This window comes from Canis lupus, chromosome 24 (genome assembly GCF_003254725.2).
Source record: "Canis lupus dingo isolate Sandy chromosome 24, ASM325472v2, whole genome shotgun sequence".
Lineage (NCBI taxonomy): Eukaryota > Metazoa > Chordata > Mammalia > Carnivora > Canidae > Canis > Canis lupus.
The window spans coordinates 15,808,184-16,060,813 of record NC_064266.1 but is presented as its reverse complement, the minus strand read 5'-3'; the positions used below and the strand labels follow the sequence as shown (position 1 = coordinate 16,060,813).

The 252,630-nt window shown below is 40.2% G+C and overlaps 6 protein-coding genes and 1 long non-coding RNA gene across 20 annotated transcripts; 4 read left to right on the top strand and 3 right to left on the bottom strand.

Annotated features, from left to right (window-relative positions):
- Positions 1-5,449: 5,449 nt before the first annotated feature.
- On the top strand, positions 5,450-5,979 carry LOC112673627 (60S ribosomal protein L26). Its single transcript, XM_025469360.3, has one exon. It carries the CDS (start codon positions 5,485-5,487, stop codon positions 5,920-5,922), a length of 438 nt encoding a protein of 145 aa, XP_025325145.3. The 5' UTR covers positions 5,450-5,484; the 3' UTR covers positions 5,923-5,979.
- Positions 5,980-10,448: 4,469 nt separating this feature from the next.
- TRMT6 (tRNA methyltransferase 6 non-catalytic subunit) lies at positions 10,449-79,858 on the bottom strand. Of its 6 annotated transcripts, none has more exons than XM_025469355.3 (11): positions 79,723-79,858; positions 74,485-74,598; positions 19,328-19,455; positions 17,143-17,234; positions 16,937-17,020; positions 16,545-16,669; positions 15,448-15,806; positions 14,983-15,068; positions 14,227-14,329; positions 14,037-14,123; positions 10,449-12,740 (listed from the first exon to the last, which is right to left on the bottom strand). In XM_025469355.3, the coding sequence occupies exons 3-11, from the start codon at positions 19,373-19,375 to the stop codon at positions 12,549-12,551; spliced, it is 1,176 nt and encodes a 391-aa protein (XP_025325140.3). In that variant the 5' UTR covers positions 19,376-19,455; positions 74,485-74,598; positions 79,723-79,858; the 3' UTR covers positions 10,449-12,548. The 6 variants fall into 6 exon arrangements, with proteins under 6 accessions (XP_025325140.3, XP_025325137.3, XP_025325139.3 ...); XM_025469352.3 differs by lacking the exon at positions 79,723-79,858 and adding an exon at positions 78,543-78,671; XM_025469354.3 differs by lacking the exon at positions 79,723-79,858 and adding an exon at positions 78,553-78,671.
- Positions 22,982-65,837, top strand: MCM8 (minichromosome maintenance 8 homologous recombination repair factor). 4 transcript variants are annotated; one of them, XM_049100661.1, is made up of 20 exons: positions 22,982-23,351; positions 24,489-24,650; positions 24,942-25,025; positions 26,972-27,054; positions 27,466-27,615; positions 29,323-29,426; positions 30,198-30,396; positions 34,355-34,440; positions 40,967-41,118; positions 41,363-41,558; positions 44,401-44,431; positions 44,950-45,090; positions 48,092-48,233; positions 50,383-50,578; positions 52,518-52,741; positions 53,046-53,251; positions 54,492-54,568; positions 57,780-57,969; positions 62,114-62,183; positions 65,468-65,837. In XM_049100661.1, exons 1-20 carry the CDS (start codon positions 22,982-22,984, stop codon positions 65,473-65,475), a joined length of 2,871 nt encoding a protein of 956 aa, XP_048956618.1. In that variant the 3' UTR covers positions 65,476-65,837. The 4 variants fall into 4 exon arrangements, with proteins under 4 accessions (XP_048956618.1, XP_048956617.1, XP_048956620.1 ...); XM_049100660.1 differs by lacking the exon at positions 62,114-62,183; XM_049100663.1 differs by lacking the exon at positions 62,114-62,183 and having other exon boundaries at positions 23,322-23,765.
- CRLS1 (cardiolipin synthase 1) lies at positions 78,693-102,365 on the top strand. Of its 5 annotated transcripts, none has more exons than XM_025469356.3 (7): positions 78,693-79,178; positions 81,902-82,039; positions 86,874-87,003; positions 96,833-96,918; positions 97,984-98,052; positions 99,559-99,650; positions 101,394-102,365. In XM_025469356.3, exons 1-7 carry the CDS (start codon positions 78,759-78,761, stop codon positions 101,479-101,481), a joined length of 1,023 nt encoding a protein of 340 aa, XP_025325141.3. In that variant the 5' UTR covers positions 78,693-78,758; the 3' UTR covers positions 101,482-102,365. The 5 variants fall into 5 exon arrangements, with proteins under 5 accessions (XP_025325141.3, XP_025325142.1, XP_025325143.1 ...); XM_025469357.3 differs by lacking the exon at positions 78,693-79,178 and adding an exon at positions 79,866-80,017; XM_025469358.3 differs by lacking the exon at positions 78,693-79,178 and adding an exon at positions 79,872-80,006.
- Positions 102,366-104,883: 2,518 nt separating this feature from the next.
- LRRN4 (leucine rich repeat neuronal 4) lies at positions 104,884-114,798 on the bottom strand. Its single transcript, XM_049100774.1, has 6 exons — positions 114,415-114,798; positions 112,713-113,382; positions 111,364-111,568; positions 107,968-108,105; positions 107,353-107,464; positions 104,884-106,677 (listed from the first exon to the last, which is right to left on the bottom strand). The coding sequence occupies exons 2-6, from the start codon at positions 113,371-113,373 to the stop codon at positions 105,544-105,546; spliced, it is 2,250 nt and encodes a 749-aa protein (XP_048956731.1). The 5' UTR covers positions 113,374-113,382; positions 114,415-114,798; the 3' UTR covers positions 104,884-105,543.
- Positions 114,799-124,467: 9,669 nt separating this feature from the next.
- Positions 124,468-165,193, top strand: LOC112673621 (uncharacterized). Its single transcript, XR_003144951.3, has 4 exons — positions 124,468-125,321; positions 138,970-139,042; positions 140,311-140,388; positions 165,071-165,193. It is a non-coding gene; the product is annotated as an uncharacterized LOC112673621 (long non-coding RNA).
- FERMT1 (FERM domain containing kindlin 1) lies at positions 131,859-168,408 on the bottom strand. 2 transcript variants are annotated; one of them, XM_025469343.3, is made up of 16 exons: positions 168,228-168,408; positions 166,092-166,186; positions 165,028-165,196; positions 162,768-163,001; positions 159,229-159,375; positions 157,791-158,004; positions 156,032-156,134; positions 150,544-150,651; positions 149,990-150,121; positions 148,337-148,386; positions 140,457-140,581; positions 139,597-139,703; positions 138,184-138,405; positions 137,449-137,573; positions 135,575-135,716; positions 131,859-134,170 (listed from the first exon to the last, which is right to left on the bottom strand). In XM_025469343.3, exons 2-16 carry the CDS (start codon positions 166,125-166,127, stop codon positions 133,997-133,999), a joined length of 2,088 nt encoding a protein of 695 aa, XP_025325128.1. In that variant the 5' UTR covers positions 166,128-166,186; positions 168,228-168,408; the 3' UTR covers positions 131,859-133,996. The 2 variants fall into 2 exon arrangements, with proteins under 2 accessions (XP_025325128.1, XP_048956331.1); XM_049100374.1 differs by lacking the exons at positions 166,092-166,186; positions 168,228-168,408 and adding an exon at positions 163,767-163,803 and having other exon boundaries at positions 165,028-165,140.
- Between the last annotated feature and the right edge of the window lie 84,222 nt (positions 168,409-252,630).

Sequence of the window (252,630 nt, the reverse complement as noted above, 5' to 3'; positions counted from 1 at the left end):
TGCAAAACACTTAGAATAGTGCCTGGTATATGGCATGGTGCAGGAAATGTTGGCTGCTACCATTATTAACTCGGCAGCTAGCTTCCTATGGCAAGACAGGTGGAAAATTTCCTGTTCTCCTTTCTTTTTCTGTCATCTCATTCCTCACCAATGGTGCCTCCCAAGGGATTGAGCCCCAGGTGCCATAGCAGTGAGCTTCTTGGTAATACACCCTTTCTAGGTTATCTTTATCTCCCTGCCCCACTTCCTACTGGTAACCTCAACTGATGTTGCCTTGAGTCGCCTCCCAAATCAACTGCTTGTCCTCAACTTCTTATTTCAGGGTCTGCTTCTTGGGGACCTGAATCTAAGAAACCATCCAAAGCCAAGCTAGTCTCATGGTAAATATATTTAATATACCACCATTGTAACCCTTTGTATTATTGCATCTTGATACAAGTTACTAAGAAATGCTTAACATATTGCAATAGACACGTCTCTCCTTTTTCTTTATTGCAATTCAGCAGAAAACAAAATCACTTCCTAATAAAGAGGATTCAAGGGCCCAAGATGAAAAGGATTTACTCACTGGATAAGGGAGGGCAAAACACTGCAAAGCACCAAATGCTAGTCTGGCAAGCCACGCACACACACACACGCACACACGGCACTGCTCATGAGAGGCTGCTGGCTGCTGGCAGGTGGAACATAGCACTGCATGGTCCTGGCCTCCTGTTGATGTCCTATGCACTAGCACATCTTTTTAGTTTAGTTTGTAAACACTTCAGGGCAGGGGAATGTGTAGGAACAGAAGACCTATCAAGGATACAAGAGACATTCAAGAGAATTCCACCCAATCCATGGTGCCAACAGAGTGCAGTTAGGATCTCTGGAGATGCCATGCCACCATTTCTTTGAGATGAACTCAAGGACTACCTACACCACTAATTTTCCCTCTTTTGAGAAAAGTAATATATGTTGATGGCAAGACATCAGGTCGTCCTGAAAAGCATATGGTGGGTGTGATGGGTTGAACTGTTGTCCTCCAAAATGATACGTTGAAGACTTAACCCCTGGCACCTGTGAGTGTGACCATATTTGGAAATAGTCTCTACAGATGCAATCAAGTTAGGATGAGGTCATTAGGGTGGGCCCATATCCAACATGACCAGTGTTCTTGTAAGAGGAGGGAGATCTGTGTAGACACCAAGGAGAATCTCATGTGAAGACATAAACACAGAGGGAAGATGGCCATGTGAAGGTGGTGGCAGAGACTGAAGCTGGGCTGCCACCAGCCAAGAAACATCTGGGGTCACTGGAAGCTGGAAAAGCAAAGAAAGATTCTCCCCTAGGACTGCAAGGGTGAGAATAGCCCTGCTAACACCTTGATTTGGGACTTCTGACTTCCAGGACTGTGAAACAACACATTTATGTTGTTTTAAGTCGCTCAGTTTTTGGTCTTTTGTTAAGGCGGCCCTAGGTATCTAATATGATCAGAAACAAATGGCCTCTGACCCTTTCCTTCCAAATCCTTCTGCAGATGTAATCATCTGTATTTTAGAGCTCTTCTCCTACTTGAATATTTTATTTTATTTTTTAAAATAAATTTATTTTTTATTGGTGTTCAATTTGTCAACATATAGAATAACACCCAGTGCTCAGCCTGTCAAGTGCCCACCTCAGTGCCCGCCACCCAGTCATCCCCACCCCCCGCCCACCTCTGCTTCCACCACCCCTAGTTCATTTCCCAGAGTCTTTCATGTTCTGTCTCCCTTTCTGATATTCCCCACTTATTTTTTCCCCTTTCCCCTTTATTCCCTTTCACTATTTTTTTATATTCTCCAAATGAATGAGACCATATAATTTTTGTCCTACTCCAATTGACTTATTTCACTCAGCAGAATACCCTCCAGTTCCATCCACGTCGAAGCAAATGGTGGGCATTTGTCGTTTCTAATGGCTGAGTAATATTCCATTGTATACATAAACCACATCTTCTTTATCCATTCATCTTTCGATGGACACCGAGACTCCTTCCACAGTTTGGCAATTGTACTTGAATATTTTAATTGTCATAGTCTCTAATATTTTATCAAGGAGGAGTTAAAGCACAATTATGGAACAGGAGGGGAAAAGGGTCCCAGCATTACAAAATGAAAATACACAACACAACACTGTAAAATATAGTATAATTGGGAGATCACAGATGCTAAAATAATTAATTGACTACAATAGTTACTACTCTGTGGTCCAGAAACCAGTCATTTGGGTATATAACAGGCCTCATTGAGAAAATGAAACCCTTAAAAAAAGTGAGGATGTGAACCATGTGGACCCCCAGAGGAAGGACACTTCAGGCAGAGTGAACAGCAAGTGCAAAGGCCCTGAGTAATGTGGTTGGTATGTTTGAAGACGAGCAAAGAGGCCCATGTGGACATAAGTAGTGAAGTGGCATGGGCCAGATTACACAGGGCTTTGTACACCCTGGTAAAGACTTTTGCTTTTGAAATTGAAAAGATATCAGTAGAGGCCTGACATGATTTGCTTTATGTGATAACAACACTCCAGCTCCTGGGTTGAAAGAAGACTGTAGGGCAAGTGAGGGTACGAACACAAAAACCAGTAAGGAGACCACTGCAAAATTCTCAGTGGGTCACTGTGATGGCTTGGACCAGCGTGTGGCACTGGGGATAAAGAGAAGTCATCTGACTATGGGTCTGTTTTGGAGACAGAGGACAGGTAGGGCTGAGGGATTTGGTGTGGCATAAGTGAAAGAGAGGCATTGAGGATGGAAGCTTTAGGCCTGAACAACGGGGAACATTAGAGCTGGGGAGAACTATACGAAGGACTGGCTTGGGAAGGAAAATATGGGGAGTTCAGATCAGGCTATGTTAAATCTGAGATGTGACCAGACACTCAAGTGGAGGTGTTGAGTTGGGTATATGGGTCTGGAGCTCAAGGGAAAGGACCGCACTAAAGACATCATGTGGGAGTCATCATCATAGAGATGGCATTTAAAACCTTAAAACTTGAAAAAAGATAAACAAAGTCCAGGGTTAGTAGAAGGAAGAAATAACAAAGATCAGAGTGGAAATAAATGAAATAATGACTAAAGAGACAATAGAAAAGATCGGTGAAACAAAGAGCTACTTCCTTAAAAAGATCAACAAAATTGACATACTTCTAGCTTGACTTACCAAGAAAAAAAGAGAGGGCTCAAACAAATAAAGTCAGAAATGAAAGAGGAGCTGTTACACCAGACACCACAAAGAGACTACTATGAATAATTTTTTAAACTTTTTTTGGAAAGATTTTATTTATTTATTCATGAGAGACCCAGAGACAGAGACATAGGCAGAGGTAGAAGCAGGCTCCCTATGGGGAGCCCAATGTGGAACTCAATCCCAGGACCCCCGATCATGACCTGAGTCAAAGGCAGACGCTCAATCACTGAGCCACCCAGGTGCCTCTACTATGAATAATTATATGCCAACAAATTGGACAACCTAGAAGATACGGATATATTCCTAAAAACATACAACTTTCCAAGACTGAATTATGAAGAATTAGAAAATCTGAACAGACTAATTTTTAGTAGGTAGGTTGAATTAGTCATCAAAAACCTATCAACAAACAAAGGTCCAGGACCAGACAACTTCACTGGTGAATTCTACCAAACATTCAAAGAGAAATTAATGCCAATCCACCTGAAAATATTCCAAAAAATTGAAGAGGAGAAAATCCCTCCAAATTTATTTCTATGAGGCCAGCATTACTCTAATACCAAAACAAGGACACCACAATAAGATTACAGGCCGATAGCCTTGATGAACATAGACACAAAAATCCTCAGCAAACTGAATTCAACAATACATTAAAAGGATCATACACCACTATCAAATGAGATTTATTCCAGAGATGCAAGGATGGTTCAACATCTAATAAAGCAATTAACATGATACACCATATTAACAAAATGAAAGATAAAAACCATATAATTATCTCAGATGCAGAAAAAGTATTTGACAAAATTTAACATCCATTTATGATAAAAAGCCCTCAACAAAGTAGGTATAGAGATATAGGTATAGGTATTACCTCAACATAATAAAAACCATATATGACAAGCCCACAGCTAATATCCTACTTTTTTTTTTTTTTGCTAATATCCTACTTAATGGTGAAAAACGAAAAGCTTTTCCTCTAAGACCAGGAATAAGACAAGGATGCTCACTCTTGCCACTTTTATTCAACATAGTACTGGAAGTGCTAGGCTAAGCAATTAGGTAGGAAAAGAAATAAAAGTCATACAAATTGGAAAGAAAGAAGTAAAACTGTTGTGATTTGCAGATGACATGATTTCATATATAGAAAACCCTAAAAACTCTGCCAAAAAAGAATTCAGTAAAGCTACAGGATACAAAAATCAATATACAAAAATTTGTTGTATTTCTATATACTAACATGAATTATCAGAAAGAGAAATTCAGAAAAAATCCCATTTACAACTGCATCAAAAAGAATAAAATATCTAGAACTAAATTTAACCAAGAAATTGAAAAACCTATACACTGAGAACGATAAAACATTGACAAAAAAAGTTGAAGAAGACACAAATAAATGGAAAGATATTCTATGCTCATAGATTGTTAAAATGTCCATGTTACCTAAAGCAATCTACAGATTCAATGCAATCCTTACCGAATTCCAATGGCATTATTCACATAAAACACAATTCCCAAACTTGTCTGAAACCACTAAAGACCTCAAATAGCCAAAGCAATCTTGAGAAAGAAGAACAAAGCTGGAGATACCATCATCCCTGATTTCAAACTATATTGCAAAGTTATAGTAATCAAAACAGTATGATATTGGCATAAAAAGACCTATAGACCAAGGGAACAAAATAGAGTAATAAACCCACGCATATATGGTCAATTAATTTACAATAAAGGATCCAAGAATATGTAATAGAGGAAGGACAGTTTAATATAGAACTACCATAGGATCCAGCAATTCCACTTCTGGATATTTATCTGAAAAAAAAAATAAAAACACTAATTTTAATTTTAGTGTTTACACGCATCCTCATGTTCAGGGCGACATTATTTACAAAACAACCTTAGTGTCCACTGATGGATAAATGGATAAAAAAGATGTTTTATATATATTTTATATATGTACATATATATACACATACATTATATATATTTATATCAAATGTGAAACTACTCAGTCATAAAAAGTAATGGAATCTTGCCAGTTGTGATAACATGGGTGGACCTTGAAGGCAACTACACTAAGAGAAATTAGAGAAAGACAAATACTGTATGATTTTACTTATATGTGGACTCTACAAAGAACAAAAACAAATCAAAACAAAACCAAAAAACCAAGCTCATAGATGCAGAAAATTGGTGGCTGCTAGTGGGGTGGGCAAAATGGGTGAAAGGGGTCAAAAGGTACCAACTTTCGGCGGCCATCGCTGAGGCGCTCGCAGCCAACATGAAGTTCAATCCGTTTGTGACTTCTGACCGGAGCAAGAATCGTAAGCGGCATTTCAATGCGCCTTCCCACATTCGCAGGAAGATCATGTCTTCCCCGCTTTCCAAAGAGTTGAGGCAGAAGTACAACGTGCGGTCCATGCCCATCCGGAAGGATGACAAAGTGCAAGTTGTGCGGGGACACTACAAAGGTCAGCAAATCGGCAAAGTAGTCCAGGTTTACAGGAAGAAGTATGTCATCTACATTGAACGAGTACAGCGAGAGAAGGCAAATGGCACAACTGTCCACGTGGGCATTCACCCTAGCAAGGTGGTTATCACTAGACTAAAACTGGACAAAGACCGCAAAAAGATCCTTGAGCGTAAAGCCAAATCTCGCCAAGTAGGAAAGGAAAAGGGCAAATATAAGGAAGAAACCATTGAGAAGATGCAGGAGTAAAGTAACCTTATATGTGACTTTAAATAAAAACTTAAAATGAAAAAAAAAAAAAAAAAAGGTACCAACTTTCAGTTATAAAGCAAGTAGGTCCTGGGGATATAACACACAGTGTGGTGACTATGGTTAATGATATCATATTGCATATTTGAAAGTTGCTAAGAGAGTAAATCTTAAAAGTTCTCATCACACACAAAAAATTTTTTCACTATGTCTGCTGACAGATGGTAACTAGACATATTGTGGTGATCATTTCTCAGTGTATACAAATACTGAATTGTAATGTTGTACTCCTGAAGCTATATGTTATATAAGGTTATAATATGTCAATTATGCCTCAGTAAAAACAAACAAATCCTTAAAACTAAGTAAGATCACCTGTGGTTATGTGAAAGATGGCCCCTATGCATTGGCTGCAGAGTGGTTATTTCTTCATTATAGGCTGAGAACTGTTAGCTCAAAAGCCTGCTGGTGCCAAACTCAAACTTTACACATCCACTTCTTTTAAACAGAGCCCAAATAAGTAATTTTTTAGACATTTAGGGTCCATCTGCTTTGCATACCTTCAGCATATACCCAGCATCTGCTGACCATTGATCCCAAGTCTTTTAAGTTATAAGACTCTTGGGATCCCTGGGTGGCGCAGCGGTTTGGCGCCTGCCTTTGGCCCAGGGCGTGATCCTGGAGACCCTGGATCGAATCCCACGTCGGGCTCCCGGTGCATGGAGCCTGCTTCTCCCTCTGCCTGTGTCTCTGCCTCTCTCTCTCTCTCTCTCTCTCTCTCTGTGACTATCATAAAAAAAAAAAAAAAAAAAAAAAAAAAAACAGTTATAAGACTCTTGTCCTTCAGAGCAGTCAGATCCAGAGACTCCACCTAGACACAAGAGGGCCTTCTCAAATTCCCCTTTCCTTGGGGGTTCCCTTGCCCTCCTCTTCTGAGAAGTACTCCCCATGGTGTTGCTTCTAGATAGATTCTCACTGTGAAAAAACATCCCCTTCCTTGCTAACCTGTCTGGGCAGAACCACCACTCAATAAAGCATGTGGGTACTACTGCCACCTCATGGTCATATCTTTTTTGATCAGACCCCAGATCCCTCCAACACCTACACCTAGCAGTGTGTAGACAAAAAAAGGGAAAGGGTGCAACTGCTAAGCCTTGGAGTGCCATTGTTGTTCTAAACAATCACCTCAGAGAAGAGGAATGAGCAGCAGAGATGGGGGAAGAATAGCCAGAAAGATAGGAGGGAAATCAGAAGAGATAGTGTCCTAGAAGCCAAGTAAAAAAACTGTCGCAAGGAAAGAGGTCAACCATGTCAAATTCTGTCTGTAGGTCTAGAGGACCATTAAGGAGCTCTGGATTTCACTTTACATCTTTTGTTGCTGCTTGCTCCAAACCAGCTCTCTGCTGTGGCTGCTCCAAAGTGCTGCTCTCCTGGTTTCTTCACCCCCACAATTCCTCTCACCACTTCACTTAAATCCATGATCAGCATATCTTTTGGATGGCCACATAGCACGTATTTTAAGCTTTGAGGGCCACATGGTATCTGCCACAAATATTCAACTCTGCCCCATAGCACAAAAGCAGCCACCAACAGTACCGTTTTCCACTAAAACTTCAATTATGGGCACTGCAATTTGAATGTCATGTAAGTTTCATGTGTCACAAAATTATTTTTCTTACTTGTCCCAACTATTTAAAAATGAAAAAGAAAATTCATTCCTACCTGCTGCCTGAAGATCCTGCCACTAATCAGCCTGCTTCTAGGGGCTGATAATTCTCCCCTTTGAAATTCTCCCCTTTCGGGATCCCTGGGTGGTGCAGGGGTTTGGCACCTGCCTTTGGCCCAGGGCGCGATCCTGGACACCCGGGATCGAATCCCACGTCAGGCTCCCGGTGCATGGGGCCTGCTTCTCCCTCTGCCTATGTCTCTGCCCTCTCTCTCTCTCTCTCTCTCTCTGTGTGTGTGACTATCATAAATAAATAAAAATTAAAAATAAATAAATAAGTGAAATTCTCCCCTTTCAGTATCCTTTGTGATACTGGCAGGTCTTGGCACACTCTCAATTACTGGGGACCACTCAGAACAAAGATGGTGGTTTAGATAATCACAAAGCCTTTTTTCTTTTGGGGGGGGAGGGGCAGAGGAGAGAGACCGTATTTTAAGCCAGCTCCAGGCCCAGTGCAGAGCCTGATGCAAGGCTCTATCTTACAACCCTGAGATCACAACCTGAGCTGAAACAGTTGGATGCTTCACCAACTAGCCACCCAGGTTCCCGACAATCACAAAGGTTTGACAGACAACCAGGAGCTCAGACTGAGCTGATTGGTGAGGCTTATCTCCTGCACAAGATCAATTTGTCAAGACTGAGAGAGATTGCTGTCATATCTAATATGCAAGCACCAGTAGAGTGAAGAAAAAATAAACCAGATGAATATGTTCCAAACAAAAGACCAAGATAAATCTCCAGAAACAGATCTTAATGAGACAGAGATAAATGATTTATTCTATAGAGAGTTCAAAATGATGGTCATAAAAGTGCTCACCATGGTCAGATCATGAATGAAGTGAGAATTTAAAAAGACAGAAAATATAAATAAGTACCACAAAGAAATCATTAAGCTAAATAATACAGTAAGTGAACTAAAATATTCAATATAGGGGTTCAACGGTAGATAGATCAGAGAGAAGAAAAGATCAATGAACTCAAAGACTGGGCAGTGGAAGTCATCCAATCAGAGGTGCAAAAAATTTAAAAAATGAACAAGAGTGAAGATAGCATAAAGGACTTATGAGACACCATCAAGTGGACAAACATATGCATTATCTGGGTCCCAGAAGGAAAAAGAAAGTGACAGAAAAGTTATTTAAAGAAATAATGGCTAAAAACTTCCCTAACCTGGAGAAAGAAACAGACATCCAGATCCAAGAAACCCAAAGAGTACCAAATAAGATGAACCTACACCAAGACACATTATAATTAAATTGTCAAAAATTAAAGACAAGGATGCTCTTAAGAGGAGCCAGAGAAAAGCAACTTGTTACCTACAAGGAAACCCTTATAGGACTATCAGTGGGTTTTTCAAGAGGAAATTCTCCTCATCAGAAGGAAGTGGTATGATATTATTCAAAGTGCTGAAAAAAAAACAAAAACAAAACTGCCAATCAACAATACTCAATGTAATTAAGAATGCTTGGAGTTGCCCTTCAGAAGGGAAGGAAAAATAGTTTTCCAGACAAACAAAAGCTGAAGAAGCTCATTACCACTAGACTGGCCTGACAGGAAATGTTGAAGGGAATTAATTAAGCTAAAATGGAAGCTACTAATCAGCTAATTGGTAGTAACCTGAAAACAGTATAAAACTCACTGATATACAGTTAAATTCAGAACATTGTAATAGTGGTGGGTAAGTCACTTATAATTCCAGAATAAAGGTTAAAAGACAAAAGGATTAAAAATAACGATTCAGTAGTTTGTTAATGGATATACAATATGAAAAAAATCAATTGTGAAATAAAATTCACAAAACACAGGAAAGTAGTATAAACTATAGATCTTTTGTGTATGGATATGTTATCTGAAGGAAACAAAATCAGTATCTTGAAGAGGTAACTACACTCCCGCATTCACTGCAACATTATTCACAATAGGCAAGATATGGAAACAACCTGTCAATGGATGGATGGATAAATATGTGGTAGCTATACACATGGAACATTATTCAGCCATGAGAAGAAAGGAAATCCTGCCATTTGTGACAACCTGGATACTTGAGAGCATTGTGCTATGTGAAATAAACCAGAGAAAGATAATGTGTTACTTGTATGTAGAATCTAAAAAAACCAAACTCATAAAAACAGAGAGTGGAATGGTGGTTGCCAGGGGCTGAGGGGGTGGGGTGGGTACTAAGGAGACACTGGTCGAAGAGTATAAATTTCCAGTTATAACATGAACAAGTTCTAGGAATCTAATATACAGCAGAGTGACTATAGTTAACAATACTGCATTACATATTGAAGATATATGCTGAGAGTAGATCTTAAATGTTCTCACCACGAACAGAAATGGTAATTATGTGATAGGATAGAGGTGTCAGCTAAGGCTATGGTGGTAATCACTTTGCAGTATATTAAGTGTATCAAAATAACATGTCATATACCTTAAACTTACACAATGTTGTTACTGGTTTTTAAAAAATATTTATTTTAGAGAGGGAGAAAGAGTACACACATGACTGGGAGCAGGGGCAGAGGGAGAGAATCTTAAGCAGACTCCCACTAAATGCAGAGCCTGACTCGGGGGTTCAATCTCAGGACCCTGAGATCATGACTTGAGCCAAAACCAAGAGTCAGATGTTCAACCGAGCCATCCAGGTGTCCCAATTTACACAATGTTACATGTCAATTATAATTTGACAAAGGTGGGGGGATATGCTTCACACAATATTAGGGTACCTCTAAGCTACAAAATCATCTAATTGCCACCACTGTATATTTCCAAGATCCTAACCCAGTGAAGAAATAAGGTGGACATTACAAAATTTTTGTCTTTATTTTCTGATTGCCACTTATTAAAGTGTTATTTCACATAACTCTCCTGGTGGCTAGATGTTCAGAAGTCATACAATTATCCATTCATTTGCTCCAAAAATGAATATCTACTTTACAAACAAGACAAAAGCATCAAGTATTTTGCCAAGCTCTTGATGTGGGTGCACACACAGGAGTGTTTCTCAAGCAGTGGTCCCTGGGCCAGCAGCATCACCTGGAAACTTCTAAGAAACGCAAATTTTTTGCCCCACCCCAGATCTACTGAATCAGAAACTTTGAGGTGTTACACAATTTGGGTTTAATAAGCCCTCCAGGGACTCTTCGCACATACTAAGTTTTCAAGTTATTGAATTAAGCATCAGTCTTCAAAGATGAAGTAAATTTTATGCAAGAGAAAAAAATAATGCAGGTTAACACTAACTTTTGCTGCTGGCATATGAGTTCACAAGTCAACTCCAGGGGCATGAATGCACAAGGCCTTGGTAGTGCAGACTTCCAGAATGAGTGAAATGAAATGGGACTTGAAAACTGGATGAATCCCAAGTAGGAGAGGATTCTAACAGCAACCAGTGGAGACCTGACACTACTGAATTCAGTCTGTGCACACGTGTTCTCCTTGATAAAACTCGACTGATTGTATGTGGATGATGACTGTTTACAAGGACGTGTTCAGAGAGGTGTCAATTTGGGCACGTTTTCTTCGACAGATCACATACCACAATCAGCTGAAAGCCAGTGAATGTGGTGTCACTGACCACATCATTAATGGAAATCAGACAAATCATAATAAGAAACACTTTTATTCTTTAAAAGCAATTGTTTTAAGAAAAAGGAATCAAAACTCTTGGTAATCACACTGACCATTATCAGGATAGTACATGCTACTAGGAAAATGTAATTTTTTTTCTGAGATGTTCCTTGCTGGATGATCTGCATCTATGCTATAATGTTGTGAACAACACACAGTATGAGCATGTTTAGTGAGCAAGACAAGAGCTGTGGCTTACTCTAAATACTTTCCTTGGCTGCAGTAGATGACCAAATTTGATTAAATGTTTTCAGAGCTTAGAAAGGCTAACCACCTAATCATGCCAGAGCTCAACAAACCAGCATTAATAATCACCAAAAAAGGCACTTTAAAATACATTTGACAAGGAGTGACACTAATGCAATGAGAACTGGTCTAAGCCCTGCACTAAACTTGTCATAGATCATATAGATAGTGCATTGTTTCCATATGTATATATACATATATATATATATATATATATATGTATATATACCAACAACCACAAACGTGTGTGGGTGGGGGTGTAGCTCTGTAAGTCCCTGGTAGGGGAAAAAAACCTTCGCTGTTTCCTTTAATTCAATAGTACACAAAAATTATAGTCACTTGTTTTGAAACAAAGAATGAGGGGATGAGAAAAGTAACACAAAAAAGTACCCTACTACACCTTTGTGTATCGACAAAAAAAAGCAGTAAAATAAATACTCAGAACTTTCCTAAGTTGTCAACTATTAAAATAAAATTAAAAAAAAACCTAATGTTTTAAAAAAAGTTTATTCCACTGGAGGGAACAGGGAGGACATTTTTGGTACTGTAAATCTCACACACTCACACAGCCATATTGCTTCAGTTTAAGACAGTGGAATGAACACAAGAAATTTCTTCCACAGATTCTGGCTTTCAGTACCCAAGTTTTAGGTATGTTGTGTTATTCCACTTAGCTTAACATATAAACAAAGTCTTGTATAAATATATTTTTAGGAGGTCTAAATTCTCAAGATATTTTCAGAGTACTAAAAGTACTTAGAGGATTTTTGTGAAATAAACAGAATTGGCCATACATACCAGTCCACTGCATACACCCCAGACTTGGGTGTTTTGGCTTGATGTTCTGACAGACCAAATTTATCTGTGTCAGAGGTGGACAAAGGCTTACTTGTTCTTCCCAGGAACAAGTGTATAGACACATTCTTACTTTCAGAATATGAGAAAACGATTAGTAATGGCATTTAAAGTCAAATTACTAACTGTATAATGCCTGAGGACAAAAATCAGAGCAATTTTTGAAAGGTTAAGAGTCAGACTCTGGGCATTTCCGTTTTTTCGCTGCTGGCTCTTCAGTCTTGTTTGATTCTAAAGTGCTTGCGTTGGATTTGAGACTGGGGTCTGCTTTAAAGTTATCCATGGCAACAGTGAAGCCTGAGAGGAGGTACCCCCCACCTCCACTCATCAGTAGTTTGGGATGACTTCGATCTGGCAAAACCTAATCAAGACAGAAAGACATTCATGTTTTCCTAAGCAGATAAAGCACATGCTAACAATACACAGGCCATACATCTGAATTTAAAGGACAGAGATTCTCTTAAAGATTTAATCTGACCACTTCCTAAAGAGCTCCTTTCCTTCACCTGATAGTGGAGATGAAAGTGTAGAAATTGGCTTAAATGATTTTCTTTTGAAAAATAAAACTGAAGCTGTGGCTCTCAAACCTGAGGCGAGTCTCTGGTGGCAAATGAGCAAATGTTTTTGTAGTCCACTGGGCCTGTGCATATCTTTCTTTCTATTGGCTCCAGGAAGCTTCATGGCCAACGGTGGAGCTTGGGTCCATGGAGAAGTAGTTACTAGACATATATCCAGAGCTTCCTTTCCCTGATACCTTGTTAACTCTAACGGGCAGAGTCCGTTCAGGGCTTTGAGTATTCTGGATTATGTAGTACCATGTCCAAGCAGCAGGGCAGGGCCTGTGGCAGCCATGGAGGTGCTCCTTCAAGAGGGCTGTGAGGAGTTCAGGCAGCAGAAAGCCTCTAGCTGCTGCTCTTTGGGATCCTCTGCAGCTTTAGACCCAGGGAGGCCATGGGCTGCTCCAAGTCGATTACTGAGCATGGGTACCCAGGACCGCAACATTTCTGCCCAATACAGGGCTCCTTTAACGGGCAATCTTTGCTCTAGCTTTCCCCATCATCCTGGCTGAGACTTTCTGAAGGCAGGGCTGCAGGCTCTTCCTCTCCATCTTCCTTTGTCTCCCTTCTTTATAGCAATCAGACATCTGCCATGGTCTGAGGGCTTTCCCATCTGATCCTGCTCCCTCTCCCCCTCATCTTTCAGAGGCATCCTCCCCAATAAATCCCTTCCCACTTCTAATTTCATCTTAGCACATGCCTTCCAAAGGACCTGAACTGACATGGAGCCCACCAGTAAATCCTGAAAACCTGCTACAAAGACATCCCAGCAAAGAGGAGAGAGTCATTTTCTTGTTGACCTAGGGATTTTGCTATTAGCAGTTATTCCCTTCCACAGTGATCTCAAGGCCTTGGAGAAACAAGAACCATAACTGTTTGTGTTTCTGGACTGGAGTTACAGAGTGATAGACTCTGACATGAAAGGAGGAAAAAGGGTCAGGAAAACCCAGGGCACTTTCTCTGAGTTATAGGCAGGAGAGTCTTTCATCTCTGTTGACAGAAATAGGGGTATCTCTATTTAACAACTTCTGGCACTACTGCAAAGAGCCAGAGAGACTCAGGAGAATCAGCTCTCTGGAACTGCTGTTAAGTACACATACCTGGTAATTCCTAAGCCAGGTTTCAGACAGCCTGAGGTTGATGACGCCTCCTCTTTCCCGCAGTTTTGTGTAGCATTCCAACAGAGGCTAAAGGCATAAACAGAGTTCTATTAAGAACGACTTCGAGGGCTGCGATTTGAGTATTAACATGCAGATGAAAGAACTCCCGTCCGTTCCATGTCAGCATTACCTCTTTATACTGACAGTAGACCACAAACGGTCTTGAAGGGGCCACGAAGTCCAGCAAAGACAGCAGTAGTGGAGTGGGATGGAAACGACTAGCTACAATTAAACTGCAAGGAAAACATTAGACAAATTACTTCTCTACTCGGCAAAGCAGTGCATAGATTTTAAAATGCACTTAAAACGATCATCTATTCATTTGCCATGACTCATACAGGGAAGACCTTTAAATACAATATTCTCCAAATTCCAAAAAAAAAAAATAAATAAATAAAATCATGAGCTATTACTTTCTAAGAAACACAAAATTAATTAAAAGCTCTTGTGGTCCTTGGCAACTCTAGGTAGCATTTAATGACATTCTTGATTATAAAAAAAAAAAAATCACCTGGAAACAAATCCAACACTGTAATTCTGGCTTGGCAGATCTCTGAGTCTACACCTCCTGTCAGGTTTTCCTTAGCCTTTACCTAATTAGCCATTAATACATCAATTTGAATACCCCACTCCTTAGATGTAGCAGGACTACACAGACCCATTTGATACACTGTCATTAGAGAAATTTCAAATTTATTCTAAAACTCTGAAACCAGCACAACCAATTTCCCCACCTCCACCAGATGCAGCCTCCTTTCTTTAAAAAATCAAGACAGAATCATCATCTCTGCTTCAGCTATAATCAAAGCAGACAGGCAGAGAATTCTAAGCTGTTTGAAGCAGAGCCCACGAACACCCAGATATCTGCATTCTTTCATCAACGCACCCATCTGCGTTTCTTTCACTCAGCAGAGCAGCAGCCTCTAAATGTCTTTTCCTTTGCTCTTCTTGTCTCCTTTGCTTTTCCTGAATCTTCAAGAAGAAAAAGAAAAAATTAATGTACTTAGGTAATTCAGTCAGGTTTATGGAAATGCTGGTCTGTCAAAACATTTCAACGTATTTATCAATTTGGACTAAAGCAAGAAGGTCATTCATGAGGAGGTTGAAAACACAAACCCATTTGTAATAGGACCATCAGAACCTGCCTATACAATGTTTCTGGATCCTAAAGCTCCATCCCAAAGAATACACCACACACGTGTGTACACCCACACACACTTTCTCCACCTGTTTTGGCATTTATTACCTTGGGCACTGATGCTCCAAAGCCAAACCAAATCTGTGCTTAAATGAAGTTAACTGAAACTCTGAAGGGAATATTATGAAGGTAAGGGGGACTCTTAACACTTACATAATCCTTTTTGTTTCCTCTCTCTTTAGGCTCCTTATATTCTGGATCTTGAGAGACGATTTCCATTGTTTCCTGTTCTGGTGGGTGATGGCTCTCTGGGCCTTCTGCTACACTGTCTTCATTGTCTTGTTCCGAAGTCTGTTTTTCCTCCAGAGTCCCATTACTTTCTTCAACTGATGCACTGTCTTTAGGCTCTGAAGCTAACATCTCCACAGAAAATGTTCCATTTAGGAGACTGTCCACTTTGTTGAGTGGAAACTCATAAAGACCACTGAGGAAAGATTTGGGAAATCCAAAACATGCTGTTGCTGCCCGAACAGGTCCACCTCCAGGGTACAACTGAATAATGGAACCAAAACCTGAAGAGATTAAAAAAAAAATCTGCTTGATGGAGGTGACTCTAGACTCTGCAAATACTCAAGAGTCCTCCACAGAATGGAGACTGAAGGTCTCTACTCTGTTCAGGGGCTATAGGATGATGCAGCTCCTCTGCAGGTCTTTCCAGTATATGAATATTCCCAGTGAAGGAAATATCATCCCAAAACATATGAACCCCCACTTGACACTATGGTTAAAACCCTGAGATCACCCAAAATTTGGGTGTCACATGATTGGTGACTGGCTCTTAGCTTTCTGCCAATCCAATCCTCATTCAGAGCAGCTGAAAGTTCTCATCTGCCACAGGGTTAGAGGGAGGGCAGGCAAACCATGCTGTGTTGTGCTCTTCCAGGACGATATACCCCTTGTGTTCTTCTCATCCAATTCCCTCAATTCAGGCCAAAAAAATGAGCACCAGCTATCCAAAAATTTACTGAAATCACAGTCCTGGAGGTCTAAGCCAGCCAAAGGCTTCAGAAACATCCCCACTGATGTTGAAACTGGAAAGGGTAATTGCCATCCAGGGGCACCAACACAGCACTGGCAGGGAGATGTGGACTCTATGGGAAGGTCCCAGGGACTGGGGCTGTGTGGGCCCACACAAACCATGTCATTAATCTTGCCGGAACTCAACCTCACTCTCTGTGTGTTTGAGTTTTTAGGCCCTTCTACTCACATCATGGTGGTGCTTTAATGAACCTGAAAGTGTTACATCTTACCTCCCATCCGTTCCATCATTGCACCCAGCACCAAGCCTGCACAAGTTTCCATTACAATCATTTTATTGCCAGCACGGACATTTCCCAAGGTCAACATCTGGGCTAGTGTATCATATCTCATGTGGCTGAGGAAAAAAGAATGATTCATTTATTTTTAGCTAAGCAGAGTCAGCTACTCTAATCATTTTTTCAAGTTTTGTTTGTATGTTTCACAAAAATTATGTTGATAAGATTATAGATTGCTTTGGAGGCACAGTAAAAAGAACTTACAGTTTATGAGGTAGGAGGACACTTTATGCAGGTGAACAAGTTTTTCATTTTACTTAAAATCATGACTTTTCTTAAAGATATATTTTCCCCCAATTATATTTTTGAAAGGAAACAAAGCGTACTTAATTTTTCCAGGTTCTCTTGCATAATACATAATTGAAAGAATGCGAGTGGATGGCTTCACAACAGTAATGATGGCTTCATACCTGGAAGAAGAAAACAGCAGATGTTAGTTTTTAAAAACTGGCTTAAAAATATTTTATTTTGAAAATTTCAGAAATTTATAATGATTTGACACTTTCATTCTTTTCAAACAAAATCCACTTACTTCTTTTTCTTCTTTTTTATATATTTATCTTGAGCAAATTCTGTCTTGTCTCGGAATGTTGTACTATTTTCAATTAACTGCTGAACTATTTCCTACAAGAAAAGGAACAAGCGGATTTTCTGAAATTTTATTTCCACTGAAATGATAACTTCAGAGGTTTCTTACCCCAGAATGTATCCAAAGGTCTGATTTTCCAGTCCCTTTTCCACAGAAGTCCAAATGAATAAACCGCATTTCTTTTTACTCTATCTAGAATTTGTATAAAATACAAGTACTTTGTACCTGCACTTAAAATAGGGTTAAAAAAACCCCCACAAAACAGAGATACATGATGAAGGGAAAAGGGGAGTAAAAGGAACAGTCATTTCTGAAGACACTGGCTGAAAACATTACTGAAAATGAACCAAGTTAAGCTCTGATGCGCCCAAAATTATTAAATTCTCTTTTGCTAATAATATCAGTAATGCCACTCACTTACATTCCTGCATATAAGAAATGAAATCTCCGATATATGGAATGGCATGTACATGTCAAACTATTTCTAATAGAAAAACAGTATTTTTATGTTTCACCTTAAGTAAATCCTGCTTTAAAAACCAAGCAATTTCCTCAATACCAAAAACAAAAACAAAACACAATGTCCTTTGAACATTACCTCTCCTTTAATGCCTTTGTCCTTTAAAGCTTTTATGTCATCTTGAGTAAGTTTCTGAGATTTCCCATCATCAATTATATTTCGATTATCAGTGCCTGCTTCTTTGGTCTCTAAAGAAGGAAATTGCTTAATGACACTTCTGATCTGAAGTTATTTAAGATCTTTCTTCCTCTAAGGTCATGTCCACATTCAGCACATCAGCCACTCAAGTTCCACTGTCTCCCCGACCCACCTCTCATCCACTATTCTTTGTTGCTGTGACTGTTCCACTCTCTAACTCATCTTTTTGCTCCCACTCTTGCCTTACAATCCACCCAGACACCTAGAGTATTCTCCTTGTAAAATGCAAACTGGCTCATCGAATCCTCCCATGCACAAAACAGTGGCTTCTTACAATTACAATACATTCTAAAGATATCTGCAAGGTTGTATATGTTCTGGCCCCTGACTACCTTTTCTAACTACCCCTGTACTTCAGCCACACTGCCCTCCTGTTCCTTAAACCAAGCACAGGCTCACCACAGGGCTTTGGCACTTGCTGCTCCCTCCACTTGGCACTGCTTTCATGACAGATCTCTGCCTAGGTCCTTTCCATCACTCAGGGCTGAGCTCATTATCTCAGCCATGTCTCACCCAATCAGCCTCCAGTATACCTCCCTGTTTTACCATCTTCACAGCACATATCACCATCTGCAAGTATGCTGTTTGTCTACTCATCCTTGGTGTTCCCCACTGCTCAGTACACTTAATAAGATGACTTGGACAGTGCCTAATCATGCCTGGACCATATTTAGTGCTAAATAAAAATATGGAGGTTAGAGTAAAAGCATTTTATTAACTGGTCTGAACCAAAACTTTGATTTGGTTAGTATTTTAGTTGTTTGGTTCTAAAAGTCAATTATTTTATTTTATTAATAAAATATTTCAGGTACATTTATTTTAACAAGTGTTATAGTATTTAATTAACAATGACAACTAAAATTATGAGGCCTTTGCTATAGGCAAAGCATGGTTAAGACCTTTCTATGTGTTACATGACTGAACACTGGCTATAGCCTTGACATAAAATGTATTTATGGCTCCATTTTACAGATGAAGATACAAGCCCTAGAGAAACCAAGTAACCTGCCTAAGGTTACAAGGCAAGTGATGAACTTGGAACTTAAACATAGTCAGTTAAAGTCAAAGCCAGACTCTTACCCCTACCCTACATGCTAACTGCCTGCAGCTGTTATGTAACTTCTGGGCACTGAAAGGACTCTACCTGTTCTAGCACCGAACTAGCAAGGATTCTTCTAGGATTAAAAATTTGGCCCAACGTCAGAAAGCCAGTTAGTGATGGGCTGGAGCCAGAATCCAGGGACCCAAAGCCAAAGGCAGACCTTGCTTCATTCCACCAAGCTACAGTTCTTAGATTATAAGTTTACATTTCTTTGGGGATAGCCTGGGTTAGCATTTTAAAATTGGGGTCAACAGGTTTCTGACTAGCCAGCTCAAGAGCACCTATTTCATATATCCAAAATAGTGTACCTGAAGTAGGCTCTTCCTTCTTCTTCTTAGGCTGAAGACTTCCTCCATTGGTCACTTCAAATGTGGTTCCATAGCTATGGCCAATGATGTTATCCAGATAGAACCACTGTTTTTCAAAAGTTACTTTTCTGGGGAAGAAAATGCAAATAGCTGAACCTCATTTGCATTCAGTATAGAAAAGATAGGCTCAATCAAGTTTATTTCAAAACTGGTCTCCATAAAGAATGATCAGCGTTATCTCTGAACATAAACTGACAAGTGAACTAGAGAGAACTGGGCTGGGGCAGAGACATAAAATTAGTAAGAACCCACAAAAACACTGAACTTGGAAGGAGAAACAAGGACAGAAGACATTCCTCTTCTGAGGCCTTGTTCTGACTCCAATTTGCACTGACAGGACATCCAAACTCACAGCTTTGTGGATCTCATGAATAGCATAAAGCATAAAGTCACTGTCAGGCCACTGGACACACAGTGTTAACACCCCTTGCAACTCTAGCGAGAAACTCGCAAAATTGAACAGTCATTGAGATGACAAGGATTTAACAAATTCCCTGGTCTAACTGGCTATTTTTTAAAAAATTATCTAGTAAAACCAGGGTTAGTTAGTAGAGCATGAGACTCTTGATCTCAGGGTCATGAGTTCACATTGGGTGTGGTGACTACAAACAAATAAAATTACCCAGTAAAGGCAAATATATTTACAAATAAACATTACTGATATTCTATATGTTTGGAAATGCTGCCTAACACTGACAATGCTCTACTGAGGATCAGGCAGCCTCAGCTTTCCCCATTACCTGGATTTTTATCTTATTATCATTTAAAAGGAAAGTCCTACACACACATAAAAAGAAAACTAATATCTGCTGAGTGTTGACCAGTAGCTAGGCAGTACGTGCCAGCGTGTTTCATTTTTTTTTTTTTTAATTTAATTCTCACAGTAATCCTAGGACATAGCTCTTCCCAGATGAACAATCTGAGGCTTAGGGAAAAGTATCTTGTCCAAGATACATCGTTAGAAAGTGGGCATCAGGATTAAAATCCAGGTCTGCCTGACCCCAAAGCCTGGTTCCTTCTACTCTACCACACAGTCTGCTCCAGGAAAGACCAATGGATCTCACGAAGCCCCCCTTAATTTTAGGATATGGCCCATGTCCACAGAACTCTGAATCCTGGAAGACACATACTGGTTAATTTTGTTTGTGCCCCACCGCACACCTTCTTTCCCTTTCTCTGTGCTCTAGGAGTCTATGACAGAACCCATAGATCACATCACCCAACCTCCCTTGCCAAAAGTTTCCCACCACTGATAGACCCCTGGGTGCATTCCCACTCTCTGTTGGTTCTCTAAATCTTGCCACATCACTGTATGTGTATGTGTCACATCTTCATTAAATCTCTTCACTTGAACCATCTGAGTGAACTCCATGAGATCCTAAGTGATCCAGATATAGGATCAATTCTGATTCTTTGCTAAGTGCCTTGTTTCTAAAACATAACAGAACATAACGCACTCTCCAAATATTTGCTGACATACATCCAGTCAATCCAAGTTGAAACTCAGTTAGCCCAGATATACATCCCATACTCTCATCCCTTGAGCATCCTGGTGCTAATGAAACACTGAGGCTGAGCTGGGTTGGATTTACCCTTCTGGTAGCTGGTCTGATATGGAAAGAAGAGTAGGTCACTCAAACTGATATGTGACAAGAGGTCACTGCCCCAATCAGGAAAATGGGGACCAGGCAGAAGAATGTGGTGCCATGTTTTCACTGAGAAGGAGTAAGATTTGCTAAGTCTCCTTCTCAGTGAGTCAGGATTGTTTCTGCTCAATCAGATGTGTACAGACTCAAAGAAGAGTGAAGGGAGAGTCTGCCTTGCAGTGTAGATGAACTCAGAGCGTCATTTATTGAATAAAATGGAAATTAATGTACTGGCTTCTGCCAAGAGAAGTAATGAAAAGTGTTTCCAAATAAATATGTCTAGTATGGTTACAAAGTACTTTTTAGAAATGAAGATGCTACTATTTGCCTTGTTGGTAATGAAAAAGCTCTTGTCTAAAAGAGCACATTAACAATCACATTTTAAAATCAAGCAACTTAAAAGGGCAGTATGAAAAAGGAAAGAAGACCAAAGTTTCACCCGTATGGCCATTGTACAGCTGTATAAACTCTGGAAGCATTCATCAAACTTACAAGGACTTTGCTGCACTGCTGTGCTGCACTGTTCAATTATAAAATTTAAATAAGTAGTATTGGCTCTTTCCAAAAAATACATACTTGAAGGCTGGCCCAGGCCCATATTTCTAATTGGAAATTCTAAAAAGAAAATGGTGCAGATATTACATTTCTGGACTAAAGGGAACTCCCCCCGCCCCCCACCACCCTGTATTTCTTTGTCTTTACTAAATTGATTCTCGTGCAATAAAACTTGGTTGTCACCAGTATGGTGCTTTGGGAACTGTTACTTGACTATTTTCCAATGATACCTGTTTCACTTTAAATACCAGTCAACAGTTTGATTCACACAGGAGTAAAATCATTCATCTCACGTGCACTCTTAGAAACTCCAAATCTACCACTACCAAACCTATGGTCTGCAGAAAGCTGTTCTCCTTACACTGAACTCAACTTATTTCATTGTCAAAAGTACTATAATAAGCTAACTCAAAAGAAAGCTTGGTTGTACTTTTCAGATAACTAATTGAAATATCTCAACAGATTTTCAGCATGAATGAGCTGTTGGGGTTTAACAACCTCAACATCCCTGTCGTGAAGTCACGAAAAATTCCCACTTCTCTAATATTAAAACAGAGTTATAACTAACCAGTAGGCTCACAAATCAAGCCTAATTTCAAGTTTTGAGACCCTGAGCGAATTGCTTTTGGGGAATTTAACTTTCCTAGACCTCATATCCCTTCCCATAAAGTGAGGGAACCCTAGAGTGATCCTACGTGCTATGAGAAGTTGTTCTCCGATATAATTAGGTGTAAACAATTATTCCAGTTTGGATAGAGAAAAGAGCCTACGGGGCAGAAAAGGTCGCAGAGGTTTCATTTTTGTGGGATTGATCCTGCCGAGGGAACAGGGTGAAAGGATGGTCTATGGGGAAACGGTAGGGAAGGGGAGAACCCTGAGAGGCAAGGATATCAGAGGATGATTGATGGGTTCTGTGAGATAAGAGGAGAGAACGTCTCACGGACCTGGAAGAACCCTGGACAGAGGGAGAAGGACGCGGGGGGAGGGGGGGCGGCGGGGAGAGCACCTGAGCATCCGAGGGGCAAGGATGGGAAAGGGGCCCCGCGGAACGAGATGGATGCTGAGGGCAGAAGGCCAGGCTTGAAACCAGGTAGGGGGCACTCTGCGGGAAGACAGGGGGGATAGGGGAGAATGGGACGCGGAGGGCCGAGAATGGGGCTTTGGGGGAAAAGGCCGCTGTGGGAAGACCAAGGGAAGGAGGAGGTTGGGGAACTAGAGAATCAAGAACGGGGCCCTGGCGGGAGATGCTCTGTGGGAAGACCTGCAGGGAAGGGGTATCTAGAAAGCGGGGACGGCGACCCCGAAGGCCAGCCACCTGACTTACTTTCTCCGCTGGACTTGCACCGCTTTGAACACATCTTCCCGTTTCAGCACCACGAAGTCGCCGTCACGGATGCGGTGGTCCCCGGGATGCGGTGGCTGTGGGTCCAGCGGCTCTCCTGAGTCCTCCATGGAGCTCAGCCGCTCTCCCCGCGCTTCAGCGCCTCTCGCGGCCCCCGCGCCCCGCCCCTCGTCCTCCGCGGCCGCCGCGGCCAGCCTCACTACCACCAGCCGAACGGACGTAGAAGCCTCCGGCCGGCACCGCCCCCACGTGCAGCGCGCCGCTTCCGCTTTCCGGTCGGACCCTCCCGACAGTTTCCGGGAGCCTCGCAGCTTCCGCCTGGCCGAACTCCTTGATTGGCTGCACTCCGTTCCCTCTCGTCTCGCCGCTCCTTGGGCGGAAGTTACGTCACAAAACGCGCCAAAAAAGATTTTGGAAGCAGGTGAGTTCCGCGTGAGTAGCTAAATATCTTCCCGAGAGCCTGCGAAGTGTCGTGAGGAACGGAGGTCTCCGAGCTGCTCCGACACGGGAGACTTGGCCCCGCGCGGGGACGTCAGAAGGACTGCGACGGAAGGGACTTGGGCAGGCGTCACCTGAGGACGTCGGACTTCAGTCTCTTCCTGGCCCCGCCTATTTCCTTTCCCCCTGGAATAAGGGAGAGCCAAGCGGAGTGCACCTGCTGCCACCCGGGAGCCTGCCCCGCTGAGAACTGAGCGCTTGGAGACCTATATCCTTTGCAAGTCAGAACAGCTTGAGGAGATGTAAATGAAGGAGGGTATTTAACGAAGCACAGCGGACCCACCCGTGGGTTCAGTTCTACAGTCCTTCTTGAGTTTGTTTTTGAATTCTTTACTAGGTATTCTCACTCTTATCCCATTTCTAAAAGGTATGGCATGTAGTCTTCTCAAAGTAGCGCTTCACGCGGGAGTCTGAAGACGGAGTTGGGAGCTCAGTACTGCTATCAAACAATCTGATTTTTTTTTTTTTGGTAAGATTTTATTTATTCATGAGAGACAGAGAAAGAGGCAGAGAGAGAATCAGGCTCCCCACAGGGAGCCTGATGTGGGACTCGATCCCAGGACCCTGGGATCATGCTCTGAGCCAAAGGCAGACAGACACTCAACCATTGAGCCACCCAGGTGCCTCTCTTATGTGGAATTTAAGAAACAAATGAGCAAAGTGGGGGGGGGGGGGAGAGAGAGAGAGACAAACCGAGAAACAGACTCTTAGCTATAGAGAAAAAAACCCCTGATAGTTACCAGAAGGAGGTGGGTGGTGAAATAGGTGATGGAAATTAAGGAGTGCACTTGTGGTGAGCCCTGGGGTTGTATGGTAGTGTTGAATCACTGAGACTTACTACACTGTATGTTAACTAACTGGAATTTAAATAAAAACTTAAAGAGAGAGATGGAAATAAGTAACTTAAAGTAACTGGAGTGTCTGAAGCTACACTGTTGCAGGCCTGTTTGTTAATCTCACATTAGAATATGTTAATTTTGTATTTACTATGTTACTACATTCTTAACACTATTTTCACTGTAATTTTGATGAGGATTTTTTTTTGGTCTTTATCTTTTAGAAAATATGAATGGAGACTATAGAGGCAGAGGATTTGGACGAGGAAGATTTCAAAGCTGGAAAAGAGGAAGAGGTGGTGGGAGCTTCACAGGACAATGGAGAGAAAAAGAACACAGATCTGATTTGAATAAAACCATGAGAAAACATACTTCTGGTAGAGGAGGTCAAAAATTGTTCAATTTTTTTTTTCCTTCATGAAGGAAACTGCCTGTCCTACAGAGAACAGTTTAACTTAGAGTCTTATATGATGTTACTCCTTAAAATAGTATTTAAACATTAAATCCAACGTTTTTACTGAAACCTCTAACTTTACCTGCAACTAGTAATACCATATCAATTTCTCATTGTTGGAAGGAGAAGCAAATTAGAAAAAATGTTCTATTTCTACTGAGCTAGTGCTTGCTTGGCAGCACATATACTATTTCTACTAATTAGTGTATTCTGTTTTCTTCAGAACAAACCTCACAGTCTTCGCTACTACAATCAACATTGGACCAGTTCATACCATATAAAGGCTGGAAGCTTTATTTCTCCGAAGGTAGAGTTAAAAGTGCAAAAAGTATTGTAAATTCTATTTTCTTAACTTGTCTTTGGATGTTACATCTCATATTATTACTATAATTCATTTGGCTTATTGATAGATACCACCTTCTTTAATTTTAATTCACTCAAACAATTAAATGTTGTTGTTTCAAGAATATTTTTAGGTTTTATATCAATTAGGAAAGCAGAAACTACATTAGGTATTTCAAAAAGGGATTTAATACGGGGAATTGAATATACAGATGGAAGTCTAAAGAGCAAAAGAGGAGCATTGAGATAAGCCCCCAGCTAATGGTAACTTCTGGAAGCAGCATCATTCTTATGGCTGAGGGTACAAAAGGTAAGAAGTTCTGAGGTTGCTAGGACCTAGGAATTCAGAGGAACAGCTGTTGCTTCAGCTACTGAGGGGCCCCCTCAAAGTAGTACTTGGACCTCTAAAGGGTACCCTTCTAATCTGTGCTCAGATCACTGCAGTGAATGAAGCTAGTTGTTGCCGGTAACTCCAGTGGGAGGATTGCACAGTTGATGCTTATAGCTGGAGGCTGGAACTGTAGCTATTTTCTGCAGCTGGAGAGATGCTGCAAAGAATTAGAAACAAAAATAAAATCCTCCTTTCTTGCCACCTTCCAGTCTTTAAAGTGGCTCCAGTTGGCAGAGCTTAAAAGAAGTCTGGAAAATGCACTGTGCAGATCTCAATTACAGCATCACAGAGCAGAAAAATAGGAGGGTGGGCTTGGAACTGAGATACCACCAACACAGGTTTGTGTAGAAACACACTTAAGGAATCTCCCCTTTTATAATCAAGAACATCAGCTAACATACACATATTTAGAGGTTTGGAGACTAGTTTTTCCTGGGTTTTTACAGTTTTTATGTTTATTATGTCTTATGAGTTATGGGTTATGTGTACACTAGGCTGTGTATTTTAAGGGCAAGGATCTTGCTCCATATGAAGCACTCAGTGTTCATTTGGTGAATGAATAAAGTGCTTTACAAATGTTTTCTGTATTGAGAGTCTGTTTCTACTATATACACAGATGTGTTTCCTAAGTGATATGTCTTTTGTTGCTTTAGAATGCCTTAGCTACCAACATGCAGTATTTCCCTGGCAGTTAGCCCAGAACACTAGAAGTGATCTTTAGACTGATCCTAAAGATGGAGTTCAGGAGATGCCTTGGGTTTAATCATCTCTACTTCGAAACTACTTCATGTTATTGTATCGCTGTGGAAGACCAATTTGAAAATGTTACAGAACTTTATAGTATAAAGGTTTTAGGACTGGAGTGAAGTAAGTAGTGGTCTGTCTCCACTGATCGCAGGATATGGCAATTTGGACTAGTAGAATTTACTTTGCAAAGACTGATTGTTGTTAGCTCTGTTTCTAAATAAGAATTTAGTTCATGTGTCTAGCTTTGGCTTTGTTATAGTTTTCATTTTTTAAGCTTTATTATGTAAGTTATTTGAACTACTAGGTCCTATTAAGTATCAGCGGTTCAGTCAAAGATTTCCAGATATTGGTGCTTTTATAGAGAGATACTTCTTATTTGCATTTAAGACTATGCAGACCTAAACTTGCTTTAGAATCTTAACTATTGGGATCCCTGGGTGGCTCAGCGGTTTGGCACCTGCCTTTGACCCCGGGGCATGATCCTGGAGTCCCAGAATCAAGTCCCATATCGGGCTCCCTTCATGGAGCCTGCTTCTCCCTCTGGTCTCTGCCTCTCTCTTTCCATGTCTCTCATGAATAAATAAATAAAAAAATCTTAAAAAAAAAAATCTTAATTATTCACTCAGTACTTATGTATATTCTTATGTAAATGTAATCAGAATGCAAAGTAGTTAAAAGTCTTCTACCATGTATGTTAAGTGTTTCTTCCGTCTCATGAAAGATATGCCTGTACACATGTGATTATTAGTGCTAATGCCATTTTGTTGGATTAGTTTACAGCAGTAGCTCTCCTTTTATTCAGAAGATTCAAGCATTTGAAAATTTTTTCACAAGGCGTATTGATTTATATGATAAGGTAAGATTCCTATACAACAAAGCTACTAGTCTACCTTTATCTATTATCTTCTTGAACAATGTGTTTGAGATGCTATTAATCAGGAGATGCTGCAGCCAGACAGCCTTGATCCAGATCCCAGCTCTGCCACTTAGCTCAGTGTGGACTTCGGTGTATTACCTACATTCTTTGTACCTTGGTTTTCTCCTGTATCAGTTGGGCATAGTAGTATTAATACCACAAAGAGTTGTGAAGAGGCATAAATAAGTTAATATATTTTAAATAGTGTAAATATGTTTGATGTAAAGCTTATTATACCCATTGTTTTCACCATATAAACATATTCTTTTTCAAAGTATGTAATTGAATGTTTAGTTATGATAGTTGGCTCCAAAAAAGGCATCATTGTGTTCATGCCTTAATATTTTATAGGATGAAATAGAAAGAAAGGGAAGTATTTTGGTGGATTTTAAAGAACTAACAGAAGACAATGAAATGGCTGACTTGGTACCAAATATAGCAAATGAGTTAAGGGATACACCTGAGAAAACCTTGGCTTGCATGGGTCTGGCAATACATCAGGTAAATATTTATTTTGTGCAGACTTCTGTCAAAATTTTAAAGGAAGATTTTGCAGTAACAGTATCTTCTCTAAAAGATACTTAGTTTTTAACCAACAGATGTTGGCTAGGACTGAAAGCTTACAATCTTGTCTTAATAGATACCATTTATTTTATGTAGAATAGCTTATCTAAATATAGCATTTATTTTAATTTATTTGAATTAGTTTAGTCTATTGAAGATAATACATAAATTAAAGAGTTCCTTAGAAACAATTTCAGGGAAGATAAGACTAGGATCATATTATCTGTTGCAAACTTAGAAAGCAACTCAGATTTAGGTTCTGTGGCATGAGGCCAGTCACTTACACTTCCTGAGTGTCCCTATATATAAACTGAAAATAACAATATGTGCTGTGTCTGCCTGAGTTTTTCTCAGGATCAATTGACACAATATATGTAAAAGTATTATTTAGGCTGGCAAAGAGATAAATGCTTCAAGGAAAAGACTAGTAAATCTCAGAACAAGCACAGATAAAATACTGGCTGCATTCAGAGATAAAGAGTTATTGGGGAGAAATGGAGAGAGCTTAGAGGACTTTGTAGAGATGGTAGAGTTATTATGGGTCTTAAAGGGGGTACTGAGAACTGCACATAGAGCAGAGGAGGTAATGGTAGCCAGGAGCAGGAATAATTCATTACAAAGATGTGTCCACTGCTGGTACCTGAGACTGGAAACCTTGGTGTTGTCTTCAGTCTCCTCTCACTCATTAGTTCTCTGTATCCAAGTCACCACATGCTTGCATTTCTATTTCTGAAACATCTCTTAAATCTATTTCTTTTCCACCTTTACTGCCTCAGTCTTAAACCTTCATTATCTTTCCTAAACTATTGCTATACCTGATAAAACATGATCTGTCTTTGGAAACTGTAGTTACTTTTCTACCGAGTGAAATCTAAATCCTTTTTGTGGTGTTATAGGCTTCCATGATCTGATTCAACTTCCTCCCCACTTCCACTCACTACCCTTCAGCTTAGCTGAGCTCTCCTCAGGAGTCTTTCAATTGTCTGATCTCTTGCACATGCTATCCCTTAACCGTGGAATGCCCCTTGCATTGCATATCCAAATCTGGGGGGCCTGACACTATTGTCTCACCAGGAAACCTTTCTCATGACCTTTTTTTCAAAACTTGCATAGTATTTTGTCTCTAAATCTTTGTGGTCTTTATAGCAATTATAGCTGTATATGTACATCTCGTTTTCACTTTTAAGATTGTCAGCATACTGCTTTATATACAAGACGTTATTAACTATTTAATATCAAATGCCAAGGGAGTGCGTATTGGATATTTCAGAAGTTATCTCTATTTTCTCTACCTTAATAAATCACTGAATATGGAGAAGTAGAAAATATGTTATCACCAGAGCCTGTCCAAAAGTAATAGCTTTGAGGACTATTGCAAGGACTTTTACTATTAAGCTTAGTTTGAACATAAAGTAGTAGACAGGAATGCTGGAGTTTTCCATTCCAGACACAACAAAACCCCAGGTAAAACAATCCACTATAAGTAGTTACAATTAAATATCAGAGTTTTAAAGGGCTATTACAGTTTTGTTAATATTCTGCTCTGAACTGTTTATATTCATAAACTTCATATTTTCTAAAAAAGAGTTTTGCTTCAAGAGGGTATTTTGTTCCAACTTTTGAGTAAATACCTGTTTTGTTTAGGTATTAACTAGGGACCTTGAAAGGCATGCAGCTGAATTACAAGCCCAAGAAGGATTTTCTAGGGATGGGGAAACAATGGTAAATGTGCCACACATTCATGCCAGGTGAGGATTTGCTGTCATTAAGGTATTATTTAGAATCTGGCATTTAAGACTGTTTAAGAAGGAGAACCTCATTTTATAAAACCAAAGAAATCAGTAAAAAGGGTACGAGTTCTTTGCCATCTATTGGTTATCACACCTAAGTGAACCCACTGAGAATTCTTCAAAGAAATCATGACAAAAATAAACTTTTCCTGCCTAAAATGAGATGATTTCCTAACCTTCACATTTTGGTAAAGATTGATTATGGGTGTGTCCTTATCAAGTCCCTGCTATTTGAAAAGTAATACACTAAGTGCTTGATTATATTTTGTTAAAATTTTGAGGTTTCTACTAGACACAGAACAAATGGAATTTTGTTTTTCTTTAATTCATCTTTAAGATTTTAAATTCTCATTAGAAGAAATGAATAAGGTAATCATCAGGGTTTTGTTTTTCTTTTCTAGAATTTATAGAAGACATTGTGTAACGGTTCTTGAAAAAGAAATTAGAAACTGGAAGTCATTTTTTTGTTGCCAAAATTTTCCTGTTGGCATTTTTTTTCCCCTTTTTTCCCCATCAGAGAACAGCCAGTGAGACAAGAAGAAAAGGGGAGATTTAGCATTTTTTAATTTTTAAGGATGATTTAATTCTTGTGAAATTTCTGATATATAGGGATGATATGGTTGGAGAACTCCAGTTGCTCCTAAAAGGAAGTTGTGAAAATATAGATAATGTTCACTGTTGGTTCATTTGTAAATTCAATGATAAATACATTCTTGTTTTTGCTTTTAGGGTGTATAACTATGAGCCGTTGACACACCTCAAGAATGTCCGGGCAAATTACTACGGAAAATACATTGCTCTGAGAGGGACAGTGGTTCGTGTCAGTAATATAAAGCCTCTTTGCACCAAGATGGCTTTTCTTTGTGCTGCATGTGGAGAAGTTCAGAGTTTTTCTCTTCCAGATGGAAAATATAATCTTCCCACAAAGGTAAGCTATTCTTTAACTGAATTATCTTGGCAAAGAAGGCAGATCATTTTACAGAAAACATTTCCCAGTGTTTCTGTACACGGAGCTAATTTTTATTTTTAATTTTCAATTTTTAAATTATGAAGTACTTTAGGGAGGAGATCCCTGGTGGCTCAGTGGTTTAGCGCCTGCCTTTGGTCCAGGGCGCGATCCTGGAGTCCTGGGATTGAGTCCCGTGTCGGGCTCCCAGCATGGAGCCTGTTTCTCCCTCTGCCTGTGTCTCTGCCTCTCTCTCTTTCTCTCTGTGTCTATCATGAATAAATAAATAAAATCTTTTTTTTTTTTTAATAAATAAAATCTTTAAAAAAAAAAAAGAAATAATTTAGGGTATAGAAAAATAGGTAAAATATTTCTCCAGTCACCACCCAGAATGTACATTTTGCCAGTTCCAGATATATATATATTTTTAAAGATTTTATTTATTTATTAATGAGAGACACAGAGAGATGCAGAGAGAGGCAGAGACACAGGCAGAGGGAGAAGCAGGCTCCATGCAGGGAGCCCAACGCGGGACTCAATCCCAAGTCTCCAGGATCAGGCCCCTGGGCCAAAGGCGGCGCTAAACCGCTGATCTACCTGGGCTGCCCCCCAGATATATTTTTAAAGATATAAAGCATAATGATATAAAGATATAAACCGATATTAGTATCTCCTTGGTGCCCCCTTGCTTGTACCATTCCCAGAGATCATTATCCTGAAGTGAATGTGTATTCTTTCCATTCATATTTTTATATTTAGACTTAATAGGTATACACGTTGTTTCCTTTACTCTGCTGCTTGAAAGTGATGTGTTCCTTTTTTCTTTTTTTTTTTTAGACTATTATAGATTTTTTTTAAAAAGATTCTATTTATTTATTCATGAGAGATAGAGAGAGTCAGAAACATAGGCAGAGGGAGAAGCAGGCTTCATGCAGGGAGTCTGATGTGGGACTTGATCCCAGGACCGCAGGATCATGCCATGAGCCAAAGGTAGATGCTCAACCACTGAGCCACCCAGGCATCCCAAGATTATTATAGATCTTAAAGCCATAGAAAAGTGGAGAGAATATCTGTATATGCACCATTATGAGTTGACAAGTACTAATATTTTGTGATTTTAGCTTATTTTTTATTTTTTTAAAGATTTTATTCATTCATGATTGACACAGAGAGAAAGAGGCAGAGACACAGGCAGAGGGAGAAGCACGCTCCATGCAGGGTGCTTGATGTGGGACTCGATCCCAGACTTCAGGACCACGCCCTGGGCCGAAGGCAGGCGCTAAATTGCTGAGCCACCTAGGGATCGCCATTAACTTAATTTTTTAAACATAAAATATTATCAAAGTTGAACTCTCTCTGTTGCCCTCCCCAGTTCCACGCACTTTTTTGTTGTGCTGTTACATAAATAGTATGCTGAATGTAACACTCTGCCAACTCTTTTTTCACTTGGTTGTTTTAGACTACCTATTTCAATACATACCTGATTCTTTCATCTTTACCATTGTGGAGTATTCCATTGAATGAATAGCTACTATTATCCATTCTCCTAGTGGACATTTGTGTTATTTTCAGTATTTTACAGTTATGTGATACTGCAGAGAACATTCTTGTACATTCCTCCTTAGCAGAGGAATTTCTCAGTTGTGGGATATAACATTGTTAACTATTAGATGTTGCCAAATGACTTTCCAGAGTGTTGGTCCCAGCTTACCCCTCTGTTGGTAGTGTTAAATAATTGCCATTTCCCTGTATTCTCATTAACACTTGGTATTGTTAGACTTCTAAAATTTTGCCATTCTGATGGGTGTAAATGGCATTTCATTTTTAATATGAATTTCTGTTGCAGTTGAACATCTTTTCACATCTTTTTGGCCATCCAGTTTCCTTCTTTATTGAACTTTCTGTTTAAATCTTCTGCTTATTTTCCTGTTTATACTATTGATAGGAATTCTTTATGAATTCTAGGTACTAATCATTGATTATGTATATTACAGATATGTTCTCCCAGTAGTTGCTTTATCTCTTTGTGGTATATTTTTTGTTCTACAGTTTTACATTTTGACAGATTAAATTGATCATTTTTTTCCCCTTATGACCTTTATGTTTTATGCCCTGCCTAAAAAGCCTTCTTCATTTGAGCATTATAAACATATCTCTTACATTTTCTTTTAATACTTTTAAGTTTCGTTTTTATACTTGGATTTTTGCCCATCAGGAATTTAATCTTGGGAATGGCATAACACTAAGGACCTAATTTTGCTCTTTGAAGTGAAAGCCATTTGGCACCATTTATTAATTAAGTCCTCTATTATCAGTCCTACTGATGTGTATTGTTTCTTCTATGGTGCACTGTCCTATGGACATGTGAGTCCATTTCATTTTGCTGGTCCTGTACAATCCTATTTATATTGATCTCATTAAAGTTTTTGATAAGGCAGGGAGACTACCATATCTATTCTTCTTTTTTGGAACTGTGTTTACTATCCTTGGATTTTAATAAATTTTTACATTTATTACATTTTTACACTAATTGAAATTTGTAAGGTTTCCTTCTCTTCTAGGAAGAACAGGATGTGTGAGATTTGGCTATTGATTCTGAATAATCAGTGGTGTTGGTCAATGAGTGTCATCTACTCTTTGGGCTTAAGGTTCAGGCTTTGTCTTTAGTTCAGAGGCTAGAATTTCAATCCTGATTTATTGGATATTTTCTGTAAACTATATTTGGTCAAAGTATTCCCATGCTCTCCAATGTAGTGGGTAGTAATGCTGACTCGCAGGATGAGCATTAGTGTGAAATGTTCTGCATGTGTCTGAACTTGCATGAATTGAAGTGACAAGAAAGATGTTTGTTCAGGAGATCCATATTTTAGTCACTATTTTTGTTACTATATAACAAATCACCCTAAAACTTAGTGGCTCAAAATAACAGCAGTCATCTAATTCTTTCTCAAGACTTCTGTTAGTCCAAAGTTTGGAAGAATTGCTTGGCTGGGTAGTTACCCATTTAGATCTCTTAAGGAATTGTAGTCAAATAGCAGATAGAGCTGAACAGCAAGAGGCTGGAGTGGCTGGGGGCTGGCTGGGCATCTCTTCTCCATGTGTCTTTCTTGCCTGGTTTTGGTTTCTTGTACATGGTATGGCAGCTAAGGGTACTCAATCTGCTCACATGGCTGCTGATAGCTTCAAGAGACAGGTCCAGCTCTCAGGAAAAAATGGCTGCCTCTTTTGAGCTAGCTTCAGAAAACAGGTGGCATCACTTCTATTGGTTACAAAATAAGTCATAAGCCTGTCCAGATTCCAGGAGAGGGAAATCAGACTCCATCTTTTGATGGGGGAGTGGGAGGGTTCTAGAAAGGCTCATGGAAAAATACTGTTGCAGCCATATTTGGAAAATACAGTTGGCCACAATCTCTGAATTTACAAATGCATCTTGAGGTCCAAATAGCGGATAAGTGATTTTTAAAAACTTAAACACATTTACATTTTGAGGACTGTCTCTGTGGACTGTCTCACAGTGCAAAGGCAAGTGAGATAGGGGAGCTCGGGATCAAAGAAGACCCAGGAAGACTTTAGAAAAGGGGAGGATTGGTGCTGGATATTGTGAATGCGAGAGGGCATTCAAGATTCAAGGATCAGGAGACTGAATGTGCACAAAGGAAGGAATATGTGCTCAGTGTGAGAGGCTTGTGAGGAGCCTTGCACACCCACAGTAAAAGGAATAAGAGCAGTAATCAAGAGGGACTAGCTGGAAAAGTGCCTCAAAAGCTTGTAATATAGAATCAATGTAGAAGAAAGTAGTCATTATGCTCATACTGCATTTTATTATAACACCATTCTGTGACCAAGTAAAAGTAGTATTAAATGAAGCATTTTAACTTGCATTTTCCTTAGATGTGATTGTAGTTTATCAAAATGTGGATGTGAATTAATCTTCTTGCAGTGTCCTGTGCCCACATGTCGAGGGAGGTCATTCACTGCTCTCCGTAACTCTCCTCTCACGGTTACGATGGACTGGCAGTCAATCAAGTAAGCAGACTATAAATAAAACACAGGTTTTAGATCTCACGTTATAGATTTACTAGGCAGTAAATCTATAATATTCATATATTATATTGGGAGTCTTATCTGTAGACAATGGTAAAGTATATAGTAAAAGATTTATTTGTTTGAGAGTTTATATATTGAAATGATAATTGTCTTTATTTGAAATGTGTTCTATATCAGATTGCAGAAAGGATTTTAATTATAAGTATCCTGTCCTTTTTCTACTGAGGAATAGTTTATTTCTCATGTGATTCATTGAACTGGATGTAGACCAACAAAGCTGTATGATTTTCTTTCCATGAGCTGTGATAGAAATGTTGTCAGAAGTGTTAAAACAAAGAATGCCTTAGAAATAGATATGTTTCATTTTATATTCTCACTATCTATGAGGCATTTTACTATGGGGTTTTTTTTAAGCTGTTTTTTGTAGGTCATATGGTTTTGTGTGTGTGTATGTGTGTGTGTATGGTATTTTTAACCCAACAAATTACTGTGTTTTATCTGACCATCGTCCCGTAACTCATCCCTGAATATAAAATAATGGGTGGTTTGAAGTCAGAGTGCTACCCAAGAAACCTGGCTAAGACAGCAGAAGGTATTTAAAAAACCAAGAACCTAGAGAAACAGTGAGATGGATTGCTACCAAGCCCTGTCCTAGCTTTACCTCCTTCTGTTCTGCGAAAACTAAGACTGACATATATAATAAATGTACAATATGCTGAGATCTTCACAAACTCCATTTTATAAAATAAATGTTTGAGACTTTTACATTTTATTTAAAAAATTTTTAACTCCGACGTAGATAACCTACAATATTATGTTTATATATATATATAATATAGTGGTTGCTTAGTGCCCATCACAATAAGTATACTCTTAATCCCGTTCATCTGTTTCATCCATCTCTCACCCACCTCCCCTCTGGTAATCAACAGTTCTCAATAGTTAAGAGTCTCTTTCTTAGTTTGTTTCTCTTTTTCCTCCTTGGTTCATCTTTGTTTCTTAAATTTCACATATGAGTGAAATATGGTATTTGTCTTTTTCTAATTGGCTTATCCCACTTAGCATTGTACCATATAGCTCCATCCATGTTGTTTCAAATGGCAAGATGTCATTCTTTTTTATGGCTATGTTAAAGACTCTTGAGCATGGTCTTGTGCTCTTTTAGTTCACAACAGTGTGCAAAGAAAGTGTAGGAGTTTCACCTCTGAAGAGAGTGATGAGGGCCTCTCAGGAGCTGCAAGGTTCACAATAGGGTAAGTTCACAGAAGGTCCAGGGTAATTCACTTAATTATACAAAATCTCTCTGCTTTTTTGGTAAAAATAGCGGACAAGAAAATAGGCTCAAATATTTTAGTTGGATTTGAATGATGATCTCTTGATATTAGATCAGACTTAGAAAGGGAGACCATTTAGGGGAGGCTGAGAGTGGCTCAGGCATTTAAGTGTCTGATTCTTGGTTTTGGCTCAGATCATGATCTCAGGGTCATGAGAATGAGCCTAAACTTAGGCTCCATAACCAGGAGGGGAGTCTGCTTGAGATTCTCTCTCTCTCTCCCCACCCCGTGACCCCTCCCCAGCCTCTAAAATAATAAACAATCTTAAAAAAAGGAGAGGGGAGGCCATTTAAATCCTTTTCTTGAATCTTTAAAAGTAAGATATTGCTAAAGTTCATTTTGAATGAGTTATAGTAAAACTTTGTTAGTACAATATTATCTTACATTATTGTTTTATTCTACCAATGTGTAGATATATAAAATGACTATCTGCCCTAAGTGAAAGATCTTTGGGCTTAGATTGGAATGTTCATAAAGAATTTAATTATTTTTTCTCAGCTAGTGCTTTGAATAACTTGAATGCATCAAGGTGAAAGCCTTACAATGTATATCAAAGGCCTTGCAGTTGAAGCAGTCCCAGTTTTAGGGGTTTACTTGATGAAAACAGTCACAATATGTGAAGAAATAGCTTGCTGAAAGTATGTTTTCACTGTGTGTGTGTGTGTGTGTGTGTGTGTGTGTGTGTGTGTGTTTTAATGGGGAACAGCCTAAACATCTGAAGAAAATATTGTAAGTAGGATGGTACAACGGATTATTGTGTAGCCACTAAATATGATGGTGCAGGAGAATATTTTGAAATGACATAAAAAAACCATGTACAGTGTTTCTAGTGACAAAACTGGCAAGAAATACATGTTAAGAATATACTCTCTAGGAAGTGAGATTGGAGTTGTTTTCTTCTTTCTGTTAATCTGTTTTAATAAGAAAAGTATTAATATCTAATTTCTTAAAGCAAGACATCCTTAGCATGTTGTGTCATTCTGAGGCTTCTCATTGCAGTCTGGCAGTGTTTTGAGTGTGCACGGAGGGTGAAGGTGGAGGGTTGGTGGTGGTGAAGAAGGAGCAGGGTTTGAAGTAGTGCAGGTTAGGTGGATACCTGGCTGTGACCTCAGAGGAATTGAGAGGCTTACCTAGATGTATAATGAATGTATTCCAAAGTTATTATTTTAACATTCAGTGATTTTTACTTACATTCTTTTTTTTTTTTTTTTTTTTTTTACTTACATTCATTATTTAAAGAAGTTTTAAAGACTTCAAGGGAAGATGGCAGAGTAGGAGGATCCTAAGCTTACTTGGTCCCACAGATATAAGTAGGTAATACCCACATCAGTGTAAATAACCCCAAAAGCAACCTGAAGACTGGTGCAACAGATTCCACAGCTAAATACAGAGAAGAGGCCACATCCAAGAGGGTAGGAAGGTGGAGATGTGGTTAGGAGCCAAACGGATCCACGCGACTGTGAGAGGGAGAGACTTAGCAGTTGTGGGGAGGGGAGAGAAGCAAACCTCCACAGCAGGCACCCCAGGCACCGGGAACCTGCATGGGGAAGGTGACGACCCATAACATTTGGCTTTGAAACCAAAGGGGCCTAATTTTGTGAGTTCTTCCAGCCTGAAACTTGAAAAAATCAGTGGCTCAGCTCTAGGAGAGTTGGTGGTGAGAGAAAACGGAGTCCCTGCCCTTAAAGGGAGAGCACAACAAACAGCTCTGCTAAGATACAGTATAGAAGCAGCAGTTTGAAAAATGCCTAGGGTTTACATGAGGGAAATTTGTTGGCTAATCTCAGAGCATGTACTAGACTGGAGGGGCAGGGCTTTTTCAGAGACTTCTCCAAAACAAAAGAGCTGATTGGTGCTGTCTCCCCTCCGTGGACCCCCAGCCTAGTTAAAGGGACGCCTGTGGGAACCAGGACAGTAAAATACTCTCCACTTCCACTTAGCTTGCTAATGGACACCACACCCCTGTACTTTTCTGTACAGGAGTTTTCCCAGCAGCTACAACTCCCCTCCTACAGCCAGCTGGTGTGGACCTTGCTGGTACTGTGCACATTGCCCCTACGTTCTCCTGCAGGAGTCCATCCAAAGTGGCACCACAATAATGGCAGTGAGCAAGCAGCCCTGACAGAGGTCAGCAGCACTCCAAAGTGACTTCTACTCTGGGGAGAGGGGAAGATAACCACTCAGCCAATCCAGCTGTCTCTCTGCAGTGGGCTGGGGACAGACATCTGGTCTGACTGTAGGCCCTGTCCACCAACAGAAACTTCTCAGGGTATAATACAGGGAGGGCACCCTGTAGTTTGGTGCTCCTGCAGTTCTGGCAAACACCTGGCGAACTTCCCTCAAGCCTAGGGCAGCCCACACTGGCCCACTAACAACATAGGGACCAAACACTGCCCACAACAGGCAAAGGGAACCATTAGAGACGACTAGACTGAAGACAGACATGTCTTAGCCACAGTAGTAGGGCACATGCAACACACATACGAGACACCCCTGAAGCGCCAAGGTCTTAAGAATAGGAGACATTGCACTGCAAGGCACTATAGGACCTTCATAAGGCTACTGCTTTCAAGAGAAGGAGACATGGCTGACTTTCCTAACACAGAAACAGACATGGAGTGTTCGTCAAATGAGACAGGAGTATGTCCCAAGTGAAAGAACAAAAAGGACAAAATCACAGCAGGAGACCTAAATGAAATGGAGATAAGTAATATGCCTGATAGAGAGTTTAAAGTAATAGTTATAAAGGTACTAGATAAACTAGGGTGAATAAATCGAAGACTCGAAGAACAGGTCAGAGATCTGGAGGACAGAGTAAAGAAAAGCCCGCTTTTACTTTTTCCCCTTCTACCACTAGATTTCTTTCAGCCAAGATGTGAATTTTACATTGTCAAGGTTTATTTCTCTTTTCCAGTTATAACTGTCTTCCTTGTTTAATTTATAGGTCATATGTAACAAAAACAAGAGCATTTATAATTTTATCTTTGTTCCACAAAGTAACAAAGAAAGTGATCAGATGCTTAGAAAAGGAAATGTAATTTATGTTACCATGTTGTTTTGTTTTCTGTCCCTTAACAGAAATGATCCAAGTCTCAAAATCAAAATGAATTCTCTTCTACTCCCTTGAATTCTCCCGTTTTATATGCTTCGTATTTGGACTACAGCTTTGTTGTTTAGTGCTTTTCCTACTTTTTGAAATCCTTCTATAGTGTTCTGAATAGTGAGAGTACATCTAAACGTGTCTTCATCCTGTGTGACAGTGATCAGTCCTTTTCTTCTGGTGTTGTCTTGGACTCCCGAATATCTCTTTTCTCTCTTTGAGCTTCCAATCACATACATCCGTTGGACTGTTCATTCGTCTTTTAACTTGTTTTCACCCTTTACTTTCTGTGTGCTTTTTGTGTGTTTGTTTCCCTCCTATAAATATTTGATTTATATATATATGTATATATATATTTAATTTTCCCGATCTCACAGTTTTCTAGTAGTTCCCTTTTTATAGCCGCTTATTCTTGTTTTTATGATGGTAAAGTTTTCTCAAAAACTCTTCAGCAGGTTTTGTTTTTAATGCCCTTCTCTTTCCTGAATTAATGCCATTTCATCCTGAAATATCTGATGAACACTGAGAAATTATCTGGACTCCTTTGATAGGTTTCCGTTGCTATTTTATAAGTAGGAGTTTTTCCTCATGAGGCCTCTCTCCCTCTTTTGATGATCAGATTTTGCTATATGAATATGTTTTTTTTTTAATTTTTATTTTTTTATTTTATTATTTTATTTTTTTAAAGATTTTATTTATTTATTCATAGAGACAGAGAGAGAGAGAGAGGCAGAGACACAGGCAGAGGGAGGAGCAGGCACCATACAGAGAGCCTGATGTGGGACTCGATCCAGGGTCTCCAGGATCACGCCCTGGGCTACAGGCCCTAAACCGCTGCGCCACCGGGGCTGCCCTATGAATATGTTTTTGAATTGGAGTTGAACTTCTCAGATGCCAGAATGAGGAGACTTTTATTCTGGAGCTCTGATGCCTTCATTAGATGCTGTAGCTCCCCTCACACAGTGGATGGATCCATTTCTCTAGAACAGTGTTCTGGTTTTTGTTAAACAGTAGAGCGTGGTTTGGTGGAATGCCCTCTTTCTTCACCTACCCACCTATCCACCCACCTACCAAAAAGTTGAACAGCTATTCTGTGACTTATCTTTCAGTTGATTATCCTGTTTCCTTTTAGCCATCCACCGAAATGAGGAAAAGTTTCACCTGTGTAAGAAACCAAGCATCCCTACTCTGCATTCCTACCAACTCCAACCTAGAAGGCTCTCAAGGGCTCTGCTGAAAATACTGGCCCTGGGATCCCTGGGTGGCGCAGCGGTTTGGCGCCTGCCTTTGGCCCAGGGCGCCATCCTGGAGATCCGGGATCGAATCCCACGTCAGGCTTCCGGTGCATGGAGCCTGCTTCTCCCTCTGCCTGTGTCTCTGCCTCTCTCTCTCACTGTGTGCCTATCATGAATAAATAAAAATTAAAAAAAAAAAAAGGTCTTTCCAAAAAAAAAAAAAAAAAAAAATACTGGCCCCCACTTCTCTTAGATCCTTGTAACTTTTTCCTGTGTGTATTTTGAATTTCATTTTGTTCTATCCATCAGTATTTTTCCACTTCCTGTTTTCTGAACTTTTAAGAGCTTGTGTTTATTGATAACACCTCTGCACACCCTATAACCTGTCTTATTTAGTGGCTACCATTTTGGCGGACATTTTGGAGAGAGGGTAGGCAAATGTACATGCTCATCCTGCCATTCTTTTTTTTTTTTAATTTTTTTTTTTTTTATTTATTTATGATAGTCACAGAGAGAGAGAGAGGCAGAGACACAGGCAGAGGGAGAAGCAGGCTCCATGCACCGGGAGCCTGACGTGGGATTCGATCCTGGGTCTCCAGGATCGCGCCCTGGGCCAAAGGCAGGCGCCAAACCACTGCGCCACCCAGGGATCCCAATTTCTCATCCTGCCATTCTTAATTGGAAACTACTGAAGTAATATTAGATATACCATTGAAATTTTTTTTTAACTAATCTGCCTTTTAGCTCTGTATCTTGTGGGTCCTGAATAGTTGACATGTTGAAGAAATAACTTAAAGTCAGTATATGTACTGACTGAAAATTTTTTAACATTTTAGAATCCAGGAGCTAATGTCTGATGATCAGCGAGAAGCAGGTCGGATTCCACGAACGATAGAGTGTGAACTTGTTCATGATCTTGTGGATAGCTGTGTCCCAGGAGACACAGTGACTATTACTGGAGTTGTGAAAGTCTCAAATGCTGAAGAAGGTATTGTATAATTCTTTTCTTATTTTGATTGTTTCTCAATAATTTGTCAGGATTCATCTTTTTTCAAAGTACTTTTGAATTTCCACAGATACAGGGAATTCCTTGTTTCTTACATAGGTGAAACTTTTCCTTTAAAATACAAGTTTATATGTATTTTACTGTGCCTTTCTTTTTCATGGTATTTGAGTCTTTGTAGGGAAAATGAAAATACCAATTATTATATTTCATACCTTGAAATTTACAGGTTCTCGAAATAAGAATGACAAATGCATGTTCCTTTTGTACATTGAAGCAAATTCTGTTAGTAATAGCAAAGGACAAAAAACAAAGACCTCTGAGGATGGGTGTAAGCATGGAGCATTGATGGAATTCTCACTTAAAGACCTTTATGCTATCCAAGAGATTCAAGCTGAAGAAAACCTGTTTAAACTCATTGTCAAGTATGTATGAGGTTATCTGAAGTTTTATTATGTATATGCAGGATAGGGGTGCTCTTGGCTACAAGTAACAAAAAATTAGTCAAAATGATTGCAAATTACAGTTCGCAGGTCAAATCCAGCTAACTGCCCATTTGTATATGCCCATAAGCTAAAAATGGTTTTTACATTTTTTTAATGGCTGAAAAAAAAGAATATTTCATGACACATAAAATTATATAAAATTGAAATTTCACTTCCTGTAAATAAACTTTTATTGGAACATAGCCATAATCATTTATTATGTAGGCCTGGCTGCTTTCCATTTATGTAGTGCCAGTGCCTGGCTGCAGTGGCAGAGCTGAGTAGTTGCAACAGAGAATAATAGCTCACAGATATTTACTGTCTGTACCTGTATGGAAAACTTTGTTGATGTCTAGTTTAATCTATAAAGAAAATTTACTATCTCACACTAGAAGTTGGTTACTCAACAAAGAGTGATGGGACTGTGAATTCCAGTCATTTCAATTAGTTGTATGTAGGGTGTTTACTTTTATTTTATTTATTTATTTTTGGGTGTTTACTTTTAAAAAACAAGAAGGAGATTCACATAGAAGTCACTTACATTCACTAAGTATTTCATAATATTCTTTTATTTTCATGTTATTGCCATGCAGTAGAGAAGAAGCACAGTAGAGGCAATTTTTGCTTTAGTGGTTAAGAGCTTTTTTTTTTTTTTTTTTAAAGATAAGCTAAGTTAGAATCCATCCCACTTCCAATGAGGTTGGGAGCATGTTACTTATTACCTCCTTCATTTTTCTCAAAATAGAACTAATTCTTGCCCAGAAGGTTGTCCCAAGATTACATGAAATTTAATAATGTATTTAACATAATTAACACAACATACCATTATTTTAAAACCTTTTAAACAATTTTTTGGATATTTTGAAGAAATAATAGGAAAACAAGAGAGACTGAAAAGTAGATGTACCTAAGAGTAGTAAAGAACTGAGGTTTTGAAATGCATTGTATTAGAACACTTAACCCTGTCGTGTTTCCTTTATTTAGGCTTTGGGCACTAAAAGAACTTGACTGTTTCTGCTTTTAATATGTTAGTCAATTGAGAAAGGATAGAGTTCCTCAGGGAGTCTTTAAACCCTCAGAGACTTCTGAATAGATAGCCATCCATACCTACCCTGGGAGAAGGGGTGCTCTGAGCTAGAGTAGGGTTGTGATCTGTGGATTAGGGACAGTGTGATGAGTGGGCTGTGAGCAGGTAGGGAAGAACCACCTGGTTGAAGATCAAAACACCGCTTTGGTTCCTTTACCTGTTTCAAATAAGAATGAACCTGTACAGTGGTCCTTCTGCCATACTAGAAATGTTTTCTTTTCAGAGGTTGTTCTTACCCTTTAGTCCTAAATTTGTGATTTCAACATTAAAACTCGAATTTTTTATGGTCGTCCATTATTAATCTTGCAGGGGTTGGCAGGCTGCCTGGTTTTGTAAATAAAATTTTATGGGAATACAGTGCCATCCATTCATCTACATAATTGCTTTTGACAAGTTGGGTAGTGTGACCCAGACAGTAAAACTGAAAAGATTTACATTCTGGCCTTTTAAGAAAAAGTTTGTCTACCTTTGCTAGGTAGAAAAGGTATGAAAGGAGAATGGAGAAGACAATGGAAGGTTATGTTTTAGTTTTGGTTTCTTTAGAAGCAGTAATTTGGGTAAGCATTTGTTTGGGAGGTGATCCCAGAAATACTGGTAAGGGAATGGGAGAGTGAGAAGGGATGGTAGTCAGTGTATGGTGCCTCAAAGAAGAGGTTACTACAAGCATCTGAGGCTTAATCCTCTTGAGGCCTCTAGAATACTAGATTGTGTAGAACTAGCCTCAGTATTTTTCCATCGAAGGGCCTAGTTTTACTAGGTGGTACTTTCAGCCTGACCCGCCTGCCTACTGCTGAGGCTTCTGCCTCCAGAAAAAGCCCTTCAGCAGACAGGTGCAGGTGTGTGATCAGGAGCCACTAGAGATTATGTGGGAACATGCTTAACACTGAGTACCAAGGGATGTGGCAGGACACTATCTTCTGTCTTTACAGATATTAAAAGGGATAATGATCAAGCCTTTTTTGCTTGATCCTTGTTTTTATAACTGATAAATGTAAATATACTCACGTATTCATATATGATCTTATCCTGATCCTTTGAATTAATGTGAAGTAATGACATTTTGTCTCATCTTAAGATATTATTTACTCAGTTCACCTGTTAGCCTCCTTTCAGTGACTTGGCTACATAGAAAATGTGTGTTTGTGTAATATACAACATAATTCTGTATCCCGAAGGAGAAGACAATGATTATGAGGTATTTTAAATGCTTGTGATAGATAACAGTCTATTTGGTTACTTTAAAATGCTTTGCAAAGGGGCGCCTGGGTGGCTTAATCAGTTAAGCATCCAACTCTTGATTTGGGCTCAGGTCATGATCTCAGGGTCCTGAGATCTAGCCCATGTTGGGCTCCATCCACATTGGGTGTGGAGCCTGCTTAAATTCTCTCCCTCTCCTCTGCCCTCCCTGCCCCTGGTCTTGTGCTCTCTCTCAAAAAAATGAAAATAAAATGCAAGTATTTCGTCTCCTTTGTACATGTAAAATTTTTTAAGTGTTCTTCCCTTTATGGATTAATCAAGAATTTTGAGAAATTTACAGAGTAAAATGTCTTGAGTTGTTTGAGGGATGTAAATTTTATGTTTGTCTTTTTCTTTTTTTGATGCTAAATAAAGCAAGTTAAGCAAGTTGTAATGTAGATCTTCTAGTGGATTGATGAAGCATAAATAGGGATTTATAAATTGTATTCTGTTTTTCAGCTCACTTTGCCCTGTCATTTTTGGTCATGAAGTAAGTACTCTCCTTCATCTTTACTCAAAAACATATAAAGTTGGCAAAAAGCTAATTGTTAGCCAGTTACTTGTATTTTAATATGTCATTATTCTCCATAAATGATGTGAAAGCCAGATTTCAGCTCCTTGTATGAACGATCTGCTTACTAATCTGAGCTAATAGGAATGAGGTACTCCTACAGTGACTTTGGGCACTAAGTGCTAAAGCGACAGCTAGCAGGTTATTTCCCAGTTTTGTGGAGTAGATTCATGCCTTGCAATGTAGGTCTTTACTCAGTGACTTTAAAAATACCTCTATGATTTTATGTGCTTCCTAATTTTTGCTTTTTAATCATTTACATTATGGAAGTTTATATTTTAAGTTAATTTTCTTAGGGGAAAAAAGTTCAATCATGCTTCAAAAAAAATTCTCAATTAAATGTAAATATAGAAGAAGCATCCCTTTTTTGCTAGTCATCTTTATGTTTTTCTCACTTTTGAGGTTTTTCTTCCCCCTTCCCCCCTTTTATACTTGAGCTTGTTAAAGCAGGTTTGGCATTAGCACTCTTTGGAGGAAGCCAAAAATATGCAGATGACAAAAACAGAATTCCTATTCGAGGAGATCCACATGTCCTTGTTGTTGGAGACCCAGGCTTGGGAAAGAGTCAGATGTTACAGGTAGGAAATTTCTCATCTAGTATTTGATGTATTCCTTATGAAACATATAACTGATTCACAAGTGAATTTTCTTAAACCATGTAGTATTTTTATTCCAGAAGAAATAGTTGGTATGGGGGTAGAAGTGAATCGGGGTTTGTTTAAGTAATATGTCACTTCTGTCCAGGCATCCTTTCAAATAGAGCCTATTTTCTGTTCCATAGACTGTGCAGACATACATGATGGTCTGTTGAGATGTCAACCATTGTGAAATGTTAACCATTTCTCTAACCCCCTTTTTCTTTGGTATCAGCTTTGCTAGCAAAGCTAGGTGTTGTGACTTCACCTATGAACAAAATAGTTTGAGAAAGTAAAGAGCAGGGAAGCAGGTGTCCACACATCCTGTCTTCATACAACTACATAAACATTGTACTGAGCTTTAGGAACAGTCTGATAAAGGTAAGAGATCTATCTGTATGCATCTCCACTGCTGCTCTCTGATTTTAAAGCAAGGCATCTTCTTATGACCGGCTTCTTGCTGGTCCTCAAGAAGATTCTGCCTCTGCCAGTAGAGCCTAGTGGTTCTCCTGTCCAGGGCTTATGATGGCCCTAAAAGGTTTTGCCTGTTGGAGTAGTTGTGGTTACCTAGGGAGTGACACTTGGTAAGCCAGTCATGGTGTCCTTTCAGAGAATGCTCATATGTCCTATTCCCCACCCCCCACCCCCGTGTAGACAAATGTGACTAGACCAGGGGTCTCTTTGGCAAGTTGTAGTCCTGTGGCTACTGAATCTTTGTCCAGGGGTTAGACCTTTGGCTGCATATCAGAATCACCTTTGGGACTCAAAATCCTGAGGCCTTCCCTAGTCTAACTGAACTAAGAGCCTCTGGATTAGGGTCCTAGTGTCTGTGTGTGTATAACCTTCCACAGGTGATTGTGCTGTGCAACCAGAATTGAGAACCGCCTTGACCTCATGATTGCATTATAAAACCACTGTCTTTCACGTCAGAGTTACTATTTATTCCTTATGCTTTATTGTTAAATCAGTCATCATTTTACTTCTACTCTGACATTTCATTTATATTTCCATGTTCCTTTGGACCAACTGGACCTATTTAAAAAAAAAAAAAATTCAGTTCTGAGCCCTTGCTATAAGCCTGACAACTGAGGCACAGAGCACCCAGTTGTTAGGGAAACAATTGATAATAATAATGAAAACTGGATACCTAGCCAGATTGTGCATGTAAAAGGTACATGTGGGGACCTGAATTGTTATAGCTTTTTTTCCTCTCTTTTATGTCCTTGCATATGTGTTTGACTTTTTAATTAGTGTATTATAGGTAGAAGCCTGGTTTAACCTCCACAGTATTTGATTATCTATACAAATAAACTTCTATTTTTCTTATTCCTTTTTTTTAAGATGTATTTGAGAGAGTGCAAGCACATGTGCACATACATGTCTGTGACTGCTAGCACAGTGAGGAGGGGCAAAGGGAAAGAGAGAATCCCAAGCAGACTCCTCACCAAACATGGAGCCTGATGTGGGGCTCAGTCCCACCACCCAGAGATCATGACCCAAGCCAAAATCAAGTCAGATACCCAACTGGCTAAGCCACCCAGGTTCCCCTTTCTTTTTTTAGTTTAAGAAATAGATCTTGGCAGATAATGGTTTCAAAATACATTTAATAGTAGTGAAAAAAACTTAATACCAAGAAATGACATTGGCAATTTTTCATGTTTTTTAGGCCTGGAATAATGGCATTTATTCTAAAAATAAAAGCTGTAATATTAGCAGAAATTAAATGTTGTAAACAGTGGATTGTATTGTATGTAAGTCTTCTAGCCCTGCTAAACCAGTTTTTAAAAGTTAGGCTAACACTAACAGTTCTGAATTATTCACGTTTATTATTATTATTATTATTATTATTATTCACATTTTTAATCCTGTTTTCCTCTGACCATTTTAGTAAGCCATCATCATCCTCCTAGACTAATAAGGAATTATAAATAACAAAAATAACGACAGCTACTGTGTATAAGCTCAGCACCATAGGTTCACTTGGGTTAGGCACTGCACATGTCCAGAGTGCATTGTCGACATAGCAGTGTGAATATTGTCTCCTGCAGTTGTGCAGTGCACTGCATACACAGTGGCCTTGCATTGGGCACTTATTTGTGCCAGGTACCAGATTAAGTGCCTTATATACATAATCTTATATATTTCTCAGGGATATATGTGATAAAACATAAAGAAGTTGAAGCTCAGAGAGATCTGAGAGCAGCAGAGCCAATAAAGGGTAAAGCCAAGATTTAAACAGGTCTGCCTGACTCTGGAGGTCCATGCTTTTAATTCTTGTGCTATTTAACCACTATTCTGACCTGCCATAGCTTGTTTACTCACAAGGAATGCATTATTAAGCCATCTTATTTCCTGATGTATATAGAAGCATTGAAGCCTTTGAGATTGATTGGCATTCATGTTTTGTCTGTTTGAACTTGGAAACAAAGCATAAAATGAAACTGTAGTGTTCACATGATCACAGGCATCAGAGGCAGGCTGCCTGGGTTTATTTGAATTCTCACTTCATACTTTCATAGCATTGTGAGTTACTCTGCAGGCCTTGGTTTCTATGTCACTAAATGGGGATGTAATAATACCTTCCTATTAACTGTGGTAATGAGGGTTGTACAGTAAAGCTATTAGAACAATATTGACTTGGCATATAGCTGACATTTGTGAAGCAGTCACTATTTATCTTTTCCCTTTTACTTTGGCTGATTCTTTTTATTATTTTTTAAAGATTTATTTATTTATTAGAGAGAGAGCACATGGAGGGGGCCAGTGAGGGCCAGGGGGAGATGTAGAGAATCCGAAGCAGACTCCATGCCTAGCATGGAGCCTGACATGGGGCTGTCTTACAACCCTGAGATCATGACCTAAGCCAAAACCAGGAGTCTGACGCACAACCAACTGTACCACTAGGTGCCCCTGGCTGATTCTTTTAAACCTTTTGTTTCTTTAGGCAGTATGCAACGTTGCTCCACGGGGTGTGTATGTTTGTGGTAATACCACAACTACCTCTGGTTTGACTGTAACTCTTTCAAAGGATAGTTCCTCTGGAGATTTTGCTTTGGAAGCTGGTGCCCTTGTACTTGGTGATCAAGGTAAGAGACCAAATTCTCCACTGTTTATAATATTTAATTTCCATTAATATTACAGCTTTTATTTTTAAATTGAGCCAAGGGTTTTAAAGGAATTATTCCAGGTCAAAATAATTAGTAATTCTGGAGCTTTGGAGTTTTGTTTTAGAGCCTTTTCCTTTCTAAGTAATTTCTTTACATTCTGTTCAGATAGCACTGCATCAACCAGTGAGTTGAGAGTGAATGCCAGAAAAAAATCACTGGAAATACAGGTTATTACCACAGAACTGAAACTGGTACTTATTGTCATTCATTTTCAGAATCTTGCAACAGGCACAATTATACATAAAAATCAATCAAGTCAAATAGGTATAGCTCGCTCCTGTACTTCCCATTTCATAACCACCATCACATTTTGTGATCTTGTTTTAAGCCTGTTTTAAAACTTTACAGTAAGTTCTCTGTGAGATGGGATTTGGTCATCCTGTTGACTGACATATTCCTATTGCCTAATACATAAGGTGCATAGTAAATACTTGCTGAATGCATTGCTATTACTTAGCCTACAATAGTTTTAGATGCCTTGGAACTGAAAATAAAGTGAATGTTATCCTTTTACTCTCAGAGGATTTAAAATAAGAATTTAGAGCTATTACTTTATAATTAGAAGTTTTGCTATATTTTAACCCATCTTGTTGGATATTTTTCAGGATTTGACTTACAGTTTATAAGAAATTGAGTTGAAGGGCTCAGCAAGAAGGGATTTCTAATTAAGCTTTGCTACCTTTGTGATGCTATAACCCTACTGGAAAACATGTTCCTATGTATACATCAGGCAATGCCCAGATTACAGTTCAGTTAAGGTCATTCATTCGTTTGTTTGCCAGTGACCTCCACTTCTGAATCCAGATCCTCTTAGCACCTTCACCTGCCCCCTTTCCTTGATACCTTCCCTCTTTGGTTTCCAGGACATTACACTCTTCTGGTTTTCTTCTTACTTCATTGACTGGCTTCTCATTCTTGTTCTTTATCTCCCCAAACTTAACTGATTGGCACCTCTAGGTGCTTCATTTATGTACCTTTTTTCTTCTTAGTCTATGCTTACCTTCTTGATGATCTTCTCTAGTCTCATGAATTTGCCTATTTGCTGAAAATTTCCAAATGTATCTCCCTTCTTCCTTAAACTCCAGGCAGTGTTTCTTATTGCCTGTTATTTTTTTTAATAATAAATTTATTTTTTATTGGTGTTCAATTTGCCAACATACAGAATAACACCCAGTGCTCATCCCGTCAAGTGCCCCCCTCAGTGCCTGCCACCCAGTCACCCCCATCCCCCGCCCTCCTCCCCTTCCACCACCCCTAGTTCGTTTCCCAGAGTTAGGAGTCTTCCATGTTCTGTCTCCCTGTTATTGCAGTATCTTTATAACTTCCTCAAACTTAACATGTCTAAAACTGAAATCCTGATTTCCCCTTCAAACCTATTATCATCTTTCTCATCTCAGTCAATGATAATTCCATCCGTTTGCTCAAATCAGAAAATGTGCAGTCATCCTTGACTTTTGCTCATACCTCATATCCAGTCTATCAATAAATATTGTAGGCTTTACCTTCCATTTATATCCAGCATCCAGCCACTTTGCCACTGCTGCTATCATCTTTTACATGGATTATTAATGTGATCTCATAGTTGGAAGCCTGGGACCACCCTTGCTCTATTGTTCTTAACAAGGCAGAGCAATCTTGTAAAAACTCAGATCAAGTTATTCTGATCAGAACCCCAGTGGCTCCCTATCTCACTCAGAGTGAAAGCTCAAGGTGTGTGTGTGTGTGTGTGTATATATATATATATACACACACACACATTCTCTCATCTGTTTGAATGTAAGTCTTTAAGCTTTTTGAGGTTCACTCTCATGTCTTCATTTTTTTAGCCCTCACAACACAGTGCCTTGGTTATGGAAAATGTTGAATGAGAAAATATTACATAAAAGTTAAGACAAGTACTTTATTTGCTGTAAAACAAGCACAAAATCACAACTGTATGACATTTTACAATTTTAACTGCTAGAAACAATTGTAAATAATTCTTTATTATGGAACAGTTTTCACCCTGTAAGATTTGGAACTCGATCAAAGAAAACTTTCTGTCTGTATTATTTTACTGTGATTGTAGGTATTTGTGGGATAGATGAATTTGATAAGATGGGGAATCAACATCAAGCCTTGTTAGAAGCTATGGAACAGCAAAGTATTAGTCTTGCTAAGGCTGGCATGGTTTGTAGCCTCCCTGCCAGAACTTCCATCATTGCTGCTGCAAATCCAGTTGGAGGACACTACAATAAAGCCAAAACAGTTTCTGAGAATTTAAAGTAAGTCTCTTCAGATATTTATACCATAAATCAATAAGAAAAAGATAACTGAGGATATAATAGTTCACAGAAATTATAAGTTCCAGTAAATGTACAAAAACATGTTTGAGCACTACAAATTAAAACAATGAAATACTATTGATAGCTACCAAATTGGCAAACATTTTAAATATTAATGATCATTTTGGCACAGGGTTGGGGAAATGGATTCTCACATGTTCAGGTTAGTATATTGAAGAACAATTGACATGTTTTTCACCTTTTTTTTTTTTTTTTTTAAGAGAAAGAGCATGAGCAAGTGGTGGGGGGTACAGAAGGAGAAGGAGAGAGAATCTCAAGCAGGTTCCATGCCAAGTGCAGAGCCCAACTTGGGGCTCAATCTCATGACCCTGAAATCATGACCTAAGCTGAAATCAAAAGTCAGATGCTTAACCCACTGAGCCACCCAGGTGCCCCCATTTATCACTATTTTAAATGTACATTCCATTTGTTTTTAGCCAGTTCTACTTTTGGGAATCATACCCACAGAAATAGTCACACAAGTGCACAGAGATATATTTACAGGTTGGGTATTATGGCATTGTTTATCACCCACCAAAAATTGGAAACAACTTAAAATGCCCTTTGATAAGGAAGTGGTTAAACTATGGCAAGGCTGTATAGTGGAAAGTAGCAATTACAAAAATGGAAGTAGCTTCATATGTGCTGATAGCTCTGTGCTTTACTGTTAAATGAAAAGAGCATATTATATTCTTCTAAATGGGGTATGATCACACTTTTCCAAAAACAAAGTTTGTATTTGTATGCATGTATGCTCTAATTTGTTCTGTATAGATTGGACAAAAGGTATAGGAAGGGGGAAATAAATTGAAGTAATGCAGAATTGAGAAAAAGACAAAAGAATGCCTCGTGAAAAATTGGGAGCTTAAATTCTAGAGAAAAAAAACAAATTTCCTAATGTTTGATAATGTGTACCTTTAATATAGAAACGATGCATAGGAAAATATATAATTGTACTTGGAGATGCTATACCACCACCACCAAAAATGTCAATCTATCAGTTTTTCTTAGTAAAATGAAAAAGTGCTTTATTGGAAAGATCAGAAAGAGCCTATTGAATATGGACTTGGATTCTGGTTTTTAGTGGTACCCAAACCTGCTTTGGGGCCTTGGCCAGATTCTTGAGTCACTCTGGATTTTAGTTTTCTTGTCTCAAATAGAAGGATATTCTGATTGGTGGGATCAGGGAAGATGACTAAGTAGAACATAGCATTTTTATTATAATGATTATAATGACTTATTTTTTTTTGAAGAGATGGAGAGAATGGGGAGGGGAAGGAGAGAGGGAGAGGGAGAGAGAATCTTAAGCAGGCTGCACACCCAGCACAGAGCCTGATGCAGGGCTCAATCTCACAACCTGAAATCATGATCTGAGCTGACACCAAGGCAGGTGCTTAACCAACTAACCCACCCATTAACAATGACTATTAAGAAAAAGTGAGGTTTCTAAGTGATCATATATACATTGAGAGACTGTGTTTTGGTGAAAGAAAACACACAAAGGGCTAAAACCACCCAACTAGACAATTTCTGATGAATCATATGGCATTTGTTTTAAAATTCAAAGTCACTGCAAAGCTCACCATCAGGTAGTAACATAGAACACAGAGATGGTGTAAGAAGGGGCCTTATTCTCAACCTACCAAAGGTAGGTGCATATATTGCTTGTTCACCTGTTGAAGGGTGTGTGGCCTGGTGTCTCTCCAGAATTGAGAGTTGGTGGGTGTATTGAATCCAAAAGCTGTTGCTTGTTACTTTAACCTAAACTTTATTTTTTTTAAAAGTTCTACATGGAACTCGAGTAGTAAACAAGTGAGGAAACGGTTTTCTATTTGTTTAGATTCCAATCATTGTTGCTTCTTTCTTTTATGCCTCTTAGAATGGGGAGTGCCCTGCTGTCCAGATTTGATTTGGTCTTTATCCTGTTAGATACCCCAAATGAGGATCATGATCATTTACTCTCTGAACATGTGATTGCAATAAGAGCTGGAAAGCAGAGAACTGTTAGCAGTGCCACCATAGCTCGTATGAATAGTCAGGATTCAAATACTTCTGTACTTGAAGTAGTGTCTGATAAACCATTATCAGAAAGATTAAAGGTAGGTTTCTGTTTCTTAATCTTTATTTCTGTTCTATTTGAATGTCAGTTCAGTATGTTGCTTATTGTAGAGCAGTAATATATAGCTTTCATATCAAAACCTTTTATATTACAGTAGTAGGCTTTATACAAAAATTTATACTATTTCATTTGAAATAATCTAAGTCGGTTAGACTCAGAGCTCGAACAACAGTGTTTTACTTATTTGGAAAGTCTTTTAGAATTTTATATGTATCTAAAGTTATTTTAACAGAAAGACTTTATTTCCCATCCTTGTAATCTTGGGCTTTTTTATCCTGCTTTAGGTAGTTCCTGGAGAAACAATAGATCTAATTCCCCACCAGCTATTGAGAAAGTACATTGGTTACGCTCGGCAGTATGTCTATCCAAGGCTATCCACAGAAGCTGCTCAGATTCTTCAAGATTTTTACCTTGAGCTCCGGAAACAGAGCCAGCGGTTAAATAGCTCACCCATCACTACTAGGCAGCTGGAATCTCTGATTCGTCTAACAGAGGTTTTTTTTTTTAAGTTCATGCTTTTTTGCCTTAAAAATGGGAGCAAGAAGTGATATGATTTCTCTCAATTTCCTGCATAATTACCTTGATTTTTCTTCCAACTGAGAGACATTTGAAATGAATGTAAAAATTTTTAAAAATTGTTTGGACATATCTGTATCACAACCAAAGTATAGCTACTTCTTTCTAAGCACAGGACTAGTTACTTATCATGCAATGTTTTGTCCCCCTTTTACTGACATTCAAGCCTCCTGGAGTGTGACAAGTGGTTAGGTTATTTAAGGATTCTGAGACTCTAAGTTGAATATATGGGAACATGGAATGTGTCAGTATTTGATTTGATATGACAGGTCTATAAGGATAGTATGTATTTTTCTAATAGTAATAACATTTATTCACAGGTTTGGAATGCAAAAAGAACTCTGGCAGTTAAAATTAGCTGGAGCTTGGGCTTTTTGCATTTAAAATCAGGGCAGCCCAGGTGGCTCAGCAGTTTAGCGCCGCCTTCAGCCCAGGGCGTGATCCTGGAGACCTGGGATCAAGTCCTGCTTTGGGCTCCCTGCATGGAGCCTGCTTCTTCTTCCTCTGCTTGTGTCTCTGCCTCTCTTTCTGCAGCTGTGTCTCTCATGGATAAATAAATAAAATCTTTAAAAAATAAAAATAAATAAAAATAAAATCAGATTAATCCTTCAATGTTGTTTTAACAAAATGGTTAGGCATGATTTCCCGAAAGTAAAAGACAAGGAGAAACCATAACCAAGTTTTCTGAAATGAACACTCCAAAAGATGTATGTTAGTAGATACAAATAGGTTTTCATTCATATTTTAAATGAGTGATTATTTTCTTTTCTTTTTTTTTTTTTTAAAGATTTTATTTATTCATGAGAGAGAGAGAAAGAGAGAGAGAGAGAGAGAGAGAGGCAGAGACACAGGCAGAGGGAGAAGCAGGCTCCATGCAGGGAGCCCGATGTGGGACTCAAACCTGGGTCTCCAGGATCATGCCCTGGGCTGAAGGCAGGCACTAAACTGCTGAGCCACCCAGGCTGCCCGAGTGATTATTTTCATACTCAAGTTTTCAGATAATTTTTATTCTTTTTGTGTTACAGTCCCCTTTCCCCCCAAAATCAGATTTTATGTAAAATGAATAAATGAAATAAGCTTCAACATTCCATGCCCTCCTCAAACAATGTTAAATATACCTACTTTTGTTATCTAAAAATGCTTCTTTTTTCTTCCAAGGCACGAGCAAGACTGGAATTAAGAGAGGAAGCAACCAAAGAAGATGCTGAGGATATAGTTGAAGTTATGAAATATAGGTAAGATTAAATTTTAAATGCTTTTTTAAATGAAATACCAGTCCTCTTTCCATCTCAAATTATAAATTTAATTAGGCCAAGTAAAATTATTTTTACTTAGTCGATTTGTTCTCTGAATAAACTATACTCTTGGTTTAAAATATTTGTATGCATAATCTTTATATTAAAAATGTGTTTTCGAATGGGTAATACATTCACATAGTTCTAAACTCAATTCAGAAGTACATATTTTGAGAATGTTCAAAAGCAACAGTCTCATATGGGTAAAATCATTAACACTTGATGACTACCAATCCTTTCAATCAATTCCTAACATTACCTTTTGTCTATTGTATTGGTTTAATATTACACAGAGCTTGGACTATCAGTTTTCTCTTTTACATGATTCAGTACTAGGGTTTGTGGGGTCTTGTGGATGAAATTTTTACCACGCTGGCATCATTCTCTCCAACTGACTTCATTGTGTTGGAGACCCTTCAGTTGCCATTTGTAAGCACCCAGATAACCTAGGAATGACTGTCTCAACAACATGCTGCCAGGAGTTCAGTGTACTAGCATATGACATAAAGGAATGGCCACAAATACCAGTTGTCTGCCTGACTTCTGGTAAACCAGACTAATAAACCTAGAGATTGCCCCAATAGATACATTCTTTTCACTAGAAAACTAAGTCAGTGAATCTAACCAAAATTCCGGATTCTAACTTTTTTTCCCCAATTAAAACCAAGGACCAATAGTAAGGACTTCTTGTTTAATGACAAAAAGTTGCCACTTTGTTTACAATCTTTCTGAGGATCTTGCTCTTAAACTCTCCATCTTTGAGGGTGGAGCTAACATTGTTACTCCTGGTTTCCTTTTCCATTTAACGATCTCTCACCCTTTGGGTCTTCTGGTGCCTGGCTTTACGGAACAATGTTGTATGCACTACACTTTGGCTCTCTAGCAAAATCAGGGATCCAGTTACCTTGTCACCCTCTCTTACCTGTAACATTCTGTTTTTGAAGCTTTACCCTTACTTACTTCCCCTAGGCCTCAGATCAGGCCCTATACACCGACTCAAGCAGTCATCTGGTATTTCTCCACAATAAGTCCACTGGTCTGATTTGTTCTCATATCTGAGCATTATGCTTAAGATAAATTATGCTTTAAACCATTTCAATAAAAATCTTGTATTTCTCATTTATAATTGGTTCTGTGTGTCTGAAATCCGGACATCAGACAGTGTTTATATATACTTTTCCATCCAAGAGGAACTCTTCAGCATTTCTTGTAGAACTTTGTATTTGTTTCTACTGCTTCTCAGAGTTGCCTTGCTTGTAACTGAATTAGGCTGTCAGTTTACTTCTGGGCTTCTGAAAAAAAAAATCTCATTGTTAAAGTATTAACAGTGAGATATGAATTTGTTTCCATGAATTCAATGTGCTTTACTGGCTTTCATAAAAATTTTCAGATAATGAGAATAGGTTGATTCCTAGTGATTAGAATTACCTGCCATTAGTTCCATAGTAGATTTCGAGACCCAGTTAAACACGTTGAGACTAGATTGTGAATTATTGTTTGTTACACTTACCATGCTTTCTGACCTTAGTCTATACTCTGTGAGTATATACTCTGTGAGTATACCAGTATACTTCCAGGATCCAGGATCATACTTTTTAGCACAGTATGCCCTCAGTAAATGTACTGCATTGATAGTAAAGTTGACCTTTAGTAATCATCTTTTATTTATTAACTCTTCCATTTCAGAGTTTCTTTCTCTTGAGTTTTTGAATGTTTGCCCTTAATGTGGTTTTGGACCTGTAAAATTACATTTTAACTTGGAAGCAGAGCCAAAATAAGAAAAGTCAAAACTGTGAGATACAGTTCATCATAGTTAGTAAAGCACATAGCTATAAAAGCTAAATATTTATGAGCAAGGGTAAACATGTTTTCTTTAAAATTAAAAATATACCAGGAAGTACAGGAGAATAGATCCACCTTCAAAGATGAAAGATAATTGAGTTTTTTCTCTTTTAGGAAAGTGGCTCAGATATTTATAAATCTTCACATCTGAAGCCATATAGTTGAGATTCAGATCCCAGATATGCCACTCATTGGCTGCATAACCTCTGGCAAGTCACTCACCTTACTAGACTTTGCTTTTTCATTTGTAAAATGGGAATAAGAATAGTCCCTACATCAGGGGATTGTTGTACTAAATGGGATAGCATATGGTGATTACGGTAAATATTAGTTGTTAATAGTTAACTTAGTAGCTTAAAGCATTTTTGAAAAAGTAACTTAAGAGGAATAAGCTCTTCATAATATTTATTTACATTAATTATATTAATTATTTATTATAGTCTTATTTGGATGACTCATTCCTATTTGTATAGCTTTCTCTTTCATGTAGGCTCTTACTATTCACGAACAAAATGAAGCTGATTTTAGTAATTCTGTAAACTCATTGCCTTAAGCTCCTTAAGGGCAGGAATTATTACTGTTTTATTCACCACTACAAGTCTATTGCCTAGCAAGTGACCAATTTATTTTGATTAACCAATTCCTGATTAAATAACATCTTTGCCTGTAAGCCTTGCTATGAGATTGTATCTGTTCCATTGTACAGGCAGGGAATCAGCCATTAAGCTGGGTTACAGATGATGACTAACTGTATCTCTGGTGTTTTCAGACTTCTGGCTAAAATCTACTACAAAGTACATATGTCTTTCTTTGATGATATTGTGAAAATAAGATTAAGCAGAAAAATGGAAATAATAGGTAGATCCTTTCATCATTACTGCAAGTCTTCTAGTTCATTCCCACAGTATTTTTAAACATCTTTGATTTGTCAGATGCTACACTAGGAGCTGGGAACATACCTTTATCCTCTAAAGCCTAGATTTACTATGTTTAGAATTTCATTTTTTTTTTTCATGAATCAAAAAGAATGCTCCAGGTATTTATACCCTAGTGTATCAACTTTGTATTCTTTGGCCTTTCTCTTCTCATATGTTTCTTAAAAGTGGTAACTGTGTCCAAAAATGTTTTTATCTCCACATAGTTCATACCATAGTGAATTTCATAGTGGCCATTTAGTGAATACATGTTTAAATCTTTGCTATATGAGAGCCTCATGGTTACTTCCACATTTTTCTTTTCATAACCTGGAACAAAGATTTCTATAGCCATGCCACATGGGGTAACTTTGTTTTTCTTTCTTTTCATTAAGCATGCTAGGAACTTACTCTGATGAATTTGGGAAACTAGATTTTGAGCGATCCCAGCATGGTTCTGGAATGAGCAACAGGTCAACAGCAAAAAGATTTATTTCTGCTCTCAACAACATTGCTGAAAGAACTTACAATAATTTATTTCAATTTCAACAACTTCGGCAGATTGCCAAAGAGCTAAACATTCAGGTATGGTAAACCAAATACTTAATAAATCTTTTTTATGACAATTTCACGAGGTCTTATATTAAGTATAGAACTTCTAAATATCAAAAAGATTTGGGTGACTATGGAAAACAGTATGAAAGTTCCTTAAAAAATTAAAAATAGAACTACACTGTGATCGGGGTGCCTGGGTGGCTCAACCAGTTAAGCATCTGCCTTTAGCTCAAGTCATGATCCCAAGTCAGGCTCCCTGCTCAGTGGGAATCTGCTTGTCCCTCTCCCTCTGCCCCTCCCTGCCCCTTGTACTTTCTCATGTGTGCTCTCTCTCTTTCCAATAAATCTTTTAAAAAAATAGAAAAGAATCACCCTATGATCCACCATTCACACTACTGTGCAGTTACCCAAAGAATATACAAACACATTCAATGGGATATATGCACTGCTGTGTTTATTGCCCCATTATTTACAATAGCTAAATTATGGAAGTGACCTAAGTGTCCATCAATAGATGAATGGATAAAGAAGATGCAATAAACACACACACACACACACACACACACACACACACTGGAATATTACTCAGCCATTAAAAAAATGGAATCTTGCCATTTGCAACAACATGGATGGAGCTAGAGACTATAATGCTAAGCAAAAGAAGCCAGTCAGAGAAAAATAAATACCATATGATTGCATTCATATATGGAATTTAAGAAAACAAACGAAAAAAAAAAAAAAAAAAGAGACAAACCAAAAACAGACTCTTAACTATAGAGAACAAACAGTAACCAGAGGGGAGGTCAGAGGAGGAGATGGGTGAAATAGGTGAAGGGGATTAAAAGTACACTTTATGAGGGATACCTGGCTGGCTCAGTTGGTGGGGTATGCAACTCTTGATCTCAGGATTGCAAGTTCAAACCCCATATTGGGTGTAGAGATTACTTAAAAAATAAAAATCTTGGGATCCCTGGGTGGCGCAGCGGTTTGGCGCCTGCCTTTGGCCCAGGGCACGATCCTGGAGACCTGGGATCGAATCCCACGTCGGGCTCCCGGTGCATGGAGCCTGCTTCTCCCTCTGCCTGTGTCTCTGCCTCTCTCTCTCTCTCTCTCTGTGACTATCATAAATAAATAAAATTTAAAAAAAAAAAAAAAAAAAAAAAAAAAAAAAAAAAAAAAATAAAAATCTTTAGGAGTGCCTGAGTTGCTCAGTTGGTTAAACATCGGACTCTTGATTTTGGTTCAGGCCATGATCTCAGGGTCCTGAGATTGAGTCCTGCATTGGACTCTGCAATCAGTAAGGAGTCTGCTTAAGATTCTCTCCTGCCCAAGATTCTCTCCCATGTGTGTGCTCGCACACATGTTTTGTCTCTCTCTCTAATAAGTAAATCATTAGAAGAAAAAACCTTAAAAAAAAGAGTACACTTATCATGAGGAGCACTGAATAATATAGAGAATGGTTGAATCACTCCATTGTACACTTGAATATAACACTTAACTATACTGGAATTAATAAAATGGAGATTGAAAAAAATAAAGATTTGGATGAAAAGGTTGGAATAGGCTTTTCTGGAGTATTTCAAAATACAGCAAGATTCACTTTCCATGTTTTTCTGACAATCCCTTGTGGGCAAGTCATCTTAACATCTTTGTGGGGTTGTTTTGTTTTTACATTTTTAAATTTAAATTCAGGGCAGCCCCGGTGGCACAGCGGTTTAGCGCCACCTGTAGCCCAGGGCGTGATCCTGGAGACCCTGGATCGAGTCCCACGTCAGGCTCTCTGCATGGAGCCTGCTTCTCCCTCTGCCTGTGTCTCTGCTACTCTCTCTCTGCATCTCTATGAATAAATAAATAAAATCTTAAAAAAACAACAACACTGAGCATACAAGGAAGAAATTATTTAAAAAAATTAAATTAATATATATAGTGCATTATAGTTTCAGAGGTAGAGGTCAGTGATTCGTCAGTCTTATATAACACCCACTGCTCATTCCATCACATGCCCTCCTTAATGTCCATTACCCAGTTACCCTATACACCCACCCCCTTCCCCTGCATCAACCCTCAGTTTCTCTTATGGTTTATCTCCCTCTCTGATTTCGTCTTGTTTTATTTTTCCCTCCTTTCCCCTATGATCCTGTTTTGTTTCTTAAATTCCACAAATGAGTGAAATCATATGATAATGGTCTTTTTCAGATTGACTAACTTCACTTAGCATAATACCCTCTAGTTCCATCCACATTGTTGCAAATGGCAAGATTTCATTTTTTCGATGGCTCAGTAGTATTCCATTGTGCGTGTGTGCGCACGTGTCTGTATATATCACATCATCTTTATCCATTCATCTGTCGATGGACATCTGGGCTCTTTCCATAACTAAGCTATTGTGGACATTGCTGCTGTAAACACTGGGGTGCAATTACCCCTTTGGATCACTACATTTGTATCTTTGGGGTAAAACCTAGTAATGCAATTGCTGGCTCATAGGGTAGCTCTATTTTTAACCTCTTAAGGAACCTCCATACTGTTTTCCAGAGTGGCTGCACCAGCTTGCATTCTAACAGCGTAAGAGGGTTCCCCTTTCTCCACATCTTTGCTGACATCTGTAGTTTGCTGACTTGTTAATTTTAGCCATTCTGACTGGTCTGAGAGGTCATAGCTCATTGTGGTTTTGGTTGTATTTTCCTGATGCCGAATGATGTTGAGCATTGTTTCACGTGTCTGTGGGCCATCTGTTGTCTTTGGAGAAACGTCTGTTCATGTTTTCTGCCCATTACTGATTGGATTATTTTTCTTTGGATGTTGAGTTTGATAAGTTCTTTATAGATTTTGGGTAGTAGCCCTTTGTCTGATAAGACATTTGCAACCATTCTGTTGGTTTTGTTTTGGTTTTGTCAGCTATTTCCTTTGCTTGATGAAGTCCCAGTAGTTCATTTTTGCCTTTGTTTTTCCGTTGCCTTTGGAGACGTGTCTAGCCAGAAGTTGCTGCAGCTGAGGTTGAAGAGGTTGAAGAATTCGCTGCCTGTGTTCTTCTCTAGGATTTGGATGGATTCTTGTCTCACATTTAGGTCTTTCATCCATTTTGAGTCTGTTTTTTGTGTATGGTATAAGAAAATGGTCTAGTTTCATTTTTCTGCATGTGGCTGTCCAATTTTCCCAATACTATTTGTTGAAGAGACTGTCTTTTTTCCATTGGATATTCTTTCCTGCTTTGTCGAAAACTGGCTGACCACAGAGTTGAGGGTCCATTTCTGGGTTTACTATTCTGTATCATTGATCTATGTGCCAGTCCCATATTGTCTTGATGATTACAAGTTTGTAATAGAGCTTGTAGTCTAGAATTGTGATACCACAAGCTTTGGTTTTCTTTGTCAACATTCCTTTGGGCTATTTGGGATCTTTTCTGGTTCCATACAAATTTTAGGATTATTTGTTCCAACTCTGTGAAAAAAGTTGATAGTATTGCATTGAATGTATAGATTGCTGTAGGTAGCATAGACATTTTAACAACATTTGTTCTTCCAGTTTATGAGCATGGAACGTTTTTCCATTTCTTTCTGTCTTCCTCAGTTTCTTTCATGAGTGTTCTGTAGTTTTCTGAGTATAGATCCTCTGCCTCTTTGGTTATGTTATTCCTAGGTATCTCACGGTTTTTGGCATAATTGTAAATGGGATCGACTCCTTAATTTCTCTCTTCTGTCTCATTGCCAGTATATAGAAATGCAACTGATTTCTGTGCATTGATTTTATATCCTGACACTTTGCTGAATTCCTGTTTGAGGTCTAGCAATTTGGGGGTGGAGCCTTTGGGTTTTCCACACAGAGTATTATGTCATCTGTAAAGAGTGAGAGTTTGACTTCCTCTTTGCTGAATCGGATGCCTTTTATTTCTTTTTTTTTGTCTGATTGCTGAGGCTAGGACTTCTAGTACTCTGTTGAACAACAGTGGTGAGCGTATATATCTGTCGTGTTCCTGACCTTAGGGGAAAAGCTCTGCATTTTCCCCATTGAGAATGATATTCACTGGCTTTTCATATATGGCTTTTATGATATTATGGTATATTTCCTCTACCTCTACATTGTGAAAAGTTTTAAGAAAGGATGCTGTACCTTCTCAAATACTTTTTCTGCATCTATTGAGAGGATCATATGTTTTTGTTCTTTCTTAATGTAGTGTATCACATCAGTTGATTTGTGGATGTTGAACCACCTTTGCATCCAGGAACAAATCCCACTTGGTCATGGTAAATAATCCTTTTAATGTATTTTTGGATTCTGTTGGCTAGTATCTTGGTGAGAATTTTGGCATCCATGTTCATCAGGGATATTGGTCTGTAATTCTTTTTGGTGAGATCTTTGTTTCGTGTTGGGATTAAGGTAATGCTGGCCTCATAGAGTTTGGAAGTTTTCCTTCCATTTCTATTTTTTGAAACAGCTTCAGTAGAATAGGTATAACTCTTCTTTAAATGTTGGGTAGAATTCTCCTGGGAAGCCATCAGCTCTGGACTCCTCTTTGTTGGGAGGTTTTTGATTACTGCTTCAATTTCCTTGCTTGTTATGGGTCTGTTCAGGTTTTCTATTTCTTCCTGTGTCAGTTTTGGTAGTTTATACATCTCTAGGAATGCATCCGTTTCTTCCAGATTGCCTAATTTTTTGGCATATTGTTGCCCATAATATGTTCTTAGAATTGTTTGTATTTCTGTGGTATTGGTTGTGGTCTCTACTTTTTTATTCATGATTTTATTTATTTGGGTCCTTCCTCTTTTTGATAAGTATGGCCAGAGATTTATTGATCTTATTAATTCTTTCAAAGATCCAGCTCCTAGTTTCGTTGATCTAGTCTACTATTCTTTTGGTTTCTATTTCATTGATTTCTGCTCTAATCTTTATTTCTCTTCTCCTGATGGGTTTTGGCTTTCTTTGCTATCTTTCTCATTTAGGTATAAGGTTAGTGTACTTGAGACCTTTTTTGTTTCTTGAGAAAGGTTTGTATTGCTATATATGTCCCTCTTAGGACTGCCATTGCTGCATCCCAAAGGTTTTGAATGGTTATGTTTTCATTTTCATTTGTTTCCATGAATTTAAAAAAATTCTTCTTTAATTTCCTGGTTGACCCATTCATTCTTTAGTAGGATGCTCTTTAACCTCCCATGGATTTGAATTCTTTCCACATCTCTTCTGATTGAATTCAAGTCTCAAATAGGCAGGAAATGATCCCAGTCTCTTGCTATCAGTTGAGACCTGATTTGTGACCAGTATGATCTATTCTGGAGAATGTTCCATATATACTCAAGAAAAATATGTATTTTGTTGCTTTAGGATGAATGCTCTGAATATCTCTGTGAAGTCCATCTGGTTCAGTATGTCATTCAAAGCCCTTGTTTCCTTGTCGATCTACTGCTTAGATTGTCTATCCATTGCTGTGAGTGGGGTGTTAAAGTCCCCTTCTATTATTGTATTATTATTGATGTGTTTCTTTAATTGTGTTACTAATTGGTATATATAATTGGCTGCTCTCATGTTAGGGGCATAAATACAATTGTTAGATCTTCTTGTTGGAATAGACCCTTTAATTATGATAGAGTGTCCTTCCTCATCCCTTATTATAGTCTTGGGTTTAAAATCTAGTTTGTCGGGATCCCTGGGTGGCGCAGTGGTTTAGCGCCTGCCTTTGGCCCAGGGCGCAATCCTGGAGACCCGGGATCGAATCCCACATCGGGCTCCCAGTGCATGGAGCCTGCTTCTCCCTCTGCCTGTGTCTCTGCCCTCTCTCTCTCTGTGACTATCATAAATAAATAAACATTTTTTAAAAATAAATAAATAAATAAAATCTAGTTTGTCTTACATGTGGATTGCTACTCCAGCTTTCTTTTGGTGTTCATTAGCATGGTAAATGGTTTTCCACTCCCTCACTTTCTATCTAAAGGTGTCTTTGGGTCCAAAATGGGTCTCTTGCAGACAATATATCCATGGGTCTTGCTGTTTTATTCCAATCTGATACTCTGTGTCTTTTGATTAGGGCATTCAGCCCATTTACATTGAGAGTAACTACTGAAAGATATGAATTTAATGCCACTGTATTACCTGTAAAGTCACTGTTTCAGTTATTATCTCTGTTCTTTTCTGGTCTATGTTACTTTTGGGCTCTGTCTTCCCATAAAGGATCTCCTTTAATATTTCTTGCAGGGCTGGTTTAGTGATCATAAATTCTTTTAGTTTCCGTTTGTCCTGGAAGCTCTTTATCTCTCCTTCTATTTTGAATGATAGCCTTGCTGGATAAAGTATTCTTGGCTGCATATTTTTCTCATTTAACACCTTGAATATATCATGCCAGTTCTTTCTGGCCTGCTAGGTCTCTCTGAATAGACCTACTGCAGTCTAATGTTTCTACCCTTTTAGGTTACAGACCTCTTGCCCCAAGCTGCTTTCAGGATTTTCTCTTTGTCTCAGATTTGCAAGCTTCACTATTACATGCCGAGGTGTTGACCTATTTTTGATTTTGAGGGGGTGGTTCCCTGTGCCTCCTGGACTTGAATGCTTATTTCCTTCCCTAGATTAGGGAAGTTCTCAGCTATAATTTGCTCCACTGTACCTTCTACCCTTCTCTATCTTTCCTCTTCTGGAATCCTCTTCTTCTGGGATTATTCTAATATTATTTCACTTTATGGTATCACTTATTTCTTGAGTTCTCTCCTCGTGATCCAGTCGTAGTTTCTCTTTTTCTCAGCTTCTTTATTCTCCATCATTTTGTCTCCTAGATCACTCTCTCTCCTGCCTCATTTATCCTAGCGTTTAGAGCCTTCATTTTTACTGCATTTCATTATAGCCTTTTTGATTTTGACTTATTTTATTTCTCCAGAAAGGGATTCTCTAGTGTCTTCTATGCTTTTTTTCAAACTCAGCTAGTATCTTTATAATTGTTATTCTGAACTCTAGTCCCGACATCTTACTTATATCCATACTGATTAGGTCCCTGGCAGTCAGTACTGCCTCTTATTCTCTTTCTTGAAGTGAGGTTTTGTTTTGTCATTCTTGCAGAAACTGGTTGCTTTTCTATTTGTAGAATTGCAGTTCTTTTCTTAGATCCCTGGCTGAGTTCACAGGTGTTCAGAATGATTTGATAGCTGTAATTCCTGGGGCCAGACAGCTCTACCTACTTAAAAGTTTTAGTGAAGATGGATGTAATACAACTTTAAGCATGTAAAAGTTTATATGGAAAATTGCCTAATAAATTTCAAAATTGAAGCTACTCTAATTTTGTTTTTGAAGCTAATCTAAAACAAATACAAAAAATACTCTGGATAATGAAGTTTCTGCTTTTTTTTTTATTAGCTCAGCTAATCAACTAGAATATAATCATAATAAAATTAAAGGCTTATATGTAAGCAGTTTTCTCTATGAGGAAGTACAAATAAATGTATTTGCCCAAGAAACTTGAGAAATGTTTATTTCTGTTTGAGTGATTCATTTTATAAATCATATTTTTGCATATTACTTAATGGGCTGTTTTTTTGATACTTTATTCCAGGTTGTTGATTTTGAAAATTTTATTGGATCACTAAATGACCAAGGTTACCTCTTGAAAAAAGGCCCGAAGGTTTATCAGCTTCAAACTATGTAAGTGGACTACCGAACCAGGACCTCCTAGGATTATTAGCAGTTCAAAACCATCTCATAAATAAATAAATAACCAAACAAACAAACCATCTCATTAATAAACAATATGTTAAAAAAAAAATACTGTTCTCTGGAAAATGATGTCCTAAAACTAATGTAATACGAAGAGACTGTTGATTTTTAAGAAGTGATAAAGTTAGGTGTTTATTTTTTACAGCTCCTCTGAAAGATTAAAAATGTTTATATTTTAATGATGTAAATATATATTATTCATATTGTTATTTTTGACCTCTTTTATTCTTATAAATATTTCATAGTTTTTCATATTAAATGTCCATCTGGGTAAGTATTTGCAAAATTACATCTTAATGTTTAATTAGTTCTGATACACAAAAACTGAATACCTTTAGAAATAAATTGAAACCAACTTTCAGTTCCAAAAAAAATTGGAGATAATTTTTATTGACATATTTAACATCTTAGCTACTAAAAAAATTTTAAACTATATTATGTTGTATTACCAAAGTTAAATATGTACTTGTTTTAAGTCAATAGCTGTGCAAGACTTATATAAAACTAAGGAGGGATCCCTGGGTGGCGCAGCGGTTTAGCGCCTGCCTTTGGCCCAGGGCGCGATCCTGGAGACCCGGGATCGAGTCCCATGTCGGGCTCCTGGTGCATGGAGCCTGCTTCTCCCTCTGCCTGTGTCTCTGCCTCTCTCTCTCTCTCTCTCTCTCTGTGACTATCATAAATAAATAAAGTTAAAAAAAAGAAATTAAGATTTAAAAAAAAAAAAAAAAAACTAAGGAGCCTCATTAACTTAGCACACAGAAGGTGAGATGCTCTTCTTCTCTAAACCCTCTGCACACGTGCACACACACACACACTTTCCCATTTCATTCCAGTTTAGTTATATGTCTTGGTTTTCATTAAATCTATATTTAGCCGTAACGTTATTATGACTATTGAATATTACTCATTTCCTTTCTGGTACTGGACTTTTGTTTTCCTTAGAGTTAATAATTAATTTGTTTTTCAGCTATTTAGCTTTCTCTGTATCTACCACTAATTTGGTCCTGAGGCTCCACTGTACGTCTAAGTCTCCTCTCAGAACATGCAAACAAATCAAATCTATTTTAACTTCTTTGAAACCTCTTCTGGATTTCTCTAGCATTTTCCAGTCTGAACTACACAGCTATCATCTTGAGACTTCTCATTTTCTGTCCCATTTCCTGGCTTTTATGTCATCCTCTTTCTTGTTTCACTGACTCCTTTTGGTAGAACCCATCTTCTAGTAGCTTCCTGAGAACAAGTTCATAAGGCAAATTCTACCCTTACCCCTGAATTGATAGTTTGGGTATAGAATTTTAGTTTGTAAGACTAAAAATAGATGTTGCTCTATTGTTTTTAGTTTTCAGTGTTGCTGTTTAGAAATCCAAGGCCATTATGATTTTTGTTCTTGGCATGTGAACTTTTTTCTCTTCTTGGGAAGGTACTTGGATCTTTCTTTTCCCAGGTATTCTGAAATTTTATGTTTAATAACTATCCTGGTGGTTTCTCATGCCAAAAATATTGGTGTTATCTTTACCTCTTTTTTTCTTTTATCTTCTTATCAGTCCATCAGCAAATTCACTCAGCACTTTTAGTTACTTCCAGTTCCATTACTCTGGACCAAGCTACCATCTCTTGTTCTGCCTTGTAAGGACAAAGATTTTGCTTTATTCTGCTGCTTCTGTCCCAGCAGGTAGGACTGATTTTGACACATACCCGTATGCTGGATACACATACAGTGGGTGATTATACCACTTATAAATGGGGACACAGAACTTAAAGTAGGTAACCAACTTTATTTAAGAATACGAAAAATAGGGATCCCTGGGTGGCGCAGCGGGGGATCCCTGGGTGGCGCAGCGGTTTGGCGCCTGCCTTTGGCCCAGGGCGCGATCCTGGAGACCCGGGATCGAATCCCACGTCGGGCTCCCGGTGCATGGAGCCTGCTTCTCCCTCTGCCTGTGTCTCTGCCTCTCTCTCTCTCTGTAACTATCATAAATAAATAAAAATTTAAAAAAAAAAATACGAAAAATAACAAGAGAATAAAAGGTTTCTAGCAACAAGATGGAGGCATTCTCCCCTTTCGCTCCTGTGAAGTTGCTCAAAACTAATAAGGAAACTGAAGGATAAAAATATATAGTGCATCTTCTATGAACCAGGAAACAACTGAACCCCCAAACTCTAACATACTAGGAAAAGCTGCCAAAAACTATGAGGATGATCTAGGTAGCCTTACAAGAGGGAAGAGGCTGAGATGATGTCTGGTGGTGAATACTGTAGAATAAACCAACAAAGTATTTCTCTTAAAATAAGCTATATACTCCATTTGGGGCAAAAAGTAAAACCCTGTGCAATAGTGTGAATATGGCATACAGGTTGACAGCAGCAGCTTCTCAGGATCTTGCTGGAGTACAGAAACAGAAGAGAGGTTCAATGAGAAGTCACACAGATAAGCTACCTTGAAGGAGAAAAAAAAATCTGGCTGTTCTCAAATTTCTCTAAAGCAATATTTATCAGTAAAACAATAGAGCAATGCCTACAAGGTTTTTAAGAAAGAATTTATACCCAGATGTTTTAGTCAGATTTCTTAATTGCAAACCAAGAGTCCAACTTTTTCTGTACAGGGCCAAATAGTGAAAATTTTGGCTTTCTGGGCTCTGGTCTCTGTCGCAAATACTCAGTCATTTTAGCTCTAAAGCAGCCATACATAATAAATGGGTGTGGTTGTGTTCCAATATAACTGTATTCACAAACATTGAAATCTGAATTTCATAAAAATTTCATTCTGAGAATGCTAAATATTCTTAATTCTTAAGAATTACTTAATAGGTAGTGGGTCAGACTTGGCCCACTTGGCTATAATTTGCAGCATCTGGGTTGCAAACAACAGAAACTGACTGACTTGATTAAGCAGGAAAATGAGGGTTTTTTTTTGTTTTATGGTTTTTGTTTTTTTTTTTAAAGAATTTTGGTTAGCTCACAGAATTATTGGAAGATTGGTGGACCAAAATTCTATGCTGCAAGGAGCACTTTCTAAAACCATGCCTTAGAACTGACCTGAAGAGGAAGCCACTACCACTCTACTGCTGCACACCCTAGAGGAAAGTACTGTGCCTCCACAGCCCACTGGTGCCACTTCTATACTAGAGACACTGGGAAATGACTGCCCCTGCAGAAAAGTGGAAGAATGTCCCCCCCCACACACACACCAAAAGAGCAACAAAGTGTTCTTCATGGGGTCTCCTTAAATTGCTGCATTTGAAATAGAAATCTCATTTAGAAACATCTGATTGAAGAAGGCTAGATTAAATGTCCCTTCCATAGAATGCTAGGGAAGTTTTTGGGTTCTGCTTTAGTGAGGCAAGACCAATAAAACCAAGCTTTCTCATTTGTTAGGAGAGTGTTCAAATGGTACTCGATTGCCAGACAAATACCATTCATGTATAAAGCCAAAAAACACTTCCTAACATACAGGAACTCAGAAAGTGAGCCATTCTTGTAGAATCTACTAAAATATGACCAATAATAGCAAACTAGATGAACAGGAAGAAAAACCGGCAATGTACATTGTTTATCTGTCAGATAAAAACTAGATAAATGTGGGAATGATTGCCATAGAACATAATGTAAATATGAGTCTGAAAAAAAGGAGGGAGAAAATGGTATAAATACGATTTCATCTTTAAAGGCTGGGGTGGGGCTTAAAAGATACATAAAGCTGATAAATCTATTAATAGAATTAAAAGCATATTTCACAAAAGACAGAACATCAAAATAAAGTGGTAGATGAGACAGGACAAGGATATGTAATATATAGTTTGTTCATGTGTGTGTGTATATATATAAAGTATAAATATATTACATTATATTAAAGAAGAAAACTACTGTTTAAAAACTCAAAGGTTATAACAACTATATAAAATTATAGGGAAAAAGATGATAATAAATTATCAGGAGAATCTCTTCCAGTTTTCTTCCATATTGGGTTGTCTATTTGGCCTCCATTAATCACAAGACCAAACTTATTTACATCTCCTCTGTGATCCCAGCTTTTGCAACTAACCCTCTAACCACAAACCCCAACATTTTTGTTTCACTTCCTGCCCAGTAGGGGATATCCCCCACCTAAATACTTCCCACAACCACAGCAATAAAGGCCTAGCGTTCCCCTCCCTCTTGCCTCCTGACCAACCTGGGTGCTTCCCCATGTGGTCCTTTGTGGAACAGTATGCCCCCTTCCGTTGGTAAATATAATTAATGCTTTCAAAAGCAATTGTCTTGTGTCTGTGAACTTACCATACCTGATTAAAACAAATCCCAGGTACAAACTTTAGAAAAGAAACAAAAACAGAACAAGAAAACATTACATCAGGAAAAGTTTTAAAATAGCCCAACATATTCACGACAAAAGTCACCTTAAATATGTCACATTAATAAATGCAAATGGACTCAACTCATCTATTGAAACAAAAAGACTCAGATGAGTTCACAAACTGTTGTATGCAAGATACGCCTAAAAACAAATGTCATGTATTACCTGTGAGCTAACATGAATCTCAGGAAACTCAGAATACCACTGTAGATTAGAGCTGTGTGGAGGTGGAGGTGGGTGAGTGGGTGTAGCTAAGGGGAGCAGCTACTAAATAGAAAAATGTCTTTCACACCTTTTCCCATGTTCACACTCTAACCTCAATTCTCACTGCTCTCATGTTCCTCAATCACTCTGTTTCAGCCACACTGGTCTCTGCTGGTCCTAAAACATGCCTGGCATATTTCCTACCTGAGGTCCTTTGCACATGTTTCTGCCATCCAACATGCTTTTCCACCAGAGAGCCACATGGCTCATCCTCCCAACTCCTTTGGGTCATTACTCAAATGTCACCTTCTTAGTGCCATCTTTCTTAGACACTGTTCAAAACTGCACTCCCCCCAACTCTATCATCCTTCCCTGCTTTCTCTGTAGCAAACAATACAATCTAATATACTAGGTAGTCTTTTTCATGCCCGTTTCCTTAAGTCCCACTAGAATGTAAGCCGTAGGGATGGGAATTTTTTTTTTACTATCATCTTCACTGTTAAATCTCCCATTCCTATAGCAGTACATGGCATGTAACAGGCACACAGTAAATATTTGCTGAGTGAAAGTCAGTCTGGGGAAGAGGCGTGTGAATGAGCTTCTCAGAATATGCTCTGAGCATGAGAATATCTCAGTCCATGTGAATGCTCACTAAAGGAGCATTGTAAAGGAGCTTCACAATTCAATGGATTCACCTACTCCATGAATGTCAGCTAGTCATTTTCTCTCGCCTCCCGAGTCCTTGCTCAATGAATTCATGAACATAGTGACCATGAGGCCAAGGTTGGCTTACGCTCACCAAGCCTGAACCTCCCCTCACCAAGGGTGACATATACTATCACCATTGCTGAGTATCTAATCAGCCAGTGGAGCAATCTATCCTGAAATAACAGTACCATGCTTCAAGGGGACTAACTTGCCACTTGGTGTTTGATCAATTACACTGGGCCTCTAGGAGGCAGCAATTTGTTTTCACTGGGGGTGAGCAGGGAGCTTATTTTGGATGTCCTTCCTGCCTTGCTTCTCTGAACAATGCCATATGTGAATTTATTCAATTTATTCACCACCATGATATCCCACATAGTATTACCCCTGATAAAGTCACTTTACAACTGAAGAAATAAGGCAATGGGCTGAAGTTCATATGCTACTGTCTTTACTATGTACCCCATTTAACCAAAAGCATCTGGCCCTAGGGAACATTGGAACAGATAATGAAGATTCTGTTATCATGCCAGCTAGGTGCAACACCTTGTAAGTCTGGGGTACTGCTCTATGTGAACTTCTCCAAGCTAGTGACCACTCTATGGTTGTTTCTCCCACAGCCAGAATACGTGGGCCTAGGAAACAAGATGCAAATTTTAGAACAGTTTCACTGTTCTTCTAATGACCATTCATAACGTTTTTGTTTTGAATCCCCATAAAATGGGGCTTTACTAGCTAGAGGTCCTTCTATCTAAAGGAGGAATACATCTGTCAGAGGACACAGCAATGCCTGCACTGAACTGGGAGTTGAAACTGCCACCAAAACATACTGGGCTCTTAAGCCTATGAAGAAGAAAAAAAGAGGATTAATGCCAGACCTGAGAATGAGGGGGGGAACTGAGTCACTCCTACAAATAGAGGCAGAAATCTCTAAGATTTCTGAATCTTAAAGAATCTTCTGGGGCAGCTCTTACTATATACACGTCCACCAGCAAGGAGTGGTGGAAGGCTATAGGCATGATCTCTAAAGGCTCAGACTCCTCAGGAATGAGGCTTTGAGTCACTCTATCAGGTAAAGAATCCAGAGCAGCTGAGATGGAAAGGGAGTAAGGAATGGGAATGGAGGAAGACCGTTTTAAACGTTAACAACCTCATGTGCAGTTGTGGAGAGGCCTGCACTGTACATTACTCAATTTGCTTCCCACCCTCTTATTTTCCTCTAGTGTTTTAAATGCATCGGTGATAATTAACTTGATAATTTAGTCCTTTGGAAGAGGTTATCAGGGTGAGAATGTAGCTGAAACAGAAGAGGAATATGCACCACACAGTGATGGGCTTGCACAAACAACTCTCCTTTTATAAAGGAGAGAAATGTGGTTCTTGCATGAACCTGTTGTAGTTGCTCTTGTTACACAGGTTATGAATCGGTAGAATTTTGTAGATGTATATTGCCTAGCCGAAGTGATGAATGTTGTAAATACAGTGATTTGATACTAACTTTCATTCCTCCCTCCTCATGTATCTGCCATGCAGAGCCTGGGAAGCAAAGGAATGACACTTCCCAAACTCCTTTTGCAGCTGGTGTTCTGAGTTTGAGTTGGATTGCAGGGACTGGACATCCTTTGTGAGATTTGGAGGTGGATGTGAAGAGAACAATCTTCCCCCTGCCTGTTGTTTTCTGGTGGCATGTGTAGTTGAGGAGACATTTAGTTTCTCTGCAGCAGAATTCTACCAACCATTGAGAAGCAGCTGTGGTGTGATGGCAGCACACCCCATTCTCCACCTTTCTCACTGCTGTGGGGGTAGAAGCTTCTGTGGCAAGCCAGATCTGCAACATTTTTCTGAGAGTCAGTTCTGGAGACCCACCATGAAGCACCCACTCCTCCGGCCCTTCTGACAATATCACAAGCACCCAATTCCATTTTGCAATCCTTGTTTTTACCGCGGCTACAAGGGATTTGTATTTCCTGCAACTAAACCCTCATGCATACATCCTATCCAAAGCACTCCACCCAGATCATATACAATACTTCTAGTTATGAGTATAGATACTTATAGTGAATTCACAAAAACTCCATACTGGGGAGCCGGCCTGAGATAATCAGAAGGAACATTAAAAGTGGCAGAGGGAGGCAGGAGGGGGACAGTGTCAGAAGATGTGACTGCAGGAGAAAGGGCTCTTGGGCTACAATCATCATCCTTTAAAATTTTATATGAAATTTGTGTTGCATATTTTTTTAGAGTTTTCGCCAGTTTATATAGGAGGCCTGGAAAACATCTCATGGAAGGCTTTTTTTTTTTTAATCTTTTAGGGGCTAGGGTCCAATAATGTAAGTTTTCTGAGAATAGAGACATGTGCAGATTGCCTAGAATCTAGTACCTGGCTGGCATATAACAGTTTTCTAAGTATTTGTGGGAAAAAGGGAAAGAACATATTTAATCTAATTTTCCTCCCAGGAAATGGACTTGGAATGGACAAGAACAGAAGAGAGAGGGTGGATTTATTTTTTTTTTTAAGATTTTGTTTATTTATTCATGAGAGACACAGAGAGGCAGAGGGAGAAGCAGGCTCCCTGCAGGGAGACCAATGTGGGACTCAATCCCAGAACTCCAGGATCACTCAGGATCACGCCCTGAAAGAAGGCAGGTGCTCAACCACTGAGCCACCCAGGCATCCTGAGAGGGTGGCTTTTGTACCAGAAAATCCATCCCAAACTCTGGCTGACAGCTATACAAGCTGACCCTACTTTGGTAATACCTAGTTCTACTGAGTAAAATCTCAGTTTTAATGAGAAAACAGTGAAAAATATTTCAAAAGGGATCCAGCCCTTTACTTTTGCTCATAACGTCAGAAGGGACCTAGTCTGACTCCAATGTTGTCAGGAAACACAACTATGTTTAATGCTATCAGTACCAAGCTGCCCAGCATTACACCCTCTTTTCCTATGTATCAGCATGTTTACCAGAAATAACATTATTAAATAACTTGATTTAACTGAAAAAAAAAATTAATGCTGAGCTGTATGGAGACATGGTTTATACAAATATGAACAACTCTGCTCAATTCTTAAGGAATATGAAGTGTGTGTAGGAAATTAACAGCTGAAGAGTATGCGTCATATTCAGAAACACTATTTTTTTAAGATTTTATTTATATGAGAGAGAGAAAAAACTATTTTTTTAAAGATTTTATTGATTTATATGAGAGAGAGAAAAAGAGAGAGCGCGCATGTACCGAAGCAGGGAGAGAAAGAAGCAAACTCCCCACTGAGCAGGGAGCATGATGTGGGGCTCTATCCTAGGACTCTAAGATCATGACCTGAGCTGAACGCTTAGCTGACCAAGCCAGCCAGGTGCCCCCCAAAACACTTTAAAATATAAAACTCTCATACTTGCATTCCATTTTCGGTAATTACATGAACCCCTTTATTTTTTTCTTATATAATCTTTACACACAATGTAGGGCTTGAGCTCATGACCCCAAGATCAAAAGTCACATGCACCACCAACTGAACCAGCCAGGTGCCCCTATGTGAACACTTTTAAAATTAACTAAGGTGCTTAGGATTCTGTGGAGGAAAAAAAATTGTACTCACATTTGAAGGTTTCTCTCAGAAGTAAAGCACTGAAGGAGTCCACAGCATTGGTTTAATTTTTTTCCAGTGGGGAGTGGGAGTGATTTCTCATTTTCCAAAATTCAGTCACTTGTCCTGAAATGGAAAGGATAGATAATAACATTAAAACAGCATTGTGATCACCAGAAAGCTGCCAACAACAGGTAGCTTTGTCTCTAAGCTACAAAAAGGAAAAGAATCTTAAATTTTTGACAGCAAAGGGGAATAGAATGGAAAATAAAACAAGTCATACACTAATATTAAAAATCCCTTTGTTACTTTAAAAATATTTATTAAGGGCAGAGGTTTAAATATATTAAAACCATTATTACCATATATTAAAACCATTTTACTCCCTTATTTGTAGATAATGCCTGCCTACGTGAGCATTTTTATTTCTTTTAGAGGTTCCTACAAGAATGGACTGCATAAAAATTCTTAGGTAAAGACTTGATAGTTCATATATTCTAGTACCAGCAGTACTCTTATTGGGAGGAATGAGGAAAAGTTGGCACTAGAAGATGACGAAAAAAGAATTAGTTTAGATCTCTTAATACTTTAAACTCTTAGTAAGTTAAAGAGTAAACTAAATTATAGAGTATAGGTGGAGCTAATCTCTGCAAGTCCTGAGGAGCTTTGCCCTATAACAAATTCCCTCTCCTGTTCTGAATCTAAACCCAATCATTTTATTCCTTCCTATTTAAGGCTGTTGGTCTATCAGTTACAAGGATTTAAACCTGTACCTTATTTAAGTTACTAGTTACTGGCTTTTTTGTGTCAATGATTATGGCTCACTCCTACAAAGTTTAACTTGATTCCTAGAGAAATAATGTCAATTTTCTGGTTTGCTTTAACTCCCAATCATTATTACTTATATGAGATCCATTTGCAAAGCTACTTTGCATTATCACTATTTTCTTCTGGTCTCAAGAAACAGAAAGTGACTCAAGTTTAGTGTGTCCCACACTGAAAACTTATAAATAACAAACCTATGCCTCATTGTATGTCTGATATATGAGGAGACAAACACGTTTCTAGTTTGTCAATTTATCAGTAGAAAATAATAGACTTGGCACAGTTTTTTTTTTTCAAAAAGCTTATGCTTCAAATAGAAGTGACAAGTGAGAAAGAATGGGTTGCAGAATTTTCAAAAGCCTAAGATGTGTTGATATTTAGCACAACCAGACCCTTCAGTGCTTTGCAACTTACCAAGGAAAGCATAAAAGTGGCAAGATATTACTACTCTCTATGGGTGGGATTTTTATTTCTAACAACTTCCTCAGCAAAGAATCAATTAAAGGATAAGGAACCAAACACAGTATAGCTGTGATTGCACAATAGCTATTAGTGGCTCTAAATGGTATTTACGTTTTCAAAGCACTAAAGTACACTGTCAACTGGCTAATTATCCAAGGTTAATTATTTACAATCTTTTTTCTTTTCATATTCTTTTGTTCTCTTAATATTAGCACTTACATGATTGACTAGATTACTTGGGATAAGATACCTGACTAGTATATTTTGCTTTTTAAAAAAATTATACTAATAAAAAGGGTAGAGATATAAAAATTCGAAATTAATTTCAAGCATGAGACCTAAGAGTTTACTTACGGATTTTTGAAAAAGATTTTATTTATTTCAGAGTGTGCATGCAGGCGTGCAAGCATGAGGGCGGGTGGGGAGAGAAGCAGACTCCCCGTTGAGCAGTGAGCCTGACTCACGGCTCCATTCCAGGACCTCAGGACCATAACCTGAGCTGAAGGGAGACGTTCAAATGACTTAGCCACCCTGGGGTCCCCTACATATGGATTTTAAAAAAAGATTTTGTTTATTGATGAGAGAGAGAGAGAGAGAGAGAGAGAACGGGCAGGGGGAGAGGCAGAGGGAGAAGATCACAGGACCCTGAGATCATTACTTGAGCCAAAGCCAGGCACTTAACCAACTGAGCCACCCAGGTGCCCCTACATAATGAATTTTTATTTTTATTTGGATTTTTGTTAGACTTATTTTTCTAATTATTTTTCCCAAATTTGGGACAGTTCCAGGGATAGAGATTCCCAATCCCCTCAGACATGTAAGCTGCTCATCTATTCATCCCATTGGTTAGAAATGAACAATTACAGAATTTATAAAACAGAAAATGAACTTATTATAAAACAAATACTATCTGTAGAATTTTTAGGTTTCCTCTGCCCTCCTCCAAACAATGTTAGGAAATATAGTTATACTCTTTATTTACTATATGTACCTAATATCTTATATCTGGAATTATTTTCCTGGGTTTCTGCATTTTCTCCATCCTTCATCCCAGATTATCCTGTTCATTTATTGACACCTGTCACGTTCTAGAAAATGAAATCGGACTAATATTTGGATATTCTCCTGTCTGAAAATGTTAGGGAAATGCATTGCTAGAAGCACTGTTACTCATTATTTTTTGTTTATTTTTAAAAGATTTTTAAGCAATCTCTACACCCAATATGGGGCTCAAACTCACAACCCCAAGATCAAGAGTCACACACTCCACTAAGTCAGCCAAGCACCCCTACTTTCCAGTTGTATGTATTAAGCTGGTCATTGTCTTTTAGGCCAAAATGCCAGATACTTTACCGTCCTACTTTATAATAAGCTGTAATATCAGTAGTCCATAGTAAAGGTGGCTTTTTAAAAAATATATATATATATTAGTTTGCTATATTTTATTAAAATTTTTCCAGCTTTGAGCTATGATTGACATACATCATTGTGTATATTTAACTTGATGATTTGAAACAAGTATATATTGGCAAATGATTACCACAATAAGAGAAAAGATCGTGTTATACCAACTACTACAGGCGGATGCAGCAAGAACATCTGTGGAGCAGAGAGAAGAAAAATCCCAAGAAACAATGAGAAACTGTTTTAAATTGGTAAGAAGTGCAAAGAGTGAATAAAGGCAATTCAGTGAGTGGAAAGCAAAGGAGAGGCTGAAATACTGCCTATTCTCACTTGACAGGATTATCCGATGTCTGTGTATGAGAACTGTAGATATTTGGTTTCGAGATGATTAAAAAAAATTAATCTTTTTACATTGCTGGTACAAAAAGTCTAAGTTTCAATGTCGGTATTTCAGCATATGCATGAGTAATTAAAGATTTCTTTTGATAAATACTCAGATCTACAATGATTCTCAAATTCAGTTGGTCTTTTCCTCTCCTGAACTAAGAGTTTAAGGTGGGTCTGTCATCACAGACGGGGGGGTGGGGGGGGTGGGGGGGGGGGGGGGGTGGGGGGTGGGGGTGGGGGGGGGTTGGGATGGTGGCGAGGCCGCAAAAACCATTCAAATCCAGTTTGACACAGAACTCAATTAAGAAAACAGTTCTGCAACACTGCGATGTTAATGCATAATAATACATCAGTAATTAATATATAATTGCAGTATTAATGTATAATGATACTAATCAGTCAACAACGAACTGATTCTTAGTTATTCTGCATATTCCTCTAAGAAGCAAGTTTCTTAACCTCTCTAAGCCTCAATTTCCTTATCTGTGAAAGTAAAGGTAATAGGGCAGCCGGTGGCTCTCCGCTCCGGTCTTGCTCCCCGGGTCCCTGGGATGGAGCCCCGCATCCGGCTCCCCCAGCGAGCCTGCTTCTCCCTCTGCCTAGATCTCTGCCTCTCTCCTCTGTCTCTTATGAATAAACAAAATTTTTTTTTTTTAAAGTAAAGGTAATAAAAAGGAACCTATTTTGGAGTTGCTGGGAGGATTAAATGGGAGAGTGCACTAGAATCTAGCTGTACGAAGCACTTTCCTGGCACACAATCCGTAATCGCCACTACTGGCATCTCCTAATACCCGTCTTTGGCTTACGAAACGTCCAGAAGAGGCAAAAGGGCAGGGAGCCTGTATTAACGACCTCACTAATATTTAACGTCCCACGAGGGCCCCGGGGCGCCCCCCACACCTCGGAGGGGGCCGTTCTGCAGGAGGGCTTCAGCGTGAGGCCCGAGCCACATGGGGCTGCGCCGCCGCCCCGCCCTGCTAGCCCGCACCGACCTCAGCTCACCCCCGCGAGCCGAGAGACGCCCAAGCCGCCGCCGACCCGCGGCTCCCGGCGCACCCCAAGGCGCCTAACGGCACGCGCTCCCGCGACCGCCGGGGGCGCCGGGAAGTCCAGCGCCGACGGTGTCGCAAAAGCGTCGCGAAGCCGTCGGTCCTTGGCGGCTGCTGGCCACCTGTATAAGCGAGGCGTGCTGGGGTTTGAAAACTGCCATGGAGGCTCCCGAGCTTCTCCGACGCTGCGGAGACTCTGCGGAGCGGGGCTCGCCGGCGCCCCAGGCTGCTGAGCTCTCGCCGCCTGTGTCCTCGCGGCGCGGCGGCAGGGCCATGCTGGCTTCACGCGTGGCGCGCGGCTCGTGGGGGCTCCTTCGCAGCGCGGCCTGGGCGCCGGGGGCGCGGCCGGGCAAGGGGCGCGCCCGCGGGGCCGTGCTGCGCTCGGGGCCGGGCTGCCGGGGCTGCCTGGCGGAGCGCTGGTGGCTGCGCCCGGCCGCGCTCGGCCTGCGGCTGCCTGGCGTCGGCCCACGGGGCCACTGCTCCGGCGCGGGGAAGGCGGCCCCCCGGCCCGTGGCGCGAGGGGACGCCGCCGCCGAGGCCCGGGGCGGCCGATGGGGCCAGGCGAGCGCCGCCAGCTTGGTAGGTACCGGGGAGGCGCGGAGGGGCATCCCCGGGTGGGCGCGCGGGCCCCCGCGGGGGGATCGGACTCGGACGCGAATAACGCGCTCTGACCGGCCCAAGTCGGACGTTTCGGTTCCAGAACCTGTCGGCCGTGCCCTGAAGAGAAGCCCTGGGATGAATTTCAGGGGTGCCAAAGGAGGCCACCGTCAGCCTCGGCGGTCGGGTTAGAATCCCTCCTCCCCTGACTCCCCTTTCCGTCCGCACCTTTAGCTGGACCGGCCTCTGGTTATTGCATTGGTAAAAATAGCCTTCGCTTGTCTTATTAAGTGTGTTTTTGATTCTCTGAAGCCATTCCTCAACGTTTAGGACAAGTCAGTAAGAATTTCTAGAAAAGGAGACAAGCCTCTTGGCTTGTGTATTGACTGTCATTTGACCTTTGTTAACCTTATGTAAGATGAAGGATACTTGAATAAGTCCTACTACTAATTCTTTAATCTCTAATTATAGAAAAAGATTACAACTCTCCTCTTGAGGTAATAGAACAAAATATTTCTCCACTTACCTGTTGAAGTACTGCCCGAGCAGAAGACCCCGGAGCATGAATGTGGGAGAGGTTTTGATGTCATGTTAGCAGGACTCGTGCAATTATTACATCTTCAATTGTTAGGTCTTCAGTGGGCCCTTGGACCGCTTTCATCAGTTGTACAGCATGGGTTGAGGTGGCCACATCCTGGCAGGGGTCTCAGCTCCACTAATAGCTAAAGCATGTCAGGGTTTGAATGCTGGATGCTTTGAGGTTGCCATATCGTGGGTGAAGACCTTCCCAGAACGGCAGTAGTTGGTCGAGTATGCCACAGGTTATCTGGTTGGGTAATCTGAGATTAGCTCTCTTAATTTTATTTTATTTTATTTATTTTATTTTTTTTTTTTTAGCTCTCTTAATTTTAATGTAGAAACTTTTACAAATTTAATGATTAGAAATTAATGAGGTGCTTTAAAGTATTTTATGTGGAGCTAAAAAGAACTTTCTTTCACGGTTCCGACAACATTATAGTTCTGTCGATTAGTTCACCAGATGAAGCGATCTGGCTGTTTGCACCGTGTCTTTTAATTTTGCCCTATGGATATTTCTGACATTCATCGGGGGGCTCTCTCCTGACCTTTTGCTTTGTGATTCGTGTTTCTCAGTCACGAACTATGTGTTTTTCTTCCAAGTTGCTGCAACACTGGATCAGTGTTTGACTAGCTCTGTACCACGTTATGGTAAACAAACTTCTCTTTTTCTCTGGATTCTGAGACACTCTGACCTTTGAACTTCAATTTGGAACGTGTTCCAAGAATGTTACCATTTAATTACATAAGGTGGCCTACTTTCAATACAGGGTCCCTGAGTAGAAGTTTGTGCTGCTTCTTGTTTAGTGATTGTTTCCCGCAGAATGTGAAGTTTTCCTGTAGCTTTCCGTGGCAGTATTCTGGCATCTGACCTCAACAGTAACCTCCAAAACTAAGCTGAATGTTTCTTGCCAGTTTGTTTATACACACAAATTTAGTATCTATAGAGAACTGCTTTTTCTTATGGGATGGTTCATGGAATTTTAAAAGATTTCTTTAGAAATAGAAACTGTCACTTAACTTGAACCTCGACGCTGATTTTTTTTTTTTTAATTGATTAGTGATTAAGAGTAGGGTTAGTCTTGTGAGGAGATAGTCCCATGGGTTGGTAGCCTTCACCAGTGGAGAAAAAGTCCAGGCTTTAGGGAGACATTTTCTTGTAATTATTTCTGTATCCTGTTGGGCAGGGTATCCTAGCTCCACTAGGGCGAGGTTTTTTTAAAATTGAAATATCCTCATGAAACAGATTTTGTTTGGCAAGGAAGTAACGTTTTTCATAGTAGCTGCCAAAGAGCCCTTTTGTTAGTGCCAACTTCAAACAGCTTGGCTCCAAATGAAGTTTCAAGGAATCCTAAAACCCTCAGATTTTAGGTGGGAATCTTAACATTTCATTTTCATGGCTATTTGGAACAGATTTACATTTCTCTTTATTTCCTAAGGCTCTCAATCCCTATTTCTAGCTCCATTTTCTTCCACCAGTTATCCATTTAGCCATGAGATTATGGAATTAAATTATTTTTCCTCTTCAAATGTCCATACACTGTATATAGCATTTAGCCTTCTTTTGATGGGTATGTGCCGAGGAGAGAGGGAGGTTATTTGCAATAAATGTTTTAAGCCAAAATGCCTGGGGTTGATAATTTGCCTTGTTTTTTTTTCTGACATTTCCATCTAGACTGTCTACTTGAAGTATAAGATCTTGAAGTTACATTTTTAAAAGCAGAGTGTTATAAAGTTTGAATTCTAATCATAAAGTCCTATATTAATGCCTTGACCTATATCGTAAATAATACATCTTTGTTCTTTTCTCTCTTTGGGAAACATGTACATATACTCTGTTCTCTATATATGTGTCTCTCCCCACCCCACCCCCGTATATACACACACACACACACACACACACACACTGTATATACTGTCTATATATAGCAGATACTTTAGTCTGTGGACATATGACATATCTTCATCTTTTGTATTCTGGACAGTTTTAGAGCTATGGTCTGTAAACAGTAGATTTTAAAACTCAGAGTACTAAATTTAAAGTTTATGTAGCTTCTGACTCCTCTAAGTTGATGTATTTTTCTAATAAGTTACCATTTAATATAAATTTTGTTGTCTTTGTGTTTCAGTATGAAAACCCATGGACAATCCCAAATATGTTGTCAATGACGAGAATTGGCTTGGCCCCAGTTTTGGGCTATTTGATTATTGAAGAGGATTTTAATATTGCACTAGGAGTTTTTGCTTTAGCTGGTCTAACTGATTTGGTAAGTTGTAAATGTACTCCCCCCCCCCCCCCGCCCCGCCCCGTTTTGCTTTCTTTTCAAATCCCAGGGTCTCTGGTACACTGAAATGGCAGAGACTTAGTCTGTTTTTTCCTAGAAGGAAATCCTCAAGATAAATTTAACCTAGTACTTTGTATAAAGTACTTTGTACTTTAGCATCTGTGTGGGACTCCAATTTTTTAAGTGATCTAAGGAAGGAGGTGAAAGTTGTTGGGAGGCATAGGAGGGGCTGCTTTTTATTTTTGGTTTTTAACTTTTTTGTAAAAGAAAATTTGCCTTTAGAAATTCCCAGGGAGCCAAGTGTTTGCTTTAGGAATAGAAATAAAGGAGAAATGTTGTGAGACTATTTTTCTACTTATTGTGATAGAAATACTCTGATCTGTAACAACACTTAGTTTTACTGGTGGAGGGGGAAACAGTGGGTCACCTGTGACCACGGAGCTTGTAGAAGTCAGAGCTCTACTCAGGTTTATGCTGGTAGGAGGCTATAGGCACACACAGGATTTGGTTTCTGATCCCGCCTCTGCACCCCTCTGAGTGCCTAGCAGAAGGTCCTGTCCTGGGTCAGGCCTTAGGCATCCTTCCTTCTACTCTCCCAGTAGATGGAAAATGAAAAAAGAACCCCTTTATACCACTTTGTCAGTTTTGAGAAAGGGAAGTATTTATTCAGGTTATATCAAATTAGAACTTGGAAAATAATTTTATAGCAGAGGACAAAATACGTGTGAAAGACGCTTTTGGGGCTAACCAGCCATCAGTATGTATGACATTACTTGTATTTATCACCCACCTTGTTGCATAAGGGATTTGAAATGGTTTTTAAAATTACATGTCCTACAAAAACCCAGTAAAGGAAACTGGTGAAAATAAGGAAGAAAAATTTAAAATCAGGGCAAAGTTAAATTGTAGAAATAAATACATTATATCCTCATACAAGACTGGTCTGAGATCCATGTGAGCACCCAGACAGGCAATAATGATTTGGTGCCTCTTCAAACTGATTTATGTTTTAAAAGTATTGCTTGTGATACTTATTTAGTGAGAATGAAGATTAAGTTTCTGTAAATTACAGTTGTACAGTATCTGTAATGTCAGCTATTCCCTTTGAGGTTCACAGAAACAAAATTCCACTCTCCCATTAGCATTGGTGAGCAATATAGAAATAGTGAAGAATTTGCAGGGTAAACAGAGGAGGACATTTGCATTATTATATAGCATTTCCAAATATGCTTTAAAAATAGTCTCTCAAAATAGTTCCCACTTCTTTTTCCAGAGTTTAGCTTCTGTTTGTTACTATTTCTCCCCATTTTCACAGTCTTTCTTTTTTTTGGTTCCTCCTTTATCTCTTCATGAAGCCTGAAGGCCTCCACTCAGACACACTCCAGGTCTGTCAAAGGCCATTGTATTGATAATGGATTTTTTTTTTTTTAATGTAACAAGATCTTTTTGTTACTGGATTTGCTCTTCTTTTGTTTGTACCTTTTTTAAGCTGCCACAGGAGACTGCAATATTCACCAAACTCAGGCCTCATTTACATTTTTCAAAATCCGTGTGGCAGTGTATGTGAAAACCTAAGTTATTTGGCACTGTATTTCACATTTACTTCATGGAGGTTTTGATGCCTCTAGATTGCCCACTGGGCAGATGGCTGGAGTCATGGAGGGTTTAAGCAGGGGAATGACCAGGCCTGATTTATGTTGTAAATGGGAAAGAAGTTGTAGGAAGGCAAGAGTGGAAGCAGAGAGGCCAGTTAAGGAGCTTACAGTTACATAGGGGAGTGGCAATGATAGTAGCTTGGACTGGGGTGGGAGTTTGGGGAGAAGTGAATGAATTTGGGATATGTTTTGAAGATAGAGTTGATTTGTCAATGGATTGTTAATGTGTAGTGAGGGAATTATGTCTGATAGGCTGTTACTTTTATTTTTTAACAACTGGTGCATGAAGGTAACAGTTTTGTGATGAACAACACTCTGTAGGACAGAGTTAAAAAGTACCAAGCGTTGTTGTGCCTGTCGACAGAGAGAGGTATTAGTTGGGTAGTAGTAGTTTGGAGTTGGAAGAAGTCAGGGTTACAGATAAATGTGAGAGTTATCAGCTGTGGATGGTCAAGTCTGGGTGAAGTCAGGCCGGGTTACAGAAGAGACAGAGTCAGAGAAATGAGCAGTTAAGTGGAGCAAAAGTAAAGGAGCCAGTAAAGGACACTGAGAACAGCTGGTGAGAAAGGAAGAAAATTAGGCCATCAGGTGTCCCAGAAGTTAAGTGAAGTCATTGCTTCAATTGTGTTGAGGTCAGGTATGCTAAAAGTGTAGAATTCATTGGTGATCTTGATGAGAACCCTCTTGAGGAGTAGAGACAATCAGAGTGGTTGGCAACAAACGTGAGGTATAATGACAATTATAGATTTCAAAGATACTGTTTTGAAAAAGCTTTGCTTTGTAGGGATATAGGGAAGTAGGGTCAAGGAAGGCTAGTTTTTAAAGCTATATATCCTGGGGAAATTTTTGTTGTTAATTAACTGGTTAACTAAATGATCAAATAGAAAGGAGGAGCTTGATGCAGGAGACATGGGGGAGAAGAGAGGCAAATCACAGAAGGTGAGAGGGCCTGCGATCATGAATCAGGGAAAGGCAGAGAATGTGTATGGATGCAGCAGGTAGGCGGTGGACTTGTGGGTGGGAACAGTGCTGACAATCTTGTTTCTGTTTTTCCAGGAAAGTATAGATAGGATCATAAGAGTGAGAGGCTTTGGGAATGAAGGAGGAGTAGGCTTGAAGTGAGAACAGACAGTGTGAAAAGAGAAGGTAAACAAGCAGATGTGGGATTGCCAGGCAGTGCTGAGTGCCCATGGGAGATTTATAGTCTTGAATTGGAAGTGAGACACCCACTTAAGTATTCTTGAGCACTGGTCAGTTGATTAGGTGCAGGCCTGGAGTTAAGTACATGGATAGCTGTGTGTAAGCAGGGTGGATGAAGAGTGAAGTAAGGGAGTTACAGATATTTGCAAAGGAGCAGTGATGTTGATGACCTTGGAATCTAATGTAGGTAGAGGAACAGGGAGATCCAGATGGGAGTGCTAGTAAAAAAGTGGAAGGTGTTGACGTTCTTTGAGATCAAAAACTGAACTGAAACCTGGATCTACTAAGGCCCTGATGCCAACCAAGTTCCAGGTACTTTCTGTTAGACATTGTTACATGTATATTTATAAGAAAGTAGGTTCTTTCTGTTGCTGTAGTAATAGCTAGTTAAGTGCTCTTGAGGATTTACTAAGTACTAAAGAAGTATTAATCCCATTATGTCCTGAAGACAATCAACCCTTTGAGGTGGGCTATACAGATGAGGAAAGGGATGCTTAGGCCAAATAATTTCCCCAAGGTCATATAGTAAATGGTTGAGCCAGGACTTGAACCAGTTATGTTCTGCTGCCAAAGAGCAAGTTCTTAACCATAGTTCTTTAGTACTACTATCTCTAACTCACTACAATACTTACGATATGGTTCTGTAGTACTGCTATCTCGAACTCACTACAATACTTAGGATATAGAGGACTTATTTATCCTTTAAAATGCACGTGTTTAATTATGTCTAAGTTACTTTCTCCTTGGAAATAGGACTAGAAAATTCAAACATTTGTTAAAGCTTGAAGTTAAATAAAATGAGTAAAAGTCAAGTAGAGACTTGGAAAGCCAGAAAATAACCCCCCTTATTTAATGGGAATAGGTGATAGATACTTGGTTTCAATTCATCTTGTGGCCCCAGGTGATTGGCTCTTTCCATTTCTCAAGTGAAGCTAGAGATCTGGATTTTTGTGGTAAGACTGTGACTATTTAAATATTGGCAACTAATTTACATTTTTAAAAGCTCTGGGTGGGTTAAACAAAAAGCTGCTGCCAGGCCCCAATTGGCCCATTGGTAACCATGTGTGACCTCTGCTTTGAGATATAATTTATTTCCAGGAATAGTGAGTAAGCAATTTGCGTATCAAAATTTTTAAGTAGGCCAGGTACAGAAGACCGATTTTTTTGTTTTTAAGAGATTTATTTATTTATTTATTTTAAAGGAGCGAGAAAATGCGCACATGCCTGTGAGGGGAGGGGCAGAGGGAGAGAATCTCAGGCAGGTTCCTCAGTGAGCCTGGAACTGAATGTGGAGCCTCTGAATGTGGCTTACTCTCATGACCCACGAGATGATTACCTGAGCCAAAACCGAGAGCTAGATACTTAGCTGATTGAGCCACCTAGCTGCCCCCTGAGGATTGAGTTTTTTATTCACGTACAGTCAGACATGGAATTAACAGTTGGACTAAACAAAAAAGAAAAATAGTAATAGTGAAAACTTAGAGTATTGGGTCATATCTTAGAAAAGTAGGTAGGAGTAAAAACCAAAGTCTAACAGTTAAAAGGTAGGCCTCGTGAGCAAAAGCAGCCATTTTGGCTGTAGTGAAATAGCCCAAGGAGGGGCTCCTAATCCATGCTCCTAATCCATGTCAGCCATGCTTTCAGTGGGGTTTTTTTGGGTTCCTTAAATCTCTAAATTTGTGTTTGGGTTCAACCCACAAAGAGGCCTTATGAAAAGAAAAGAAATACCGGGAGGCCTTGAGAAAGAAAAGTACTGTAGAAAAGTGAAATTATTTATAGACTATTTGGCAATTTGAAAACTAAACATATACCAGTAAAAGAATGAGAAGATTTGGGGGTAAGAAATAGAAGAGGTTTTATTAACATTTTAAAACAGAGTTGTTATCCTGGTATCTATTAACCTTCAAAATATCTACTTTGTACCTATTATGACATTTATTAAAAAAAACTTCTATTTTCAGTTGGATGGATTTATTGCTCGAAACTGGGCCAATCAAAAATCAGCTTTGGGAAGTGCTCTTGATCCACTTGCTGATAAAATACTTATCAGTATCTTATATGTTAGCTTGACCTATGCAGATCTTATTCCAGGTAAGAACGCCATCATGCGTACTTTTAAATAGCATAGCGAAGAATGACATTAGTCAGTTTAGGATTTCTCTTGATTGAGAGATGTTTAATTTTTGTTCCAAAAGTATATTTTTCAACTTTAAACTGTTTCCCTAATTTTAAACTATTGAACTGTTTTGCTTGTCAAGCTGTTATTTTACTTTAGAATTTGTGTCCTTGTTTTATTAGTAGAATCTGTTGTTTTCTTAGATTGTTTAAATTTAAGCAAATATTATTTCACATTACCAATTCATATTAGTTTAGAACTTTTTGAAACCATAAGTTTATATTCTTAGTGCCTGGCTTTTTTTTTTTTTTTTTTTTTTTTTTTTTAAATTTTTATTTATTTATGATAGTCACACACAGAGAGAGAGGCAGAGACACAGGCAGAGGGAGAAGCAGGCTCCATGCACCGGGAGCCCGACGTGGGATTCGATCCTGGGTCTCCAGGATCGCGCCCTGGGCCAAAGGCAGGCGCCAAACCGCGGCGCCACCCAGGGATCCCAGTGCCTGGCTTTTTGAAAGCAATTTAAAGTTTTCTTAAATCTATTACTTATTAAGTATAGTTTCATCATAAAAAATGAGAGTTCTGAAATCCTGAAAATGTTTATAAAATTCTACATCACTAGTTTTACTTAGAAATTATTACACAATTTCAAATCATAGATACAGTTTGTACATTATCTGAATACTCTTAACAAAATTTTACGATCTTCTGCTTTGTATTTTGCATGTACTTTTCTGGTGGTTCATTTTATACTTAAGCTGTATTTCTCAGTTTTTCTCCCTTTGTTTAGATTAACCTGTTAATTTCCAAGTATTAGAAATAGAATCTGAGAATAAAGCAAATGCTGCCACATGGTCTTTCAATAGCATGTTATTATTGTCATTTGATAGGAAGAAGTGTAATGGGGTTTCAGTCTAGTCTCCTCAGTCTACAGGTTCTTTTTCTCGTTTACTTTTAGGCTTTTAAATTCCCATACTAAATTTAAAAATTGGGTTAATGTTTCTTTCCTTTGAAAGTCAGAATTTTGGTGTGTATATGGTTGGGGGTGTTGAAGGGGCAGGGGTACTCTCATTCTAATATAATTTGTTGGGGGGAGAAAGGAACCTAAAGAGCATTCTGTTGACATTATTCAAAATCCAAATGATCTTGTATGTGTGTGTATATACTTTCCTGCCTCCAGTTTTTTGAGTTATTTTGTATTTTGTTACATTATTATGCAAAGGTTGGTCAGACATTTCCCTTTTGAACAAAGAAACTGTATCCAGGTTTTAGTATAATAGATACTATTGCTGTGAGATTTACCTAAATAATTGGTGTAGGTTGCTTTGCAAGCTGAGAATTTTCTTTTGCTATTATTCTGGAAATTTCTGTCGTCTCTCTTCTGTGTTGGGTCTATTTTTCTAAGCTCCCATGGTTTCCTTTTGGTGGAGTGCGATCTAGTTTCCTGTGCAAGGATGCAGCGTGGCAGCCAGAGTTTTAGAGTCCACAATGTCTTTATTCTAAAGACACTTAAAATGTGTTTATTCTACCTCCATACTTGATTGAGATTTGAATTGGATGTAATTTTCGATTGCAGATCATTTTTACTCAGGATTTTTGAAGACCCTGTCCTATAGACTTCCAAATTCCATTTTGCTGTTGAGATGTCTCATGCCATTCTGGTACCTTTTCCTTTATATGTGATCATGTTTTGTATTGGAAAGTTTTCAGAATTTCTTTTGTTGTTTACATTTTTCTAGTTGATATTTTAGAAAAAAATTATCTTTCCTAAAAATTTTCTAGCTATTTCTGTGGGTACCAGATTATCCCAGCACTTTTTTTTTAAAAAAAAGATTTTATTTATTTATTCAAGAGAGAAAAAGCAAGCAGCGGGAAGGGCAGAGGGAGAGGAACAAGGAGCTTCTGTGCTGAGTGTAAAGCCTGATTCAGGGCTCAGTCCCACAACCCTGAGATCACCACCTGAGTGGAAACCAAGAATTGGATGCTTTAATGACTGAGCCACCCAAGCACCCCTATCCCAGCATTTTTTATTGAAAAATCTGTACTTTATAAACTCACTGCAATGTCCATATATACGTGGGTTCATTTCTGGGTTGTCTTAGTTGTTCCCCATTGAGTTGTCTACTTTTGCACTAGTACCATTGTAATTATTACTGCTTTGCTAAAAGTCTTGATATCTAGTAGAATAAATTCTTCCATCTTTGATATTCTTAGCTGTTTCCATTTTGTGTATAAACTTTATTTTTTTAAAATAACATATTTTAAGTTTATTTCAGCAATCTCTGCACCTAACATGGGGCTCAAACTCAGGACCCTGAGATCAAGAGCTCCATGCTCTACCAACTGAGACTGCCAGGCGCCCCTGTTTGTCAATTTTAGAATCAGCTTTTCAAATTCCCCAAAAAAGCCTGTTGGAATTTTAATTGGGATTGTATTGAGTTTATAGTTCTACTTGAAAGAATTGATATCTATACAGTATTGATCTTCCAGTTCACAGACATGATATATCTACTCTATTTAGTCTTTTTAAAATGTCAGAATGTAGGGCATCTCCGGTGGCACAGCGGTTTGGCGCCGCCTGCAGCCCGGGGTGTGATCCTGGAGACCCAGGATCCAGTCCCACGTCGGCTCCCTGCATGGAGCCTGCTTCTCCCTCTGTCTGTGTCTCTGCCTCTCTATGAATAAATAAATAAAATCTTAAAAAAAAAAAAAAACCAAAAAACTATTTAAAAAATAAATAAATAAAATCTTAGAATGTTTTCTTTGGAGAGGTGGAAACCAATTTATTAGTTTTATTCTGTGTTGCTTGTTAATTTTGATGCTTTACTATTTCATTTTGTAATAACTGCCTGTTGTTGATAGGATAAAAATCCTTTCTATTTCTGATGTTGATTTTTGTGTCTAGCAAAACTTGTTAAACTCTTACTCTAATATAAATATAAATTCTCTTGGATTTTCTACATCCTCAATTATATAATATCTGTAATTAATAGTATGTTTCTTCTTTTTCAATTGTTTTCCTTTTCTATACTGCACACTATAGTGTTGAATAGGAATGGTGTCTGTGTTTTGTTTCCAGTTTCAAAAGGAAAGTTATCAACATTTCACTGTTAAATGTTTCCTGTAGGGTTATATAGATATCCTTTTTTTAGGATACAGAAGTTCACTTCTATTTGGAGTTTGCTAGGCGTTTTAATTAGTAGTAGATATTAAATTTTATCAAATTTTTTTCTTCATGTATTATGAGAGTCCTGTTTATTCATTTTGAGCCGTTAATGTGTGGTGAATTATGTTATTGATTTTTCTAATGTTAAAACAGTGTGAAATTCCTGGTGTAAATCCAATTTGGTCATGACAGATTACGAAAATATTGCTAAATTTGGTTTCTACTATTTTGTTGAAGATTTTGTTTCAATATTTACAAGATGGGCCTGGATTTTTTTTCTCTGAATATCCAACAGGTATACTTTAGGTTTTATTATCAAATATATATTAACCTCATAAGAGTTAGGAAGTCTTTTTTTCCCCCATTCTTGGGAAATATTTGTGTGAAATGCAGTATTCCTTCTTTAAATGTTTGGTAGAACTTATTGAAGCACTGAGGACTGGAGTTTAGGAAAGAGTTTTCAAATAGGTGATGCCTATTTTTTTGTTATAGGATGATTCAGATTTTCTGGTTCATCTTTTGTCTATTTGGTAAGTTACAGTGTTTTTCTAAGAACTTGTCCATTACAACTACGTTTATAAAGATTTACTAGCAACTCTTTATGGTATCCACATTAACTTTCTGATATCTGCAGGATATGTAGTAGTGTTCCCCTCTTCATCCTGATTATTAGTTTGTCCTTTCTTTGTTTTTTTCCCTTGAATTGTCTTAATAGAAATGTGTCACTTATGAATCTTTTCAAAGAACCAACTTTTTCTGATATGCTTACTACTTTGTTAAATATTGCTCTTTTCTTCAGGTTTCCCTTGCTGTTCTTTTTCCAACTTCTTTAGATTGCATTTGTTTAGTAGAAATATAATGGGAGCCAAATATATAACTTAAAATTTTCTAGTAGCCTATTAAAAACAAAAGGGAACAGGTAAATATACTTTTAATAACACTTAACCTTCTAGATCAAAAATATCATTTCATTGTGTAAACCATAAAAAATTAGTGAATTTTTCTTCATACTATGAACTCAAAAGCCAGTGTCTAGTTTTCACTTACAACACCTCTCATTCAGACCAGCCACATTTCAGGTGCTTTATCTTCCCACATGGGTAGTGGCTGTTTTATTGAACGGCACAGCTGTAGATGAATATTTAACTCATTCCTTTAAGCTTTTCTAAAGCTGGCATTTAGGGCTGTACATTTTGTCTTAAGTATTCCTTTCACTGCATCTCATATGTTGGTAAAATATGCCGTTGCCATTATTGAGTTCAAAAGAATCTATTTTCATTGTAATTCTTTCTTTGACTTAAGGGGGTTAATAAAAGTTAATTTGTGGACTTTTCTAGGTATCTTTTTATTATTAATTTCAAGCATAATTACCTTATATCCAAAGAACATGCTCTGCTTTTAGCCCTTTGGCCCAGTATACAATCATTTTATAAACATTTTACATGTGCTTCAAATGACGGTGTATGTGGTAGTTGGGCATGATGTTATTTATATATTTATTCATTTGATCAAATTTTAAATCCTGACATTTAAATCTTTACTGACTTCTGTTTGGTCTACTTGTTCAGTTACTGAGAGAGAGAGTAGGTTAGTTTCTCACTAATTCCTACCTGTGTAGTTTTCCATTATTTTTCTTTGTGTCTCATTTTTGCTTTGTGTCTTTTGAAGTCATGCTGTTAAGTGCATACGAATTAGATTTCTTTGTCTTCTTGGTAAATTGAATGCTTTATTATGAAGTGTGGCCCTCCATATCTTCAGTAATGATTATTGCCTTAAAGTCTTGTTGAATATTGCTAGAACTGCACTAGCTTACTTGTGGTCAGTGTTTGCCTGATAGATAAATCACTTTCAACTTCTCCATATTTTTATATTTTAGATATTTCTTGTAAATAGCATAAAGATAGATGGGTTCTCTTTATCCAGTCTAAAAATATTTTCTTTCAACTAGAACATTTAATCCATTAACGTTTACTGTGATTACTAATGTTTGTGTAGCAGTCTTCCATTTTCTGTGTTTCATTTGGCTCATATGTGTATTTCTACATCTATATAGATTTTATCATTATACTTGTTTTCCCTGTGTGCCAGTTGGCAGTGTTATATACTGTTTCCACTTAGTTATTCTCAAAATTATATCATTCATCCTTATCAAAATTCAGTGTTAATGAATCTGCACCATGGGCCCCTGCTTTACCTCCATTTATTCTTTTCTCAACTTAGGTTATTGTTGCCGTACTTTACTTTTATATACTTCTTAAACTCACATGATACTGTTTTTCCAGTGTTCATTTAGATGTATCTTCATATTTACTTTTTTTCTGGCTTACATTGTTTGGTGTATCTCAGACCTTCCATCTAGGATCATTTTCCTTTTGTCTAAAGTCTAGCTCTAGAAATCTCTTTAATATTGGTCAGCTGGTGGTAGGTACATTCCTGTCTTTTGTGTCTCTGAAAATATTTTTATTTTACCTTTATTCTTTTGTGTATATGAGAACATTTTATTCTTTTGTATGTGTGAGAATATTTAAGTTCCAGTCTCCTAGCAGATTTCAGTTAATACAATACAGTGAAATCAACTCTAGTCACCATGTTATACATTAGATCCTCGGACTTTATTCATCTTAAAAGTGAAAGTTTGCACCCTTTTATCAACCTCTCCCTATTTATCTGGCAACCACTTTTTTACTTGCCACTCTGGCAACCACTTTTTTACTTGCCATTTCTATTTCAGATTTTATTTTATTTTTTATATTCCACATATAGGTGATACTGGGCAGTATTTGTCTTTCTTTGATTTTCCCTTTGTTCTTAAAGGATATTTTTATTGAGTGTAGAAGTCTGGGTTAGTAGTCATTTCAGCATATTTAATATACTGTTCAATTTTCATTTCTGTTGGTATATAAGAAGCCAACTGCTAATCCATTTCTATTTTGAAGGTAAGTTTTTTTTACTCTGGCTGCTTTAAAGATTTTCTCTTGGTCTTTGGGGTTTTCCACAGTTGCATAGTGATATATCTTGGTATGAGTTTCTTTTTTATTTATCTTGCTTGGGATTTGTTGGGCTTTTAATGATATTGTTAATCAGTTTGAATTAAAGTAGCTCTTACTAATAAACTTAGAACTGGGAAATTTGAGTTCTCTTCCCATTCTCTTTGTGACTTTTTCTTTTCATTCCTTCACTGTCATTTTAGAAGGGTTTTAGGGGAAGAGATGGTATATATGCTGTCTTGCATCTTATTTTTATACTGCTTGCATTTTTGTAAAAGTTCCATCCACCTTGATTTGGATAGCTTTGTTGTCTTCAAGAGTAAGAAATGTGCTTTCTTCCTCAGCTAGGATAATAAACAAGTCTGCTTTTCTCTTTGCTCTTTCTATGGGAGGAGAGATAAAGATGAAAATAATTTATTTCATTTGTTATAACAGTCTGGATGTGAGCTAAGTTAATTTTTACTTATGTGCGTTTGTTCTGCTATATTTACTAAATTACAGTTCCTTTCTATATCTTGTATTATTTTTGGTTTACTGTATAGCAAATTCTTATTGCTGATTTGAATTGATTTCTGGAATAATTATTGTTATTTTCAATGTAATGTATGATATTGATAATGACCACTTGTAATATGTAAAAGTAACTTTGTCTTATTAATTTCCCTTGAATGCTAATAAAATTTGCCTGTAATGTACTCCTTTGTTGCAGACATTACCTATTTCAGATAGGATTAGCAAGTAGGGAGGAAAACCTTGGGGCAATCCTTGACACATTTTACACCCTTCTACCCTCACTAACACACTGACATACTCTGATAGGCAAAAATGAAAACTGTTTGAGCCCTGGAAATAAAGGGAAGGGAAGGCTGGAGAGAAAGGAGGAATAGTTAGAAGATGCAGAAGCCAGGGAACTGAATAAAATTGTCCAAAGGACCAAAGTAAGAACCTGCATATAATACTGTCAGTTGGCAGAGGCCTTAGAGAGCACCTGGTGAGGCAGGGTCCTAGCCTGGCTCTGCATGCGAATCCTCCAGGTAGGTAGCTTCTTTCATCTGTGCTTCTATGATGCTCTTCCAGAGTGATTGTGTGGTGGGCAGTCAGTTTGGAGAACACTTCATTTCTGTTAACAGTTATTTCTACCACCAGACTGTTACAGATGGTAAGCTGAGTCCAGAGATGCTAATCGCAGTTCACACTGCTGGTTTGAAGCCTCATACACTGACCAGAGCATAGGCTATGAATTCCTTAGACCTAGGTTCTATTCCTAGGTTTCTGGCTATATGTACTACTTACTCTACTGTACTGCTGTACTACTTGCTAGTACTAGTATTGGCTGTACTACTCACTAACTGGTGACCTTGGCCAGATTATATAATCTGCCTAAGGCTGGTTTTCCTTATCTGTAAAATGGGGGTAATGATGGTCCCTGTTTTGTGGAGTTGATATATAGATTAAATCATATGTATGAAATGCTTAAAACAGTGCCAGATAATAAATGGCAATTTGGGTTGTTGCTAGTTAGAAGAAGAACCCAAATCTTTGTAGTTTATTGAATTGCCTCATCTCTTTTGCAGAAACTTCTTATTTAGGATTAAATCCTAGCCTCTTTTCCCCTGTGACTAAATACACTAACAGGTGTTTTTTGTCTTCTAGAGTTATGTTTAGCAGGCTTACTCTATGTAATTTGCATGAGTTTGCTGCATCTTAAAATCTGATGGTTAGAATTTGCTAGCTAATGATTGCTGTAGAAAAGTCTGTTTTACAGACACAAAAATGCTTCTAAAAATCATAGCTGACTTGTTTTGTTACTTGGCTCAGACAGCTGTGTCTTTTGTGTGCTCCAAATGCCATGACTTGAGTGGTAGATAAGTATTTTCTCTTTCAGATAGTCATGTCATTAAGGATTGGCCAACGATCTATACTTACATCATAGCCATAACCAGTAGAGATTTAAATTATAATCTGTAATTAGAGTCTACTCAAGTTGCAGAATGAATAGAATGTCAGAACTGGAGAGGATCATAAATATGATCTCAAAAGTAATTCATAAAAGAGCTGTTTGGAAGTATTATGGAAGGGATACACATAACCCTCTTTTAATTTGAAGCAATTTGAGTGTCAGGACCTTTTTCTTTTTTAAGAAATATTTTTTCTAATAAAAGTAATGTATGTTCATATTTAAGACTTCCTACAGTGTAGAGAATGTGAAATGAAACAGAACCTCTGCCATCCCATTATTATTCAGCAAGGGAGCAGGGGTTCTTTGGGTATCAATCTAAAATATTTGGGCAGCCCAGGTGGCCTAGCAGTTTAGTGCCACCTTCAGCCCAGGGTTGTGATCCTGGAGACCAAGGATCGAGTCCCACGTCAGGCTCCCTGCATGGAGCCTGCTTCTCCCTCTGCCTGTGTCTCTGCGCCTCTCTCTCTCTCTCTCTCTCTCATGAGTAAATAAATAAAATCTTTAAAAAAATAAATAAAATATTTTGCTTGCTCTGGCTTTGGGGCCATGCTATAGAATGTTTTAGGGGAGGTAAGGAGGAGCTGAGGGAAAAGGGAGAGAGAGAATCTTCAGGGCCTGGATCTCATGACTCTGAGATCATGACCTGAGCCAAAATCAAGAGTTGGATGCTTAACCAACTGAGCCACTCAGGCACCCCCAAGCTATAGAATCTTAAGAATAATGAGAAAACTATCAACTGATTGAATTCTTTTTAAATTAAAATTCATTGAATGGCGGGATCCCCGGATGGCGCAGCGGTTTAGCGCCTGCCTTTGGCCCAGGGCGTGATCCTGGAGACCCGGGATCGAATCCCACGTCGGGCTCCCGGTGCATGGAGCCTGCTTCTCCCTCTGCCTGTGTCTCTGCCTCTCTCTCTCTGTGTGTGACTATCATAAATAAAATAAAAAAAAAAAGATATTAAAAAAAAATTCATTGAATGGGGTAGGAGAAAAAAATAGCAATTTCCTGGATAGGAACTGGCCAGACAATAATGAAAATGTCCAGCTTCACAAGTGTTACATATAGCAAATTTTACTACATGTAAAATAGTCTGGAAGATAGAAGCCATTAGAGCTCCTGAGTCAGCATGATTAGAGTCTTCCATTATCTTTTCTGATCCCTACTGTTTCATTCATTCCATGTGAGCATGGTGATCATTTTTCCAAATGCACAAAGCTGAAGAGTAACAAAGGAGAAAATAGTGGCTGAATTGAGCTGACACTAATACTAATAACTACAGCTTAAAAACATGGGTAAGAAAAAAAAATGGGTAAGAAGGAAAGCAGGCAAGAGGATAGACATTCTGAAAGGCAGGCTTAGACTTTAAAAGCCATAATCTAGGGGGCATGGGGTAACTGGGTGATGGGCACTTGATGGGATGAGCACTGGGTGTTATACTATAGGTTGGCAAATTGAATTTAAATTAAAAAAAAGGAAAAGCCATAGTCTTTCACTTAGAGGGTAGGTTAAAGATGAATATAAAAATCAGTGGTTCACTCTAAGGACCCTAAAACATCAATAAGTATTTTGTTAAAACATTTTTACTTATGTGAAACACCAGTTCATGATAAGGCTGAATGTGGCTTTATTGTATATGTAATACCAGTAATTTTCTAAATCCCAATCAAAATTATTTTACATTTGATTTTCAGTTCCACTTACTTATATGATAATTTCAAGAGATGTAATGTTGATTGCTGCTGTTTTTTACGTCAGATATCGAACTCTTCCAACACCGGTGAGTCTGTTTAAAAAAAAAAAAAAAATTCTTTGGATGCCTGGGTGGCTCAGCAGTTAAGCATCTGCCTTCGGCCCAGGGTGTGATCCTGGAGTCCTGGGATAGAGTCCCACATAGGGCTTCTTGCATGGAGCCTGCTTCTCCCTCTGCCTGTGTCTCTGCCTCTCTCTCTATGTCTCTCATGAATAAATAAAATCTTTTTAAAAATTAATTAAAAAATAAAATTCTTTTATTATTACTTATAACTTAATGTTAAAAGAAAAACCCACTCTGTTGTATCTTGAGTTTAACTTTATGAGACTAATTTATGGCCATTATTTTTTATCCTTTTTCCAAGAATTTTTAAAAACCATACATAACTCTCATCTTGCTATTTAAATCACCCACAATGGTAGTTGTTCAGTGAACACATAAATGATCAGTTTTGAAAAGGCATGTTTATGAGTCAAAACCTTTTTAATTGACAGCACATAAAACCCAGACCAACTTGCCCTATCCATAGTAGCAAACTGTTAGGAGTGGTTATGTAACCAAGCCTCTTTTGCTGCCTGGTTTAGCTTCTGTGGACTGTCTGGAACTAGTTTTTAAAATCAAAGTTGTATGAGCACATAATGGTTTGTTTGCATATTAGTTCATTGCTCTACAGATACTTGAGCATTTAGGGATAGCATAATAACCTCCTCTTTAGTTTCTCAGTCCAGTGAAAATAGCAGGATTTGATTCATTTCATTTTTTCGTCTATGAAAGAAAATAACAAGGGAGATTTATTGAGTTTATTTAGAAAATGGATGTGGTCACTTCAGGATAGTTACTGTGTTAGATTTTTCTAGGAATTGAGTAATCTATAAATTAAAATCTGTTTTCAGTAACCTGTGTATGATTTGAAAAGAATATAGACACTGTTCATTTAGGGTATTAAAAGAAGGTGCAGATAAAGGGCTTGTCTAGCATAGAGCCAGGCATGCAGTGAATACTCAGTCACTATTTATTACATATAATAACAAAATGTTTGTTTTAAACTTGAATGATAAATTGAATAAACTTTATCTTTTTGTCCTCTGCCAGCGAACACTTTCTAAGTATTTCAATCCTTGCTATGCCACTGCTAGGTTAAAACCAACCTTCATCAGCAAGGTAAGAGACACACACATGCTTTTAAGTTACTGCCTTGTAAATGTTTATTATAATGAATATAAACCTTAGTCTGGAGCAGCTGAAAATGAGACCTATTTCATGCACTGAGACTGTAGGAGATAGTGAGGTCATTAACCCAGTTCTTTTGTCCTTTGAGCTTTTGGGGTCTTTAAGCTATGCATTATGTTTTGCCTTTGATGGTCTGAATAGTTAAGTCTCTGCATGAGGTCTTAAGGTCACCGTTTAGGGAAGGGGAGGGAGTGGAATTATAATCTCATCTTGATTGAGATACAAAGAAATTATGGAGGCTCCTTTGTAGTTTCATTACCCTCCTTTCTGTGGTGTAAACACCATAAAATCAGGCTCTTCATTTTCACAATTATTACATGGAAAGGATAGGACAAAGTTTTACTTACTAATAAGCAGCTGCTACTCTTAGTTTTCCATCGAGTCTTACTGAGCCCTTTTCAGGACAGCACCTGTGCCACTCTTTGCATACAGAGAACACACAGTTAATGCCTTAAAGCATGTTTATTTTTCTAGTAGCCTTGGTAAGTTCATTCTAATCATCCTTTTGCCCTATCCTTTGTGACAGAAGTTTAACAGGTTAGGGACCCAGATCATCTTGAGACAGAAGGGTTATTAGTATTATACCTAAAACTTCCTGGGGTGGACTTTTACCTACATTTATGGGTTTGTTTGTTTTTTTGAGGTTCAAGTGACTTATATTTGTATCAAGTACAGTTTGAGTGTAGCACTGCTTAGAAAATGACCCAAAAAGGGCAAGAAGTTCTCCAGTTTTATTATTTAATTTTTTAAGATGAAGTGGAATCCTTGTCTTTAGTTGCAGAATGGACGATAGAGATGCTTCTGTGCACATTTCCCACTGCTTCATACTTATCACACTCTTCCCCAGTACGCTTCTCAGGATGAGTAGGCAGTCTCCAATGCATTTTTGGTTCTGTGTTCTTCCTGTTCTCCTCTGTGGCTTGTAGGGTACGGAAACATGCTCATTTCCTCCAGAGCCTCTCTCATAGAGATAGATGCATTTCAAATTACTGATACCCTAGTGTTTGACCTTTAGGCAAGTGAGGGAGCACTAGATGAAGCGCTGGGTAACTAGGTTCTGGGTTAGGTCCTATAGCCTGCTATAACTACAAGCAAGTTACTTAACTCATTACATTTTCATCTGTGAAGCAGTAACTTTATTATTGCAATGTTCACAGGGCTATTTTAACAGAAAACTGAAAAAGGCAAAGAACTTTGCAACATTATTGAATTGCTATGGAAATTCAAGGTAGTAGTTTTTTCTGACAGATGCCCCTATCCTCACTGTAAAGGGCACCTGTGTAGACAGATGAGTGAGTCGGTTAGTGAAGTTCACATATTACAACACCAAGCACGCTGAGGTTATGTCATGTTACAGCATTGTGGGCTGTGCCCTTGTCTCTTGAGCTTGCAACAGGATCTCCTTGGTACCACTCATTTATGCCTTTTTTTTTTTAGGTAAACACAGCAGTCCAGTTAATCTTGGTAGCAGCTTCTTTGGCAGCTCCAGTTTTCAATTATGCTGACAGCATTTATCTTCAGATACTCTGGTAAGCTAAATGTAGAATTACTCTGAGAATGTCAACAAAATGTCTTATTGTGACAATTTTAGAATTAACTTGGTTCTTACCGTGTTTATTGAGCACTAACTGGGTAAAGCTGGGGGGTATATTTTATGACTGATACTCTTCTGAAGTTTACTATCAAGCATGGGATATAGAAATTACAGAAGCTTTCATGCAAATTAAAAGTGATGAGAGGTATGGATAAAGTATTGGGGTTTGGGGGGAGGGAGGATACTTGTTTCCAGGTAGGGAGAAAAGGGAAAACTTCAGGAAGAAGTGCCATTTGGGGTATATATACAGGGAGAAACTGGGGTAGGCCACTGACGTGAAGATTGGCCCTGAGTAAAGTCCGGTGTAGGAGAGTAGGTTAGGGGAAAGTGCATCCAGCATAGTGGCAGAGGGGCATGGTGGGAGGGAAACTTGGAGAAAGTAGTTTTATTTTTATTTTATTATCCTTAGTTACAGCTTTGAAATGTATCACCTTGAAATCGTGTCAAATTTAAACTTTTGGAGTCCAGATGTGCCCCGTTGAAACCAAAGCACTATGTTTTAGTATACTTTAACTAAAACCTTGCTTGATGCAGTCTGAGCCAGAAAATGGTTAACCAAAGTCAGTTAAGCTAAAGAAGCATTAAAGATGATACACATGCTAAACATTTTATTTTCTAAAATACATGTGTACATTTTTTCTGATTCATTCTACATCTTTTGATAGAGGACTAATGCCTTTTCTTTAAGTATTGATCTGTCTGTGGGAGTGTTCTCATTCTTGACTAAACTATATCCATAGTACAACCTCTCTGATGTTTGTTTTCTGCTTCTTAAAAGTGATATAAGAACTTAAGACATTTGTAAAGCAATCTTACCTAGAAACTTTCTATATTTTTACCATTTTTCCAACCTTTCAACAATCATTGCCTATGTTGACAGTAGTTTTTAGCAACTTACCTTGTTATAAAGTATTTGCAAAATATCTCACTTAGTTCTCAGAAATAGCAACTCTCCCTACATGTATGTTTCATTGGTTCAGGTGGATTTAGATGATCAAACTGGCACAAACAGCTTTGGTAACAAACGAAAATAGTCTCCGGGACATCCCACTCAGCTGGTGGAAGCAGACATGGGTGCACTATAGAAAGTAAGCCCCTAGGCCACGAGTACTCAGCAAGCGATGAACATCACCCATGGAACTTCTAAGGGAATCTGGTTAATTGGCAGTTCACTTAAGGGAAAATCATTAAAACAAACAAACAAAAAACTGGATTTTATTTAAGATGACTCAGATATTCGAATTTTGCTGGGTATTAGCCCAATACCCTAAGCAGCATAGGGCAGTGGAAAAAGCACATGGGCTCTAGAGTTGGAACCATGCCAGGCTCAGACAAGATTCTGTGGCCTGTAGCTAAGTTCTCTGGGGATCCATATGCTGCTCGGTAAGAGAAGGTTGTTGTGAAAATAAGATGATGGCATAAGACACCTAGAATAACGGCTGGGTAAAAATGACAATTGCTAGGATTACCTTTTTCAGGCTCATTAACTAGATTCTATTTGACATGACTAATTCACATGAAATCTTAAAAGCAGTAGCTTTAGCTTCCTATAGCTAAAAGAATTACGCCCGTAGTGTTGTTGCTTATTAAATAGTTCTTACTAAATGTATTTTTTGTGATTCTCATGGTTACTGTGTTTTTGACCTGACAACTAAATTTTTGTTCTCTTCCATAAAAGGTGTTTTACAGCTTTCACCACAGCTGCATCAGCTTACAGTTACTATCATTATGGTCGAAAAACTGTTCAGGTGATAAAAGGGAGATGAAAGCCATCTATCATCATTAGCAAGGAAGCAATATACATCATTGGTGGCAGGGCAAGTGGAAATCTACAGGAGTTTCCGTATTTCGGTGTTCAGCTTGAAAAAGGACTTGTCAGAACAAACCATGTCATCAAAATTTAAGTAATGTGCATTGAAAATAAGCTTGATCATGGGCATATGCAGAATTTCCAATGTATTTTTAAATACAAATAAAACTATAATTTAGAGTTTTTTATCTTAGGTTTCTTGATTAATTTATAAGGTACCAATTATTCCAATTATCATCAGTCACTTTTTAATACATTTTTTTAAAAACATAGTCTAGAGCATGGAAACTGGAGTTGCCACTTCTGTTTAACAGAGTTTAGATTGCTTACAAAGCACTAGGGAATTCCTTGGGTTTAAGTATCTATCTTACACAACTTGGCTACATAATCTTATGTTTGATATTTAAACTGTGTACACATTAATAGTTCATTTGGTTAATATTTGATCAGTTAGGATAATGACAAGGTAGCTTGGCTATGGATGAAGTAAACTTGTAAAGAGATTGAAAATGCAGTAAGTTTTGAAAATAATTAAGATCACAACAGAAGGTATTGAAGTTCATGTTCAGTAGTCTTCCAAACTCTCAGGTGCCTAATAGTTTATGTACTAGGATACCAAGCGACCAAGGTGGTAGAAGTACAAAACCATGTCCATTAGCCTACACCATCCAGGAAGCAGTGAATTATATCTTCCACTGTTTCTAACATAGCAATGTTTGTATGATATTGGAGCCTGTACTCCCATGTAAATAATATGAAACTGTATATTTTTCAAAGGTTTTTAAATTTTTGGGGTATCTTTTGTTAAGATATTAAAGGAATAAAAGAGCTGGAAAAGTACCTTCGGTGGTGGTGTTCTGTATAGCATGCTGTGGTGCTTGCTGTTGTGTTAAGTTTTCTGATTCATAAAGTTCATTCAGATACATCACTTGCAATTACATTGTAAAAATAATTTGTTTGGGACCATCTGACAAAGTCCTGACTGACTACACTTCAATATTTGAAAGAGTGGGAGATGCAGAGAGAGGGAAGAGGAAAGACAATGGCTGTTGCTGGTTGCTTCCTCTTAGCAGTGGAGGCCAGCTGCTGCCAACTGTTGGTATACAAGTGAAAAGAGGATGTAGTAAGACATAAGTGTAATATGGAATGATGCAATGAGATTATCCAGACAGCTTGTTGAGCTGTGTTAAATTAAGATGGGAGTTATAAGAAGCAAAATGCATGCTTCTTGGCAATGGCATCCTTGGATCAGTATGCTCCTTTGTTGCATTTGGTCTTGACTTCCTTGTTCCCAGGCTGGCAGCTGAGTTGCCCTTGGCTTGAAACATACTGAAGCTTGCAGCCAGGGACACTGTCACCAAATCAGACGGAGGGTGGTGTGAGGGAAGAAAAGGATGGCCTCTAGCAGCTGGCCAGTCTCCCTTTCTGGAACCTCCTGTGTAGTGTCATAACTTGGGAGGGAGTAAGGCTGGAGGTGGAGTTCCCACCCAAGAGACACATTGAACATGTCTTGGCACTAGCAAAGTGGGAGCACAAAAATGTTTTAAAATGAGAGAACTCGAGATAGAGTGATTATGGGAAAAATTAGGATTTTGCACTTCATATGTTTATTTCATGGTTTAGTGTTGATGCTGTTTGGAGTTACTTATGTGTTGGACCCAGAGTCTCTTTAATATGAAGGTCTTCATCTGGCTCTGGTTAATAAACCTCAACCCTTAGAAAAAATGGGACAAGTTTCTTGAGGGTTTTGGATATTGGACAGTTGTAAAACATGAATTGTGCTAGTTTGCAAAACACTGGAATTCTATTAGGCATGTTTGAGTGTACATTCATGCATACAGAGTCAAGCACAACAAATTTCATTTTGGTGCCTCCTTTATAAAATAGGATTCGGTCCTGATAGCTAAAAAAGGCATTGGGAGGATTACATGTCTGGAGTCTATGCTAGTCACAATTTTGGCTTTTGCTTTCCAATTTTTAATCACGAGCTGGTAGGTATCTTAAAAGATTGCTTAATCCAGTTCTCATGGGTTACATATGTGATGAAACTTGGAATCACCTTAGAATTTTAGAAAGCCTTTTCAAAACTTCAAATACCTAGTCAGGTCAAACCTGGATATACTGAATTTCTGCAGCATGGTTTTTTTTTTTTTTTTTTTTTTTTGGTGCTACAGCACATTTTGGAAGCAAGATATGTGAGAATCAAACTTGATTTTTTTTTTTTTAAACAAATAAATGCTGGTTGGGTTGAATTGTGTCTCCCCAAAAGATATGTTCAGGTTCTAAGCCCTGGTACCTATGAATGTGACCTTATTAGAAATGGAATCTTTTCAGAAGTAACCCTGGATGATAAAGTCCTATTGGATTTGGGTGGGCCTTAATAAGATGAGGGAAGTTTGACTTTGGGTATATACTGGAAGAAAATGAAATCATCTTGAAGAGGAGATCTGCACCCTTATGTTCACTACAGCATTATTTATAATAGCAAAGACATGGAAATAACCCAAGTGTCAATGGATGAGTGGATAAAACGTGTGTGTGTGTTTATAAAATTTATAGCTGAATGTTACTCAACCTTAAAATGGAAATCCTGCCATGTGTAATGATAGGGATGGAACTTGAGGGCATTATATCAAGTGAGATAAGGCAGAAAAGGACAAATTCTGTTTGATTCCTCTTGTATATAGAATCTAAAAAACAAACCAAAACCCAACTCCTAGAAACAGCAGTAGATTGGTGGTTCATGCTGGTGGAAGACAATGGATGAATGTGATAAAAGGGTATAAACTTTCAGTTACAAGATGAGTAGGTTCGGGAGATTTAATGATCCTCAGAAGACAGCATGATGATTATAGTTAATAATGTATACTTGAAATTTGCTTATAAAGTAGGTCTTAAGAGTTCTTAGCACACATCAAAGTAACCATGTGAGTTGAAGGATGTGTTGACTAAGTATTTTGTGATTATTTCCCAATATATAGGGGTATCCAGTCCTTACACTGTATACCATAAATGTACACAAAGTTATATGTCAATTATATCTCTGGAAAGATGGAGGGCAATAATTTTTAAAGAGGGAAATTTGGACACAGAATGCCATAGAATGATGGCATAGAATGGATTTATCTGCAACCCAGGGAACACCAAGGATTGCCAGCAACCAGGACTGATATGGAATAATTCTCAAGATTCTCCAGAAGAAACCAGTCCTATGGATACCCTCCGTTGTGGTTTTCTTGCCTGGACTGTAAAAATAGATTTCTGTTGTTTTAAGCCACCCAGTTTGTGATAATTGTTATAATAGTGACAGAAAAGTAAAATAAATGCTAATGTAGAAAATTAGAAATCTGGAGCCACATAATTTTTATAAAATCACTTTTTTAAAGTTGGTATACAAGTGAAAAGAGGATGTAGTAAGACATAATCCATACTCAGATACAAATCATGAAGGCACTGTTTGATGGAACTGAGAGCAAAATGCTTTGGCCTCTAGCTAGAGCCTTGAGGTTCTTTTTTGTTCATTTCTTCTCTTAAAAAAAAAAAAGATCCTGAAAGTCACCTTATTATGCTTTGTTAAGAAAAGGAGTTCATAGTTTCTTTGACCACTTAGACTGTGGAGAAGTACAGTAAACTGACTTCAAAAAGGACAGCTTATCCTTGCGTTTCTCAGATGCTCCCAGAAGACTGCAGGAAGCTTGACCGGGACCAGGACCGTACTTCCCTGCAATGACCTGAGAATGTCACCTCGAATGGCCAAAGGGGCTGAACTGCACGAACCGTTCCGTCTCCTCCCACTTTCACACCCAGTCTATCGTCGCCGACCCGGGGGCGTGCGAGCTCCAAGGTCTCCGGAGGAGCGGGAGGCAGGGAGCCCGTGGTTCGTCGCCCGAGCCCGCGCGTGGCCGGCTCCCCGTGCGCCCCGGGGCGCGGGCCTCGGCCGGCCGCAGCTCCCCAGCTCCCCCGCACAGGCGGCCGTTGCGCACAGGCGGCGCGAGGCGGGCGGGAGCAGGGCGCCGGGCTACGAGCGGCTCCGGGGCTCGGGCGGCGGCTGGAAGGCCGGGTTTCTGTAGGCCACCAGGTGCGCGGCGCGGCGCGGCGGGCGCGGGGCCCGGCGCCGGCGGCACAGACACAGCGCGAGCAGCAGGCTGGCGACGAGCAGCAGGCCGCAGGCGGCGCACAGCCCCGCCAGGACGAGCGCGGAGCTGGGCTTGGTGGTGAAGGCGGCGCAGGCCCGCGGCCGGCCCAGGCCCGAGGCCCGCGGCAGGCTCAGGCCCGCGGCGTTGGCGGCCAGGACGCACACGCGGTACGCGGTGGCCGGCGAGAGCCCGTGCAGGGCGTGCTGCCGCGCCGTGGCGCAGATGCCGGCCACCACCGACTGCGACCGGTTCCCCGCGCCGCCCTCGGCCGAGTAGCGGATCTGGTAGCCGCGCACCGCCGAGTTGGGGGCGCACCAGCGGACGAGCGCCGACGTGTCGCCGACCTCGGTGACCGCCTGCAGCCGCGGCGGGTCCGGCGCCGTGTCCTCCCCGCTGAGGCCGGGGCACCGGCACCGCCAGCGCCTCTGCAGCTCGGCGCACGGGGTCTGCAGGTGCCTGCAGGGGTGGTAGTCGCAGGGCGCGTCCCGCGGAGGCGCCGCCGCCGGCCCGTGCTGCCCCGCCCCCGCCCCCGCCCCCGCCCCCGCCCCCGCCCCCGCCTCCTCCTCGCTGGAGTCGCCCAGCAGCAAGACTGGAATGGCGCCCTCGGAGGGACCCGGCTGGGGAGCCCGAGGGGGGCGCCTGCGGGCCGCGGGAGGCGGGGGGCAGCCCCGGGGCCTCGGGGACGCCGCGTCCGGCTCCCGCAGGCCGAGCGGGGCGGGCGGTGCTCCGTGGGGCGGCGGCGCGCGGGGCCGGCGGCGCGTGGGCGAAGGGCCCAGGGGGACGCGTGGCCTCGGGGACGGCGGCGCTTCGGGCCCGGGGGCAGGCGGCGGGCAGCCGGGACAGCGGGAGGGGGGCCGCGGAGACGCCGTGGGATCCCGAGGCTGGTGCGCACGCCGTGTCTGCTGCCCTGGAGGGGACGCCAGCAAGTTAGGAGGTACTTGGAGGCGGGGCTCCTCGGGTGCTGGGCTTTGCGGGCGCCACATGCTACCCACGGGCCGCCCTTCGCCTCGCTGACCCTAGGGGCAGCCTGTGGAGGAGGCGCCCCTCATCATCCCCGTTGGGCAGAGAAGCTCAGCAAGAGGAACTAGCTGCCCAGGACAGCCGCTGGCGGAACCCAAACCCAGGGCAGGCCGGGGGGTGGTGGTCCCCATTCTCCGAGGCAGTCTGCCGTTTGGTGGCCGACCATCTGCTTCCTGGCTGACTACTAGTAACAATACTCAATACTAGCTAACATTTTCTGAGCGCTTGTATTGTATGAACTAATTTAATCCGTATGACCCTATGAAGTAGCCACTATTATCCCATTTTACAGATGGGGAAGTAGAGGCACAGAGTGGTCAAGCAATACAGCCGAAATCAACAGTGGTAAGTGGTGTGAAGAGGCAGCACTCTCAACCTCTTCATTAAAACTAGAGTGAGACCCTTCACTGCAAAGGATCTGGGTCCTTCGGAGGTAACATGAAGGGGATGGGAGCCCCACTTCACAGCTGGGTTTGGGTGGGACGTGAAAAAACAACCACACATGATGCGGGGAAGGGTCTCCTGAAGTGAGCTGCAAGGAGGAGAGGTTTGCTTGTGGAGCTGGTGTGAGGGTTCTCGTCACCGGAGGTGTCCCTAGCTGCCCCCATTCTCTCCTGGTGGCCAGTCTGGGCATGGCTCCCCACTGCAAAAACAGCTCATCTGGCCAACACCCAATGGGAAGTCTTTGAAGGACTGCTTTTTCCCCTGGTCCACAAGAGCTCTGTAAGCCCATTGGCCTTAGACTGAATGATGCAGGAGACCAGCTGCATCTTGGGGAACTCACTAGGGGGGCCCAGTGGTTAAGAGCACAGTTTTGAAGGAAGACACATCCTGCCTCCTTCATCCAACAGCTGCTTGACCCTAAGCAGGCACCGCCCCCTTTGGGCCCCAACCCACTTGTCCATAAAATAGAACAAAGATAAAACTATCTTGGCAGAGAGGATATAGCTGTTCACTTAGCCCATTTTTCCCCCTACTGGGCACAAAACTAGACTATCTTTCCCAGCCTCCCTTGTAGTGGACGTGGCCTGCTGACTGACATTGAGCCACTGAGGTGAGAGTGGAAGTGATGAGCCCCACCTCCTGGCTTTGCCCCTTTGAAACTGCCATGTCTGTTCCTTCCTCCATGCTCTGAGCCACTCTGGCTGGCTGGAATGAAGAGCCTCCCTCACTGGGGGGCCCTGAGTGTGACTACATGGGGGATGGCCACCCTGCCCAAGATGAGCAAGACATAAGCTGTGAGAACTCAGCTCGCCTCTTAGTCCTCTGCTTTGTAAATGTATTACCTGCTTAGGATGGTCCTCTTTGCATCCCTGAGGAGCCAGGACAACTCACAGCTGCAAATGAGGGGGTTGCCAAAGAGGCTGATGGATAGGACCTGGGAGGAATGCAGGTTCCAAGGAGGGAAGGAACTCAAGTTGCAGCTGAAACACAAAAATTAATTAAGTCAGGCCTTAAAAATCAAGTCAAAACTACTCCCAGAGAGCCATGGTGGTTTCACCGCAAAATCATTTTGTTAGGGGTTAGATGACACCACTTTGGACAAAACTCTTTAAAGACCTTAGACTTCACTTATCATCTGTCAAGATACCAGCCCAACTCAGTCACTATCACCCCTCCTATCAAATGGAGACAATACTCCCCTGCCCGTTTGTTACATCAGAAAGAGTCTGTGATAATGAAACTGCTTAAAAGTGTAAATCTCTACATAAAAGTGAGATACTGTTATTATAGACCAGTCACAAGAGATGGAAGAAGTTGTTTATTAATGAGAACACTCTTGAATATATACTACGGCAGTTGAACTGAGTGCTGATGGCACTCAGCACCAGTCCTTTGGTGGAAGATGCCTCACTGAAGTGTATCAGTTAAGCTCTGGCTGAGTAGAAATTTCCCCAAAACTTAGTAGTTTAAATAACAAATGTTTGTTCTTAGGAGTCTGTGGTTCTTGTGGTCTGGGTCAGGTCAGCTGGGGCTGGAAGACTAGGCTGGCCTCATGTCTATGGAGCCTCAGCTAGGTTTGCTGGGGCCCCTTCCATGTACTCCTCATCATTCAGGAGGCTAGCCCAGGCTAGTGTACATGGTGGTGGTGGTGTGGTGGGGGTCCCCACCAGCCAGGAAGGGAAAGCTCCAGTGCTCAACCACTTTCAAGTCTTTGCTTATGTCACGTTTGTTAATGTCTCACTAGCCTAAGCGAGTCACATTGCCACGTCCTAGGTTCCAGAGGTGGAGAAAAGACTCTACTTCTTGATGGGAGGAGCTGCAGTCACATTGCAAAGGGTGTGTCCGCAAGGATGGGAGGAATTCCTGGGGCCATTTTGCAAAGGGTCTAGCACACTCAGCAATGACAGGGCCCCTCTCAATCCTCCGTTCTTTCTTCCCTAGAGTCTTACAGAGCATTTGGCCTGAACTTTCTCAATTCCTTGAGTCTCCTGGCTTCTTTTACACATACTTATAATTCATCTTGAGCTACAGGTGCTGTACTTGACTTTCAGGTTTCTTCTGACTAAAGGCTGGCTTTCTCCACCTGCCTGGGAACCTTCTGCCTTCCTCAACTACTCTGGGGAGAAGCTCATGTGCTAGGTGAGTAAGGACCGACTCCTCAGATCTGCTCTAACACTCCAGGGTGATGGAGACCTGACACTTGTCCCCTCTGGAACACCAGATACATGTGTGTGCTATTTATATTGATTCTTAATGCACATATATGAGTATATACATATATGCATGCTTGCTTTCAGCAGATTTCACAGAGCTAGAGTGGAATCTTAGGATGAGAGTTTACTTAGTACTTCAGCATGCCAGGGAAATATTTTTCTTTTTGCCTGAAGGGGGAGAGGGAAAGGATTATCATATTTTTGAACAGGTAACATTGCCCAGTACTTTACATTCATCATCTCGTTGACATCATTCTGACAATATAGTGACATAATAATATTCTGCTCATTTTTCAGGTAAGGAAAATGAGTCCTTTCCCTATCTGGTGGCCCTTTCTGCCACCTGTGCAACTTGCATGTGATAAAATCAAGTTGAATCACCACCTACTTGGGGCTACAGGAGGGCCTGGCTCACATCCTGGTGTGTGTTGCATGTCTCTCCATTTGAACTACAAAGACCTAGTGTGAAAGAAGTTTTATTTGCTCTCCCAAATAACCTCTTTTCACTTCTTTGCTGAAATACTGCCCCTCCCTCCTGCATGTCAGAGGGGACTGTTGGAGGGCTTTGGGCACACTGGGTTGGCAGAGCAGCCAGGGAGGTGGCCATCTCCTCACCAGTGGGTGCTAGCTATGCTAGGGCAGCCAAACATGACTGGGTATTTAGAACAGCTTCCCCGGGGGAGGGGGCGGGTGGGCTAAGGAGAGCCAAGAGTAGGCCAGGCTGAGAAGAGGGAGAGAGGGCCCAGCAGGGCCGATGGAGAGACTTGAGAGCACAAGAAAGCAAGTGGCTCCTTCCCCCACGCTGGAGCACAGGTGGTAGAGTTGGGGGGAGAGGGGCCTAGGATGAGCCAGAAGGGGTTCAACCTTCTCCTTCAGGCCATGGGAAGCACTGCAAGGTTTTCACTTGGCAGGAGGCTCAATCAAATTATGATTTAGACCGACCTCTTGCCTCAATGGGGTGACAGGGTTACAAGTGTTCTTAACCTGGGGTCTGCAGAGACTGTGAAAGTGGATGGAGTCAGGATTTGAGCTGTGGCTCCTCATCTGATACCTTATCCACAAGTCTGAAGCTCAGAAGAGGAGTCAGAGCCAGAGAGGATATCACTCTCACCAACATCACCACCACCACCACCATCATCATCATCACGATTACCATCACTATCACCAATTCACCATGACTACCAACATCAACGCCATTACCACCATCACTGTTGCTGCCATTATTCCCATCACCTTCTTCACAGCCACCATATCATCTTCACGAATGGTAGAGCACGCACCATGTGCCAGACACTGAGCTAAGTGCTCTTGCATGTTCTGTTTCCTTTTCTCTCATGACAAACCTCAAAGTGAATATTCTGGTTGTGGCTGGAGCTAGCAGAGAAAAGAAAGAAGTGTCTACACTGAAAGTGATGATGGAGGCAAAGGTGCTTCCCAGGGCCCAGATACGGGCTCCCATGAAAGGAGGTGGCTTGGGGTCATCTGCAAAGGGATTCTGCTTCTCCTGTTGAAGTCAGGACAGTAGCTACTCTTGATAAGGAAGGTAAATACAGTGACACTCTGGACAACCAGGCCTGAAAGGACTGATCCTGGGTCCCAGCTGCAAGTAGGACCTTTCTACTCCCTCACCTTTCCTCCGTAGACACGTTCAAACCTTGAAAGGGCTGAATTGCATAAATACCTGGGGTGGCAGAGGGGAGGTGGGGGGAGGCAAGTGGATCCAGAAATAGAGAAGAACCTGATGCTTCATCCCCTCTTCCCCCAGCAAGTTTCTCAGCCTGGGCTTAAAGGAAACTTTACATGCATGAGAGTTTGTTGCACAGTTATTAGGCCAATGTACTATCTGGTACCCGACCAAAATATCACCCAAAGCACGAGGAAGCACAGAAATCCAGAGAGGATGCGAAGGAGCAGAGGGAGAGGAATTAAGGTCTGGTTAGTGCTATACAATGCTTACACGCGTTCAGCTTGGTGCAATGGGCAGAAATCAGTTATGTGATTCACATGTGTTTTAGAAACACTTACTTCTGGAGTAGAAGGACCTGTAGGCAAGGAGTGTCTTGGAAGATGTGCGTGTGGACAGAGCTAAGTGCTGAGGAGTCTTGACAATCCAACTGCCGCAGGTTTGGGTTCATCTTGAAAATGTCCCCCTCCAGGATTCTCAGCCTGGGCATCTTCCTCAGGTAGAGAGATGTGAGGTTCTGCAGGTCTTTGATCCACCCTGACTGCACTGAAATACAGAGGGGAAACTGCCCACTACCCGGGAGGGCACACACCCGAGAGGCTGACACAGCATTACAGAAACGATGAAAGGGACAGGGTGAGTTGTAAAGGCCATTGCTGAGTATGGGCACAGTTAGCAGCTTTGGGAAGCTCAGGAGCATGGACCACTTCAGCTGGAAGAGCCCTCAGAGGTGACCAGTCTGTCCTTCCTTCCAGCCCCAGAGGTAGCCAAAGTCAGAGAGGAGAATGACAGGCCCAGCGCCACACAGCTGGGAAAGGATGGAGCGAGGACTTGAAACCCAGGTTAGGGTCTCCAAGGCTTCTCCTACCTCATCCTCTTGCTGAACTCCACAGTGAACTACCCCAGGCTTCACTCTAATGGCTACTGAAAGTGGTGACATTTTTGAGAGAGGTAAGGAAGGAGCAGAGGAGAAGCAAGGCTGGATGAGGCCCAGAAACCTAATTTTGTGGCTCCCCTAACAAATGGAGGATGTACCACTTCCCCTGTTCCCCATTCCCGCTCCTCCTTCTGTCTGTAGTGGAACAGGTTATTATAGGCACGCGAAGTGTTTTTTAAAGAAGTAAAAACCAACCTTGTGAATCAGTCAAAACGTGCCAGGTACAGGGGAAGTGGTACTCCCTTCCCCCCTGTGTCTTATTTGAAGACTCAACGTTCACAGAAACAATTTGGGCCAAAGTAGAAAAATCCATGAATTCATCCTCAGGGCACCTGTTGCTTCAGGCTAACTGCATGCTTGGTGCCAAATTCATTCATTAATGGGCCCCAAAGCCATGCCTCCCCCCCCCCCTCCTGCCAGCACTTGCGCGCTCTGCTGGGTAGTAGCAGAGGAGCAGAGGCTCAGGCTGGGCTCTGGACCCCGGATGCCCGGTTCGAGCTGGAGCGGCGAGACCGCGGGCCGGACACTCATCGTTCCGTGCCTCGGTCCCCTCCCCTGCAAAGCGGCGACGAGGAATCACAGTCCCCACCTTCGAACAAGGCCCGCTGCGCCCCAGAAATCGAGGTGGGGTTATTTTCGAGCCGCAGCGCGAGCGAGGAGCCCGGTCGCCACCCTCTGGGGAGGCCCCCCGCACCCCCCGCACCCCCGCCCCCGCCCACCGGGGGCGCCCTCCCAGCCCGGCTGCGAACTCACCGCGCTCCAGGAACGTGCCGCTGAGGTCCAGGACCTCGAGCGCGCCGCCCGCTCCCGCGAAGGCCCCGTCGGCGATGCCGGCCCCGGGGTCGCGGCCCAGCGCCGTGCTCGACAGGTTGAGGAGGCGCAGCGCGGGGAGGCAGGCGAAGGCCCGCGGCTGCAGCGCGCGCAGCGGGTTCCCGGCCAGCCCCAGCGAGCGGAGGCCGGGCAGCGCGGGCCCGGCGCACGGCGGCAGCGCGGCGAGCCGGTTGTAGCTGAGGTCCAGCGTGTGCAGCGCCGCCGGGCCGCCGGGGCCCCAGCGCAGCGCGGCGATGCGGTTGTGGCTCAGCGTGAGCGCCCGCAGGCGCGGCAGGTGGCCGAGCTCGGCGGCGCTCAGGGCGCGCAGCAGGTTGCGGCTGCCGTCCAGGCTGCGCAGCGCGGGCGGCAGGCAGCCGGGCAGGCGCTCCAGGCTGCGGTTCGCGAGGCTCAAGGTCGAGGCTCCCGCGGCCGGCAGCCCCTCGCAGGCCGAGGCCGAGGCCGTGGCGTTGCCGGCCCCGCTGGCCCGGGGGTCCTGCGGGGTCGGCCGGAAAGGGGGGCCCCTCTCCTGGGGCGGCCCTGCCCAGCCGGGGCGCAGCGCGGTGGGCAGCAGCAGCAGCGGCAGCGGCAGCGGGGCCCACCACATGGTGAGCGGCTGGGGAGACAAGAGCCCCGCAGCCTCGTGAGCCCGCAGAAACCCTCCCCGAAGGGGCAGGTAAGCCCCTCTACTCTCCTGCTCCGAGGGGCTGTGCACAGGCCCTGGATGTTCCCCGAAGGACGCGGGACGCTCCTGCCGCACCTCCTGCCCTTCCTGCTCCCAGTGATGCCTTTCCCTCTCATTCGCCGTGGGCTAGCATCCACAGGTGACGTCTTGCAGGAGGCCTCCTCCATCTGTCCCCTCCTGCCTGAACCTCCAAGGAACCTCCTCCCTTGTTCCCATTGCATGAGCTTCTGGAGCGAAGGGACCGTGTCCCTTATTGCTCTAAACTTTCCCCAGGTGCCCAGATGCTGCTCCAGAAACATCTATTAATAATGAGCCAGTGAATGACCTCAGTCGGGAGAAGCTCTGCCGGAATAGAAGCATGGGACTTTCAGAAGACTTTGACAATTCCAGCAAAACTCACTTGCCCCCGTTTTTCCCCTTAGAAGGGTTCAGCCACAAGTGAGTCCCATTTGCATTTGACCTGGTTTGCAGGTCATATTTTAAAATGAATTCAGAGGGCAGAACTTCCTCTTGAGAGGGCACTCAGGGTTGCCTTTGGGGAAGAAAAGAGCCCCCAGAAAATTGTGAGGCATGGGAACCCAGAGTCCAGCGTTTCCTGGTCTCATGCTGGTTCCAACGACAGCCAGGACCCCTGAGGTCAACCTTGCCCTAGGGGGGTGGCTGCAGGCTCCTAGGTGTGGAGTTTCTAGAGCAGCTGGGGAACCGGAGAGGGGTAGATCACAAACCCGGGGGCTGGTTTGGGAGCGGCAAAGCTACTTCCCACCAGGCCTGGCCTTGAGGTCACTGCTCCATGTGGCCCCAGTTCTGCAGGGTCGTATTCCCCAACCCCACTGTCTCTGCTGACCACCGGGTTTCTGAGCAGCCACCCAGGCTTCTCTCTTGCCAGTTGAGGGTCAAGGTGATGGGAAGGATCCTGGAAACTGAGGCCAGGAGGCCACGGGTCTGGGAGAATGTCATACTCACCCTAAGCTGCTCTGCGGGAGTATGGCACCCCTGGATGCTCTTCACAGTCCTCTGTCCTGTCTTATGGATTCCAGAGGTCGGTGACTTAGACAGCCAGCCGTGCAACTCTGAATTCCAGAGGGAGGCCTGTTTCCCAGGTACCCCTGCTCCTGGCCCCACCTACTGAGAGAGCCTGAGCTACTCCAGTCCCTGCAGCCCCTCCTTCCCCACCAAGACTTTGTGGTCCTTAGCCAAGGCTCTCACTGCCTTTTTCCCTTCTCCCTGGTGCTGGGCCTGGCACCTCCTTCCTGCTCTCCACCATTGTTACCTCTTCCTGCACTGCCTTTCCAAGGCCTGACAAAGGGAGGGAGTTGGCTGGCCAGAGAGAAGTCTGAGGGCTAGTGGGTGCAGTGAGGCAAAGGCAGCACTCTCACCTCTGAGGAATCTGAACCTCCTGCTGGGTGATTCCCACTTCCTGGGATAGTTGGAGGCTGAATGATGAGCTGGTATGAGGAGGAAGCCCCTTTCTCCAAAGGAGGAAGGCACCTCTGTCCATAGGAAGGCTTGCAGGACTTTAGAGGAAAAACTGGCAGGAGAGTGGGTCCTCAGAAGAGTCTGGAAGCAGGGCCAGGCTCAAACTGTTAGGAGTTAGTTGGACAGTTCGGTAGTTAGGGCCGGGGTCCCCCACAAGAAAATACCAAGTCAGGACAGCTGAAAGAAAACAGCACTGACACCCTGTTTTGCAGTTTAGACAGGACCAGATTGACATTCTTTTTTTGCAGCCTTTGCAGAAATGACTTCTATCCTGAAATAAGACAATGAAGCACAAGGCATTTGTCCCTATCACAGGGAGTGGGGTGGTTAAGACCTAAGCCCCCAGGTGTCAGCAAAAAATGACCATCAGCACAGAGACACTAACCTAATAGGCAGACAGATAACGTAAACAAAGCCCTGAGTGGTACGACTCAGCACCCCAGGATTGCTTACGATAGTTCTGCAAAACAGCTTGCAAAACTCGGTGAACTTAGAAACTCTGGGGTCAGCCCTCTCTGGCCTCCCTCCCTCTCCAGGAGCTTCATACTCATGCTCGATAAACTTTGCTTTGCTGCTGCCACTTTCCTCTGGTCCACCTCTTCATTCTTTGAAGCGAGAACCGAGAACCGCAGGCACTAAAAGGCAGAGTAATCCTGCAACAAAACCAAATCCAGGAGTCCCCAAGAATGGGTTTCGCTGGGGTGACAGAGTGGATATTTGTCTCCGTTTATCTTGTGAAGATAAGTAAAGGGGGCGGAAGTGCAGAAAGAACATTGCTGCCCCATGGCTGGGGTGGTGGATGCGCATTACTAAGAGCAGCGATGATATTAAATACACTTTGTTTACAGCTGACAGTGCCCTTCTCTCCCAGAGTTCCAAGACTAGTCATCTTGTCTGAGAGGCTTTGATCTGCATCCCCCACCTCCATCCCCTTCCCACTGCCGCCCCCAGGCTGAGGATTAATCATCCCCAGCATTGTGTATACAGACAAGGACCAGAACTTCATGGATCTTTCCTCCTGTCAGTCCTTATCTGAGCAGCCCTGAGGAATTCCAGGACGCCTTGGAACTGGTGTGTTGTGTTAATTGGATAATTGCAAGTCCCCTGAGATCTCCTTTGAGGCCTTCTCAAAAGCCTCAAAATATCAGCCTAAGAGCCAGCCTGGGGCCTTGCCGCTTAGAAGCATTCCTTCATCTGCCTCAGCTGGCAGGCAGGAAGAGGCCTGTTCTGTACAACCCTGTCTGGGGCAACGCAGTCACTATCCAGGGGGCCCAGGGCCCAGACCCCAGAGCCCCTCCCTGCCAACCTTCTCACAGAGTTAAACCAGCCAGGTCTACTCTATAGGCCAGGAGAGGTTTGAGGAGTATAGGCAGGGCTCCCCAGATGAGAGGGGTCAAATCTATTGAAACAGCGACCCTGAAGAGGAAGTTGGCCCCCCATGGAAGCCAATAAAAGAGGATCCCAGGAAGCAATGTTGGGTGCTCTTCTGCACAACAGTGGGGCAAGGAGGCTGAGGAACCCAGCTGAAGTCATTGCCCTGTACTTACCCAGAGCCCCAGGCCTTTTGAGCCAATATCTTGTCCTCACTGCTTGCTGGCTAGCTCACCAATGGCGGCCTGGATAGCCTGGCCTGGACAGGATGACCCAGTGTCTGAGCTTGGCTGTCTGGTTTGCTCTTGTCATGCCCAATCCAAGCAGACACACCCTTGGTGGGCTTCCCAGTTGGGCTTTTGAGTTGGGGAGTCTGATGGTAAATACTTCATGGCAGAGTTTGCTTACTGGTCTTGCCCAGGTGGCTGGTTGGCTTTGCCCCAGTGGGTGTACTCAGCTTGTCACCACTACCACCTTTTTTAAACCAAGCATCTACTATAGTCAGAGCCTAATGCCGTATGTATTATCTCATTGAGTCCTCCTCAGGTACTATTATTCCCATGGTACAGATAAGCAAATTGGGAGGTGACCCTAAAGAGCATGGAGAGGGATTAGGAAGTGAGACAGGGGAGGGAAGGCACCGCGGCTGTGTTAATGAGCAGGTCACTCGATCCCGTTGGGACCCCGTGAGACTCCGCGAAGCACACCTCAGGATGATGTGGTGAGGAATTGAGAGTTTTACCCACCAGCTTCTGCTTCTCATTGGCTTGAGGTTTCCTCCTGTGGTTTAACTCCCTGACACCCCTGGCCTGTCCTGAGCATGCATCGAGCAACGCTGATAGGAGGGGGCATCTATAGCATCAGCAATAGCACCCTTCAAGATTTTGCCCAGGCAGGCCTGCCCTTGATGTTCTCTCCCAGGTGACCCAGGCTAACTGCCATCAGGTGGACTGGCAAGGCTTCTCCTTAATGAATGGATTCAACTTCTTTTTTTTTTTTTTTTTTTAAGATTTTATTTATTTCTCCATGAGAGACACACACACACAGAGGCAGAGACACAGGCAGAGGGAGAAGCAGGCTCCATGCAGGGAACCTGATTTGGGACTCTATCCTGGGACTCCAGGTTCATGCCCTGAGCCAAAGGCAGGCAGACGCTCAACTGCTGAGCCACCCAGGAGTCCCTGGATTCAACTTCCTAAGAACTGGGCCACTTTGTTTTTCTCAGTATCCCTTGGGAGAAATGTTCAACAAATGAATGAGAAGAGGACGCAGCAAGTCAATGTCCTCTGCAGTGCCCAAGAGTGGATGGGGCAGGACTCAAAACCATAAACATTGAATTCTCAGGCCCACCAACATCACAGCATTGAACAAGATCAGGTGGGGGTGGACAAGGGGTATGGGGAGTGGGGTTGGGGTGGAAGTGGAAGGAGAGAAATGAGTCACAGAGAAATTTCCAACCCAGATTCCCAGTACTTTCATGGATTTGGAGGGGAATGATCTCATGGAAGAAGATCACAAGGTCAGAGTGTTTAGTAAAACCAACGCCTGCAGGGAAAAAAAAAAAAAAGCACCAGCAATCAATTATATACTTGGCCATACTTCTTTTCTGAACTTAGATCAAAATCCAACTTGTAGATTCTTCCTTAAAAGTGACTTTACAACTTGTCTGGTTCCACCCTTCCCTGTCCACTTTAGAGGGAGAACAGTGGTCCCTAAAGAGGAAAATTGGCTTGTCTGAGGTCACAGAGGTGAATCCTAGTAATCTAGTGGGAAGGAAAGGTGACCTGATTCTCATTAATCTATTCTGGGCTGTAGGCTCTTTTGCCTAGTTGATTAGGTCTCTCCTGCCCTGGCATCAGCACTGTAGGTCTTTTCCCGTAGGTACGGCTAAGTAAACATACCTGATGAGCATCAGGTCACTGGGCAGAGTCTCCAGGGGTTCTGACTCTGGCTCTCCCCCTCCTATCCCCAGAACTCCAGAAAGCAATACCCCTAATATGGGTTGTCCCCGAGAGACAGAAGTGGTGCTCCCCCAGGGGGTCTGTCCAGCTCTGTTCGCAGTTGTAGCAGCCTGGGACGGGCTGAGGACGGCTGCGCTAAGCGGCAGGTGGTTCTCCAGCCAGATGTCCTGGCCCTGGCCCTGCTTTCCAAATGCCAGAAGGCTCTGCTGAGGGTTCTTCCCCTAAGTGCTGGAGCCGGAATGCACAAGCCTGAGGCTGCATTCTTCTCTGACAGCAGAGATAAGCTGGAGGAATGGGAGGGTGTCTGGGGGAGGAGTCGGTACCAGGTTGTCAAGTCTCTGGGCAGCCAGCTCTTGGGGAATGGTATGCAGAAAAGAGGCCTTCAGGTGGTGGGGACTGAGATGTCTGAGTGGGCTCCGCTGACGTGGCTGACCTGCCTGTGAGGAAGTGATCCTCAGGGAATGAAATAGTCATGGGTTGCGACTCATGGTATCTTCCTCTTGAGGCATCCCTCAATAGCAGTAAGTTTTCAGCATAATGATTTGTCAAATGCATAGAATTTGAAAAAACACCACTTGAGATTCTGTTAAAACCCATAGTGGGTAAGATTCAAACTGAAATGAGAGGTCAGGGCAGCCCTGGTGGTGCAGTGGTTTAGCGCCTGCCTTTGGATCCTGGAGACCCTGGATCGAGTCCCGCGTCGGGCTCTCTGCATGGAGCCTGCTTCTCCCTCTGCCTGTGTCTCTGCCTCTCTCTCTCTGTGTCTCTATGAATAAATAAAATCTAAAAACAAACAAACAAAAACACTGAAATGAGAGGTCGGACTTAACCCACCACTTTATTTTGCATGTAGGAAGTGGGACAAAACAGTATGTGGGCTTTTTTTTTCCAAGGCACAATCTGGAATTTATTACAGACTGCGGCAGTGCGTGTTAGTAAAAAGGTCCCAAAACTGGGACAAGATACTGGGTTTGCATTTTAACACTGCCACTTTTTAAATTGGGTATAATATCTGTATTCTTCAGCTTCGCTTTCATATTTTTCATCTGTAAAGTAAACACATTGGTTCAGCACACACATCCTGAGAAGATGCAGTGCATGCCCCAGGTGCTGAATATATAAAATGGGGATCCAGAAATGAACGAGACCTGGACCGTGCCCTTCAAGCAGTTCTCAAGTCTAGAAGGTGTGGAAGACAGGGAACAGTCACCAACAGTGTGAGCCTACTGTCTTGGCATATAAGGCTGAAACACAAGCTCTGTTAGGCCAGGGTGTGTGACTAGCCTGTTTGCTGCTCTATCCCAGTGTTTGGTGGCACCTGCCTACAATGCGTGTTTTTAGGAAATATTTGCTGAGTGAATGAGTGTTTATGAACTGTATCCTCCCCTTCTTTTGTTTCTGATCAGTTGTATTTCCTTATTTGGGATTTTCCACGGAGCAGTGACAGTTTGCCTGTATATTTATTTAGATTTTTGATATGTTAAAGAAAATTCTTCCCAAAGCAAAAGCATTCAAAATGTACAAACAAGATGATGATTTAGAGTCTTGTAGAACTTGGATGTTATTTATTCCTCATTGCCACAGTGACTTGCACACACAATAAGACTTTGTTGAAGGAAAAAATACATGCTATCCAATAAGCATATGAGCGTGTATTTAATGTCATTACTTCCCACGGAAGTACAAATTCAAACCACAATGAAAAACAACTATGCCTCCACTGGAATGACCAAAATTGAAAAGACTGACAGTACGGAGTTTTGGGAAGGATGTAGAGCAATAGAACTCTTATACGTGTTGGTAGGAGTGTCAAATGGTACAATTCCTTTGGAAAACTGGCATTTTGATGAATGCTAAGCATATAGCTATGTAATGGTTCAGCAGATGCACTCTTTATACTCAAGAGAAATGAGCATATATATCCACCAAAAGAAAGTTTATAACAACTTCATTCATAAAAGCCTCAAACTGAAAATAACCTGAAAGGCTAAAATAGCAAAATGAGTATATAAATTATGGTATATCATAGTATAGTCACACAATTGGCTACTACACAGTCACAAAGCAACAACAACAACCCAGATGAATCTCATGGACACTGTGTTGAATAACAGAAGCCAGGCGCGAGAGTACATATTATATGGCTCAATGTATGTAAAGTTCAAGAACAGGCAAAACCAATCAATGGTCAGAATAGTGGCTATTTTTGGAGAACTTACCAAGTAAGTATATGGCCCAGTAAATGTGAGAGCTGGAGGTATGACAAGACATGGTGCGTTGAGGAGATGGGCAGTTCAATATGGCGGGAGGTGTGTGGTGGAGGAGTGTAGGGAGAAGACATTGGAAACATTATTTGAGATCATTTTGTAAAAGGTCCTGTGGTGGTCATTAGAGCCGTTTGCCACATATTCAGCTTTTCTCCCTCTGGTCACTCAGTAAGATTGTACTTTCTGGCCCCTTATGATTGAATGTTCCACATTTTGTTCTGACCAATGAGTTGTAACAGGAAGCCATGTGCATCACTTCCAGACATTGCATTTAATTGCTGATGTCAGATCCTCCAGGGCTCTCTCTTCCCCCTCTGGCATTGGCAGTATTTTGGAAGGTGGGTGCTATCAGCCTGGGTCCCTGGGAGTGCCAGAACTCCCCTGATGTTGCTGTGCCTGTATTGGTGAATAGAAATAAGTAAATAAGTGAATAAGATAATTGCAGATTGCAGTTAAGAATTAGAAAGGAAATAACAGGCTGATGTGATATATAAAGGAATTGGGGAAAGATCTAAATGTGAGACAAGATTCCATCAAAATCCTAGAGGAGAACACAGGCAACACCCTTTTTGAACTCGGCCACAGTAACTTCTTGCAAGATACATCCACGAAGGCAAAAGAAACAAAAGCAAAAATGAACTATTGGGACTTCATCAAGATAAGAAGCTTTTGCACAGCAAAGGATACAGTCAACAAAACTAAAAGACAACCTACAGAATGGGAGAAGATATTTGCAAATGACATATCAGATAAAGGGCTAGTATCCAAGATCTATAAAGAACTTATTAAACTCAACAGCAAAGAAACAAACAATCCAATCATGAAATGGGCAAAAGACATGAAGAGAAATCTCACAGAGGAAGACATAGACATGGCCAACATGCATGTGAGAAAATGCTCTGCATCACTTGCCATCAGGGAAACACAAATCAAAACCACAATGAGATACCACCTCACACCAGTGAGAATGGGGCAAATTAACAAGGCAGGAAACAACAAATGTTGGAGAGGATGCAGAGAAAAGGGAACCCTCTTACACTGTTGGTGGGAATGTGAACTGGTGCAGCCACTCTGGAAAACTGTGCGGAGGTTCCTCAAAGAGTTACAAATAGACCTGCCCTACGACCCAGCAATTGCACTGTTGGGGATTTACCCCAAAGATACAGATGCAATGAAACGCTGGGACACCTGCACCCCGATGTTTATAGCAGCAATGGCCACAATAGCCAAACTGTGGAAGGAGCCTCGGTGTCCATCGAAAGATGAATGGATAAAGAAGATGTGGTTTATGTATACAATGGAATATTACTCAGCCATTAGAAATGACAAATACCCACCATTTGCTTCAACGTGGATGGACCTGGAGGGTATTATGCTGAGTGAAGTAAGTCAGTCGGAGAAGGACAAACATTATATGTTCTCATTCATGTGGGGGAATATAAATAATAGTGAAAGGGAATATAAGGGAAGGGAGAAGAAATGTGTGGGAAATATCAGAAAGGGAGACAGAACGTAAAGACTGCTAACTCTGGGAAATGAACTAGGGGTGGTAGAAGGGGAGGAGGGCGGGGGTGGGAGTGATTGGGTGACGGGCACTGGGGGTTATTCTGTATGTTGGTAAATTGAACACCAATAAAAATAAATCTATAACTTTTACTTATTACCTCGATTGAGAAAAAATGAACAGAAAAATGGGATTGGCAAATAAAACAAATATTTTATTTTATATGTCTACAAGCTTCTTTCCAAATTGGTGTACTTTGCAATGGAGAGCAGATTGGGTTATTAAAAGTTGCCTACTAAAAAAAAAAAAAAAAAAAAAAAAAAAAAAAAAAAAAAAAAAAAAAAAAGTTGCCTACTGCTAAAAAAAAAAAAATCTAATAACTTAACCTTGTATTTCCTTAAAAAATTAACTACCATATGTCAAAACAAATATCATCCAATATCCAACGAGTGTTTCAATTGTTTAATAAACTTTTATTTTACTTAGGAAAAAAAAAAGGAATTGGGGAAGAGAGCAGGGCTGGTCTTGGGGAAGGATTGCTTCATTTGCATGGAGGCCTAGGGATGAGATGGAGTTGGCATGCAAAGGGCCATGGAAATAATGTTCCAGGGAATAGCACGGGCAAAGATTTGAACCCAGGAAAGAGCCGGCTGTATATGAATCACAGAAAGCACATCTTTGTGGTTGGAGGATAGTGGGAGAGGGGAGAGGTGGGCAGGGACGTGATTATGCAACGAGGTTGTGTTAAAGGTCCCTCTAGTTGCTTTATCTATTGTAGGCAAGAGCAAAGCTAGCGAGCTACATTAGGGGGGTGTTGAAAGTGTTCATGGGGGAGGAAATGATGCTGATTCAAGAGTGATGACAGTGAAAATGGAGATAATTGTTCACATTTGAAATATGTCGTGAAAAAAAATAATGTTGTGAAAGTGGAATCCACAAGATTTGTTAATGGATTGGAAATGAGGTGTGGTTGGCTGAATAATGGGCCCCCAGTGATACACATATCTCAATTCCTGGAACCTGTATATGTTACTATATTTGGCAAAAGGAATTTGCATATGAGATTAAGTAAGGATCTTGTGATGGGGAGATTATCCTGGATAATCTGGGTAGACCCCGAGTGGAATCACAGGTATCTTTATAAGATGGAGGCAGAAGGAGAGTTACTACAGAGAAGAAGGTCATGTGGAGACTGAAGATGCTATGCTACTGGCTTTGAAGATGGAGGAAGAGGTCTAGAATGCAAGAATGCAGCCGTGGAAGCTGGAAAGGCAAGGAAATGGATGGTCCCCAATCCTTCCTGAGGGAGTATGGCCCTCCTGGCACTTTGTATTTGACTCAAGGAAACTGATTTCAGAATTCTCACCTCCAGAACTCAGAATAAATGTGTATGTCATCAATATTTTTATTGTGGTACAATATACATAACAACATGTAATATTTTAAGCACTCCTAGGTGTACCATTCAGTGGCATTAAATACATTTGTAATGTTGTACAACCATCACTGTTATCTATGCTTGAAACATTTTCTTCATCACAACAAAAACTCTACCCATTAAATAATAACTTCCCTCCCCCGCCCCAACTCTTGGTAACCTTGTTTCTATTTTCTGTCTCTATATTTGTCTATTCTAGATTCTTCCTATCAGTGGAATTGCATGATATTTATCCTATGTTGGGCTTATTTCACTAGGCATGATGTTTAATGCCAATGTCCATCATACATCAAAATTTCATTCCTCTTTATGGCTGAATAATATTGTATGTTGTTTTAAGCCGCCAAATTTGTGGTGATTTGTTATAGCAGCCATAGGAAACTAATACATGAGGGAATAGAGAAAAGGTCTCAAGGACAATCCCTAGGCTCTTGGACCTGAAGACTATTTACTGGGAAAAGAGAAGTCTAAAAGAGCAACAGATTTAGGGGAGGAAAATTAGACTCTGTCTTGGTCATATTAAGTTTGAGATGTCTGTTAGACCTACAAAGAGATGCTGAGGGAGATAACTGGACATCCAACTGTGTCATTGTGGGAAGAGGTCAGAGCCGGAGAGTTACATTTGGGAGGCATTATCATACAGATGGTACTTAAAGCCAGCAGACTGACTGAGGCTACCTAGGACAACGGTGTAGAGAGGGAAGACAAGAGGAACAAGTCAACATTTGAAGGTAGAGCAGAGCGAAGAGGAATCAGCCTCGTAGGCTGAGAAGGAGCAGCCACGGAGGTGGGAATAAAATTTGGAATCATGGAAGTTGAGAGAGAACAATGTTTCATTAAGGAGGGCACAGCCAGCCAAGTTTTAACAGACTGAGTAATGGTGGATATTTATGACCTGGGCAAGAGTAGAGTTTAGGGAGGGGAGGGACAGAAGCCAAAGAGGAATGAGTTAAGGGCATGAGAAAATATATATAAGCCTTCTTAACTATTTGGAGAGCTTTTACTGTGAGCAGGAGCAGAAAAATGGGGCAAAGTAGAGTTCAAACCTTTTATAAGGTGGGAAATATTGTTGTAGTTGTCTATGGCTACCAATAAGTATCCCCAAAACTTAGTGCCTTAAAGCAATGGTTATTCTATTCCATGATTTTTGAGGGTCAGGAATGTGTCATAGAGGGGCTGGATGATTCTTTTGTTCCATATAGCACTGACTGGTGGTCAGTATTCACTGGTAGTATTCAGCTGTTAAATGGGCTGGTTTTGAGGCTTCAAGGTGGTTTGACTCATGGGTCTGGCACCTGGGTAAGGCTGACTAGAGGGCTGGGTTCTGCTGAGACCGTCAACTGGAGTGCCTAATTGTGGCCTCCCTAATATGGTGGCCTCGGGGCTCCAAAAGGGAGTATCCTGTGAACAAAACAGAAGCTACATGGCCTTTGTGACCTACAGTTAGAAGTCACATAGCATTATTTTGCTGTCCTCTATTGGTCAATCCAGCCACAAGCCTACTCAGGTTTAAGGGATGGGGACATAAATCCCATCTCTTGATGGTAAGACATCCAGAGAATTTGTAGCTATGTTTAAAAACCCGCATAGACAGAGAACATGTTTACAGTCTGGATAGGAATGTACCAGGAGATGGGGAGAGGTGAATGATGCCAAAGAGAGGAGAAAAACTTCAGGAATCAAATCCTTTGGAGGTCATGAAGGGACTCAGAAGGCTAGGGATTGGGCATTTTTCCACCTAGGGCAGAAGGGAAGAATGACATCATGAGAAGATGAAGCTCTTCCCATCTGGTGACATCACTGTGCTCAGTAACTAACGTACAGGTCATTATGCTACAAATCATCAGCTCATGGTAGGTGTTGAGGCAGGTTGAGAAGAAAAGAAGGTACAAAAATAATTTCAGAGACTTGGAATATTAAGTATTTTTTTGAAAAGCAAATTTTAACAGTGATTGGCTTTTTGTCATCACCAAAAACAGTATAGATTTTAAGTACATGATTATAAATCCTTAATAATATATTAGTAACAAAATTGCCTTTTTACTTATTATTAATTATGCCAAGTGTTTATGGAATCTATTTGAGATCATCTAAATTCTAGGAAGTTGCTGACCAATTCTTTTAGATGGGAGCCACATAATATTATATTTCCATTTTGTTGCTGGAGGAACTAGCATTAATTTCATAAAGTAAGTCTGGGAAAGAACCCAAGATTATAACTCTGAGATCATTTCCTTTTTTAGGAGAGCTGAGAACATGGAAAATACTTGTTTATTTTACTTGAAGGGGATATTTGAATCATCAACTCCTGAGAATGACTTAAAAAAATTATCTGGCAAGGGTTGGTCTTGAGCAAAGTTAGGTAGTAGATCATGTCCTTTTGCAAATGATGCTTTCAGGTGTTGAAATCCGTTTGTAATTCTTGTTCTGGAATTGCTTTCAGAATAAGTTTTTTCACACACACAAAACAATCACCAGGGCTACTTTTGTTTGTTAAGTTGTTCACCAAAATATTTTATTAGTCACAATCTCATAGCTCACTTTATTTAGTCTTGGGTAGTTCCAAAAATTGAACCCCTTATGAAAGTACTGAAGATCTGTCAACAGCAAGGACATCCCAAATAAGACAAACTAGGCTTTGCTGAGAATTTCCAAAGGGTAGTTCTGAGGATGTTTAGAACAGCACCATTGCAAAGGTCCACACACATACTTCATAGAATTACACCGTGTCAGGAGAGATGGAGATCTTAAGGTCACTCAAACCAAACTTACCATCTATGCCCACTGATATCCCCTCTCTCCAGTATCCTTTATATTTATTTACTGGTTGGATTTCCATCCACTGTAGGTCAGGCTTGACTCTCTTCTCTGTTCCTCTACAAATTCACTTCTTTACTCTTCACCACAATCCGGAATATATTCAGCGGCAGGTTACAGAAAACTCACTTAATAGTGGCTTAAATGCATCTGTTTATTCTTCTATAACAAAGAATCCAGAATTAGGCAGCTATTGGTAAACAAACTTCTTCTGTTTTTAGGCTCTCTCATCTTTAGTGTATTTCCTTTATCCTCAAGCTTGTTGCCTTCTGGTTGTAAGATGACTGCTGTACCTCCAGACTTCGTATCCAGACATTCAAGGCTGGTAGAATGGGGAAGGTGAAGGGGAAGCCAGCTGCATCTCCCTTCTCTCAGGGTAGAAAAAGCTTCCCCAGAAATCTCCACAACATTCTCTCCCTTAGACCTCATTGGTTAGAACTGGTCACACAGTTCTATCTGCACAGGAAACTGAGAAGTTTGGGAAGAGGATTGTCACAATTGGTGTAGACCATTAAGATCCGTCACTGGGAAAACCAAACCAAAACAAAAACCCAAAAAATCCATCACTGGGGCTGGACATACTGGCTCAGCCCAAATCAGGCTATGTTAGTAGGAAAGAAGAAATTGTTTTGGTAGGTAAATAATAGCATTGGCCACAATTGCAGTGTGCTGATTTTACTTCTGAAATGGCTCTCAGTTCTCCCTACCTCACTTTCCACTGGCTTAGCTCTGGTCCTCAGAGTCTTTTAATTTGGCTTGGAGGCAAGCTCTGAACTGATCCATCAATTTCCAGCCCATTCTCCATCAGCTGCCAGACTAACACTTCTAAAATGCAAGTCTGATCATGGCACCCCAAGGATAAGAACTTTCACTGGCTCTCTCTCTCTACTAATGGCCCTTCTTTCAAGCTTGACTTTATTCCTGTCCTTCTCCCCACTCTTACTCATCCTTCAAGACCAAGTCTAAATGTCCCTTTCTCTGGGAAATCCTTCCTTCATTGATCTTGACTAACAAAAACTACTACTCTCTCCTTTTTGTTCTCATAAATCTTTTTAACATATCAAGAATAATGCCTGTTATATAATATTACAGAATATCTGCTCAGATGTCTGTCTCTTGCTGGATTATATTACCCTTAGCAGCTAGTGTAATACCTAGCACATAGTAAGTATGTGCTAGGCAGAAGGAGCTACTTGTTTCCTAATATCTCCTTATGGCAGAAGGAGCTACCTGTTTCCTAATATCTCTTCTCACCCTCTTTATCAGTAAAGGAACTCTAACTTTTAGTTGAGCCTATGGTAACTTTGAATAAGGACCAAATATTTCGATCTCCCTTATAGTTATTTGAAGCCATGTGACATAATGCCTAGAGCCAAAGCAGCCATATTGGATCATGAGATGACTTTGTGAATAGAAGCTGTGCTTAGTGGATAGAAAAGATAAAAGAGTGTGGGTCTTGACGTGGTATATAATGCTTTATTGGCCTAGGCCTGCTTTTGGAGTTTCAGGTGGAAGAGAGAAAAACCTCTGTTGTTTGAGCCACTATTATTTTCAATTTTCCATCATTAGTAGCTAAGCAATTTTAACTGGTAGAAATATATGTACATGTATAAGTTACATAATATAATATGTAAATAGTACTTAAATATACAATAAATGTAATAAATTATATCAACTATATGGCTTATATAATACAAAAAATATATATGTGTGTGATTGTGTGTATATGTGTGTTTAACTGAACTGGTTGAAACACTGTTGGCGGGAACCTAGCATGGCTTGACAACTGTAGGTCCATAGGCTACATTAGGTTCTCGGATATATTAGATATGCATTCATATATTTTAAGCTCTGTGAATACTAGGCAGGGCATACCTTCCAAACCCCTGTGGCCTCATATCTGACTGAGTGTGCCTGTGCACACTACCTACCCCAAGTGCATTAGCATTTTGCAGCCCGTTGTCCTAGAATGAACTTTGCTAAGCTTATAAGGAATGGATTATTCAACAGCTTCTTGCCGAGTATTTGGCTGCCCATTTGCTCTTCTGATGTCTACCTGATTCAAAGAACCATTTATAAAGGGAGGAAAAGGTCAGAATAAAAACATTTCACTCAGCCTCTAAAAACAGAGTTCAGTCCCTGAGGGAAAGTTGCCTCTCTCTGATGGAATTGGCACTAATCACTTACATGCAATGGCAGGACCAAGGCCAATCATTTGTGGGGTTGGGGGTGGATGGGGTTGTCTCCGGTCATGGGTTGGTGTTTCCTCTGCTGGGAAGAAGGCAGAACTCTCCCACCCTCCTGAATGCCACCTCTGACCCAGATGTGCAGTCAGATGTCATATTGGGCAAGTGGGCCATCCCACATCTTGGGATCCGAAGGTTATTTAGTAGAAATTTTCACTATTTTGACATTCGAAATCTGGTATAATGTAAATGAAGGAAAAAAATGTCTATGGAGTTTTGTAGGCCTTACCCAAATACGTTGGGGGTGGTGATGGAAATCACCTCGGGGGGTTATCAGAAATAAAGACAATCTAGGGCTCTTTTTTTAAAACAATTTTATTTATTTATTCATGAGAGACACAGAGAGAGAGGCAGAGACATGGGCAGAGGGAGAAGCAGGCTCCCTGTAGGGGAACCTGATGCGGGACTCGATCCCAGGACCCTGGGATCATGACCTGAGCCGAATGCAGATGCTCAATCTCTGAGGCACCGAGGTGCCTCAATCTAGGGCTCTGGACCCAAGGGGCCTTGCCACTCACATTGGATTATCAAGAGCAGTGGTAAAGAGCACAGCTTAGGTCAGAAGGTCTGGGTTCAAATCCTTGCTTCCCACACTCTAGCTTGGTGACCTTGACAAGTTGCTTGACCTCTCTGTGCACAATAGATCTGCTGTGTGTTAGAGCTGGCTCATCCCTGTCAGAGGGCAGGGTGTTTGGATATCTTCCCAATTGTGTTCACTGATGCCATGCTGGCTATGGTGGGAGTTTTTAGACCAGTGAAACTGGCAAATCCAGTCTCCGCCTGCTAACCCTTATACCCTTATACCCACAGAGTATGAAACATTTGCCAGCAACCACATTTCCTAATTTGTACGGTGAGGCTGACAACACCTCTCTCTCCCAGAGGCTGAATTGAAAGGACTTATGGGAAGCACAAGTGATAGCCCTAATACAGGTTGGCATTCTAAGCTCTATTATTTTTGAGGATATTCTTTGGTCAGGGGCAGAAGCAAGATTTGACTTAATCTGGGACACCTGAGTGGCTCAGCAGTTGAACGTCCGTCTGCCTTTGGCTCAGGGCATAATCCTGCAGTTCCAGGATTGGGCCCTGCATAGGCTCCCTGCATGGGGCCTGCTTCTCCCTCTCTGTGTGTGTGTCTCTCATGAATGAATAAATCAAATCTTAATAAAAAAAATTTAACTTGCTCTAACATTGGTTGGCACTACCATTTAACCTCCTGGTATCTGTTTTGCCCCTGGGGCTTATTTGACTGTCATGACAGCCTGTCAACCTGCTCTGAAATTTGAGTTATAGAACTATGTGTTCGGACTTAGAAAATGGGCCAGTATTGACAGAGTGATGCCAGAGTTTTGGAAGAAAGGCATGGCATGATGCACAGGAGTGGGGGATGTACCTCAACCTGACTGTGGGGGAAAATGGATCACAACCAAAGAATGCTGGAGTGCAATGGGCTCTAGGAAATCATGCAATCCAAACCCTTGTTTTACATACAGGAGACCTACAACTCTCAGATGGAGGCTTGGGTTTTCCTCTGTTATTGTTCCAGTTTCCTCCCCCATCCCTTTTTTTAAAAGATTTTATTTATTTGAGAGAGAGAGCATGAGCACGAGTAGGGGGTGCAGACGGAGAGGGAGAAGCAGACTCCATGATGAGCAGGGAGCCTGATGCAGGGCTCGATCCCAGGACCTGAGCTGAAGGCAGATGCTTAACCAACTGAGCCACCCAGGCACACCTGCAGTTTCCTTTTTGACCAGGCTGATGCAATCACTGTCTTGAAGAGGTATCTGCATCCCCCTGTTCACTGCAGCGTTATTCACAATAGCCAAGATATGGAAACAACCTATTGCTGGGTACATGGATAGAGATAAAATATATGGGCAGCCCCGATGGTGCAGCGGTTTAGCGCCACCTGCAGCCCGGGGTGTGATCCTGGAGACCTGGGATCGAGTCCCACATCGGGTTCCCTGCATGGAGCCTGCTTCTCCCTCTGCCTGTGTCTCTGCCTCTCTCTCTCTCTCTCTCTCTGTCTCAATAAATAAAATCTTAAAAAAGGATAAAAATATATATGTGTATGTATATAGTGGAATATTATTCAGCCATAAAGACGGAAATCCTGCCATTTGCAACAACATGGATGGACCTTGAGGGCATTATGCTAAGTGAAATAAGTCAGGCAGAAAAAGACAAATACTGTATATTCTCACTTATATGTGGAATCTAAAAGAAACAAACTGGGGAACCTGGGTGGCTCAGTGGTTGAGGGTCTGTCTTTGGCTCAGGGTGTGATCCTGGGGTTCTGGGCTCGAGTCCCACATTGGCCTCCCCATGGGGAACCTGCTTCTCCCTCTGCCTATGTTGCTGCCTCTCTCTCTGTGTCTCTCATGAATAAATAAAATCTTAAAAAAAGAAAAGAAACAAACTCCTAGAAATAGATTGATGGTTGCCAGATGTTGCGGATGGAGGATGAAGGAAATAGGTGAAAGTGGGGGGAAAAAAGAGAAAGAAAATGTTTTAAAAGAGGAGGCATGATATTCCACATCAGAAGTTTTAAGCTGCCTTTGGGCAGAATAATCATGGCCCCATACTTTGCATTCAGCCAGCACTTAAATAGCTCCTTTTTTTTTCTCAGTAAATATCTCATGAATTAATTTCCATGAATATAGAATGACTTAATTGATATCATATTAAGATACAAAAACAAAAGCCAGCATACGAGATGGTATAAAGGCTGGAAAGACAAAGTCCGAAATGCCAAAAATGTGTGTCTTTGGATAGTGTTAGTAAGACAAAGCTGGCTTTGAATTCTAGTTTTGCTTACTGGTGGTGTGACCTAGAGCGAGTGCTTCACCAGCTATCTGATTCTGTTTCCTCCTTTGTGAAATGAAGAAGGCAAACCATTCCTGTCCTCCAACGGGTTGATGTGAGACTTGTATGAAGGCACATCTATAAACTGCACATCACTGCCTGTTATGGACTATCTACCACTAAATCAAAGAACTGTCCTGGACATTCATCCATCAGATCAGAGGCCCTCTGATGCTCCTCCACCTATGGATATTTCTTTGTTCTCTGGTGCTTTTTCCAAAAGGTACTGGGAAAAAAGAGCTCATGTCAGGAATCTAGGGATACCTTCAATGGGAAAGGAATTAAAGTGAATGGTTAAGTGAGGTTTCTAGGTCAACCTCACTGGAAAGAATGAGCTCAAATCTCGGAATTGTGAGGAAAAGTATGGATTAAGCCTGAAAGTTGCATTCCTTTTTCATGGGGGAGAAAATATTCACCTTTTTTCAGAGACAGCAGAGTGGAGAGGACACCACCAGACCATACTGAAATCTATATAAAGCATTTAATTAAAAAAGTCCTATAAAATAATAATAAATGCAGATTTCCCCATCTAGTGTAGTTAAGAAAGCATAGGAGGCTGAAAGGCACACATTAATTTAAAATTTCATCATAGGAAGTCACATGACCTTTTGCACCCAATATAAAAAAGTCCTCAAGTTGCTCTTTGGAATAGCAGCGTTTAAGGTTTTTCTTGACACACTTGTTTATTCCTTTGGGATGTGGCAGTGTAGTCACGGGAGAAATGTTCCCCGGAAAGTTTGGTTTAAAACTCCTTTGAATGTTTTCATGGCAACGTCAGACAACCATGAAAAGCTAAGAGGGTCACACTGGAGGTCTAACTTTGGTAAATGATGCAGAGCTGTACTTGGTAGGAGATAGGTAAAATGTGACATCAAGGAGCATTATTTTGTTGTAGGGTCTGACATACTCGTAAAGACCTGACTTAGGTTGTAAAAATCATGGAGCCCAAGACTACACAGAAATGACCAACACCAAGTTGAACAGTATGCTCAGCACTAGTTTCCATACAAAACATTTCAAACTAAGTTCTTTATGATGTGGACCAGATTTTCCAAGGGCCTGAGTTGCCTTCAAGCTTTAAACGAGGCCTTGGAAGCTCACCTTGGTGCCTGGGGGGTTTTCACGAACATTTACCTCAAAGGAGAGTCTGAAAGAGGAATAACAGCTTCCAGCTCAGGGCCTGGGGTTCCCTAGACAAGGCTGTCCTAATGTGGCTCCTGGAGCTGTGAAGATCTCTCTTCTCAAATGTCTTTGTTGGAAAATATAGCAACAGATGATGAATGGGGGCATCTGAGCTCTGGCCAGGCCCCCAGAGCTTTTGTATCCTAAAGGATTTCAAAATGGAGATGGAGCCTCTGCTTTACCCTGGCAACCCAAGTCCTTTCTGTGACAGCAGAACGTTTATAAAAACATAATTAAATGCCATCTGATATTTCCCTCTACCCCCCATATCGCTTCTTTCCTTCTCAAATCCCACTCCTCCCAAAGCTGAAAAACTAAAGCAGAAAATGACAGGTAGGATGGCTCATGCTCATGTCTTGAGGTAGAGATGACAGAGCAAAAAAAAAAAGCAGAGAAAACAGAAGTCTATCACTGGCTCCTGATTTGCAAAATGTAGACAGAAGTCAGTAGGGGAAACTGTTAGCCCTTGCACTTGGTGGTCTTTGAGAATGAGCTTGTTCTTCTCTTCCTGACCAGCTGGTATAGAGACCCCATGGTAAGCCTGGAGATGTGGGGAGGATGGTTTTTATAAACAGAGAGAACCGGACCCATCTTCTGGAGCCCCAGCTTAGAAGACAAGCAGCTGAGACATGCAGCTGGGTGAGGAATGGATTTCCCTGTACCTCTGTCACCTGTGTCATCAAGAAAGACTTTAAAGGTGGGTGACGGATCCCCAGGAATGGACTAGGACTTACAGTGGCAGAAGTGACCCAAGGGGACAAATGTCCAAGACCAGATGGGTCAGTAGTCACTTCTGCAGAAGTCACTGTGAGCTGATGACATTGAAAGCCACTGCTCTGACCCTTTGTCACCAGGTAGTACCAGTAACTCCATCTTCCCCCTCCCTACCCCCAGGGAAAAAGTATATGTGTATGTGGAGACTCCCTCTGCATGTTCACAAGATAGGAGCTAAAAGTGGTTCTGTTAGGAAAGACAAATTACTTTTTATACCTGAGTTGTAGAATAAGATATATCCTTGGTTACATGTGCTTTTCTGTCTTTTGCTGATTTAGCAACGAAGCAGAAAAACACACTGGTAACTTCTAGCCATATCCTTGTGGGTTCTGAAGTCATAGAACTGTAGCCACATGCTGGGCCATGGTGTAATCTTTGAGTACTAGCCTGTCTCCTACCCACGTGTTTTACAGAAAAGGCAACTGAGGCCCCTTCCATCACTGGTAGGACAGGGTAAAGAGAGGAAGAGGATATGCTAGGCAGTCTGTTTTGAAATGAGATGAGGATCTTCATCTGAGTGACCAGTGGTGAGCATATGTTGTCCATCAGTCTGCAGCCTACACACTGTGTGAGCCAACGATGCCATCTGTCCAGGGAGGACCACATTTGGCTCACCCTCTGCGTGTGGGCAGGTCTGCTTTGCTTCATTCCTGTCCACCAGTTAGCTTGTGGAACAGGTCCTCGTCGAGTGTCTCATTCTGGTCCTTAGACCGAGTGGACAAGAAAATGTAGCCACCAATGTATTCGTGCACGATTTTGCAATCGGCACTCAGGCAGGTGAACGCAATGGAGACATTCTGGTCAAATTCAATTGCCACCTGCAAGAGGAAGGCACAGGTAAACTCACACTCTGGTAAGGAAAATGGGGAAAAAACTGCCCTGTTACGGCCCCAGAGCTGAGGACTGCATAGGTGGCTTACAGATGATCTCCCTCCGCTGCCACCCGCCCAACAAAATCCACAAGAAACCCAACCCAATCACCATTTCCATTAAATGCTTACAGAAAACAAGTCTTTGCTCCCTGCGCCCTCTTGTGGTGTTAACTTTGCTGCACACCTAGCAAAACATTCTAACTCCCAACACAGAGATACTTTTGGCTGCTCTTGTTTAGATGTAGGAACTTCCTAAGCATTTCCTCTCTCAAGGGGCAGGGTGCTTCACAGACTTTTTCATGGAGAATAAAAGGTTTAGTCATAAACTCTAAACACTAGAAGAAACAGATTTCAGGGGTTCTCAACCTTGGTTGCCCATTGGAATCCTGTGGTCCTTTAAAAATTGCTGCCAAGGCTCCCACCTCCCGAGATTGGGATTTTACTAGTCTAGTGTGTGGCCAGTGCAGTGGTGTGTGACAGCTCCCCAAGTGGTCCTAATACGCAACAAGGTTTTAAGGCCACTGCCATAGAGGTCACCTGATCTCAAGCTTCTATTCTATAGATGAGTGCCCACATGGTTAACAGCCCTGCCGAGAGGAATCCATGGTTCTTTAAAAAAAGGTAAGTCTCTTACCATCCCTCTAGGGTAGATGGCTTTCTACTGGAAAAATGAGAAAAAAAAGGAGGCAAGGTTCTATACCAGCAACATTGGAATGTTTTAAATCAGCTGGATGCTAAGGTGCCCCTGACTTGATCTAGAATTTCCCATGCTATAGCCTTGGCTTGAACTTAGCTCCTAGGGTTCAACTGATAGGAGGCAGAGGTTTTGGGGGTTCCTTAACTAAGGAGGCAAGGCTTTTCTCAGTCATCCCTGCTCATATCACTTGCTTCTCTTACCAGTTTTTCCCTTTGGGGACTGGAATGTTCTCCAGGTGGGCAGTTGAGCTGTTGAGTCCTCAACTAGTTAGACCTCTTGACAGCCAGTCAGATGAAGCTTTTTTTGATTCATTTTAGATGACAGTCCCATCTCACGTAATTTCTGCTAAGTAATTACTAGCCTATGTCTTACATAATCCCATGGTGAGTTGAAGGAAACTAATCAAACTGCTCAGCAATTTTAGAGTATGTAGAGTCTATATGGAGACTAAGCCAACTTGTGGTGTTAATTCAAAACCATTTGGCCTATACCTGTTAGTAAATTGTCCAGAACTGCATGTGATTATTTTAGCAGACAATTACCACATGCTTGTGGTTTCTGAGTTCTAAATACACGAACAGAGTAATCTACAATTCTGATGGAACACACATTTATAGCCTCAACACTGAAGATGCCAAAAACTTTCACTGTACCTGCCGGATTTCCCAGTTTACGTTCCACTGTTTCATATTTGTGAATCTCCAAGTTGTAATTGGAATCCCAGTGGTTGCATCAATTCTAATCAACCTATTATATGAAACTCCCAGAATATCATCTTTCTTACTTCCTTTAAATCTACAAAAAAAAAAAATGAATTAAAAGAAGCAACTGCTTCCTATGAGTTTCATTCATACACTATTTTTCATTCATACACTACATTTCATTCATACACTATTTTTTTTAAAGATTTATTTATTTATTTATTCATTCATTCATTCATTCATTCATTCATTCATGAGAGATAGAAAGAGAGAGAGGCAGAGATATAGGCGGATGGAGAAGCAGGCTCCAGCAGGGAGCCAGATGCAGCACTGGATCCCGGATCCTGGGATCATGCACTGAACCTAAGGCGGACTTTCAACTACTGAGCCACCCAGGTGTCTCCATACACTACTTCTTAAAGATAATATGAACATTTCTAAATGATATCCAAAGAATGGACAGTGAGGGATTAACTTTCTACAGAAGGGCATTTTTATTGTGATATGAAGATAATATGAAGAATGGAGGGAATTAAGTCTGTCCCATAGACATCCTTTACCTGAAGTTGACATCAGAGTAAAGCAAAGTAAGAGAGGGTCAGGTCAATTAATTTAAAATCAACTGTAGGGGTTCCTGTGTGGCTCAGTTGGTTAAGTGTCTGCCTTGGGCTCAGGTCATGATCCCAGGGTCCTGGGATACAGCTACACATTGGCCTCCCTACTTGGCAGGGAGCCTGCTTCTCCTTCTCCCTCTGCATGCTGCTTCCCCTGCTTGTGGTCTCTCTCTCTGTGTGTCAAATAAATACATAAAATCTTAAAAGAAATAAAATCAACTGTGTATGCCAGCCACCCTTTTAGGCACAGGGAATATACACTAGTGACTTAATTGGAGAGCAACTATCTAATTCATGGAGTTTATATTTTGGGAGGGGGGTGGACAGGGTCATGAATAAGTGAAATATATATGGCAGATAAGATCATGAAGGAAAATCAAACAAAGAAGGGAGCAGGGAATACTGCCAATGAGGTGGTGACAGTTTTAAAAAGGGAGTCAGGGAAGATTACAGTGAGACAGGACATTTGATTAGAGATGTCTGTGAGGGAATGAGCCACATGGGAATCAGGGGAAAGAGCATTGTAGGCAGAGGGCACAACCAGTGCAAGGCTGTAGCTTTTTTTTTTTTTTTTTTTTTGGTGGCATACTCAAGGACCTGCCAGGAAGCCAGTGTGCCTGGGCACAGTGAAGAAGGGTCAGAGAATGTGAAATCCCCAAGCTAAGGTCTTATAGGGCCATTGTAAGGATTTGGCTTATACACTGAGTGAATCAGAAGGCTTTCAGATTGTTCTGGGAAGATGCCCACTCTGGTTTGACTCAAATCTTAAAAGGATCACTCTAGCAGCCAACTTGAAAATTTGGGGGAAGAAGGGGAGAAGCAGGGAGCCCAGATAAGTACTGAAGAGGAAGTGTGGAAGATTATTACGAGCAGCCAATGTGTTTGGGCCATTTGTGAGAGACCAGTTTTTTTTTTTTTTTTAAGATTTTATTTATTTATTTAAGATAGTGATAGAGAACACAAGCTGCAGGGAGAAGTAGAGGGAGAGGGAGAAGAAGACTCCCTGCTGAGCAGGGAGCCGGATGTGGGGCTTGATCCCAGGACCTGTGATTGTGGCCTGAGTCAAAGGCCGACTGAGCCACCCAGGTGCCCCAGAGGACAGTATTCTAAAATTAAAAAGAGTTCTACATTCTAGACTGAGAATAAATTGGGGTCCAAGAAAGGCACTTAGAAACACACAAAGTGAGAGAGGCAAGTGAACATTGTAATCACCTGACAAGGTAGTAGGTGAGGCCAAATTCAGGTAGTGATTGCCACGCCTGGATGAACCTCAGTTTGGCTTCGACCAGTGGCATCTGGGCCACATTCTGGTGGGCTTCTAGAATCCGGGCTGCCAGCTAAGAAGAAGTGGTAGACACTGAACCATCCTTAGCATACACGTACTATACTATAATCATCCCTTTAACTCAGACCCCCAGTGAGAAAAATAAATGCAAGGCCCAACTGTAACTCTATGAAGACAATTCATTTCCATTCATTCATCCTCTGTTCCTCTCTGTCCTACTATAAAAGACGTAAATCGCTGGGGAGAAGAAGGAGCAACACCAGCCAACACCTAAACTTCTAAGGTTCATGGAGATGGAGAGTTCTAGGTCTTGTTTCTGGGATCTGTATAGGGTCTGTGGACAATGGTTCTACTTATACCAGTTCATTTGCATAACTCCTAACCCCCTTGAATGGAAGTATAATTAAAATTTTTAATTTATGGGGACTAAGTAATTGTAATGAAGCCTGGGAATACTGCCATGTTCAGTTAGCTCTAACAAAATGTAGTCTGCTCTAACAAAACGAATGATGATTTCTTAACATCGTCTAATACCGAGTCCAGAGTCAAAAATCCCCATCAGCCGATTTTGCATGATGGTGGCCTTGATCATTTTAATTCATTTTACTTCAGAAAATACAGAATTTACTGCAAACCATTGCTCCAACAAGATTTAGCAGTACCTGCTTAGACTTCTGTTTTTTTGCACATCTAGGTGACACGAAACATTCAGGGTTCATGTCCATGCTTTCAAGATTGGAAGCCACCTGAGATGACACGTTTCGGTTTTTCATCCTCAGAAATGAAAGGATGTTGAGGACCTCTGGCTGATAGGAGCTGTCTGCCATGGTTTTGCCCTTCGATGCCAGAATGCAGGCAGCCATCCACTGGGCATACTGATTCTCCTGCAGCAAACATCAGGGGGCTGAGACACAAATTCAAATGCAAAGCCACCCGGCTGTGAACAGAACAGGACGTGGGCTTTCATCTCTACAATATACAAAACTGTCACCTACCAAGCAAGGAAAGATGTGAAGGGGCACATGTTTTAAGTGGCTGTCAATCACCTAATTTAACACCCAGCAAAAGCTTTTGAGTCCTGTGTTGAGTTTCTCTACACTAAGGGGCTAGAGAATAGGAATGTCAGTTGTCATAAATTCCATGCTGGGAACTTGGCATTGAAAGATGAACTGAGGACACAGGAGTGCATGGCACACAGAAAGGTGAAAACCCAAACTACCTGACAGCCCTCCTTGATACATATTTCCATTTTCACGTCATGTCTGATCTCTATTACAGAAGGAAAAGAGGCAAAAAATCATTAACTGATTTCTCATATTATGTCTACCCTGACCTAACCTTAGTAAAGATTCTAATTCCAAAGCAGAAATCAGGTCCACTGATGGGCTCTGAACCAGTCAGTGGTGGCCTCTATTGCTCTGTAATGTTTGTGTTCATTCTTTGCCTAGGGGAGCCAAGAGGAGTAGTCCTAGAAGCAGAGGGGATGCATTTAAAGAGTGGAATTCTAAAGAGCAACAGCAGGTATGGTACACTGAATTACTGGTATCAGTCTTCATCTTCCTGGTATTCACACTTTTTGCCATGTAATTTTACAATCTGTCTCATTGGAGCCAGAGTGTAATTTCCTACCTCTTGACTTTGAGCCCCACCATGGACTTCAGCCAAAAGAATGTGGGTGGAAATAACAGTGTACTACTTGCAAGCCCAAGCTTTAGGAGGTCTTCCATATTTGTAGTTCCTCTCTCGCATTTCTGCCATCACTATGAGCAGAGCATCCCCAGGCAGTCTGGCACCCAGAATAAGTGCAGTGAGCTTTACTTCCAGAAGGCCTAGTCAGACCTACTGCTAGAAGCAGGTCTGTCCAGGTGACACTAGGCTGGATCATCCAAGCCCCAGCCTACCCACCTGTGTTTCGGAGACAAATGTTTATTGATATAGGTCATTTGATTTTGTGGTTGTTTGTTACAAAGCAACAGCTGACTGATGAGTGCTCTGATTTGAGACAACATCTCAGCTGGTTTGTCCTTAGGCTCAATAAAGGGGAAAGGACTTAGCATTTTTGTGATTTTACTTACATGGTCACATCTCAGATACACTTCATTCATACCATCAGCAACCGGGATTAGTAACTTGATTCCAAATTTTCTCCCTGCTACATTGACATCTGGCACAACTTCACAGCCTGGATGATAAAAGGCAGGGACAAGACCAAGTTCTGAGAAATCTGTTATGTAAATCAGATGTGCATCTAAAAGAAACACTTTGAACATAAGCCCTTCAGATTTGGTTCTCCTCTGAAAAATTGAGAAGCAAGCAGACAACATTAATTAAAGGATAACTAAATAAGACTCATGAACAATTCGCTTGGATAACAAAAAAATATTTTCTGTTGTGGTTTTCTTAAATATGTCATCAATTGAATTCATTTTTCAGATCAATTTGGCTATGCTAACTCATAGTAACATGGAGTGATGAATATGAACTTTTAAATAAACCAAAGCAGAGGGAATTCTCTTACTGTCACAATGATAAGGGAATTGAGTGCACTGGTTAGCTAAATATTTCAGTTGATGGTGTTACCAGTACACTCATAGCCACTTTCAGAAATTAGAATGGAAACTAAAGTGACATTGAATTAAATATAACCATTCTGGAATTTAGACCAGACCCTACAATGCCTCATGTACTACATGGATGACACCAATTACCACCACTTTGTAGACTTGGACATACGGGGGAAGAAGGGACAGCAGAAGGCAAATAATCACAGTTATTGCACCACATTTCAGGTCCATGCTCCGTGGGGAAGAGGATCTGCAGGCAGGCTGCCATGTGGAAACCAATGAAATTGAGAGGTTCCTCTGGAAGTAAGCCCTGCTTCATTGGGTCTTGGTTGGGTCATGACAAGCCATACCCATACATAGGACTTTCTTACCTCTAAGATTTAGTTTTTCTATTGGTTCTCCTTGCTCAAGTTCCTTATTTTTAAAGTAGGCTATAGATGTGTCTTTAAAGATGAACCAATATTGTTTGAAAGCCTTTAGCATTAGCTTCTTGGGCCTGCAAATTAAAGTACAGTAAGCATTTTAACATCTAGAAGGCATCCAGAAATGTAGGGACACACTGCAGATTTCAAGGGGATCAAGATGCTCTAGAAAGCTATTCAAACAACATACTCTTTATTTTTGAAAGTAATTTTTAAATTGTGAACTCACTTCTAAAAACTAAAAGTGAGGTTTTTAATAAGAGATGTAGAAGTTAATGCAGAATCTCAGGATTCAAACCACTTTGGCTTTGCTACTGCCTAATATGTGACCTTGGGGAAGACACGTCATCTGCTTGGGCCATGTGTATTGCCTCTGTGTGATGGGGATAGTACCAGCCTCCAACTCACAGGGTTTCTGTGAGGATGAGAAGAGGTAATCTCTGAAAGTGCTTATCACAGGATCTGGCATAACTGAAGTGCTCAATAAATTATTATTATTATGATTATTGAAACATCCATGAATCTGAGGATCTCTGTAATTTCAGTATTCTTTTTGGATCTGAAAAAGCTGTCCATATGGACAGCACAGCTTTCAAAGTACCAGGCATAAAAACTAGATCTAAAAGTAAGCAACCTTTTCTATAGTTTCCTCTTGATCCTTAAGAGAAATAACCAGAGAATTCCCAGTGAATCATGGAAATCACAAAAACCAACAGCTAATAATCTATGTAGATTCTACTGTTACTAAAAAATGTTTTGGGGGAAGATCTCCAAAAGTGATATCTGTGGGGGCCAGAACACTTTGTACTCTGGGTTGGTGGTGCCAATGACAAGTGTTGGGTCATTCAAAATAGAAAACATGAGAGAGCTGGGGAGTAGGAAAGGGAATACAGCTGGGCAGAGAAAAGATAATACACGTTGTCCATGGTTCCATGGAGCAGTCCTGGCTGTGGGGATGAATCAAGGTATCTTATGCTAGAGCAGTGGATTTCTGCATTTGAGAACGAGAAAGAGAGGAAGCCTATTTTTAACCCCACTCGTACATAATTTGGGGCAAGTTTTTTTAACATGTCAGTCCTAGACTTTTCTTAGCTAAAAATGCATTGTCCTTAACACATGTATAAGGGAGAAGATGTTCATTTAAAAACCAGTGTGTTACATAAAAAGTATAGAATAAAATTGTAAAACATCATATGCAGTTAATATTACCAGGATTTAGAAAACCCCTGCATTTAAATAATATTTGTCATGTTGAAAGTTGTAGTTATGATCATTCTAAGGAACATATTTAGAAGGTTATTTGTCTAAGAATCAGATTCAGATTCTCCAAAATTAATAGTATTTTCTTTTCTTTCTTTTTTTTTTTTTTTAGTATTTTCAAAATAAAATCTAAATACAAGCCTAGAATCAAAAGATAGTAAGATCTCGGTTTAGTCCTAGGTATTTAAATATTTCTATCCAGAATTAAGAATGAAACTCTTCATCTCCATTTCAACTAGACTTCAAGAATATTGAAAGATTCCCCCTGCTATCGTCTCCCAGTTTAGTTCATCTTTCAGGCTGCTTCCATTCATTCCCAAAGCTAATGATGATTGCTCCTATTCCATGTTGCAGAGGCTGGGGCAGGACAGGGTTGGGGAAGAAGTGGAGAAGGTGGCTGGATGGAGCGTGATATATCCAGAATGAGGCAGTCATTTGAATCTTAATGGAGTCCATAAGGTCAAGAGGGAAATGCACACATTAACTAAAAAAAAATACACCAAGTCACATGACAAGGATGTGTAGCATGGTGAGTTACAGAGGATATAGCATTTAAACAGAGAATGAAGGATGGATAAGAATTTGACTGCAGGAAAAGGGAAGAGAAATTTCAGAAGGTGGTAACTGAATATACAAAATGTAAGGTAAGTCAGAGCTGGGCACTCTGTGAATAAGAATTGGGTCAAACACTTCTTGAACACTGTTTCTCATACTGGGCACTGTGCTGAGCAATGGAAATGGGGGGGGGTGCTTTTCTGTGACTGATGATGGGGATCAGGGATGATGGAGACAGGGATGGCACAATAAGGGTAGGGCCAGGGTGGGAATCTGAATGTTCTGCTAAGGCGTCAGACCTTATTTTCTAGAATGAAGGTTCTCAAACTCTGGTGGTTCATCAGAGCTTGTTAGACATACCCAAGCATGGCCCTAGTCCCAGAGACTCATAATTAGCAGGTCCAGGTTACAGCCTAGGGTCCTGCATTTTAAGTAAGCTTTCCTAAGGTGATTCCCGAGGCCAGTAATCTCCAAAATAAAACTGGGTACACCTCATCTTTAAAATATTTTGAATATTTTAATATATAATGTTACTCATATGTATTATGTGACAATAATAAATACCCATCCCCTAACATATTTATAATTATTTCTGTGTAACATTTGCAATATATATGTAAAACCTATATAAATATAGAAATTAAAAATGAATATGAAAAGTTCAATTTGGTTCAAAAAGGGAGGTTGTTACTCAGTGACATAAGCCCCAGATGAGGAAGTATGCTGTTGGCTATGCTCATGAAATCACAATGTCCATTGTATGATGCCATCTACCTAGTTCTGGGGTTTTTTGTTAGAACAAAGCTACTGAGTTCCATTTTCCCCAGTGTCAATCACTCACTTATGCAAATCAATCAGAATAGGTTGCATTTTTATATTTTTAATAAGTGGGTTTCAAATACAGGATTGCTTCATTTAGATGATGTTTAACACAGAAAAACCGTTTCCAAGTTTCAAAGGTATGCTGACAACCTTGTTTTATTTTATTATTTTTTAAACTTTGAAGATCTAATTGGCTTTATTAAGTGATTCATAAATTGGGCAGTATCCCATCTGGCAAGTAGAGGGGAGCTCTGAGGAGTGAGTGGTACAAATTGGAAGGTTGTCATAGGAAGGAAGGTGGGGTGAGAAAGTTATTTGCAAAAGAAAGGACAGGTTCAGGCAAGGTCACCTTCCTTGTGGGGAAGGGCAGGAGGTCTTATTAGGGGATTACCTCATCTTTTGGGAGATGGAGGGCCCAAGAGACAAATGACCTCATTGGTGCTGATCAGAAAATTTCCTTCTGACTGGTTAAGACTAATTTCCGGGGGAAGCTGAAATTGCAATTAGTTAGGTGTTAAGCCCCAGCTTGGTGACTTGGTCTAAGTGATGCCTTTGGGGCCTATGGTTTTCAACAATTCCACTTCCCCCACCTTTTGAGCAGATTCACAGCTTAAAGGACAAATGTAATCAAAATTTAAGGCAAGAGAATATTGTTTTAGTAGGCAGTATCATTATTGGCAACACTGCGACAATGGAAACATTTCCAAATAAGTGCTTTTAAAATGCTCTCTTCACACCATTAGTCTCTTTCAAATACCAATTAGATTCTCACTCATTTCACAATTTCTTAAAGGAGAGGTTAAGAGTATTTATTCTTTTGAAAGCACTCAGAGGTTTACCACTGACGGCCACTTGCCATCAGAGACAGGTCATAAATTTGGAACACGTTCTTTTGAAAAAACAAGAAGTGCATATTCCAGGTATTTTTCCATGTGATAACCAGGGTGTCTTAGGGAGATCAAAGATTTTCATGGTCACTCTCTTTTTCTGAAGTATCATGAAGATTCCACTGTATTTTGGGTGTCTTGTATTTATAACATGAATCTCAGTGATAATCTCCCATACAGCACATCGTGTAAATCGGCCTGGGACTTCTTTGCTACAGTAACTTGCCTCCTTGCCTATACTAACTTACCTGTGAATGAAGCAATGAATGAATTTTATGTGTGGCTTCTCTCCCTGTAATCCTCTAATGGAGCCGTTTTATTTACTCCAAAAGTAATCTCTCCAACAGTGGTCACACCTTACAGTTTGGACATAAATCATTCTTTTCATGAAGTATGTAATTTGGTAGTAGGATTGTATCTTGTCTGGTTTATATTTATGGGTTTGCATAATGTAGAATCTTGAAAGGCTGGTTGGGCAGAAAGTTCTAGATTGACTGTGATTTTCTCTTCATACTTTCAAGAGATTTCCTAGCCAACAAGAACTCTGCTCCCACTTAACTGCTTTTCCTTGCTAGGAAATCTGTCTTTTCTCTCTGATCTAAAGACTTTCTCTGATCAATGGTTGGCCTTAGTAAGATGTTCATTTATGGTGGTTTATTTTGCTTGGGATTTACATTTCCTGAGTTTAAGGATTTTTGTCTTCAACAATTATGAAATATTCTTAAGTTTTCTTTTTTTTTCTTTTTTTTTTAAATTTTTATTTATTTATGATAGTCACACACACAGAGAGAGAGAGAGAGAGTCAGAGACATAGGCAGAGGGAGAAGCAGGCTCCATGCACCGGGAGCCCGACGTGGGATTCGATCCCGAGTCTCCAGGATCGCGCCCTGGACCAAAGGCAGGCGCCAAACCGCTGCGCCACCCAGGGATCCCAAGTTTTCTTTTTTGAATACTTGCCTGCCTTCCATGTTTCTCTCTAGAACTCCTAGTAGATGTACATTGAAACTTTTCATCCTACCTATAGCATTTTTCATTTCTACCTTTTTGTGTTCTTTATTCAACTGAGTTTTTATTTTTATAACTTATTTTAATTTTTTTTGAGAGTGCATACTTGTGTGAGTGAGAGGAGGGGTAGAAGGAGAGGGAGAGAGAATCTTAAGCAGGCTCCACGCTCAATGTTGAGCCTGAGATTGGGGCTCGCTCTCACAAACCTGAGATTATGACCTGAGCTGAAATCAGGAGTTGGATGCTTAACCCACTGAGGCACTCAGGTGCCCCTTAACTGTGTTTTTCAACTTGACAATCAGTGCGCTTATTTAATTTTAAATTTCTACAACTAAGTTTTTAATTTCCAGAGTTTCTATTTGGTTCCTTTTTAATATTGCCTCTTCTCTTTCACGAAGATGATTTTTATCTTTTAATTTCCTTAAGGATTCTTTTTTAAAAAATATTTATTTAAATTCAATTTGTCAACATATAGTCTAACACCAGTGCTCATCTTAGTGCCCATCACCCTCCTTAAGGATTCTAAACACTGGGCAGCCCTGGTGGCTTAACGGTTTAGCGCCGCCTTTGGCCCAGGGCGTGATCCTGGAGACCTGGGATCAAGTCCCGCGTTGGGCTCCCTGCATGGAGCCTGTTCCTCTCTCTGCCTGTGTCTCTGTGCCTCTCTCTCTCTCTCTCATGAATAAATAAATAAAGTCTTAAAAAAAAAAAAGGATTCTAAACACTTATTTTATGGCTTTTTCAGATTGTTCTATTACCTAGAATTACTGAAACTACTAATCTTCTTGTTTGTTGGGTCTTCTGTCTTTCTTTTATGGTGGTTCATGAACTCCCATGGTTGGTAGTTTTTATTGTGAGCTCATTTTTTAGGGGGTTATTGTTTTCTCTAGAAGACCCATAGATGCTAGATTGTGAGTACTTCCCTCCAAGTATTTTTGTAATTACATTTGGTAGGGCTTCACAGGTTTTGTGGTCCTGGGCCAGTTTCTATTTTATTTTTTTCAGAATTCACTTATCATACAAGACATTTAAATTTAGTTCTACATTCACATGTGGCACAGGACTTGGCTCCAATTTCTCCAGAGAGACTTTTCATTTCCCCACATAGAATCCCATGCAAGGATGAACTTCCTTACGGCTTCCTGTGGCAGATGGACAGTTTTTATACTCCCTGTTAAACAGAGAAGGCGTCCCTTTCAAGTTCCTGCCTTGAGGCATTGGCCTCAGTCCTGTGTCACAACCTTACAATAGGCCCGAAGCTTCATCTCCTAGCTCTCCCAGGGATTAAAATCCCAGTCCCAAACCATGAGAATCTACATTGTGGCCCAAATCCTTCTGTGGGTTGGAGGCTTCATTTGTAGATTTAGATTCCCTCTGTATTTCCTGCAAGCTGGACTTTCCCAGTCTCACTTTAACACTGGTCTCTATTTTTACTTTATCTAGCTCTCAGACATATTTATAGCAAGACCGAAGTTTGGCTTAGATCAGATGCATTTAGATCAGATACTGGAAACCAAAGTCCATTGTTTATATTGTGAGTTCAATAGATTTTGTTTAGAAAAAAAGAGCTTCACTGTTAAAAACAGAAAGATCCATTAAAAACCACAGGACTAGCTCAATGCTTTTCTACTGGTAAGAAAAGGAAGCCCAAGGAAATGGAAATGAAGAGTTTTTAAGGGTCACAAATGCTGAGGAGAAGGAGTAGAACTCTAGTCTCCTTTCTCCTTCCCCCCTTCCTGTTTCCTTTCTTCTTTAGTTCTTCCCTCCTTCTCTTCCTCCTTCATTTCTTTCTTCCATGAACTATATTATCTATTAAAGTCAACATCTTCAGACCCTGGCAGATATAGTGACCACTGTGAAACATGAGGACAATTCTGTGGGTTTCAGCAAAGCAATCGCACCAGAGCGAAGGGGATGTAGGGCTTAACCCCAGAATGTCATCTCCTTCACTGAAAACATCTATATAAAGGGAACTGTCATTATTTAGTTTGTGAAGAGCCAGATTTCCTCTAGGCAGAGAATATGGCAACTTATTCTCTTCATCGAATGATTACTAGGGCACCTGAGTGGCTTAGTGGTTGAGTGTCTGCCTTTGGCTCAGGGTATGATCCCGGGGGATGGGGATTGAGTCCCACATCGGGCTCCCCACGGGGAGCCTGATTCTCCCCCTGCCTGTGTCTCTGCTCCTCTCTCTGTGTTTCTCATGAATAATAAATAAAATGTTTTAAAAAACACTGATTATTAAAAAATTATAAGGACGTATTCGTGCATTCAAATTACTACCGTTTTTTTCTGTAGCTCTGATGATAACAGTATGTATGGTTGCAACCATTTATGCCACAAAAGCTAAACTAAGGATCCTATTGTATGAGACCACATTAAAAAAAAAAAAAAAAAAAGCAACCTGTAGTAACCCAGGGAAAAAAATTGTTACCTTTGGATGCTTGTTTCTCATTTATACTTTATTTACTGTTCACTCTTTCTAAGTCTTTCTTTGCATCATGTGTTATCAACAACAACTTGTGTTTCTTTTCAAGCCAACTGGCCTACTGAAGTGTCTGTTTGTTAAGAAAAGTCAACGAGCCATAAAGTGACCTGAGTAACTGATAGAACTTTAAAGGAGCCTTATTCTTTTCATCTTAACACACCCTGGCACCATCACAAATGTGGCAGTCTTTTCTTTCCAAGAAATAAAAAACTCTTCAGCCCTTTTAGTAGTTTCAGATTGATCTGATGTGACTGGGGTATTTATCAGAAACATTTTAACAGGCAAAGGTAGATAAACCGAGTTGACTACTCTGTATAAGCCCAGCACCAAAGTTCTAGAGACAACTGATTTTTAAACCATGGAAGAACCTTCACGTGGTGTCAAATCTTAAGCCTCAGGGATGACTAGTCTAGTCTAGCATATATGTTCACTAACTGCTGACACCAGCCATATTTACACCACTGTTTATTGAGCACCACTGTTTACTATGAACCAGGTACCATGCTCAGTGCTTCATATATGTTATTTTATTCAATCCCCCCAATAAACCAAAAAGCAGGTATATCCCCCATTTTATAGTTCAAGAAACTGAGGCTCAGGCACATGACAATGCCCAAGGTAACTTAGCTAGTTAGTGTGTGTTGTCAAGCTAGGATTCAGCCCATTGTCTGTCTGATGCCAAAGACATCATGCTTGTTTACCTTACCTTTGAACCAGGAAGCTGTCTAGTGCAGGTTCAATTTAAATTCCTGGACTCTCTACCTGCAAGGCTTTGTTAAGAATAATTCCCTTCCCCTTTAAGGGTGACTTACCTAAATAACTTGAGATTATCTGCAAGTTTAGGGATATCAGTAATGTCCTCCTAAGGAGAAATAGATAACATTTCATAAGCAGTTAATTAGGTGGTGTTGAGACTCTATACCTGCACTGTCCAATACTGTAGCCAGTCGCCACATGGAGTTATTAAAATCTGAATTAATTAAAATGAAATTAAATGAAAAACTCAGTTCCTCAGTTATACTAGCCAGATTTCCAGTAGTTGCCCCAGCAGGTGGTGAGTGGGCAGGAGTGAGATGGGGCACACACAGGGCTTTCTGGGGGACACGCAGAGTTCTCATTCTTGATTCGGGTGGTGATTTGGGTGATAATACACATTTGTTAACCTGTACATTTTTGTTTTATTTTTTTCCTGCTTTTCTGTATGTGTCATGTGTCATACCAATGAAAAAAGAGATGAAAAAAAGTGACCAGGCACTACCATTCAAGTTAAAAAGCTGATTTAGAAAAACTACTTTTATGTACAAAGTATTTTACAAATTTTGTCTCAGAGCCAGTAAATCTAGCTACATCTAGTTCACTGATTAACTTCTCAAAAGGAACTTGGCTCAAAGTTCATTCTGCAGTGTAGGTTGGTGCCTACTTTCTAAATGAAAAGCCTATTGTTTAGCATCACATGAAAATTTTGAAGGAGGGAGGAGAGAATTTTTTCATTTATTCTGAGAATATGTATATTCTCAGAGTATATAAATATTATATCTAGTTAGTGGAGGAAGTCAACAAAAGAGAACTCCAATTTCATGGGGCCTGTGTCTCCTATAAATGTGAGACAGGCTCTGAATTGCTATAGAATCTTGGCATTTAGTTTGTATGAAGTATTTGCTTTTGCATGACACCAACTTCCCATTTTAAGGAAATGAATCATAAGGAAGCAGGCATTAAATACATAGAATATAGTGATTCATTTTTTTCTCTTATTTATATCTAATTATAATAGATCCACCTATCTAATTCAATGTGGATTAAACTAACAGTGACTCCCACGAATCCCAAACAAAAGTATGGCACTCAAAAGATGACTCAAACAAGAGAGGCATTCCGATTATAAAGCCACCCTTTGGCCACATTTCATGGATAAGGAGATGATAAAATAGTTGTATTATTTTTGTGTAACTGGAAAGTTTTTTGTCTACTTCCTGAAGTCAAAAAGGTGTCCCAGAATAAAGGCCCCCACTGTGTCAACCTTGCCCAGTTGTGGGGCATGACTAGGTCAATAGAGAATAGGCTTTATATCTGTGAAGCATCTTCTCCAATTCTCATAGCCAGCCATACAATAGACTGGGTGGTTCTCTTTGATCTGAGTGAAGGGACAACTTCCAGAATCCCTATGAGTGAAAAAAAAGCCTTTGGTGGTGGTAGTCTTTCCCTCATATGGCACAGCTTATCCCTAAGAAATACATACAAAGGTACTGTCATTAATAGCACTGAACATATCTCACAATCCCTTCCAGAACTGACCTGAGAAAAGCCAGTCAGTTCTTGTTAGCTTTAAGCTTGTGACAAGTATGTTTTCTTTTTTCAAAATCAGGTCAAATATTCTCTTATTTATGATAAAAAAGAGCTCATTTACATTTGTCAGAGTCCATCAGAACACAGCCACAGTTCTGAGTTACCAGAGAAGTTCATACCAAAGTGTTGTCCGTTTTTCCACCTTCTAGGGTCACTTCCAAATTAGAGAGTGCTGCTTCTACTTCATCCACCTCAGACTCATTTGTAAAATCCTGTGTTTCAGCTGACAAGGACAGTTTGCTAATGTGATACTACAATGTAAACAGAGGTTGTGGAAATGTTATAAACACAAACGCATCCATTAGCCCTTTCCTCTTTTTGCAGACAACTCCCCTGTAGTTCCAAACACCTCCTGGAAAGAGATTTCCCTCCTATGAAGGGGAAATGACATTTTAATCTGAATTATTTTGAGATCTATGGGTAGCCAATGTTCCAACTTGATTCTTCGCCATCACTGGTTGAACTGGTAGGGGGGATGACATAAGAATCACAATACCAATGCCTTATATAAGAGGGGCACCTGTGTAGGTTATGAAGAATATTTTAAATTTAAATTGGCTTCCTTCACAGTTCTTTCCTTGAAGAAAACAAAAACAGTATGAAGAAAATGAAACTTTCAGAAAACAAATTTGCTTTGTTTTCTTCCAGAGAAAGGGTACTGAAATTTCTATACCTGCAGTGCTGCAAAGATCAACATTTCTTCTTCCGTACAGTCAATTTCTTCTAAGAGAATGGCCCACCTGGCTTGTTCATAGAGTTGGTTTATTCGGACAGCGTCGTACTAAAGAAAGAAACAGGTAGATAGATGTGTGTTGGTTGGGAGCGGGGGCACATATTTATATTTCTCAGTACAAAAACTCTGCAATAACTGAAGCCATTCCTTGTTAATTAGATGCAAGAAACTTTGCTCAGGTAAGTGAAACAAACACCTATCTTTCCACTGCCCCAGCTCATTTTGCTTCTGAACTTAGAACTTCTGTTGTCAAAATATTTTCCAGAGCCTCTTCAAGAGGCCAAACAGATTCCATTGTTTCTTCCTCTCTTTTATCACACTTCCATTGGTAGGAAAAAACCATTGTCCCCACCTATCTACAGGACTCTCTTCAGTTTCTTGTGAAACTGTAACTCTGTACCCATTAAACCATAACTTCTATTTTTTTCCTCCCATGGGTACACAATTTACTATATCCTTAGGAAAAAAAAGAAAATGACTGTGAGGGAAATATGGAGGAGGAATAGAAAAATAGATTGTCTAAACAGATTTATCACGGGTTGGTTAGCATTAGTTTATTTTTCCTTTTGCACTAACCTTATACACACTAGAAAAAAGGTGAGATAAGGGGTATAAAGATCCACAGCAAGCCCAAACCAGCAAATAGCACTGCTACAAGGTGCAGGGGGAAATGGAACCTTCCATGGAGGCATGTTCCCTCTCAGCAGTGCTCAGGACACGGTCAAGGCAAGACAAATGCAAACTGAAATGTGTGGCAGGCTGGGAGCTGTCAGTCTAAGGACCTTAAGAAAGTCTGTCTTTGCTTTGGGAACTTTGCCAGGTGGCATGGCACCCCTCAGGAGCTAGCCCCACTAGCCTCCCCAGACAAACCCAAGCAGAACACACGTGAAAATATTCACAACAGCATTGTTAATGACAACTCCAAACTGCAAACATTCCGGTGTCCCTTGACTGGTGACCGGATAAATGGGGCTCATGCACAAGCGGATGTGGTGCAGCAGTAAGAAGGAGCGTGCTCCTGGGGCACGTGAGAGCACAGGGGGGCCTCAGAAACCTGCCCAGTGAAAGATCCAGATGTGCAAGCTTACACACTGTATGATTTCACCAATGTGAAACTTCCAGAAAAGGTAGGGCTGGAGACAGAAAGCAGAGACCAGTGGTGGGCTAAGGCTGGGGGCAAGGATTGACCACGGATGGGGTACGAGGAAACTTTTGGGGTGATGCAAGTGTTTCACAGTTGGACTGTTGCACAACCATATGAATGTACTACAACCATTACATTAGAATTTTATAGCATGTAAGTGACATGGCAATCAAGATGCAACAACTAAAAAAATGTACACCATACACACCAAAACCCACAACGCCTGCCCCCCACAAAGACCTCTGCTTCACAAACAGTTTAAAGACAACACCTAGGGGCGCCTGGGTGGCTCAGTCAGTTAAGTGTCTGCCTTCAGCTCAGGTCGCAATCCTAGGGTCTTGGGATCAAGTCCTGCATCAGGCTCTCTGCTTAGTGGGGAGCCTGCTTCTCCCTCTGCTCTTCACCCTGCTCATGCTCTCTTTCTCTAAAATAAATAAATAAACTCTTAAAAAAAGGACAAAATCTAAATAGTGTGTGTGCTGCCAATAAAATCTGAATTGGCCTGTACTGTCTGTCTGTCTGTCCACCAGTGAGTCTATAATCCTCATTCTGTAGTTTTAGTGAGAGTAAGTTAAATCACTCGATAAGGCTTTTCTCTCAAAGGTACTCAGTAAAGATCTACAAAAAGTAATCGCTTCCACACCTGAACAAACCTAACTCCCCTGCCACCCCCCCAAAGCCAAATAAAACAATTCCTTGAGAGAGTACTGGTTAAACAAAAGTTACTTACATTACAAATTGACATGGGAGAACAGGATCTAGTACAAGGTGTTATAAAGGACAGGATAAACCTGGGCTCCCATGGAGGAACACTGGCTTTCTCTGGGGCAGCCAGCGGAGCTCTGCAATTTCTTCTTTGGGGCCTTCTTCACGTTCCCCCTGAGACTCTAGAACATCACGAGGTCCTAGGTTTTCAGGGGTCACTTATTAACAGGCATTCTGATAGGTTTTTTTTTCTTTCTGAAAACTCTGTCAGTGGTTTCCCCAACTTAGAAACAAATTTTTCCCTTGGTGGGGATTGGCTCCTCTTCCCCTTCCTTAGCCCTAGATTTCTTTTGTCATCTGGTTTACTGAAAATAGAAATCCCAGACTGGAAGCACATGGTTTTTGCCACCTCTACTGCCTGAATCCCTGTTTCTCCTCATCCAGCCAATTCAGTAAACCCCTCTCTCCTTCCACCAACCAAACGAACAAATAACAAGACCTGCTTCCTATAACTCTCTCAGTAAAGAGTTATTTAGATCTAATCACGGAGGATTCCCTATTAGCTGGGAGGAAGCTAATTCAGTATTATATATAAATATATATATATATATATATATAAAGTATATATAAATATAAATATAATATATGTAAATATATATAAATCCAGTATTCTCTAGGACTCTTATTAAAACCAATGTGTCTGGGGCACCTTGGTGGCTCAGTGGTTGAACATTTTTTTTTACTCTTATAATTTTTTTAACTAAGTAGTCCCCCCAAATACAGGAGGTAAGTGTTAGTATCCCCTTTTTACAGTTTTGTAAAGCTGTGTTAGGCAAATTCAGAGAGGTTAAGGAGCTATGGATGATCTCTTAGGGAATAAGAGATGGGTTTGAAATTAAAGTGACATTGGATCAAACCCAAGACTTTGCTCTTTGGCTTTGGTTGTGATCCCAATGTCCCTGGAATTGAGTCCCTCTGCCTGTGTCTCTGCCTCTCTGTGTCTCTCATGAATACATTTTTTAAAAATCTTAAAACAAACAAACAAACAAACTGATGTACCTTTTCTCTATTGAACTTTTAAAAAATACTATGAATTATTGGAGTTATAAAATTTTTTATTCACATATTTAAATAACAGATAATAGATACTGAAGGAATTAATTTTGAATGAATTCTAAAGAGACGAACGTATAATAAAAAGTCTCCTTCTCTTCCTTGTTCCTTACAAATGCTGGTTTCTCTATGGACTGTTTTGTACCTTGTTCTTTTTCATTTGATAAAACACCTTGCATTTGTTCTACATCAAAAGAAAGTTGATTCATTCTTCTTAGCAACAACACTATATATGTATCATAATGTATATAATCACTTCCCTATTGATGGATGTTTAGGGAGTTTCCAATTTTCTTCTTCAAATAATGTAGCAATAACTGTTCCTGGGTACAGACATATTGATCCACATATTTGAATGTAACTGTGGTATAAGTACCAAGGATTTGCTATGTCAAAGCTATGTAGAATTGTAATTCTGATAGATATTGCCAAATTGCCTCCCATAAGGATCAGATTAATTTGCACTGTGATCAATAAGCAGGGTATGAGAGCCATTTTCTCCACACTCTTGCTAAGATAGTGTGTGAAGCTTTTTGATCTTTACCAATACAAGGCTAAAAGCCATCCTAGTTCCTTTTCTCTTAACTATGTGTTCATATTCTTTGCTCATTAGGCTACTGGGTTGTTGGTCTTATTATTGATTTCTGGGAGCTCTTTATTAGGAATATTAGCCTTTTGTTTATAGTATGTGTTGCAAAGACTTTTTCACTTTGTATATAGTTTTTGAGTGTGGATAAAATTTTGATTTATGAAAAAGTACCAATATTTTATGGATTCTGGGTTGTATATTTTTAAGATATATTATTTTTGAAATTTTGTATATTCTAGTATTTTATATATCTGAGATTTTAATCAGTACCTGTAACCGGTGCTACAGCCTCCCTGCATCTCTCTTCTGAAAGCTGGAGAAGCTCCCTGATTCTACTATCCACTTTGGTTCCCATTTGTAGGATGTCTTGTCTGTTTTACAATGGCATTATGGGTGCTATCTTTGCTCTTCTTGATTTGATTGTAGATTCTATGAAAACATGAACTGCATCTTAAGTTTCTGTATTCCTCTATCTACTCAGCACCTAGTAGAAACTTGGAACTAAACTTGGTTATATTTATAGCATTCCATACTCTAGAAGAGAGGGGAAAGAACTCTAAAGTGGTTGGGGATCACTGTTCCTGTGCCCTAAAGCCATATCCCCAAAGCCTGAGTCTTCCTGTTACTTTTGGGTTGACAGCTTCTATTTGGCTATTAGATTCAAATAGGTTTTGTTTGTGAGCCATGTGGAGAGAACTCCTTACCAATTGAGAAAACATGATCATTCATAGCACCCTTGAAAAAAACTAAAACAAAACCCCCCTCCTTTTTAGGAGAAGCTGTAGTTTCTCCTGAAGGTTTTATCGAGGAGCCCAAAATTTGCTCTTTTGCCATGATTTGGTGAAAGTTACATGCTCCAGTCACAAGCTAGGTCCATGGGTATTAAGGTAGATCTAAACCAAAGACTGGGAAGGAGCTGCACAGAAGTGACAAGGAATAAGGCTTATTTTGAAGAAGAAGCCAGTTGAGGAAGCAGTGCAACTTGAGATGTACCTTTGAAGATCATATTTAAAAATCAGGGTCAAGGAGAAGACAGTGCCATGAGAGGCAGAATCACTGTTGTGGATGAGAAAGGAGTTTACACAGAAGAGGTGGCCTGAGGCAGGCTCCTCAAACAAGTGCCTGGCAATGAATGGAAAAGAGCAACAAGCATATGGAACTGGGATAAAATCACCCTGTGCACTCGGAGGGCCTGTGGCTCAGTTTATATTCTCTGTATTTGGCCAGCTGAGTGCTGACTCACAACTCCACAAACTGGCCAAACAGGGGCAAGGAAGGGGCAGAAATTCAGAGGATTTATTTCACCACTCAGTTGTCCCAGTACACTTCAGGTGGCAGATGTGTACTTAATGAGAATTGATAATCAGCTGGGGTCCATCCTTTTATTTATTTATTTATTTATTTATTTATTTATTTATTTATTATCTATTTATTTATTTATTCATTCATTCATTCATTCATTCATTCATTCATTCAGATGGTGCCTCTTTCTCATCTCCAAATCAGCCCTGTGATGGGGAGTGTGGTATGCACCATCATGGGGTCCTGGCTTATTCACAGAAACCTGCTCTTAACCCTGGCTCTGATGCTCCTTCCTCCCTAAGCATTAAGGATTCCAGCTCTCTGAGCCACTCTCCTTTTTCCTTTGTTCACGTGGATGGATGGGGTGGCACGAACCATGCTGGGCAGCTGACCATGCTTGTTAGAAACTAAAAGATGAAAATCTAAAGACAGTTTACATTCATTGGTCTAACCTTGCAGAGTTACACAAAAGATTACACAGATTAACCCTAATTCTGATAACTAAATGACTCAATTTTATGCTTCCAGGCCTTGACATTGAAAAAAGGAGAGAGAGAAGAGAGCAAGGATCTTACTTTGGGATTCAAGTCAAAGAAAGTGTAGTATTTAAATCGTAACAGCAGCTGCTCATCCTCCTGGATGCCTTGTTCCATAAGTGAACGTGAAGAGTCCAGCCAACTAGAAAACAATAGGATGACTTTTAAAAGTCAATCGATTTTACACACGTTATAGTATTACCTAATGTGTTTATATACATACTTATATACATATATACATTTATACACACACATATGTAAATGTAAGTGTGTGTATATTTCTTTGAACAAAGCCCGAGTAATATACCCAAAAACCTGTAAGGGGGAGGACTTGATAATAGCTTATATTTGCATTTTATATTATAATTTTTATGACGTTCCAAGTGCTTTTTCTATATATATTTTGTTTACATTGATTCTTTAACCCAGTTAAGAAGCCAATGCAGTTGGCATTTTCTCAGTGTTATGGGTGAGAACATGGAGTCTTAGTGACATTAAGTGCTGTGTGCAAGGTCATGGGCCTTGTCATGGAACCAGAATGAAAATCTGTACTTGTTGACTTCCTGCACTGCCTCTTGTCTACACCAGCTGGTCTGACTCAATGCTGTGTCTATCTTACCGGCTAGAACTTTCTGCAACAATGGAAATATTCTATATTGCCTAGTCCGACAGAGTACTCACAGTCACACATAGCTACCGAAGATTTAAATGCGGCTGGTGCCACACTTTAATTTTAATTAAATTCAAATGTATATGTAAATATCCACCTGTGGCTAGTGGCTCCTGTACTGGATAGTACAGTTCTAGAGTTGAGAAATAAATACTGCATAGCGGGGAGGGAGTGGGAGAGGTGGGGAATAAGAGTGAACAACAGAATGAGGTGGGGATGAATGCCATCCAGTCCCATGGAGAAGATGGCCTGAATGTCCCTTCTATCAGGCCTTAGGGGGAAATAAGGATGACTGAGATACAATCACTGTCCTTAAGGAATGGACAGTCCTGTGAGGGGATGGTGAGCCTCATAGTAAAGGAACATGGTGTGGGAGCAAGTAGAGTGTCACAACAACTACAGGGAAGTGAGTCCTCTAGAATCCTGTTATCTGAGAAGGAGACGGATGCAACTGGGTCCTACAGGACAAGCAAGGGCCAGCTTGAGCAGGATGAAAGGAGGAGAGGCCTGGAGCAGAGCAAAGGTAGTGACAGAAGAGTGTGTGTGCACCAAGGGGGGATGGGGTATGTGAGCACACAGGACGGGGACATCTGCTGGACCAGCTCTCACAGGGAGTGGAATGCTATGAACAAACGACTTTATTTGGTGAACGGGGGGAGTGAAAGAAATGGTGGTTTGAGAAGTGGTCTGGGTATATGTTCTAAGATGACTTCAGAGCTGAAGGACTCATTAAAACACTTAAAGGGAGATGTGATGTCCCCTTGGGGGATGTTGGCCCGGTGAGCCACCTGGATCTCCCCGCTGCCACTTATAACTGATCTCCATCCCACCAAATGCACTTTGCACATAGATAGGGACAAAGAATTTGTATTCACATACGACAATCCATTGAGTTACCTGAACATAAATGTCACACCCTAAATGTATGGCAATGACCAAAGGCGGCAGTTTCCCCTTCTATAGCTAAAAGCGGCGTTGACTTTTGCTAATCGTGTACAATCCCCAGGCGTGCTAACTTAAAAATTAAATAACCCCCTCTCCCCCACTTCTGTGGCATCTTCTTACTGTATCAACATCACTTCACAGATGCTGTGAACACAGAGAAGCAAAGCGGAGCCCCGTCCTTACCCTGCGTTAAGCTTGGCTTTGTCAACCAGTGACCGAGGCTGGTACATATCAGCCAGTGCTTCTGGTGACTGCGGGGGTTGGCTGAATGCCAGGATGCTGCAGTTTTGTTCTGTCAAAGGGCTGTCACTGAACCAAGTCATGGTGGATGATGCTGGCGTTCCACTGATGGGGTCATATGTGGGAGTCATGGTTTTACTGTATAAGCCAGGACTTACTGCAAAGGCGAAGGGAAGCATACACAATGAGATGAGGTTCAAGGGGAGGAATCTTTGGAAAAATAAGGACTAACATTGCCATACTAAAATGGATTTTGAATTTGAATTTGTGTACCATTTCAACTAAGGAGATGAGTTATGGCTGATGGGAGAGGACTCATGGAAGGGCAGAGAACTTACAGGCTGTAAAAGCTTATAAAAACCAACCCAGACAAACGTTGGGGACCATCTCCTTGTCAATAATTCAAAAATTTGGGACGCCTGGGTGGCTCAGCAGTTGAGTGTCTGCCTTTGGCTCAGGTCGTGATCCCTCAGTTCCGGGATCAAGTCCCACATCGGGCTGCCTGTGAGGAGCCTGCTCCTCCCTCTGCCTCTGTCTCTGCCTCTCTCATGAATAAATAAATAAAACCTTTAAAAAATAATTCAAAAATCTGTTTCAGCTGTGAGTTTTGGCACCATCAGAGAACAGAGGATCTCCCAAGAGTGTAGGTACAGGACTATATTTTTGGGCAAATCCTTTCAACAAATAACAGTACTTGCCAATTTTAAGAACCCAGATAGTTGGGAGTTTATACACCATGCAGTCTGTGTAAGGAAAATGGGAAAAGTGCCCTTTATTCTTTGCATTGGAATATACTATGCAAGAAGACTCTTGCTGCAAGCAAGCTAGGGATTGATTTGCTTTTGTATAAAAAGACAAGGATTACGTCTTTCCAGAATTTTTACCTGCCCTCTCATTACATGCCCAATGCAAAATAAAATTGAATTCAGGAAAGAGTCACCTGAAGATAGAATCAAGAAGAGATCCAACTAATTTCTTTTCCTCCCAAATTCACAGCAAATTTCCCTAAAGTTTTGCATTCATCAGAATATAATATACAAGGTTAAAACAATGAGGTATACAGTCAGTAGAGTCTGTGACTCTTGATCTCAGGGTCATGAGTTCAAGCCCCACGCTTGGCATGAAGCCTACTTAAAAAAAATAATGAGCTACAAAACAAACCTAATTTAAAAAATTCTGTGAGTTCTAAAATTAATTGCATATCCTTTCTTCATCACAGAAATCCTGCAATTTTAGTCTTTTTTTGTTTGGGGGCGTGGGGAGGGGAAGAAAAGGGAGATGAGGGAAAGAGGAATAGAGGGGAGGGAGATTTCTTGGGATTTAAAAAATCCTTGGATTCAAGAATGAAACACAACAATAAAACATCTGTCATGAATCATACCTGGTGGACCTACAGTCGTTGGAGAACCCTCCAGGTTTAAAATATCTTCAATTATGGGCTCCTTGTTACTTTTGTCTTTTTTTTTCTTCTTTTTAAAATAGTCACCAGAAGGCTTTAACAAGGAAAGTTCTTCTGATCTTCTAATATCTAACAAACAAATAAATATAAAGAAGAATGAAAACCTATCAAAAAGTAAAAAAGAGGGAGTGCCTGGCTAGCTCAGTTGGAGGGGCATGTGACTCTTGACCTCAGGGTTGTGAGTTTAAGTCCCACGTTGGGCAAAGAGATTACTAAAAATAAATAAAATAAAACTTAAAAAAAAAAGTAAAAAGTAAATTACATCTAAGACTCAAGAGTCATGCTAGGCATCTGAAATGATTGCTCAGGAAATTCCTGAGAAGTAAATGTTACTAGATTACATCCCTTTGGTAGAAATAGAAGGGGAGGGATGTCTGGGTGGCTCAGTGGTTGAGTGTCTGCCTTCGCCTCAGGTCATGATCCTGGGGTCCTGGGATCAAGTCCTGCATCAGGCTCCCTGCAAGGAGTCTGCTTCTCCCTCTGCCCTATATCTCTGCCTCTGTCTCTGTTTCTCTCATGAATAAATAAAATTTAAAAATCTTAAAAAAAAAAAAAAAAGAAATAGAAGAAAAAGAAACAGACCAGACTCCTAAAACGGTTGTGTGTGTGTGTGTGGGGGGGGGGAGCAGTGGGTGTGTCAAAGAGTGGAGAAAGCTTTAGTCCAATAAAATTTCTAGTTGTTTTTTTAATTTATCATGAAAATATTTCAAAGATACCCAAAGCAAAGAGAATGGCCCCCTCATGTTTTCATCACGCAGCTTCAACAACTACCAGTACTTGCTGTTCCTAGTCATCTACTTACTACCAATTTTTCCCTCTTTTTCTTTTTTAGTTTTGTTTTTTTTAATAACAATGAAGAACCCCACCTTTTTCTTTATAGATCATAGTTTCTGAGACCTGTCTCTTATACTGTGCCCAATTGCTAATTTCATCCCTGTGGCAGACAGCACTGGTGCCCTGCCCATCTCTTCTTGGCCCTCACCACTTCAGTGTACCCTGATCCGACTTCTAGTGGCAGCTAGGACAAGTGTCTTTCTGCCCGAGGGCTTGCTCTGGATGCCACAGTCTGCACTACCCAAATGTTCATGTAACAGGCGAAATAAGTTCAGAGAATTAACATTTCCCAAGAGCAGCCCTCCATGACTGACAAGACTCCTGCTCCCTCACCCCCTGGCAGGGAGAGCTCTGAAGCATGTTTACATCATCTCCCAGAAGCCCCCGATTGCCCCAAATGCAACTGGATTGGTGATACTCTCTTATTGGTGGCCTTGTCTTTCCAGTCTTACTTCCTCACCCCCAACCAGTGTTTTCTGGAATCACCTCCACACCCCAAAATAAATGTTTGTACTTGAATTCTTTTTTTTTTTTTAAAGATTTTATTTATTCATGAGAGACACACAGAAAGGGTCAGAGACACAGGCAGAGGGAGAAGCAGGCTCCCTGCGGGGACCCTGATGCGGGACTCAATCCCAGGATCCTGGGATCACGCCCTGAGCCAAACCAAAGGCAGACGCTCAACCACTGAGCCACTGGGTGTCCCTGTGCTTGAATTCTTGTCTCAGGGCCTGCCTCTGGAGCACTCAAACCCAAGATAATTCCCATTTTTCCCATTCATCAGATATGTTTATAACTGCCATTGCCAATCAGAATTCCTGGTAACCATTAACCACACTGGGCTGCTTTATGATTCCAAGTAAAAGCCAAGGAAATGTGGATGTTAGTCTGAAAGCAGCTTTCCTGGAGGCAAATGTACTGATTCCATAGGTGCTGCCATTTTTCAGTTTAAATACTGCTTAGTGCTGAGGCTGAGGCTAGCAGTTTAGCTCCATCGTCTTCCCCTGTAACCAAGGATGCTCAATTGTCAGGTTGCAGTACACACCTGTGCCCATTCCAAATGTATAATTTATGTATGAGACCACGACATGAATCAGAATTTCCAGCAGGAGCATTAGAAACAAAACAACAAAACCAAACCAAACCTGCATCTCCAAGCCCAAGATTTGTGTCTTGTCTTCTCTTTTTAAGAAAATCCATCATATTGCTAAATTTGATTTAGCTTCCGTTGAATAGATGTAAAAAAAAACAAAACAATGACTAGCAATGCCAGGTTGAGGGGCACTGGGGTGGTGAGCTCTGTAACAGCAGGTTCCATTCATTTGTTCACTTAACAATTAATGAGCAGTGAATGTGTGCCAGGCATTGTTAGGAACACGGGCATGCTCAATTAATGGTTTCTGCCTTCACCCTATTTCATACCATCACAGTCTCCATTGCCCAACACTGGAACTCCTAATCCTGCGTATACTATTAGAGCTTTACTTTTCTTTTCCTCTGCCAAATATCTCCTTTTAATATCTTATTTTTCTTACTTTTAAATTATTTTTACATTCATTGTTTATTTTCTGTCTCTGCATCCTAGAATGTAAGCTCAAGAAGGGAAGGGGTTTGGGATTATTTTTATTGCTAACCAATCCCTAGCACTTGCCACAATGGCTACATAATCAATATATATTTGTTGGAAGAATGAATGAAGAGTTGATAGTTTAATGGGGAAGACAGATTACTCACTCGTATGTTGTAAATACTGTATTCAAATGCCAAATCTTTGTCTTGGAGCCAGAGAATGTGCCTACACACTTTCAAAGAATATAAAACAAGAAAACCTTCATGACACAGCGTTCACTTCCATTATAGAGGTTCCCCAGATAAATGGTTTGGGCAGTGTTGTCCTTAATGATTGTTAAAATCGTAAGAATTAGTTTTCAATCCCTAATTAAGTGTTCCTTCCTGCTTAAAATAAACTCCTCAAATAATTTTTGTGGATACGGTATTTACTGTAGTGAAGTGTTTGTAAAGCAATTAAGACATTGCAACACCATTATCTCAAAAACAATAAAGATACATCAGCTCTATGGTGATGACAATTTAATAGAACTTCTTATTTGTCTTAAATATAATGATATTAGTATGGCTTAGAGGAATGATTTTTTTTGGGGGGGAAGTCTTAATGAGTTTGTTTTTTCTGTCTACAGATCTGTTTTGAAATAGTGTTAAGCTGGGGCACCTGGGTGGCTCAGTGGTTGAGCACCTGCCTTTGGCTCAGGTTGTGATCCTGTGGTCCTGGGATGGAGCTCCGCATCCAGCTCGCCACAGGGAGCCTGCTTCTCCCTCTGCCTATGTCTCTGCCTCTCTCTGTGTCTCTCATGAATAAATAAATAAATAAGCTTAAAAAATAGTGTTAAGCTCTGGGGAAATGAATCTGATTTACTCCAATGATGTTCCATTTGGTTTAACTCTACTTACATGGCTGAAGTCCCCAGAACTGGGCTTGAAAAGTATGCTTACTAGGGTAAGATAAGTGTCCTGTAAAACCAACCGCCTGTAGGCAGAAAGCACATATAATTTTCCTGTCCTCCCTTACTAACAGTCCAAAGGGCATGGGGCCTCTCCAGGGTACTCACTCAGGATTTTGCAGATATCACTGACAGCTTTAAAAACCACAGCGGAGAAGCTGACTCGCAATCGCACTGTCTTCACATTCGGCAGGCGGAGGCGAAGTATTTTGTGCTGAGGGGTGAAGAGAAGCTTTGCATCTGCCTGGACTCCATATTTGTCCAGAGTCCAGTGCGTTTTCAGAAGCCAGCAATGTTTCTGTTCCCACCAAAGGGCAAAGTCTGACCAGTCTTGGGATATTTCTGCAAAAGTGGAAAATACGATGAAGTGAAACAAGAGAGAACTCTAGGGTCCATTCCATTGTGTGTGAGAGCTGAAACACAAATGGTCTTTCGGCTCCCTGTCTCCTTTGACAGTGGGCTCTCTAAGGTGGGGCAGGTAGAAAACAGAGGCTGAACCTTCCTTATCATGACTGTATTTAAATACAGTGAAAGAAACAGACACAAACACATTTTGTTCTTGTTAAAGTAGCCTGAGTTCTTTTCCCTAAGGCCCTTTAGTGCCATGGTCCTTTCTAGGAAAGCCAGGGGCATTTGACTTTAATCAAGATTATTTCTCCACTAGAAACAAATCCTTCCACGTTGGATCACAAAGGACTATCAGTAACTCCCAAGGTGTGCACAGAAGGACTTTAAAGTTGACACTTCCCCCTCTCTATAATGTCCAGCTCTTTTATCCCAGTACCACCCGATTCCCAGTTTCCAAAGTGTCTACACCGAGATAAGCTGAATATTCTCTCTCTCTTGATGTCAGCATCAATTCTTTTCTCTCCTTCAATGCTGACATTGAAGTTGAATCTTTTCCTTTTGTCAATGTTGGAACCAATATTCAATCTTTTATTTGTTTTGTAAAAAAAAAAAAAAGTTTCTCTTTTTCTCACTTTATGTCAGAAAACCTTTCTTTCAATGCTGTTAGAAGTACAAATGCTGTAACTATTTTAGAAAGTCCTATTACACAGTCATTCCTCTCTGAGCTATACCCCAACAGCAATGCCTCTATATACTCACCAAAGACATGCAGTATAGCAGCCCTATCTGTAGGAGCCTGAAAATGGAAACAACCCAAATGCCCATCAATAGGTAAATGGGTAAATTGTGGCATAATCATATGATAGAATATCACACAGCAAATGAAAGTAAATGAGCCAAAACTTTATGCAACAATATGGGTAAATCTCACAGACATAATGTTAAGTGAAAGAAAGCAGATGCATTAAGAGTATATCCTACACGAGTCCACCTATATCAGTTTAAAAACAAATAAAATTATTCCTGTGGTGTTAGAATTTAGGATAATGGTTTCCCTTGGTGGGGCAGTGACTGGGAGGGGTCAGAAATGATACTTGGGTGGGGGAGTCAGTAATATTCTATTTCTTTTCTTTTTTTTGTTAAGATTTTGTTTATTCATTCACTGAGAGACCACAGAGAGAGACAGAGACATAGGCAGAGGGAGGAGCAGGCTCCCTGCGAGGAGTCTGATGTGGGACTCGATCCCAGGACCCCAGGATCATGCCCTGAGCCAAAGACAGACGCTCTGAGCCACCCAGGCATCCCAGTAATATTCTATTTCTTGATCTGAGTGGAAGTTACATGACTTTGAAAATTTGTTGATTGGGACACTTATGATAAGTACACTTTTCTGCATACATATTATACTTCAGTGAAGACTTACTTAAAAAATCTCTATCTCATTAGTGTAAATGAAAAGTCAACATCTGGACAACCTGAGATAGAAGATAAAACAAATCAGAGAAAATAGAACACTACTAAGTTCCAGGTTAATCACGTTGATTCCTGATGTAAAGACTCTGACCCTTAAGACTTCTCTTTCTTTCTTTATACCGAGAGAGTAGTGCATAGTGGTTATATGGTAAAAGACCCATTAGCACTGAACTGACTTTATCACTGAAAAATCAAACATTAACAAGAGAATTGACACAGCAATCGAAGGCCGTGCCACCTGAAGTCACCTTAGATGTCACCAGGGGGATAGGGCTGTCGAAACATGGTTTTATACCCACTGGGGAGCTTTAGTTTGTCACCAAAGACTCAAGTTTTTACAAGAGTGGTTGGGAGGCGGGGTTCAGTTTATGGCTTCTGCAGGATCCTCTATTTTTCTTTCTCCTGTGGGAGGGGGCTTACTCTCTGAGCTATTACAAGAATCATAAGCAGAACAACTTAGATGGTCAGACAATCTGGATCAGCCATTTACTGTTAGCGATAGAGAGGTTTTTAAACATAGGGAAACCATAAATAAACAGTAACTTACTGATCTGTTCTACTAACTTGAGCATCACTCCCCCAACATGCAGGTCTCCGGACACTCTCAGCGTGACATCTTTCTGCTCCTCCTCATTTGGATCGTCAACTCTGACAATGAGCTCCCAAGAAGCAGATACAAAGTCGCTGGATGAGAGCATCGTGGCAAAGGCGGGTATCTGCCACACAAAAAAAGCAGACACAGATTAGAATGTGAGAAGGAAACTGGAGCTTGTCAGTAGATATTAAATTTAACATCCTAACTTTAAAGACAAAAAGTCCTATAGAAATGGTCTCAGGCTTTCCAAATTAACGTGACTTTATCTTTCCATTCCCCGCAGGAGCACTGGCCTATTGATTTTCTGTGGCTGCCCAATCAATGCCTCAATCTTTGCTTTGTGTCTGTCTACTTCTCTTGGCTTTCTCTGAACTACTATTGTGACAGCAGGCAACAAATCATGGCAATCCTTGGTATCTTAAAAAACATCAACTTCACTGAAGTGTAATTTGTGTATAACAAAATGCATAGATTTTTTAAGAAGTAGGCTCCATGTTGGGGGCTTGAACTCATAACCCTGAGATCAAGACCTGAACTGAAATCGAGTCAGGCACTCAACCGACTGAGCCATCCGGGTACCCCTGCAGAGATTCTTCTTTGAGTGTAGTTGACACACAATGTGACATTAGCTTCAGGTGTACAATATAATGATACAACAACTCTATATGTTATGCTGTGCTCACCACAAAGATGCACAGATTTTAAAGGTATAGTTTGATGCCTTTGTTATATGCAAATTATGCCTTGATAAAGTTTACTTTGGAAAAGGATGCCATTAATATCTTCCTCTATTTTATTATATTCCTTCCATAAATATTGATGACATCTGATATGAAAATTCAAACAATGGAAGTATAGCAAAATAGTTTTCTATTTCAGTCATATAATATGTAGGTTTACATATGAAGATATAGGGCATTAATAATTATTGTCACGTATTTGACTTACTTGAGCTATCATTTTATATCATATCAAAGTTGATAAATTAAGTGCATCATTTAAGGTTTCAGACATACCTCTGGCAAAAGATTTAAAATAGGAGTGACAGACATACAAAGCCCACTCTTGAAGATACAGATGGGGTGAGAACTTCAAAACCAGAATTTTCCTCCTATCAGAGGAACAAAAATAAAACAAGCTAAGCAGTATGAAAACTGAAATGTTTCAAGGATTAACAGGAACCCTGGAATCCAAAATTGGCAGAACTTTAAATGATGGCTCGGTGTTACTTTTAAAAGGAAGCAAATGATACTACCTCTCCTATTTTAATATTTAAAATAAAAATGGGCCATTTAAATGATAATAACACATCCTTTTCACTTTACTATGTAAAGACAGCTTATGAGAAATCCATGTTTTCATAAGGCCTATTTTTGAGAAACATCAGTGCACTCAAACTCCTAAGAAGGGCCTTCTCTGATGGAAAGTGCATGAGTCCCTTGGGGATCTTCTTAACCTCAGATTCTGCTCAGCAGGTCTGGGGTGGAGGTGGAGACCCTGCATGTATAATAAGCTCCAGGTAACACTGATCTATGGCTCACACTTTTGAGTCTAAACAGCCATGTGAAAAATTGACTTCAGAACTCAGTTCCTGCCTTCCATCTACCCAAATCAATATTAAGCCAGGGACTGTGGTGACACCTGAGGATCATTATTTTTAATAATCAATAATTACACCACCAATGTCATACTAGTTTTGTGCGCATTTGAAACTGCTCACATTTGAAAGCATAAGAGAATCTCAAAATATACAAAAAGATACACTGCAAATCTGAATGGGCTCAGGACAGACTTTATTTGTTCAAATCAAATTCAAGGTTCAGAAGTAGCTCCTTGTGTTTGTGTGAAGGATGTAATGCTTGCACCTCCCCAAGCACAGAGGCACACTTGGAGACCTGCATGAGCAGTGAATGCTACTTAATGACTATATGGGGCCTACCCACTCGCTTTACTGTCATCATCAGGCTCAAGTATCTTGTTATGTTATACACTTAGCTGGTGCTGTGGATATGAACCACTAATTTGTGTTATCTCCTTCCTCGGCTCAGCAATCCCATTAGAAATGAGGAAACTCAGGCTGAGAGGTTAGGCAACTTGTTGGAAGTCATGCAGCAAGTTACATGGTGGAGCCCAGACAGAAATCCAGGTCCTTCTAACTCCAAACTCTCCACCATTACATTGGGACATGTCCTTGATAAAACTGCAACACCAATCTGAAACAAACCTCTTCAAACCGCATGAGCTAAACTCTCTTAGCATTTCTACTAATATCTTTCCCAGTGAGGAAGCAATAAAGATAACCCCATAATGTGGCACTGAACTGATCTGACTTTAAGATCCTCACAATTTCTAAAATGCTATGCTGTGAGGTGTAGCTATTTAAAAAGTTTGTACTTTAAAGTGACTCCTTCCTGGGTCAGACATTGGTTTTTTCCTAACTTGGGCAATCAAAACACTTCTCTGAAACCAAAAACCCCCCACTTCTCATGTAGGCAATATATAGTGACTCCCTTACAGCGAAATTCAAGCTAAAATTAGACAACCTGGTTTCCCCACATTCCTCTCCTATCTTTCTGCACCTTCATTTCTGAGTGAACTTCTCATTCGCAGCAAGCTGTTACTTGTTGAGGGGAGCAGCGAACTGCAACCCGGAAAGCACGTCGAAGGAGACCAGAACAGAAAGCAAAGCGCGCCGGCCGACCTGCCTTCCCTGGGGGAAGCCCAGCCGTCCACCTCCTCCTGTCCTCCCGGCCTACAGAAAATGCAACAAAGGACAGACAGAGAGACAGGCAGCCAGACAGCCAGACAGAAGGAGGAGGGACACGGCCCCTGACGCTTCCCCTGGAGTTCAGAGAGTCTGTCAAAGGCCGCCCCGCCTGTCCCTGGCCAGTTCTGCAGGGTCCTGGGGCCAGAGGGAGTGAGGTGGGTTGGACAGAAACCCGTCCTTGACCCCTAAGGGCAGCCCCGGAGGCTAACTGGAGACTATTTTGCAAGGCCAGACAGGTAAGGCCGGAGAAAGCGGCCACACGCCGGGGACGTTATTTGCATTTCAGCAGCTATTCACGTGCAGGGCGCTGCGCAAAGGAAGCCGCAGGGAGCTCCAGCCCCCCGCCCCCGGCCCCGGCCCCCCGCCCCCCAGCCCCGGCACCCACCTGCTCTCCCGCGCCCGTGGCCCGCAGCCTCGCCGGACGCCTGCGCCCCCGGAGCCCCGCCCAGAGGCGCCCCAGGCCCGGCGCGCGCGAAGCGGGGTGCGGGGTCCGAGCTCGCGGCGGCGACGGCGCTCGGCTGGGCCCGCGGGGCTGCGCGCGGCCGCGGCAGGGAAGCCGCCGGCTCCCCGCCCCGCCCCGCCCCGCCCCGCCCCCGCCCCGCCCGCCGCGGTCTCCGCCCCGCGGGGGGTGAAGGCTCGCCCGGCCCGGGCCTGCCGGGTCTCGCTCGCCCCCGGGGAGGAGGAGCGCCCCGCAGCGCGGAGAGCACCGGCGGGGCCCGAGGGCTGCGGCCGGGAGAGCGCGACCACCTGCGCGCTCCGCCCGCGCCCCTCCGGCGACCCCGGCACCCCGCCCCTTGCGGGCGCCTCCAGAGCCCGGGGTCCCCGAGGCACTTCGCGCCCTCCCCTGCGGGAACGCCCGTCACCCCCGCGCGGGGGCCTCTGCCCGGAGACTCCCGCCTCCCCTTTAAGGAGCCTGGGGGCGGACACGCCTGGGGGGCTCGGCGCCGAGATCGGCCTTGGCCTTGGCCCGGGGCGGCATCCCGAGGTCCGGGATCCAGCCTCGCGTCGGGCTCCTTCTGGGGAGCCCGCTTCTCCCTCTGCCCGTGTCTCTGCCTCTCCCCGTGTCTCTCATGATTAAATAAAATCCTAAAAGGTAAAAAATAAAGAGCCTGGGGGACCTGGGACGGCCAGGTGGAAGAAACAAGAGCGGCTCACCTCTGAGTAAGAGGGTGATGTCAACTCCCCCGCCCCACGCTACACCCATTGAAGACCCGGGCAACGCACGGCCACGCCTAGGCCGGCATCCGGTGGCTCACCTCAGGCTCACAGCTGGTGTCCCAGGTGGCCCTCCGGTTGGATTTGCTCCCAAAGAAAGCTGGGCACCCTGGAAGGATGGGTGACTTTGGGCAATGTGCACAACCTGTCCAAGCTTCCTTGGTTCATGTTACACATACCTGTTGAGTGTTCACTACGTGCCAGGCATGGGGCTGAGGTCTAAGGATGCAGGAGTTTAATGAAACAGTCAAGGCAATGATAGTTTCCTCATCTGTGAAATGGGTGGAGAGATGGAATGTCCATCACCATTCCAGGTGGGATTTCATTCAGCCCATGACAGAATTTCATGCCGTGTAATATATAGGCTTTAGCCCTTTACACCAAGTATGTAAAGCTTGTGATGACTTAATTTAAAATGGAATCAAATTTAGAAGTGGAATCCTTCTTTTTGCTTGAACATTAACATATTCAGCCGTTATAACGGTTTTGAAAGTATTTTACATTCATTTTTTAAAAGGTCAGTTGACTGGGACGCCTGGGTGGTTCAGTGGTTGAGCGTCTGTCTGCCTTTGGCTCAGGTGGTGATCCTGGGTTCCTGGGATGGAGTTCTACATCCGCTCCCTGCAGGGAGCCTGCTCCTCCCTCTGCCTATGTCTCTGCCTCTCTCTGTGCGTCTCTCATGAATAAATAAAGAAAATCTTAAAAAAAAAAAAAAAGGTTAGTTGACTCTGATTTCAAGGTTGTAAGTTCAAGCCCCACATTGGGTAGAGAGATTATGTTAAAAAAAAACCTTTAAAAAGATCAGTTAAATAGTTGTTAGCAAATGTGGGATTTTTTTCTTTTTTTTAGTTTGAATTCCAACTTGCCAACATATAGTGTAACACCTAGTGCTCATCACATCTGTGCCCTCCTTGATGCGGGTCCCCCAGTTACCCTGTCCTCCCCCTTACCTCCCCTTCAGCAATCCTTTGTTTCCCAGAGTTAGGAGTCTCTCATGATTTGTCTTCTTCTCTGATTTTTCCCCACTTAGTTTCCCCTCCTTCCCTTACGATCCCTTGCACTATTTCTTATATTCTACATACGAGTGAAACCATATAATTGTCTTTCTCTGATTGACATATTTCATTCAGCATAATACCCTCTAGTTCCATCCACATCAAAGCAAATGGTGGATATTCATCCTTTCTGATGGCTGAGTAATATTCCATTTTGTGTGTGTGTGCATATGTGTGTGTATATGTGTGTGTGTGTATATATATATATATCACATCTATATTTTTACCACATCTTCTTTATCCATGCATCTGTGGAAGGACATCTCGGCTCCTTCCACGGTTTGGCTGTGGAAATTGCTGCTATGGACATTGGGGTGCATGTGCCCCTTCATTTCACTGCATCTGTGTCCTTGGGGTAAAGACCCAGTAGTACAATTGCTGGGTCATGGGTAGCTCTATTTTTAACTTCTTGAGGAACCTCCACACTGTTTTCCAAAGTGGCTGCACCAGCTTGCATTACCACCAACAGTGTAAGAGGGTTCCCCTTTCTCCACATCCTAACATTTGTTGTTTCCTGTCTTGTTAATTTTCACCATTCTCACTGGTATAAAATGGTTTTGATTTGTATTTTCCTGATGGTAAGAGATGTGGAGCATTTTTTCATGTGCCAGTTGGCCATGTGTGTCTTCTTTGGAGAAATGTCTGTTCATGTCTTCTCCACATTTCTTGACTGGATTGTTTGTTTTTTGGGCACTGAGTTTGACAAGTTCATTATAGATCTTGGATACTAGCCCTTTATCTGATATGTCATTTGCAAATATCTTCTCCCATTCTGTATGTTGCCTTTTAGTTTTGTTGGCTGTTTCCTTTGCTGTGCAGAAGCTTTTTTTTTTCTTGAAGTCCCAATAGTTCATTTTTGCTTTTGTTTCCCTTGCCTTTAGAGACGTGTCTTGCAAGAAGTTGCTGCAGCTGAAGTCACAAAGGTTGCTGCCTGGGTTCTCCTCTAGCACTGGAACAGAATAGAGAACCCAGAAATAGACCCTCAACTCTATGGTCAACTAATCTTCAACAAAGCAGGAAAGAATATCCAATGGAATAAAGACAGTCTCTTCAATAAATGACTTTGGGAAAGTTGGACAGCCACATGCAGAAGAATGAAACTAGACCATTCTCTTACACCATACACAAAGATAAACTCAAATGTGGGATTTTATAATTAAAACAAAATAATTAAAACTTGAAACTGAATTTCCTAATTTGATAAAGTTTGTCAACTATGGGACTGGTGTCAACTGTCATCTGGTCCACTTCCGTATGTGCACAATACCAACTATGGAATTATGTTATCTTGGGCAGAAGGTGTCTAAAGGCTTGCTTTGTGGAGACTGCTTATGGCTGCTTAGAACACAGACATTCTTTAAGATCTCCTGTGTGATCCTAAAGTAGTAATGGCTTTATTTATACCAAATTGGTATCTCATATTGGTTGAAAGTATCTGTATTTTGCTGAAGAATGTAACTGGCTTTAAGCTTTCTGCTTGGTCTGTGTTATTTTTTAAACTTTTAATTGAAATATTATATACTTTATATTTATATTTAAGAGCACAAATCATGAATATATAGATGATGAATTTTTATGTACTGAACACACCAGTGTAATGAGCATCCAGATCAAGAAATAGAACGTTATCAGTCCCCACTAGTTCCCTAGTCCCCTCTTTTAATTACTACCACCTCCCCACCAGCAGCAGCCACTGTCCTGACTTTCAACTCCTTACATGGGTTTTGTTAATCTTTGTACTGTATATAAGCAGTACCAGACAGTACGTGCTATTTAATGTCTAGCTTCTTTTGTTCAACATTATGTTCATTCTATTTTTGAATTTCATCCATATTGTGTGTCCTAGGCCTTTTTTTTCTTACTACTTGGTTATTATCATTCTTTTTTTTTTTTTTTGAGAGAGAGAGAGAGAGAGAGAGAGAGAGAAAGTGACCAGAGTGAGGGGCAGAGGGAGGGGGCTCAATCCCAAGACCCTGAAATCATAACCTGAGCCAAAATCAAGAATCTGACGCTTAGCCAACTGAGCCACCCAGGCACCCCTGGATTATTATCATTCTTCTAACACAGGTCTAACACATCACTTAAGGACCTGGGTTAGAAATGAATTAAAAAGTGTATTCTGGGGATCCCTGGGTGGCGCAGCGGTTTGGCGCCTGCCTTTGGCCCAGGGCACGATCCTGGAGACCTGGGATCGAATCCCACGTCGGGCTCCCGGTGCATGGAGCCTGCTTCTCCCTCTGCCTGTGTCTCTGTCTCTGTCTCTCTCTCTCTCTCTGTGTGTGACTATCATAAATTAAAAAAAATTTTAAAAGTGTATTCTGGACTTTAAAATTTCAGATATATATAAATAAGCAATACTCTCCCTTTCTCTCTCTTAAAAAACAAGCAGAATCAACCCTTTGAATCAGTTGTTTAATTAATTTACACATATTAATTAGGTAGTGAATTAGTTTTTTAATTCATTCAGCCATTGTATTACTGTGGGCTAGACACTGTGACATGTGTGGAAGATACTCAGATTATCTAGGCACAGACTTTATCTTCAGATCATAATTATGATGCTGGGGAATACAGAAGAGGGGTATCTACTTCACCCAAGTTTGCAGAATTGGGGGAAGTGTGATAAAAGATTTTGGAAAGGAGGTGATTTTTGAGATGGACTTTGAAGCATAAGATAAGAAAGTGATTGTTGCCTATAATAACCTGTAGTCTCTAGAAAACTGCTTTAAGATATTTTTAAGTTAGCAGATTGTTATTGGTAGCTTCAGTTGTCAGAAGGTGGAGAATAAAGAGGAGCTGTATTTCCTGACCTCAAAGTATTATGTGTTCATGGTACACATAAATATTGAAACAATAACTGTTATCAGACTCCCATATGCTGAAAATCTGACGTGAGGATTAGTATCTTCCAGTTATACGTTAGTCATGTCTGCATTATCATATGGAATATGAGTGGGTTGGACTGGGTGAGAGCTGTGACCACGTTCTTATTCACTGAGCAGGAAAAGGAAGTAAAGAAGTAAAGGATCTCTGATAGTCCTAGTTAGCTTGTTAACCACTAGCAACTTTCTTCCTCTAGCGCCTTTCCATTTCCATTAGATGAGCTCTCAGAGCTTAAAACAATTTCTACATAATTAATTGAGAGAGAATGAGAAAATGCTGCTGGGAATAGAAAGAGGGTGGGATTTTCCCTTGATTGGTGGTTTTATTTGACCAGACAGAGTGTTGTACAATGTAAACTTCTTTATTAAGTATTAGAAACATGCTAAATGTCTAGCAACTAAGTTATGACAACAGATACCTAAAATGTATTTTTATTTTCACCCAGTCCTCAGGACTCAGGGGCTGTGTTCATGTTTGCTGGCGAACATGTTCTGTTCAGTGCAAAGAAGCCGAATGTGCCTATTAAAGCTACACCCTCCTCTCCAGCTGGATGGATAATGAGCACTTTCTATGCCCAGGCAAGTTCTATAATTTTCTCTTTGCGAGGGTGGAGAGGGTGTGTCCTGATGTATCTAGAGGCCCTCCTATATGGAGAAAGAAAAGTTAAGAAGGTCTTGCTGGAGACCACACTAGGGCCCACCATTGAGGATGAGAGGAGCAAGAAAGATGGTCATCCTTCCCTCATACCCTCCTTCCTCCGCTTTCCCTCCTTTCCTTTACATCCCTCTCAATCAAAGGGTACAAACGAATATACACTGATAATCAAGTCTTCCTCCTCTTTGATAATAAAGTTCCCTTCCCCAGAGAAAAGGGTTACTTATTTCCCCTAGAACCTTCTGGAGATAGTCTCTGCATGTAGGCTATTTTTGCTTTTTATACAAGTAGTTGTATTCTATACATATTCTGTGTTTTTCTTCTTCTCACTATAAAAAATAGTTGTGGTTGTAGTGGACGTCATGATTACCTACCATCCCTGGAAAGCGCTCTTTATGTTTGTAGAAATCCTTATGTTAGTATCCCAGTCTAGAAATCAGAACTCAAATTCCTCACCTCCTCTGCAGCTGGGGCACAGGCCTGCAACCTGCCCTCTGTCACTTGGATACACACAGAGAGACTTATTTGGAAGTGAGTGAGATGTGGAAACAGGATGCCCTTGGGGTTTCCATTGAATCATCATAGCCAAGAATCACTGATAGATAAAAAATTAGTGAGTAAAAAGATGATGAGAAACAGGATATTTGCAGTTTCAAGGTATTTTCCTGCAAAGTATTTGTCAATGACCTAGAGAAAGATGGTAGGAGCACCTGGGTGGCTCAGTGGTTGAACGCCTGCCTTTGGCTCAGGTTGTGATCCTGGAGTCCTGAGATCCAGTCTCGCATTAGGCTCCTTGTGAGGAGACTGCTTCTCCCTCTTTCTATGTCTCTGCCTCTCTCTGTGTGTCTCTCATGAATAAATAAGTAAAACCTTAAAAAAATGATGGTAACATTAGAATGGAAAAAACTGGCAGCCATCCCCTTAACCAAGTGATCAAAATGAACATCATTGGTGATAATGCATGTTGACCTCACACACCTCCTGATGTGATACAATGAGAAGGGCACAGCATCACTTCCATAGTATTCTTGCTCAAAACGTATAACTTCTATTTAATCTTTAGAAAATATCAGACCAACCCAAATGGGAGGGCAGTTTACAAAATAATTTGCTAGTATTCTTCCAAAGTATCCTGGTCATGAGAGCAGACAACCTGAGGAGCTGTCTCAGGTCAGAGGAGACTGAAGAGACTTGGCCACTAAATGCCATGTGAGCTCCTGGATGGAATCCTGGAGCAGAGAGAGGACAGCAGAGGGAAAATCTTTGAGGTTTGAATAGGGCAGGAGATTAGTTAATAGTATCATTTCAACACTCATATCTTGGTTTCTGTAATTGGACTGTAGTTATGTATGATGTTAACAAGAGGAAGCTGGGTGAAGAGTATAAAGTTCTCTTTGTGTACTATTTTTGTGACATTTCTCTAAGTCTAAAATTATTTAAAACCAGGAGGAAGAGGAAGAGGAGAAAGGAGAGGAGGGGAAGGATAGGTGTATGCCCTGACCCTGAAGCAACTCACTAAGAGGGTAAGGCAGCTTGGGGGTACCGGAGCCAGCCATGACCTTCCAGTGAGTAGGGGGAGGGGAGACTATGCACAAAATGATTGTTTTTGAAACCCATAGTTTTCAAACTCAGTAGTGGTTTGGAGACCATGTCTAGTATTCTTACACCTGACAGTGACTTTTTAACATGGTGGTTTAGGTTTTGGAATCTAATTTAATCTGATTGATTTTTGGTTAAAGACGGTTGATTGGCGGGAGGCCTGTGTTGTGCCCAAGATTGCGAATCTGAGAAAACCACCAAGGAGCCGACACCGATGCAAGTACATGAGGGTTTATTAACAAGCTTGAGCTTGGGTCCAAGTATACCTGACACAGCAGAGCAGGGACTTGGACCCCGAGGTGGATTACAACTGGGTTTTTATTTTATGGGCTGGTCTAGGGGTAAGGTGGGGTTTTTCAGTAAGGGTGGGGGTGTGAGAATCTCCAGTAAAGAGGTCTCACAAGCTCTTGCTTCCTTATTCTGATAAGGGTAGGCTTTGTGTTTTTTCTGTAGCCGGGGTAAGGTAGAGTTCAGTACCTGGTCACAGTGGCCTGGTCACAGTGGCCTGAGATGGCTACTGAAGCTGCAGTGGCTGTACTTGTGCCAATGTTAAACTTGAATGACCCTAATTTTCTCGGCCCTCACAGCCTGGGTGGCTCAGCGGTTGAGCACCTGATCCTGGGGTCCCGGGGCCAAGTCTGCATCAGTCTCCCTCCAGGGAGCCTGCTTCTCTCTCTGCCTATGTCTCTCTCTCTCTCTCTCTCTCTTTGTGTGTGTGTCTCTCATGAATAAATAAATAAAATCTTAAATAAAAGAAGATGGTTGATTGGTTACTCCTATTTATTGTTTCTCCCTATTGAGTTCCCTGCCAAAATAATAGTATAGGAATAAAAAGATATAAACCTACCATGACAAAGGTTAACAAGACAAAGGCCATAAGTCAATGAGAGATTTAAAGGATTGGAAAGGTAGGAAAGAAAATTGAAGGAGAGGTTGGTGATGAGAAGAGTAGTGTAATCCATAGTCTAGAAGTATGATGTCCTCAGAGACATCCTGAGGCCTTCCAGAATATTTTCGGAGAAACATAGGACTTGGAAATGCCAAGCATGACAGACAGGGGAAGAGAGATATGTTGCCAAAAACAAGGGAATAAATAGAATGTCTCTCCACAGGACAGTCAATCTCCCACTATCATATTTAGGCTCAGAGTGTGGATGCCACATCTCCACCCTGCTCACCCAAATCCAGAGGGCTCTACTCTTAGAAGTTAAATGTCTCTTTTGAAAGGTTACCTGGTTTAAAGGCTAAATGTCCACTCACTTACCCTAAAGCAAACATTATTGGTAGAACCTTGGACACTGAGCTTCCAAACAGCTCTAAAAAAATATCTCCTGGGTAGCCTGGGTGGCTCAGCTGTTTAGCGCTGCCTTCAGCCCAGGGCCTGATCCTGGAGTTGCGGGATCTAGTCCCATGTCGGGCTCCCTGCATGGAGCCTGCTTCTCCCTCTGCCTGTGTCTCTGCCTCTCTCTCTGTCTGTGTCTCTCATAAATAAATAAATACAATCTTAAAAAAAAACCTCCTGATTCCCAAACATTATCAAACATTTAAGGAAATCCTCCAATATGCAAGAGAGACAAAATTTTTTTTGAGTCTTTGTTTTACTTTTTTTCCAGTTTTATTGACTTATAACTAATACGACAAAATATAGCATACAACAAAATGAGTAAAAGGATGAGAAACCTGGAAGATTAATATAAGAGAAAAGCAAAATAGAGTAGAATAAATTATTACAGAAATAATATGAGAAACTGCCCAGAGATAAGGAACATTAATCTCTAGTTTAAAGTGTCTTCTGGATAATCAGCAAATGAATAAGAACAGCACTGTGAAATGTAAGATCACTATGGAAAAAAAAATTCAAAAGCTTTTAGGAAGTAAAACCAGGTTACTTACAAAGGAACACAGATCAATATCCTATACCCAGACAGTTTGTTAATCAGGATATTTTTCAGCATATGAGGACTCAGAAAATTCAATCTCACATTACCTGCCTTAGAAATGTTTTCAAGGATGAACTCTAGAAACCAAGCAAGTAAATCAAGAAAGGGGAATACCCAGGAAACAGTAAATCCAAATCCAAAAAGAGTAGAGTGGGAGAACTGAGGACCCTCCAAAGAGGTCTCCAGGGCAAATAAGACTCATAGAAAATCTGGTATTATAAGAAGTTTGGGAAAAAAACCTAGTGAAAGGAAAATTCAGCAAATAAAATAAAATAAAATAAATAGAGTCAGAAAATTCAGGAAAGCAAATGGCTGTAGAAAAGGAAATAAAATGATAACCCTTTCAATTTAAAAATTAATCTATAAACAAAGTAAATATGAATTATAGTTATGAAACAGTGTAAGCATTGTCACTGTGGTATAATAAGGAAGATTCTTGGTCTTTGGCTGGTTCCTGACACAGAGCTCCTAAAACCCTTGGAATTTCCTATATGGTAAAAGTGGCAGGAGTGTCTCTTGCTCTAAGGTGGTGACTCTCTAAGTGGCAGGGCTCTGGATAGCTTCAGGATGGGGGCTGGTTGCCAGAAAGACTAGACCTTGATTAAAATCCTAGAACTTTCAGCACCGCCCTCTCATCTCTGGGGAGGGGAGAGAGACTTCACATTGAGTTAATCACTAACTGCCATAATCATGCCTCTGTTAGGAAACCTCCTAAAAACCCTTAAACTGTGGGTTTTGGAGAACTTCTGAATTGGTGAACACATCCACATGTCAGAAGTGGGGTGCATCCTAACCCCAAAGGGACAGAGGTCCCTGCCTTTGGGACCCTTCTGGACCTCACTCTAAAACTACCTCTTTCATCTGCCTGTTCATTTGTACCCTTTATAATGAACTGAAAGAGTAAATACAGCATTATTCTGAGTTCTATTAGTTGTTCTAGCAAATTATCAAGTCTTGAGGCTCGGGGAACCCCTGACTTTGTAGCCAAATCAGAGTATAGGTGGTCTAGGGACACAATTCTTGCAAGTGACATCTGAATGAATACCCTCCCTCCCATGTCAACAGGCAGAATGGGAAACAAAATAAATTTTTAAAATTACACTGCATAAATCTTGCTTAGTTAATGTAGTGAGGATACATGTATTTCTATAATACTGAACACGATTGCAAGCTTTCTATTATTTGTATATACATAATTTATTTTAACCCATTAAATCTACTGTTTTGAATTGTCTCTATTTTTCCCTAACTTAAGGCTGTCCTTGGACATCTTGGTAAATTGTTGTGCATGTGCACAAAAATTTAAAGAGTATTTTTCCAGAAAGAAAGATTGTACCCATCAATATACTTTCCAGGAATATTTCAGAGTTCCTCTAAGATTATTATTTATTGTTATCAGGCACTGTCTTGTGTTAGTTAAACTGTGCTAAGTGCTTTGCCAGGCCCTTAGGATACCTGCCTTTGACACAGAAGTGAAACAGTGAGGGTGCTTATGGCAAACAACTGTGCAATAATGAGAATGTATGTGTTTATTGCTGTAGAGTTCATAAAACATTTTCATATGCCTTTGTCCAAGGCTTCTCAATGTATAATGTGCATACATGTCACTTGGGTTTCTTGTTAAAATGCAGATTCTGGTTCAGTGGGTCTGGGTTGGAGACTGAGAATCTGCATTCTAGCAAGCTCCCAGGTGATGCTGATGTTATTGTCTCCAGACTACATTTTGTTTCTTTTCAAATTTTTATTTGAATTCTAGTTAGTTAACATACAGTGTAATATTGGTGTCAGGAGTAGAATTCAGTGATTCATTACTTACATATAACACCCAGTGCTCATCACAACAAGTCCTTTCCTTATGGACCATTACTCATCTAGCCCACCCCCCACCCTCCTCCCTCCATCACCCCTCAGTTTGTTCTCTGTCTTTAAAAGTCTCTTATGATTTGTTTCCCTCTTTCTTTTTTTTTAATTTTTATTTATTTATGATAGTCACACACACACAGAGAGAGAGAGAGAGAGAGAGAGAGAGAGGCAGAGACAGAAGCAGGCTCCATGCACTGGGAGCCCGACGTGGGATTCGATCCCGGGTCTCCAGGATCGTGCCCTGGGCCAAAGGCAGGCGCTAAACCGCTGCGCCACCCAGGGATCCCTGTTTCCCTCTTTCTTTTGTCTGTTTTTCCTCCTCTCATATGTTCATCTGTTTTGTTTCTTAAATTCCACATATGAGTGAAATCATGTGGTATTTGTCTTTCTCTGACTTATTTCACTTAGCATAACACACTCTAATTCCATCCACATTACTGCAAATGTCAAAATCTCATTCTTTTTGGTGGCTAAGTAATATTCCACTGTGTGTGTGTGTATATATATGCCATATCTTCTTTATCCATTCATCAGTGGATGGACATTTGGGCTCTCCCCATAGTTTGGTTATTATTATAATGCTGCTGTAAACATTGTACCCCTTTGAATCTGTATTTTTGTATTCTTTGGGTAAATACCTAGTAGTGCAATTGCTTGATCATAGGGTAGTTCTATTTTTAACTTAAAAAAAAGATATATTTATTTATTTGAGAGAGTGTGTGAGTGAGGGGAGGTGCAGAGGGAGAGAACCTTTCAACCAGACTCCCTGGTGAGCACAGAGCCAGATGTGGGACCTGAACTGAAACCAAGTGTTGGAGGCTAAACTGACTCAGCCACCAAGGCACCCCTATTTTTAACTTTTTGAGGAACATCCATACTGTTCTCCAGAGTGGCTGCACCAGTTTGCATTCCCACCAACAGTGCAAGAGGGATCCTCTTTCTCCATATCCTCGCCAACACCTGTTGTTTCTCGTGTTGTTGATTTTAGCCATTCTGAAAGGTATGAGGTGATATCTCATTGTGGTTTAGATTTGTATTTCACTGATAAGCGATGTTGAGCATCTTTTCATGTGTCTGTTGGTCATCTGGATGTCTTCTTTGGAAAAGTGTCTATTCATGTCTTCTGCCCATTTCTTAACTGGATTATTTGTTATTTAGGTGTTGAGTTTGTTAAGTTCTTTATAGATTTTGGGTACTAACCTTCTATCAGATATGTCATTTGTAAATATCTTCTCCCATTCTGTAGACTGCCTTTTACTTTTGTTAATTGTCTCTTCCACTGTGCAGAAGCTTTTATCTTGATGAAGTCCCAATAGCTGATTTTTGCTTTTGTTTTCTTTGCCTCTGGCGATGTGTCTAGTAAGAAGTTACTACAGCCAAGTTCAAAGAAGTTGCTGCCTGGTTCTCCTCTAGGATTTTGATGGTCTGTGTCTCACATTTAGGTCTTTCATCCATTTTGAATTTATTTTTGTGTATAGTCTAAGAAAGTTGTCCAGTTTCATTTTTCTGCATGTGGCTGTCCAGTTGTCCCAACACTATTTGTTGGGGAGATTTTTTCCTTTGGCTATTCTTCCCTGCTTTGTCGTAGATGAGTTGACCACATAGTTGTGGGTCTATTTCTTGGTTTTCTCTTCTGTTCCATTGATCTATGTGTGTGTTTTTGTGCCAGTACCATTCCATCCAGAATACATTTTGAATAGTTAGCTTTACTGCATCTTAACTCCTGTAATTCCCTAGCAACGTAAGTTTTAGCATTCCCATTTTAGTGATGAGGAAATTAAAACTCAGGTTAAGTAATTTGCAGCACTAACAAAAAAAAAAAAACTGGTTTGGAGCTTGTTGCTTTCATTCATTTGTTCATTCTCTTATTTATCCCCTCTGGCACTGGGTTCAGCAGTGAGTGAAACCAACCCCTTACCTTTGTAGAACTTGTCTTCCAGTGGAGAGGGCTGACAGTGGGTAGGTAAATGAATACAAATAAGGCATAATTTCAGGTTACAGAGGAAAATAAAGCAGGATAAGGGACTGATTTTAAACTGAAGGAGTCTTTTCAATGGAAAGTTTACTGCTTGATAATCCTCATTTGGAAATATGGGCCTTCATTAATGTGTAACACTTTGTAGCTGATGTTTTCTTTTAAAATCTTTTCCCTCTATTTGTCACAATAGCCCTGTGATAAGCTTAGGCAAGAATTCAACACAGTCTAGCTGGTGAACTATCCAAACTTCTTGAACTAAAATAGAGAGGGAGAGAGATGCCCTTATAAAAAAAGTAACTTGGAAAAGCCTTTTGTTTTCCTTTTTTTTAAGGTTTTACTTTTTTAACTTTTAATTTTTAAAAAAGATTTTAATTACTTATTTGAGAGAGAAAGAGTGAGACAGAGAGCATGAACAAGGGGGAGAGAGAGAGAGAGAGAAGCAGACTCCCCACTGAGCAGGGAGCCCAAGGCAGGGGCTCGATCCCAGGACTCTGGGATCATGACCTGAACTGAAGGCAGACACTTAACCAAGTGAGACACCCAGACACCCCTTTTTTAAGTTTTTAAATTTATTTAAATAATCTCTACACCAAATGTGAGACTTGAATTCATGACCTGGAGATTAAGAGTCACATGTTCCTCTGAGCCAGCCAGGTGCCTCATCCTTTGGTTTCATTTAAGTTGACAAAGAAACCCCTTGGCCTCTTCTTGCTAAGCTCACTCTTCAAGGTCCAAAGGGAACGGAGGTGGGAGAAATGACGCTGTGTGTGTGTGTGTGTATGTGTGTGTGTGTGTGTATGTCTGCCCCACACTCAGCCTTTTTGTCTTTAAGGATTGGGTTCAGCTGTTAGCATACTTTGGTTGTAGGCAACATGAACCATTTCTGTCTTAAAAGGGTAAAAGGACGAAATTAAAAGGAGTTTATGGTAAGGATATGAAGGTATAGTTCATTGAATCAAGGAAGGAAAATCTCCCCATTAGACTTTGGAAAACATAAGGACCAAGTCACATCAGGGACCCAGGGAGTCTCTTCAGTTCCTCCCTTTGGATGAATGAGTTCCATATGGTTTTAGACTTCATGTCTATTATGGATTGGATTGTGTCCTTCCCCAAAACATATGTTGAAGTTTTAGCACTCCATACCTGTGAATGGGATCTTATTGGGAAGAAGGATCTTGGCAGATATACTCAAGATGAGGTCCTGCTGGAGGAGGATGGTGATCCAGCATAACTAGTATCCATACAGGGGGAGAGACAGAGGCATGCAAGGGGAAGATGATGTGATGATGGGGGCAGAGACTGAGTTGATGCATCTGAAACCTAAGGTATGTCAAGGATTGCCAGAAAACACCAGAAGCCAGAAGAAGCAAGGAAGGGTTCACATGTATAGATTTCAGAGGGAGCATGTAGGCCCTGCCTAGCTCCTTGATTTTGGAATTGTGGCTTCCAGGATTATGAGACAAAAAGTTTCTGTTGTTTTAAGCCACCCCATTTGTAGTACTTTGTTATAGCAGCTCTAGGAAATGATTAGTGTTCTTCTGCTCCAGGTTCAAATTCCAAGGGGCAAACATCTGGGTAATCCAGCTTATGTCATGTGCCCACCCATGAGATCATATTTGGAGGAGGAAGTAATTCTTCAAAGGGTGAAGAGATGCTATTGCCAGGAGTAGGGAAAATGGTGAGGATAGCAAAAACAGGAGGTGTTCCTGGCACCGACCCATGTGTGCTGCTGGAGCCTCATGACCTGGGATGACAGTTTAGCAAAATGCAGGCCACTTCCTGGCCGTGGGCTGCTCCAAAACCTGCTGGTGTTTCTGTGATATCTTCCTGACTGGAGCAAATTCAAGCCTCTACAAACTAAACTTTATTATAAGTATCCTGGTCACTGTACTGAAACTTATCATTTTATTCTTATTTTTTAAAAAGATTTTATTTATTTATTCATGAGAGATACAGAGAGAGGCAGAGACACAGGCAGAGGGAGAAGCAGGCTCCCTGCATGGAGCCTGATGTGGAACTTGATCCTGGAACTTGGGGATCATGCCCTGAGCCAAAGGCAGATGCTCAACCACTGAGTTACCCAGGTATCTCTGAAACTTAACATTTTAAAAATCACCCACATAAGCTCTAACCCAACCATGCATCTATTCATCCACTCATTCATGTCCCATTAGCCTATCCCACCTTCTACCTGTCCATCCACCATTAACTCACCTATACAGTTATCCACTCATTTATTCCACCACCTGTTTATCCATCTAACTATTCACAAATGAGGGCCTACCATCTGCCAGGCAACATTTCTAGTTTCATTCATTTATTCATTCATTCAATAAATTAATATTTGTTGAGTGCCTCCTAAGTGCCTGTGCCTAAGTGCCACTGTTCTAGGTGCTGGAGATAAAGCAGTGAATAAAAAGATATGGCCCCTGTTCTTATGGAGTTTGAAATATACTGGCAAAGGCAGATTTTAGACTAATAATTAGGAAGATAAAATCTGAAGCAACTTCTTTTCTGCTAATGCCTTTCCCCTCGGTGCCTTTCTTTCTTCAGTGTGTGCTGGAAGTTTTGATTTTGGAAAATTTGCAGAGCATTTAGCATAGAAAAATGACAAAAGGAAATCATGTCTAGAGGTGGGTGGGATTTAAGTCCACTAGACTCTCAGCTCCTGTATGGCAGGAAGAGTGTGTGTTTTAATTCATCACTTTCCCCCAGGGTCTGTCATATAGAAAGCACCAAACAAATATTCACTAAATGATAAAGAGGGGTCAGACTTGAGTTTTTATCTATTGAAATGTTTAAAGAGAAAACTTTTAGGGCAGCCCAGGTGGCTCAGTGGTTTAGTGCCGCCTTCAGCCCAGGGCGTGATCCCGGAGTCCCCAGATCGAGTCCCACATCAGGATCCCTGCATGGAGCCTGCTTCTCCCTCTGCCTGTGTCTCTGCCTCTCTCTCTCTCTCTGTCTCTCATGGATAAATAAAAATAAAATTCTTTAAAAAAAAAGAGAAAACTTTAAAAAATTTATTTAGAAATTAGAAGACCTTAAGTAATATCTTTATAGATTTCACAGCTGTCCTGTGCCAGCTGTTGTGGAGGGAGGAATTCAGCCAGGAAACTGAGAGGATGTGTAGACTAAAGAATCCGGAACAGATGATTCAAAGTTGATTGAATTTTAAGGACTCCCAAAGAGCAAAAACAAATGCTAGGGAAAAAATATTCTCAGCACCACGAAGTTTGGCAGGATGCAAACCACTTCTTCCAGTATATTTTCAACATATGTTTTAATGCTTTTATTGAACAAATATTTGCTTTTAAAAAGCATTTTTCTCTATTATAAGATACATGCTGGTGGTAGAAGATGTTGGAAGGAGAGCCCCTGCGTGGTACCTCACCCTTTTCACCCCAAAGGACCATGAGAGTTCTTCCACATGGAAGAGCTCCCTAGTGAGTGCCCCTCTGACAATACTGCAAAGACACCAAATGGAAGTAAGATGGAATTTTATGGCACCACTGGGAGCCTTCAGTCTAGCAACTTAGGACCTATTGGGAGACACTGGGACGGGTGGCCACACCAAGGGATATTAATAAGTCTATCTATCAGGGATCCCTGCACAGAGAGGAATGGTGCCTGGGACTGCCCTTCCTCTGCAGAGTGGATCTGCCACAAGTGTCGGCACCTTTAGGTCTGAGGGCAGAAGGCCCTCACTTTCTTCCAAACTCTATTTTACTCCTTCCCCTTCCTTTCTTCTTGCACAGCCCTTGCATTATTTCTAAGGGACTTTGGGTTTGTTGGAGGAAGGAAAAAGTAATGATCACTGGGGACAGAACATGGAAGTAGTCTGGGGAGTTTAGCGCTTGCCTTCGGCCCAGGGGGTGATCCTGGAGTCCCGGGATCGAGTCCTGCGTCAGGCTTCCTGCGTGGTGCCTGCTTCTCCCTCTGCCGGTTTCTCTGCCTCTCTCTCTTTCTCTCTCTATCATGAATAAATAAATAAATAAATCTTAAAAAAACCCCAAATCTATCTATCTATCTATCTATCTATCTATCTATCTATCTATCTATCTATCTATCTATACTGTTTTGTATTGGTATAGCAATAAAATAAATAACACAAGATAGCATTAGAAGAGTTGACATTACAATTTAAGGAAGAATGTTGACTTGACATTATCTCAGCAGCATTGTTCATTAAATGATTCTGTCTCACAATCATCATCTGTCTCCACATCTACAAGACGAGAATGAAGATTAAAAATAATACCTTCTCTGAGAGGTTGTTTAGGGGGTAAATAATAATAATAAAATAATAATAAAAAATAATGATAGTCATGGTAATAGTAGACACTTCTATGGATCTTACCACGTGCTGGGTACTGTTCTAAGAATTTAACGTACATTAACCAACCAAACATTATGGCTGCCTCATGAATAAGGAACTATGATTATCCCCATTTTACAGATGAAGAAATTGGAAGCACAGGGAAACTAAGTAACTGGCCTAACATCATACAGCTAAAAAGTGGTGAAAGTGGGATTTGAACTCAGGCAGTGTAGCTCTTATCTTGACTATGCATCTGAAGGAGGCTTTGCAATTGAGAAGTCCACAGGTGGGACGCCTGGGTGGCTCAGTGGTTGAACTTCTGCCTTTGGCTCAGGATGTGATTGAACATCTGCCTTTTGCTCAGGACGTGATTCCAGGATCCGGGATCAAGTCCCACATCGGGCTCCCTGAGGAGCCTGCTTCTCCCTCTGCCTGTGTCTCTCATGAATAAATAAATAAATAAATAAATAAATAAATAAATAAATAAATAAATTTTAAAGAGACGTCTAGAGGCGTGGCTAGGTGCAGGATTTCACCAGAGCTCTGCCTCTTTCTCATCATGTCTTGGCTATATTTTCTTCTGCAGTGGTGTCATTCTCAAGCTGACTCAACATGGTGAAAGGATGACCTTCACCATGTTCATTATAAAAGCACGGTTGGCAATGCTGAATAATTCTAACAATGCCCTGGGAAGGCTTCCCATCAGCCTTGCTAGGGGCATGTGCCTGCTCTTGGGAGGGTAGAACCAGTCTCAAGTGAATCACATGGAATGAGGTGGATTCCTAGGGAATGGGAATGGGATGGGTTCTCTAAGAAAATGGAGTGCCAGGCAGCTGGAAATCGTGTCTGCTACAGCCTTGCTACTTGAAGCAGCAGCACCTGGAAGTTGTTAGAAATGTATGTTCTTGCTTCCCCTTCAGACCCACTGGATCAGAATCTGCATTTTGACAAGTACCCAGGTGATTCCTGTGCACAGTGAAATACGGGAGGAGCTGTACTCCAGAGGGCTTTTAGAAAGGGAGGTATGGTCGATCTCTCCCACTCCTCTTCCACATTGATGGTATGAATGCTTAAACAGTTGCTGCAGTCATGATAATGGTCCCAACTGGGAAATGTGGGGGGAAGGAAGTACAGGTAAGAGCCACAGTACCCTTAAATCTTGGAAAGAGCTCCCTTCCCTCCCCTATGGTTCTCCTTTGGCTTCTCACTGGCTGAGGAGTCCATGGAGGCTAAGAGGAGTGTCCTTGGAGTCTCCCTCTGCCCTTGTAGACCTTGTTTTGGGTACCTGAGACTCAGGAATTCTTTGTACAAATGATCCCAAGCATGTCTCTGCATGGGCCTCTCCTTTAACCATCAGACTGTGGGCACCCAGGTTCCAAAGGATCTTCAGCCCGCAATGGGGTACAGGACCCCAGCACAGAGAGGAATGGTGCCTGGGACTGCCCTTCCTCTGCAGAGTGGATCTGCCACAAGTGTCGGCACCTTTAGGTCTAAGGGCAGAAGGCCCTCACTTTCTTCCAAACTCTATTTTACTCCTTCCCCTTCCTTTCTTCTTGCACAGCCCTTGCATTATTTCTAAGGGACTTTGGGTTTGTTGGAGGAAGGAAAAAGTAATGATCACTGGGGACAGAACATGGAAGTAGTCTGGGGAGTTTTGAATGACTACACCCCTAGGGTCAACATCATAACCTACCTGAGTGTTTTTCTTTGTCCCTATGAACAAATATCCCTTGCCTAGATTTGGTAGTCTCCTACCTGCATGAGTTTTTTCTTTGGCACTGAATCTCCAGACACTTCATTTTAGAAGGTTAAGAATAGCCAGAATCATTTTCTTTACCTACCCTGTGTCCAGGACTTGGCTAAGGTGTGTACACATGAGGCCGTTATGGTGTGGAATAGAGCCAGGAGAGGGAAAAGAACACAAGTGGGCTGCTGGCCTGGGCCCAGAGATATTAATCCATAATAGGTGCTCAATAAATGTTTAATGAGTGTGGCTCTCTGTGCTTGCTTCCATCTGCAGCATTTCTTGGTAGGTACTTGAGGTGCCCACTAGATGTCCCTGTTGTCATGCTTGCAAATCCTGTGTCGCTTGTATTCCCTCTACCCTTCCCCCATCCGGGTTTGATTTCATTAGAGAACGCAAGTACGCCCAATTTTAAGTTAGAAGGCAGATTTTCCTCTATAAATGATTGGAATCGTTGCTTTATTTGCATGTTGTCACTGACTTTCCATTACGTTTGTTGTTTTTCTTGCTCATATTGAAGGTCTCTGTACCAGCAGGTGCTAAACAAAATTTGAATTGAAAGAACTTTGAGGAGATAGTGTCCTACTTCAATCTACTGAAGTACTATTTCTTTATTTATCAAAAAGATTTTTCAATTAATTTTTTTATGGGAAAGGTAGGAGCAGAGGGAGAGGGACAAGCAGACTCTGTGCCGAGCGTGGAGCCCATTTGAGGCTCAATCATGGGACCCGGAGATGGTGACCTGAGCTGAGATCAAGAGTTGGATGCTTAACCAACTGAGCCACCTAGGTGCCCCCTATTCATTTCTTTTAAATTAAGTAAATTCCCCACCCCCCAAAAATAAATAAATAAAGTAAATTCCTTAATTCTACCAGGGTCTTAACCAGATCTTAAGCCAAATTTGGTGTGGCTTTTGAGTAGGAAAAAAAAAAATGACTAACCTCTAACAGAAAAGTAGCATTTCCTTTAAGTATAAATGTAGGCAATGAGCCATAGTGGCTGTACTACCTAGGACTATGTCACCAATAGAAATCATTATTTTTATAATATATGATTGCAGATGATTTTGAAATAGCACATATACATCATCTCCACTTTGAAATTAAGATAGTTACTGGATTCACCATTAGATCTTACAATGTGTTAGGAAAGAAGCACATGTATTACTATATCACACATTTGTTTTTAAAGTATTTTGATAATCGTATTTAGTGGGGTTGGTTTCCTTTGTAGTCATATGTATATTACTAAATGGCTGTAAAAGCATCATCCTGAGAGGGGCTCCATGGATTTCGCCAGACTGACTAACAGTAGGCCAGAATAATGTCTCCCCGAAGACTCCACAACCTAATCCCTGGAACCTGTGAAATATCATGCCACAATGCAAAGGGGGAATTAAGGTTGCAGATAGATTTAAGGTGGCTAATCATCTGACCTTAAAATAGGAAGATTAGCCTTAGAGAGTCCAGGTGGGCCCATTGTAATTACAAAGGTCTTTATAAGCAAAAGAGGGAGGCTGACTTGGAATCAGAGTCAGGAGGGAATGATTTTGTGATCGTGGAAACAGAGTAAAGGGATTGCTTTGAAAATGGAAGGAGCCGCAGGCTGAAGAATGTGAACAGCCTCTAGAAAGTGGAAAAATTAAGGAAACAGATCCTTCCCCAGAGCCTCTCTGACACCCATGCTGGAAAAATCAAGGAAACAGATCCAGTCAGAAGAGTCAGGCAATGACTCTTATTTTTTTTTTAATGCACAACAATGATCATTTAATATTTAAAAAATCTTAAATTCGGCTTATGCTATTTCTGAGCAGTAAAACATACTAGTGGGATGACTGAAGACCCTGAAATTGCAGTTACCACAGCACGCCACAGGCATTCCAGTAAAGCCAGGGTTTCAGTCCCAGACACTATTAATTTTGGGCCAAACATATTCAGGAGGACAAAGATAAGCAAGACAGGTGTGTAGGACAAAGGGCGGCAAAAAGAAGCTTAGCGAACCTCACGCGCGGCCTGGGGACTCAGGAGGCATGCCTCTCTCGGCAAAGAAACAGATCTTCCAAGGGTTTCTGCGCTGCCATTGGCTCAGGCTCCAGCCAACAATGGGAGCAGACCTGGTGTTCCTCAGGACAGAGAAAGCAACAGCCAGAAAGAGCAGAACAGAGCCCTTCCTAACACCATCACTCTTCTGGAACCTCCCTGACACCCAGTGGAAAAATCAAGGAAACAGATCCTTCCCCAGAGCCTCTCTGACACCCAGGCTGGGGAGAAATAGAAGTCGATGTGGAAACCATATTCAGAGAGATTATCACACAATATATAAAAGTTGGAGCTGGGCTTCCACGCTGGCCTGTCTGAATCCAGATATTGAGCTGCTAACCCCCTGTTTCCAGAAAGAAGCAGCATTGCCTACACATTGGTTTTAGCCCTGTGAGTTCCATATGAACTTTGGACCTCCAGGACTGTAAGGCAATGCATTTGTATTTTTTTTTAAGCAATTAGGTTTGTGATAATTTGTTACAGCAGCAGTAGGAAGCAAATACAGTGACAAAGAGGTCTATAGCACAAAAGAATCTAGGAGGCCCTGTGTCTAGACTAAGGGTCAGTTAAGGACAGTTCTATCTGTGGTGGAGGTGGGTGGTGAACCAAGGAGTTGTCTATTGCTGCGTGACAAATTACCCAAACCGTAACAACTTAAACAATAAGCATTTATTGTAGTTTCTGTGGGTCAGGAATTTGGGGGTGACTTAGCTGGGTGGTTCTGGCTCTGAGCCTTTCATGAATCTGTGGTCAAGATGTTGGCAGGGGCTGTAGTCAGCTAAAGGCTGAACTGGGAAATCTAAGATGGTGCATTCACATCACAGTGGGTGGAAGGCCTCAGTTCCTAGCTGCATGGACCTGCTGATGGTGCCTCTAAAGTATCCTCCCAACACGGTGGCTGGCTTCCTTGAGAATGGATGATTTGAGAGAGAGAGAAGAAGAGAGAAAGGCAGAAGTCACATGCCTTTTACAACTTGATTTCTGACGTCACACCATCACACCTGTCACATATATTCCTTAGAAGTGAAGGGGCAGGAATTTGTTCCACCTCATATATCAAAGAATCTGGATTTATTTTAAACTACCATACTACTTCTGTCTCTTTCTTTCTTTTAAAAACTTCCATGAACAGATCCATACCAGGAGCTCAAACCAGGAAAATTGGGATAAGGAGTGTAAATTACTGACAAGACCATGTATAGAAAATTTCATTTTAATTTATTTATTAAAGCCCTAATTTAATCATATTAATGGTTGAAGTCATAAGCCAAAGAAATAGTGTCTTTCCTTGTAGAAATTCTGTTACTACCAACTTGGCCTGGAATAGTATGTTTCTTTTAAAAAATAAACTTGATATTTTAGAATAGTTCTATGATTACATAAAAGTTGCCAAGATAGCACAGAGAGATCTTGTATAGCCCTGCACTCAGTTTCCCTTATTGTTAATATCTTACATTACTGAGGTACATTTGTGACAGCTAGTGAACCAATATTGGATCTATTGGTTCAATACAATTATTAACTAAAGTCTGTAGTTTGTTTTTGTTTTGGATTTCCTTTAGTTTTACTTAATGCCTTTTTCTCTGAGCAGTACATTTTTGGGTAGGTTTCTTCCCTGTGTCTCTGGTATCTTACTGGTACTAGCCCTTTTGGAAATGGCAACAAAAACAAGTAGGTATGGTGAAGAGGACAGAAACTCTAGAGAGGGATTTGGATTTGAATCTTGCCCGTATTATGGGCTGAGGGTCTCATAAAATTTTCCTTCATGACCTCAGTTTCCTCATCTGTAAAATGGGAATGATTCGTCATAGGAATGTTGTGAAGATTAAACAAATCCATTTATATAAGCACTTTGGATAACATTTGCCACATTAGCTATTTGGGGATAGCTATTTTTATTGTTACTATCATTACTATTTTTAATTTGGCATTTTATCAGGTAACCTGACCCAGAAGAAGGTATTTCTTATACAACATGGGAAATGCAGAGTCCCTGTTAGTGTTTGGGGATGCTTATAAGGCCTTCTGCAGAAGTGATTTGAATTGAGTCTTCAAGAATGCGAGGTGTTGAGCACCTGGGAGGCCCATTAGTTGAGCATCTGCCTTTGGCTCAGGTTGTGATCCTGGGATTGAGATTTGCATCAGGCTCCCCACCAGGAGCCTGCTTCTCCCTCTGCCTATGTCTCTGCCTCTCTGTGTGTGTGTCTCTCATGAATAAATAAATAAAAAATCTTAAAAAAAAGGAGGAGTGTTGGTGGAGGAAGGGTCCACGAGATAGGAAGAAAGATTTTTGAGGAGGAGGGATTGTGGCATGATCCTCTGTGAGGTGGTGTGAGTCAGCTGGGGCAACTTTAGAGAAGATGAGCAGCTCTGTGTGTGAGGAGTGAATGGCCAGGAGCTGGGTCAGGGAGACTCATAGGCTGTGGTGGGGAATGTGGATCTTTCTCTTTCCTGTGGGCAATGGGGAGCAAATGAAGGTTTTCAACAGGTGAATCACTCAGTCAGATTAGGGTCTTATAGAAATGGATTTGATAAGAAAGCAAATTGGAGATAGGCCATCTACACCTTTTATGTATCACTGTGTGTGTGTTTTCCTTCTAGTAGGCTGGTTGGAGTGGCAACCACCCACAAGCAACTTTTAGAGACTAGATGTTGAAGATGGCAGAGAGGAAAATTATTGACTCCCACCTCTCCCCTGCCCAGGAATCATTGCTTGGAGTAGAGATTGATGAAGTTCTGGAATATAGAAGAGGTCTAGAACCAATGACCAAGAAAAAATTCTTGAGACATCTTTAGTGCAAGATAGTGGTTTTATTAAAGCATGGGGACAGGACCAGTGGGCAGGAAGAGTGGCTGCCCCGGGCCTGTGAGGGGTGGCTGATTGTATACTTGGGAGTTGGGAGGGACTTGAGGATAGAATACTCTCTAAGGAATTTTGGAAGCAAAGTTTCCAGGACCTTGAGGGGGCTAGCTGTTGTTGGGAAAAGGTCATTTATTACTGTCTAATAAAACCTGTCATGAGACCCTTCAGCTGTATATTGGTGGGCCATGTGCTTGGGGGATGATTGCCAATATGTATCTTGGGTGTTTAGAGATAAAGGAAATTTCGTTCTTTTTTTTTTTTAACGTATTTTTTAAAAGATTTTATTTATTCATGAGAGACACAGAGAGAGAGAGAGAGGGGGGGGGTTGCAGAGACACAGGAGGGAGAAGCAGGCTCCATGCAGGGAGCCCAACATAGGACTCGATCCCGGTACTCCAGGATCATGCCCTGGGTCAAAGGCAGGTGCTAAACCGCTGAGCCACCCAGAGATCCCCAACAAAGGAAATTTCTAAAGGAATTTTTATATGTTAAAGTAGACTTACAGGATCCTGGGGGTCGGGCTAAGATTGCCTTTTGCCCTTAGCAAAGTATGAACATTGAGGCAGTTGAGTGTAGAGGAATATTCCTCTGCCGGTTTCAAGGACTTGTTAATGTGCTTCCCTGGGCTTGTGCTTTGTCCTCAGTCCTGTTCCCCAATCAGAGATGCTTCATAGTAGGAAACACTGTTTTTGGAGTTTACATAAATGAGAGATACTTATCTTGTGTTCAGGCACTGATCTTTAAGGTTATTTGTTACAGCCATTAGCCTACCCTGACAAATACAGCCACTATGGATAGATCATATGGCTGGGAAGAGTTTCAAATGCTAATGGACTCAGGGTTTTAAACTTCTGACATAAATGTGTAAAACTCTGGAGGTAGCGTCACCTGGCCTGTTATATAGGTCTATAAAGCAAGCCATGGTATCTGCAGGGGTGATCACAGCTGAGTAATTCTAAAGCATTTTCGACTAGAGAGAAATGAAATGCAGAGGCTTTATGTTCAAGCCTAATATATATTTCATCAAAAAAAGAGACTGAAGTACACTGAGTCTTCCTTGAAAGAAATTGAAGTATAGAAAGAACCTACTTCCTTATAATAATAAGGATAATAAACTTAAGAAAGATCACTTAAAGAGACAAGCAACAGATTTATCAGACCCAAAGTCACATCTTGAGGCTCAACTTTGCTTCACAAGTGGGCAGGTACATACGGTTTACAGAAAGCTTATTTGATTACTTATTTACAAATCTAAATTTTTAAAAAATATTTTATTTATTTATTTATGTGAGAGAGAGAACACATGCTCTTCTTGCACAAACAGGGAGGAGTGAGGAGGGGAGGGGCAGAGGGAGAAGCAGACTCCCCATTGACCAGGGAGTTCCATGTGAGGCTCCAATCCAGGACCCTGAGATCATGACCTGAGCTGATGTCAGATGCTAAAATGACTGAGCCACCCAGGTGGTCCTCAAATCTTAATTTTTTTAAGAGTAAGATGTTTTGTTGGTGTTTAGAAATATATTAACTTAATATTTGATGTCCTAATTTTAATATCCTCTCCTTTTTATAAAGAAATGCCTTTTGCCCTAGAGTATAGAAGCAGAGTATAAATATAGTAAATATAGTATAAATATAGTAAGCTATAACATTAGTTAAAATATAAAATGTAAGTATATAATATAAAATATAAGAATTATAAATAACATTAATATATAAAAATAATATAAAAATATTTTTAAAATTGAAGTATAATAATAGAATATCTTTTTTTTCCTGGTCATGAAGTTACTTCATTACTCACTGTAGTAATAATTTAATAAATGCTCTCTACATGAACTAAAGGAAAAAAATGCTTTTTACCATTATGTTTTCTTAATTCTGTGTCCTGTCTGATGAGGAAACTTACTGAAATCTATTACTTCCTGTTTACTGACTTTTCAAAGCAGGAAACAAACTTCCTGACAAAATACATCCACTAAAGCTTGTAAATATATGTTAACTTTTGTATATGATGGATCTTTTTGGGATAACATATGTAGAAATGAATGAATTGTGTGAAGTCTGAACAAAAAATTTTTAAGGTGGCTATTTAAAAGCTAATCTACCTTATGCAACTCACAATTTTTCCTGTGCAATTCAAAGTTTTAGTTTTTGACCTTATTGTGTATTTTTTATTTCCCTTTTGAAAACATCTTGCTGAGAAGATTTTAACTAAACCTTCCTTTGAAAAATACTTGAGCAAAATTTCCTTTTTAGTATCTGAAATTGTAATAACAAAAAATAAAATAAATTATAACAACAAAATAATATGGTGTAGGAAAAAACCTGGAGAATGAATAAAAGATCCCTCTAGCCTTTATTGGCTGTTAAGATGCCATATAGCCCCATTACCTTTCTAAACTCTCGCATTACCTTCCTGGAGTTCACTCTAGTCTAGCCCATCCCAGCTCCCTTGCTTTTCTCTGAGCATACCAGCCCCACACTTGACTCTGGACCCTGCCTCTGCCTGGAAGTCTTTTTCTCCTAGTCTCCATATGACTGTCCCTATGAACATTTTTGTCTTCGTCTGTAAAAGGCCTGTCAGATCTCTAAAGGCTTTCCAATCCCAAACCGCTAGGATTTTGGGACTTTTCTGGTGGCGCATGTAGCTTCCAGGGTACAAGTGATAAGAGAGGGGTCTTGGCTTGTTTTTATTGTATCTCACAAATCTGATTATGAAGAATTCATTGGTCAGTATCTTTTAATGTACTTCTTTAGCTCTTGAGTATTATAGTTAGTGTTCCTTGATTAAATGGTTCGCTTTACCATTTTGTTGGGTAAAGTTGGTGCTGGTTTAATCCTTGGAGCTTTAGTGAACATGCTCTTCTCAGCTCTGCCGATTACATACTGTGTGGCCTTGGAAAAATCCACCTAACTTCTCCTCTGAACAATGAAGGGGTTATTTAGAGTTTTTCTTTTTTAAACTTGGACCCTATTGGAGCTCCCAGGGTACTCAGGGGTAAATACCATAACAACTAAAATTGTAAATTGTATGTTCTGTCCACTGCTCCCATGGTGGGAGCTGTTTTTAAGGACATAGTCTTGAGAGAGCAGTGTCTTGGTAGCCAGCAAAGTCTCTTTATTGAACACTGAAATGTCTCTACTGAGAAAAGCTGTGCTCCAAAACAGAATGACCTTGGATGTTATTATTGTCTTGAGAGGAGGCACGAATACCATTATCCAAATAGAATGTTGTGTGTTCATACTTGATGAGTCTGCTAGTGTATCATTTTTGTTAAATTACATTAGGACACATGTGTATACTCTGAGTGATCCAGTCCCGAGCCCAGGGGATCTAATAATTAGTGGTTCATTGAACCACTAACAAATCAGTGGTTCAGATCATAGGGCACTTGGAGAAAATTGTTATTTGTTTTAGGAATCACTATCTCAATCTGTGTTTTTTTCTTGCATATGTGCCCATATCAATCCAGCGCAGCCGGATCGCTGCCAAAGGAACCACCTCCATGCTAATAAAACTGCTTGCTGACCCGCAGGGCACAATGTGGAAGAGGGGGCATTTAAGATTGTAAGAGCAGGTCATGAGAAGTAGAGTGTTGGAGGATATCATTGAAAGGACATGACTGCTGGTTCACTTCCACAGATCTACCGAATTAGAAGCTTTTTGCCCTGACCCTATCCTGAAATGTGTGCCCACCCACGGTGGGAGAGAGAGAAAGAGGCAGAGACACAGGCAGAGGGAGAAGCAGGCTCCATTCAGGGAGCCCAACATGGGACTTGATCCCAGGTCTCCAGGATCACACCCTGGGCTGAAGGCAGCGCTAAACTGCTGAGCCACCTGGGCTGCCCTATTTTCTTGGTTTTTTTTTTTTTTTTTTAAAATTTAAATTCAATTTGCTAACATAGAGTATAACACCCAGTGCTCATCCCATCAAGTGCCCTCCTTAGTGCCCATCATGCAGTTACCCCATCCCCCCACCCACCTCCACTTCCACAATCCTTTGCTTGTTTCCCAGAGTTAGGAGTCTCTCATGGTTTGTCTCTCTCTCTCTCTGATTTTTCCCCATTCAGTTCCCCTCCTTTCCCTTATAATCTCTTTTCATTATTTCTTATATTCTACATATGAATGAAACCATATGATGATTGTCCTTTTCTGATTGACTTATTTCACTCAACATGATATCCTCCAGTTCAATTCTTGCATCATTTATTTTGATGCTCTATTGGTAGGTATATACACATAAAGGATTGTTATGTCTTCTTGGAGAATTGATTTATCATCGTGTGATATCCTTTATCCTTGATACTCTTCCTGGTTTCAAATTCTGCTTTGTTTCAAATTAATAAAGTAAGTCCAACTTTCTTTTGATAGTGATAATGAGATGGATCTTTCTCCAAGCTTTTACTATTTATATACTATCTGATTTTGTGTTTAAAGTGGGTTTCTTATAGAAAACATAGTTGGGTTGTATTTTTATATCTGTTGTGGCCATATCTTTTACTAGGTGTGTTTAAACTGTTCACAATAACGATTATAATTTGTTCAACATCTATAATCTTTGTAATATTTTCTTAATTACATTTGTTTTTTGTTTCTTTCCCCCTTCTACCTTCTCTAGTTTTAGCTGAACATTTTATATGATTCCATTTTATCTCCTTTCTTAGCATATCTTTTATATTTCTTTAAAATTTTTTTAGTAGTTACCCTAGAGTTTACAATATACAGTTTTAAATAATTTAAGTACATTTTCAAATAGCGTTATCCTGCTTTACAGGTATTCCAGTTATCTTAGAGTATCCCAATTCCATTCTCTATCCCTTGTGTCATTGCTGTCATTCATTTCTTTTATCTAGATGCTTAAAATTACCAAATATGTTGTTACTGTTATTGCTTTAAACAAACTATTTTAGATCAATTAAGAATGAAAAAAATAGTTTACTTCATTTGTTTCTTCTCTAACACTCTTTCTTTCAAGAGACGGAGAGGGCATGAGAGACTGAGCTGAGGGGAGAGACAGTGAGAGAGAGAGAGAGAATCTTAAGCAGGGTCTACTCTCAATTCAGAATCCAATGAAGGGCTCAATCTCACAACCTTGAGATCAGGACCTAAACTGAAATCAAGAGTTGGATACTCAACCCACTGAGCCACCTAGGCACTTCCTATTTCTTTCTTTATGTAGTTTCTGATTGACATAATTTTTCCTTTGCCTGAAGAATTTTTGTTAACATTTCTTGCAGGGAAGGTCTGATGACAATAATACATTTTCTCAGGTTTTTTTTTTTTTTTTTGGTCTGAGAAAGCCTTTATTTCTCCTTGCTTTGGAAGGACAGTTTTGCTGGATATAGAATTTTGGATTGGTGATTATTTCCCCCCAGATTTAAAGATTTCACTCTTTTCTTGATTGTTTGATTTCTGATGGGAAGTCCATAGTAATTCTTATCTGCATTCCTCTATATGTTAGTTTCTTTTTCTTCTTCAGTCTTCCTTCAAAATTTTCTTTGTCTTTTTTTTCTGCAGTTTGAAGATAATTTAACATAGTATATAAATTTTTATTTTGTATTTATCTTATGTAAATACAAAGCTTCCTAGAGCTGTGGTTTGGGGTCCATCATTAATCTGGATAGTTTTTGGCTGTTATAACTTCAGCATTTCTTCGGCTCCATTATCTTTTTCTTCTTCTACCATTGGAATTGGATTGGAATACTATTCTAGTTTACTTTTATGTTATACCTGTTGAAATTATCCTACAATCCTTAGATGTTTTGTCCTTTTTTTTCCCTACCTTTTTTCTCTCTGCATTTCAGCTTGAGAAGTTTCTATTGACCTATGTTCAAGTTCACTGATTCTTGTCTCTGTTGATGCTATTACATTGTTAGAGACATTCTTCATTTAAATATTTGTGTTTTTGATTTTTAGCATTTCCTTTGACTTTTTCCTAAGAGTTTCCATCTATCTGTTTACTTTATCCATCTTGCATGTTGTCTTCCTTTTTTAAAAAAATATATTAAAGCCCATAATGTATTAATCATAGTTATTTAAAACTCCATGTCTGATAATTCCAACACCTGTGTTTTATCTGAGTCTGGTTCTCGTGATTGCTTTGTCTCTTTGGACTGTGTTTTTTTTTTTTTTTTTCTTGTTTTTGAAAGCATTGTGGTTTTTATTGAAAGCTGAGCATGTTGTATTGGGGAACAGAAACTGAAATAAATAAGCTTTTAGCATGAGGCTTAATGTTGGTTGGGCTGGGATTTGGACTGTGTTTAATATTTATTGTAGCTATAGGTACCAGAGACTTCAAATTCTTCTAGTGTCTTTTTTTGTCTTTTCTCTTGGCTTTGGAGCATGTTTATGTTCATTCAGAAAGAGTCTGTGTCTTATGGCTCTTTCAGCTGTAACCCTCTTGTTTTTACCTGGTAAAAGGTTGTAGCAAGGAGAATTTTCTATTATCTGGTGGGAATTCTCCAACTTCAGTGGGCTTGTGGTCCTTTCACAAATATGACCTGCAGAAGCATAGCCCCCCCACCTACAATGTCCCCTAAGTCCTTTCATGGGGCTCAGCAGCATTCCTGATCTATTTCCCTGAAGTCCTAGGCCCCGTTGACTATGGTCCCCCCACTCCACTTTTGAAGAGACAGGGGAAGGAGGGCCTGGAGTATGATGCAGATGTCTCTGAGTACATTTCCCTATCATTACTCTTCCCTCTGCAGGGGCCACAAGGAGGTTCTGCTCAGATCCTCAGTCTGAGAACCTGGTGAGGTTCCCGGAGAAAACCTCATGGCAGTGTAGGGGTCCCCCCTGCCTGCAGCTCCAGCAGTTTCTTACTTTTACACTGGTCCACACTCAGTCTCCAGATATTCATCACAACTGTCATTTAAATATTCCTACCAGTTTCTACCTCCATGAGCTTCTGCTTCAGTTAATAATCTCTCAGTTGCTGTATTTCTCTTGATGTGTCTGTCTCTTCATTTAAAAAAAAAAAGATTTGATTTTTTAAAAAGTAATCTCTACATCCAACATGGGGCTTGGGCTTCCAACGCTGAGATCAAGAGTTGCATTCTCCACTGACTGAGTCAGCCAGGTGCCCCTGTATCTTCATATTTTGAAGTGGTAGTTTGCCCTGTGACTTCAGTTTCCTGAGGAGTCTACTAAAAGTGTTGATTTTCTATTTATCCAGCTTCATCTTGTAAGAACAGGAGTGATGTCTTTCAAGCTCTTTACATGTTGGGGCTGAAATCAGAGCCACACTAAAGTTTGAGCACATCAGGTTAGACATTTAGGTTCTAGGAAGAGGGTGGTCTAATGCACACACTGGCAGCATCTCAGAAGACTGGGATCTGGCTTGAAGGAGCTCTTGCTGCCTCAAGGGCCATAGTTTCCTTATTTGTTAAATGGGAGCAGTTCCACCTGCCCCCAGAGTGCTGTGAGAGGACAAATGTGGCAGCTGAGAAGTGTTGCAAGGTCCTTCTGTCAGTTTTAAGACAGCCACACTCCACTTGCCTGGAACCTGTGGCTCTAACATGTCAGAAAGGAGACTCAGCTTTATGGAGTATTTGCTTTCTCTGATGTCCTTCTGTCTCTTTTGACTTCTTGACTTGCCCCATGTTTATAAAACATCAGGCTGAGACCTGGTTTCTCTCAGCCTGCTTCTCTCTCTCTCTCTCTCTCTCTCTGTCACACACACACACACACACACACACACACACACACACACACCCTGCTCCAGCACTGGCAGGCCTCCAGCCATCAGAAACATGCATCCTGTCAGTTTAAAGGGGAGTTGGCAGGAATCATTGGGAAAACACACTTGTTCTGGGATCTGGGCTCATTGGAATTTGCTCCTGCTGGACATTCCCTGGCCCCGGAGCAATGCCAACATAAGGCAATGCCACAAGCCTCCTCTCTTTGCCTGACTTTTTCTTACTTCATGCCTATGGGCCTTGGAGAGCAGCTTCAGGGGACTGGTTGACCTCCAGAGGCAGCTCCTGTGAGCTAGCTGCCAGGGAATTCTCTCAGATGGGGGCCTTCTAAGGGATGGACATGTTTCTTGGTCCTAAAGCAGAGAAATTAGAAACAGAAAGAGATGTGGAAAGATATTCTATTTAAAATAAGCCCCCTCAGTCTCCACAGACAGTTGAATAAAAATTCTTTCATTTGGGTATATTTTATTTTTAAAAGTTCAATTTAATAGCTTTGAAAAACAAAGTGGAATAGGTCAGAAATTTGGAGGCAAAAAGACAGTGGGATTTTTTTTCTACAAGTCCTTCCTGGTGAGGCTGCTCTTTGAAGCACTTAGAGTTTCTCACAATTCTGCTTGGACCATCTTCCCAAAAGCAATAGCCCCCAGGTGACCCAATCACCCCCATTTCCTTTATTTTCTGCATTTGTGTCATTCTTCCCATGTAAACCACCTCAACTCAGAATAAGGGCACTAGGATGCCTCAACTGATGTCATTTAGGTGATAGAGGACTCCTTTAGGGTCCAGGCAAGAACATGAGATGGCCTCTTCATATGGTTTGGGAATAGGTATGGCCTTTTCAAGGTATTCTGTTTTGGGGGGAAACTCTTGACCAATTTTCTGGGAGGAGTTGGAGTAAGAACAAATCCCGTGGATGCTAATGTGACCCATCTACAATTATGGGCCTCCCTAGCTAACTACTTCTTCCAGGGGAAACATCATATGGAAGGAAATATGGCTTTCTTGCTGCATCTGCTTTACACACATGTTCTGAAAATCCATGCTGGCATCTTTGTCCTTTTCACTTACTTTGTCTTTCATGGAAATGAGTGGTCTTTATATATCTGTTTATGTGACTATTTTTTTAGGGTGTATCTCTCTTGTTCTGGGCCCAGTGAGGTCACTCACCATTACTGAATTCTTAGGGCCTACCACAGTGCCTGGCACAGAGTAAACTTAAGAATACTTGCTGGCATTATTATTTTTAAAAATTTTAAACTTATTTTATTTAATTTAAATTCAAAAATAATTTTTAAATTTAAAATTTTAAATTTAAAATTAATTTTAAATTCAAGCATAATTAACATACAGTGTTATATTAGTTTCAGGTGTATAATATAATGATTCAACACTTCTGTACCTAAGTGCTCATCATGATAAGTGTACTCTTGATCTCCTTTCCCTATTTTACCCATTCCCCATCCCACCTCTTCTCTGGCAAATACAGAGAACAAACTGGTGGTTAAGGTCTGCTTTTTTGTCTCTTTTTTTTCTTTGTTTATCTGTTTTGTTTCTTAAATTCCACATATGAGGGAAATGATATGGTATTCGTCTTTCTCTGATTATTTCACTTAGCATTATACTCTCTAGGTCCTTCCATGTTGTGGCAAATGGCAAAATTTCATTCTTTTTTTATGGCAGAGTAATATTCCACTGTGTATACATATATATATAGACACACACACATGCACACACTGTATCTTCTTTATTCATTTATCAATAGACAGTGGGGTTGCTTCCATATTTGACTATTGTAAATAATGCTGCAATAAATATAGAGGTGCATATATCTTTTCAAGTTTGTGTTTTCATATTCTTTGGGTAAATTCCTAATAGTAGAATTACTGGGTCATGTGATAATTTTATTTTTAACTTTTTGAGGAACCTCCATGCTGCTTTCCATAGTGCTGAACCAGTTTGTATTTCCAATAGTGCATGAGGGTTCCCTTTTACCTACATGCTTCCCAACACTTACTTCATGGAATTACTTTAACTTAATCATCATCACAACCCTATGGATAAGCTCTATTATACCATTTGACAGAGGAAGAAATTGAGAATTTGCACAACTCATTCAAGTCCCCCAACTGGAAATCCAGATCTGAGTGATTGATTCTTAAGCCCATGCCTTTAACTGACATATTATAAATCCTCCTGCTAGGTGAAGGAGTGAGAAAGAAAATGAATATATGATGCATCTTACAAGAACTTAACAAGAAGAAAAAGAGGAAACATGCTTGAGGGACCTGTAAAAAGGAAGGTTAAAAAAATGTTTCAGGCAAGAACTCTCTGGAGGTGATTTTGAATGCCAAGCACTGGCTCTGGAACATGTTTGGTTGGACCAGTCTCATTAATGTTTGTTTTGGCAAATCCGGTCAGAAACTTTCTCTTTCACCGGTCATTGGAATTTGAAAAAAATTTCTATAAATGGATCTAAAAATTTGATAGTTTATTTCAATTAAATGACTTTTTTGTTTAAAAATGTGAGTAAATGACCTGTTTCAAATTTGACATTGAAATGATATCAAAATGATAAGTTACCAGCTAGAATATAATGTTTTATTGGGAAGCAGGGTTGGCACTACTATTTTTTTTTGAACATGTGTTTTATGGTTGGTTCTTCACACTGAGTCATATGATAGCACCTTTGTTTGAAGACAAGTTGTATCTCTTCCTTTGCTTTATGGGTCCTATAGTGGCCAATAAATGGCTGGGGTTGGGAGGCCTAGGGTCTGTTCTGGGTTCTGCCTTTATGAATCTCAGGTAAAGCCTATGATCTACCCAGTTTGCCATTTTGTCCTGACTTAAATGCAGGGGGATGGGTTAGACAGGTTATTAAGGGTTTTTCTGGGTTAAAAGTTCAATGAGTCCATGACTCCAGATGGGTGTTCTGGTCCCTCTTTTATAGCCCTCTCTCTTTAGGAAAAATGGAAGGGCCAGAGAGGCGAAGCCACTGTTTAGCCAACACCTGCACAGCCTGTCTGACAGGTGGGTCCTGAGAATAAGCAGTCTCTGTGTGGTGGCCAAGTGCTGAGCCTGCAGCCTGCAGCTGGCCTCCTTGGCTTCTGTAGACCCCTTGGCTCCTACATTAGTCTTTGGAATCTCTAAGTCTCCAGCAACTGCTCAATAGTTTGCTTTTTCTCCTCCTAAGAGACAGTCAAGGGCATTAGGGGCCTTGTTACTTTGGGAGGTCTGCCACATTTACGAATGCCTTGTAACCCCTAATGAGTGACAGATTTATTTGACAATTTTTGATAAGTGGGTTGTTTGCGATTCACCAACGGAAGGAATGATTTGTCATCTTGACTTGAAAGGCTGACCATCAGAGCAATGACTGAGTGTACATATTAAAAGGTCATTCATCGTTGCCTAACATCCTGTCATATATCATCTTCTGATCTTTCTGTTTTTATTGTTTTGATCTCAAAAAAAAAAATCTGTTTTAAATGTGGAAGCTGGAAATTGGGAAATGACAGAACTATTTATGGTCCCCATGAGCAGCCGGCCCGTTTCGGTGACAAACGTTGTAAACATGTTGTGTTAAAATCCCAATCCTTTGCTCTTGATTTTAATTGCTTGGAATTCATTGAACTTGAGGCACCCTGGATTCTGTTTCCTGCTGAGATTCGGTAATGGTGACATTCTGACTTGGCAGAGGGAGCATCGCTCTGCTGAGTCACGGTTCTCTTAACTCTGTCCAGGTCTCCAGGAACTGAAGAACTAGAATGTGGTCACTTTGCAGGTGTATGGAACTGTTCCCAGTGCCTCTTGCCAAATAAAGAGAATGACTATAAACTTTTTGCTTTAAAGAAACGCAAAGCACTTTTTTCCTTTCCCATTAGGGCCACACCTCTGATAAAGTGGTCATTTAATGGCCTATACTATTAAAGATGTGTTCTGTGATTAGTTCATCAGTTGAACAACCAGTCAAGCTCTCAGCATTTTGTGAAGTTTTTCTCATTTGATCCTCACAATACTCTTTAGAGGTAACTGCTATTATTCTTCCTATTTTCAGGTGAGGACTGGTTAACTAACTTGGCTGTAGCCACTCAGCTAGTAAGTGACAAAGCCAAGATGTAACCCGGGGAGGTCTGATGCCAAGGCCTGTGTTGTTATTATCCATGATTCATTATAAGTAAGTGACTCTAGTTCTTGGCCACTTGTATCAGCAAGCCACCTGGGAGATGTGTAAAACTGGTTGTGGTAAGGGTAGGGGAAAGGTGTGACAGGTACTGATCAGATGGCAGAAAGGGAGCTACCCAGAGCAAAGTCTTCCAAGTTATAGAAAAAGAAACCAAATGACCTTAAAAAAAATCAGGGAGAAAAACTCACCAGTACATAGCATAATATTTGCAAATGATACACAATACGTTGGGGTTCAAAGACCCCCAAATAATATGAATATCTTGTTCTTAGGAACAAATGGACAAAGGAAAAGGATGAAATTTCAAAAGTGAAAATTGGGGCACAAACAAAGACCAAAACTTTGAGAGACCATTGATATTGATGGTTGATTCTCTTCTTGAAAGATACGTACTTCTATTGAAATATATTTTCAAAGGCCTATGGCAAATAATGTCTGAGAAAGGAACAATGGAAAGGTAGTGATGAAAAAAAAGCACATCAATTCATGAGTTTACCAAAGGCAGCTAAAGGAATAATGTCTTGTGGGTATACTTGCTTAAAATGTACAATATTTAAAAACATACCTATAGAGCAGGAAAATAATGGCAGAAAGTTTATCAGTATTTTTAGACATGAAGTTGTAAGGAGCAAACCTGTTCAGAATTAAAGCAGGGGGTGGTGTCTGGGTGGCTCAGTCAGTTAAGCGTCTGCCTTCAGCTTGGGTCATGATCCCAAGGTCCTGGGATCCAGTCCCACGTTGGGCTCCCTGCTCAGTGGGGAGTCTGCTTCTCCCTCTCTTCTGCCCCTCCCCCAGCTTGTGCTCTTTTCTTTCTTGCTCACTCTCTTTCAAATAAATAAATAAGTAAAATATTTTTTTTAAAAAAGAATTAAAGCAGGGTCTTTTGTAGTCTCAGAAGGAAAAAAAGAGAGTTCTACAACTTATTTTTTTTTCTCTATGATATATTCTAAACATCTATCCATGTTAGCACAAAAAAATCTGTGTGGTTCCTTTTAACTGCTGTATGGATATTCTACACTGTGGATATTTAGTTATCTTGTTACCTCCTTAGCAATAGACCATTGAGGCTGTTTACATTGTTTACTGGTGCAAATGATGTCACAAAGAGCGTTCTTTGTGCATGCCTCCTGTGGTGGCTATCACTCCTTAAGAAAGCCTGCTTCTGGTGGCATTGCTGATTGTCACTTCCAGCTGCCACACCTCTGCTTCCAGCCGGTGGCAATATGACAGAGGTGGTATACTTGCATGATGTAGGATTCCAAGGCATCTTTGGCTAAGGGTCTCCCCAGTGACCTGGCTTAAATTTTCTTAGAATTGCATTGTGGTCTGAGGATCATCCTATCCAAACCTTCCTTCCTTTTCTCCTTTCATAAATGTTAGAACTTTCATAGTTTGAAGGGTGTCCCTGCCTTCTGTCCCTCTCCCTTTATTCTTTACAGGTGTTTCCTCCAATAGATCTCTTGCATGTCCAATCTTGTCTTGGCATCTGCTTCTCAGGGGACCCAAACTCACTTACTCCTTGAACACACTGGTAAGCACTTTTCTAGGAAAACCTCAGAGAAATAAAAATTAGGCAGCCGTGAAGTATGTATATGTATTTGTATATCTGTCTGTTTTTACCTTTTATTGTTATGGTGTAAAGAAGGGCACATAGTAGCTTAAGGAATTTCACAAACTGAGCACACTCATGAAGCTAGTACCCTTATCAGGAAATTGAGCATCATCAGCACCTCAGAAGCCCCCTCATGCTCCTTCCAGTCTTCCCCACCTCCTCAAGGCTAACCACTATCTGACTCCTGACACCATAGATTTGTTTTGACTACTGTTGAGTTTTTGTAAATGGAATCACACAATATGTTCTTTAGTGTCTGCCCATTCTATTTGTGAGATTAATCCATGTTCATTTATTAGCACTGCTGTGTAATGTTCCATTTTATGGCTAAACCACAATTTATTCATTTGATTATTACCATAATTTCTAACTTTGGCTACATCAAAACAGTGCTGAAATGAAAAATCTTGTGCAAGTCTCCTGGTGAACTTATGTAGGCAATTCTGTTCAGTGTATATATAGAAGTGGAACCACTGGGACGCAGCGTAGACATAGATACTGCCAGACAATTTTCCACAGTGGTCATACCAATTTATCCTCCCTCCAGCAGTGTCTATGAGTACTAGTTGTTCCTCTTACTCTTTAACACTTAGTGGATTTCATCTTTATTTTAGCCATTTTAGTGGGTATGTTTTGGTATTGCATTATGGTTTCAGTATGCTTTGATCTGATGACTAATAACATTGAGCACTTTTTAATGTATTTATTTGTCATTTGAATATCCTTTTCTGTAAAGTGCCTGCTCAAGTTTTGCCAATTTTTCTATTAGAGCACTTGACTTTTTTGTATTGACTTTTTAGGAGTTAGTATTTTCTAGAAATGAAGGTATGTGTACATTAATTTTAACTTTAATGTGACTAAAACACATTTCAACATGATTGAAAAAATTAAAATGCCAAGAGAGACACTTTTCATTGTATTGGAGGAAGGCCATATACTGGGTTATATTGAATTAATGTAGGTTTTAAAGGAAATAACCTCACTTACATGGTTAACCTTGCCACCACAGTTTCTTTCTTTTTCTGATGAAGCCAATTCTTGTCCCCCTTCTTTCTGTGTGGTGAGCTTATGATAAAAAGAATTTTTGCTAAATTTTTCTCTTTGGGAATTAGAAACCAAAAATCTAAGCTCCTTACCCATACATATGGAGACAGCCATCCCTTGTGACATCTAAGTAGGGATATCTGATTCTCAGCTGGAGTAATGCCATGGTGACTTCTACTTTGAGTTACTTTGCTCAGTGAGCTAACATCACAAACTTAGGAAACTTCCTTTTTTAAGCATTTGCTCATTTATATTTCAGTGTTACTTTTAAGATGCCAAAACATGTGTCAATAATAATCCAGAAGGTGAGTGGAGTGAGATGAATTGAGCTTGCAGTTATGATGTTAGTGAGTCCATCTCTAGGACAGTGGTCCTCAATCTTAGACACACTTTATAATCACCTGGGGAGCTTCTAGATATCCTAATGGCAGGCCACAAGCCAGACAGACCAATTAAATCGATCTGTGATGGTACGACCCAGATGTCATAATTCTATAAGCTCCCCAAGTGATTCCCCATTGGATTCATTCTCAGTGTGTTGATTGAGCCTGAAGTAGGCTAAATGCCAGGCTTGACCTTATGAGATTCACAACGATCATGAGCATATCTCTGTGAGAACTTTGAGTGTAGAGCCAGACAACCTTTTCTGTAGACAGGAAACATATACTACCCAAACAATCCTATTGACTAGTCCCCGGAAAGACTCCATAACATTTTGTGTGATGTTAACCCAAACTACCTTAGCTAAACCACAACGCCCTCTCTGTGAGATTTGCAAGCAACTCTTGGCTCTGCTTTCCCAAATAACTGGACTGAATGGGTAGGAGGTGGGTAGGCTGGAGTTAGAGCATCAGACGGGGACAGGAAATGGGAGAGATGGTACATACTCTAGCCCTTGCCTATTGATCCTCTTTTTCCCCAGAAGAAGGGTGCCTCCGAGGCACCGTTCTCATTCTGAGGACTGGCGGACTGTTCTTCAGTTAGTTTCTCCAATCCAAATTGCAAAGGTGGATCTGAGCATTTTGTAGAACTTCAGAACCTCTTTCTGAGTCAGAAATTGTCCATTCCAGCTACCACATATCCAAGTTACATCCCACTTCAGCACTCTTTGTGGCTTTAGCCCCTCTGCATGAACTCTGCCTGTTGGTGCTAGGGTTGCTGGGCTGCTGGTTTTAACCCTTCATATGCTGCTGGCCTCAAGTCTCAATAGGAGGAGCGAATTTCTAGGCAGCCTTGAAGAGCAGAGGCAAATGTGAAAATCTTCACCAAAGGAGGCTTCCTAGGAATGTTCTTTTATGTGACACTAAAATATTCAAACAGGATGAGGAGATAGAGAAGGAGGGTGGGAGAAGAGGGAGAACAAATAAAAGTCCATCAAGACTTTAAAACCCAGTGACTGGGGGATCCCTGGGTGGTTCAGTGGTTTAGCGCCTGCCTTTGCCCAGGGCGCTCCTGGAGTCTGGGGATCGAGTCCCGCGTCAGGCTTCTGGCATGGAGCCTGCTTCTCCCTCCTCCTGTGTCTCTGCCTCTCTCTCTCTCTATGTCTATCATAAATAATAAATAAATAAATATAAAAAAATAAAACCCAGTGACTAGTCAGTTTCTAACAGTATTAAGATCAAATTAGGCCAGGAAGTGAGGAATCCCCCTTTCAGTTGAAGTACAATGAAAAAAATGTCAATACAATTTCTATAAGATGGAATTCAGCCAGAGGCTGGACTTAACTGCTTCTAAACCTAAACAGATCTGCAAAGATTAGGCAGTCTAAGAAGACTGCATTGAGAGGATAAAATTGGGCATATAGAAAATGTTCATTGAGTTTGGAACCTGAATACCTTTTTCTCTCCAAAGTTTATCTATCTTCCAAGATTTCTTCACCTTATGCTTTACAGGTGACCTATGAACAACATGGGTTTGAACTACATGGGTCCACTTATATGTGGATTTTTTCCAGTAAATATATTGGAAAACAGTTTTTGGAGATTTGTGACAATTTGAAAAAACTTACAGAAGAACCCAATAGCCTTGAAATACTGAAAAATTTAAGAATATGTAGGTATTATAGGAATAAAGTATATAATACACACAAATATGTGTCAATTGATTCTTAATTATTGGTAAGGCTTCTGATCAACATTAGGCTCTTAGTAGTTCAGTTTTTAGGTAGTTGAAAATTGTACGCAGATTTTCAACTCTGTCAGGTCCCCCCCCCCACCCCTCAACATCACCACTGTGCTGTGGCCTGTTGTCCAAGAGTCCCCTGTAGTTTGAGATGGTTCTATCTAAAATGAGAATGATGGCAGTTTGATTGCTCCCTGGAGTTTGAAGTCTTCTGACACTAGGATTTCAGGCTCACACCCTGTGTGGCCTTTTTCTCTTCTGAAGAGAAATGTGAATGGTAGGCAAGTGAATGAAGAAAGTTGGTCTTTTGTGCTGAGTGGAAAAGAGTGTTTCCCAGTAGAGGGCATCCTTACATAATGAATTTCTCTTTACCCTTAGAATTATTTGCAGATACTGATGTGCATTAGGAAACAGAGTTTTCTTCTAAAGGCTTTACAGTTTAGCTTGTTTTTGGCAAGTCATTTATATATAAGGTGTTAAAGTGTTAAGAAGTTTTGTTCCAATATTTTTCTTAGTTGGGTAAGTGATAAGTTGTACTAGTAGTGATAGTAGTAGCAGATCATAAAATGGTTTAAATTTCTGCTGATTTTATTTACTTGTAAATCCAACCAATATTGATTGTGTACAAGGCAGAAGGATGGGGGTGGATCTACAGAGGTGAGCCTGAGTCAAACCTTCCTGGAAGAGAATTTATGAAATACAGAGATAATAAGACATAAATGCAGGAAGTTAAAATATAATACAAAATATTTATTCTTGTTTCAAATACTTGCTGACTTCTCTAATATTAATTATTGGTGGGTTTTAGAATTCTTTCCATTTCCTGTTGTAGATGGTGGCCAGAATATTCAAGTTGTTTTAAAATCTTTTAGCTTCTGCCAAAATTGATTTGTTCAAGCCTCCTTTCTTCCTACTTTTGAAATCCAGCTACATTTTAGGAGGAAATTAATCTGTACATTGCAATTCTACCCATGATTTTTAAAGTAGATTATTTGGAAAGACTTGTTCATTGTCTTGGTTTCCTCTAAAGTCTTTCCATTTCTAGTGAAAAAGGGGAATTGTTATAACTCAGCTCTCCTCGACCCAGAGGAAATCTAGAGTGAAATTTGGAAGTGGAGAGTTGCTTAACCTTTTCCTATCAGAGTGTTGGCAGTGGAAGGTTTGTTGAAAGTGTGTGGGTTGAATGATATGCTGTAGGCTTAAGACCAGGCCCCAGGTTCTGGGTGATTCATTTGATCCCTGCAGGCTGATGTCACTAGATGAGAAACAAGCCGCTCCCCCAGTTCAGATGCTTTCTCCACCTCAAGTATAGGACCACTCAACCTATAAAGAGAGCCAGACCAGCAGTTTCTGAAGTTTGTTATCTTAATAAAGTGGCTTCTAGAACCTTCCAGTGGTGGACAGAGGGGTACAGCAGAGCAGTCATGAATATGGAAATGCTTTTCATCTTGGGTTCCATGTTCTATAAAACCTCTAGAAGTAATACCTGGAACCCAGGCTGTAACATGGGGAACTAAGTGCTGGACCGTGGGACATGCTAGTAGTTTTGGGCTCTTCCAGAGAAAACACAGGGGCTGACAACACTTTCTATAATTGTCCTGTTTGGGAGAAACCAGAATGGCCCAGCGTGCCAGACATCTTCTGCAGAGCACCATTTTGGAGGCTGGTTAAGGTTTTTCAGTCGTTGAGTCTATTTCCAGTGGCAACTTCTATGGTGTGCATTGTTAGTGCTTCATTCAGATCCCTTTTAATAGACTGTACACCCATCCCAGATGCTGTGAGTGTTGGCTGCAAATGACTCATAGCTATGTCTTTCTCTAGAGAGTTGTCTCTCATTGAAAAGAGTCACTTTGTCATAAAGTTTATGCCCCTTTCAACAATTCACAAACAATGACTGACTGAAATGGGGTACAAAAGGTCAACTTCCTTTTCTTAAAGTAGGAATCAACTTTGTAGTATGACTTATGCTTAGGGGCTCCCCATGGAATCAAGCTGTAGGAAATGTCTAGCTGAGATAGCCTCTTCCTTGCTTAGCAACTTTTCTTCCATCCTGCTTCCTTCACTCTCCTTTTCTAAGGGCATTCCTAAAGTAAATTATCTCAGGCTCTGCTTTTTAAATTTTTTAAAAATTTTATTTATTTATTTTATTTTTATTTATTTTATTTATTTATTTTATTTATTTATTTGAGAGCTAGTGAGAGCAAGCAGGGGGAGCAGCAGAGGGAGAGGAAGAAGCAGGCTCCCCACTGAGCAGGGATTCAATCCCGGATTTAGGGATCATGACCTGAGCCGAAGGCAGACATTTAACTGACTGTCCACCCAGGTGCCCCTCAGGTTCTGCTTTTAGGAAACTTGCCTGAGACAACACCTCTTTGGACTTGGTAGCACAAATAGTCTTCTTTGCCCTATATAATGTGTTGTTTTCTATCAGTAGTCACTTCCTACTCTTTTTAAGAACACATTTTATTCATAAATCGGTGGCTGTGTGCTTCAGTTCACCCTAGTCTCCAAGGGTGAATCTTAAGTCCAAGCCAGTCATGATAGTTTCATTCTCCTTTCCAGTGAGTTAAGAACTACATGTGACCCTTAATCTATTATAAATGAGGCAAGAATATACAATAGGGGAAAAACAGTCTCTTCAATAAATGGTGCTGGGAAGCTTAGACAGCTACATGCAAAAGAATGAAACTGGACCACTTTCTTACATCTTACACAAAAATAAACTCAAAAAGGATTAAAGACCTAAAGGTGAGACCTAAAACCATAAAAATCCTAGAAGAGAATATAGGCAGTAACTTCTCTGACATTAGCCACAGCAATATATATATATATATATATATATATATGTATATATATATATATATATATATTTTCCTGGATATATCTCCTAAGGCAAGGGAAACAAAAGAAAAAATAAACTATTGGGACTCCATCAAAATAAAATGCTTTTGCACAGCAAAGGAAACCATCAAGACAAAAGGCAACCTACTGAATGGGGAAAGATATTTGCAAATGATGTATCTGATAAGGGGTAATGTCCAAAATATTTAAAGAACTTATAGAACTCAACACCAAAAAAACAAAAACAAAAACAAAAACCCAACAAAACAAAACAAAACAAAAAACACAAACCAATCTGATAAAAATGGGCAGAGGACCTGAACTGACATTTCTCCAAAGAAGACATACAGATGGCCAACAGACACATGAAAAGATGTTCAACATCACTAATCATCAGGAAAATGCCAATCAAAACCACATTGAGATATCACCTTACCCCTGTCAGAATGACTAGGATCAAAGAGACAGAAAATAATAAGTGTTAGTGAGGTTGTAGAGAAAAAGGAACCCTTGTGCACTGTTGGTGGGAATGTAAATTGGTAAAGTACTGTTGAAAACAGTATGGTAGGGATCCCTGGGTGGCGCAGTGGTTTGGTGCCTGCCTTTAGCCCAGGGGGCGATCCTGGAGACCCATGGTTGAATCCCACGTCGGGCTCCCGGTGCATGGAGCCTGCTTCTCTCTCTGCCTGTGTCTCTGCCTCTCTCTCTCTCTGTGTGACTATCATAAATAAATAAATAAATAAATAAATAAATAAATAAATAAGAAAACAGTATGGTAAAATTCAAAAAATTAAAAATAGAAATAGCATATGATCCAATAATTCCACTACTGGGTATTTACCCAAAGAAAACAAAAACACAATATATGCACCTGTGTGTTTATAGCAGCATTATTTACAGTAGCCAAGATATGGAAGACACCGACATGTCCATCCATAGATGGATAAAGATGGATAAAGATGTAGTGTGTGCATAAAAAATGGAATGTTATTACTCAGCCATAAAAAAATGAGATCTTGCTATTTGCAACAACATGGTTAGACCTAGAGAGTATTATGAGTGAGTGAAACATGCCAGACAGAGAAAGACCAATACCATATGATTTCACTTACATGTGGAATCTAGAAAACAAAACAAAGAAGCAAAAAGCAGAATCAGATCTATAAATACAGAGAAAAAACTAAGTTGCCAGAGGGCAGGGAGGTTGGGTGTGATGGGCAAAATGGATGAAGGCAAGGAGATACAGTCTTCCAAATACATCACAGGAATAAAAGGCACAGCATAGGGAATATAGTCAATGGTATTGTAATAGTGTTGTTTGGTGACAGATGGTAGCTACACTTGTGGTGTGAGCACAGCACAACACACAGAGAATTGTGGAATCACTATGTTGTATACCTGAAACTAATGTAACATTGTGTGTCAACTATACTGAAAAAAAAAAAAAAAAGGCACAAGACTTAGTTCTAGTCAATGGCACCTCAGGGAAGACTGTTGAATTCTTGCTATCACTCTCCTTCAAATTTCTTTCTTTTTTAAAAAAAATTAAATTCAATTAACATATAATGTATTATTAGTTTCAGCGGTAGAGGTCAGTGATTCATCAGTCTTCCTCTTAAAAGGACCTTTGTGATGATATTGGGCTCACCTGGATAATCCAGGATAACCTTCCCATCTCAAAGTCCTTAGCTTAATCACACCTGCAAAGTCCCTTTTGCCATGTACAGTAACATATTCACAGGCTCTAGGATATGGACATCCTGGTGTGTGCGGGGGCAGTATTCAACCTACCATGATTGTGGTAATATAACTAATGTTATCCAATATATGGCTCATCTCCATTGTGAAGCACATGAATAATTAAGATTCTCTGTCCCCTTCAAGTTAGGTATGGTGATGTGACCAGTTCTGGCCAATGAAAGGTGAGTAGTAAACATGAATTTCACTTCTGGATGGAAGCATTTAATTGCCAGTGCTTGACTTCCACTCTTCTTTTTTCTTGCTTGGCAAATCATGCAGACTTGTTTTTGAAATATGGCAATTATAAAAGAATGGTGCCTCTGTCAACTTGGGTCCCTGAGTGAGGACATGAAGCAGAGCCAGCCCAAACCTGCCTTAGATGTATAGTGTTAAAAAAAAAAAAAAAAAAAAAAGGAAAAAAAAAATCCCAAACCGTTGTTTTAAAGTACTGAAATTTTGCCCATCTTGTTGGATATAATTTTCAGCTTTGAACCTTCCACTGAAATTCTAAGGCAAGAGGAAAGCCCTATTCAACATGCTGTCACCCTTAGAACTGAGTTTCCGTTTGGGGTATATTTCTATGCATTTCCTGAGAGTACCCATTTCTTAATCCTATAATGCTAAGATAACTTTAATAAATGGATTTTTTTTGGCAGCTATTCTATAAAGAAATCCCTTGAGAAAATCTTTGAGGATTTCTTGGGGAGAAGGTCATCATTAGAAAAATCTGGTCTTATCTGGCCTGTTTAGCCTCACTGCCTCCTTTCTCCAGTCTGAACCTCCATACCAGTAAGGGCTCTGGGCCTACTTGCTCGTTTTTTACCTCTGAAAATTCATCTTAACATATAGTCACTTTTCCTTTTGTCTCTCTTCTTCTGTGAATTTAAGTCATCAAAACAAATGCTAATATTTATTGAGTATTGTTTTAGATTGGATTCTCCCAGATGTAGGCTTTAAGATAAGGATTCTAGAGTAGGTATTTATTTGAGAGAGAATCTTAGGAAACAGCAACAGAAAAGTGGGGAAGTGGGGATGAGTTGGGGACATATGGGGTTATTACCTAAGAGGGCTCAAACCTACTGGAGCCCTCTTGGAGAATGTGTAGAACAGAGTTCTGCAGAATTGTTCTACCAGAGAGGCGAGGGTACTGGGGTATTACTCCACCAATCCATGACCATAATTGGTTGAGGACTGCTCCCAGCGACATTTATTCTCCAATTCTAACTTTTCCTTGGGAGGGCTAGCACAGTCCAGCCACCAAAGAGATCCTGTGGGGCAGATTTACGGATGCATACAGTAGGAACACTAGGAAGTCTGAACCTGTAAGGGACTGGGGAATGCAGAGAGCCCTGCAATATCTACCATGATCCTGTCGTGTGCTCAGAGTGCTGGTTGGGTGCCTCCAGTCACAGGATTGAGAAAAGGAGGCAGGCAAGCACCCGTTTACTATACCATGAGGCAGGATGTTTGTTAATAGATTGGCTAAAAAGAAGCACAGGAGCATGAAGAAAGGGGAAATTGATTTTACTTAGGGGGAGCAGAGAAGATGGGTTTTGATTTGTCCTTAGATGATGGAAAGGATTAAGCTAAGAGGAGGAACTTAATTCAAGTTGAAGGACTAGTGTTTGCACAGCTGTGGCTACTGCAGCATCAGATTGTTTGGGGACAGTTATAAGAAGTGGGCTTGAATGGGACATAAAATGGCTGAGAGGAAGTAGGAGATCATTTGGAAGAGCACAGGGCTGGACTATGGACCGAGGGTTCAATTTGTGATATTTTTCACAACAGGGACAACATATTATATTTTTAAAACTTGCAGATGGACTTAAACCCTTGCTCTGGGCCAGGATTCTTCAGGTAAAGCCTGATCCCCCCCCATTTACCTGCTTCTACTTTCTCCTCTTTGAGTTTGCTTTTTTTGCTCTATTTTTCTAAATGTTTCATTCCTAATTCCTGTAGCTGATACCCTGTTAGTTCTTTCTAGGTCTAGTGTCCTGGACATGGAGTTTTTCCTGGGCTTGGTTTTCAAGTGCTCAAATCAGTGGCAGCCTTCTTGTGTCATCCCCACCTTCCTCTTTTGTGTTCCATCTATTTCTGATTCTAAAGTGCTCTGTTTGACTTTTTGACTTCCTTTTCTCATCAAATAATTCTTCCTTTTATGCTATAATGTGGGCTATTAAACTCTTGTTTAATAATTGCAGTGCTTTTAAAAGAACTCTATGTCCTTCTGAGTCTGTTGTAGCTACAGACTCATGACAAAATTTGCTTGTACCTTCTGGAATTTGTTCAAAGTCACAGAAAATTTATGCAGTTCCCTCATTTGATAGATCACTGTTTCATATGCAGTACTTGAGAACAAGACTGATAATTGTATTTATAATAAAAAAGTAAGTAAATAAATTGGGTTATTTTTCTTAGCTTTACTAGTGCTCTGAGTAAAGCTAGTACAGAATTAATTTGTCTTCCGTAGGCATTGACATTAACAGCTGACACTGAGAGAACTTGTACAATTTGCTAAGCACTGTTCTGTGCTTTTTATCTGTATTAACATTTTTAATCACTATGACAACCCAAGGAGATTATCCTGTTATTATCTTCATTTTGTAAGTAAAGAGATGGAAGCAGAGAGAGGTTAAGTAGCTTGCTCAAGGTCATCCATTTTGGAAGAAGCAGAGTTGGGTTTTAAATAAGGATACTGGCTCAGAGTTCCAGCTCCTTTATGTTAGGTTAGTGTTACCCACCATGCTACACTGCAAGGGTTCTCAGTGTGCAGTCCTGGCACTAGCAGCAGCAGCAGCAACACCTGGGGGCATGTTAGAAAAGCACATTTTTTGGCAATGGCCCAACCTACTAAACCAGAAATTCTGAGGATGGGATCCAATAATCTGTGTTGAAATTAAACCCTCCAGGTAATTCAGTGCATGCCAACATTTGACAACCAACTTCTGGACTGCTGTCCACATAGCAAGTAATTTTTGATTTACCCTTTGAGTTATGTCACCTTTTGGATAAGTGGGAGAAACTTCTGCCTAAGCATTCACATGCAGAGTAGGTTCTAGTATGCTCTTTTTAGGTAGGAGGATGCTACCAATAGTCTCCCTAACCCTTCATTTTTTCATTTGTTGATAGGTAGGGCACTGTTTTCTCACCTTCCTTGGAAGCTCTTGAGGAGTGGGGGATGAAGGATGAAGGAGTGGGGGATGAAGCTCTATGTGATTGGCTTTTTATTTTTTATTTTTTTAAAAAGATTATTTATTCATGAGAGACACAGACTGAGAGAGAGAGAGAGAGAGAGAGAGAGAGAGTCAGAGGTGCAGGCAGAGGGAGGGAGCCCGGTATGAGACTCAATCTTGGATCCCGGGATCATGACCTGAGCCAAAGGCAGGCACCCAACCGCTGAGCCACCCAGACATCCTGTGCTTGGCTTTTTTAAAAAACAGATCACACTGATAAAATTTAAAGTTTGTAGGTAAGTCATAAAGCTGATTATCAATAACTGAGGATTAGCCATAATTATACTGCTGATAACGAAGTAGGATAGGAAAAAAGTAAGAAATTTTGTTTTCTTTCTTTTAAATCAAGTTTTGTTAGCACATTTACTATAGACAGAGAAGGCTAGAGTAGAGCAGTTTTTATATTCTTTTCACAAAACCTCCAAAGCCTTACAGTGAGTATAGTATTTCCTCTGGCCTCAAACCAATGAGAAGTAATTTTGCTGTCTTTTTTGATTTTTGTCTCTTAAGGCAGGTCCTCTCTGACATCCTAATTTTTACTGATCACTCCCTGGAGTTCTTTATTTCTCTTTGACACTGAGAGAAATTATTTGTTCCCTCCTGCTTTTCCCACCTATCTCTTCGAGTTTTCATTCTTCCTGTCTTTTTGATATTTTGAAGAACCACTTTGTGAAATGCTAAACTTGGTTTGTCTCTATGCACCCAATTTCAGTTCCTGCAGCGAAACCATATGTGCCAACCTATTTGATGTTCAGCTGCTACCTATCACCAGGTGTGGCCTGGGGAAAGGATTAGAGCAGTGTTTCTCAAACTTTAATGTAGTACAAGGCATCTGGGCAATCTTGTTGACATTTAAATTTCACTTCTCACATCCTCTTGGGCCCACACTTGGAATGGCTATGCTCTATCTGTGGTTCTTGACCTTGGCTGCACATTGGAATCACCTGGAAGGCTTTAAAAACTACTAATGCTTGGGTTGCGCTCCATAGATCTTGCCTCAATTGAACTAGAGTGCGGCACAGGCATTGGTAGAAGTTCCCCCTGTGAACCTAATATGCAGCCAGAATAAGACAAAGGCATATCATTCAGTGGTTCCCTGAAACTGTATCTCATGATGCTCTCAGAAATATATTCTAACTGATCTGGGGTAGAACTCTATAGTGTTAGAGAGCAAGACACTGGTTCTTGACCTCCTGGTTGGAATCCCCATTCCCATGCATATTAGCTGTGGGAACATAGGCAATTTAATTAACCTCTCTGCACCTTGGTTTTCCAATCTGTAACATGAGGGATAAGATAGTATGTTCTGTTCTACCAAAGAGTTAATTCTAATGCAAAGTGCTTAGAACTATATATCAGTTCTCTATTGCTAGGTAACGAATTAGCTGAAACTTAGTGGCTTAAAACAAGTATCTATTACCTTACAGTTCCTATAGGTTAGGAGTTTGGGAGTAACTTAGCTAGCTAGGTTTGGCACAGGATCTCTCCTGAGGTTGCAGTCTAGATGTCAGCCAGATATGTGGTGATCTTGACAGGGGCTGGAGGATTACTTCCAAAATAGCTCAATCACGTGGCTTTGGCTGGAGCCTTAGTTTTTCACCACATGGGCATTTCCATAGGGTTGCTAAAATGTCCTTACAACATGGCAGCTGGCTTCCCTCAGAGTGAGTGATCTGAGAGAGAGGGAGGGAGAGAGAGAGAGAGAGAGAGAGAGAGAGAGAGAAGGAAGCCACAGTGGTTTTCTGTGATGAGTCTCAGAAGTCACAACATCACAGCTGTCACATTTTACTCATTTATTCATCTGCACTCAAAAGGAAAATGAAGTTCCATCTCTTAAAGGGAGGAACACTGAGGGATTTATTTGTGGATATAACTTAAAACCACTACAGACAGTTTTTGGCTCATGCTAAGTAATATGTTAAATATTAGTTATTTTCATTTGCTGGTCTCATATCCCTGTCTGAAAAATACCTAATGGTGCCATGTTGTCTTTTAGAATCAGCCCTGACCAATGGAACTTTCTGTGATGGTGGAAATGTTCTATTTCTGCACTGTTCAGTATGGTAGCTTCTAGTCCCTTGTGGCTATTGAGTATTTGAAATGTGGTTAGTGAAACTGAGGAACTAGATTTTAAGTTCTATTTGATTCTACATAATTACAGTTTAACTTGCACTAGTGGCTACTGTATTGGGTATTCTACTGTATTTGACCACCTTGGTATTCAATAGTATGCTGCTCAGACATCAGCATTGACATTCTCTGGGAGCTTGTTAAAAGTGGAGAATCTTCAGCCACATCGCAGACCTCCTGAATCTGAACCTTACCAAGATTCCCCAGTGATTCTTATGCACATTAAAATTTTAGAACCACTGGCTTATCGTCCTAAATCTTTGACTTACAAAGCCCTTAAGAACCAGGGGCTTCCCTCTTTTCAAGTGTGTCTCTACCATCCTTTCCATTCGTTCCACCCATTGTGGTCTCCTGAATTAAGGTCTTTGTGTGAGTGGTTGCCTCTGCAGGAGTGTCTAAACCTGGCCAGCCTTACTCATTCTCTAAGATCTGGCTCAACTGCCACCTCTTAAGTGACTTTCCCCTTCATCTCACTCAAGGAGTAATTGCTCCTTCTTTTGCATTCCCAGAGAGCTTTATATGCTTTTTTTTTTTTTAAATAAGGTTTCCATATTGCAATATGATTGTTTTTATGGGGGTTATTTAAAATTTAAGACCACATCTTGATTTATTTTTCTGTTGTATGCATATAGCATAATGTCTCTCTTATCTCAAACCCTTGGATTTTAGGAAGCTGTTATGGTATACATATTGTATAGTTTCTAAAACTGAAGCAGCAATATACAATCCATTACATGACTATTTCTGCAGAGACATTTAGGATTATTCACACTAAGTGAGCTGAATGAGGCTATTAATCATCCCACATCAGCCAAACTCAGATTTTGCCATGAAATGGATCATTTCAAAACTTGTTTTCAGAACTTTATGGATTTCAGAGTGTCAAGAAAGTTAAACCTGTAGTTGCTTGAGACTCTAAAAAGAATTTAAATCACATTATATATTTAAAGCCAAACAGAAACTCAGAAAGAACAACTAGTTTAGGTCCAGACCCATTATGCTGTTTCTACCGTGAATGGGAACCCCTAAAGGGAAGAAACCTTATGGATGGCCAATGTAGCTCTCACAATAGTTCTACAGCTGTGGTTCTCAGGCTTTTCTGCATATCTGAATCATGTGGATAGCTTTAAAAATATACAAAAAAAAAATCCTAATGTCTAGGCCACAATGCATGACAATTACATCAGAATAATCTCTGAGGGTGGGACCCAAGCATCAGTATTTTGTTTTGTTTTGTCTTCTTAAAAATATTATTTAAGTATAGTTGACACACAATGTTATATTAGTTTCAGGTGTACAGCACAGTGATATGACAGGTCTGTACATTATGCTGTGCTCACCACAAGTGTAGCTATCATCTGTCACCATACAACACTATTACAATGGCATTGATTATATCAGGCATAAGTACTTTTAAGTCTCCCCAGGTGATTTCAACGTGCAATAAAGCTCAATGTGCAATCCTTAGCAAAGCAGATTTTTACTTGCCTTACTGACATAAAACTTGTATGTGGCCATCAAAGATTCAGTAAGAAAGGAGACCATGGGGGATCCCTGGGTGGCTCAGCGGTTTAGCGCCTGCCTTTGGCCCAGGGCGCGATCCTGGAGTCCCGGGATCGAGTCCCGCGTCGGGCTCCCGGCATGGAGCCTGCTTCTCCCTCCTCCTGTGTCTCTGCCTCTCTCTCTCTCTCTATGTCTATCATAAATAAATAAATCTTTAAAAAAAAAAAAAAAAAAAAAAAAAAGAAAGGAGACCATGTCAAAATTAAATACATGCCCACACTTTCCCATGGCGTTATTCTTTACAAATGCCCTGGGTAGCCTGTACATACTGTCCTTTTCCCTGGGAACTTCATAACCAGGGAAACAGCATTGGCTACCAGCTTGGGAGATTATGGAACCTTGTCTATGTGCAGGATAGAGAACAGGGACTTACAGTTTGACTAAATCCCTCTTGTTGACAAATGGTCATCACTTTCTGACTATTTTCTAGTGTGTTCCTAGACTGTATGGAGCACAGACATTATAATGTAGCCAGGGAAGGACAGTCCAGTCCTTCCTTGAGGCTGCTTGAAGTTCTCAGAAATGTGGCCAGGCTGGGCTCTTCTTAGCTTGTTGATATCTGGTTTCTACCATAAAACTGTATTGTATGCTCAGACCTGCTGGTGGCTGAGGAACAGGACCATTTGCAAGCATTAGCCGTCAGTTATTCAGAACCCATATGACTCACTCTAGAAACAAATTGAGATTTTCCAGGTCAGGAATGAGCTGCACTTGTTACTGGCAGATGAATGGCAATGTATTACCTTTTTTTCTGCTGATCCTCACATGTAGGAAACCCACACAGGGGGTGCCTGTGGATCAGGGGCAGAAATTGAAGAACTGGGAAGGCCTGAACAGCCAGCTAGGGAACTGGGACCTCACTCAAGGCTGATATTTCCTGTTGAGTAAGTTTCCTTTTGAATGAAGTCTTGAATCTTCTCTTGTTTAGGAGGCAAGTGGTTGGGATTTCACTCTTGTTTTCAGTTGATTCTAAAAGGGGAAAACTGACATATGTGGTCTGGGGGGGGGGAGGCATACTTCCAGTGTTTAGAAACCAGGCAAAAATTAGGAGGAGAGTTAAGCAGTGCTTTCAAACAGAATACTCTTTATTCATCCTAACATCCATATGAATAAGATTAGTTCTTATACTCTTATTAGCCTTAAAATATCATACTACCTTTTGTTCTTAAGTACTGTCCCTTCAATTCTAGCATTTGTGAAGGTTCACATTGTCCTTTATTTATTTTTATTTATTTTTTTATTGGAGTTCAATTTGCCAACATATAGCATAACACCCAGTGCTCATCCCGCCAGGTGCCCCTCCTCAGTGCCCATCACCCAGTCACCCCAACCCCCCGCCCACCTCCCCTACCACTACCCCTTGTTCATTTCCCAGAGTTAGGTGTCTCTCATGTATTGTCACCCTCACTGATATTTCTACTCATTTTCTCTCCTTTCCCTTTATTCCCTTTCACTAATTTTTATATTCCCCAAATGAATGAGACCATATCACATTGTCCTTTAAAATTTAATAGTGATCTCCAGAATCTTCATGTTTTTATCAACTCCTGTATGTACTTCTTGGATATATATCTTGAGTGATTAAGTTCCATTTACTAAATTTTAATCTTGAATGCCATTCAAGTTTTTCTTTTACTACCCCTTTCTTTGGCATGTACCAAACAGAGGTCAGATGTTAGTGAGAATGACATCCAAGTAAGAAGATTTAGCTTTCTACTCTTTGTCAGTTGCTGCTTTAACCTTAATATCGGTGCTATAATATGCAGACATTATTTCACAGGTTATAAAATGTCCATAAAATTCACTTAAAAGGAGCTTTTTTGGAGGTACTAGCAGGGGAGTAGAGCTACTCATGTACTTTTGACCGAAAGAACAGTCCTCCTTTATTGGGGATGGTCTTCCTCTTCTACCAATCATGCAGCTTTGGGAGGGACACACTGGAGCTCTGAGGGAAGAAGGGGACACCCACCTAGCCAGCCAGATCAGCCGAATCAACCCTGGCGATCAATGGGGTGACAGATGTTGCAGCCAGATTGCCCTCACATCCAAAATTCACTTAAAAGGAAATGAGACCTATATTGAATCCAATGCCTGAGTTTCTGAATAAGCACGAGAGTATAATTAATACACATTATAATCAATTTTCTTAGGTTATGGTAGTATTATAAAATTAGAATATTCAAATTTGAACACTTAGGGCCCTTGGTAGTCCAAGCTGACCGATGGCTCCTTATATCACCAATTATCAGATCTTCCAACTAAACATCAAACGAGTGAAACCAGATTGTTTAAAGTGGGAGGCCAGGGAGACAACTGCTTGAATAGTGACTTAGCTTAACACCTGCCTAGCTAAAAATATTGCTCATTCAACTACATTCCTAGGCATTCACAGCTCACAGGCTCTCATTTTACTCTTCCTTCAACTTATACACTAGACTTCTAGTTCTTTATTCATGGTACAGACATCTTCCCTTAGTTCCAGATGCTCACCCGTCTGCCTGTTGGCATCTTTAGCTCAATGTCTTACTAGTGTCTAAAACTCAATCTGTCCTGTGCCAAAGTCGCAGTCCTTCCTCCACTCTTCCCAACATGGGAACCTTCTAGATACATCCATCTCACCAAGACTCCTTGATTATTAAGACCTTAAAGTAGGGTAAGAAATAGTGCATGCTATCCTAGACTTTGCCAACTTGTTTGCCAAAAATTATTGTACCCACTTATATTCCTATCAGAAATATATAAGAATTTCTGTTTTTCCGCATCCTCTCCAACATTTGGGGTGTTAGGTTTACATTTTTATCAATTTGTTGAGTATGAAACAGTAACTAATTTTGGTTTAATTTTGAACTTCTCTGATTAATTTCTATTCTCTGATAATTTTGCATGTTTATTGTACATTCATTTTTTATTCTGTCAACTGTCTATTAATATCTTTTGCTCAGTTTTCCCATTGAGTTGCCTCTCTTTTGGGGTTGAAGTATGTATTCTGGGTACTAATCCATGTTGGTGTATGTATGGAAAATAAGTTTTCTTAGTTTGTTAGAATTGTTGAAATCTTCAGATTTTTATTCTCTCATCAGAGATGAATTTTTAAATTTAATGCAGTAAATGTATCAGTCTCTTATCTCTATTGTGCTGTTTTAGGTCTTGTTTAAAAAAACCCTTTCCTACCTCAAGATTATAAAGAAATTCTCCCATCTTTCATTCTAATTTTTTAAAAGTTTTGGGTTGTGTTTTTATGTCTTTAACTCAACTGGAATTCATTTTATATGAGGTAGAAATCTAATCTGCTTTAAAAAGTTGGCAACCATCCCAGAAATTGTAGAATAGTTTGTTCTTCCTTGTATTGATTACAAGTCCATTTCTATAAAAATATTGTTTCTATGTATGTGTGCATCTATTTCTGGGCTCTTTGGTTTGAACTATTAGTTTATCTTTATGTCAAACACACATTTGAGATTTCTATTGCTTTAAAATAAGTGTTAATATTTGATTAGGCAGGTTTCTGTACTTGTCTTCAAATGTTTCTTGATTATTTTTGGACCTTTTCTGTGAAAATTTTAGAATCAGTGTATTAAGTATAGTGAAAATTTATAGATTAATTTGGGGACTATTACATTTAAAATATTAAGCTTTCCCATCAATACTGTATCTTAATTAAAATGTGGATTTTTGAACTCTATTACTCTTGCATAAAAATGTAATTGAATTTTGTATATTGATGCTGTTTCTGGCAACCTTGCTACACTTTCTTATTAATCATAAGGAATTATATGCATTTTATTTTGGATTTTCCACCTCAATAATTTAACTTGTTTTAAAAATGTGCACAGATTTCTTGTTATTTCCCCCTTCAAGAAGTGGAGCCTAAACCCCCTCCATTGAGTATGGGCTGGGCTCTGTGATTTCTAACAAATAGACAAAAGTGATGGTGTGTCATTCTGAGATTTGGTTGTAAAAGACACTGAAGCTTCCATTTTGCCCTTTATGTCTTTTTTTTTTTTTCTCTGATGATTCACTCTGGGGGGAGCCAGCTGCCATGTCACGAGAACACGCAGACAACCCTGTGGAGAGGTCCACGTGGAGAACTGAGGGCTCCTGCCAACAGCCAAGTGAATGAGCCAACTTGGAAATGAATCCTCCAGTCCCACTCAAGCCTTCAGACAATGTAGCCTCAGCAGATATATTGATTAAGACCTTTTCAGAGATGCTGGGCCTTTAAGCTGCTTCTAGAACCCTGATCTTCAAAAACTGCTTGACATAATAGGAGTTTATTATTTTCAGCTCTTAAGTGTTGGGATAATTTGATACACAGCAATAAATAATAATACAGTGATCATATAGTTTATAATAAGAACACTTTTCTTTCTTTCTAATGCTCAGGCCCTTATACTTTTCATTTATTTTTTTGTACAAGATTGAACAGAAGCAGTGATAGTAACTTACTTATGTTGGCCCTAATTTTAGAGGTAATGTTTCCTAGTATTCCACCCTTAAGTAAGATGTTTGCTATGGATTTTGGAGAAATTCTTATTTTTGGGTTAAGTCCATTCCATTCAATTTCTTTTTATTTAAGAGATTTATTTTAAAAATCATAAATATATGTTGTATTCAGAAAAGGCATTCAATAAAACATTTTGCAATGATCCAATAGCATTTCTCCTTAATCACTAATGTAGTGAATTATAACCCACTCCATTTTTTTTTAAAGGTTAAGCCATTCTTTCATGTCCAGCTTGATCACGCTTTGTCTGTTGTTAATATATTATTAAGTTCAACCTGAGTCTATGTTTAGGATTCTTGTATTGATGTTCATAAGGGACATTGTCTTGTGGTTTTCCTTTCTTTTGCTTTCTGAGTCTGATTTTGATTTCAAGATTGTGATAGTCTCAAAAAAAGAATTAGGGATCATTTCCAATTTTTCTATTTTCTGGAAGAGTTTATATAATGTAGAATGAAATATTCTTTGACTATTTGTACAACTTGTATCTAAAACCACCTGAACCACCTGGACATGGTATTTTTTTCCACAAGTATTTTTTTTTCTTGAACTGCTCAGTTTTGTTTTTTTTTATTCTTCTCAATTCTATTTCTTTAGTCTATTTTGGTAAGTTACATTTCTCTAAGAAATGTCTATTTCATCTAAATTGTCAAACTGATTTGCCATAAATTTTGTATATTTATAGTTTTTTAATCTTTGTTTTATCCACAGTTTTGCCAACTTTTGAATTCTTAAATGGATTACTTTACCTTTTCTCCTTTTCCTGATAAGCCATTCTCTCTATTATATGTTCATTTTAAAAATGATATTGGCTTTTTCTCTTTGCTTTACTATTTCCTTCCTTCTGCTTTGGGTTTATTTTACTCTTTTTCTAGCTTTTTAATTGGTGCTCATCATCTTAATTTTCAATTTTTTTTCTTTTCTAAGATAAGCAATTATAGCCAAGGAAATAATTTTCTTGTATAATCATAATACATACATTCCTAAAACTTTGGAATGTAGTATTCCCATTATTGTTTAATTCTAAGTATTTTCAAAATTTTTGCCATAATTCCTTCTTAAAAAATTATTTAGAAGTGTGTCTTTAAATCTCCCAAACATTTTACTTATCCTTGTCTGTCTTAAGGATATCGTGGTAAGAGGATATGATCAGTATGATGCTTTGAAACGTACTGGACATTGCGTTAGGGTTTGGTATGTGGTCAGTTTTTGTAAATATTCCAAATGTGTTTTAGATAAATGTGTATTTAATGTGGTTTTATATATGTCTGTTAGATTAACCTTATTAATTGGGTTGTTTGTATGTTTTATATACTTTTTTTCTTGCATGGTTTACTGATTACTCAGAGAGCGATGTTTGAATCTCCATTTCTCCTTGTTTTTCTTCCATACTTTTTGCTTTACATATTGTAAGGCTCTGTTTTTAGGTTAAGGTTAGACTTACATAACTTCCTGATTAGGTAAATGACTTATTATCACCATTTCATCTTTTATTTTTTATAAAAATTTTATTTATTTGAGAGAGTGTGTGTGAGTGTGCATACGTGCAAGGGTGTTGGGAGTTGGGGGGTTCAGGGGAGACAGAGAAAGAAGTAAACTTTCTGCTGAGCAGATAGTCCAACATGGGTGGAGTTTGATCCCAGGACCCATGAGATCATGATGTGAGCCAAAGGCAGCTGCTTAAGCCACTGAGCCACCTAGGTGCCCCATCACCTTTTTATCTTTGATAATACTTTGTTTTAAGGTCTATACCATCTGATGTTAATATTACTGTACCAGCTTTCTTCTAATTGGTGTTTACTTAAGATGAACTGTTTTTATCATTTAACTCTCAATATTTCTGTATCCTTATATCTGATACATGTCTTTTGAAAACAGCAGATAGCTGAATCCAGACTGACAACCTTCTGTGCTACTTTAGTCCAATAACATTAATTATGATCACTAGTATATTTATTTTTACCATCTTAATTTGCATTTTGAGTATGAATTGATTTTTCTAATTTGCTTCTTTTTTGGCATGCTTGTCTTCTTTTTGATAAGTAAACTTTTAACATTTTTTCATTACTCTTTGAAAAATATATGCTTTTTCTTTTAATGGTTATTATTAAAATACTAACATGCATACTTAGACTCTAAAGTTAATATTTCTACCTTTCCCTACACATTTCAAGGATCTTAGACCACTTTCACTCCAGTAACCCCCACCATCACACATTTGTTGTTTTCCAATATTTTATTTCTATTTTAATTTTAGCCCCAGCTTAATTGTTATTATGATTATTGCATACAGTTTCTGTTTATAGGGATTTGTATATTTATCAATTTGTTTGCTCACAATTCCTTCCTGTATCACTGAACTCCCATTATGGATTCCTTTTCCTTTTCTCCAAGTACATTCTTCTGTGAATGCTTCTAAGTAGTAAAAAATCTCAATTTTGATGTTTTACTTTCATTCCTGAATAAATACAACCAGGTAAAGGACAGGTTAAGAAGCATTTTTTCTTAGCACTTTGATCACATTGTGCTATTGTCTTCTAATTTGCACAGTTGTTGATATGTTGACTTTTAAGCAAATGATTATTTTTATGTTGATAACCAAAAAAAAAAAAATCTTACTTGATTCTTCAGTTTCCTCAGGACACCAGGAAACAGGGTAATTTACAAAGTGAGGACGGAGATGGAAGTGCAGGAGGTTTGAAGAAAGGAGAAAAGATAAGAAATAGCCATTTGACAGAATCTCATCTCAGGAGCATGGAGGGTCAAGGAAGTGTATGTTTACTAGCTTATCTGAGGTCCATCTACAGGTGCCAGTTAGTATGATTGCACATTTTCTGTGTCCTGTGTTGGGCAACCTTAATAGAGGCTCATAGGAAGTGAAGAGTTAGATTTAACAAGAGATGGGATACTACTAAGTGAATTTATTAAAAAAAAAAAAAGATAGCAGGAGGAATACAGGACTTGGGGGTAAAGATGGTGAAAGAGACACAAGGACATGAGGAGCGTGAGGGACAGTGAAGAGGTGGTAAAATAAAACAATTCTAGGTCCCAGCAGGTTTAATGGATTGTTTTAGTTGGGGGTACTGGAGAGAGTGAGCTGACAAGATAAGAGGTGGGAGATATTAGTGGGATGCTTAAAAGTGAGATTAATTTAAAATCAGATGTGTTTTTATTCCTATGCTAATACAGATGATTTTAATTATTCTAACTGTTCAATAAATCTTAGTAAACTTTATTATTATCTTTTTACCCTTCAAAATGAAGTTTGGGTCAGCTTGCAAGTTTCTTGAAAAATACTCTGAGATTTTGATTGGAATTATAGATTAATTTGGAGGCGAAATGACTTTTTTTGGGATATTGTCTTTCTATCAAAAGTATTCCCTTTAATTTATGTAATCTTTTCTAGCCTCTGACTACTTATTCATTTTCCCATTAAGGACTATCATTTCTTTTGTTAAGTTTTTCTATTCCCTGACATGTAGTTTCTGTTGCTACTATGAATTGTATTTTTTTAAAGTTAAGTCTTTTGAGGGTTCTTTCTAGAATTAAGAAGGCTGTTGATTGTTGCATATTGTTTTGTCAGCAATTTTTCTGAATTTAAAAACTTTTAATAGTTTGGATATTTTCTTGTATTTTTTTTGTGTAGGCCAATCATATGTGGCATGATCTTTCTTCCTACTTAACACCTTATTTCTCTTCTCATCTTATTATCCAGCTCAGAAATCTAGACCAATGATGAATCAAAGCAATGATAGTGGGAATCCTTGCTTTTCCCCTGTTAGAGACAATGCATCTAATCTATTTCAATTGTGAGTGATGTTTTCTGTCAATTATCAGGGAAGATACCTGATTACTAAGGTTTTTGTCTGATATCCAAGTCTAACTGTATGTAGGTTTTCTTTTGGACTGTATAAATTCCCCAAGGTGGAACATTTGATGTCCAGCTTGTGGGTTAGACCTGAGAGTCAATGCTCTCAGTGCCAAGACAAGAGTACTTACAGTCTCATCATTAAATGATCTTCTTGTTTCAGGTTAGCATGTCACACCTGCCCCCTTGCTTTGCTTGTTCTTCCAGTTATGAGCCTTTTGGGTTGAAAGGTGCTGCATGTTTGGAGAGGGGAAATAATTTCTTATGCAGAATTTCAACCAAACTTCCTCTTTTCAATGTTACCCTTCACTGAGCTTTTAGGGCAACTTGATGCCTCCATTTCAGGCCCTTCTGGGTTTCTGCTATGTGAGTCAGACACTTCATATTGCCTTCTTACCTCCTGCAGACTGGCTGCTGGGTTTCAGCTTTCTCTGCTCTGCTGAGTCAGTTACCACTTACGTCTGCTTTTCTTCTTCCAAAACCTTCTTGACGTTTCTCATCTCTTCTGTTGCCTTTGTGGGTTTATTCCTTTATTCCTTTTGGGGGCTTCAGAGGCAAGTAAGAATAAAGAATTTATTTAAATTTCTAATGTTTAACTGGAAGTCCTGATTTATTTTGTCATTCCTTTCTTTCATAATTTCTATATCATCTGTGCTATCATATCTCTTAAGAGTATCATATAGTTGGATTAAACATGATTACAACGCCAATCTGAGGATCTTCATTTTTTAATTGGAAAGTTTAACTTATTTATATTTATTGTGAGTATTGTTACACTTGGAATTTATTTCCATCATCTTTATTTTTTTTTGTATACTATGATTTTCCTTCACTTTTTTTTCTTTTTCAGGTGCCTATTTTATTTTTTCTTCATTCTCTACTTTTTCCTCTCTATTGGTTTGAAAATTATTGATTCTATTTCTATGGTTTTAGGGATTACAAATTTTAAACTTGCATGCTTGATTTAGTACAGTCTAACCATAATCAGATCTAAACATAATAAACATTTCTACCTTACATTGATCATTACAAGTCCCTTAGAATGATTAACTCATATTATCAACTCTTGATTACTATCCTCTCCAATTTCTCAGGATTTCTTTGTCTTATGTTTGATATACATATTAGTCATCATTATTGTTGTCAGTGTATATTTAATAATTTCTTTGTTTGCAGTTGCTTTTGTATCTCCCTTTATTTCTGGGTTCAATTAACCTGTTATTGGAGAACATGTGTTGGTGTTTTTTTCAGTGAAAGGCTTTGAATAATATATTCTCTTTAGATAACTAAAAATATAACTATTTCACTTTCATTTTATATTTTGGTGAGTTGGTTACAGAGTTTCAAAGCCATAGTTAGCTCTTTCCATACACTGAAGCTATTTTTCATTATCTTTTGACACCTGTTACCGTGGAGAACTTTCATGTAGTTAATCTTGCAGCTAATTCATCCCTATTTTTGCCTTTTTTTGTCTTTTAAGATTTATTTATTTATTTGACAGGAAGAGGCCAAAGTAGAGGGGAGAGAGAGAATCTCAAGCAGACTCCCCACTGAGCATGGAGCCTGATATGGGGCTCAATCTCATGACCCTGAGATCATGACCCTGCCCCAAATCAACACTTATCTGACTGAGCTACCCAGGTGCCTCATTCCTATTTTTTTAAATAAGAATCTCTCTGTCTTTTATATCCTCCAGATTTATTAAAATATATCTAGATATGGATTTATTTTTAATTTTTATGCTTGTAATACTTAATAAATCTCAGTATGAATTATTTTTACTTTTGATGCTTACAAGTTTTTGTGTGTTGTTATTCTGAGGATTTATGTTTCTGATCAATTCTGGAAGATTCTTAGCCATTATCTTTTCAAGTGTTGCCTCTGTTCTCTCTTTCTGGAACTTTTGTTTTAGGTAGGTTAAATCTTCTCATTCTGCCCTATCTTTCACACCTCTTTTTTTTTTCCTTTTTATTTTGGGTAATTCTCTCTCTTCTCTCTCCTATGACACTAATTCTTTTTTCCTTTTTCAACTTAAATAGTCTGTGTTTTAACCCATTTGCTGAGATTTAATTTTATTGTCACTAGTTCTTTCTTCAGCTATTCTTTCTCAGAGTATTCTATTCTTTCATTTGAGCTTCCATTTCTTCCATGAGCTCTTTATTAGGAGTATACTTATTATTTAATCTTGCTCAGTTTAGTCTATTATTTCAAATTCTTGACATGATACATATTCCAGTTTGTTGTATCTGCCGCCTTCCTCCGATAGTGGATCATTTCCTTGTGTTCTGAGTAATTTTTGAATATGAGTTTAATAACTTCATCAAAGCTTAAATTTTTTTGGATATGTGTTTATGGGTGTTGTGTGCAGCCTACATAGGAATTTTGCTTTGCCTCTGCCTCAGGTCTTTGGGATTTTTAGGTTATCCAATCAGATTCGAATTCTGGCATCACTTAAATGGCATAAATTCTAGAATTTCTCAAGCTTGACGTTTTAATTTCTTATGGGAAAATTTTATTTTATTTCACTCAATTTTCAGAAAGGGCAAGCTTCCCTGATCCTTCACCAGGTGAAAGGGCTAATTTTCTCTAGTTCTTTTTTCACAAAACAAGCAGACTTTCTACTATTTCCTTCCATGCAGATATTTCAGAAGTACCTGCCTCATCTGTGCCAAAGATCTTAACTTTGTCTTCTCATAGGTGATAAGATCCTACCTTCCCACTGTGGATGTGTATAAAGGATTTTGAAAATAGCCCAGTGTCAACTTATGCACTTATTCTTCTTTCCCTCTTGCATCTGCAGATATGTTTTTCCTTTTCCTCTTCTTTTTTCTTTGTATTTTATCTATGTGTTTTTGAGTCTATAGAGGGAGAAGATTTGCATTGGTTTCATCTGCATTTAGTTTAGTTGCTACAAATGGAAATCATTAATAAAAATATAGTATGTTCTGTCCTCTTATTTTAATGAACATGACTGAAAGTCTATAAAATGTCAAAGATGACAGATTTAATTATTATTGTCCATGTATTCTATTGATGAATCAAGTATATTTGAATAAGTAATAAAGATCTATATAATTGTTAAGTTAATTTTATAGAATTTATTTTTCTTGCCTTCATTCAGCAAAATCATTATGTTTTTAAATCAATATTTTCACAGGTGCCTAGGTGGCTCAGTTTGTTAAGTGTCTGTCTTCGTCTTATGTCATGATTCCAGAGTCCTGGGATTGAGTCCCACATGAGGCTCCCTGCTTGGCAGGGAGTCTACTTCTCCCTCTACATACCCCTGCTCAGACTCTCTGTCTCTCATGCTCTCTCTCTCTTTAAAATAATAAATAAATTCTTTTAAAAAATCAATATTTTCACAAAATTGATAGACTTCATAGAATTGCTATTGAATTGATCTAAAAGATTAAAAAATAAAATATAATTATAATCAGAATGCAGAATTTTTGTATTTTCACCAATGTGTAAATTAAACAATTATTTTTAAAAAGATTTTATTTATTTATTCATGAGAAACAGAGAGACAGAGAGAGAGAGAGAGAGGCAGAGACACAGGCAGAGGCAGAAGCAGGCTCCATGCAGGGAGCCCAACATGGGACCAGATCCCGGATATCCGGGATCACACCCTGGGCTGAAGGCAGCGCCAAACCACTTAGACACCAGGCCTGCCCACCAATGTGTAAATTAATGTAAAAATTATAAAATTGAAATTGTTTTCAAAAGTTATTTTTATTCTAAAATATTAAAAAATAGTTATCAAAATTTGTAGTAAAAATATAAATTATAGCTAATAGATCTCATCTTTATTTAATTTATGAAAATTTAATTAAAAGTTAGTTTTTACAAGAATAAAACTATTTTTAGGTTTACTGTTCAATGACTAGTTATCAATGTAAAATATCTGCATCAAACTTCATGTCTCATCTAGACCTGTGTATATACAAGTTCAAAGATAATATAAATTAATATTACAAAGTATTCCTCACTTCCTATACAAATGTGTTTTTTTTTAAAGATTCTACTTATTTATTCATGAAAGACAGAGAGAGAGGCAGAGACATAGGCAGAGGGAGAAGCAGGCTCCTTACGGGGAGCTGGATGCAGGATTCCATCCCAGGACCCTGGATCATGCCCTAAGTCAAAGGTAGACACTTAACTGCTGAGCTACCCAGGCGTCTGTCTATACAACTGTCAAAAATACCAGACTTAGCTCATGAATACCATTAGAACCCTGAGTTGTTTCTGGAGAAGAAAAATAGAAACAAAAATACTTAGGCCTTATGGGAAATGATTTTTTCATTAAACCAGGAGCTATTGAATGCATTTCTCTCAGAGAAAGAGTGTGACAAGGTGACTTGTTTTATTGCTCACCAAGTGTCTCTGCACTCAAGTCTTCTAATCATTCCCTCACTCTGACATACCTGTCCAGCATTTGGGTACATTATTTGCCTTTATTTTTGAGCATGTAGGTGAAAGATGTGGAAAATGATTTCTTGGAGCCTGAACATTGTTAATCATGAGAATTAATGTTTGGAGTTCTGCTTGCACTCTGCGCTTACTGAGTGTATCAGATTCTAAGTGATGGAGGCATGCATGTGTTCTTTGATAAATTTGTTCACTTGTGTGATTTGTGGAGCCTTCTAGAGCCAGGACAGAGTGCTGCCTTGCCTGAGTCTGAGGGAGGTACTGATTGTTAAGACCCTTAATTTATTTTATATTCCCTGTTTTTTTTTTTTTTTAATTTTTTTTTTTAATTTTTTTTTTTTTTTTATGATAGGCACACAGTGAGAGAGAGAGAGAGGCAGAGACACAGGCAGAGGGAGAAGCAGGCTCCATGCACCGGAAGCCCGACGTGGGATTCGATCCCGGGTCTCCAGGATCGCGCCCTGGGCCAAAGGCAGGCGCCAAACCGCTGCGCCACCCAGGGATCCCTATATTCCCTGTTTTTGAAGAAAAAACCTTACCTATCACTCAGTATTTCCTTCTCTAAGGCAAAGAGTCTAACTTCACTTAACCCTTTGTGTTAGCCATTTTTGTGATTTTCTTGTAGACAACACATATAGCTTTGCCTGATTATTATCCATTTCCCTTTCTTAGATTATAGCACTTTTCTTTGCTGAACTACCTCCTGACTTATAGTCACCTCCCTTATTACATGAAGCTCATCACACCCCTAATTCCAAGAGTAGACCTATGACTACAAATATTTGGTCATAGTCGTTTTCTGGAACTTCTGGGAATGAAGTTTTCTTTCAAGATTATGAGTGCTAAGGCCATTGTGAGTTAGCAGTTCTAGCTGGTGGCCAACACTGCCATTGTTTGAATGGAAGAAAGCAGAGTCAAGACATCTCCTTCTACAAAGCACAGCCACATACACAGAGATAAAGCCTTTGTACAGATTACATTATTTGATTTTTTTTTGCATACAGCCACTTCTATCCTTATGTTTTTCATTTATATGAGCTGATAAATTTTCTTTTGTGTAAGATAGTTTCAATAGATTTTTATTACTTGCTACCAAAACAATTCTATTACCTACTAAATTTTTGACTAACTTAATTTTTCTTAAGTAGATGATTGAGTTTAATCATTAGAGTTTAATCTTTAGCACATGATTGTGCTAAAGATTATTTATTCATGAGAGAGACAGAGAGAGGCAGAAACATAGGCAGAGGGAGAGGCAGACTCCTTGAGGGGAGCCTGATGCAGGACTTGATCCTAGGACCCCGGGATCATGACCTGAGTCAAAGGCAGACACTCAACCACTGAGCTACCCAGGTGCCCCAATCCATGAGAGAATTACTTCATGTTTTCATAGGTCGGGTTCCATTAATCTAGAATCACCTTTCCCTCCCACTACCCCCAATGACAGCACTGCTTTGCTGACTCATATTCACAATTATGGTCTCTCCCTTGTATTCTGTTGTATTTATGTAATTCATATAGTTCCTTACCTTAAACAGGTGTAATTTGTTGTGAATAAAAATGTAATTTATTGAGAATAAAAATGAATTAGAGAAGAATGATTTGGAACTGAAGTTTCCTTTAGGTGTCAGCACATAGAAATATCATAAATAAAACAGAAGATTATATAGCCTCTTACAAAGAGGTAGAATGGCAGAGTACAGTCGCTCTTGAACTTTACTGTGCATAAGAATCTTCAGATGAACCTATTAAATATACAGATTTCTAAACTTCACCTATAAAAATTCTCTTTCAGGAGATTGTGGTGGATACCAATACTATACACTAAAAACACAGTCTAAGGACAGGTAAAATAATTTTTGGTAGGAAAAAAACTAAGAACACTGGTTGCCTATTGGGTGGGGTGGGAATTAACTGAGAATGAATCTCTTGGCTGATGGTAATGTTCTAGATTTTGAGATGCATTTAGGTTGCGCAGATTTGTCAAAACTCATTGACTTATACACTTAAAATGTGTGCATTTCATTGTATTTCAGTTTATCTCAAAAGAAAAACAGTTGAACGTAGTGCTGAATTCTAATTACTGGTATGCATGCTGAAATGTGTATGGGTGAAATGTGTGAATGCCTGCAATTTTTTTTTAAAGAGGAAATCAAATGAATTAAACGTATTAGGATTAAATGGATTGTGCTGATGACCTGAGATGATAGTGGTCAAACATGTAGCTGAATGTCTGGTACTCAGATATTGTATTTTTGGAACAGTAGCTGCTACTAAAAGATAAGTATAAAACTTTGTTAGGGAGGCTACTTAGCATTAACTGCAATGCTGGTGTCCACTGTGGATTTGTCTTTTAGGCGGCTTTGCTGATCAGAATCATGAGAGGTTGTTAAGTGTCAATAGAGGAAAAGAAGCAAAGAGAGTGCATCTTCAGGGCTTTTTAGGGGCAGTGCTTCTCTGACATATTGTTTGGTGGTTCTAAGACTATCCCTTTCCGTAGTTCACTCCATTTCTGAAAGTCAGTAGTTGATGAGATTCCCTTGAGTTTTCTGGTTTATATTCTCCTCCCCTTTAAGCAGTTCTTCCTTTTAAAGATGCCATGACTGTACTATACATGACCAACAACATCTTTAGTATCAGTTTCCACATTTTTGCTTTTGCTGTTTTGGCAACCACCAGTGTGATGTACTATCCCTGATGGCCACTCTCCAAGAATGCTATGTCTTATCTAATCTACATTTATCTCAATATTATTTAAGCCTCAAGACTCTTCTGACTCACCCCCTCTCTCCCCTTTCTGGTCTTTATTGTTCTTAGAATTCATAAAACACCATTTAGCACTTTATTGTTTCCTGCTTCTATGTCTCAAGTTAGGTGGGTAAACATCTTGAAAGTTGGGGCCATTTCTTAGAGAAACTTCGTGGTGCATACCAATCTAGTCTATGCTGTTGCTTGTCACAGATTTTCTTTTCTGAGCACATTACTCACGTTCCTCAGCATATCTATTAATAGTATAATTGTTAAAGTATAATATAGGTATTTTAAAAATAAGTGGTAGATGACTATGAATGTCTTCTGAGTGAAAGACAGGACTTTATTAGGACTACAAATACAATTTATTGAATTCTCTTACTTTTTCCCCTCTGTTTATTTGTTCTGTGCTAAGTGAAATACATTTTTTGGTAGTATGTGAACAATAAATGCAAATAAAGCAACCATTTTATGCTATAAATGATATTTGCCTGCAAGCCAGAGAAATGTGGAAACTTGTGTACATTAATGGAAAAATACCACTAGTTTTTATTTTTAAAGTTTCCATTTTAAAATTTATTGAGATTATCTCAGGCAGCATTAAACTTACATTCCAAAGATGGCCTTTTCTTTTTTTTAAATAATAAATGTATTTTTTATTGGTCTTCAATTTGCCAACATACAGAATAACACCCAGTGCTCATCCCGTCAAATGCCCCCCTCAGTGCCTGCCACCCAGTCACCCCCACCCCCCACCCTCCTCCCCTTCCACCACCCCTAGTTTGTTTCCCAGAGTTAGGAGTCTTCCATGTTCTGTCTCCCTTTCTGATATTTCCTGCCCATTTCTTCTCCCTTCCCCTCTATTCCCTTTCACTATTATTTATATTCCCCAAATGAATGAGACCATATAATGTTTGTTCTTCTCCGATTGACTTCTTTCACTCAGCATAATACCCTCCAGTTCAAGATGGCCTTTTCTGATTTTATTGTGGTCTTTTCGTTATACCTATTAAAGGATGGACACATTTCTGTATTTTTGTCACTAATAAAAGACAATAGAATTATTTCAGTACTAACAGGTATTTATAGAGTTGTATATATGTCTAGTTCACTTTTTCTTCTTATTAGACACAGATAAGATTTGAAGAGAAACAAAGCTCTAGACTTTATAGTTAAACAATTAACGTAAGAGCAGAATACATCAGTTTTTCCTTAAAAAGTCAGAATTTCTCCCATATTCCCCAAAGTCTGTTATTAATTCTCTTGGCATGTTGTGCAGCAAAATGAAAGTATTTATGAATATAGCTACTTCTTTTAACAAGTTCCAATAACTGCTTCCTAAACTTGTGTTTTTATATCAATTACATACAGTAAGCACTGAAATCAACCAGAGAACTGCAGAGGCCAACTTGAGATATTCACGTTAAATGAACACTGCAGCCTGCCAAAAGTAAAATGTGGATATAATTTTATAACACCATTTTATAATTAAAGTCATAAGTGAGGTTTCCTGCTATTGTTTAAAAATGTGTCATGATAAATTTAAATCAAAGATATGGGCAAGTAAAGGTCTGCAAAGTTACAGATGAAGGCAACTAAGATGGTACAGGAACATGGCCTGGTGCAGAAAAGAAACACATGCAAACAATTTTAGTGAAATAATTACATTTATTGTAGATGGAGTTCTGTTTTAGAAACTATAACCACTTAGAAATGGTTTTCATTCATGTCAGATTGAGGTTAACTTGTTGGTACCGTCTGTCTATAGAGAGATATTTTTATCAGCAGGGAAATTTAATACATTGATTTAGTGATAAGACCATGTCTTCTGACCAAATATCCACCAAAGTCCCTAAAAACCGAAGAATGTGACTGCAGTATGTGGAGTCCACAGTAGTTAATGTTGCCAGATTTAGCAAATAAAAATACAGGACACTAAATTAAATTCCAATTTTCAATAAACAACAAATGTATTTTTAGTATAAGTATGTCCTATGCAATATTTGGGACATACTTATACTAAAAAAGTATTTGTTGTTTATCTGAAATTTAAATTTAACCAGATGTCCTGATTTTATTGGCAAGTTTAACATTAGTAAAAATACAAATTTTGACAATAGATTTTTGTATTTTTATTTTTACTTTTTAAAAGATTTTATTTACTTATTCATAAGAGACACAGAGAGAGGTAGAGACATAGTCAGAGGGAGAAAAGGCTCCCTGCAGGGAGCCTGATGCAGGATTTGATCCCAGGATCCTGGGATCATGACCTGAGCCAAAGGCAGATGCTCAACCATAGAGCCACCCAGACCACCCAGACACCCTGATTTTCGTATTTTAAAACTAAAATTTGAAGGAGAGTAAATTTACATCATCAGAGTAGAGAATAAGGTAAATTTTTTTTTGCACTGTCAGCTCATTAAATTTCTAATATTCACAGTTATGTGGATGAATGGTGGTTTCTCTGTTCATTGATGGGGGAGATTTCTTTTTCTTTGGTAGTGAACATAACCCATTTAAAAGAACTGCTTCCCGAAAGAGATACATTGATTTACATACATGGATAGATTTACTCATTAGGACATTCCTGGCTTTAGTAAGTCATGTTCATCTAATGTGAAGGCAGTTCCCAATGTATCAATTCATTCATCTTGTCTCTAATACAAGCCATATGTTTCATGTAGGAGTTGAAAGGACATTAATCAGAATCTCCCCCTTCAACCAGTCCCAGGGATGCAAAGATCTTGGTTACATCTCAAATGTCAAGATATGGGGAAACGGAAAATAACATTCAAAGCAGATCACTTGTAATTCATACCGTTGTTACAATTGCTGTAAAATATGTTGAAGGTGGGCAGGCAATGTACCATAAAGCAATGTCTATTCAGTGGAAATTGTGGCTGGAAGGGGCTGGAAAGCTGTATCTGCTTTTCCTCAGAAGACAAAACTCCCATTGAATCCATGAGAGAGCAGGAATTGGTATTCAAACTTATGTATAGCTTGATTGTCCTTGAAGAGTAAGAGAAGATGTAGTCATATATGAGTTGATTTCCTTGTTACAGATCAGTGGTTCTCAATCTTGGCTGCATATAGGAACCACCTGGGAGCTTTTAAAATTCCCCATGTCCAGGCCACACCCTGGACCAATTAAATTACGATCTCTTGGGCTAGGACTCAAGGCATCAGTTGTTATCAAAACTCCTGAGGTGGTATCAGTGTGCAGCCAAATTTGAGAACCACTGTTTCATCACAGGAAGTCTGGTTATAGATGTAGAAACACCTACTGACTTGTTCACATTCATGGCATTTGATTTCATACCAACTTATCATGCTATGTTTGGCAACTGCTCTATATTTACAAAGTTTTGCTATTTCATCATCATCACCATCATATCATTATGATTATCATCTTTTATGCTTTTAGAGGAAAAACAATCATAAACAATTAAGATAAACAATTTGTAATGTAAAGTGGATGGAATGTACCAGGTGCTGGTTTAGAGAAGACATGCTCTGAAGAGGATATTTATTTATTTAAAAGATTTTATTTATTTATTAATGAAAGACAGAGAGAGGCAGACACATAGGCAGAGGGAGAAGCAAGCTATACAAGGAGCCAACATGTGGGTGTGATCCTGGAGTCCCAAAGCCAAAGGCAGATGCTCACCCAGGTGTCCCCTAAAGAGGATATTTAAATAAAACTATGAAACAGTGGTTTTTGAAATGTGGTTCTGGGACTAGCAGCCTCAATGTCATCTGGAAACTTGCTCAAAATGCAAATTCTCAGGCCCCACCCCACTGCTCTTGAATCAGAGACTCTGGGAAAGACAGCAATAGATAATTGAATTGACATATTATTTTTACTTTTCTATTTGTTAAAATATTTGTAAATTTATATAGATTACTATAATAGCAAGCATTAATACAGTTATAACCTATAACCTGAGCAAGGCAAGATCTTTAACAAATTTATACTTAACCTCTTTCCCTCTTTTAGTTCTCTGGTAATAATATTGAGATTATTTATTATTATGTCTTATTGATTGATTGATTGATTAATGGAGAGAGAGCACAAGAGAGAGAGAGAGCACAGAAGGACCCAGGACTCTGAGATCATGACCTGAGCTGAAGGCAGATGCTTAACTGATTGAGCCAAACAGATGCCCCAAGAAATCTTTTATTAATAATTGCCTTGTATCTTATGCATATTAACAACAGGTATTTAGATTCAATTGCAAGTTTTATAGATTTCTTTTTAAGGATTGTTTTATTTGAGAGAAAGAGTGAGAATCAGCACAGGAGGAGTTGGGAGGGTAAGAGAGAGAGAGTCTTAACCGAACTCCACACTGAGCAGGGAGCCAGATGCAAGGCTTGATGCAGGGCTCTACCTCACGACCCTGAGGTCATCACTTGAGCTGAAACCAAGAGTTGGACATTTAACCAACTGTGCCACTCAGGTACCCCAATAAGTTTTGTGACTTTTGTTATATATCTTAGTATATATTATTCCAGGTATTCCATGTCTTATCTTGGATTTATTTTTTTATTTCACTGGGATAATTTTTTCAGAGAGGATATATGAATATTGAACATTTTGATCCCTTGCCTATCTGAAGCTTTAATTTTGTCTTCACAGATAGATGATGGTTTGGCTGGGAATGGAATTCTCAACTCCAAATAATTTTCTTTCAGAAATTTGAAAACAGTGCTTTATTTTATTTATTTTATTTTATTTTATTTATTTTATTTTATTTTATTTTATTTTAATTTTGTTTATTGGAGTTCAATTTGCCAACATATACCATAACACCCAGTGCTCATCCCGCCAAGTGCCCCCCTCAGTGCCCATCACCCAGTCACCCCAACCCCCTCCCACCTCCCCTTCCACTACCCCTTGTTCATTTCCCAGAGTTAGGTGTCTCTCATGTTTTGCACCCTCACTGATATTTTCACTCCTTTTCTCTCCTTTCCTTTTATTCCCTTTCACTAAAGTGCTCCATTTTCTACTAATATTCCTTGTTGATGAGAGATCAGATGCCAAATCAATATTTGTCCTTTTGTTTATAAGGTTTTTTTACTTTAGGGATTTTTAGTTTATTTTTTAATGTAAATATTTTACTAGTTGGGACCTCTACATACATATCACTTAAAGTTATTTCCACTTATCTTTGGTGGAGCATGTTAATCTGATGACTCAAGTCCTTTAGCTCAGTAATTTTTTCTTCTGTTATTTCTTGGATTATCCCTTCTGTCCCTCATTTTCTTTCTTCCATCTTTCTTAAATTTTTATCAGATGAATGTTGGTATCTTGGAATTCTCTTCCGTATTTCTTAAGTTGTATTTTCACATTTTCAGTCTAGTTTCTTTCTTTCCTTCTTTCTCCTCCATTCATCCTATCCTCCTTCCCTTTTTGCATCTCTCCCTTCCTTCCTTCCCTCCCTCACTCCTTTCTTCTCTTTCTGTCTCTCTTTCTTTTTGTGTTATAGTCTAAGAGATTTATCATCTAAGACACTATTTTGGCATTTTCAGCCATATCCATTATATTATTCAGCCCTTTAATTCAATATATTATTTTGGGAATCATGATTTTAATGCTAAAGGGCTCCTTTTCTGCCCTCCAAATGCCTCTTTTTTAGTAGCCTGTCCTAATTTTATGGGTCCACTATCTTCTCATAATTAGAATTTTAAAAACGCTCTCATCTCTGTCTTATATTATTGATCTGTTCTTATATCCCTTGTACTTTAGTATCTTCAAATATCTGGCTATGGTGATAGCCACAAAAGGAGACAGTTCTCACAAGCGGAGATAGTCTCACAAAAGAGAACTAGATTGGTCACAATAGGTATTGTACATGGGTACCATCTGGAGATCTCTTTCCACGGTAGGCACATTTCTTTTTAACTTGCATGAACAGAGAACAAGGAAGAGAGACAAATCTGGATGAACCTCGGGGGGCGGTTGTCTCATTTCCTTTTGATAGTTTAGCAAAGAAGTGACTCAAAATATCTGAGTTAGCTTAACAGGTTGACAGCAGGAACTTAGCTGCTGAGATAACCTCTCCCAATTTCGTCCATCAAGGCCCATCCCTGGCCAGAAGATTCCATGTAACATAGTCTCATAGGTGTTTCCTTTCTCTGACCCTATCAACATATAGAACATTATGGGGTCAAAGTACAATCTATTAGAATGTTGATCATGTGAATACTTTATATATGCCTGGTCTAAGCTGTGGGTTAATGAGAGGTTCAGAGATTGTGTACACTCTTATTACTTCTCTACTTATAATTTTTTTTCACTTGATGAAACAGTATCACTTGATACTCTCTTTGGTGTCTGTACTACATGGTACTATGTTATGGATCTATGACCCATTTGTATGACAAGCAGGCTTGGGGAACTTAAGAAATCTCAAAATGAGCTGGCTTCACTCTAACTTGGGATATGTTTTAGTTTCTCTACATTGCTGCCCTTTGCTTTTCCTCTTCATGTTTATTGTGGAGTTATGGAGTTATCTCTTTGGGCCTATGTCTGCACTGGAGTCTTCTCCCCACACCTTGTTTAAAAGACATTTATTATAACTGCCCTAGAGGCAAATCGATAGCCAACAGCTCTATACACAGGAGTCAGGACATATATACATTATTGCTTTTCATATCAACTATTGAGGGAGGAGGAGGAGGAGGAGGAGGAGGAGGAGGAGGAGAGAGGAAAAGAGAGGGGTGTGTGTTCAAAGTAGTACAGTGATGAGCCTTCTAATCTACTCACTGGTGGAGAGATATTGTGAAACTGCTGTTCCTTCAGTGTGATTCTAATGTTTAAAGATATATATTATTTTCTGTACAATGTGTATAGTTAATGCCAATCACAAACTTTATCTGGTGCTCAAGTGAAAAATTATGATCCATTTCAGTGCTGGAGGAAAAACTGTCAGCCTTATCAAGAGACAGTCTGTCTCTAGTCTCCATGTTGATTGAAGATATTTCAAGGCCAATAGTGACCCCAGGCAATTTTTACCATACATAATGATCTTAAAAGCAAGCTCCTTGAGGGTCTGATCAACCTATATGGGCTGGCCTTTATTTAAGCTTCTGTAGGATTGCTCCATTACCTGTTCCCACTCCTGCTTTATTAAATTAGAGCTTGGAGATTCTTTGGGGCTTTTTCGGGAATAAGTTATTTTACATGTATACATTCCTCTGCAATTCTATTGTAGGTGGGAATTTTTCTCTGTTCTGTCTTCTCACATTAACCTAATTCCATCTGCTTATGTTAAAAAAAATCTTGTTTTTGGAGTTACCCATTTATCCATTGATACATTCCCATTGGAAAGTTTTCAAACTGTAGAAGTAGAAGGTCATTTTTAATGTTCAATCTAGAGTAGACCTGAATCCTCATCTTTGACATCACTATGTTAAATGTGTATTCAAATATATATTTCAGATTCTAACCTTTCTTACCCATATGTGTATGTATGCTAATTTTTTTTTAGATATTTCAACTGTCTAGTGGTCTGTTTGCTCTATGTACAAAACACTCCAAACTCAGTGGCTTAAAAACATGTATGCTATTGTATCTCATGATTCTGTGGCTTGACTGGGGCTTAGCTGGTCTACTGACATTGCTTGGGCTCTGTAGATAATAATATTCATAACAATATTCTCCATTTTACATGCTATTCCAGAATCTTGTTACACTCCAATCAAATGGTGAAGTCTATGTCCCCTCCCCTTAATCTAGGTATGCCATTGTGAATTGCTCAACTAATAGAGTATAACAGAAAAGATTCCATGTAACTTTGAGGCTAGTTTGTTGAAGGTACAGCTTCCTATGGCTCTCTCTTAAAACACTTGCCTTTGGAAACCAGCCACCATGCCCTGAAGGAGCTCAGGCCATATGGAACCTTGGTCTTGGCTGAGATTCCAGCTGATAGGCAGCACCAACTTACTAGACACATAGTTGAGCCAGCTTGGATGTGAATCATCTAGCTCTCTGTCAGATTGACTCTAGTGGATGCCATATGAAGCATCATGTGAAAATGCCAAGCTCTGCCCAAATTGAAGATATAGAGTAAAATAAATGTTACTGTTTTGAGTCACTAAGTTTTGGAGTGGTCTGTTATGCAGTCATAGGGTAATTGGAATAGTCTCTCTTAAGCATCTGCAGTCAGATGGTCATATGGAGTTGGATATGTGTCGCCTTGGCACTCCTTGTTGTAGCCTCTCTTTCCACAATGAAAGTCGTACTCCTTACATGGCAGCTCAGGGCTTCAAAAGAGAGAACCTGGAAACTTCCAGGCCTTTTTAATGCCTGAACTTGGACATCCCAGAATGTCACTTCAATCCATATTCAATTGGTCTCAGCAGTCACAGGCTCAACTCAAATTCCAGGGGAGGAAACACACACTCCACCTCCTGATGGGAGGAAGGTAGAACAGCATGTGCGTGCATATAGGAGGGGAAGGAATTGATGTTGGCCATTTTTGGAAACCAGCTGCTGCACTGTCCCTCACTAGATGATTAGGCCCATCAGGGCTCCAACCTTGCTTCTCCTGTTCACCTTTGGATCCTCAGCACCTATTGGCATGTGCTGTGGAAATATTTATTGCAAAAATGAATGGACACTTAGTGTAGAAGTGAAAGTGTTTGACTTTTGTAGGAGACTATTTTCTTTGACCAGAACACATTCATTTCTTTCTCCTCTTTCACTGCGCTGACTAATTCCCACTCCTCCTCAAAACTCAGTTTAAGTGTCATTTCCTTCATGGCCCCAGGCAGAGCTAATTACTCTCTCTTCTTGGCTCCTTTAATCTATTGCTCATGCTTCATTGTTGTGTTGGGCATTTCTCAGTTTCCTTTTGGGAGGATCTCAAAGGACAAAAATCATATCTTAGTCATATCTTTGAATGACTTCCAGTGTCTGGCAGGTAGTATGCTCAGAAATAGAGCCATGGCTTAGAACAGACGAACACTCAAAAAATGGAATCAATTACTTCTAATTCTGGACTCTACCACTCAACAGAGAACTAAAAAAATTGAAGTACATTTTTAAGGAGAGGTTATAACTAAAGGCATTGGTATGGGGGTGGGACAGGCGAAGAAAGATCCTTTAGTCAAGAAAAAGAAAGTCATTTCCAAAGAAGAATAAGGAATTACTGAAATGTTAAAAACAATTTCATGAGCTTGCAACCATAAGGAATCTCTAACCTTCCAGACTTTATGGAGATAATAACAGTAAAAGGGAATAGTAATAGTTCTTAAAATAATCTACAGTTGATGTGAGGAGTAAATGAAATAAAATATGCACAATGGATGGACCAATTCCTGGAATGGAGTACATACTCAATAAGTGGTAACTATAATAATGAAAACTTCAGCAATATTTGCCATTTTTTGACTGATCATTTTGTGCTGGGAGCTGTCCTCAGGGATAATACTGATGCCAAACAATGGGTGCTTCTTCACTCAAGTAATTTAACATGAAGCAAGAAAGGAAGGGTAACCTTTCTGGAAACATCAACAAGATTATTGCTCTTCAAGGAGCTCTTTCCTGCTGTTTTTCAATAGCACTACAGTGACTAGAATCCTCTCCAATGCAGCAGGGAAGAACATTTGCTGATTCTGCAAGTTGGTGAACAGGTGGAAAGCCTTATACGTGCTCAGCCATCATTTTGAAGAGCAGAAAATCCTACATCTGAAATGAAATCTCCAGTCCTAGGATTTCTAGATCTTGGGAATTTGAAGCTTATTTTATGTAGCACTTCCTTTCTGTTCAATTATAGAGCTCAAAATGTTGTTTTATTAGCCTTCTTTTGAGAGTTATTCTGAATAGAAAGATGGCACAGACCTTACCTGATGGCCATGAGATGCTGATGAAGGATCCAGGAGCTGGCTCATGGGGATAGCCTCTCATGAATACTCCACAGCTAAGCTTTCGAGGTTGTCTCGGAGAATCCAACATCAGTTGAAATTGCTTTGTTTGCTATCTTAGATGGCCTGTTCAGGGGCACTTGGCCCAGACAGACCTCTTTGCTGGCTGCCAGCTAATTAATTATTTACCACCAAATGCAAAATAATGCTTACTGTTCTCTCTTTATATTTCTTCCTTCTTTTTCTCCACTGGGTTTTAAAAAATTAACCTTATTTTTACCTTTGTTGACTGAAAACAGTTTAATGGCCATCTCACTTATATACAAGTGAATTATTTGGAATGCAGGTAATTACGTGTCTCTGAATCTTTCTTTGACATATGACATCATGGAGATTTACAGTCACCTTTATGCAGTCCCTTACAATATTAGTAAATGTTCTGTTTTGATTGTTTTCAATATAAATGCTGCTTTTGGAGCCTGGGTTTATAATACAGAAATGAAGGCAGATGCCTTGTTGAAATAGGATGGCTCATTATACAAGTAGTACTAGGACACTGAATGATCTGTATGTCACAGATATTTTATATTTTATACCTGGAGATGCGTTGGCTGAAGATACAATTAAGTTTTAAGCAGAATTCTTCAGTTAATATCAATATGTAAGTAAAAGAAAGTTACTTATTTTCTGAGATCTCTAGGGCAGTGGTTCTCAGCTGGGAGGAATTTTGCCCTCCAGTGGATGCTTGGCAGTGTTTGGAGACAACTTTGGTTGTCACAATTAGGGCAGAGTGAATGGAAGTGCTACTGGCATTTAGTGGGTAGAAGCCAGGGATGCTGCTCAACATCCTACAATGCACAGCTCCTTGCAACAAAGAATTATTTGGTTCAAAATATCAATTAATAAACCCTGCTTGAATGCTGTAAGTTCCATGACAATTACTCTGGATTGCACAAGTCAGTTTAAATGTGTCATTTATTTCCCTACCCTTACCTTCATACTATTATAGTGTTCTGTATTTTTGTAAGCCAATGTCAAAAAAAAGGCTGGCACATATTTTGGCACTCAAATATTTCTTCCTTAGATAAATATATGACTCTTGGTGCACATTTGTTCAGTGAATGAGGGGGCTAACCTTACCAGCTAATTGCAGTGTTCATGCAAAATTGCAGTTTTGCTCCTTCTTCACTGGTGCTCAGGCTTACAATTGTCAAGAGAGAAATTCTGTAGAGATATGGGAAGATAGTAATGAAGCTACAGGAAGCAGGGAGATAATTAATATTTCTCTGCTTCAATACTGAGATTACTAAGCCCTCTGAATAATAGTGGTTTATAAGGGCTTACACATTTTGTTGTAATATTTATATATAAAATATATTTATTTTTTTAAAAAATCACATAAAATAACTAATATTCACAATGTCCTGGAGAAGAGCTTTTATTAATTTTTGTAGTTGGAAGCATTTATTGAGTGCCTTTTGTATACCAAGAACTAGTTATTTCCCCAAATTTTGGTGAGACTAAGAGAGTTTATATAATTAGCTGGTGAGTTTCTCTGAAAGTGTTGGCTTATTTATGACCAGAGAGTTCCATCTCTTTTGTGGCCTTGGCTAGATTTTATAAAGTGTAGCCTCTTATTTATTTATAATGGACTTTGAGATCCTTGGATGAGATGTATTACATATGTGTGAAGGATTAGAGGGCAGTTTTTAATAACAACAGGAATAATACTGCTTTGTGCTGCTAAACTGTAGATCTTTTCTTCTAAAGATTTAAAGCCCATTATAGACATAATTTGATTGTTGCTCTATTGCAACAGTGTTTTTCCTTCTCTCCCTGTCCAGTCAGATTTTTTCTTTATTAAAGATGGCACGAATACTTTCTCATGTTATGACCTCTTTGATAAACAGCTCAGGATGTTATAAAAGCAAAGCAGGAGATGTCTCAAGTAATTAGTGGTAGAAAGCTTGCTGATGCTCGGGTGTTAATGTTGCCAGAAAGCTCAGCTATTTGTGGGTTGCTCAGTATGTTTTTGTACAGATGTGTGTGAGGTTGAGTTTCAGCCATATGCCTGTGAAAGCATCAGGAAACATTTTGTCATGCTACTTCCTTGGGTGATCATTTATGACCAAAAGAAAAAAAAAAAGCCATATTTCTGTCTTGTGAAATTGAGCTCGAATTCTGGGTAGTTTAGCAGTAATCAGTATATGCTTGGATCACAATTGCATGGGATGGTTTGTATTATATACCAATGGCAACTACTGCTCTAAATATGGAAATTAAATACTTTAGGTTCAGGCTGATTCGAATCTGTGGGTAGGAAACGTCTGATCTTTTCCAAGATAAGTTTAAAAGTGTGTGGAGTTTCCTCTAAGGCTACAACTTCTATTCATATTCATATGTATTTTTTTTGGGGATGGTCCCTTGAGGCCTCTTGGCAACCACCTTCTTTAATATGGGGAGAGACTGGGATCTATAGGAATGTCAAAAAAAAAAAAAATCAAAACGTCCACAGAAGATTACCGGAGTGTGGTTGATCTAGATACCAAATCCGACAGTTCCAAGCCTCAAAAGATGAGTATCAAACAATACTTGGCTTCCTTCCCTTGAGGCATGAGACACTCACATTTACCCAGAATCAGCTCGTAATTTGGAAGCTTCTTATATTACTGACAGTCTCAGATCCTGCACCAAATTTCTCGTCCACTCCTAATCATAAGTAGTTATGTACAGTATTATGGTTGCAGTCTTGATGCTTCTATTATCAGCCTATCATTCTGGATATATTTCAGAGCCTCTGTAGCCATGGAACAATACTTTACTACATAAAGATGACCAAATGAAACTCACCTAGTAAACTATAGGGTTTCCTTAATGTGGCCCAATCAGTATATATTACAGTTCACTTAAAAATTTGTAAATGGGGATGCCTCGGTGGTTCAGTGATTGAGCATCTGCTTTTGGCACAGGGCATGATCCCAGGGTCCTGGGATCGAGTCCCGGATTGGGTTTCCCACAAGGAGCCTGCTTCTCCGTCTGCCTATGTCTCTGCCTCTCTCTCTTTGTGTCTCTCATGAATAAACAAATAAATAAAATCTTTAAAAACAAAACAATGAAATTTGTAAAGGGATGAAACTGACCTGGTGTTTCAGAAATGATTTACTCTTGCCTTGCTAGATAATCTGAGTCTATGACCTTCTACTCACTTAGCAAACTGTGTTGTGCCATCCTTGCCCTCCCCACCCACCTTAGAGGCCATGTGCAACTCTGGTGGACTGTTTCTGTAACACCAGTGGCTTCTTCCCTCAAGCACTTCTGACTCTTTGCCCGAGGGCAGCTCATCCTGGTTTGGGCAGGGCACCAGTGCTGGGGAATCAGCACTCTCAGGATTGGCCCTCAACTATTGAAGGATGAAGGGTTGGTGGATAGGAATCCAGGTTTGCTCACCTATTGGGTCTGTCCTGAGCCGTATTTGGCATATTGTCTGACATGGTACCCAGTGGGATTGAACAGTAGTGCCCACAGAGGTGTACTATGGATAACACATTCCATCTCTTACCTGCTCTGGCCTCTCCCTTGTGATTTTCTGCTGTCACTTCTCAAATAAGCTACCTGCACCAAATTCTTGTTTTGGGATCTATTGTTGGGGTGACTCAAACTTAGCTGCATCCAATACAGTAGCCCCCTGAGGAGCCCTCCTTTTCTCTTCACCTTACATTCATTCAGTGGGTTACTAAGTGCTTTTGGACTATTTTCTAAATAAGCTTCATTTGTCTCCTTTTATGCTTCTAGAGCTTAGTCCCAACCCCTAGTATCTTATTAATTGTAATGGCATTTTAATGGGTCTCCCCATTTAATCTACTACCCCCATAACCAGTTGCCACAACACCACCAGAGACACTTTTCCAAAAGACAAATATGATCCTGCTACTTCCCAGCTTCAAACCTTTCAGTGGCTCAGGCCTTTCATCACCCAGCCCTTGCTTACTCACTCCATACCCTTCTTGAGCACCATAACTATTGCACATATTCCGTGGCTACAGGGTGGGGTTTATACTCCACTTTTGCCCAAACCTGTGAACTTCACAATTTTAAAGACAGAATAAACGTCATCTTCTCTCTTCTTTACTAACCATAGCCAGTGATGGCTTCTTCAGTGCTATCCCTCTGCCTTGGACATATCTACATGAAAGCCTTTATTCCTGTTTATTGTTGGGTGACTGTATTGGTTTTTACTGCTCAACTGTAAGTTCCTTGAGAGCAGGACCCCCATATGATTCCTAGTTCCTGACTCAGCAGTAGGCATGAAATCAACATTTGATCCTGACAAGGACAAATTGGCCAAAGACTTTGTCCTTTGGAAGTTTGCTCTGGAAAATATGGTTTGGGAAGGTGCTCTCTGCTTTGCTAACACCTAAGAACTGGTTAATGAAGAGAGACAAATTGGTGATGATGGTCACACAATCCAGAGGTTTGGTGGGAGAATGTGATTAAAATAATCACTAAATATTTTATATCAAAAATTGTGAGAGGCACCTGGGTGGCTCTATTCAATTAAGCATCTGGCACTTGATTTTAGGTCAGGTCTTGATCTCAAGGTCGTGAGTTCGAGCTCCACATTGGGCTCCGCACTGGGCATGGAGCCTGCTTAAAACAAGCAAACAAAAAACATGACTGGTGCTTCATTGTTAGGTCTATTTATTCTGCTGTGTTTAATTTCTTTTGAATGGATATACTTCTAAGCTCTTCCTGAACATGTATGATGGAACAGAGGCAAGTTTGCAGGAAATTCTAGTCCTTTGGGATTTATTTTGCCCCCTTTCCAGATCTGTTAAGTCCCAGAGTCATTGAAGTCAGTGAAAGAAAAGTTACAAAGTAAAATAAAGCCATGTTAAATTCTGTCTAATCTTGGCTTGAAAGTTAACTGGATTTCTACTGGTTGGTTGTACCTCTATGTGGAAACATGTGAATTGGCCAAAGTGTCCGGTTATGTTCCTTCTGAGGGAGGACTTGAGGGGAGGACACTGTTTTTCTGGTGCTTCTCCTCCCTTCCCTATGGAAACATCTCCATTCTGGAAGCCAGATTCCCATCTACTGTTCCGGAGAAGGGATGGGGCAGGCAGATTCATCAGTTTATACATGGTCTGGAATGGGATGTTGATTCTTATTCTTTGAAGCTGTAGTCCATGACTCAGCCTCATTCCCTAGAACTTCCTGGTGTCAGGGTAATATGGTGGAATGGAGAAAGTATGGCACTTCATGGGTGTCTCCATGGAGGCTCTGTGGACATATATGTGCTGAGAAAGGGCAGAGATACCAAGCAGGGTTGAGGTCAATTGTGGTCACCACAGCCACCTCCTAGCTGCATTGGAATACACAGCCACACTCATGGTGATGGCTGGGATACATCTCCCTGGCAGGATGGAAAGCTAGGTGTTCCCAGCCTCGCAAGGGGCTGGGAACTTCTTTTTAATTGGGTAGAGCCCTGAGGCCTATGTGATGGGATATAGGCGTACCCTGTAATATAAATAAAGCCACAGGTGTGGGTCTACCCCGAGGAATGGAGACAGGAGACATTGGCCAAGACAAGGCAGAGGGGAGGCTGGGAAACGACTGGCTGTGAGCAGGGCACAGGGGTCCAGTTCCCACGCACAGTGAGCGGCCTGTATCTCTGAGTTCCCAGCAGAACAGCCCTCACTGACCCAGCCCAGGGTTTCGCTCTCTGGTATGGATTTCCTCACTCTTTCCATGGGGAGCCTGGTGTGCCCTGTCTCTTTCCTCTTGTGTTTTTTCTCTGCCTGCCCAGGCCTATCTGAGCTTGCAAGGTGGTGAGACCTGAGCTCGAGGCTGAGGCTTTTGCACTCTACATTCCATCTCTGCTCTCAGATAAAGTCTATCTTTTCTTTTCTTTTCTTTTCTTTTCTTTTCTTTCTTTCTTTTCTTTTCTTTTCTTTTCTTTTCTTTCTTTCTTTTTTTTTTAAAGTTATTTATTCATGAGAGACACACACAGAAAGAGAGACAGAGACACAGGCAGAGGGAGAAGCAGGCTCCATGCAGGGAGCCTGATGTGGGACTCGATCCTGGGACTCCAGGATCACACCCTGGGCTGAAGGCAGGCGCTAAACTGCTGAGCCACCCAGGGATCCCCAAAGTCTATCTTTTCAAAACTAAAAGCAAGGACTAAAAAATGGTATATTTCCATCAATGTTAATACTTTATTTTGATCCATTTTGTTAAAGTATCAGATATTTCTATTTTAACAATAACAGTTGTAATAGTTTATATTAAAAGAAAGTTTTCCATGTGATTCAGTCCTGTGTTCTTTGTTTCCATAATTTTGTTTAATCTTCATGGCAGGTCTTTAAGGAACATATTGCTATAAACTCCATTTATAGACAAGGGAACAGAGGAACTGAGAATTTTTTTTTAAAGATTTTATTTATTCATGAGAGACACACAGAGAGAGAGACAAAGACAGAAGCAGAGGGTGAAGCAGGCTCCCTGTCGGGAGCTCAATGTGGGACTCGGTCCCAGGACCCTGGGATCATGCCCTGAGCCAAAGGCAGATGCTCAACCACTGAGCCACCTAGGTGCCCAGGAACTGAGAATTTAAGCAACATGCCCAAGTCACACAGTAAGTGGAAAAGCTGGGATGGCAACTCCACTGCAGCATGATAAATATTTCCCATCACTCACTCCTTGCTTAATACATGCAAACAGTATGGGCTCAGGTTCTTTGTAGCATCTGGGAGACACTTGTGGTGGATGCAATGCTGCTGCTGAGGCACGCTCTGCTTGTTACAACAGACAATAAATGTAGGTGTCCATATTTTTATTGACCTCTTACCTTCCCAGGGGCACTCATCCCTCTTTCGGAGGTATTCTTAGGTTCATTCCCTCCCATCATCAATTGCCAAATAAATTGTTTTCATGCCCCTCTGTCAGCCCAGAGAGTTGGCTTTTTCTCCTCACTGCCATTGGTACCCCACTTTCTCTCCCCCACAAGGTTAGAACGGTAGCTCTAACAAGACTAACACACATAACATATCCTCAGTTG

What these genes read in the sequence shown, in the direction of transcription:
- LOC112673627 (XM_025469360.3), top strand. Translation starts at nt 5,485, where the DNA reads ATGAAGTTCAATCCGTTTGTGACTTCTGACCGGAGCAAGAATCGTAAG.
- TRMT6 (XM_025469355.3), bottom strand. Translation starts at nt 19,375, where the DNA reads ATGGAGGAAGTCTTCAGCCTAAGAAGAAGAAGGAAGAGCCTACTTCAG. An exon ending in GAAGGAAGAGCCTACTTCAG is followed by an intron (nt 17,235 to 19,327) that starts GTACACTATTTT and finishes CTTTTCTTGTAG; the next exon opens with GAAATAGTTCAGCAGTTAAT. An exon ending in GAGGAAACAAAAAGGATTAT is followed by an intron (nt 15,069 to 15,447) that starts GTAAGTGTTAAG and finishes TTCTTCTTGAAG; the next exon opens with ATTCAGGAAAAGCAAAGGAG.
- FERMT1 (XM_025469343.3), bottom strand. Translation starts at nt 166,127, where the DNA reads ATGTCTGTCACTCCTATTTTAAATCTTTTGCCAGAG. An exon ending in GAAAAACGGACAACACTTTG is followed by an intron (nt 148,387 to 149,989) that starts GTATGAACTTCT and finishes ATTTCTCCTTAG; the next exon opens with GAGGACATTACTGATATCCC. An exon ending in AGAAAAACTAAATCTTAGAG is followed by an intron (nt 139,704 to 140,456) that starts GTAAGAAAGTCC and finishes TTTATCATCCAG; the next exon opens with GCTGTGAAGTTGTGCCAGAT.
- CRLS1 (XM_025469356.3), top strand. Translation starts at nt 78,759, where the DNA reads ATGGAGGCTCCCGAGCTTCTCCGACGCTGCGGAGACTCTGCGGAGCGG. An exon ending in TAGCTGGTCTAACTGATTTG is followed by an intron (nt 82,040 to 86,873) that starts GTAAGTTGTAAA and finishes TTCTATTTTCAG; the next exon opens with TTGGATGGATTTATTGCTCG. An exon ending in ATCGAACTCTTCCAACACCG is followed by an intron (nt 96,919 to 97,983) that starts GTGAGTCTGTTT and finishes GTCCTCTGCCAG; the next exon opens with CGAACACTTTCTAAGTATTT.
- LRRN4 (XM_049100774.1), bottom strand. Translation starts at nt 113,373, where the DNA reads ATGTGGTGGGCCCCGCTGCCGCTGCCGCTGCTGCTGCTGCCCACCGCG. An exon ending in CGGCACGTTCCTGGAGCGCG is followed by an intron (nt 111,569 to 112,712) that starts GTGAGTTCGCAG and finishes TCTGTATTTCAG; the next exon opens with TGCAGTCAGGGTGGATCAAA. An exon ending in CTTCAAAGACTTCCCATTGG is followed by an intron (nt 106,678 to 107,352) that starts GTGTTGGCCAGA and finishes GGCTGCCCCTAG; the next exon opens with GGTCAGCGAGGCGAAGGGCG.
- MCM8 (XM_049100660.1), top strand. Translation starts at nt 22,982, where the DNA reads ATGCGGTGGTCCCCGGGATGCGGTGGCTGTGGGTCCAGCGGCTCTCCT. An exon ending in CTGTTTAAACTCATTGTCAA is followed by an intron (nt 41,559 to 44,400) that starts GTATGTATGAGG and finishes TCTGTTTTTCAG; the next exon opens with CTCACTTTGCCCTGTCATTT. An exon ending in ATCAGAAAGATTAAAGGTAG is followed by an intron (nt 52,742 to 53,045) that starts GTTTCTGTTTCT and finishes TGCTTTAGGTAG; the next exon opens with TTCCTGGAGAAACAATAGAT.